We start from the raw sequence: 240,140 nt of genomic DNA, 5'->3' as shown, positions 1-240,140 counted from the left end.
TTTACTGTTCTTTATAAAACATCTATATAGCTACAGCACTGCCCCTTCATTTCTCTTGCTTTACTTTTTATTGTATATTTAGAACTATCTAGAATAGTAATATATTTTGATTAACATATCCCTATGAAGAGAAACTTTATCTGATTAACTTCCCATATACAACAGTAAAGCAATGTCTAGCACGTAGTGGGTATTCATTAATAGTTATCACTTATCCATAGGGATTTGATCAAATCTGCTCCTTGACAGAACAAACAGGTTTAGAAGACCATACACAAAGCTCTTGAAATCACTGAGAAGGCAAGGGAATCTTGGTTGGGAGACCTAAGAATAAGAAATGGCAGGATAAAGTACCCATACTAGGAACTTTGAGGAGTACTTCATAAAGCTTTTACATAGGTGGGGCTGGGATTAGGAAAACTGTGAGAGAGCAGAACCTGGCTCAGCAAGGCTCATTACTTCTTCTGTGCCTGAAAGGACAGGAGAAAGAGACAATGGTAGAAACACAGAAAAGACTGTGTGAAGAGGGCTTCTTAAGGGTCATAGCTAGCCTTCAGAGATCTCCCCAGGAGGCAGCCCAAGAAATACCTTAACTCTCCTCCTCATTCCACTGTCCCATCCCCTGCTGGCGTTCCTCTTATAAAGCAGAGACACGGGAATCCATTGATATCATCTACACAGATTGTCATCCTGAGCCAAAAAGTAGAGAAAAGAAAACTTCACAGTGGATCCGGAGACATAAATAAAAGATAGCTAGCCCAAAGTCTATTCAGTGTGTCAGACATAGATATTTTAAAGTTTGTTACATAAAGAAAAGCTGTTCAACATAGTAGGACTATAAATTAGTATGCCCTTAAAGACATATATAAACTTTGACATAACAGGTCTACGTCAAGGAATTTATTCTGCAGATATATTTCCCCAAATGTTTAAAGAAACCCAATAGCTTTTTTAAAGTATTGTTTTAAAATGTAGAAATGAGGAAATATAACCCGTATGTCATCACTATAGGAGTGGCTAACTAAATGATGGTATCATAATACAGAAGAAAATTTAGGGTGGTTACAATAAACTAAATTATGCTTCTGGGAGTGGAAGTATAAATTTGAGAGATTAAAAAAAAACTTTTCTTTAATATAATTTACATTCTTAAACCATGAGTACATACCAATAATACAAAACCAAACTGAATTGTTTAAAAATATTATTAAAGGACTGGGAATTTGGTGTAGTGATAGAGTTCTTGCCTAGTATTCATGAAGACCCAGGTTTGATTCCTCGGTACACATATATAGAAAAAAAGCCAGAAGTGGTGCCGGAGGATCAAGTGGTAGAGTTCTATCCCTGAAAAAGTCTAAGAACAGTGCTCAGGACCTAAGCTCAAGCTTAGGACTGGCAATATATATATATATATATATATTTAAAAATATATAATTGTTTAAAATTCAATTATAGTAGGTTATAATAAGACATTAATAAATATCTCATTTTCCTGTCCCCTTCATAGCATTTTAAAAAGGTGTTATAAATTTCTAGAATACAATTATAAAAATGGAAGCAAGTTATTTTATTTGAAACAGTAATTCCATTGTACTGTCCATTGATTTCTGATGAGATGGTAGAATAACCGAGGTAACTTAGGACCAAGAGAAGGTTTTGTGAACATGGAGATGTTTAATTTGCTTAACACAAAGCCAAAAAACAAGAGAGATGATTGTTGACATCTTAGCAGCTTGCCATAAAGCATAGATAACAATTATGTGAATATACATTCCATAATAGAGGAAAAGATCAATACTCAAATTTAGTAAAAGGCAGATTTCAACTCAATGTGAGAAATAATGTAAAAACCGTTAAATCTGTATGAATGGATTGGTTTCCCTGAGAATAATTGGCTCAAGATCTTCTGAAGCAGACACTAGCTGTAGGACAAGTTGTTGGGCTGATTTAGAAAATATGCTTTTGCTGGAGAAGAGGTTGAATGATGAGATCCCTTACAATCATTCTTTATTCTAATATTTTATGACAGCTCACATCTGATTTTACATCACAGCAGTCCTTCCCTTAGATGTTCTGCATTGTCTCCTTCTAAGAACTCATCTTTCCTAAGATTGTCAGCCATTGCTACTGCACTACTTTTTCCTCTTTTTGCCATGCTTGAGTCTCACATATAAGCCTACTAAAAAGCCACTTTGTATTTATTTTTCTTTGTGTGTTTATGTCAGGATCTCCCTTTGAAGCCCAGACTGGCCTTTATCTTGTGAACCTCCTGCCTTAGCCCAAGTGCCTGTCTTCCACTTGCATGGTCTTTAAAGCTAAAGAAAATTATGAATATTGATCCTTCTTATATATCCTTTTGAGGTTATTCTTATTTCTTTATGTAAATCAAACGGGGGTAAAATATTTAGTCAAAAGAAGAAAAAAGTCATGCCAGCCCTGGTGATTTATATCTATAATCCTATTTATTCAAGAGGGTAAGATCTGGGGATCCAAGTTCTAGAGTCATCCCAGTCAGACAACTCCTTGAAACTCTCCTATACAATTTACCAGCAACACTGGGCATGGTGGCTCACGCCTGCAATCCTAGCTACTCAAGAGGCTGAGATCTGAAGATCAATGTTCAAAGCCAGCCCAGGTGATACAAAGTGGAGAGACTCTTATCTCCAATTAATATCTAGAAAATGGGAAGTGGGGCTGTGGCTCAAGGGTAGGATGGTAGCCATGAGCTGAAGAGCTCAGGGACAGCACCCAGGTCAGAGTTCAGGCCCCATAACCCTCCCTCCCCCACAAAAAAACCCCACAAAATTTACTAGCAACTAGGTGGAAATAGAGTTATGGTTTAAGTGATAGAGTACCAGCAACACATAAAGATGTGTGTGTCTGTGTGTCTTTCTGTGTGTATGTGTATCTCCATAGCAAGATTCTAATTCATTATCTTTGTTTATATATTGAAACCAAGAAGCTGAATGTTTTATGAATAAATAAAAACCATACTGTTTCCCAGGATTATTTTCTTAGTAAACCAAAAAGGTCCAAGAAAATTACCCTCTTGATATACAAGTTTTCTTATAAGTAAAATAAAGATTAAGTAATATTCCCTATTTTATAGAGTTATTCAGATTTTATGAAACTAATACAAACACAGCCTTAGAGCAAGCAGTGCTTGGTCTAAGAAAAGCACTTAACAAATGTTAGCTACCCCTCCCCCGCCCCATTTCTGTCAGTACTTTGGTTTGAACTTTGGGCCTTGCACTTATCCATACAAGTACTCTGAGTACCTGCAGCAACTGTTATTTTTGATATTTTTATATGTTATTTAGTGAGTACATATCATTATAAACAAAATTTCATAACAAAATATATAAATCAAAACAAAAATATAAATTTTTGTATTATATAATGTGTATACTTTCACATTTTTCACTTCTCAAAGACCAAAATTAGTGAAAGTTTTGCTTATTATCAAAAATTTTATAATTACTATGTAGAGAAATGGATTAAAATTAAACAAGCTACTTGAAAAATGTAACATGATATCTTACATGAATACATGCCTATATTTATATGTATAATTTACAATCACTTGAAATTCTTCTAAATAAATAGGCCAGAGTTCACTGTTTGATCTCATATATTTAAAATAAATACTTTATGTGAAAGTTCTCATCATAGTTCATCTCTAGGTAATGGAATTTTGAAGTTTTCCTTTATATCTTTGGGGATATTATAAATCCTGTCATGTAGTTGTGTACTACTTTTTCTAACAAGAAAAAATGTTATCTTTAAAGATAAAAGTACATTTTATCAGAATCCATTTTACACTGAACAAAGAAGAAAGTATAAATAGAAAGAACTTGAGACTCCAGTAACATGAAAGATTGCTTTTGAAACATCCTGAAATTATATTTTTATTGGTTTTAACAAGATTTGCAACTTTCTCAAAAAATTCAATAGAGTGGGCACCACAAAACAAATTCATTTGAAAGCACCAAAACTAGCACATGAATAGTCATGATGTTTGGCACCATGTTTACTGAAAAATAGTTTCTATTATCTATAATAATGGATGTTGTACTGACAAGATGACCTACATGAAGAATAAACTGAAAATATTTTAAAAGTAGAAATTAAAGATGATTAAACATAACATGAAAAACCATTTTAATGAGGGTGCCTTTTGTTATGCTAATAGAAATCACAATCATGAACTTTAAAAATATCATTAAGTTCAAGTAGGAATGCTAAAAACATGGAAGAGTCAAAGTGTGACCTTTAGTCCTTTCAGTTTATCCAGGAAGTCCAGGTAAATTATTACGTTATTAATATCCTTGAACCTCATTCTTCCTTAATGTGAACAATAATACCTGTTGGGTTTACTATAAATAATTAAACTATAAATCCTCAGTACATAGTAAATGTTCTATTTATATATAAAAAATAACATCTTTTTCATTCTTTTCACTCATTTTTAGTATTTGTAATAAGTTACTGCAGAGGAATCTTACAAGGGTTGAAGTATAGCTAGTAGCAAAGTGCTTGCTCAGAGTGTATTAGAATCTGGCTCAAAAATAAGGAACTACAGAATTTTTTTAAAAAAAAACAAAAACAGAACAGTAGACTAAAAATTAGAGAAACTGATCTTTTAAATGTTTTCAAAAATGCAGTTTTTCCCTTTAAAGCATTTAAAACCTGTGAACTTTTTACAGGAACAAAACATACCAGCTCTGTGATCTTGTTGTCTATAAAAAGAAAAGTAAAACAGACTTAGCATCCAAATAAAAGAATCCTTTATACTTCATGCTTAGTGATTTCTGAAGGCTCTTGAGCTACTGTATTGTAGTCTCTTGCAGCTATAAACTGAACTATAGATTATCATTGACCTTGGATTTATCACATCGATGCTAGAGTAAATTTCTGGCTTATTAAGACTGTCTTTTTATTGTTCAATTTTATTATGTTACTCTCCAAAGACCTTTAGAATTCTGAGAATTGTCCTCAAAGCTTGCCTATGAGTTAAGTGAACTCTTGAAAGTACATTAGAAGCTCGGAGTACACATCAGTAATCCCAGCACAGGAGAGGATAAGGCAGGAGAATGGCAAATTTGAAACCAGCACAGTTTATATAGAAAATTTGAGGTTAGTCTAAATTACAGTGAGATTCTGTCTCAACAAGGCAAAAAGTATTAGTATGCTTAACAATGATTTTTTTGCTAATACATCACAGAACATTTAACATTAAGGGAAAGGCCTGTATTCACATATTTTCTGCCTAGCCAGCTCTTGCAGGAAGACTAAGAAAGTTCATATTCAGAGAAAAAAAAGGGTTATCTCTATCCTTAGCCCTAGCTTAGTACCTACCTAGCATATGAATGAACACTGAGGCCTCAGCCACTGTACCTCATTAAATAACAGCATCACTCTGAGAGCCCCTCACGCAAAATGGGATCAACATTCTTGGATATAACTGTAAAGGAATGTAAGCTGACACCTTTCAACTATTGCCATTGATGGTTTCCTACATGAAAAGCTCATGATCATCTATGAACATCATCTATGAACTTTGTGTCTCCAGATCAGACATGTTTTAAATATTGTCTCAACACTGACAAATCTGTTATAATAACCCTGTTATTTATGCATCTTCAAATTAGTATGTGTTTCTTAAGTCATATGTCTTCTTTCTTCATATTAAGCCAGTTCCCTAGCTCTATTTAAAGAGAGAAAAAAACACTGTCAGTACAATTTTGACCCAATCTTTCAACTTTTTTATTTAATGATAGGAATTATCTTTGTGAATGAGGACTTACATTTGTAAACTTCACATAGCTCTTTTCTTTGGCACAAGGCTCATTATTTCCCTAAAGAGCCCACAATATATCTACATGGACTTCTCTTATAAGCTATGATACCTTTGCCTCAGTAGATTGTGTTGCAAGAACTTCCTTTATAAGGGATGGTACCTTTCCCTCAATAAACTATTTTTACATTTTTTAGTGGTCCTGTGCTCTAATTACAGTTCCAACTAGTTCATGAAGTATTATTGATACTATCTGTAAGATTATACTGGTAAACCTAAAATTCATTTTTTAGATAGGATTCAGATAGTTCATCTAGTAAAAGTTGACCTGACAGGTTATACACTGGCTATCATTGCAGTTTTACTCTTGATAGGCAAATAGATCGAAAGGTATTAATGCATCTCTTTCTTGTGTGTTCATTAGGTCCTGGGTATTTCTCAGTTTATCAATAAAAATATACCCCCTCCCATATTGGATATAATTATCCTAAGAAACTTAGAGTTAAAGATCATGGTTCAAAGCCAGCTCAGGTAGAAATCTCCAACTAGCCAGCAAAATTCCCGAAATGGAGGCATGCTCAAGTGGTAGAGCCCCAACCTTAGGAAGAGCATAAAACCTTAAGTTCAAGCTCCAGTAACAGCATATAAGGAAAGAGAAAATAAAAGGAATGCGCCCTCCTCCCACTTAATGCTTCCTCAGTGCTTTATGCTTTTCCCATATTTTCTTAGCTTTTCGATAGCAATTTCAGTTGCTGATAATAAATATGTAAGTAATTTCTTTTTTCTTTTTTTTCTTTTGTGGGTCATGGGGTTTGAACTCAGCGTGGGCACTGTCCCTGAGCTCTTCAGCTCAAGGCTGCAACCCTACCCTTGAGCCAAGCCCCATTTCCCATTTTCTAGAAGTTAATTGGAGGTAAGAGTTTCAGGTCCTTTTGTGTCCGGGCTGGCTTTGAATCTTGGTCCTCACATCTCAGCCTCCTTAGTAGCTAGGATTACAGGTGTGAGCCACCACACCCAGCCACTTCTGACTTTTTCTATGTGTGTGGTACCAAGGAATTGAATCCAAGTCTTTGTGCATGCTAGGCAAGCACTCTTACCACTAGACCAAACTCCCATCACCAATAATTAATTTCTTCTATAACCTCACAGCCTGTTAGCCTTGAGCTCAGGGACAGCACCAGGCCACGACCCACCAAAAACAAAACAAAACAACAACAACAACAACAACAAAAAACCCAAAAACCTACTTACTAATTGTTTTATATACATCTGCAGCTTGAATTAAGAGCTTAAGAGCCTGGGTGCCCTTCCCTGAACAGTTTTTCTCAACGATGATACTTTACCACTTGATCCACAGGTCCACTTCTAGCTTTTGTGGTAATTAGTTGGAGACAAGAGTCTCACGGACTTTTCTTCCCAAGCTGGCATCAAACCACTATCCTATTAGCTCCATCTCCTGAGAAGACAGGATTATAAGCATGAACCACTGGCAACTAGCATTCCATTAATTTTTAAAATGTATAATTTGAAAGTGAAACTCTTGGATAATGTTTCTTTAACAAAGATGGGGTAACAAAGTTCATTTTTTCAGTTAGGTCTTTTGTTTTCCCTCATATTCCAGTTAGTTTCCTTCATTCTGTAATTCTTTTTTGAAGTTTATTTTTTGTACTGGTACTGAGGTTTGAACTCAGGACCTAGAGATCTCACTTTGTTTTTTTGTTTGTTTGTTTGTTTTTTAAACTCAAGGCTAGCATTCTACCACTTGAGCCACATCTCCATTTCTACCTTTTCTGATTTATTTAAAGATTCCCTTCTTAGTTTAGAATTCCATGAATAATCCTTCTCAAGTTCTTTTTGCCCATTTTTATGGTTAAATGATCAATCAAAAGAAAACCAGCACAATTTTATAATTAACTATGTAGTAACTTTTATTTATTGGGTATTCATTGTACATTTAACATTTTGCTAATACTTTTATGTTTATTTTCTCAGTGTATTGAAGTAGATATTTTATAATTATACCAATTTATAGGAGAGGAAATGGGATATCAGAAATAATTTGCCATTTCCCTAAAGTCCAGCTAGATTTAAATTTACCTAATTTAACCCCTGTGCTCTTTTGCAATCTGATAGGAGTTAAATAAAACATTTCTAAAAGCATTGTTAACTGGATTAGAATACACACTATTTAACTCTGTTCTGATTTTGCCACAGCTATGTAGTTAATAAAGGGCAGGTAACAACCTCTGTGAGTTGTTTAGCTGTTAAATGGCAAATCATAAGTCTTCTAGTTCTGTAGTTCTACTTATGTAAATATCTATTAACCCGTATAGTCATGAGTAGATATTAAATGAAAGTAAAAATGTTAAAATAAGCTTACACTTAATGTAAAGTTTAAATATAAAAAATAGTTTGTTATTCTCTCCCTGTTTCTGTCTCTGTCTATCTGTGTCTGTCTGTCTGTTTTTCTCCCTCTCTCTCTCTTTGCACTGGCACTGGAGCTTGAACTCAGAGCCTGGGTGATATCCCTTACCTCTCTTGCTCAAGGATAACACTTTGGAATTACAACTCCACTTCTAGCTTTTTGCTGGTTAATTGGAGAGAGGGGTCTCATGGACTTTCTTGCCTGGGCTGACATTGGACCTTGATCCTCAAAACCAAGCCTCTTAAGTAGTTAGGATTATAGTGAGCCACCAGTGTGTAGACAGTTTGTTATTCTTCAAACAGTGTCTTTACCATAAGAAATACTTAATTTTTATTTTTATTTTTGTCAGGCATGGGGCTTGAACTCTGGGCCTGGGTATTGTTTCTGAGTTCTTTAGCTTAAGTCTACCACCCTACCCCTTGAGCCACAGCCCCACTTCCCATTTTCTATCTAATTGAAGATAAGAGTCTCGTGTTCTTTAGTGCCTGGGCTGGCTTGGAACTGCAATCCTCAAATCTCAGCCTCCTGAGTAGCTAGGATTTCAGGTATGAGCCACCAAGCCCAGCCAATTATTTTCTTTTTATAGCATTAAATACAGAAATCTAGAGATGTTCATTAACCAGTCAGTCCTTACTTTTGGGTGTAGTGGCAGTAATGTGTGTAAATGAAATTTACTCATTGTCCTGAGTGATAGATATGCATATTTATTTCCTAGCTTGACACTACAAAAAGCTAAATCTTTGACTATTACATAGCATTAATTCTCTTTTATTTAAACTTATTCAAATTCAGGTAGATTTTTCCCCCTATAGGTTTGCTTTATGTATTCAGAAAGATTTAATGAAGAAAATTAGTACCATGTGAAGGCCTACATTTGACTAAGTTAGATTATCTAGTTTTTCTCTGATAATTTTTGTTTACTAGATATCTTTTATCCATAGATAATGACTCAGACTTTTACTTGTCCCCATGTGTAATGGAAACCTTATTCTCTAGTTATCTTGCCAATCTTTCCTAGTCCTGTCCTAGTCTCTAACTCCATTTTGCCACCAGCCTTCTCAGCACTGCTCCATGCCTAGAAAATTGGATTTTTACATCTCCAGTTCTTTTTCTTATAATGTATTTTATTGCCGGGATAATGTACAGAGTGGTTACAGTTACATTAACAAATGTAATTGTACTGCATCACTTCTCAAACATTGATACCCCTTCTTATGTTTTTATACCCAGTTCCCTCTCCCACCTACTCTCAATCATCTTATTTTCCCCCTTCCCTTCCCTATTTCAAATAAACAAATAAATGGATATACAATATAGTAGGTAACAAAATCAGATACAGTACCCACATGAAATTAACTATAAGGGAAAAAAGAGAAAAGAAATAACTTCACATAGTACATTAAGAACAACAATCACAAAAATAAACTTCTTGTTTCCATATCCTAGAGTTCATTTTCTTTAGTCTCATCCTGTATGATCATATTACATCACCGATTTTTTTTCAGTAAGAACACATAGGCTATTTTAGGGTAGAAAGTAGGCATTTCCTCTCTATGCCTGCTGTGACACTACATCTTTGTCAGTACCTGCATCACTCCCTAATCATACTTTCTGCCAGACTGGCCTTCTTCCCTGACTTCAGCTCTTACTAGGTTATTCTTTACTGTATTTTTATTCTTTGTTTCTTTAGCCCCAGGGAAATAATGGTTCTGCTTTTATAGCTGCTCCCTAAGTACCTCACCATATTTTGTCTCTTTTCTTAACTTTGCCTATATATATTTGAATAATCTTTTTGTTAAACTCTCCTCATTTGGGTTACCTTGGATAAATTTTTTTTTTTTTGCCAGTCCTGGGCTTGAGCTCAAGGCCTGAGCACTGTTCTTGGGCTAGTCTCAAGGTTAGCACTCTGCCACTTGAGCCACAGCACCACTTCCAGCCTTTTTCTATGTATGTGGTACCGAGGAATGGAACCTGGATCTTCGTGAATGCTAGGCAGGCACTCTACCACTAGGCCAAACTCCCGGCCCCTACCTTGGATAAATTTTGTTTCTTTCCTTCATACTTAAAACTCATTGAATTGTAACTTCAGTATCTCATTCTAACATTGTCTTTGACATCAATTACTAAATATGTATTTAATATATTAAACATATGCTCAAAATTATACTAAGAGCTATGGGAAGTTCAGGAGTCATATGTGTCCTGTTCTCAGGTTGAGATGTTTATAATCTAGTTAGAAGGTTCATTAATAATCTGTGATATAAGGTTGTAAATCTTGTTAGGTAAGTCATAGAGCTAGCTAGAAATAAGATAAAAATTTTCTAGGAGAGCCTCACACTCCAGTTGTGCCACATTTCTTGTATTAAAAAAAATTCCTGTAGACATTTTAAATCTATTTGAAATGTTTAATGGATTTGTTACATATATTATTCGGAACTAGAAAAATCTTGATTTCAACTAGGCATAGGATAATCTTCTCCAAAATGTTCTGACTCAGTGAAATGTGTCCAAAGTTGCCTGCTGTATAAATATAAGGAACAATAAATCATTCTTGTGCACAACAGAAAAAATTATTCATCAAGTAATATGCTTAGAGGTTTTATAGATCATTCTGATATTATCCACCATGCCCAGAAGAGTAAGAAATTGACCAACTGTTGCTGACTCTTACCTCCACTGGGATTCATTCTTCTGAAAGGTCCAACTGACAAAGAGGAAAACCCCACTGTGGTCAGTAGGTATCCCTAGTTGGTTCAGGCTAAAGGCCTAGGAACATGAGATTAGACAGACATTAACTGTAGTTTGGTGCCTATTATAATTATGATAACTCAATAGATAGGCTATTATTATTATTATTATCATTATCATTATTAGTCAGTCGTAGGTCTTGAACTCAGCCTGGGTGTTGTCTCTGAGCTCTTCAGCTCAAGGCTACCACCTTACCCCCTTGAGCCACAGCACCACTTCCAGTTTTCTGGTGGTTAGTTGGAGATAAGAGTCTCAGGTTTTTAGTTCCAAGACTAGCTTTGAACCATGATCCTCAAATCTCAGCCACCTGAGTAACTAGGATTGCAGGCGTGAGCCACCACACCCCGCTAAATAGGTTACTATTTTAAGAGCTGGTTCTCAAGAGCACAAATTTGATAATTCAACCACAGTTTGGAAAAGTAACATCAGAATTTAGAGAAAAAGTGGTTTTCTCTGCCTGTGTATGTATAGCAGTGAGATTGCCTGTCATAGCAAGGAATGCTTTATGAGAAACACAGGGTCTGCCCTCAAAACCTGATTTGAATTCAGACATATAAAAGTGAAGGACTTGACAGGAAAAGAAACAATATATAAAGGAAAGCAGAGAGATGAGAATGATCTAGTATTGTACACAGAACAAACAAGTGACAGCTTGACTTCATGGCTGAGGCCATTTCCACCAGTACAAAGTATACCAGATAGAGTAGTGACAGATCACCTGCTTGTGACTGTATTGACAGAAGAGAACAGAACAGCAGCATTTTAAAACTTTTTTCAAGTATCAATGTAACCATTCTGCAGAGTCATGGTTGGTTAGCAATTGTTATCATATTTAACAGGCAGTATTTGAATAGGTCAGAATCTCATAAAAGTTAGATCTGGACATTGGTTTTTGAGATCTTGTGCATGTTACAGTTCATGTAGAAAAGAGGAAGTACAGTTTCAGCTAAATTGAGAGTAGGCCTAGATCTACTAATGAGGTAACTTAAGTTTGCAGCTATGCCAACAATAGGTGTACTTCCTTTTTCAAAACAGGAGCCACCATAACAATGCTTTCCTGACACAGGAGTCTGCTTCCTCTCAGGAGTGTGAGAAATAAGGGAAGCCTATCCCATCCATTATAGGTACTAGATAAAGGAATGGTCATTGAGATAAGAAAAATAGGAAGTCAGCATAGAAATTCCCAAGGCCTTAGCTGGCAATGTCGTATGGGTGTTACAATCTATGAATTTTCTTTTGCATTTTTACTTTCTGTTCTACCAATTCCAAATGAGGGAAAGGAGTACTAAAAAAATTCATCAACCATTAACAACTGCTGCATAAATGGCTTTTCAAGGCTTGGTTCAGGAGTGGTAATTAATTACTAGAGCACCTACCTAATAAATACCTGGCAAATCTAGTCTCTAGATTTGAGGTAATGCTTGAGAACTGGATAGCAAATTAGTAATGTCAATTGTTGAAATAACATGAGAGTGTGTTTCTACTTTAAGGTACCAGTATGATATAACACTCCTTTAATGACAATAGCTTGACTTTTTGAGTTAGCAGAACAAAGAATGGTTTTAGGCAGTATATATTTCTAAGTCAGTATCATTTTTTCTATAACTCTGTCCTGTGAACATATCACATTGCTGTGAGAGTCAAATGAGATCATTATATGAGGGTGCTTGGTAAACTGAAGAGCTGTATGATGGTCAAGCAATCATTACTAACATTCACTGGGTCATAAAAGAACATGTTGGTGGTCATTTGTAAGACACTATTCTTGAATTATAGAAAAATGAGCTTATCCTTAAGAACTAAAGGTACCAAGTAAGATTTTTGAGATTCTATTTATTGCAAGATTGGTATACTACTAATGATCAAATGAGATAATAAGAATTGACTATAGTAAAACAGTATTATTCCATTACCTTTTAAAAATGATTTAAATATTAGGTTCTAAGAATATATAAATATGTGTAAAACCTGTTCAGTGCTACACTGTTGTAGCAAATAAGACACACCTGCAAACAGATGCTTCCATCTTTAGCACACTTTAGAAAATTATGATGCATGTATATTATAGAATGATACATGGTCAATGAAAAGGATGAAGTATATTTTATATATACCAACATGGAAAGATAGTCAAAATATATTAAGTAATGAATATAATATGACAATGGTATGTATTGTATGAATTATCAAGGAATTTGTGAATAAAGTTTTCCTATATAATGATATGTAAAGCATACCATTTATACATATTTTAATTAACACTGTGTGTGTGTGTGTGTGTGTGTGTGTGTGTGTGTGTGTGTGTGCTGGTCCTGCAGCTTGAACTCAGGGCCTGGGCACAGTCCTTGAGCTTCTTTTGCTCAAGGCTAAAATACTCTATCACTTGGGCCATGGCTTTACTTCCAGCTTTCTTCTTCCTCCCCCTCCCTTTTTTCCTCCCCCTCTCCCTCACCCATGACCATGAAGAATAAAATTATATCATCTACAATAAAATGGATGAACCTGGAAATTTTCATGTTAGCTGAAACAAACCAGACAAATATTGAATGTGTTGTTTTTTTTTTGGCAGTCCTAGGCTTGAGCTTAGGGCCTGAGCACTGTCCTTGGGTTTTCTCAAGGCTAGAGCTCTACCACTCGAGCCTCAGCACCACTTCTGGCTTTTTTTCTATGTATGTGGTACCGAGGAATCGAACCTGGATCTTTGTGCATGCTAGGCAAGCACTCTACCACTAGGCCAAACTCCCGGCCCTTGAATGCTTTTTTTTAAACACGTGTGAAACCTAGATTGAAAGAGCAAGACAGACAGAGACAGATAATAGGAGAACTATTTAGGAAGGATAAAAGCCAGTTAAACTACAATGCCATTTTTCCGTATAGGTGGAAAAGTGGACAAAAACATTCTAAAGCAATGCACAAGCTTAACACAATGAAATATGGCCATAAAGAAGCGGAGCTTAGCAAAAGTAGAATGCTTAGCAGAGCAGACTCCTGTCTGAAGCTTCTTAAGGAACAAGAGTGAATTAGTATTTTATATGATAGGTATATAAATATGATCGCATACACAAAGGGGATATGTACATATGAGGTGGGGCAGATCTATGCTCGGGGGAGTAAGGTGATAAGGAGGAAAGGGACCAAATGCCACATCAAGAGCATACTCAGGTGCTGTGCTACTAGCAGGAACTCCAAGGGCTATTCTGAGGACAACTCTGGGATTCGTCTCCAGATGATTAGCACCAGCTGTGAAGGACAGCCACCTGTCAGGGTGTAGAGAGTCCCCAGGGAACTAAGGAAGCAGCCCCCAAAGTGATGAGTGGACAGTCTTCTGGTAACTAAATCTGTCTTGCATCAGAGGCTGAAAACCTAGCCCAACATTGGCCACCCATAGGGCTAAACAACCTTAGCAGGCAATGTCAGCAAGCTCCTGGCAAAAGCAGGTAAGAAGGAGTCAAAAAATAGAGGAAAGCAGTTGAAAGAGAAAGCGGACACCTACAGAGATAATAAAGCACCTTAGAAGTACTGGGCAGGAGGCTTGTTGGTTGAGTTTAAAGGTTTTTGGTGTTGAGTTTCTTGTATAATTGGAACTTCAAAAGATTGTAATGCAGGCTGTGAGTATGGCCTAGTGGTAGAGTGCTTGCCTAACATGCACAAAATCCTGAGTTCGATTCCTCAGTACCACATACACAGAAAAACCTGGAAGTGGTACTGTGGCTCAAATGTTAGAGCACTGGCCTTAAGCAAAATGTGCCCAAGAACAATGCTCAGGCGCAATGCCCAGTCCCAGAATTCAATTTCCAAGACCAACAACAACAAAAAAAAGGGTGGGGAATAATGAAAACATAACTTAAAGGGAAAAAAACACAACTGGTACCTGGACCTCACAGCAGGAGATTCTGTTTTATATGAAAGCAGGGCCCAAATATCAATGATTTAAAGGATGCCACCAGCTCTCATTTAGGTCTGTGTGAGGTGTTGTTGTTGTTTTTTCTGGGCAGAGGACAGATACTCAAAAATAGTTAATCAAATGTATCTAAGATTAAAGGCAGTTAAAATAATACTAAATTGTCTTAATACAGTGGGTTATAAATGGGCATTTTTCTGCCTTTTAAATCAAGAATAGAAAATACCGAGCCATTCCAAAGATCTACCTATCTGTCACCTTATCCATCTTATTTAATATCCTTATTATTTACTATCCTTATTTATTTACTCCCTATTGGCCTGCCACACTATTTATTCATCACTTCCATACTGCATAATTCTTAGTTACTTTTCCAGTAGAATTGGGTACTGTCAGGAAAATTGTTTTATCCAGCTGGATTGCCAGTGCCTAGCAACAACTCAATATGCTGTTATAGCATATTAGCTCAATGCCTGGGGGGTGAGGGGAAGGGGGGCTCATGCCTATAATCCAGCACTTAGAGGCTGGGACAGGCCAGTTATAAATTCAAGACTGTGTGGTGAGATTCCCTTTTCAAAACAGACTAACAACAACCATAACAAAGGCCTTTAAAAAAATAAAATAAAATACTCCTAGAGTCCTATTGGGCATCTCCTTTCTGGTTCTAAAATATATTTGAAGCATTTTAAAACAATATGAAAGTTTTTAAAATAATTAGTTATTTGTGTGTGTGTGCGTGTGTGTGTGTGTGTGTGTGTGTGTGTGTGTGTGTGTGCTCGCGTGCGCTGGTACTGGGGATTGGACTTGGGTACTTGGCATTCTTGCTTGCGGGGTTATGATTCTCAAAGCTAATGCTTTACCATTTGAGCCACACTTCCACTTCCAGTTTGTGAAAAGTTACTTGGAAAAAAGTGTCAAATCTGTCTGCATTTCTTTTAAACTGCTATCCTCATATCTCAGATGTACTTCTACTCTGCTTTATAAAGTGTCAATATTATATAGATGGCAAGTTTTGACACAAAGTTTAGTTTGAGTCTGAGAAAAATAGATGAAGTTAGCTAACAGCTATAGAGTTACCTGTTACAAAAAAAATGGAGAGAGAGAATGATTTCAAGATTTTCATTCAGGTCTATATCATATGTTGTCTCCTCCCTTTGTCCCTGTCCCGACTCCCACTTCCCCTTTGCTATAAGATCAAAAAGTAAGGTTAGGTAGAATAAGTAATGTTAGAGAAAGAAAGTGAATGCTTATATCTTTAAAGTTGTAAGCAAACACAGATGTACTTAGGGTTTAATTATAGAGTTAAAACTCTACAAGTATTTATTTATGAAAAATTGCTCCTAAAGTCCCAGAATTTTGGACTCAGGGACCCCACTGTAGACTCAGGAGCCTGGCAGATTTAATCTATATATGCCAGAGAAAATCTAGGTTATGTTAAACAGAAGATTATTGACCAGGCTCTTTGAATATAATTGTATTAAAAGCAACTGAGTAAGATTCTTGTCTGAAGAAAAGTATTAATTTTTTGATGTTGTCATACATTGTGGTGATTTTTTGTGTGTGTGGGTCATGGGGCTTGAACTCAGCCTGGGCACTATCCCTGAGCTCTTCAGCTCAAGGCTACCACCCTACCCATGAGCCAAGCCCCACTTCCCATTTTCTAGAACTTAATTGGAGATAAGAGTCTCAGGTACTTTTGTGCGTCTAGCTTTGAACCTTGATCCTCAGATCTCAACCTCCAGAGTAGCCAGAATTACAGGCATGAGCCACCATGGTCATTCTCATGAATTTTGTGTAAAGTATTTATACATTACAGTAACTGTAAGAATAAAGGAATCATTTGGTGGCAATTATTTACTTTTGTAAGAAGCCTTCCAATTTGGGCCTGTGGCTGAGCCATTACACACACACACACACACACACACACACACACACACACAAAATCAAATCTAGATTTTCCTCAAGGTAAAGTCTTTACAAATTATTTTCAAGTTTAAGCTTTCTTAGAATACATATGAATACATTTAAATATCATGGACTTCTTTTTTTTTTTTTTTTTTTTTTTGCCAGTCCTGGGCTTGAGCTCAGGGCTTGAGCACTGTCCTTGGACTTTCTCAAGGCTAGAGCTCTACCAATTGAGCCTCAGCACCACTTCTGGCTTTTTTCTATGTATGTGGTACCAAGGAATGGAACCCAGGTCTTCGTGCATGCTAGGCAAGCACTTTAACCACTAGGCCAAACTCCCGGCCCCTATCATGGACTTCTAGAATGAAGGTAAGATTTAAACAATTTTATAAAACCATAAATGGGATATATAAAATATGAGAATTTAGAAAGGGAATATGAATAATTCAGAGGAAATTCAAGCTAAAATGATGCTAATGTCCCTCTATGCCTTCCTGTGTTTCCTTGGTAGGAATCTGCCCTGTTCACCTTTGCTGACTAGGTGATTTTTTTTTTTCTATCATATGATCCAACCTCTCCACTCTCAACCTCAGAAGATGATGCCAGTGCCTGGAATCTGGTCTAAGCACTGCACTCTAGTGTCTTGTCTACTATGAACCAATTGTAAGCTCACTGCAAGAGATGTTTTTCTTTATTTTTCTCATACTTTTGTCCCAGCCACTAGAAAAGTACCTGGTACATGTTAGGTATTCCATAAATATTTAGTGAATTAATAGATAAATATGGCTTGGCTTAAGTAGATAAACTGCGTCATTCAGAGTCTTCTTTTGGGACCTGAAATTTGAGACTGAGAAAGGAAGTACTGAGAGTACAGAGTCAAAGGATATCAAGGTCAGGGACTGGAATGGTAGCCAAAAACACATGGGCAAGTTACCAGCAATTAAAAACAGAGCAGAGAGAGAGGACTAGATCATGTATATGGAAAGATGCAGAACATGACAAGAGCCCAGAAAGCTGTTCTGTTTAAGCATCTTTCTCATGATTTTCCACTGCATCCTCCCTCACTCTATCTCTCCACCCTTAATGGAAGTATTATTTGTCCTTTGTAATTATAAAAGCCCTGACTTAAGCAATAATAGATTTGATAACAATAATGATTCCCCCAGGAGAAGGTTATAACGGCCACACAGATGCTAAAAGGTTACTAAAAGAAGGATACTAAAACTGAGTGTTAGGAAAATAGAGGAGAAAGTAACAGGTTGGACTCTTCATATCTACAGGAAGGACTGTTTATTGAGACACAGTGTGAGCCAACAAACCTTCCCACAGTATCAGAGGTTGTATAAAGAGGTGTGGTTAGAGAAGAGTTTTCATGGAGCCTGAGCAAGAAGACAGAAGTTATAGAAAAGGCTCTTAGGGATGGAAGATGTGGGAACTTTGGGTTAGGCCCACAGTGGAATGTTGACTGCCAGGCTTAGGTCGGATTTCCTGCCTGTCAAGCACCTGAGCATACCTGGTATTTTGCCTGACATCTATATGCACCTAGGATAATAGGGTGGGGGTCAGTCCTTCATATTCCATCTTTAGATACATAAGGAGATTGGGCCAAGAGGGGAAAGGTAGTCTTTCATTGTAGGGTCTCTGGATACATAAAAAGACAGGGCTGAAAGAGGAGATGGGGAGAAAGGTCAGACTCTTCTTTGGAATTTCTTTGTCCTGTCCTGCTGAGATTTTATTGTGGAACTGTTCTGTTTGGGATTTATAGTGCAGAGAGACCCATTTGGGGTTTTTATGATAAATGTATCATCCTGACTCTGGCTGTCCTGTGCTTTCAGATAAGGTCAAGGATGCAGCTCTCCTATTAGGAAATAGTCTTCACATCAAGAAAGACTGTTAAGTGTTTATTAGAGTAAGAATTGTCCTAGTGACTGGAGATGCCAATGTGAAGACAAGGTCCACTGTCTTCAGCAATCTAGCATGTAAAAAGTGTAATGAAGAACTACAAAAAATAACTACAAACAAAAAATTAACCAAGTTGGAAGGAGTCATGTGAAAGGGGACATTTGGAGCTGATAAGTGAAGAGTAAGTGGATTTTTTTTCCCAGCAAACAAGGAAAAGATGCTTGTAAATGAATTGTAGTAGAGATATTCAGAAGGAGGACTTTTAGGCTAGAGGGATAACTGTGCAAATGCACACAGGCTGGGACCAAAGGCAATCTTGGAATTAAGAGTCTGCGAAATACAGGGGAGGACTATCAGGTGAAGACGTTGGTAGAGGAGATGGTGAAGGAATTGAAATTTTTCTCCTACGGATGATCATCAAACTGGGCAAACATGAGAAGCTCTATCACCTTGATTGGATTCCAATGATCATATGAGGCCAGGACTGAGGGAGGACAGCAGGATCTGCTAGAGAGATTTTAAGAGTAAAGTCCTATAAGGAGTTTAGTAGGATATAAGTGCTAACTGAAGGCGCATCTGTGATGTATTTTATAGTGTACTTGTAGTCAGTTTCTGAATATACTGAGACTGAAAAAGGCGAGATGTACAAGATTTGTAGAGATAAACAAAAAATACAGGAACAAGGGAGGAGGGTAATGGGGACCAAGACATGTGAAAGGGTATCAATGTATGTGAATGAATGCACCTTCTATCTGGCAAATATCATGTAACCCTTTTATTACTTACAATAAAAAATATTTAAAAAATACAGACACAAAACGGAATCATTCTCATATAATAAAGGCCTACCATTTTTGAAACCACCCATTCTGGAATAAAGAATGTTTCACAAAATGAAATGAGCTTTCAGAATTGAGACAATTTAATATTCAGTTAAAAATATCTGGAAATGGAGCCTGGAGCAAGGCCTAATGGTAGAGTGCTTGCCTAGCAACCACAAAGCCCTCGGTTCACTTCCTAGGTTCCACGTACACAAGTGGTCCTGTGGCTCAAGTGATAGAGCACCAGTCTTGAGAAAGCCCAAGGACAGTGCCCAGGCCCTAAATTCAAGTCTCAGGACTGGATGTGTGTGTGTGTGTGTGTGTGTGTGTGTGTGTGTGTGTGTGTGTGTGTGTGTGTGTGTAGAAGTGACCTAAAGTTTCAAATTAATATCAGTGAATGTTGTATCATCTTCCTAGGAAATAAATCAGAAAAATAAGCTTTAATCCATTGGCTAAATTTTTAAACTCCTCTCAAGTTACCTATTATAAAATGATAGTTTGGGATGTTTAGGTAAAATGAAATACAGTTTATCTTAGTAAATAAAAATTCGGTATTAACATTTAAAAAAAATGAATGTTTCGGGGAGCTACTGGCTCACCCAAAGTCTCTCAGTTTAATCCCCAGGGCAAATATGAACACTGAGCTTCTTCTCTGACTTTCCATTCTTTTCCCACCTCAGATGGGCTTTTTTTTTTCCCTTTTTTCTTTCTTTCCTTTTTTTGGTCTAGTCCTGAGTCCTGAACTCTGGGCATGGGTGCTGTCCCTGAGCTTCTTTTGTACAACACTATCGCTCTACCATTTGAGCCAGATCATCACTTTTGGTTTTTTGGATAATTTATTGGAAATTCGTGGACTTTGCTGTTTGGGCTGGCTTTGAACCATGATCCTCAGATCTTATCTTCTGAGTAGCTGGGATTACACGTGTGACCCACCAGTGTCTGGTTAGATGGCCTTCTTCATGAAAATCAGGCAACAGATAAAAACATGAAAATAATTTCTCAAATAGCTATATGACTGAAAAGGCAATCAAAACAAGAGGAAGACAATAAAAGAGGGAATAAGATTCTATCACTCTATTTTATATTAATAAAACTTCTTTTAAATGTAGTCATTAAAATGGTAAAAGAGCTAACACGTTTAGGACTTGGAAGTTGATTATACTTGTGTTATGTATAAGTTCAAAGCTAAGAATCTTGATTTGTTATATTCTTCTCTCTGAAGAATTGTAATTTTGGATTTCTGTAAGCAGGGTTATTTTTCTTGTTGCAGTTTGATACTTTATTTCAAAAATGACATGTACAGACAGTTCTCAACTCATTATATTTGACTTCAGGTTTTTAGCTTTAGGATGGTGAGAAAATAATATACACGATGTAAAAGCTTCAGCTTTTGAGGCTAGGGATTTGTAAAATGATGCCATCTGTGTGCTGGGCAGCAGTAGCAAACTGTATCTTCCCATCAGTCCTTGGAATCCCAAGGGGAAACAAGCAATCCTTTATAGGGCACAGTGTAGTTAAACTAGAATTAAGCTAACAAACACTTAATAATGGCGTATTAAATGCATTTCCATGTGCTGGAGATATAGCTTGGTGGTAAAGCACATGTTTACACAAGCCCCTGGGTTTGGTCAACATCACTACCAGAAATATTAAGTATTTGCTATAAACTTATTTAAGTTGGTTTAAACATTACATAGTGTATACAAGTATCAATACACAACATGGTACTCCATTAACATGATAACATCTATGATTTTATGTATCAATTTAAAAAGAAAGGAAAAAAAGAAAAAAGATGGCAAGAAAATAAATGCATTCCCAACATATTAGGAGTGTGGTAGGATATGTCTATAATGTATTTTATAGTGTACTTATAGCCAGTTTTTGAATATCCTGAAGTGAGCCTTTAATGCTTCTCTTCTAAGATATTTTCATGTCATTTAATTGTAATACCTAAGATGAATGGTGTAGGAAAAAAAAAAAATGTGAAGGCAATCACCACCATTTTAAATGCTGCCATGACAGAGGAAACCACTAGGGGGCACACAAAACTATCATTTTCTAAAGTATTCTGAAATCACAGAAACCATGTTAGAGTTAGAAGTGACCCAGAGGTCATTGAATCTACCCTAGTCCTTGGGATATTAAAACTCAGTGAGATCTCAATTTACACAATATCATACAGACATCCATAAATAGAATCAGTGATTGGGGAATGCAGCTCAGAAATAGAGCACAGATGCTTAGGATTCAACTGAGCATCACTTAAACACACACACACATACACACACACACACAATGGCTGGGTGCTGTGACTCACACCTGTAATCCTAGCTACTGAGGAGGCTGAGATCTGAGAATTGCAGTCGAAGCCAACCTGCGCAAGACTGTCTGTGGGACTCTTATCTCCAATTACTCATCAGAAAACTGGAAGTGGCACTGGGGACAGAGCCCCACAACTGACAAAAACTAAACAAACAAACAAAAAAAATCAATACATAAATGGAGACATCTTAGAGGTCAAGCTTTCTTACTCCTAACACATTTTCCTCCTGCTAGAAGTTGGTTGTCCATTCTTCCTATAACATCACTTGCCAAACATACCATCTTTAGTGACCTTTATATATCCTCCTAGCTTTTGCATTGCATGTTGAAATCCAGAGACTGTGTGAAGTATCCTGAATGTCTTCCCATGTTATTGATGATATTAAGTAACATTTTGGGGTGACAGTAGTAGCACAGCAAGAGCTCTTCCATTGTTAGCAATATTCAGCAAAAAATCATCATTATCATGCATGTTCTGAGAATACTGTAATTTGGCAATGCTTTACAAATTAGTGCCCCCATACATTATCTCATAACTCTGTGTTACTCCTCTCTCGGCCCATTCTTTTTTTTTTTTTGTCGGTTGTGGCACTTGAACTCTGGGCCTGGGCACTGTCCCTGAACTCTTCAGTGCAAGGCTGTCCCCCTACCCCTTGACCTGGGCATTGTTCCTGAACTCTTCAGCTCAAGGCTGTGGCCCTACCCCTTGTGCCACAGTGACACGTCTGGTTTTTTGGTTATTAATTAAAGATAAGAACCTCAAGGATTTTTTAGTGCCTAGACTGGCTTTGAACCACGATCCCTCAGATCTCAGCCTCCTGAGTAGCTAGGATTATAGGTGTGAGCCACCACACCCGGCGCTGCTCATTCTTTTTATGTATCCAAAGACCTATATGAATGACTTGCCTTTCCCCTCTAAGCCCATCCTTTGTATGTATCCACAGATGGAATATGAAGGACTGATCTCCCACCCTGTTTTCCCAGGTACATAGAGATTCCAGGCAAGCCACCAAAGATAAGTGCAGACTGCCTGACTCCAGCAGGACAATCTATCTAATCCTGGCTGTAAACATTCCGTGGAGCACCCAACCAACAAGCCCCCTACCTTGCTTGACCTAATGGCTTTTTCATTAACCTCTTCCTCCTTTCTCAGACCTTATAAAAACCCAACTCCTGACCCAGCTTTCTTCACACAGTCTCCAAGCCTGTGGGAAGGCTGTGTGTCCGTCCCTTGCTGCTATATCTCAATAAACAGTCCTCACCTGTGGAAGATCAAGTTTGGCCTGTTTCCTTCCTTTCTTCTCCATTCTCCTAACAATAATTTATTTATAATCAATGACTTAAAATAGTTGATTTATATCTTCAATATAATGCTCGGACAAATGTATATATTGTAGACAACTAAGTCAAGCTATGTAAGATATGCATTGCCTCATATATTATCTTTATGTATATGTTGAGAACATAAAATGCTTGGTGTTGCATTCCTATAATCCCATTCAGGAGGCACGGGCAGGAGAACTATAGTTTGAGGCTAGCTTGAGTTACATAGCCTGGACTATATAGCAAAAATCTATCTAATAACAAAACTAAATAAATTAAAAAGGAAAAAACAATGGTACTCTCTTAGCAATTTTTAAATATAATATGACTAAGGATAACACCATCATATACAATATATATCTTGTACTTATTCCTTTGAACTGAAATTAATCTATTTTGATGAACTGTAAAACCCTTCATTTTTGGATTTATACTCTGAAAAACTTGTGTTGTGTGCCAAGAAACATGAAAAAAAATTTTTTACAACAGCATTGTTTCTTGGTATCTTGGTAAAGATACCAAGAAATCCCCTAAAAACCCTGCAAACACCCCAATATCCATCAGCAGCATTTAACTGAATTATGTTCTAGTTGTACAATGAAATACTATAGAGTAGCAAAACCAAATGTATTACCTCAGTGTCACCACAATTGATGAATCTCTGAATCACTTAAAAGAAAAAAGCAAAGCACACATTCCATTTATAGAAATTGCAAAATCCAGGCAAATTTAACTAACACTTTGCTTGGGGACACATGTATATAATAATACAATTGATAGTTTAGGGACACACACATGTATGACACAATTGATAGAAATAAGGAATGATTAAGAAAGTTTCAGCTAGGAGCTGGTGGTGACATCTTTAATTCTATCTATTCAGAAGGCTGAGATCTGATGATTCAGATTTGAAGCCAGCTGGGCAGACAAATTCTTGAGATACTCACCTCCAAATAACCAGCAAAAATGCCAGAACTGGAGGAGTAGCTCAAGTGGTAGAATTCCAACTTTGAGTAAAAATCTAAACAAGAGTGTGAGTCCCTAGGTTTTAAGTCCCACTATTAGCTTACATACACAAAAGGAAAGTTTGAATGTATTATTATTATTAACTGGGGTGGAAGAAAGTGGGACCTTGTCAGGAATACATATGAAAGGAACTTCTAAAGGACTTGAATTATTGCATTCTTTATAAAATGCATGTTCTAACATTGCCGTTTAAAAGTTCTTCTTTACTGTTTTAAGTATATCATATTCATAACATGCTTATGAAGATATGGTATATTTTAAGGAAATTTTTAAATAAAAAGCTAATATTTTAAGTTAACTTGGGAATATCGGTTGTAATTGCAAAGAACTACATATTAATTAACATCTCTTTTTCATTTATAATTGAAAGTTGGTTTTAATTTATATCTCAGAACATACCGAGAGCTCAATATAATGTAAAAAAATTACAATAAGGACGCTCTCACTCTCTCCCTCCACAGGCACACAGAATTTGTCCTTCATATCTGCAGGTTCTATATCCATGGATTCAATCAACCTTAGATTGAAAGTACTTTTCAAAACCATCTGTGCTAAACATGACCAAATTACCTTTTATTGCCCTTATTCCCCAAACGGTACAGTATAACAACAATGTATGTAACATTTTCATACCATTAGCCATATGTTATCTAGAAACAAATGTAAAGCATACAGTAGGATGTACATAGGTTATATGCAAATACTACACTATTTTGTAAAAAGCTGTTAGTATACATGGATTTAGTATCTAGAGGTCTTGGAACCAACTTTATATCTGGGGTATTGGTCTGGTTTCTTTAGAGAGCTTCCAATTGGCAAACACAATTTTATTTATTTATTTTTTTATATTTTTTATTGTAAATAATAGAAGGGTTACATGATATTTTCCAGATACATGGTGCATTAATTCCCATACATTGATACCCTTTCACATGTCTTGGTACCCATTTCCCTCCCCCCCACCCCCACCCCTCATCTTGTTTTCCCCCCTTCCCTATCCAATTTCAAATAACCAAATACAAATATATCCGATATATCAGGTAACAAAGTGAGATACTGTAACAATATGAGATAACCAAGGGACAGCAAAAGAGATGAGAGATAACATAGTAGCTAAAGAACAAAAATCATTCATTATATGGCTTCTGTTTCTATATCCTAGAGATCCTTGCATTTCACGTCATTATATATGGCCTTTTGTATCAAGGTTTTGCTCTATTGCAAATCTCTGCTATGAGAGCAAATCTCTGCTATGAGAGTTTCTACTGATTATGACAAATGAGGGAAACCATTGAGCCTAAGTTCCTTTGAGTCTGGCTTACTTCACTTAATATGATCTTTTTTAAGTCTGTCCATTTCCTAACAAATGGGGCAATGTCATTCTTTCTGACAGCAGCATAGAATTCCATTGTGTACAAATACCACATCTTGTTGATTCACGCATCAACTGAGGGACATCTAGGTTGGTTCCATATCTTTGCTATGATAAATAGTGCTGCAATGAACATTGTTGTGCTGGTGGGTTTAGTATGTCTTTGTTTCTGGATGATTGGGTAAATGCCAAGTAGTGGAATTGCTGGGTCATAGGGGAGCTCTATGTTTAGACTTTTGAGGAACTGCCATACTGTTTTCCATAGTGGTTGAACGAGTTTGCACTCCCACCAACAGTGTAGTAGTGATCCCTCCTGGGGCCATTTTTGTTTCTTCTTCAGAGAAGACTCTCTTTAAGTCTTTGGCCCATTTTTTAATGGGATGGTTGTTACTTTGGAGATTAGTTTTGGATTGATTCAATTTTTTGAACTGTTGATATATTTTAGATATGAGGCCTTTGTTGTATGGTTGGTGAAGATCTTTTCCCACTCTGTAGGCTTCCTAATCAGTTTACTAGCTATGTCCTTTGCCATACAAAAGCTCTGCAGTTTAATGCAGTCCCACTTATCCAGCCTTTCTCTGATTTGTTGTGATTCTTGGTCCTTATTAAGAAAGTTTTGACCTGTGCCAAGGAGGTCTAGTGTATCTCCTATTCCTTCTTGTAAAGTTTTCAGAGTGTCGGCTTTTACCTCCAGGTCTTTGATCCATTTGGAGTTAATTCTAGTGCAGGGTGACAAAGAAAGATCCAACTTTAGTCTTCTGCAGGTTCTTAACCAGTTCTGCCAGCACCACTTGTTGAAGAGGCTGTCTTTCTTCCATTCTATTTTTTTGGCTCCCTTGTCAAAGATTAGGTGGCCATAGGTCTGTGGTTTAATATCTGGGTCTTCAGTTCTATTCTATTGGTCTTCAGGCCTGTTCTTGTGCTAGTACCAAGCTGTTTTGATAATTATAGCTCTGTAATAGAGTCTAAAGTTTGGTATTGAAATTCCTCCAGCGCTGTTCTTTCTGCTAAGAAGTATTTTCGCTATATGGGGTCTTTTATTATTCCATATGAAATTTTGGATTGCCTCTTCTATTTCTTTAAAGAATGACATTGGGATATTGATGGGTATTGCATTGAATTTGTAGATAGCCCTTGGCAAGATTGTCATTTTCATGATGTTGATTCTTCCAATCCAAGAGCATGGGAGGTTTTTCCATTTCCTCAGTTCTGCTTTAATTTCCTTTTTCAAGGATTTAAAAGTTTTCCTCAAAAAGGTCCTTTACATTCTTAGTTAAGCTAATTCCTAGGTACTTTATTTTCTTTGTGGCTATTGTGAAAGGAGTTTCTTTCCTGATTGTTGCCTCATTCCTCTCACTGATGGCCCAAACACAATTTTTAAAAAAGGATCTATTGGGTCCAGGAGTTTGACCTAGTGGTAGAGTGCTTTGCTAACATGCACAGAGACCTGGGTTCGATTCCTCGGTACCACATACATAGAAAAGTTGCAAGTGATGCTGTGGCTCAACTGGTAGAGTGCTAGCCTTGAGGAGCCTTGAGGAAAGCCCAAGGACAATGCTCAGGTTCTGCGTGTGAGAGAGAGAGAGAGAGAGAGAGAGAGAGAGAGAGAGAGAGAGAGAGAGGGGGGGGGGGGAGGGAGAGAGAGAGAGATATTATTGTTAAGGTAAACATACACGTTTCTCATGGATATACATGGATTGTTTTGAAAAGAACTGGATTTTTTGTCATCTTAGCAGGGACCTTATCATTTTTCTCATTAGTGTTAAGTATCAAACCCAGGGCCTTATACATGCTAGACAAACACTGTACCCTTGAGATATATCCTCAATCCTAAATATTCTTTATATCTTCTTTTTTCTTTTTTGTTGGTTGTATGGCTTGAACTTGGGTCATGGGCACTGTCCTTGAGCTTTTCTGCTCAAGGCTCTATCACTTTGAGCCACAGTTCTACTTCTAGTTTTCTTGTAGTTTATTGGAAATAATTGTCTCATGAAAAGTCAGGCTGGCTTTTCCAAAATAGTCTTTCTTAAGGCAGTATAGGGCCATCTATAGTTGAAATGAGACAGGGTGGGTCAAATGATGAAGGGCAGCAGTGTGAAAACATTTTCTAGCAAAGAAAACTGGAGGTAGAAAGTCATCCGAAATGGAAAGTCAAGACCTCTGCTGCATCAGCCAACGAACACTGTTCTTCATGTCTGATCCACCTCCTAGAACACAGGAGAGCTGAAAATAGCTGCTAAAAGTATAGAGGGTGGTAACGCTGGGAAGAAGAAACAACCTCTTTTGGGCCCCTGTGCTACACACACACACACACACACACACACACACAGACACACACACACACACATGCACACGCACACACACACACACACACACACACACACACACACACACACACACACACACACACCCTAGCGTTTACCATATTTAGGCTTACAAGGTTGATTCAGTTCCCAAGGTGGAAGGAAGAAGAGAGGCTTGGAGAGAAGCTTTGAATAAAATGAGAGTATTTTGATATGTTACCAAGACCAGAAAAGCTGCTATATCTGCCCGAAATTTTAGTCACAAGCGGAGGAAAATGCTTTGCTCTGAAAGTCAAAAGACAAAAAAGAGTAAAGGTACTTTCTTTTGTCCCTGATGGAGTCCAGCTCAGTCAGTGAGCCAGTTACATGCAGTTAGCCAAAAAACCTCTAGTGGATCTTCCTTTTTGGAGTGCCCATTTGCAAAACTCCCTTAGAACTACCATGATTATATTTTATTCCAAAAATTGTCATGAAGAGCTCTTTTTTTATGTTTTGAGATTTAAGCCCCAGTGTCTCTGTCTCTGTCTTTTTCTGTCTCTCTATATTCCTCTGTTTCTCTGTCTCTGTCTCTCTCACACACGCACACATACATGTACATATACACATACACACACATCACTCCTCTGTCTCTCAAATGACAGCAATAGGTCAGTGATTCATTTCCTGAGTTGATTGAATAATTTAAGATTTCTCTTCTATCTCTTCTATATACAGCCTTAAAATTCATTAAACAGAGATTAGACATTATAGCTTTACATGTTTCATTTGTATAATATGTGTCAAAAGTGACACCAAGACTTAATGAACCAACAAGATATGTGATAAATTCAGGGTAGTGGGAGTTTGTTAAAGAGGGAGAAGATGCTTGTCAGGAATAGAAATGTTTTTGATTAAGTGACTGAGACTTCCTCCTGAAATGAAGAGTCTTTTGTCTCTAAGAACAGTGAAAGATGTAGGGTTACAGGTTCAAATATTGTTCTTATCTCCAGAAGCAATAATATATTTGTCCTTATTTATTCATAATGGGTCTCTCAGCATTTAGCAATTCATTGCTTTTTGCCAGTCAGCAAAGTTCTCTGATAAAATCTTGTCAGATCATCAACCCACAAGCAATAAACCACCTACCCAACAGCTCTGTTCTTCAACACTGATTTTCTCTTAATGCCTGTTTGTTTGAAGGGGAGGGAAAACAGGGAGTAATTTAGATGATTTATAGCATCTGCTTGGTCTCCAAGATTTGGTTTGTTTAAATGTCTAGTGTTCAGAAAGCACTTGAGAAGTCTTGCAAATAGGGGAATACTCTTTTCTTCAAATAGAACCCAAGCAATTATTTCTCTGGATTTCTTTTTATATGCCTGAAAGTGGAGAAATTAGAAACCATCAGATTGGGGCACCTATTGTGATGGTTTTAATTGACTACTAGTTTCATCTTCTTAAATTTTTCTTAAGATTCTGCTTTTAGATTCCAATAAAGTAAATCCTTGTCCTACAAAGGAGTTTCTTACTCATGTTCTAACCCTCAGGGAAAATTCTCTCTGTAATTTCTCACTAGCAGATAAAATACTAAGCCATCTTGATTACAAGTTATTTATTCAAAGTGGAAACAGGAGATCCTCAGTGTTATCAGTAATGATCTAGAAGTTCACAAAGAGCTCAATGAGCAGCTTTTCTTTGTATTTAAGCCCAAAGCCTGTGTAATGTATGTGAGTTTATATCTGGATCACCTATTGTACTGCAACACAGCATATAATTTAGCCCAGGACTGTAAAAAGAAACCTTTTTTTATGTTTGCTTTCATTTCAACTTTGACAAGGGGTCAGTAACCTTTTCAGCCTGAAGGCAACAGTAATGTGTTGATGTGTTTAAGAGATAGTAGGCAAGGAGAAAAATGAAGAGGAAAAAAACAATCAAGTTCAGTGAAAGGGGAAAACTACAAAGTGGAGGAGAACAAGGAAGAAGGAAACAGATGCAAGTTCATATAGAATACTGGTACATTCCAAGTAGTACAAATGCCAGAGATGACCCACAGCCTAATTTTAACTAATAAAAATGCATATATTGTATAAGGCTTTTTGTGGTTTCTCCTAATATGGAAATCATGACAACATTCATCTGCCCTATGCGTATGATGCTTTGGCTGCAATCATTTTAGTTTTGGAAGGGGATATGGTATTAGTTTTGAAAAATAAATATATAAAATGGGATAAATAAAGCATTTAACTGAATGCCTGACGTATAATAAGTGTTCGGAAATGCATTAGATTTCTTTCCTTTTGAAAAATAAGTACATGCTTTTTCACAGAAGAAAAAAAGCAGGAAAATATTACAATAACAAATGGGTTAAATCTATAAATGAATATGCATCCTTTGTTATCCATAGATTATAAACTCTTCCTTCATTTTTTTGGTTGGGGGAGAGTAGGTAGTGGGGATGGAATCCAGGAACTGGTATATGCTCAACATATATTCTGCTACTAAGCTATACACTCTGCTTCTTCCTTTATCAGGGATTTATTAAGATTATTAGCTGACTTCTTCCTCTTCAACTTACTAGAAAGAGAGTGTCAGGGATTTTTTTAAAACAGACACTGTTTATATCTTTTTTTTTATTGTTAGTTACTGGTACTTGAACTCAGAGCCTTTCTGTCTTGCTCAGCTTTTTACTGCTAAAAAAGCACTCTACCACTTGAGCCACACTTCCAGTTACTACTTTTTACTAATTAATTAGAGGTAAATGTCTCAGCTTTATCTGCCTAGGCTGGCTTTGAACTGTAATCTTCATATCTTAGACTCCTGAGTAGCTAGGATTATACATAAAGTATTACAGACATGAACCATATGTGTTCAAACAAACAAGACTGCTTTTAAAGGAATAAATAAAGTATTGTATTTTGAACCAAATGTGAGAGATGTAGCCTGAGAACAGATTCAAGACATTTTGAAGTTACATCATTTTTTATAGTCACAGAACAAACAAAAGTCATAAATCAGGACAATTACCAGTCACATCAGTGGGAGCATCAGGGGGAAACAATCTGTAGCAAAGTTAAAAAAAAAATTCTTCCATGACATCTGGGTTAAGATGTTATAGAATTCTTGACCTGAGAGTTTGGCCTAGTGATGAGTGCTTGTTTAACATGCACAAAAACTTAGATTCTATTTCCTGCTACCACATATATAGAAAAAAAAGCCAGAAGTGGTACTGTGGTTCAAGTGGCCTGAGAAAGCCCAAGGACAACTCTCAAGCCCTGAGCTCAAGCCCAGGACTGGCAAAAAAGAAAAAAGAAAAGATATTATAGAATTAGCTTTAGGGTTGGTAGAGACTAGAGGTCTGATAAGTTGCTAATTTGCTAAGTTTAATGACCTGTTCTGAGAAATTTATTAGTCATGGAATGGTAGGTCAGATATAGAAGTTAAGGTTATTGGCTATTAAAGATCCAAAAGCTATTAAGGGCTTAAGATAGTTTTGGGTGGTGACCTACAACATTCCATCTCTCCACAATCACAATGTTCCAGTTAACCAAAGCCAGACAATCTGCAGGATCTTTAATATACATGTAGCTTCCCCTGAAAACTTTAGTTATTGGCATTGGTGGGGAGAAGGATTGAGGTTTTTTTTTTTCTAGAACCATTTTATGCTGAACTTTCTTCTGCAGGCTGAGGAGGCACCAGCACTTCTCAAGTGGGGAAGGGTGCAGGCTATCCTCGTGGAACCAGTCAGCTGGTATAAGGGTGTAGAATAAAAAAGTGAGGCTCTCAGTTGGAAATCATTTGATGTTTCAGTAGACATGTACTTAGTGCCTGTTTTGTCTTAGGCGCTGGGTGAAGCAAGGTACTGGCCATTTAAGCTGACTGCGTAGAAGGCAGGCCTACAAATAGGTATATAGGTTTTCACTAGAATCAATGCTGTGAAGGAAAAGGATAGGTGTTCTGGGTGATGGAAAATGACATTCAAGGCCAGGAACTGTTGGATCACACCTGTAGTCACAGTTATTCAGGAGACTGAGATTTGAGGATTGTGGTTTAAAGTAGCTCATGCACAAGACTTAACCACCCAGAAGCCCAAAGTGAAGCTGTGGTTCAAGTATAGAGAAGCAGCTGTGGGTGGAAAAGGCAAAAGGACAGTGCCAAGTGCTGAGTTGCAGCGCTAGTGCTGGCATAAAAACAAATCAAAACAAAAATGCCTTTTGAGGGCCAGGAGTTTGGCAAGTGGTAGAGTGCTTTCCTAGGATGCACGAAGACCCAGGTTCCATTCCTCATTACCACATACATAGAAAAAAGCCGGAAGTGGTGCTGAGGCCCAAGTGGTAGAGCTCTAGCTTTGAGAAAGTCCAAGGACAGTGCTCAGGCCCTGAGCTCAAGCTCAGGACAGTAAAAAAAAAAATGTAGTGGATTGCAACTAACAATTTGAAATCACATAAATTAAGTGAAATTAGTTAAATACAAAAGGTCAAATATCATGCTTTCTTATATGTGGAAGCTAGAATAATAGCTTTAACAAAAAGCAACCAAAAAGTAGTAGAGGGATTACTAGGAAAAAGTAAAGGGATCAAAGGAGAGGTTAGCAGATAAAACATGGTTAATGGATAATAAATGCTTATTATTTATGGTCACTACATTCTGGGGATAATTTGTTTATTAGGTAATATTAGATAACTAAGTTCTCTGTATTAAATTTTTTGTCAAGAAAAGACAAGGATATCTAAATAAATTTATAATTACTAAAAGCTTAAAAATGAGCAAAAAAAATCAACAAGAATCAAAGCAACGCCTGCCTTGCAGTTTTCTTGTGAAGATTAAATGAGTCAATAAATATAAAGCAGAGTTGTATGTGCCTCACAAGGGATCAAGGAAAGCTGGTGAGTTTGGCCAGTAAATAGTGATGCAGCAAAAATGTCTGCGCCTTGCTCTCACATCCCCAGTCTGAGACTCATCAATCACTCCAGCCAATCACTGAGGGGCAACCAATGACTTCTGTGCTAAAGTAGATATCCAAGGGCTCTGGAGTGGTAGAGGGCTGTCCCAGAACCTGGATTGTAGACATATGGACATCATATGGATGTGGTTGGTTAGTTGACTGCTCAGCTAACAGATTTCATTGCTACCATGATTGTGTTTCTGAATCCTCTGAGATCACTAGCCAAAGGGTGTGGATCATGTGCTGTAGTAAGATTTCCTTGAAACGTATAAAGAAGATACAGATTTCCACTACCTCAAATTCCCTTTAATGTAGGATATATGGGCTATGCATGGCCCATCGTGTACTCTGTGCAGCATGGACTCTATTCATGAAGAGGAGTCCTGGATGGGTGATGGCCCTGAGTCCTCCAATCCCAGAGCGAATGGAAGAGCAGGTCATTATGAACCTCAGGGGCTCCCAGCTCAGAATATGTGTCAGTGAATATGGTCAGAACAATATAGATAGACTGGGGATTGGCTTAGTGGTAGAGTGCATGCCTAGCACGCATGAAAACCTAGGGTTCTGTTCCTCAGTATCACTTAACCAGAAAATGCCAGAAGTGGCTGTGGCTTAAGTGATAGAGTGCTATCCCTGAGCAAATGAAGCTCAGGAACAGTGCCCAGGCCCTAAGTTCAAGCCTAAGAACTGGCATAAATAAATAAATAAATAAATGAAGGAACAGGGGAGCTACTTCTGCATGGAGTGGAGTGGAGACCTGAAGACATTGGATGTAAGAGCTTTGTTCTTGGTGCCACTTCCTGAAGAGCAGTTGGAGGCCTACTGGAAACTCTGGTGACTACAGTTGTATGATGGAAGCCAGTAAAGGTGACTTAAACTAACTGTCCAAGCCAGGCACAGTGGCTCATACCTGTAATCCTAGCAACTCAAGGAGGCTGAGATCTGAGGATCAAAGTTCAAAGCCAATCTGGGCACAAAAGGACCTAAGATCCTTATCTCCAATTAACTTCTAGAAAATGGAAATTGGGGCTTGGCTCAAGGTAGAGCCTTAGCCTTGAGCTGAAGAGCTCAGGGACAGTGCTCAGGCCCAGAGTTCCAGTGCTACGACCACCACCACCACCAACAAAAGCCCAAGGACAGTGCTCAGGCCCTGAGTTCAAGCTCCAGGACTGACAAAAAAATAAATAGAATAAATAGAAGAGAGGAGTTGAAAGGGGCTGACCTCTAAGTAGTGGTTAGGAGGCAGAACTCTAAAAACCCTATTGGGTCAGGACATATACACATGGGATGAAACATAGTACTGTACCCATGATATCAATCAATAATCTTAAAAACAAAAACAAAAAATAGAATAGAAGTGATTTTAGACGGCCTGGGAATGTGACCCCCCTCACACACCTGAGCTACACCAGTTTTGGGATGTCTGAACAAACACGACAAAAAAATTAGCAGCAGGAAAAAACTACTGCAAGAATACAGCAGAGGAATTGTCCTAATGGACAAGAAAAAGAAGAAGAAATCAATAAAGGGAGGTAATGGGAAGACAAACACCACTGGGCACTATGATTCAAAAGAAGGTGCAATCAAAGACCCTGAAGCCTCCGCTGCCTTTGAGCATAGTGAGAGTTTCCAGGGTCGAGAGCGTTACATGTCCCAATAACACCAATGGTCTAGAAAGGCACTGTGAACACCTGGTGCTTGCCCTGGACTCAAGAAAGACCTGCAGGATCAACAGAGGAAAGAGAATGAGAAAATGGCCTGTGTGCAAGAAGCAGTAGAAACAGAGTTGGAGTGCCACAAGCTGTCACTACAGACGTTGGTTTTAGAAAAATTCAATTTACAACCTGCCCTGGCCTACCTGCAGAGAGTATGAAGATCTTGCCAGCTGCCTTCAGGCTTCACTGCAGCATATTGCAGATCTAGAGTTGACATTGTCTTCCGTTTCCACCATGCAGAATGAGACTGAGAAGAATAACCTAGAGCTCATTAAAGACTTGAATAATGTGAAGCTGCAGCTCCAGAAAAAGGCCAGGAGCTATGAGGACCTGGAGAAGAGAATGCTGAACTGCAGGAGAGGCTGGATGTGCTCCTGACACAGAAGGCTGACATGAAGATAAAAGTTCATGAATAACAACAAGCACTAGTGGAGAGACAGGCAGAGGCAAAGTGGAAAGACAACTAAACAACAAGAAAGGGTTGGTGGCAGAATTAAAATTGGAGAGAGAGAATTTTGCAGAGAACCTGAGGGTGGAGAGTTCCATGTAGAAGGAGAAGGTCCAGTAGCTCTTGGAGCAGATGAGCAAGGGATGAGGCACGCGTTGCACCTAGATACCAACTTGATGGAACTGAGAAAGCAGCTAGCAGAACTGCCATCCCCACAGTCCTTGCAGAACCATCTCAATCTGTGCAGCAGCTGCAGGACTCGGCCTACCAGATGCAGAAGAACCTCAAGAACATGGAAGAACAACTTCACATCTAGATACAGGAAAATCAGAGCCTCAGTGGATACTGGGGGAGAAGGCTGAGGAATGGGATCAACATGCCAAATATCCATGCAAGATCCTTGAGACAATGGAAAAGGAACATGAGATAATGAGATGCACACTCATATACAACTGAGCTGAAAATTCAGCTGGCCCAGCTGCATGATGCCTTCCACAGGCTGGGCAGCAAGGAAGAGCTTACCAGCATCCTGTACTCAGAGCAGCAAGTAAAGGAGAAGCTGGACCACCTAAAGGAAAAGTTAGAAGAATGGGAAGAGATGGCTGAGTCAAAAAGCCAAGCAACCTAGAATCTGTAAAAGCTTCATGGCCAGTACCTGGAACCAGCTGGAGGAGCTCAGGGCCACCTGTGAACAGCACACGGTCTCCAGTCAGCAGCTGACCTCAGAGAAGGAGGCCCTGCAGCAGCTGCTGAGGCAGACTCAGCTGCTGGAGCTGTTGAAGCAGGAGCAGGTGCAGGCAAAATTGGAAGACCAAATGATACCTCAAAAGTTACAGGACACACTGAAGTGCCTGAAGGAAACAAGATATCAGAATGAGCAGCTGTGGGCCCAGCTGAGCTTCCTGGCAAAGGTGAAGGAATGAGCCAAAAAGAAGAAAAGGGTAAGGAGGCAACTCAACCTGATGCGACTGACCCAGAGGATGTAGACAACCCATAAACCATGTGAAATTTTTTTTAACCTGAAAGTGTGATCAGTTGCTGGATCATAAAAGATAAAACTCAACAAACAGCTATAGGAGCAGCTGTTGGCCAATCTGGCAGTGCAGTGCCAGAGAAAGCTGGAGCTCCAGGCCCTCTTCCTCAAGAGCTGGAACCATGGCATGTCTGGGGGCAGAACCAGGACATACAGGTGTCCAAGAAGAAGCTGAAAATCTGTTTCATCCAAGAGCTGCCCAACAAAATGGACTACCAGCATTAAGACGGTGACCTCCAACATTGATGCAGCCAGCTCTCAGAACACAGTACTGCCAGTGAAGTTTATCATTTTCTAGAAAGAACAGATGGAAGTCCTGGATGAGCTGTATCAGGAGAAAGATGAGTGTGTCAGCTGGCGGTGCCAGAAGAAGAGGGAGAAGAAGACACTGCAGGAGTTGCTGTTGTGCCTTGCAGGGGAGGGCACAGAGCACCAGGGCAAAGATGCTGGCAGCCTCCCACACTCCTGCTGCAGAGGCCTCCTCAGATCCTTCAGCCTCTGCAAAGATGGAAGTTGTGAAGGAACAACAAGGTTTGAAAAAGGTGTGAATTGAAGACAACCTGGAGCATGGCCAAAGAGAGGCTGGGGTACCTGGCTCTCTAAACAACTCCACCACAGAGCAAATCATGCCACTGCTGCCCAGTATCCAGCATCACCAAGAGCTTGCAGGCTTGGGAAGTGAGCCCTCTCCCTTTCTTTTCCAAATCAATGCAAATGATGAGTTTGAGATAATTATTAGCGAAAAATCTGGCAGATACTACATAGTGAAGTGAGCTCCTGTCCTCTTGCATTACTTTAGGACATAGCAGCTGGGTGGCATTCTCTCAGGACTTGTTACAATGGCAGAGGGATGGGATAACTATAGGCCAGACAGGGCAGAAGCTGCTGGGAGGTGGCCCAAATTCTAGGAACATCTAATAGTCCATTGGTTGCCAGGGAAGGGGCATGATGGTTATTACAAAGACTAAATTTTTTTTCCATTGTGGGGCTTGAACTCTGAGCCTGGATGCTGTCCCTGAGCTCTTCAGCTCATGCCTACCACCGCACCCCTGGACCCACAGCATCACTTCTGGCTTTTTAATGGTTTATTGGAAATAAGAGTCTCATGGGTCTTAAGTGCCCAGGTTGGCTTTGAACCATGATCCTCAGATCTCAGCCTCCTGAGTAGCTAGTTACAGGCGTAAGCCACCATATCTGGCTACAAAAATATAAATTCTTTACAAAAGAAAATGGGGAATGATGGCATAGTTACTGACACTATTTTATGTTACTTCCATCTTACTATAGTCATTAGATTATTTTCTGATACATTTCATGTTGATTTATGGAGTAGTATTCATAATTCTTTAGATTTTTTTTTTGTGGGTCATGGGGCTTAAACTCAGCCTAGTTGCTGTCTCAGAGTTCTTCATCTCAAAGCTATCACCCTATCCCTGGGCCTGGTTGCTGTTCCTGAGCTGTTCAGCTCAAGGCTACAGCCCTACCTTGAGCCAAGCACCACTTCCATTTTCTAGAGGTTAATTGGAGATAAAAGTCTTAGGTCCTTTTGTGCTTGGGCTGGCTTTGAACGTTGATCCTCAGATCTCAGCCTCCTGAGTAGCAAGGATTACAGGTTTGAGCCACCGAGCCCAGCTTCCTTAGATTTTTTTTTAAAGGAAAAATTCATACTTTTCCTCAAATGATTTATTTAACAATTGTTGGTGCTTTTGTGTATTAAAAATTGTACTGTGTACCAGCAACACTGAATTTTCTTGTTTGTATTTTAATATACTATAATGGCAATACACTGAGATGAAAAAATGGGACAAACTGTGAGAGAGAAAAAAAGGTTATTAAGTCTTACAGTTTGGAAAAAAGAAATAATGAAAGAAAAGCAGAAATATATAGTGAGAATATCAAATATCTCAATTTTTCACTTCAAAAAGTTTCAAGGCCGGGCGCGCTGGCTCACACCTGTAATCCTAGCTACTCAGGAGGCTGAGATCTGAGGATCAAGGTTCAAAACCAGCTCAGGCACAAAAGGACCAGAGACTCATCTCCAATTAACCTCTAGAAAATGGGAATTGGGGCTTGGCTCAAGGGTAGGGTGGTAGCCTTGAGCTGAATAGCTCAGGGACAACACCCAGGCCCAGGGATAGGATGGTAGCCTTGAGCTGAAGAGCTCAGGGACAGGGCCCTGGCCAGTTCAAGCCCCATGATCCATTAAAAAAAAAGGAAAAAGTTTCAAGTGCCAGATGTAGCATATTGTTCACTGACTAATAAAAATATTAAAATTAAAAATAAATAAATATAGAACAATTAGAACAATGACTGGGACATAGAAAGGACTCTCTCTTTATAGCTCTTAAATTTGTTGTATAAGCAAAAGGGACATTAACAATTTAATTGAATGTCTTCCCTTTGTAGACAGTTAAATAGAGGTTGGGAGAAATAATTCTTAGTTCAAGGCCTCTTTGAAATGTCCTTCCCCATGAGGATTTTCATTATTGTATCTCAATTACATCTACAGTTTGTAGGAATCGCTTAGATTTCTTCATCTATGATAGTGCATATGATCATTAAAAATTTCATTTCACTTCTATAAGACAACTCAAGTGCTTATTACATTTTCATAGAACCGGTTAGTAGTAAACTTAAAACTCAACCTCAGGTCTTTTGGAAATGAGATTAGTGGAAATATAACTTTGAGCAAGAGCACAAGGCCGACAAAGAAGGTGAATAGACCATCTCCCCAAATGTATCAGTATTTTCATACATGGGCATGAAAGTACTTTGATTGTATTCACACCTATTACTCTTCCCATTAGTCCACTTGCCCTTGGGGGTACCCTTCCTCCTATCAAACTATCATTTTACATGCATGTCAGCCATTTTAGTTCTAGATCATACTTAGCAGACCTAAACTTGCCATATTTGTCTTTCTTTAGTTTGGCTTATTTTTCTTAACAAATGATCTCTAGTTGCACGTATTCTCTTACAAATGTAGTAATTTCCTTTTTCATTATGTGTAAGTGATAACCTATGTGTATACATGTAACCACATTTTTTTAATCTTTTCAACTGATTGGCATCTAAGTTTATTTCATTGTTTTGTTATTATGAATAGCACCATAATAAACATAGGTATGCAGTTGTCTCAACCACATGCTTACTTACATTCCTTTAAGCATAAGGCCAGTGATTGTGTAGCAGGGTCATATGGTAGTTCTATTTTGAGTTTCTTAAGGAACCTCCATATTGCTCTACATTCCAGCAAGCAGTGAATGAGGGTTACATTTTCCCCACATTCTCACCAGCATTTGTTGTTTTCTTGATGATTGCCATTCTGATTTGCAGTTCTTTTATTGTTAAGGATATTGTACAATTCTCAATGTATTTATAGGCCATTTTATCCTTCCCATGTTTAGTTTTTTGTTTTTGGTGAGTCATGGGGCTTGAACTCAGCCTAGGTGCTGTCCAGTCCCTGAGCTCTTCAGCTCAAGGCTACTTCCTTACCCCCATGTCCCGATAAATTTTTTAAACTTATTTGAAATTTTAAAAATTTTTTACAAAATGTTACAAAAGCCACCATGCCAGCTTTTGTGTTTAGTTTTTATGAGATCTTTATATCATCTGAATGTTAATCTCGTAATCCCTTGTCTGTTAAGTAGCTAACAAAGATTTTCTCCTATTCCAGAATTATAACTTGTCTCTTGATTCTATGTTCAATTATGTGAAGAGTAACTCTTCAGTTGTGAAGAGTTACTTAGTTTGATATAATCTCATTGTCCATTTATTTATTTATTTATTTATTTATTTATGTATGTATGTATGTATGTGGTACTAGAGCTTGTATTTCAGGGCTTTAAGCTTGCTAGGCAGGCATTCAATTCAGATCCAAATACTGCTAAAGAGAAAAAATGAATACATTATTTAGACAGAAGCATTTGCTGTTGCCGGAGTGGTGGCTCACGCCTGTAATTCTAGCTACTTAGGAGGCTGGGATCTGAGGATCAAGGTTCAAAGCCAGCCCCAGCACAAAAGGACCTGAGACTCTTATCTCCAGTTAACCTCTAGAAAATGGGAAATGGGGCTTGGCTCAAGGGTAGGGTGGTAGACTTGACCTGAAGAGCTCAGGGACAGTGCCCAGGCAGAGTTCAAGCACCACAACTGACCAAAAAAAAAAAAAAAAGAAAAGCACTCAGAGGTAGAGTGCTTGTCTAGCACACAGAAGACCCCAGGTTTGATCTCTCAATATTTCAAAAAGACTGAGATCAAATGGGACAACTTCTCAACGTTTCTCAACCAAACATTTCTAACTGATTTAACTAGCCTGCCACTGGATTCACTCTCTTCCCATTCCTACAATGACTCATTCTCCACAAAGATTAAAAAGCTACTTCCTTAATATGACCCTGATTTCCAACTTGAGCCTGAAAACCACTCATCATCTCACTGAGAACGCTCCTCATACTGGCCTTATTTTAAGTCCCACAAATATTCTGTTTTCTTAGCTTTTGAGCTTTCAATATACTATTTCCATTTCTAGAAGTCCTCCTTTTTTTCTTCGCCCACCTGACTCCTTCTCCCTGCCCCTGCTACTCTAATTTTTTCCTTCTTATATCACACATTACAGTCCTATTCTTTCCCCTTACTCCACATGGCAAGAAGGCATTTTAACAAAATAACAGCCAATGTACAGTAGTGAGAGCAATTTTTGTGAAGAAAGTCTTGATTGAGAAGATGTGTTTTGAAGATGCACTGGTGGTTCACATCTGTAATCCTAGCAATTCAGGAATCTGATACCTGAGTATCCTAGTTTGATGCCAGCCAAGGCAATACAGTCCCTGAGACTCTCATCTCCAATTAATGGACATGAAGCCAGTAGTGGACCTGTGGCTCAAGTAGTAGGTAGAGCACTAGCCATGAGCACAAAAGGTCAGGCATAGGGCCAGGAGTGCAGCCTAGTGTAGAGTGCTTGCCTACCATTCATGAAGCCATGGGTCAAATCCTTGGTACCATATACACAGAAAAAGCTGAAAGTGGTGCTGTGGCCCAAGTGGTAGAGCACTAGCCTTGAGAAAGCCCGAGGACAGTGCCTGGGCCCTGAGTTCAAGCCCTAGGACTGGGGGAAAAAAGTCTCGGGTATAGCATCCAGGCCCTGAGTTCAAGCTCCACACACACACAAAAATATATTTGTGGGTGTATTTATTTATTTTTTAGGTTCTACACTTCGACTAAAAGACCTAAGCCAATTTAATTGAAAAAGATCTCACCACTGATCTTATAGACAAGAATTTCCATACATTTGACAAAACGAGGCATTGAGCCAGGCGTGGTAGCTCATGCTTGTAATCTAGCTACTCAGGAGGCTGAGATCTAAGGACTGTGGTTCAGAGCCAGCACTAAATTCCATGAGACTCATCTCCAATTAACTTCTAGAAAAACTGAAGTGGCTCTGTGCTCAAGGGGTAGCGCAGTAGCCTTTAACTGAAGAGCTCAGGGACAGTGCCCAGGCCCAGAGTTCAAGTCCCACAACCCACAAAACAAACAAACAACAACAACAAAACAACAAGGCATTGACTAGGTGGAGAAAGTATCCAAGGATAGGGAAGAGGGGAAGAACCAGAAGAGAGAAGCAGACAAATGTGAAAGGAGATGTTAATGTCCTTGATGCTGTTTCTGTGTAGAAATAATCTTAAGGAAACTAATCTGTACTATACTGTGCTCATGGTTGGTTAATTGGAGGATCTTTCTTTCTTTTTCTTTTGCTTTTTTTGTAAGTCATCGGGCTTGAATTCTGGTCTTGGGCATTGTCCCTGAGCTCTTCAACTCAAGGCTACAGCCAGGTCTACCACTTGAGCTACAGTGCCACTTCAGAGGATTATTCTTTCTAGGAAGAGAATGTATATGATCTTCTGAATATACTAGAAGAGAAGGGGAAGAAGAGAGGTCCTAAGTCAGATATTTGAAGTGAGGATTAATTTCTAGAACCAAGCAACAGAGGGCTATGTGCCGTGTGCCTAGAAACAAACACCAGATACCTCCACTCAGTTTAGGAACTAAAACATTCTGCTTTTCCTTCTTTTTCTACTATCATTTACTTCTCTTTTCCTCCCTTTCTCATATGTATATAATATCCTAAATTTTGCATGTTTCTCTTGCTCTTTTTTATAGTTTTACATAAATGGATGTAACTCCGAACAACAAAATGTTTAGTTCTTCATGTTTTCTTAGACTTACATAACTGGAATCATATTGTTATTTTCTCATATATTTTGATCATTTTCCCTCCTCAATATATAGGCATGTGAAATTTATTCATGTTGACATACATGGTTGTAGTTCAATTATCCTATAGTGTTCCTTTCAATTTTATGAATAAACACAACTTATTCATTCTCAGCTGCTTATTGGTGAGTGATTGAGTTACTAGGTGTTTTTTTCTATTTGGAACAATCCTGGAATTAGCATAATGAGAAATGTTTCTATGGTAAGGATTTCTTTTTTAATTTAATTTAATTGTAAAGGTGATATACAGGTGGGTTACAGTTATTTAAGTAAGGTAATGAGTACCTTTCTTGTCAAAGTGTTGCCCCATCCCTGGTTTTCTCCTGCTTTCTCACTCCCTCACTCTCATCCTGTACCAAGTTGTAAAATTCATTTTCAACATGTCTTATGAGTATTACTGTGCATTGGTTCATCCTTTGTCCTTTGTTTATTTTCTTACTCCCTTTTCCTTCCCCAAATCAGATAAAGGTACACAGGATACAAAAATAAAAAAACAGTGACAACACAGGATAAATCAAAAAAGAAAGAAAGAATAGCTTCACACAGCACATTAAAACAACAACAACAAAACCCCCTCATTTCCATATCCTGGAGTTCATTTTTATTAGCATCATTTTATATGGATATATATATATATATATATAGGATTATTGGTAAGGATTTATTTAGAGTATGTACTTAAGGGTAGAGTTTCTGGATTATGTATTCAAACATTTTTAATACGTTGTGGTATGTTTCAAAGTGGCTTCAAACAATTTCCATGACCCCTAGGTGAATATACGAGTTCTTATAATTAAGGATGTTCTACATACTTATCAATATTTTTCCAGGTATGTCATTTTACAGATAGTTAAGTATTTTTTAATTTTTCAAATCTTTCCCAATTTCATTTTAACCGCAATTGACAAGTATCTATTTATTACTTTTTTTTAATCATCAAATCTCGCAACTTGTTTTTGTTTTTATTTTTTTGTCTATCATGGTACTTGAACTCTGGGCTTGGGTGTTGTCCCGAAGCTCTTCAGCTCAATGCTACTGCCCTACCCCTTGAGCCACAGTGCCCCTTTCAGTTTTCTGGTGATTAATTGTAGGTAAGTGTTTCTACAGACATTTTAGTGCCTAGGCTGGCTTTAAACCTTGATCCTCAGATCTCAGCCTCCTGACTAGCTAGGATTACAGATGTGAGCCCGGCTAAAAATTTTTTTTTTTTTTTGGCCGATGGAAGGGCTTGAACTCTGGGTCTAGGCACTGTCCCTGAGCTCTCCACTTAAGGCTAGTGCTGTCACTTGAGCCGCAGTGCCACTTTCCAACTATTTTTTTTTAACTTATTTTTGTGGGTCATGGGGCTTGAACTTGGCCTGGGTGCGGTCTGTGAGCTCTTTAGCTCAAGGATACCACCCTTCTCCTGGTCCTGGGCATTGGTCCCTGAGCTCTTCAGCTCAAGGCCACAGCCCTATCCTTGAGCCAAGCCCCACTTCGCATTTTCCAGAGGTTAATTGGAGAGAAGAGTCTCAGGTTCTTTTGTGCCCAGGCTGGCTTTGAACCTTGATCCTCAGATCTTAGCCTCCTGAATGGTAGGATACAGGTGTGAGCCACCACGCCTGGCTCCAACTATTTTTAATCTATGATTTTTAAAGTAAATTTACTTTCCACAGGTTGAGTAAAGTCCTGATGATGTTTAGATTGATTGATGATGGCTATTCATTGGCACTCTTACCAACTTGGCCAAGGTCTGGAACAACTCAGAGTATCCAGTGTTATGCTTCTTCCTTCAGTTACATATTCCACCTAAGCCAAAACTTGTTTCCTTAAGTAGTGTGACTTCAGATCCTGAAACAAAATGGCCTTAACATAGTATAAGTTAAATATCAAGACAAATATTTATATGGTAAGGAGTGTATGTGTTAAAGAATTTGCTATCACCTGCTGAATTCTGTAATTGCTGAAAATAAAAGAACTATTCAATTCAGCAAACATTTCTTATAGATCTACCCTAGTAGCTTTAATTATGAAACACAACATAGGGTCCTCTTTTTATGGTAGCAACCCAGTTGTCCAGGTACATACTCCAGGGTTAATTAGAGAATAATTTTTATCCATTGGTCCTATGCATATGTACAACTACATCTGGGAACAAAGAGTTTGGACATTTTTGTGGTGGTAGTGGTGGTAAGAGGAAAGGAGTCCGGTTGTTAGTAGTGCTTAAACATGGTAATACTAAGAAAAAAATGAAATACGCTGTCAAAAAATGAAACAGAAACCCCACCATTCTTAATGTTATTCTATTCTTTAAAAAAAGTCTTTTAAAGATGTACAGAGGCATTGCAGTTACATAAATCAGATGAAGAGTACATTTGTTTTTGTACAATGTCACTCCTTTCCTCCCTCTCTCTCAGGTTTCCCCCTCCCCCGCCCACAAGTTGCATAGTTTATTTTCAACATAGTGTTTAGTGTATTTGCCCTCCTTTGTTTCCCCATTTCTGTGCCCCCCCACATTATCCTCCCAAACATAAAGGAACAAAAGAAAAAAATGGTTTCCATTTCTGCTTCATTTTGATGAATATGTCATATGATCAGATGCACATAAGGATTGCGCCTTCCTGTTTTGTTTCTTTCCTAAGAGTATCCTTCTTTGGTCTTACTACATGTGAATGCCTAGAGTCCTGTATAATTTATAGTGTCCCAGGATATTGTAGATCTAGCTTTTGCATATGTGGGAAAACATAAACCATTTGTGTCCTGTGCTTGGCTTACCTCAACATGATTTGTTCTAGTTCCATCCATTTCCCTACAAATGACATAATATTCTTTCTAATGGCTGTATAAAATTCCACTATGTATAGGTACCACGTTTTTTGGATCCACTCATCTATTGTAGGGCATCTAGGCTGTTTCCATAACTAGGCTATTGTGAATAGTGCAGCAATGAACATAAATGTGTAAGTTGTTATTATTTTCTCAATGTAATTTGAATAGTAATTTTAACAGCCTTAATTTTACTATTAATAGATATCAATGTTACTCATCACCATAAAGATGTGAGTACTATTTTTATCCTCATGTAGATAGGGAAACTGAGATGCAGAGATGTTAGAAGTAATTTGCCCAAGCACTTAGGCAATGGCTAGAACGATATAGGTAATACAGAGATAAAATACATAGGCAATTAGACTTTATGTTTTTGGCTAATGCCAAGATTTTGAAGGATTTTTTCCTTCTTTTATTTTAATCATATTTCTATTTTCTGTAAATCAGAAGCCTCACTCCAAAACCCTATTCTTAGATCTCTGACAGCTTGGACATCTACCCAGATGACTGGTATTTCAATCTTTTTCTCTTTAAAGTACTTACTTGTAGGTGGCAGTGTTAGTTTCAAATCCTACTTTGCATTTTTCTGGAGAGGATTAGAAGATGCCATCTGGTTAGCATCACCCTGAAAAATGCTCTGAGTGGAACTTCCTTAAGAAGACATTATAAGAAAAGGGAGTATAGCTAGGAAGAATGCAAATAGAAATATTTTAATATTCAATTTTGATTGATGCCCAGGGGTAAATTTTTCCAAGGTACACTACCTGAAACACCACAAGAAAAACCCTTCAAATTATAAATGAAAGTTAACTCAAAAACAAAAGAAAAAGAATTAAAAATTCTGATACCTATGATAATTATATTTCTATACTATAAATCTACTTGTCTTCCAGTCTTTACCCTCCCCCCCTTACTTTTTCTTTTGTGGAAAGATTCTTTTGAGTGAAATCCTTGTCCCTAATAACATTTACCCAGCCTTTGTGGAGATTTAACTTCATTCACATAGAGATTAGTGTTGAATTTTGGCCCTTAAAAAATATAATTGTCTCTTCTATTCAGTCTTTCATCACTGCCTCTCCTACCTCTCAAATGGTGCTATTCTTGTAACTATTTGCCTAAAACAGAATCTGGCAAACAATGGGTGCTCAAAATTACGTATTTGTTGATTGTCCAAGAGGTTGAATTAATGAATTGACGATTGAATGTATGAATATTTTATCAAGAAGCAAAGAAATAAGATAAAAATAAGTATGAAATACTGATAAATATTAAGAAATGTTTAAAATTTAGTTTTTAAACATATTTCTAGTGTTTAACTTCTACAGAAATAAGAAAAGTATATGTATATATGTACAGTTCTCATCTTCAAAAACTTAAATGCTAATCTAAAAAATTACTATTCCTTTAATGAAAAAAACATGCTTTTTTTTCTAATCAGCTCATTTGACTGTAGCTCTTCTACCTAGTTATTTGGCATCCATCATGATCATATTTTAGATCCTCATTGCCTTGTAAATCATTCTTCCATTTGCAGAATTTAGCTCTTACTTTGAAATACTATTGTACATTGGTTTTTTTGGGGGGGAGTGGTGGTGGTAATGGGGCATGAAATCTGGGGCCTGAGTGCTGTCCTTGAGCTCTTCAACACAAGGCTACTCCCTACCCAGAAGCCACAGCCCCACTTCCCCTTTTCTAGTGATTAATTGGAGATAAGAATCTCAGGGTCTTGTCTCAAAGTCTTTAGTGCCTGGGCTGGCTTTGAACCACAATCCTCAGATCTCAGCCTCAGGATTACAGGCATGAGCCATTGTGCCCAGCTTTCCATTGCTTTTTTTTTAAAATAAATTTTTAAAAGAGCTATGATATTTTGTCTAAATTTGCAAACATTCCTTGATGACAGAAAGAAAAATTGTTATGAGTTACACTTACTTCAATTCTTTTGTTTTCATAAAAGTGAACCATTAAAAAGCAACTTTCAGATATGCTACAAAATAAAAAAAAGTGAGGGATAGGTGACCAAACTGCTTTGTTGAATACCATCTCTTTTATACAACTACTTAAAGGTAATTTTAAAAGCACAACTTTTGGGCCCATAATATTTAGTAATACTTTATTCTGTGAATTTCAGGCTTTGATTTTAAGTTTTGTGAGGTTTTTTTCCTTTCTTTATTTTTAGGGAGGAGAAGGGTTAACCAGAATTTTAAATGAAGATTTTGTACTTGGTAGGCAAATGTTCACTTGATCTATGGCCTCAACTCTTTTCTGCTTTAGATTAGATTTTAGATAGGGTTTCATGTTTTTTGCTTAGCTGGTGTTAGACTCCAATCCTCCAAAGCAAGGTTCCTGAATAGTTAGGATTTACAATCTAATATGCCTAATCCTTTATTGTGTTAAGATCATATTTTCTTAGCTGGGTGAGGCGGCTCACACCTGTAATCCTAGCTACTCTGGAGGCTGAGATCTGAGGATCAAGGTTCAAAACCAGCCAGAGCACAAAAGAACCTGAGACTCTAATTTCTAATTAACCTCTAGAAAATGGGAAGTAGGGCTTGGCTCCAGGGTAAGTTGGTAGCCTTGAGCAGAAGAGCTCAAGGGGAATGCCCAGGCCCAGAGGCAGGGCGCTAGCATTGAGCTGAAGAGCTCAGGGACAGTGCCCAGGCCAACTTGAAGCCCCATGGGAAAAAAAAAGATTATAATTCCTTAATTATTATTACCCAAATTGGCTTTTAATTAATTAATAATAATAATAATTATTATTATTATTATTTTTGCTGGTCCTGGGTCCTCAACTCTGGGACTGAACACAATCCCTGAGCCTCTCTGTGTTCAAGGCTAGCACTCTCTCAGTTGAGTCATAGCACCACTTACAGCTTTTTCTGTGTATGTGGTACCCAGGAATCGAACGCATGGCTTTTTGCATGCACTCTACCACTAGGCCAAATTCCCAGCCCTGTGTGGCCTTACGAAAAAAAAGTTTGTTTTTTTTTGTTTTTGGTTTTTTTTTTTTGCCAGTCCTGGGCTTGAAGTCAGGCACTTTCCTTGGACACTTTTTTCTCAAGGCTAATGCTCTACCACTTGAACCTAGCACAACTTTTAGCTTTTGCTGGTATGTGGTACTGAGGAATTGAACCCAGGGCTTCGCACGAGCTAGGCAAGCACTCTACCACTAGGACCCCCAACTTCTGGTCCCCGCAAAAGTTGTTTTTTTTTTTTTTTGCCAGTCCTGGGCTTGAGCTCAGGGCCTGAGCACTGTCCTTGGACTTTCTCAAGGCTAGAGCTCTACCACTTGAGCCTCAGCACCACTTCTGGCTTTTTTTTTTTCTATGTATGTGGTACCGAGGAATCGAACCCGGGTCTTCATGCATGCTAGGCAAGCACTTTAACCACTAGGCCAAACTCCCGCGTGCTCCCCCCCCCCCCCCCCCCCCCCCCGCAAAAGTATTTTTAAGAGTTCTTTTAACCTTATAACTATAGAGAACACAGCTTACAATATGGGCCTTATTAATTAAATCCTATCCAGTTACTTCATCACACACCTATACAATCATTAGAGTAATTTAGAATGTCTCTTTGTTTTTAGAATAACTAGAGGTGTTTGGATTGATTTTTAAATAAAAAACAGTAGCTTTTTTTTTTTCTGTTCAGAACCCATTTTAAGTTGTTCTGAAGGGAGCCATTACTTAGGAGATAAGTACTTAAATTGAAGGAAGCTAGTATAACACAGTAGTCAAGCAGTTTATAATAGCAGGCTCATGCACTACTCATCATGGTCAAAATATGGAAGTAGCCCAGATGCCTTACAGCAGACAAGTGGATCAAGAAAATACGGTACACATATACAATGGAATTCTACTACCCTATCAGAACAAATATTATGCCTTTTGCAGGGAAATGGATACATATGGGAAAAAAATCATGTTAAATGAAGTAAGTCATTAGAGATACAGTTCTCACTTATAAAATGAATATGAAGATAGTGGTGGGACCAGAAGCGTGGCCTAGTGGTAGTAGTGGTGGCATACGTGAAGCCCTGGGTTTGATTACTTGGTACCACATACACCTAGAAAGCTAGAAGTGATGCTGTGGCTTATCTTGCGCTATCTCTGTCCTGCAAGGAAGGCGCGAGACACAATGCTAGCTTTGCAGGATCCTTTATTATTCTTCTCCCCTCCTCTCTGAGGCCTCTCCTCCCCCTTTCTCCTCTCCTGAGACTATATACAGGCAATGAGCCAATCAACTCATGCCAGCTCACCCATGCCCTCCAATCACGGCTTCACACGCTCCAGTCATGCACCCTTCATGCATCCGGCCACGCAGAGACCAGGCTTCGGCTAACAATGGCAGCACTCCCCAAAATGGATGCCGGCCTTTATCCCGTTATGCAGCGGATATCCCTGAGTCATGCAGCCACCAGCACCGCAGGTGGCCCCACAGTGAAAGGGGGCCCACCACTGGGCAGGTCCCACCACTGGGCAGGAGGGGCCGGGCTCCCCACTGTGGCTCAAGTAGTAGACCCCTATCCTTGAGAAAGACCAAGGACAGTGCTCAGGCCCTGAGTTCAAACACCAGGCAGGCAAAAAAAAAGTAAAAAAGAAGGGTAGTGGTTATGTTAGAGTGCCAAATTGTGCCAATTATTTTTGTGCCAATTATCTTAGGTAATTTATATAAAAGGATTTGCAATTTGCTTGGTATATAGGAAGCTCCCAATAAAACTATCAATTTTTGTCAAGATTTTGTACTGCACTACTTTAACCAAATTCAAAATGTAATCCACAGATATCTTCAGGGGTCATGGGGTCAAAACTACTTTCATAATGTTAAGAGTATTTTTTGTATGACTCTGTTAAGATTGGCTTTGATGGTTCAAAAGCATGCAACTGCAGATCAACATGTGATATTGTTTCACACCCACTAATATGGCCATAAAAAATGCAGTAGCAAGAACAATTAAGGGTGTGAAGAAGTTATATACTTATACATTTCTAAGAAGAAAATAATCCACTTCGGAGAATAATTTTGTAGTTCCTCAAAGAAGTAAACACAGAATTTCCGTATAACCCAGCATTTTCACTCTTTGATTCATTCTCAATATAACTGAAAACATGTTTATGCAGTCACTTGTCCAAAAATTGTTCACAATTTGTTCACACACACTCCGCAGTGTGGAGGTCTGTAATCCTAGTTACTCAGGATGCTGAGATCTGAGGATCATGGTTCAAAGCCAGCCTGGGCACTAAAGACCCTAAAACTCTTATTTCCAATTAACCACTAGAAAACAGGAAGTGGGGCTGTGGCTCTAGGAGTAGGGTATTAGTCTTGAGTTGAAGAGCTAAGGGACAGCACCCAGGCCCAGCGTTCAAGCCTCATGGCAAACAAAAACAAACAAACAAACCAAAGATTCAAATTAAACCAAGTAGGTTCTGTGATTCTATAGGCATTAAAATGTTAAAACTAGAAAGTCTTTTAGAAACTCTCTTAATTTTAGACTATATAACATTCTCCTTTTTGGTGGGTCATGGGGCTTGAACTCGGCCTGGGTGCTGTCCCTGAGCTCTTCAGCTCAAGACTACTACCCTGCCCTTGAGCCAAGCCCCACTTCCGATTTTCTAGAGGTTAATTGGAGATAAAGAGTCTCAAGTCCTTTTTTTTTTTTTTTTGCCAGTTGTGGGGCTTGAACTCAGAGCATGAGCACTGTCCCTGGACTTTTCTCAAGGCTAGAGCTCTACCACTTGAGCCACAGCACCATTTTCAGCTTGGAATCGAACCCAGGCCTTCGTGCATGCTAGGCAAGCACTCTACCACTATGCCAGACTCCCGGACCCTCTCAGGTCCATTTGTGCTGAGTCAGGCTTTGAACTTGATCCTCAGATCTCAGCCTCTAGAGTAGCTAGGATTACCTGCATGAGCCACCGTGCCCAGCTTAGACTATATAACATTCTTACAACCAGGAGCCAAAGAAAATAAAAAATCAATAAGGAAATTAGAAAATGATGGGAAATAAATCAAAATTTGTGGAATGTAGCTAAAAACAGCACAAAATGACTTATCTCATCAAATGCCTATAGAACAAAAGAAATCTCACAGTAATGATTTCAATTGAATTGGGAAACTGGAAAAAAGAAAAAACCATTTAAAACGCGCAGAGAAAGGAAATAGCTAGCTGGGCACGGTGGCTCACACCTGTAATCCTAGCTACTCAGGAGGCTGAGATCTGAGGATGAAGGTTCAAAGCCAGCCCAGGCACTAAAGACCCTGAGACTCTTATCTCCAATTAACCACTAGAAAATGGGAAGTGGGGCTTGGCTCAAGGGTAGGGTGGTAGCTTTCAGCTGATGATCTCAGGGGTGGTGCCCAGGCCCAGAGTTCAAACACCAGGTTCGACACTAAAAAAAAAAAAAAAAAAAAAAAAGAAATAACAGAAGAAATTAACAAACTAGAAACCAGGAAATGACAAAGCAGGCTTTGAGATCTGAGGAGTCAGAAGCCGATAAGCCGCTTGACATATGGGGGACGGAGGGGGAGGAAGGATACAAATTTCTAATTTCAGAAATAAGTGGTCATATTTTTAATAGTGATTTTGTGAAAGGACGATGAGAATACTAACACATGTACATCAATAAATGAATCAATCAGACACGTTCATAAACTCACTCGAGAAGCAGTGTGGTCTTATTAGAGAATGCCAGCTATTTCTGTGGGCACAGTGAGGAGTCAGGGCTCTAGCTACTTAACTGAACCCAAGTAGAGGGGAAAACCAAGTAAAATTTCACGATGCAGCCAGAGTCGGGGAGGAGACTAATTGGCTCAGAAATTTCTTGGGGAGGAATCCTCCATCCAAGGGAACCAGAGCAACTGGCCGCCATGACCCTGGATCTCATTCGGGCCTGCTGGACCTGCGTGGCCAGAACGTCCCCAACTCTGCCCGCACCCAGCGCCCGCCTCCCTCCCGCCCGAGGCATTGCGCCTGCGCAATCTAGCGAAACTGTCAGTGGAGGAGGCGGTTGCCGGAAGTGCGACCTTTCTCCCGCCGTCTTTCCCATCCGGGGTCACGCGGATCTGGGCTTCTCCTTAGCGCGCTCTCAGACGCCGTCTCTCCGGTGACTATTTGGTCTTCCGCTTTTTTTTTTTCTTTTTTTTATTTTTGCCGCCGCCCCCAACCTGGCGCGCCCTCGGCAATCCTCCCTTTTCTAGAGTCGCTCCACCCCTACTCGCCGCGCCCAGACCGTACTTCGACTGCAGCTGCTGAAGCTGGGCCTAGCCCGTCCCGCGGTGCCCCTTCTACCGCCTCGGGCTCCCAACGCCTGTCCGGGAGCCACCGGGCTCCGGGTGGCGGGTTCTCGGGGCTGGGGCGCCCCGGTGCGCGGCGCCGCCGGCCGGGCCCGCTCGATCCTCGTCCGCGGACACTGGTGAGTTCGGGGCTGGGGAGAGGGAAGCCTCGGGGTAGGCCCGGGCCGGGGGCGGGGCGGAGAAACTTCGCGGAAACTTGTGTTTTGCTTTGCCGGGGAGGGTGGGGCCCGCTCCCGTCCGACCCCCGGGCCGCCCCTGGCCTTCGGGTTGCTTTACTTTTTGGCGAAACTTAGCACCCCTTTCTTTTGCTCCCTCTTCTTCGCGTCCGGTTTCCACGCCGCCGCCTCCCCGTCGCTTCCTTCCCGCGGAGGAAGGTCGTCTGGAATTCCCGCGGGCTGTTTGCGAAGGCGCCGTCGAACTAAGGTAATTTGCCTGGGAGCGAATTCCTCCGTTTCATCTCTATGACTTTTATTTAAATCTCCCTGTATGGGAGAAGCCCACGAAGGGCCGGGCCGTCTGCTCAGCTTTTGTCTATTTTCACGTAAGAAGCTTGTAACTTTGGTACTTTTAAAAGCGCCCTGTCTTGTTTCCCAAGTCTCTCTGGTGACAAGAACAGTTGTTTAGGTTGCAGATACCGCTAAGGATGAACGGAAAAGAAATTGAAACTGTAGAAGTGTAGCCGGGTTGGGGCCGGGAGTTTGGCCTAGTGGTTAAAGTGCTTGCCTAGCATGCATGAAGACCCGGGTTCGATTCCTCGGTACCACATACATAGAAAAAAGCCGGAAGTGGTGCTGAGGTTCAAGTGGTAGAGCTCTAGCCTTGAGAAAGTCCAAGGACAGTGTTCAGGCCCAGGACTGGCCAAAAAAAAAAAAAAAAAAAGTGTAGCCGGGTTGGCAACTTATTATATCATGTTTTGTTTGTTTGTTTTTGCGAAAAAAGAAATTGCAATATTTTACAAAAGTTGTGTGCTGCCTGTCATACAGACTTGGTGACCAGTTATGTAGTTACCATAATATATGTACTGCAGAGTTTAAAAATATATAGATTGGGCTGGGAATATGGTCTAGTGGTAGAGGGCTTGCCTAGCATGCATGAAGCCCTGGTTTCAGCTCATCAGTACCACCTAAAGCCGAAAGTGGTGCTGTGGCTCAAGTGGTGGAGCACTAGCCTTGAGCAGAGGATGCTCTGGAACAGTGCCCAGACTCTTGAGTTCAAGCCCCACGACTGGCAACAAACAACCAAACAAACATGGATTGAAAACATGAGGTTCTTATTTTTACTTATGATTAGCCAGTAATAGTGATATTACTTTCTTGGTGTGAATAGCCTCAGTTATGAGTAGCTGTAAATGTACTGTAACATATAGGTACCATGTGAAACAGTTCATTTATATCAATCATGAAACATTCAAGGGGACCCATTCGGCTAGATTCTTTATAACACTTGAGTAGATTTTTTTAAAAAAATTTATTGGCTCATTTATTTATTTGTTTGTGCCAGTTCTGCTTAATCTCAGAGCTACATGCTCTGATGGGACTTTTTTTGCCCAGGGCTGGTACTATACCAACTTCAGTTATACCTCTACTTCTGGCTTTTTGCTGGTTAATTGGAGATAGTCTCTGGGATTTGTCTTCCCAGGCTGCCTTTGAAAGGATAATCTTCAGATCTCAGCCTCCTGAATAGCTAGGATTTTAGGTCTGAGCCACTGGTGCCCAGCTTGGAATTTTATTCTTCCTTTCTTTTTTTTAGTGGGGGGTGTCAGTCCTGGCACTTGAACTCAGGGCCTAGTCACTGTCCTTGAGCTTTCTCAAGGCTAACACGCTACCACTTGAGCCATAGCACCAGTTCCGGATTTTCTGTGTATATGGTACCCAGGAATTGAAACAAGGGCTTCATGCATGCTAGGCCAGCACTTTATCACTAGGCCAAACTCCAGACCCCTTGGAATTTTATTCTTAATAATAAAATGGAATGATCTCTTCGAAACCTGAAGGTGGTTTTGACAGAAAGTAAGCAGAATTTAAAAAATCAAGAAGGTTAGGGAACCTCTAAAGCATTGGGAGGAGATAGACAGATGACTTGATATACAGTTCAGGTTTTCATGCATTTTGTTTTCCAAGGAATAATTATGAAAAAATTACATAAATTTGAATATCTATAATTGTCTGTAGAACAGGTCAAGTTGAGGACAAAAATTCCAGCTTGTAAATTATAGGACAAAATATTATATTACTGGGAATACTTTATTTTCTGTAACATTACTTTATTGCATATTTCAATGAATATAATAAATACTCGCTTAAAAAAGTAAGGCACCTGAAAAGTTTCTGTGTAAGTTCTGTATTTACTAGTAATATTCCATATAATTGTAAAGTTCTATTCTAATAAAAATCATTTCAGTGACAGAACTGAAGATGTCTAGAAAACACATGGTATATTCTTTTGCTTGCATGTGAAATATCTGAACCATTATTACATTTTACCCCATGGCACAGCAGCAAACCCAAGATTTGTGTCATATTGCTGCAGCTACTCTTAAAACTGCAAAAGCACTAATTAGATGAATGATATATATACAGTCCAGTCACAAGTATTCCGAAAAATCTGTAGAGGGAAGAGTAACTAACCTAACCACCATCTACGTCCTGATTCATCCCAGGTAAGGGGTTTGGCATTTTCAGTCTTCCCATACTGTGGTGATGTTCACAAAGTATAGTTACACGATGCTGAAGACCATAGAGAGATACTCCTCATAAGACACCAGCTGTAGCTACTGAATATGTCAATCTCTGCAAGACGATGAAGCCCTGGATGAGGTCATCAAACACAATCTACCCTCCCCCGTGAAACTTTCTGATGAGGATGTCATAGAACTGCCAGAGAGCCTGTAGCCAAAAGCAGAGAGTGCTTGTTTGAGCCCGTTCTTGTCTAACATCCCAAAGTTGTCTCTGTCATAGATGCTAAAGACATTTTGCTAGTCTGTCATGTACTTCCAGACACCTCACTGGGAATATTTTATAAGTACGTTGCAAATACTTCATTAATGTGTTATTTTCTGTATTGATTGTTTACAAACAAGTCTATACTTTCTTACTGGGTTAAACTTACACAAGAAACAAATTTTAAGATTCTTTACTCAAAGCAGTAAGTGTAATGCTCAGGAAAACAGTCCAGATTTTACTTAGACTCTTCACTTTTTTTCAAATTAAACAACTGATAAGGTGGGTTTGTTGTTGTTGTTTTGGTTATTTTTTTGGCCAGTCCTTGGGCTTGAACTCAGGGCCTGGGCACTATCTCTGAACTTTTTCAAGGCTAGCACTTGAGCAGTTGAGCCATAGCACCAGTTCTGTCTTTTGTGTATGTGGTTCTGAGGAATCGAACCCAGGGCTTCATCCGTGCTAGGTGAGCCCTTTACCACTAGTCCATACTCTAGGCCTAACTGATAAGTTTTTTTCCTTGGGTCCTGGAGCTTGAACTCTGGGCCTGGATGCTGTTCCTGAGCTCTTTGGCTCCAGGCTACTGCCCTATTCCTTGAGCCACAGCACCACTTCTGGTTTTTTGGTGGTTAATTGGAGATAAGAGTCCTCTTGGACTTTTATGCCCCATGCCCTGGCTGACTTTGAACCACCATCCTCAGATCTCAGTCTCCTGAGTAGTTAGGACTAGGGGTGTGATTCACTGGTGCCCAGCCTAATGGATAACTTTTAAGGTGAGACAAATAGGATTCTGTCAGCTTCTGGATTTTATCATAAAAGTTGTCATACCTAGTGCGACAGGTTACAGGTTGTTTTGTTGTTGCTGTTGTGTGTCAGTCATGGGACTTGAACTCTAGGCCTGGGCTTTGTCCCTGAGTTCTTCAACTCAAGGCTACTGTCTTATGCCTTGAGCTACAGCACCACTTCTGGTTTTCTGGTGATTAATTGGAGATAAGACTTTTAGTGCTGGGGCTGGCTTTGAGCTGCAATCCTTAGATCTTATCATCGATCCTTAGATCTCAGCATCTCAGCATCCGGAGTTAGAGTTGTTAGGATTACAGGTGAGAGCCACTGTGCCTGGCTTTTTTTTTTTTTTGCCAGTCCTGGGGCTTGAATTCAGAATCTGGGCACTGTCTCTGAGCTTCTTTTTGCTCAAGGCTAACACTCTACCACTTGAGCCATAGCATCACTTCCTGCTTTTTCTGTTTGTGTGGTGTTGATGAATCAAACCCAGGGCTTCATGCATGCTAGGCAAGCACTCTACTACTAAACCGAATTACCAGCCCCCAGAGTCACAGTTTTTGTTGTTGGTCGTGGGAGTTGAACTCTGGGCCTGACATTGTCCCTGAGCTCGCCAGCTCAAAGCTACCATTTTACTCGTTGAGCCACAATGCCACTTCTGGTTTTCTGGTGGATACTTGAAGATGAGTCTCATGGACTTTTTTAGTGCCTGGCCTGGCTTGAAGCTTGCAGCCTCCTGAGTAGCTAGGATTATAGGTGTGAGCCATTGTGCGTAGCCAAGGTCACAGTTGTTGTTCTTTTTTTTTTTTCCCTGTTTTCTATGTATGTGATACCAAGGAATCGAGCCTCAGTCTTCCATGCATGCTAGGCAAGCACTGTACCACTAGGCCAAACTCCCGGCCCCAAGTTACAGTTTTATTTGAACCATTTTTTTAAATTAGGAATATTAGTTATAGAGGGAGTAAATTAATTGTGCTATTTCTGTACATATGTGAAAAGTATTCTGGTCAAATTAATTTCTCTATCTTAAAACAATTTCATCAGATTTATATGAAGTATTTGTACATATTCTTCCTCACCCTTTCTTTTTTTTTTTTTTTTGCCAGTCCTGGGCTTGAGCTCAGGGCCTGAGCACTGTCCTTGGACTTTCTCAAGGCTAGAGCTCTACCACTTGAGCCTCAGCACCACTTCCGGCTTTTTTCTATGTATGTGGTACCAAGGAATCGAACCCGGGTCTTCATGCATGCTAGGCAAGCACTTTAACCACTAGGCCAAACTCCCGGCCCATCTTCCTCACCCTTTCTGTTTATCTTTCCGTATCCTAAGAGATAACTATTATTTAGGGAAGCCTGTTTTGCATTCTTGTCATTCTTTGTATGTATAATTGTACTTCTGTGTAGTGAAGAGGCTTTTCAAAAAGAATCTAAAGACAATAGACATTTTGTCAATTTCTGATGTATTCATAGGTTTTTTTTGTTGTTGTTGTTGTTTTTTTTTTTGTTGTTGTTTTTTGCCAGTCCTGGGCCTTGAACTCTGGACCTGGGTGCTGTCTCTGATCTCTTTCAGCTCAAGTACTCTACCATTTGAGTCACAGCGCCATTTCCTGTCCTGTGCTTTTAAGCTAGACTAAATTGGTTATTAACTTTGAGTTGTTGCCATACCTTATTACTTACTTGAACTTAATTTGGATTTGATCATACAATAAGATAGAAGTAAGGTGAGGTTTGGGCCATTAAATCATTCTGAATCTTCAAGTCTGAATGCAGATAACACAGGAGGAAAAAGAGCATATTATTTACAGCTTTAAACTAAAATACTCAAGTTTTGAACTATGAACTGATTTAAATAAAATAAATCTGAAATGAATCTTTTTTTCCTGAAACAATCCCACTGTGTATCCCAGGTTGGCCTTGAACTCAAGGCCTACTTCAAGATGCTCCTACCTCAGCCTCACAACTGCTGAGATTACAGATAAGTACCACAACATTCAGCTTTGAAATAGATTATTTTTCTGAATGTAATGCTTTGGTTTCTGAATATAGTGTTTTTTTCTAAATGTAAGTTGCTACTATTGTTTTGGTCTATAATATCTCGATTTTAATAATGAGAAAACAAAATTTGTTATATTATTTAGCCCCATTTTCTCATAAATTCTGTCATGTAGGAATTATGCTTTAAGGCAGGGGAAATAGTAAAGCATATTTAAGCTTTATCTAAACCTTGGGCAAAGGGTAGAATAGCTAATTAGTAAGTTTGAATCTGGCAATCCGTTGTTATTCAGTGTACTTTCAATAGGGATTTCTTAGACTTACTGTTCAGTTCAAGATATATTTCTATTTCTTTTGAGCAGTATATGTCAAGGATTATGGGTCAGCAGGTAAATGATTTATTTTATTCTTCCTTTAAAAAAAAATCTCTGTGGCTCAAGGGTAGAGTGAGAGCTCTGAGCTGAAGAGTTCAGTGATTGCACCCCGGCCCAGAGTTTAAGCCCCATGACTGACAAAAAAAAGATAAAAAAGTCTCTTGTAGCTTGAAGAAAGAGTCTGCTATAGAAAGTTGACACTTATTTCCTAGATGTAATGCTTTGCCCATTAGAATGTGGCATTTGGAATGAGATCAGTGATTGCACCCCGGCCCAGAGTTTAAGCCCCATGACTGACAAAAAAAACATAAAAAAGTCTCTTGTAGCTTGAAGAAAGAGTCTGCTATAGAAAGTTGACACTTATTTCCTAGATGTAATGCTTTGCCCATTAGAATGTGGCATTTGGAATGAGATCTAATGATGGTCCCAGGACTCCAGTCCACAGTCTATATGAACCTTGGATTGATGAATCTTATGGTCATGGCCAACCTAGGGAATTTTAATCATACAGAATTAAAAATATAAGCAACAAAGTTTCTATGAGGAACTTGATAATTTCTTCTCAGGTCTTTCTTACATGTTAACTCTTAAGAGTTTTCCCAACATTCCTCATCTCAGTCCCTAGAGACATAAGCACATCAGTTCTTTAACTGGCTAGGTGTTAAAACCATCATCTGTTAAAAGAAATAGAAAAGCTTCAGGGAGCATTTGTTTGATTACAGTTACCCTAAATGAAAGTTTAGCACTCTGTATCCCATTTTATTCTCCATGTAATATTTAAGCATGTGCATGCTTATATATTAGAATTAACACATAAAATAAGATAATAAATTATAGTGATGATCACAGCACTTTTTTGTTTAAATCAGTGTATTTAATGAGTATGTTATTGTAAGAATCAAGTATATAAGTTTTGTTTCATATATTACCTTGTGAATAATGTAAAATGGAAGTAATTCAGTAGTTTATTTTTGATTAACTGCTTTTCTGAAATGTTCCTGTTCTTTCAGCAGAACTTTCTGTTAAATATGACAGATATTGGAGGAGGTATAGTTGAAGTGGTAGAGGTCTTGCATTCAAGTTCTAGTATCTCAAATGTAAATAAATAGACCAAATATATAGTCTACTTTTTTTTTTTGCCAGTTCTGGGGCTTGAACTCAGGGCCTGAACACACTGTCCTTGGGCTTTCTCAAGGCTAGAGCTCTACCACTTGAGCCACAGCACCACTTCTTGCTTTTTCTATATATATGGGACTGCGGAATTAAACCTGGGTCTTCGTGCATGCTAGGCAAGCGCTGTACCACTAGGCTAAACTCTTGGCCCATACCTTATTTTTAAAGCAGAAACTTTTGTGTAGCTTAGGCTGGCCTCTGCTTGAAGGCTAGGTAATGTGTACCATCAAACTCAGCCCAGTTAATTTTGTATTTGGCCATCTTCCAACTTAGAGCTGTTAATTTCTTTTTGCCATTTCTTTCTTTTCTTTCTTGGAATTGACTCTGTTTTTGCCCTTCATTGGGATCTATTTCTTACATCTCAGGTGTTTCCTTTCCCTTTTCACTGTCCCCTCTCTTTTCCTCCATCTCCTTTTTATCCCTTCTGTTTTCTCCTTTCCTTTTTCTTTTTCCCTCCCTTTTATTTTTCCTCTCCCTTTCAATCCTCTTCCATTCTTTTTTTCTTTCTTATTCTTTTCTTCCTCCTCTCCTAGTATTTAGTTATGTAGCCCAGACTAGCTGCAAACTCATTATCTTCCTGCCTCAGTCTCCCCAGACTGGAATTTAGAGGTAAACCACCATGCCTAGCTTCCTTATTCCATTTACCCACATACCTAAAAATGTGCTTATATTGATAACATAGCTGAGAATAATATTTTAATTTGAGAACATTTTTCTAAGAACTTTGAAAGAATCATGTTTTGTGGCTTTTACTGTTACTGTTGTGAAGGTTAAATGCTTTTATTGATTCTCAAAACATTTCCCTCCCTCCTCTGGAATGTATTTTTTTTGGCAAGTAAGTATATAGGTAGTATTGTGAATTGAACTCAGCGCTTGTGCTTCCTGGTCAGGTCCTCTACCATTTGAGCCATTTCCTCTATTCTTCTGGAATATTTTATAAACCTTTTTCTCTTGCTATTCTGAATATTAATGTCATCAGATTGTATGTGAATTAGACAGAGAATACATGTGAAAATCTGGTATTTTATTAAATATCCCTATTGTAATGATTTTTTATTGTTAGGGTATACAATAATAACTTGACTTTTAAAAGATTTGTTGATATGAGGTAAACTTAGGATTAATTCATCAGAAACTAGAAACATTTAAATAGGATTAATTTAGATTCAGAATTCAGTAATATTTTGTTTTATTTTGCTTTGGGGAGGATAACCTCCAGTAGAATTACAGAGAATTATTTAAACTTTCTTATTTTTTGCAGTACTAGGGATTGAACTCAGGGCTTTGAGTTTGCTAGGGAAGCACTTTACCACTTAAGTCATATCTCTTAGTTCTAAACTTCTAAAAATAACGTTTTAGATGAAACTAGTACCTTAATAACCACTTGGTTTAAATAACAGATAACAATTATTAAAGAGTTCAGTGTCTAAGTTTAATAATTTGGTATTGTTTTTCAAATTATTATAGGTAGAAGAATACATGTTCACTTTCAGTAAACAAGAGCATGTTCCCAAACTCAATTTTGGGTCGTCCACCCTTCACTCCAAACCATCAACAGCATAACTTCTTTGCCCTGTCACCAACTCTTTATTCACCTCAGCAGCTTATAGATGCACAATTCAACTTTCAAAATGCAGAGTAAGTATGCCACTATGTTGGCCCATGTAATTTAATTATGTTTTTATTTGACACAAGCCCATTTTGTGTAAAGTATTTAAAGATAGAGAAAATGTTACTTTCTTTTCTCCAATGAAGCGTTTAGTTTTCTGAGATTGTTTATTGCTTTTAACAAAAATGCATATAGTATTACTTTTCTCTGTGTTTTGGTAGTTTGTCAAGAGCTGTGTCCTTACAGCAGCTGACGTATGGAAATGTCAGTCCAATACAGACCTCAGCGTCCCCATTATTTCGAGGAAGGAAGTAAGTATCTTTTCCTTATTTGGAAAGAAAAAAACATTTATTTTTTATTATAAAGGTGATGTACAGAGGGATCACAGTTACATAAGCAATGAGTATGTTTCTCTCTGAATTCTCCCAGGTTTTCTCCCCCATCTCTACCCAATTCATTTTCATAGTTTCTAGTGAGTATCTACTGCATTTGTTTACCCTTGGTCTTCCATTTTTTTGTTTTTCCCCCTTACCCTCCCAGAAAAATTTTCGGTTTTAAGAACTATAACAGTTGTATGAAATTTTATGAATATTTTCTCTAGAATTTGTTTTCTAGGGTCTGTGCCATCGTATTAGTTTAAGAATTTCAAAATTTCTGTGTGTTTAAAAATATTTAGGGATTTTTTTCATTGATTTTTTTTTTTTTTGAGTTTTAGATAGAATAAAACTTTCTTCACAAAATTATTATTTAGAGCCTGGCGCAGTGGCTCACACCTGTAATCCTAGCTACTCAGGAGGCGAGATCTGAGGATCAAGGTTCAAAGCCAGCCCAGGTACAAAAGGACCTGAGACTCTTGTCTCCAATTAACCTCTCAAAAATGGGGAGTGGGGCTTGGTTCTTGGTCCCTTGAGCTCAGGGACAACGCCCAGGCCCAGAGGTAGGACGGTAGCCTTGAGCTGAAGAGCTCAGGGACAGTGCCCAGGCCGAGTTTAAGCCTCTTGCCTCTGGGTTAAAACTCAGGACCTTTCACTTTTACTTGGAGTGTTCTTGTTTATGGCTGGAGCTCTACTATTTGAGTCATGTTTTCAGTCTGTCATTTTGCTGGATAATTGAAGATGGAATTTCTGTGGACTTTTCTACTTGGGTTTGCTTCAAACCATATTTCTTTAGACTTCCTGCCTCCTGTTATCCTAGGATTTCACAGATGTGAGCCACTACAGCTGGCAGAAAAATTACTTTTGAGATTTAGTCATATCATAGTATATTTATTTACTAGGATTAGCATGAAACAAAGTACTACTAACTGGTGTTGGGTAGCATAAACAACAAAACCTTATTTTTCTCAGTTCTAGAGGTTTGAAGTACTGGTCATTTTATCAGTCAGGTTGATGGATTTTGAAGCTTCCCTCTTTGTAAATGACTTATTATTTTCTTATGTTCATCCCTTTGTGTTTTTTATGTCCTGATCTCTTTAAAGGACATCAGTCCTTGTAGATAACAGCACATCTTAAGAAATCCATTAAACTTGTCTTTTTTAAAATATATTTTTATTGTAATTAATAGAAGGGTTACATTATATTCACCAGATAGAAGGTGCATTACTTCACAAATATTGATACCCTTTATCATGTCTTGGTTCCCATTTCCCTACTCCCACCCCTCATCTTGTTCCCCTCCATCCTATTTCAAATAACCAAATAAGCATATATACAATATATCAGATAACATGGTGAAATACAATATGAGATAACCAAGGGATAGCAAAAGAGATGAGAGATAACATAGTACATTAAGGACAACAATCACTCTTTTGTTTCTATATCCTGGAGGTGCTTTCATGTAGCCTCATCCTATATGGCCTTATGTATCTAGGTTTTGCTCTATTGTAAATATCTGCTAGGAGACCCCCAAGGTTTCTACTGATACGACAAATGAGGGAAACCATTGAGCCTGTGTTCCTTTGAATCTGGCTTATTTCATTTAATATGATTTTTTCTAAGTCTTTCCATTTTTTTACAAATGGGGCAATGTCGTTCTTTCTGACAGCAGCATAGAATTCCACTTGTCTTTTTAAAGAACTTATGTCACGGTGTTGTAACATTCATAGATACCAAGGCTTTAAGATTATAATACCCAAGTTTTAGAAGGAGATTCAGTTTAGCTTATGACATTCTCTTGTGTGTAAACTTTTTTTTTTTAAGCCAGCCATGGGGCTTGAACTCAGGACCTGGGCACTGTCCTTGGACAGTTTTTGCCCAAGGCTAGTGCTCTGCCACTTGAGTCACAGAGTTACTGCCAGCTTTTTCTGTGTATGTGGTTCTAGGAACTTGAACCCAGGGCTTCAAATATGCTAGGCGAGCATGCTACCACTAGGCCACACTCCTGGTCTTTTGTTTTACCTAAACTTCATATAGGGTTAAGTTTCTATGAAAACAAGTACTATTTTAGTGACAATTTCTGCATGATGTAAAGCTCTAGTTACGCTAGAAGCCAATTTTAACTTATCTAATGAAAAGAATTCATGTATCACAAGAAAATACAATAGAACTTGAGAGATATACAGTAAAATAACATTTGACAGTATTTAAAAGAGTACTATTTAAAAAATAAACATTCTTTAAGAATAAGAAGAATTAGTTGTCATTTACAGTATAGTAGGCATTAATCTAAAGACTTTATAAGTAATGATTTGGTTAAGCTTCATGAAAAGGTGATAATGTTAAGTAACCCTTTTCTGTAGAGGAGAAAGCTGAAACACAGCTGGGTGGGTGGTTCACACTTATAATCCTAGCTACTCAGGAGGCTGAGATCTGAGGAACAAGATTCAAAGCCAGCCTGGGCACAAAAGGACCTGAGACTTTTATCTCCAGTTAACCTCTAGAAAAAGGGAAGTGGAGCTTGGCTCAAGGGTAGGGAGGTAGCCTTGAGCTGGGAAGCTCAGGGACAACATCCAAGCCCAGAGGTATGGTGGTAGCCTTGAACTGAAGAGCTTAGGGACAATGCCTAGGTGGAGTTCAAGCCCTATGACCCGCCAAAAAAAAAAAAAAAAAAAAGTTAATTATTCAGTATAAGTAGCACAGGCACTTCTCAAATGCAGGCTTACAATAAGCACCGCAAGTTCTGAAAGTACTAACTTCATACATATTTTTATTTTTTGGAAATTACTTTGATATCCAATTTGTGAATCAGTGAAAATAAGTTCTATTAGTTGATGCTATATATATATCTTTAAAACTAAAATTGGTATTGTCAGAATATATTCAGTATAGATAACTCTAAATTACTTTTAGGTGTAGAAATATTAATATACTTGTTTGGTACTGTAAATTTTTCCCTATGAATAGGAGTTTCAGTTACTCTGTGTATCTGTAATGAAGAGGGGAGCTGGGGCCAGGCGTTTGGCTTAGTGGTAGAGTGTTGCCTAGCATTCATGAAAACCCCTGTTGTATTCCTGGGCACCACATACACAGAAAAAGCTGGAAGTGGTGCTGTGGCTCAAATGGTAGAGCACTAACTTTGAGGAAAGCCTAAGGACAGTGTTCAGACCCTGACTGGCCAAAAAAAAAGAGAGGAGCTGGCAAGATCTCAAAGAAACACTATCATATTAAAAACTCTCAAGGGGTCAGGACTCAGAATTCTAGACCTTCAAAGAAATTTAACTCTTTACTGTGGCATAATTTGCTGCCTTTGAACAATTTGGAATAATAATAAAAATTTACCTTATCAAATATTATTTTCTTCTTCCTCTGCCTGTTTCTCCTTTTTTTTTCTTCCTTCTCCTCTTCTTTGGTTTAATGATTAATTATAAGAGTCACAGGCTGGCTTGAAACAGGGATCTGCAGATTTCAGCCACTTGAGTAGCTAGGAGTACAGATGTGAGCCACTGGTGTCCTGCCAACAAGCTTTTTTTTACGTATAGCAATCATGTTAAAATTTGGATATGTGGTTCTCTGTGATTCCACAAGTTTTCCTGCAAAGTTTTCATTGTTGAAATCAAACATTGGAGTAGGCAGCAGGACTGACTTCAGTACATTCATGAAGATTTTTATCTACATAGAGTTTCACAATTTACTTTTTTCTTTTGCCACTCTTGGGCTTGAGCTCAGGGCCTGAGCACTATCCTTGAGTTTCCTCAAGGCTAGAGCTCTACCACTTGAGCCATAGCACCATTTCTGGCTTTTTTTTTTTTTTTTTGCTATGTATGTGGTTCTGAGGAATTATTCATGCATGCTAGGCAAACACTCTACCACTAGGCCAAACTCCCAGTCCTCTGTTTTTTTTTTTTTGGCCAGTCCAGAGGGTTGAACTCAGGGACTGAACACTGTCCGTGGCTGTCTCAAGGCCAGGATTCTACCACTTGAACCACAGCACCACTTATGGCTTTTTTTATGTATGAGGTACCGAGGAATCCAACCCAGGTTTTTGTGCATGCTAGGCAGGCAAGCACTCTACCACTAGGCCAAACTCTTGGCCTCTATTTATTTTTTACTATTTGTTTTTTAAAGTATTGATAGCCTTTTTATTTCTGATGAAAATGGATATATGTATATATATATATATATATATATATATATACATTTTTTTTTTTTTTTTGGTCAGTCCTGGGCTTGAGCTCAGGGCCTGAACGCTGTCCTTGAACTTTCTCAAGGCTAGAGCTCTACCACTTGAGCCTCAGCACCACTTCCAGCATTTTTGTATGTATGTGGTACCAAGGAATCGAACCCGGGTCTTCGTGCATGCTAGGCAAGGACTTTAACCACTAGGCCAAACTCCTGGCCCCTTTCTTTTTTCCCAGTCCTGGTCTGTGAACTCAGGGCCTGAACACAGTCCTTGGGCTTTCTCAAGGCTAGAGCTCTACCACTTGAGCCACAGCACCACTTCCAGCTTCTATCTATGTATGTGGTACCAAGGAATTGAACTTGGGTCTTCATACATGCTAGGCAAGCACTCTCCTATTAGGCCAAACTCCCTGAAAATGGATATTTTACAATTCATTATGGAACTAATTGGAATTAACCCTAGCCTTACTAGAAGAAATATAATGTCATGTGATACGATATTTATGTCTTTTTAATTGTGTTTTTTTGCTAAAGTTTTATCTTTAATCACTAAGGTACATTCTTTGTTTTCAGGAGATTAAGCGATGAAAAAGGCCTTCCTCTTGATGGTAAACGGCAACGTTTCCATTCACCCCACCAAGACCCAGCCATCATTAACCATATAGTGCCTTTGTCCGCTGAACGAAGATTCTCAATGCCACCCTTGTTTCACACACATTATGTACCAGATATAGTCAGATGTGTTCCACCTTTTCGAGAAATACCACTTTTAGAACCTAGAGAAATCCCTCTGCCTGAGGCTAAAGATAAGGTAATAATAATGCAAATTTACTTTTACCTTTTAGAAGTTCAGTATAAAGAATGTATTAAATGATGAGGAATATCTAATGTCTTGTATCAAGAACAATGTGCCTTTTATGCACTGTTTGCCATATTGTTTAACTTGATATTCTATTCAGGTATTTTTTTTTTTTAATAATTTTTGGTAGTGACTTTATGTAAGTAAAACTATTGGCTTTTACCTTACTTATAAAAATTTGGCATTAGAACCCCAAATATTTAATTTCTTAGTTTAGAGTACTCATTGATTTTTATTACAAAAAGTGTTTTCATAAAGTTAAGCATTTTACTTTTGTACTATTAATGTAAAAAGGGTAGCAAATTATCAGATTTAGCAAAAAAAAAATACTGTCAGTAGCCAGATGTGGAGACTTCTACCTGTAATATTAGCTGGTCAGATTTGAGATCACATTTCAACTAATGAGCTAGGTATGGTAATAGGAACATGTCCTCCTACCAATGAGGAAGCATAAGTGTGCGAGAGGACTTATAATGTAAATATGCTACATTCTGTGGGATTGTTTGTAGTTTACACTTGCTTGTATTCAAAGTTGTCCCACTCATATTTGAGAAATAGGACATTTGTAAGCAAGAAGAAGGAGCCAGAAGAAAGATTAATAACTATATTTTGGTTATCTTTGAGGTCTTAGCACCCAGAAGAATATAGCAAATATGAAGGAAGTGGTGGGTCAGAAAAGCAATATCTGCTTCATTCTTAATTGTATTGCTTTTTATTCCTCTCTTCTTTTATTCTTGAGGTATACTTGTACCATAAAATGTACTCTTTCTTTTCTCTCTTTTGTTGCCTGTTTTTTTGTCCAGTTTTTAATTGGGTTATTTGTGTTTTTACTGCTGAGTTTTAAGGATTATTTATGTATTCTAAAACATAATGACTTGCAACATTTCTATGATTTGTTTCTTTATCTTTCTTGTTAATGTCCTTTGAAGCATAAAATCTGTTCATTTTTATAGAGTCCAATGCACTGGTTATTTTTCAGTGGCTTGTGCTATTCGTGTTGACTCTAAGTGTCAGATTTTCAGTTCAGGGTTATGACCATCAATGCCTATGTGTTCTAAGATTTTTATAATTTTAGTTCTTACATTTAGCATGCTGGTTCATTTTCAGTTAATTTCTATATATGATAGCAAGTAGGAGTCCACTTTAATTCTCTTGGTGTCAGTCTAGTGTCCCAACATAAGTTGTTGAAAAGACTGTTTTCCTTCTCAGCAATTCTTTCTTTATGATGAAATAGGAACACCTAGGGGAAAAAGGAAAATAAAATGATGAATAGACAATGAAAGCTCTATTTTGTATATATTTGTTTGAACCTAACTCTTGTAACTAAACAGATGATCCACAATTAAGCAAGTGCTTTGTAGAGAGTAATACAGTTATTTCTGTTTTGTTTTTTTCTTTTTTTGTCTTGGTACTTAAACTCAGTGCTTGGGTACTGTGCCTGGGTTGGCTTTGAACCACAATCCTCAGATTTCAGCCTCCTGGGTAGCTAAAATTACAGGTGTTAGCCACCGTGCCCGACTTCCCTGAGCTTTTTTTCTTTTCTTTCTTTTTTTTTGGTTGGTCGGTTGGTCGGTCATGGGGTTTGAACTCTGGGCCTGGGCGATGTCCCTGAGCTCTTCAGCTCAAGGCTACCACCCAACCTCTGGGCCTGGGCATTGTCGTTGAGCTCTTCAACTCAAGGCTACCGCCCTCCCCTTTGAGCTGCAGGTCCACTTCCAATTTTTAATTGGAAATAAGAATCTCACAGGCTTTAGTGCTCCGGCTGGCTTTGAACCTGGCCTTGAACTGCTGGGCTTTGAACCACAGTCCTCAGATCTCAGCCTCTTGAGTAGCTATAATTATAGGCATGAACCATGGCACCTGGCTTCCCTGAACTTTTGCTCAAGGCTAGTACTCTACCATTTTGAGCCAGAGTGCTACTTCTAACACTTATAATTATAAACATAACTATTAATTAGTTTTGCATATGCAGTAGACAGATGTTGAGTTTCAGTAAATTTAATAACATCAAGTTAGTATAAATCATTTAGTGAAATATGATGTCCCATCAGTAAGTTTTTCTTTGTGTTGTATAGAAGAGAGTTGTCCTAAGTCTCATGTTTTTGGATTTAGGCATTTACCTCAGAGGGATAATTAGATTTTGTAATGGAACCATTTCAATTATTTGAGTACTACTTTGAGTACTGAGTACTACTTTCTTCCTGACTAATTGTGGGAGAAAGAAGGCAAACAGTTTTTTTTTAGTGTTCTCTGGATTTGTTCTTTGAGTGAATATTTTTTGTTTTCATTTTATTTTGAGACAGGGTCTTGCCATATATCCCAGCCTGGCCTCCACTGTGATCCTTCTGCTTCCACTTTTTAGTGCTGGGATTACAGGTGTGTACCACGATGGCTGGGTTAAGTGAACACTTTTTCAGGAAAACTAATGATTATTGATGTCTCTACTCTTTATTCATTCTCCTTGTTATATCACTTAGTCATTTCAGTAACCCCATGACATGGATATTATTCCTAATTTTATCGAAGCTAAAAAAAATTACATACCTTAATCAAGGTCACAGCTGGTTAAGTGTCAAGACCAAGGTTTGGCTCTGTCTCTAAAAGTACGAAAAGAAGGAACTTAACATGCTTTTAACTAAGGATAGGGAGATCGTGTTCTTTAAATTGACTGTAATGCCTGGTCATCTGTAACACCAATCACTAATATTTATTGAATGGCTATGTTTACCAGCAATGTGCCCATCATTTTGCATCAGTTACCTTTGTTTTCCCCTGTAAATAAAGGAATAAAGGGTTTATGTTAGATAAAATGAGGGCAATGGTTTGGGATCTTGGATGCTCAATGGAATATCATTGAAGATTTTTGAGTAGAAAAAAATAACACAGGTATATTTTTAGGGGTTTAGTTTTTACAGCACAGTAGAGTTTAGTTTTGAATGAGGTGACCTGGACAATGTATAATTGCATTGAAAGCAACTGGATGAGTGGTGCTGAACAGGTGTGGCAGATGGTAGTTGAAATGATGGGACAGAGTACCTAGGGAAAATGGGTGGATTAGGGGAAATATGGAAAGAGAGCTATGAGTGGCTCTAGTGATTTATTTCTAGTCTACCAACAAAGTTCAGGACCCACGGTTTGGAAGTGTATAAATTAAGTAATAATTAGATAATTCAGAACAGTGGAAAAATATGCTATAATAATTGTGGTCTAAGAAACCTTAAGTTCTACAAATATCCTGCTAAACATATAGGATCGATGAGGATTAGTGTTATAGCAGACTATTCAAAAATAATTTTGAGTTGGAAAAGTAATTTTGTAGGTCAAAATACTGTCAAGAATAATTGAGCTGGGTGTCGTGATTCACATTTGTATTTGTAGCTATTTAGGAGGCTGTGATCTGAGGATTGAGATTGAAGCAGCTGGAGCAGACAAGTCTGTGAAGCTTTAAATCTCCAATTATCAAGCAAAAGTTAGAAGAGAAAGTGTGACTCCAGTGGTAAAATGATAGCCTTGATTTTTAAGCTATGAGAGCAAGAGGCCTTGAGTTCAAGCCCCATACTAACACACACACATACCACATGCCCTAACCAAACAAAAAATAATAATTGATATTTTGGAAAATTGCTTACAACCCCAACCAAACAAAATAACAATAATAGATACCTTTTAAATACCTTAGAAAATTGCTTAGGCAGATCAGACAGACAGCTTAGCATGGGTTACATGCTCTTAAGTATTCACATCAGTTAGAATGTGGACCACTGAGTAGAAGCTACTGCTAAGGCAGAAGAGAAAGAAATAGACTTAACAGCTGTGTGAGGCCTAGGGATGTGTTTTCTTGAGCAGTAATCTTGGATGTAAGTGCTTATGTTGAACTATAAGGACTTGCTTACAGAATGCCCAATGTTATTTTATTTATTGTGAAGATTATAGTTTTGCAGTTTCTATATGTATAAATTACATACAAACCCACTTCATCATTACATTAATATTCTATACTGAAATTTAGAAATAAAGTCAAGGCCATAGATGTTTTTTGTTTGTTTTTGTTTTTTCCCAGCTTAAGACCTTGTACTTTCTAGGCAAGTATTCTATCACTTGAACCATACCTTCAGCCTTTTTGTGATTAACTGTGTTTTAGGTAGAGTCTTTTGCTTTCTGCCCAGATTGTTCTTGAACTGTAATCTTCTTACTTAGGTCTTCCTATTAGGTGAATGACAGGCTTTACTATCATACCTGATTTGTTGGTTATCTTTGAGTATGCTAACTTTTCATTTTGGCCAACCTTAAACTTTGGTACTGTCATCTCTGCCTCTGAGTAGTTGGGATTATAGATGTGTACACCATTCCCAGGCATCCATTTCTTTGTTTTAGTATCAACAGATACTGTTATAAGTACTGAGCATGGGAAATATAATGTTGTGCTAAATATATACATAGTCCCTTTATCAATTATGTACAAGTTAGAGAGAAAGCCATTAAAAATAATCATGCAAGCTGAGGGTCAGTGCTTTACACCTGTAATCCTAGCTGTTCAAGAGGCTAGGATATAAGGATCATGGCTTGGAATGAGCTGGAGCAGGAAAAGTCTGTGACAATCTTATCTGATTAACGAGAAAAAGCCTGAACTGGAGCTTTTGTTCAAGTGGTAGAGTGCTCGCTTTGAGCAAGAAAGTTCAGGGACAGTGTCCAAGTCCTGAGTTCAAACCGCAGGACCAACACCTCAAAAAAAAAATCATAGAAATTATGATTTTATTTACAGATTTGTTAGTACCATGATGGAAAATTACTGAGTGTTGAAAAAGTACATTTTGGGATCTCAGAGAAAACCTCCTGGAATAGCAGTGTTTAAGCTGATATCTAAAGGATGAGTTATGAGTTAGCTAGTTAAAGAGTGGTGAGAGTGGGGAGAATAAAAAGGAAATAGCCTATTTGAGGGACCTAACCAGACAGAATCATGGAGTATGAGAACAGAAAACAGACCAAGGTGAGACATAGTTTAGGTAAATAATTAGATGGAAAGTGGGTGAAGATGTGTCAGGAAAAGTTGTAGAAAGGGAGAATCATACAAGTCTCCCTTTGTTTTCAGTCTAAAGCAAACTATTCAGTTTTTTTTTATAAGTTATTAAGCAAGAAAGTTAAGATTAATTTGACTGCAGTATGGAAAGCAGATCAAGTTGAGCAGGTGAATGTTAATAGTGCTCTCATAGATTTGAGTTATTGGATCCGGGTTCTATAGACATGGTCAGTCCTAGAAACTTGAACTAATATGTTATGAACTTTTGTCATCAGTTTTTCCTCCAAGTCAGGTGGAAGATCAGCACTGTTTTCTGAGAGTTTCAGGGCTTATAGGTAAGCAAGCTATATAAGTTGTTCTGTTAATGTCACATGTGATTCCTTAGTATGTAAGCTTCTGTTCTCAGCTATAAGGTTTCCTAATTTACTGCCTAATCCCTATATCAATGCCTTGAATTAGGAAGTACTGTTTTTAAGATGAAGAGAAGTGGATAGGTTTAAGCTATATTTGGGGAATTATTCATGGGATCAGATTACAGTGTTTGAGCCTCTGTAATACTGATGGTTTAGGTCTGTTTTCCTTGGTATATGAGGTTGTCCTTTGCATTCTAGGATATTGAGAGTGTTCTTGACCTCTATTCATTAATTAGGTGCCACCAGTCCTTAGTTGTGATAATTATGACAACTAAAAGTGTTTGCAGTCATTTTTATTTGTCATATTGAAGACAGAATTTCCTTGAGTTGAGAATTTATGGATTAAAGATAGAGAAGCTACTGATAATTAAAGTGCCTGGCATCTATCATTCTATGCCTTCTGACATTTCACTGATAAGTGAAACCAAAACATAGATAACAGTTGTCCAAGAAGAGAGCTTGTGTCCAAGATTGACTGAAATAGTTTGAAGAAAGTAAACTGGGAAAATAGAAACTTAAGGGGTATACATAACTTTTTTGGACAATTTGGCTTTTGAAGAGAAGGAGCTAAGAGTGGAATGTTAGGGCAAGGCTTTTTTGAAATTTTAAAAGGGGAGAAACTTCAGCCACTTATAAATATTAATGGTAAAGATTCAATACAGAGGGAGGAATTTGGAAAGAAAAGAGAAATCCTAAATGAAAATTTCTGAAAGGTGAACAAGGAGACAGGGTCTCTTGTCTGTAGGCAGAGTGGCCTTCTGAGAAAAAGCGCTTTGGAGGATAGGAAAGAGGATGGGTGCCTTTACAAAGAGGTTTGTAGATACGCCTGGAAGAAGTTAATGGTGCACCTGTGGATTCTTCCTGTGTTCTCTCTGAATTACTATGTAAGATCATCCTTATGAGTAGAAAAGGATGAAGTAGAATATCAGAAGTTTGGATATAGTAGAGAAGGTAGAAATTCTATTTGCTGAATTTAAGAACTCAAGATTAGCTAGAGAACAGAGTTGTGGAAGCTTGAAACAGTACAGAAGGCCCACTTAAGATTGGTAAACATCTGGAATTTCCAAAAAATATTTAAACTACTTTGAGGATTCATATTTTTGTGTTTTGTGAAACTAGAGAATTGAATTTATGCTAACTTATCTGTAACAGGGTTGCTCTAGTCATTTCTCATTTTCTTTGTTTCTTTTTTTTTTTTTTTTTTTTTTTTTTTTGGTGGCTCATGGGGCTTGAACTTGGCCTGGGTGCTGTCCCTGAGCTCTTCAGCTCAAGGCTACCATCCTACCTTTGAGCCAGGCCCCACTTCTCTTTTCTAGAGGTTAATTGGAGATAAGAGTCTCAGGTCCTTTTGTGTCCAGACTGGCTTTGAACCTTGATCCTCAGATCTCTGCCTCCTGAGTAGCTAGGATTATAGGCGTGAGCCACACTGCACTGGCCTCTCATTTTCTTATAAAAACTTTCAGTGGGACTTGATTATACAGTCTTTCTCAGGCATTACTTCTCCATTTTTTTCTTATATTCTCCCATTCTTGTTTCTCTTTCCATGATTCCATTTCTCTTCCTCTGGTTTAATATGTTATGTGGGATAGATTTTCATGTACCATCTTTTAGATGGGGGTATGTTGGGCTGGCTAGCTTTCTAAATCTGGTTCTTTGACTCTTGAGTTCTATATATTATCTCTCTATGTAGTATTTTCTCTTCTTCCTGCTTTTATGTAGATTAGGATTATTCATTCTCTTCTCTATTGATTTTGGGGGGGGATGAAACAATCTTTCCTGAGGTTATCCTATGAATATAGGGATACTACTGATAGTATCCTTGACCTCTTGATGTCAGCGACAGCATATTGTTACAATAATAAATATTTCCAGACATTGCCACATATTCCTCAGAGGTTAGAGTCATTCTAGATCTTTTCTTTGCCTATAATATTTGCGAGTATTTTAGATTTCTTGTGACAGTTTCTACTTGAAAGGTTGCTTTGTCCTGGAAGTGATACCCTTGTACTGTACTATAAATTATTGCTTATTAAGGTCCCTTCTGAAACTGGATGCTATTCCATGCCAAGTGGCACCCCTCAAGTGGCATTTAGTGTCAGGTCTAGGACTGTTCAGATTTCTTTATCCATTATCCTTCCTATTTCTGTTATGTAGTTCTTTTATTGTATTGATATTGGTATTGGTATTAGCCTTAACTGGTTATGTATAGGCTTTATAAAAGATACCCAGTCAATGTTATTTATTGTCCATATTTTCTTTTTATCTGTTTTCATTCTAGTTGCTTCTTCTTTTCCTTATGGTGTAGGTATTAGGAATATTAAACAATCACGTCTCTTGTTTATAGCCAAGTTTTCTAGTGCCTCAGCCCTTTTATTTTATTTATTTTTAAAATGTTTATTGTTGTAAAGATGAGGTACAGAGAGAGGAGTTATAGTTACATATGTAAGGCCATGAGTACATTTCTTTTTGAACAGTGTTATTCCTCCCTCATTTTTACCCCCACCATCCTTAGTCTAAATATGGCAAAAGAAAACACTGTGGATGATGGGGTAATACTTTTCTCATGTACTATGGAGAAAGGCTTAGAGATGGATACTGAAAAAAATGGGTGAGGTATACATGAACACAAATACTGAGCTCACCAGAAAGCTTACAGTCAAAAGTATTCATAGACATATTAGCTTTGAGCATGGAAAGAAGGTAGGAGAGGTAAAGATAGAAATTATCTTTCAGAACTGTTAATTTGTACTCTTTGTTAGGAAGGCAAGGAGTATAACATCTGGCTCCTCAATTTTGATATAAGAGCAAAGAAGGTGATTTTTCTAACCTAAAATTAGACTTTTGCAGAAAATATCAAGGAGACTATATTGCTAAGGCATAAAAGAATGGCTAAAAGGGTGCATTTTAGAAGGAAATTAACTATACAGGGAGGGAAATCATACCATTGAGGTGCTGACGGTGAGAGGGAAGGGTAGAGTGAAGGGAATCTTGATCTCTTGTGTGGCCCAAGAGCCATTTATGAGGATAGTGTTACTGGAATGAAGAGCAGGATGTTTTTTGTGAGCGTAGGATCTGTGAATTTACTAAAGTCTGTTTCACCAATATGACTATAAAAGTGAAGTAGTAAACATTTAGGATATGCTACTCACATATGGTTTCTTTTGCATGTTCTTATTTTTGTGACCCCTTAAAAAATAGAAAAAAAAAAGAAAAAAAAAACAAAACGATTTTCACTTCTAAAAATAGACAGTGATGAGGGCCAGGAGTTTACCTAGTGGTAGAGTGCTTGCCTAGCATGCACAAAGACCTGGGTTCGATTCCTCAGTACCACTTACGTAGAAAAAAGCCAGAAATGGTGCAGTGGCTCAAGTGGTAGTAGAGCTCTAGCCTTGAGAAAGCTCAAGGGTAATGCCCACTCCCTGAGTTCACGGCCAAGGACTGGCAAAAAGGAAAAAAAAAAGCAAAAGCAAAAACAAAGCAAAATGATTTTCACTTCTAAAAATAGACAGTGATGAGGCTGGGCATTAGCCAAGTGGCAAAGTGCTTGTCTAGCATGCACAAAGACCTGCATTTGATTTCTCTGTACCACATACAAAGAAAAGCCAGAAGTGGTGCTATGGCTCAAGTGGTCGAGCACTAGCCTTGAGGAAAAAGCCAGGACATGCTCAGGCCCTGAGCTCAAGCACCAGGACTAGCAAAAAATAAAAAAAAAGAAAAGACCATGATGGAGGTTATAGTTTTTTGATCCATAATTTTAAATTATACTTTTATATATTATGTCATGTTAGTATATTTTATGATCACTTTCAGTGATAGTATACTTTGTAAGATTTGTGTATAGTTCGCTTGGTAATTATTTTGAACAAAACTTGCTTTTTTGTGTGTGTGTGTTTTGAATTCAAGTTGAGTCAGCAGATATTGGAGTTATTTGAAACATGTCAGCAGCAAGTAAGTGACTTAAAGAAGAAAGAACTTTGTCGAGCACAGCTGCAGAGAGAAATTCAACTCTTATTTCCACGTATGTTGGCATGTTTCACATATTCTTTATGTCTGAGTATTTCTGTTTTAAATTTTAAATAATCTTATAATTTTCTGTTTCTCTAGAATGCAGACTCTTTTTGGTTGGGTCCTCTTTAAATGGATTTGGTGCCCGGAGCAGTGATGGTGATTTATGCCTAGTGGTTAAAGAAGAACCTGTAAGTATTGGAACATTTATTTTTAGTGCGTTTTTCTGTTGCATTGGTTAAGAACTTTTGCAACTAAGTCATTTAGAAAATTATTTTATTTTTTTGGTGCTTTCTTGTTTATCATGATTTCAGAAAAATCAGGGGTTATATTTTTTTTATTTTATTTATTTATTTATTTATTTGTTTATTTTACCAGTCACGGGGCTTAAACTCAGACCTGAGCACTGTCCTTGGACTTTTCTCAAGACTAGAGCTCTACCACTTGAACCACAGTAGTACTTGCAGCTTTTTTCTATGTATGTGGTACTGAGGAATCGAACCTGGGTCTTTGTGCATGGTAGGCAAGTACTCTACTACTAGGCCAAACTCCCAGCCCTGGGTTATATGTTTTTTTCCTTTAAAACTTGTGCTTGTTGCACATAAGTTTTAACATTCTAATTTTTTTTTTTTTTTTTTTTTTTTTTTTTTGGGCCAGTCCTGGGGCTTGACTCAGGGCTTGAGCACTGTCCTTGGGCTTTCTCAAGGCTAGAGCTCTATCACTTCACAGCACCACTTCTGGCCATTCCTGTGTATGTTGTACCAAGGAATTGAACATGGGACTTCATGTATGCTAGGCAAACATTCTACTACTAGGCTAAACTCCCACCCCTAGCATTCTAATTGTTAAAGTGAGATAGCTTTACTATGTGTTATTAATGTGCTCTATCTTTATTTAGAAATGTCATTGCTTTGGATGCATCAAAGAAGAGCCTGTGTTAGTATTACCTTAATATATTTTGTTTTCATTTGAATTCACAGTGATACTTAAAAATTTTTTAAATTTCTGTTCTTATTTTTGTGCTGGTACCAAAACTCCAACCCTGGGCCAGAATGCTCTGCTTTAGACCTTTTGCTCAAGGTAGTACTCTACCACGTGCACCATAACTCAGCTTCCATCTTTTTTGGTGATTAATTGGAGTCTCATAGATTTTCCTGCCTGGGCTGACTTTGAACCATGATTCTCAAGAGCTAGAATTAGAAGCATGAGCAACTAATGCTTGGCCTTTGCAAGAGTTTTAAGTAGAACGTCCTTAGGTAATTATATTATTAGAGTGTACTCAGGAACATACTAATCCTCTAGTCTTAATAACATGTCTGAGTCATGTTTTTATAGTTAACACCCAAATGGAGGCATCATAGATAAGAATCTATCCTTTGTCAGTTCAGAATCTAGACGAGGAAGAAACATGTTGAGTTAAAACAGCTAAGTAAGATGTATTGGAGATTTAAAAAATGTTACTTGTAGCTACAGCTCATGCCTGTAATCCTAGCTACTCAGAAGGCTGAGATCTGAGGCTTGCAGTTCAAAGCCAGCCTGGGTACTAAAGTCCGTGAGACTCTTACCTCCAATTAACCACCAGAAAACTGGAAGTGGTGCTGTGGCTCCAGGGGTAGGGCTGTAACCTTGAGCTGAAGAGCTCAGGGACAGTGCCCGTGCCCAGAGTTCACACCACCAAACCCCCCAAAAATTTATTAGTTTTTATTATTATAAAGGTGATGTACAAAGAGGTTACAGTTAACATAAGTCAGACAAATAGAACATTTCTTTTTGGGCAGTGTGACTCCTTTGCTGTCTTCCAATTTTTTCCTCCCTGTCTTTGCCCACAAGTTTTGTATAGTTCATTTCCAGTTCATATCTTGTAAGTACCAATGCTGGGTTTGTTTACCCTCCAAGATACATTTTTGTACATTATACTGAAGGAGAAAATGGCATGGCTGTTTTTTTTCCTTCCATTTTTCAGAAGTTATCTTTGTCTATGTTACCCACAAGATAAAACTCTCAGTTTTTTATCCAGGTAAAATGTAGAGACATTAATCAGTTATTCAAATTCCAAAATCAAGCATCTTCTCAGGGAAAAAATGATCAACTTAGTTTTTTTCAGAATTGGAGCTATAACTCAAAGAATTCGTCAGAATTCATCAGAAGTTGTTTAAAAATCATGCTATAAGTTTAAAAGCAAAGATGAATTTAGAAGGGTAGATGTGAAAGCACTGTTTGGCTTTCTATAATGTGTATATTTTGAAAAATAGCTAAAAAGAAAACAAGGTGCCTCCTGTGTTTTTCTAGTTGAGTTACATTCAGAAGATGAAATAGTAACCTAAGAAAAATGAGAGTGCATACTTTTTTACTTTCCAGTGTTCTTTGTTGTTTTTTATTCCTTCAGGTAAATCAGAAGACTGAAGCACGTCATATACTTACCTTAGTCCATAAGCACTTCTGTACAAGACTTTGTAAGTCAAATTTTTATTTCATTTGACATAAGTATTTACCTTAAAATAATGTATTTTACTTCATTTTTCTGGTCAAGATAAAATGTGGATTTTTTTTCTTCCAGTTAAATTCCTTTCATTTAATTAATTAGCTAATTAATTTTTTCTAAAACATAGATGCCTGTGACAATAACCTATACTGACCTAGAAGTTGTACTCCAGCCCAGGCTGGCCTTGAGATCCCTTTGTTGCTTCAGCTTCCTCAGAGTGCTGGGATTACTGCCATGAACTGTTGTTTGCTTGCTTTTGGTACTGTACTGAAACTTGAACACAGGGTTTCAAGTTCTTGCTTAACTTTTTCATCTGGAGTTTCTTCTCATAACCAGCTTTTTACAGGTTAACCAAATGGAGTCTTTCTATTTGTCTGCCTCAGCTGGCTTCAAGCTTCCATACCCAGATCTCAGCTTCCTGAGTAGGATTATAGATGTGAGCCATTACTACCTGCTTCCTTTTGACTTTTGATTAAAATGTGGGAACATTTATCTAAGAAAGTTTTATTGAGTTTACTTGCAAACTATCCCACGTTATGTATTAAAGGATTTAAAGATAGGTAAACCAGTTCTTTTTCTCAAAAAGTTACATAGCTCATTAGGGAAATTAAAGTATGAATAAATAGCTGTAATGCATGGTGTGTGCATAGCTAAATGATAAATATCTTGTAGATTTTCTTCTTAGCAAGATATTTTAGATATTAAAAGTTATGAACACCAAACCTGAAGGTATTACTCCCACAGAAAGTAAAGTTAACTTGGACCACTTTATTGTAATATAAAATCATTAAAAAATAAGTTAGCTTTTCTATGGTGCTAAGATTTGAACTGGGATTTTGTGTTTACTAGGTATCCACTCATGTGTTCTACCACTTAATACGGGTACCCAATCCTTTGGGCTTTTTGTTGGTGGTGGTAGTTATGAGGCTTGAAAACTGGGCCTGTGTGCTGTCCCTGAGCTCTTCAGCTCAAGGCTAGTGCTCTACCATTTTGAGCCACAGCGCCACTTCCAGTTTTCTGGTGGTTAAATGGAACTAAGAATCTCATGAATTTGTGCCTGGGCTGGCTTTTAACTGTGATACTCAGATCTCAGCCTCCTGAGTAGCTAGGATTACAGGCGTGAGCCACCAGCGCCCTGCCCCTTTGGGCTTTTAATAATGTTTTTGGATAAGATCTCTTTCCATAGTCCTTTTACCCACACCTCCTGTGTAGCACGAATGTACAGGCACATACCACTGTATCCAGTTTATTATTTGAATTGGGTTCTTGCAAAGGCTGCCGTGAACTTTGATCCTTCCCCTTCCCATCCCTGCTTCCTAAGTAGTTGGGATCAAAGAATGTAGCACCACTTCCGGCTGCTTTTTTTTCTTTACTGAGTTGACTTGAAACATGCTTTAATCTATATATAAATTATCTCATAACTATTTTAAGCTTCCCTTTTTTTTTTGGCCAGTCCCGGTGCTTGAACTTGGGACCTGAACACTGTCCTTGGGCTTTCTCAAGGCTAGCACTCTACCACTTGAGCCATACGTCATTTCTTGTCTTTTTTATGTATGTGGTACAGAAGAATTGAGCCCAGGGCTTTGTGCATGCTAGGCAATAGGCAAGTACTCTACCACTAGACCATGCTCTGGTCCCCACAAACTGTTTTTTGGGGAAAAAAATAATATATATTTTCTCTCTTGTTGAGGCCATGATTGATATGTTGTTGCCTTACCATACTAAAAGCATTTCTACATGTAAACTTTGTAACTGTCATTTATATGTCTGTAACTTGTTAGTGTGTGCTGTACTTGAATTTACCTCCTGCTGTTAGCTTTTTTTTACCCTTGTAGGTACTATTTGAAATTAGGTGACATTTCTTAAAATAAATAACATTAGATTCTTCGCTCTTATACAGATTTGATAATGTCTTTTATTTCTGTACTGTATTTCTCAAAGACAATATTTTATTAGGTTATTTTAGCTTATGGAAATGGTATTTTAAATGTTGATTAGAACATTGTGAATTTGAGAAACATTGGTAGATACAGTATCTCTTATCATTCAGGTGGCTATATTGAGAGACCTCAGCTGATAAGAGCAAAAGTGCCAATTGTGAAATTCAGGGATAAAGTCAGGTAAGTAACTTTTTTTTCAGTTGTTATAGATCATTTTTAGTTATTCATCTAATATGGATAGAAATGTATGTTGTACCACAAAAGCTTAGGCTGTAGAAATTACTTAGTCTTTAGAATAAATTTTTTTTTCTTTGCCAGTTCTGGGCTTGAGCTCAGGGCCTAAGCACTGCCCTTGAACTTTCCTCAAGGCCAGAGCTCTACTACTTGAGCCACAGCACCACTTCCAGTTTGTTCGTTTGTTTTTCTTCTATATATGTCGTACTGAGGAATCAAACCCAGGTCTTCATGCATGCTAGGCAAGTACACTACCACAAGGCCAAACTCCTGGCCCTGGAATAATTTTTTTTAAATAGTCTGAACTGCTTTCCTGATGCTCAAGTTGACTTAATCTATTTGATAAATGAGTGCTTGAATTAATCCAATTTTAAAAATGTACATATTTGTACTTTGATTGAATTTTTTTTTTTCCAGTCCCAGGGCTTGAACTCAATGCCTGAGCACTGTCCCTGGGCTTTCTCTAGAAAGGCTAGAGCTCTACCACTTGATCCACAGCACTGTTTTTGGCTTTTTCTATGTATGTGTTACTGAGGAATGGAATCCGGGTCTTCATGCATGCTAGGTGAAGACCAAGCACTCCTCCACCAGACCAACCTCCTGGCGCTGTACTTCGATTTTTTTTTTTTTTCACGAAAAGCCACTTTATTTTAAAATATGACAGATTCCAGGGTTATAATATTCCATGTACACCTTACCAGCTCTTGTCATGGTTTAAACCCCATGCCTTCCTTTCTCATTCCCCAAAACAACTAATTTAAGTTTGCTTTTTTTGTGGTTGTTGTTTAAGTTGAATTGAGATTGATATGTTTTCACTGGATCTTATCTCTTAACTTCCCGCACTTAAATTATGAAACTTTGGTCTCTACTGTGTACTTGGATTTTTAAATGATAGTTTGCCTTATAGAAGTGTAATTTTTTCTTCAGAAAGATGAAGTTATTATGTATAACTATGTCAATTATATTTTTAAATTATATATAATTAGAATTATATCTTTACTATTCTTATACCAGGAGCAATAGATATATAAAAGAAAAGCTGCAAGATATATTTGGTCCATTTCAAAATACATTTTTTTCTATATATTCTCCTAGCCTAGGGTCTGAGTGTCTTAATGACATTGGATTTAGGACTCTATATAATATCTAGACTTAAAAATGTGGGAGAGTTAGTATCCTAGTACATGAGAAACGATGGCCAAAAGATTGAAAGTTCAAGACCAGCTTGGATTATATAATGAGACTATTTAAAACATGAAACTGCCAGTAAATAGTAAATTGTTTGCTGATTAGTTTCAAAATTGATATCTTTTGATTGTGGTAAAGTAGGTTTTCAGATTTTTCTAGGACTGTTCTACAGGGTAATATTGAAATCAGATATTAAAAACACATGGGCAAGCAAATATATGTTCACAGAATTAAACTTTATTTATTTTTTTTGCCAGTCCTAGGGCTTGAACTCAGGGCCTGACTACTGTCCTTGGGTTTTCTCAAGGCTAGAGGTCTACGACTTGAGCCACAGCACCACTTCTGGCATTTTCTATATATGTGGTACCAAGGAAATTGTATTCCCCATATTGATACCTGTACATTATGTTGGTCAGTTTAGGACCTGCTACAGAATCGTACAAATTTTTGAATATTTTAACACTCCTATTACCAATTGGGTTGGATGAAGTAATATTACCTTCTTGTTTTGGCTTTCATGCTGTGAACAAGTATTTTCTCACAATCTACCAACTTTTTCATATCTTTATGCTTTTTCATTGTTCAGAGTGGCCTTCCAGCATAGTAAGGATAGCTCTCTTACATTGTGTCTATGGACTAGACATGTTTAGATACTCGATTCATATTTTTGGAAACATTTTATTCCCTCTGGTGCCTAGGGCTTGTACTCAGAAAGCTGTATATGTTACCAGTAAGCTATATTACCAGGTATTTGATAAACTTTAATTCTGTAGTAATGGTTTTTGGTGTTGTTTTATATGGAAGAAGTGCAATCTGATTTTAGTGTTAAGATTGAAGCAAGCCTAACTAAAGGTAACTGTTGTTACCTTAAGTTTCCCAAAATACTTGAAATGTTAATACAACTTTTGGTAATATGAAGTGATAATGGAAAGACAGAAAATTTCTTTGGTTCCTTGCAATTAAAAGCTGAAATGATGAATTTCCAATTTTGTAATGAAAGGAATTAAGTATTTCTTTCTTTTTTTGGTACTGGTCTTGGGGCTTTTGAACTGGCTTGTTTTGGTGGTTAATTAGAGGTGATAGTTCGATGGACTTTCCTGGCAGGGCTTACTTTGAACCTCAGATCTCAGCCTCCTGAGTAGCTTGGATTACAGGTGCCAGCCTGGACCAGTGACCAAATTAATAATTTTTGAGGCAGAGTGTTGCTATGTATCTATTATGTAACAGTAGTTGCTTGTGGCATGTATTAGTTTTTTTATTTGCAAGTACATATGTGCAGACAGAGCCTTTATTCCTTAATTTTTCCTCTTATATTTTATTTGGATTTTTATTTTTTTCCTTCTCCTCCTGCTTTATTGGAATAGTTTAAAATTAGATTTTCTATTTTCTAGGACTCAGTTGCTTTTTCTGACTTTTTTAAAAACTGGTCATAGCAAATGAAGCTCAGTTGTTTAAGTGATATAGTATACAAAAATAACATCTTGATTTCTGTGAAAATGCATTTTTCTGCATGGGTTTTTATTCTTATTTTTAAAATGTAATGGTAAGCTAGGCTCCTGTGGCTCAAGCCTGTAGTTCCAGCTACTCAGGAATCTGAGAGCTGAGAGTCTTGGTTCGAAGCCAGCCTGAGCAGGAAAGACTGGGATTCTCATTTCCATTAACCACCAAAAAGCTGGAAGTGGAGCTGTGGCTCAAGTGGGTAGAGTGTCAACATGGGAGCTCAGAGATAGCCCCCAGGCTGTGATTCAAGCCCCAGGACCAGCACAAAATTGTGTGTGTGTGTGTATGTATGTGTGTATGTGGTGTGTGTTTATGTGCTTATATAATTCCATGTTATTTGAGAATATGTATCTCAATGGAATAGTTTGTCCAGAATGCCAGTATATAGGCTTTATAGGATTTTAAAATTTCCTTTAGGGTTCTTGAAGATTTGTCAGTACAAATAATCATCATTATCATCATCATCATCATCATCATCATCATCATCATCATCATCTTAATTTGTATTTTTATTTTATTTTTTTGTGAGTCAAGGGGTGTGAACTCTGGGCTTGGGCGTTGTTCCTGAGTACTTCAGTCCAAGGCTACTGTGCTACCACTTGAGCCATAGCACCACTTCCTAGTTTGTATTTTTAGTGCACATCAAATCACATTAACTATCATACTTAGTATGTATTCTTATATCTTTAGTGTCTCATTTTAAAAAGATTAATATTTTTAGGACACATGCTGTTACATCATTGATTGGATTGGCATGGTTTTTTTTTTGTTTTTTGTTTTTTTACTAAGGATAGGGAATTTCATTTGGGCATGAACTAAAGTTTGTATTCTTTTGTTTTGAACAGTTGTATGGAATTTGACTTGAATGTAAACAACATTGTTGGAATAAGAAACACATTCCTTCTCCGAGCTTACGCATACCGTAAGTTTATGGCTCATTTCTAAATGATCAGCAGCTTCTGTTTTTTCTTTTTTAAAAAATTTTTAAAAATTGTTTTAAATGTGATATTCAAAGATGTTAATAGTTACGTAGGTCAGACAAATCGTACATTTTTTTTCTTTTTTATTTTCTTGTGAGTCAAGGGGTGTGAACTCCAGGCCTGGGCACTCTCCATGAGCTTTTCTCCAAGGCTAGGGCTCTTCTACTTTGGGCCACAGCTCCACCTCTGGTTTTGGTGGTTACTTGGAGATAGTCTCTCAGACTTTCCTTCCCAGGGTGGCTTCAAACCACAAACCTCAGATTTCAGATTACAGCTCTCAGATCTCTAAGATTACAGATGTGAGTCACCAGTGCTGAACAAGAGTACATTTCCTTTTGGTCAGTGTTATCCCTTTCCTCTCTCTCTTCCAGTTTTTTCTTTCCATCTCTACCCACAGTTGTATTGTTCATTTTCAATAAAATGTCTAGTGTACCACTGCTGTATGTTTTATTCTTCATTGATTGCTTTTTTTTGTTGTGTTTTGGTGGCGTCGGCCCTCTACCAATTGAGCCACACCTCTTGCCAGTATTTGCATTGGTTATTTTTCTTTTTTTTTGAGATTGAGTCTTCTTTTATGCTCCTACTGGACTCTGCTTTCATTCTGTTTATGCTTCTCATTGTGACAGGATATGATAGGTTGAGCTATTGATTGCTTTTTAAAAGATGTTTTAGGGCTAGGAATGTTGCTCCACGATAAAGTGCTTGCCTAAGATCTTATGTTTGAGTGATAGAATCACAGTAAGAAAATTATCTGTTTATAGTAAATAATACTTCCTTAGTTGTGTTGATGTATAATGTATCTTAGTTTTTGTAAAATACGTTGTTGCTATAACTTTGATTACTAACAGAGTTAAAGGTAAATCAGGTTTTTTTGTTTTGTTTTTTGTTTTTGTGTGTGCCAGAATTTTGTTTTTTGTGTGGCCTTGAACTCATGGCCTGGGTGTTCTTTAGCTTTGTTGCAGAAGGTTGGGGCTACCACCTGAATCATAGCTCCATTTGGGGTTTTTTAGTGGTTGGTTGGAGAAGAAAGTCTCACAGGCTTTCCTGTCCTAGATGCCTTTGCACTGTAATTTTCATATTTCAGCCTTGTAAGTAGCAAAGATTATGAATTACCCATGAACCACACATACCTGGCAATCAAATGCATTTAAACAATTACTAATTTTTTTAAAAGATAACTAAGACAAAAGAGAGGTAAGTCACACTTAGAAGTTCATTAGTGGTGAATACTGTTACTATACACATTTCTTTTTTGGTATGAAGAAATTATGTAAATTTTCAAAGAAACTCTATGTCTACTGACTATATTTAATTTTATTTGTAGTTGAAAATCGAGTTCGTCCATTAGTGCTGGTGATTAAGAAATGGGCAAGTCATCATGATATTAATGATGCTAGTCGTGGTACTTTAAACAGCTATAGTCTTGTGTTGATGGTTTTGCACTATTTACAAAGTAAGTATTATTTGAGTTTTTCCAATTTTTAAAACTCAAATTCAGCTAAACTTCATTATAGTATCTTTCCTTATCTCAAATCTTTTTTAAGGTCTACAAAAATTATGTTTCCCATTTTATTGTCTTGAACTAATATTTAAGAACTGTTACTGCCTGGAAAGCATTATAAGGAAGTTTCTATATGTATTTTCTGAAAGTTCTGTATTTGTGTTCAGAGTTTTTATCCCCACATGTGTACCAATACATGCATCTTCTGAAAAACAATAAAAATAACTCATGTACTGTTTATTCTTATTTTTCATTTGGGGCAGAAATTAAATGATTACATTGGCTAAAAAAAACTTTATAATCCCCATTAACTATGCTCTCTAACTAGATTTTAGTCTCCATAGTATGAGGGTAAACTGGTTGAAATATCTGTCGTACAAAGATAAAAAGCTATAGCTGGGTGCCGAGAGATGTTGAAAAGAAAATTAAGGCCTTGCAATAATTAAACCAGGGCTCTGAGATATTTGATGACTACCATTTTGAATGTTTAATACTTGGTAGCTTGAAGGTTGAATGAAAGATTGATATGAATTTGGTGGAAAACAAAGTTTACCAAGATGTCTGATATTTCTAGTTTGAAATCTTGGTTTTTTTGAAGCTTATATAAGTGGAGAAGGGGTTATGTTCTTTAGTATATATAATAGTCATTTGCTTTTTTTTCTTTTTGATGGGTCATGGGGCTTGAACTTGCCTGAGCGCTGTCCCTTAGCTCTTCAGCTCAAGGCTACCACCCTACCCCTGGCCCTGGCCTGGGTGTTATTCCTGAGCTCTTCAGCTTAAGGCTACTGCCCTACCCTTGAGTCAAGCCCCACTTCCCCGTTTTCTAGGGGTTAATTGGAGGTAAGAGTCTCAGGTCCTTTTGTGCCGGACTTTTGAACCTTGATCCTCAGATCTCAGTTTCCAGAGTAGCTAGGATTACAGGCGTGAGCCACTGGTGCGTGCCCAGCTCATTTGTGCCTTCTAAGAATATGTACCACTAAATAAATACCCGGTATTCCATGCCCTGAGTGTTTAGCAGTGAACAAAATAGAAAGTTTATTTGCTCTTTGTGTGAAAATTAGCATTTTAATAGCTATTGCTAAAATGTAAGACTCATTAGATGTGTCAGCACTATTCCACACTTTCTCCAGCACTATTTATACTATTTTGAAGATAGGGTGGTCCTACATAGTGAGATTCTGTCTCAAAACAAAAGAAAAAACAAAATTCCAGCTAGTTGGCAGTCAGTGACAGGAGGATCATAATTTAAAGTTAACTGACGTAAAAGTAAGACATTATTTCCAAAGCAAATCGGTGGTGAATACATATAAATCCAGCTATTGGGCAAGTTAAGGTGAGAGGCTTGCGATCTTAGTCTAGCTAAACAGAAAGGAGGACAACTTGCCCGAAAAGTAAACCAGAATAATCAAAAATGACTAAGACATGCTTCAAATTATAGAAAAGCTTACCTTACATAGTTTGGTCCACACTGTCAAAAAAACCCAGAACCATTAAAGTAAACAGTTGTTAAGAAATGTTTCAGTGATTATCAATAGCATGTTTTTTAGATACTGTTGTATGAAATGAGTCTGTTTACTAGATCCTTTCCAGTCTATCATCTAACTCTAACACAATCATTATTATGGTGTAGCCCATTTTATGACCTCTTTTTTTTTTTCTATTATGCTTGGTGCTTTTTAATGTTTATATTCTGAAAGATAACAGTTTGAGCAATTTTGTTAAAGACAATAGAAAAGTAAGGGCTTACATGCTGAAATGATTTGGTGCCTTTATAGAACTGCTTCTGCTCTGTTATTGGGGAAGAGAAGGCACATTTTTCTTGATATGTGGTTGGAAAAAGTTGTGGTAAACTATAGTTCTTTGGATAGTGAATAGGAAGATGATGCCACATTCAGATTTCTCTAGTGAGTCACTTTTTCGAATAATAGAATAGAATAGTTGGGAACAGAAGAAAAGCTTCCCAGAGATAAAGATGCTAGTCACAGATTTCCTATTTTAAAAGCCCTGGCCTAACACAATTAAATGTTTCAGCAATGTTATTTCTCAGTTACTCAACCTCAGCATTTTAAAAAGTAGACATATGAGTAAGGTTTCTGGTTATGTGTTTAATTTTGTATTTTTGAATAAAAAGTGTTTGAACAAATTTAAATTTGGTGACATATATTTGAAGTTAGTAATTTAGAAGCTATTTTATTCACATTTAGTTTAAATAAGTTATCTGTACATATATCAGCAATTTTGAAAATGCTCTGAAGTATAAAGAAAAAGCACCCATATTTTCACATTGTGTAAATTTTTTGTTTTCTTTGCAAAGGCTTCAAAATCTTCTAATGTATTAATGTTTTAAGTGGCAAATTCAGTTTTTTGTTTTGTTTTGGGGTTTTTTTTGGTTGTGGTACTTGAACTCTGTGTGCTGTCTCTGAGCTTTTCAGCTCAGGACTAATACTCTACCACTTGAACCACAGTATGCCACTTCTGGTTTTTAGTGGTTAATTGGAGATAAGACTATCACAGATTTTCGTGCCTACACTGATTTTGAACAGTGATCCTCAGATCTTAGCCTCCTGAATAGCTAGGATTAATCCTGAATAGCTAGGATTATAGATGTGAGCAACTGGCACCTGACCAAGTTCAGTTTTGTTAATTTTACATTTTTGGGCAATGAGTACTTTTTTATGTTTGTTTTTCTTGTGTATGTATGTGTGCATGCCTGTGCCTGCTCTGGTACTTGAACTCTAGGCATAGGTGCCATCTTTGAGCATTTTTGCCCAGGATTAGCATTCTTCCATTTGAGTCACAGCTCTAATTCCAGCATTTTTGGCAGTTAATATGAAATGAGAGTCTCACTGGCTTCAAACTACAATTCTCAGATCTCAACCTTCTAAGTAGCTAGGATTATTTGTGTGAGCCACCAGCTTGCTTTATTTATGCATGCACATATGCATGCGTGCTAGTTCTGGGCTTGGTTCAAGGCCTGAGCACTATCCTTGGGTTTTCTCAAAGCTAGAGCTCTACCACTTGAGCCACAACACCACTTCTGGCTTTTTTCTATGTGTGTGGTACCAAGGAATTGACCCTGGGTTTTCGTGAACACTAGGCAAGCACTCTACCACTAGGTCAAACTCCTGGCCTTTATTTTTAATATATTAGCAAAGCTTCACGAAAAATGGAGAACCTTTGAATATAGACTTATGAATGTACTAACAACATAAGTCACACTTTTCTTTGGCTTTCTTGTTCACAGTGAGGAACTTGAGCCATAACTTCAGTCCAGCTCTTTTACTCGTTAGTTAGAAATAGCTTTTGTGGATTTTTCTGCTAAGGCTTGCTTCATACTGATCCTCAGATCTGAGCCTCCTTGATTAGATAGGATTGCAGACATGAGTCAAGCTAGTTTTGATTTGTTTTTAAGTGACCTAACTTCTTGTATATTACAGTTTACTTTCAGTAAAAATTGAATGGGTTTCTTACGTATGTATAATGCATTAATAATAACAAATGATAATATCACTGGCTACTGCCTATTAATTTGGTTTGATTAAAGCATTTAACATGAACATCTGCATATATGTCCTTGCTTATCACATTAAAACTGTTAATGACATCTGTAGAAAAATGTATTTTAATAGGTTATTTAAAGTGAAATCACAGGCTGGCAGTTTGGCCTAGTGGTTAAAAGTGCTTGCCTAGCATGCATGAAGATCCGGGTTCGATTCCTCGGTACCACATACATAGAAAAAAGCTGGAAGTAGTGCTGAGGCTCAAGTGGTAGAGCTCTAGCCTTGAGAAAGTCCAAGGACAGTGCTCAGGCCCTGAGCTCAAGCCCAGGACTGGCAAAAAATAAAAATAAAAAATAAAGTGAAATCACAAATTGAACATTGAAAGAATAATTGTTTTGCCAATGTAATAAAATATGTTCAAATTTGGTTTTGATTTTGTTAAACATTGTTTGCTCAAATGGCAGAGATTAATGACACTATCAGCCATTTCTATGTCCACCATAAAGAATAACAGCTATCATCTGGGGGTGAGTCACACTTGTAAATTTTGCCCTCAGGAGGCTGAGATCTTATTTTGAAGCCAACTCTGGCAAGAAAGTCAGTGAGACTTGTAGCTTCAGTTAACCACCAAAAAGCCAGAAGTTGAGTTTAGCTCAAGTGATAGAGCTTAAGCAAAAGGCCTGAATGTCCAGGTGTTGAGTTCAAGCCCTAGTACTGACCCCTAAAAAAGCCTCTAAGCTATCTCTGGCAGAGGCCGTTTAAGGAGCTTTGGAATTGGATCTTGTAGTAAATGGTAGAAATACGTACTTTCAGAACTGTAATTCTTCTCCCCCTCCCCCACCCTCCGATCCTGGGGCTTAAACTCAGGGCCTAAGCTCTGTCCTTGGGCTTTCTCAAGGCTAGCGCTCTTCTTCCACTTGAGCCACAGCTGGCGTACCAAAGAATCCAACCCAGGTCTTTGTGCATGCTAGGTGAGCATTCTACCACTAGGCCAAACTCCAGGCTCCTAGAACTGTAATTCTTATGAGCTAGCTGATCATAATGGTTGGTTATACGTACATGAGTGTATTCTAGAGGTGGTTTTTGGAGGATTTTGCTAAGTAAAAATTTATTACTGACGTTAATTGTATGTAGTGTATTCTTAATTCTTAAATACAAAGTTTATTTTATGATAGTGTAACGTTTTGTATTATATTATGGTGATGTATTATAGTGAAGTTGGATTTGTTTAAACTATTGGACAGAGAAGAGCGACAAAAACAAAATACAGCATTGACAAGAAGATTTTACCTACATCTGATAGAGTTGTGAAAATTTCTTCTTTGAAATTTCTAATTTCTGCTGAGGTTCTAAAAACAGTAGGTAAGGGAGAACGATAGTAGGGGTTAAATTGAAATACACTTATGTATATGTGGAAATGTCACAATAAAATTTCCCTTATACAGCTAATGTATGCTGATTGTTGAAGATTTATTTTTTAGTTTTTTAATCTTCTCAGTAAGTCAAGTTTTCGGAATTCTCAATTTTAGTATTATTTGTTAGTAGAAATTTAATAATGAAAGGACAGTTATGATAGAGATATTCTTTTATGATTTCTCATTAAACTCTTAAAATTACATTGTTGTTAATTACAACCATCTTAGTGATGGCCTTCTAATGATCTGTATATTAGTCCTTTCTTATTTTATATGTATATATAATTTGAGCCAAGATTTTAATTTAAAAGTTTAGGGATCATATTATATGGCAACTCTTGGAATTGTATCATGAACCCAATAGTCTTATTCCTAGGGTATAGGTGACAAATTATTGCATTATAAATTGAATCATGTGAATCACAGAAGCTTTAAACCTTTTCTTTTTATAGCCCTACCTGAACCCATCCTTCCGTCCCTACAAAAAATTTACCCAGTAAGTGTTTTTTTTTTTTTTATAAATTTTAATACATACTTTGTCAAGTGTATATAGAATTATTATATGTTGTATAAATGTGACTGTGTAAGGCTAGTACATGATAACATTTTCTGTGTAGAGAGGCATTTGCCAATTAGAACATTTGAATGTTTCATGCAGTTGTTTTTTTTTTTTTTTCCCGAAAGCTTGTACTTTACTTAGTTGTTGGCAGAAAAACTGGTCATTTCTGCTAATGTGGGATTTTTTTTTTTGCATGACATGCATGCCTATTATTAAGGGATTAAATATACTTAGGTGGTTATGACCTATTTGACTTTCTTCTTGCTGGTCTATACTATTTTGTTTAGTAATTTGTTTATACTTTGAAAAATAGGAAATGAAAATAAAAACTTGAATAAATGGGTAATCTTTTCTCTTATACACCAGAGATAGCATTAGTATGCTATTATTAATATTATGCTATTCTTAATATTAATCTTACTGAGGCTGGAAATATTAAAGTATGCCACTGGGAAAATTTAGGAATATAATGTATTTATTCATAATGTATTCTTTTATTTCTTCTTTAGTTTTCTTGTATACTTTCTCAAATTCTGTTTCTTTGTTCTATATTGCTGACATTTTTGTTTTCTTCTTTGTTCCTGATTGTCTTTAAAAATAATATTTAAGCTGCTTGTTTGGAATGATTATCTGAAATCATGTACATTTTAATTTTGTACATATATATGTGCCTATGTATTATATGCATAAAGAGGAGCTATTTTCAAAGCATGATTAATGGTACAAAGGAGAAAATGTTATCTATGTAGCATGTGTGATCAATTTCCAGAGAACTTGTATCATAAAAAATATACTTGACTTGTAACATGAATTAAATAGGGTGTAGTCCTTGATAACTGAGAACTGTCATCTTTGTTTTGGAACATTAGTTTTAAAGCACCACACATGTAACATATTACATAATCAAGGTTCACTGTAATAGAAGCAGTAGTTTTGTAGCTGTAATGGAGGTTCTTCAGTTTTTGGTGGATCATCAACTGGGATAGACTGACAAGAACCTTCCAAAATCTGGGTCTCTTTAGAATTAAACTATTGAAGTGAGTTTCTAAGATAGCTAGTAACCAGACTTTATGCTTTTATTGTGAAAATGAAAATGTTAGCAGGTATAGAAATAAAAATTAATTTCTATATTCTTTAGCTCATACTGATCTAAGATAATGACTTTTATACTGTTTTCTTGGTCAAGGCAAAATTACAGTGGTATTTTCCTTACATCATTTTATCTAGCTCTGCAAAATTTCAGTGATAATTATTTAAAACTTGAACAACGAGATTGTTATTTTGCAAAGAGAAAACGTTCATAATTTAATTTTTTTATGTATAAGGGATTTTTTTTTTTTTTTTTTTTTGCCAGTCCTGGGCTTGAGCTCAGGGCCTGAGCACTGTCCTTGGACTTTCTCAAGGCTAGAGCTCTACCACTTGAGCCTCAGCACCACTTCCGGCTTTTTTCTATGTATGTGTTACCGAGGAATCGAACCCGGGTCTTCATGCATGCTAGGCAAGCACTTTAACCACTAGGCCAAGCTCCCGGCCCCGGATTTTTTTTTTTTTTTTGAAACCAGATCTTGTTCTGCAACCCAAGATTGGCCTTTGAACTTGCAATGTTGCTTAGATTGGTCTTGAACTTTGTCTAACTAAATATGTGCTTTAACCTCCTTACTGTTGAGATGATAGACATGTATTGCCACATCTGGCTCTTTTTGTTGGTTTCTGGTGGCGCTGAGGACCAAACCCAAAGCTTCATATAGGCACATATTATCCCTTCCCCAAGTTAAAATATTTGGGGCAATGAATGGAGCTAAGTAGTAGAGATCTTGCTTCTCCTATAAAAGAGTCTGGGTTTAGGCCTGAACACTGTTAAAAACTTAAAAAGCATGGCTGGAAGTTTGGCCTACCAACGGTAGAGTGCCTGCCTAGCATATACTAAGAACTGGGTTCAATTCCTAGGTACCAAATACATAGAAAAAGCTGGAACTGGTGCTGTGGCTCAATTGGTGGAGTGCTAACCTTGAGAAATGCTCAGTGTCCTTGAGAAAGACAGTGCTCAAGCCCTGAGTTCAAGTTGGGATTGGCAAAAAAATAAATAAAAACATATTTCTGTTACTCAATATGGAAGTAAGCTCCATCATGGAACTGATGGAAGAGAAATGCAGTATTGTGTATCAGAATGTCAACTTATCTATGTATGCATTATTTAGAAATTACTTCCTAGAATTTGTTGATCATTATATGTTTGGTGACTTGAAGCTCAAAGTAAGGTAGTTCTAAGAATGCAGTAAAGAGCCCTATTTTTGTTTGAAAAAATAAAAATCAAACCAGATATAGTGACCGATAACCTTTAATTCCAATACTTGGGAGGATAGAAGCAGGAAGATACTGAGTTCGAGGCCGACCTGAGCTTTATAATGAGAACCTAACTCAGAATTACAAGAACAACAACCATCAGGAACCATCAGGACATGGTGCAAACAACAAAATGTAGTATCAAGGAAAAGATGTTACATTTGAATTGCTTTTCCATTGATTTTTTTTTGTTTTTTGCTTTTTTATGTACCTTTGAATGTATAGCTTAAGTTGTATTTGCTTTTTCTATTTATAGAGTATTATGTATTTTGAGAAGCTTTTTTTTTTTTTTTTTCATTTTTTATACACTGGTCTTGAGGCATGAACCTCATGGTCTAGATGCTGCTGTCCCTGAACCTTGTTGTTGTTGTTTGCTTAAGGCTAATGATACTCCACTTGGGTCATAACTCTGCTGCTTTTTGGTGGTTAATTAGAGATGAGAGTTGTGGACTTGCTCAGGCTGGCTTTTAGCTGCAAGCTTCAAGATCTCAGCCTCTTGAATAGCTAATATTATAGGCATGAGCCATGAGCCACCTGCTCCCTGCAAGTTTTATTGCTTTTGTTTGCTTTGGATTCGTTATAGCACTTGAACTCAAGGCCTGGGCACTGTCCTTGAGCTCAAGGCTAGTGCTCTACCACTTTGAGCTGCAGTGCCACCTCTGGCTTTTAGTGCTTAATTGGAAGTAAGAGTCTCATAAACTTTACTGCTCTGGTTGGCTTTAAAGCTCCATCCTCAGATCTCTGCCCCCCTGAGGAGCTAGGATTACAGGTATAAACTACCAGCGCCTGGCAAAATTGTTTTCTTTTAAATTTTCTTTTTTTATTTTATTTTTTGCCAGTCCTGGGCTTGATCTCAGTGCCTGAGCATTGTCCTTGGACTGTACTCAAAGCTAGAGCTCTATCACTTGAGCCTCAGCACTACTCCTGGCTTTTTTCTATGTATTGTGGTACTGAGGAATCGAACCTGGGTTTTCGTGCACCACTAGGCCAAACTCCAGGCCCCAGTTGTTTTCTTTTAAAATATGAATATTTCTGTCACATTTCCATTAGTATGTGACTATATAAAGTCATTAAAAGTGAACAGTAGAAAGCCGGGCATAATGGCTCACACCTGTAGTCCTAGCAATCCAGGAGGCTGAGATCTGAGGATCAAGGTTCAAAGCCAGCCCAGGCACTAGAGACCTGAGACTTATCTCCAATTAACCTCTAGAAAATGGGAAGTAGGGCTGTGGCTCAAGGGTAGGGTGCTAGCCTTGAACTGAAGAGCTCAGGAACAGCACGTTAGGCCCAGAGTGCAAGCCCCATGACCCACCAAAAAAAAAAAGATATTAGAGCTAAAAGAACACTGGCATTATTGACTGAGTCATTCACCAGTTTAATAGATTCAAGCTGGATGTTTCCTGTCTTTCCCTTTAAATTATTAAAATAATTTTAGAATTTAAACAATTTTAGGTTTCATGTAAGAATATGATCATCTTAGCATCCGTGTTTAAGTTGAGTATTTCATTTTCTGTTGCTGGGAGTCTAAATAATAATAAGCAAGATCATGAAGCAGGGACTTTCAAAAATTTTTAGTTGACCCAAAATATGCTGCCTACTTGTTGTGTATCTGCATGCTTCTTCTTTCTTTTTTTTTTTTTTTGGCAGTCCTGGGCTTGTGCTCAGGGCCTTGGGTTTTCTCAAGGCTCGCGCTCTACCACATGAGCCATATCACCACTCTGGTTTCTTTTCTACCAAGGAATTGAACCCAGGTCTTCGTGCATGCTAGGCAAGCACTCTTACCAGTAGGCCAAACTCCCGGCCCATACTTCCTATTTTCTAGACAAAGAAAATAGTATTCCAGTTTTAATCTGTGTGTGTGTGTGTGTATGTGTTCTAGGCAAGCACTCTTACCACTAGGTCAGACTCCCAGTCCCAGGTTAATGTTCTTAAAAACAGAATTAGGAACCTTAGTTATAGTTGAGACAAAGAAAATAGTATTCCAGTTTTAATCTGTGTGTGTATGTGTGTGTGTGCTAGGCAAGCACTCTTACCACTAGGCCAAACTCCCAGTCCCAGGTTAATGTTCTTAAAAACAGAATTAGGAACCTTAGTTATAGTTGACATTGCTGCTGCTTTAATGGATTTAAAAAAAATCTATTTCTACTTGGATGGCAGCTATTTTTTATGGTACTGTGCAAATTTTTTATGGCACTATGTCCCAGTTTTGGATATTTATTAATTGAAGCTATCTATAGTCATTTAGTTTATTTTTTTCATTTAGTGTATGTATATATGTATATGTGTGTGTGTGTGTGTGTGTGTATGTGTGTGTGTGTGTGTGTGTATAATTTTTTTGTATGTGTGTGTGTCTTTGAACTCTGGGCCTGGGTGCTGTCCCTAAGCTCTTCAGCTCAAGGCTTGAGCCACAGCCCCAAGTCTCTAGGACTTTAGTGCCTGAGCTGGCTTTGAACTACCATCTTCAGATCTCAGCCTCCTAAGTAGCTAGGATTACAGGCGTGAGCCACCATGCCCAGCTTCATTTAGTATATTTTTGATCTCCAACCTGGTGCTAAAGAAAAGATGAGCTATGAAAATTAATGGCTTAGCAAACAGAACCAACAACCTCCTCCCCTCCAAATCCCCCTTCCCATAAATGAGGAAAAAACAGTTTGTCTAACAAATTTTGGCCTGGATCACATGCCATAAATAATATGGTAAAAGTTTCCTGTATATTGCTTGTTTAATATGTGTGCTATCCTTTTTTCCCTTGTCCTTTTCAAGTTCAGTTCATGTTGATTACTGTTTTTATTAAAATACGAAGTACAAAGGCAGAATAAAACAAAAACTTAAAAATGAATACTGTTCATGTGTTGAAGCTACTCTTGTGACCTTTGAGGAGTGCTAAGTAGCAGTTAGAAAAGATTGTTTATTACTTTGTGCCTTTATATCTGTTTTGTACATCTGGTCCTTGTGGAAATAATGAAGGTGATTGATTTATAACTGTATTATATTTTGCTAGGTTGAAGTATGATATGTGTACTGTTTCTGTATTTATGAGTTAGAAATCGGAGATAATAGCTAAATGATTCCCAAACCCGGTACCTTCTGGCTTACTTCTGGTGGAATCTGTAGTGGGAGATAGTCAGATTTGTAAATTTGTAAATGTAAAGCATGCTTTAAAATGGCTTAGCTTTTTTTTCTTTTTAACAGGAATGTTTTAGTCCTGCTATACAGTTGCACCTTGTACATCAAGCTCCGTGTAATGTTCCTCCTTACCTCTCAAAGAATGAATCAAGTCTTGGGGACCTCTTACTGGGCTTTCTTAAATATTATGCTATAGAGTTTGAGTAAGTAAAGGTTTAAATTGTTTGCTTATATATAAGCTAATTTTATAAATTAGGTTAAAGCCTGTATTAGTTCATTGTTGTGCTATAAACATGTTCACAAATGTCTAATTTATAAGATAATAAATTGTAACAATTGCTAGCCTAGTATATTATAGTCTTTTATATTTGCTAAGTTTTAGTTGATTGCATTTGGTATCCCATTTTATGTTATGCCTTATTTTCCAGAAAGTTCTTTCTGAGTACCATAGGGTGTTTTATAGTTTGAAACATCTATTTTCTAGGAACTTAAGATTTATAGAAACTAGTACAGAGCAAATGGGCTGGGAGTATGGTTCAAGTGGTATTGTGCCTGCCTACTCAGTATCACACAAAAAATTCTCATAGTTACCACATTTCAAAATCATATAGGAAAAATTATAGGCTTTGTGAAATTAGATCATAGAAAGACAACTTGAAAGTATGATTTTCTACTTTTTATTTTATTTTTAATCAAAAGCAGTGTTGAAGCCGCCAGGCATTGTGGCACATACCTGTCACCCAGAATAAATGAGTTTCCACCCATATGTATGGTTCTCAAAGCCTGGCTTTTAAGAATTTTCAGCAGTAAAATGTCAGTGGACTAACTTAATATTTAGTTTGATGGGATTTAGGCTATATTGCCAGGATGGTCTTAAATTTTTAGGCTTAGTCAATCCTTCTTCCTTAGCCTCAGATGTAGATGAGATTACAGTGTGCAAGAACCTTGAATACTTGGTATGTACTAGTTGAATGGTGAAAGAAATAGAAAAATACCTTAATGTCTTGGAACTTTTATTCTACTTTGGGAGATACACAATAAACAATAAATAATAATCATAAGTAAGCAGTTGTTAGAAGCTGTAGAGAAAAAAATAGAGGAGGAAAGTAGAGAATGGGGGCCGAGGCTTAAGGCAAAAGTCAATATTGGGTAAGAAAATCAGGATGGATTATACTACTGGCGGATAAAAAGGAAATAATACAATTCTTGACACAGTTTCAATATCTCCTTTATTACAGCTGGAATACGCAAATGATTTCAGTTCGTGAAGCCAAAGCCATTCCAAGGCCTGATGGTATTGAATGGAGAAATAAATACATCTGTGTGGAAGGTAATTTTCCTGTGCTTACTGTATTTACTACTTACTAGCATAGTAGTGGTAAGAGAATTACTTCATTCCAGTTTGGATTTGAGTTTAAAGTAATACATATATGTTCTGAAGTGATTACATACAATGTTAAATCTTTAATATTTGAAGTTTAGTTGTGAGAAATATTAGATTTGAAGGGCCCGGAGTGTGGCCTAGTGGTATAGTACTTGCCTAGTGTGTGTGGATGGAGCCCTGGGTTTGATTCCTTGGTATCGCATACACAGAAAAAGCCAGAAGTGGTGGAGGGCTAGCCCTAAGAATGATCAAGGACATTGTCTCCCCAGACCCTGAATTCAAGCCCCAGAACTGGCGGAAAGAGACAGAGATAGACCCTGTGGAGTGGAGGATGTGGAGGGCGATTGAACTCGAACATTAAATCTTTCTTGTCTCCTTCCTTTCCATTCACCTCCCTTTTTACCCTTATTCCCTTTTGTTTTTCTTTTTCTTTTTTTTCTGTTTGTAGACTATCTTATCTTGTGGGCATAAGATAAATGGAGTAATTGAGGATATGGCTATGGAGGAAGTTCTGTGAACACACACACTAAGATTTCTTTTGTTTTCCTTCTATCTTCTCTGCTCACTATTTTGTTTTTCTCCATTTTTTGGTTAGATTTCTTACCAAATTTACTGAATTAATTAATCCCCCTCCCCCCCTTTTTTTGGCCAGTTTTGGTGCTTGAACTCAGGGCCTGAGTACTGTCCTTGAGCACTAGCTCAAGGTTAGTGCTCTACCACTTGAGCCATAGCACCACTTCCAGCTTTTCTATGTGTATGGCATTGAGGAATCAAAACCCAGGTGTCCATGCTTGCTGGGCAAGCACTCCCACCCTTACTGTATTTCTTTCTAAGCCATCTACTCACACCTTACCTGGTTTCCATTTTGGATATAAATCCTTTTCCCTGATGCATAGAATTAGCTTTTAAATTAAAATTAAGTTTTAAATTATCCTACATTTGACAGTACCTCTCATTGTTTCTGGTTAATGTATTTTTATTCCTTTAGGGTAAGTCCTCTTGACCTGTTGTAAGTCTTTAGAAACCTTATCTACTTTCATGATTTAAACTTAAAATACCTGTAGCTGATGGCCCTCATTTTTAGTCATCCCTCTCATGTGAGTTCTAACTAACTTATTAGACACTTCATAGTTAGAGCGTTATGGACATATGTCTAGTAAAGATACTAGGCTAACGCATACGAAGTTCTATATATGTAGGTCAGAAATGGTTACATGTTGGCAATTTCATATAATTGTACCAGATCTAAATGTTTTGGAGCTGGAAATGTAGCTTAGTAGTTTTGTGTTTGCTTCACATATGCAAGATCCTAAGTTTGGCTCACATTACTACAAAAAAATAGAAAGTTTTCTTTTTGGTGATTTGTTGTTCAAATGTTTGTCTGATATTGCAGAGCCTTTTGATGGAACAAATACAGCCAGAGCTGTGCATGAAAAGCAGAAATTTGACTTGATCAAGGATCAATTTTTAAAGGTAACATTGTGTCAGATTAATTCTGAAGTGAAAGTATTGCTGGCGCAGTGAGGTGGCTCATGCCTATAATCCTAGCTACTCAAGAGGCTGAGATCTGAGGATCAAGGTTCAAAGCCATCCCCAGCACAAAATAACCATTATCTCCTATTAACCCTTAGAAAACTGGAAGAGGGGCTTGACTCAAAGGTAGGGCAGTAGCCTTGAGCTGAAAAGCTCAGGAACAATGCCCAAGCCTAGTTCAAGCCCCATGACCCACCCACAAAAAAAAAAAAACGTGAACATATAGATATGTATGTAATAGGATCAAATAATTCTGATTTCTAAGCTCTGGTAACATTAATGTTACCACAGAATAGAGAATTACTTTTCTTCCAGTGAAGACTAGCTCTATTTTTCATTCATATGACTTTCACTTTTGGGGAAATAAATATTTTTACAGTTTATTAAACTTCCAAACTAATTGAGTAAAACCCAAGTGAACTCATTTCTTTCCTTAAAATATCAGGGGTTTATTATAATCTTAGAAGGAAGCTAATGTCTCAGCCATGTCTTTTTTTCCCCCCCCTTTTGTTTACCCCACCGTTAGAGAATCTTTTTTTAATGTGTGTCTGTGTGCATAGCATGAATTTATTGATCAGTAGTTTTGCTAGATAATTCTATGAATTCCAGAGTAGAGTGTGTAAGTCACTGTTTTATGAAACCTAGGAAGAAATGCCTCATAGAAGAACTGTGACACTGTTTTTAAAAGCATAGCTTTTTATTATTTAGCCAGAAATGGACTGCATTTTAATAATTAACTACCATTCAGATTAGGCTCCCAATTTTATTTACTTAATTAATTTTTGTGCCTGTACTGGTTCTTGAACACAGAACCTCACATTCTTAATTGTCTTTTTTCTCTTAAGTCTAGCACTCTACCATTTTAGCCATATCTCTTCTTAGGCTTTTTTGCTAATTGGAGATAAGGGACTCATAAACTTTCCTTTCCCAACCCTGCTTTGAGCTGTGATACTCAGCCTCTTGAGTAGCAAGGATTACAGGTGTGAGCCAGTGTCCACAGCCATCTCAATTTTATCAACCAACATAATATTTGTTAACCAGAGGAGAAAATTGTTTTTCTTAGTGACAAATAATAAGTTGTAAAAGCAGTGCTTTAGTCAATTGAGCAACTAAAATGAAAATAAATTATAAAGTAGTGAGCCAGACTTTTAGCTTTTGAATCAGAATTTCAGTTTTTCTCTTTTTCCCAGAGACTTTCTATTCACTGTTCCCCCCCCCCAGAGACTTTCAGAAAATTAAGGAAGACCAAAAACTGAGAAATTCAAAAAGTCAAATAATTGAAGTAATCCTTATTCTCTCAAATCTAAAGGTTTTGTTCTTACTACTTTACTATTTTAGATGAAAGTAATTATTTTAGATAAATTAGTTAATAAATTGTCATCCATAAATTCTACCTATATGCTCATTTTTTGTAAAATGAATTAAAAGCATACAGCCATAGTTTTAAAAAATATTTTCTGATGATAAGGACAGTAATTGGAGAGTGTTAAAAACTTAGATAAAATACAAAGAGGAAAAGATCATCCAGAAATTTACCAAGTAGTGATAACCACTATTATTTTAACTTCTTATTTTAACTTCTTTCAATATTTTGGTCTTTGTATACTTATGTTTTAAAAATAATTTTTTTTCTTTTCTAGTCATGGCACAGATTGAAAAACAAAAGAGATTTGAACAGTATACTACCTTTAAGAGCTGCTATCCAGAAAAGATAACTCACCTCTATTTCTTAAATTCTTCAAGAAATAAAGAACAAGTTACTTCATAATGCATTTTGTTTACCTCCATCATGTTTTTTAAATTGTTTTTGTTTCCATGTTTCATTTTTATAAGGACATACTTATATAAAGAGTGCATATTTTATTATGATGTTTCCTAATAAAATTCTTTGATTTACAATGTATTTTTGAAACTGTTTACATTGATGACTAGTAATATTACATGAATTTTCAGGCAATTAGATAAAATATATTTTGGGAAATTAACTGAACAAATGAAAGGTTTTGATATTACTTCAATTATTTGTAAGAGTTGTGTGACATTTTGAAAAGGGTCTGATTCATACATGCTGAGTACTGTATGACCTATAATAGGTTGTCTATATCGGTTATAGTAAAGTGAAAATTCAAGTCGGTTTTTCAGTTACTTGAAGCAAAATGAAATCTTCTGTTTCAGTGAAATCACTGGAGTCACGAAATACTGGACAGTTACTAAATCTTCACTTGACTCCTTGGCCAGATTGAGGTTTTGAGTGAGTCCATACTAGCACTTCCTAAGTATTCTAGGCTTTTGATGGATGCTTCAGATTGCTTTGTGTTTTGTGTTGCAATGACAATAAACACATTTTACATTGTGCTAATGTGAGCACTGACACAGCAGTTAGTGACTTGCTACTGGATTATTTTAGAGACATTTGGAAAAGAGAAAATCTCCTGCGCTTTGTGATAGAATAGTGCAATATGCACTTTTTCTTCTGTTTTCTTGCCTTTTCTTCCCTGTGAAAAGAAGCAACAGAAACTGAACATTAACGTTAAGATTAAATCCTGTTTTGTAGAATCAGATTTTTTTTCTGTGTACAGTTACAGGATTATAATTAAACTGGAATTTATTTCTTTTCACATAAAGCAGTAGAGGCCACTGAAAAAGCTACAGTGTATTAAAATTGTTTTTGATTTTTGTAAATATTTGTAAATTGTTACATGTAAATCTAAGTATAAAAACAAATCTCATAAACAGTTCCAGCTTTTTCAAAAGAACTGCTAATAACTTCTTTTAGATTTACTGTAGTACAGTTTGTACTTCATTTATTTATTTTTTGGCAGACCAAAAAATTAATTCAGAAATTAAGCTAAAAACATCTTGTCTTTGACTTATAAAAGGTGCGTATTTTCATTTTAAGTTTCAATTTTTGTATGGTGTCAAATAAAGTTTGTACATAGAAATATGAGTCTTTCTTGAAAATGTTTATACATTATACAACTTTCATCAAAATATTGAATATAATATTCTAGTGATAATCTTGAGTAATGATCATAGAAATACATTGTCATAGTACTGCTCATGAATATTTACAGTTCTTAGGGATGAGTTCAATGTTATTACAGTGAGGCATCAATTTGTTGTATATACTGTCACTATGTTCTCAGTTTCTAATGACTCCCCTCTTATTCCTTTCAGCCTGTTTATTGTAAGAAATAGATGAATAAGTTTGGTTTGTGTTCTAAATCAAAGGGTTGAAACACTAAGGCTTTGAGTTATTTTTAGTCTTAGTAGCTGTTAGTGTGGTGAATGCGACATTCTTTTATTTTTCATTTGTGTTGACCTCTCCATTTCTACACTTTTGAATGTGTTAAACTGTTAGCCAGGCTCCAATTGCTCACACCTGTAATCCTAGTTACTCAAAGGCTAAGATCTGAGGCTGTTGGTGTGTAACCAGCCCAGCAGACAAATCCAAGAGACTTTGACCTCCAGTTAACTGGCAAAATCTGAAAGTGAGACACATTGCATACAGACCATTGCAACTGGTAATACCATCCCTCCATATGTCTTATTCAGCAGTTATAAATAGAATCTGCTGTAATTAAATATTTGCTCTTGTAGCCATAGGTCCTTCCCACTGGTAAAGAATATGAATTGTAAAGGTTGACATACTCAGCAGATCTGGTCCGGTGTGGTATTCAGGAAACATTTGATACTGTTCTCTAGAGCGATGGATGTAGTAGGTACTTGGCCAACTTATGAGGTTGTGAGGGCTGGGGATGGTGGAAGAAAAACAAATAATGAATTATAAAAGTGCCCTGGGGACAGAGATATCAGCATACTTTTTTTTCCTGATCTTGGGGCTTGAACTCAGGGCCTGGGTACTGTCCCTGAGCTGCTACTTTTGCTTAAGGCTAGCATTCCACCATTTGAGCCACAGTTCAGTTCCACTTTGGCTTTTTTGGAGATGAAGGTCCCATGGACTTTCCTGTTGGAGTTAGCTATAAACCTCGAGCCTTAGAGCTCATCCAGACTCCGGGTGTGAGCCACCTATTCTTGGCTACCAACATAACTTACAAGTGTAGGCAGTTGTGGGAACCTAGAAGAAAATTCAGTTTAACCTGGGGACTACAGAGAAGAGTGACAGTCTTAATAATACTAAGAGCCTTTCAAGCAGAAGGATTGTGTAAAGGTACAGGGGAGGGAAGACATAATGGTGGGAGCTCTTGTAGAAGTGAGGCCACAGGAAAGATGTAGGTTGCTAAGCAATATGTGATCTTTCTGAGGATCTTGGACTTCAGTCTGGGAGCAGTCAGGGGGTTTAAGTTCTGGTGATTACATGATACAGTGAGATTTGTGTCTTTTAGGCTGAATTTCAGGCCAAATGTAAGACTTGAGTACTGTGAGTTTATCCTGACTGAACAATCGGACCACTGAGGCAGACCATACTGATATACCATCTTGCATTGTAAAGGAAGTCAATACTGAACAATGATCCAAAAGTGCTAGATAGCATTTTCCATTGAGTCGCTTCATTTGAAGGGAATGAGAGGAGCTTAAGCTACCTTGTCTCCCACTGAGCCTGTTTACTCTAGGCACCAAAGTAAGCCCTATGCAGAGATGGGATTGAGTCATTTGATGTAGTGGTACAGTAAGGGATTTACTCTGGAAGGAGTATTTGGAGTAAAGGGTCCATCAAAAAGCTTGGCTTGAAAGCTTTAACCCTACCAATTTCGAGAGGAGAAAGGCAGGGCTGGTGTCCCTTTCATCCTTGGAAGTTCTAGTGTAACCTGAGCCACACTACTACTAAAATGTGACCTGCAGTGTGGTCCCATAGGCCACCAGGGATCTTCCAGACCCAGCCAGGGAGGACGGCAGACGGAGAAGCCCAGCCGGCCCCACAAGCTGGGTAGGGAAACTTTTTGATGCCTTCTATTTAAAGTGTCAGGGCTCACCCTCCCCCGCGCCGGGAACCCGAGCCGCCCGCCAGGGCCGGGCCTGGTGGCACAGAGTGGTACCCGGGCCAGAGGCGCAGTCAGAGGGAGAACACCAGGCGCAGCGCAGCGTGGGCGCTCCGACTCCGGCCCGGGACAGGCGCGATGGCGAGCAGTGACAGCAACCGCACCTCCGAGAGTTTCCTAGGCTCTGATGGGGACGAAGAGGCGGCCCGGGAGCTGGACACCGAGGAGGAGTCGGAGGGCGAGGATGAGGACACAGCTGCGGAGTCGGAGGAGGAGCAGCGGGAGGCCAGGTACCTAGCAGGAGCCTCGGTGTCGGGCCTAGCTGCCCTAGGGCGGTACAAGTGCTACGAGGGCCGCTAGCTACTCCCTGTGCTTGTTGCTTTTTGCTCTATGGGATCTGGAACGAAGCATTTTCTGTTTTGGATCATACTGCCTTTATTTACTTATTTTTCTTTTATAAACTTGAAGGTGGAGGTGCTCACTGTCAGCTGGAGTGACAGGCCCGCCTGCAGCCAAGCTTACTGTCACCATCCCATCCCCCAGCTCCCTGCACCCTAGCTCCTTGTGACTTGCTGCTCTTATTTATTCTTGGAGATTTACGTAGGGTCCTGCCACTTGAAGAACTTTGCTGGAATGCTCACCCTAGCCCGACCGAGGCACATGATCATTCTGGGAAAACCTAAGCTACAGGGGAAGGAGGAAGGCAGCTCTGATAACCTTAAATGGATGGGTGCCTGCACTGTGCTATAAAGGATTTCATTTTGGTACATTCATGTATCAATTTCTTAGGGAGAAAAGAAGCCTGAAGGCCAGTTGAGGTGAAATTATGCCTGAACCCACCCCTCCAAAGGTAGAGGAATGTGAATTTTAGGATAGTTCCAAGACCCTGTCACAAAAACCAAAACAAAGTTGGGAGTGTGACTCTAGAGGTAAAGCTGTTGCCTAGCAAGTTCTAGCCCTGAAGTCAAACTCCACTACTGCATAAACAAACAATATATGCTAGCAACTTCTGCTTTTAAATTCCTACCAGTCCCAAGATTTAGCTAAACTATGAGCATTTAATTACATGTAAATGCATGTAATAAGAATTTTCCAATTACATACTAAGACATTATTGTTGATTGATCCTCATGTATGAGAATAATAGAAATCATCTTTTTGGGGGTTTGTTTATAACCTTGTTCTCTAAATATCTATTTGTGTGTGTGAGTTTGTGTCAGTCAATATGACTCTAGTATAATTGGAGAGTTTGAAGGTGGTAGATGGATGTGTACCATGTGGGCATGCATGCAAACTCAAAAACAGTATCCAACCCATTCCAGCAAGCTAAAATGAAGTAGAGTGGCTTTGGCATGAGACTGTGTGCTTCAACAGAGTACAGATCATAGATAGTCAGGAGAAAAGGCTAAGCTTTCGCTGCCTTATAGGAGTAGGCAGGAGCTGGGCTTTGTTTTTTTTTGGTTTTTTTTTTTGTTGTTGTTTGTTTTTTGCCAGTCCTGGGCTTGAGCTCAGGGCCTGAGCACTGTCCTTGGACTTTCTCAAGGCTAGAGCTCTACCACTTGAGCCTCAGTACCACTTCCGGCTTTTTTCTGTGTATGTGGTACCGAGGAATCGAACCTGGGTCTTCGTGCATGCTAGGCAAGCACTTTAACCACTAGGCCAAACTCCCGGCCCCAGGAGCTGGGCTTTGTAAAACAGGCTTACCCTGGCTCAAGGCACATGGTCAATCTAGAAAAACCTAAGCTCTTTCTTTTTCTTTATAATTTTAATTTTTTGATGATTCTATTTTTCTTTACGTAGGATCTATTCACATGTGTATCTTTGGGAGGATGGGGGGAGGGTATAGAAAAAGGGGTGAAAAGTGCACAGTAGATCTCACTGGATACTGATAAAATGAACTATACAACTGGTGGGTAGAGATGGGAGGGATTGGGAGAGAAGGAAAGAAGACATGGTACAAAAGGAAATGTACGCATTACCTGACTTGTAATCCCTCTGTTCTACATCTATTCTATAATAAAATTTTTTTAAAAATGGACAGGAGGTACATAAAGGAAGAACCAAGAAGGCACCTATGAGAAATGGAGCAGGAATTAGGGACCAGTGATCCTGGGTATATTGAGAAGGGAAAGTGTGGCAGCCTTGCCTAAGCCTAGGTATACCTAGGGTATGCCTAACTCTGGAAGACTAATATTCCCACCAAAAACCCCTCCCCCTTCTCCGAGATCCTGAAAACTCATTTACACCAAGATGTGAGCAGCTGACAATTTGAAGCACCACCTTGTGGCTACATTGCCTTTAGATAGAGGTCAGGACCTTGAAGTGAAGAAGTGAAGATATGATTTATCTTTAGTAAACTTCAGCCCACTGTTACTGTGGAGGGAAAGATATCAGAGTCAGTAGGGTGGGAAGAAACACAAGAGATGGAGACCTTTAAAAATATATCACTTTTTTTTTTTTTTTGGTCATTCCTGGGGCTTGAATTCAGGGCCTGTGTACTGGCCTTGAACTTCGTCAAGGTTAGAGCCTCTGCTATCTGAGCAATAGCACCACTTCTGGTTTTTTCTATATATTTGTGGAATTGAACCTGGGTCTTTGTGCATGCTAGGCAAGCACTCTACCACTAGGCTAACCTGGCCCAACATTTTTTGTTTTTGACAAATGAGTAATGAGGAGTCGGTAAAACTTCTGATCAGGACTTGAAGAATAACAGATTATCTAAGGCATAGACCATGGTGGGACCAAGGGGTAAGTGGCCAATGGAAGTGTCCAGAGATAGGGAGAGGCCTGTGAGAAGCAAGTCCTTGTGGAATGTGGAGTCCCTGATCCCTCCTGCTTCCCTATGCTGTGACAATCAAACCACAATGTAGCATAACATTCTGTGTTCTTTTGAGACTAGAAATGAAGACCCAGAATTTTTTCAAACAGTTGGAAGTTGAGAATGACAAATCAGTCTTTCTTTTGCTTAGGCTCTTTTCTTCCACACGATAAGATTCTGAATCACTATACCAGGCATAGTGTTCAGTGTTCTCATGTTGACTCCTGGTAAACCCTTATAGGAACACTAGCATATAATCGGTCGGTTACAGATGAGGGAACTGAAGTTTCATATCACTTATGTACAGAGAGCAAAACAAGCAGGATGTGAGCCTATGTCTGTGCACTCCAAGCTGGTAGACTTTCACTACCCCTTCCCCTTCTTTCTACTACAAGGGAAGCTGACATGGCTTCATCTAGCTTATTTTCAGTTTATTAAAGAAAAAGGAAAAAATACATTCTACTGTCACTGGACCTTGAACTCGGGGATCTCTCACTCTTCTTTAGTTTTGTTTTTTTTTTTTTGGATCAAGGCTGGCATTCTAGAACTTGAGCCATAATTGGAGATAAGGTTCTCTGGGGTTTGTTTACCTGGGCCTGCTTCAAACTAAGATCCTCAGAGTAGCCTTCTTAGTAGATAGGAGTATAAGAGTGAGCCAGAAGTCAGAACCAGTCACAGATGTTGCAATCAATTTGTAAACTGATTTTTATAAATGAAAGGGCACCAAAAAGTTAAAAAGAAGATTAAGTAATAACAGAATGATTATTTGACACCACATTACTAAGCCACAGTCAAAATGGTATTTATGAAGATTCTAACAATGCAGGGCACGCTTGTGTTGAGTTGGAAAAAGGTTCATAGCATAATTTAGAATGATATAAATCATAAAGTCAAACAGATGTATTAAAAAAGAGGTCTAAAGAGTTAATTAAAATTAGTATTCATTGGGAGTTTGGCCTAGTGGTAGAATGCTTGCCGAGCATGCATGAAGACCTGGGTTCGATTTCTCAGTACCACATACACAGAAAAGGCTGGAAGTGGGTGCTGTGGCCCAAGTGGTAGAGCTGTAGCCTTGAGAAAGCCCAAGAACAGGGCTCAGGCCTGAGCTAAAAAGCCCAGGACTGGCAAAAAAAAAATAGTATATACACAATATAGGCTAGTTTGGGAGTTAAAAGGCTAAGATTGGTTATTCCTTAGTTAGTACTTTTTCTTTATATTTATCTGAACTTGTCTGTTTTTCTATAATGAGTATGTGGTACCTGTTATTATCAGGAAAAATAATGAAAATACAAACAGCACGACTGCAGTCATAGTTCCAGTAGTAGAGCTGTTCAAAGACCCTAAGTTTGAACCTCAGTACTGCCAACAACAACAAAATTCAGAAGACAAAAAGAAATTTTCCTTTCTTTTAGCCTTTTAGGTATAATATATAGAATTACCTTTCTGAAACAAAGAAAAATCTTTTCTAATTATAAAAATGCTTTAATAGTACAGGAAGCTCACCATTATACAGACCAATGTTCCTTTCTCTCTCTCCCTCTCCACTCTCCTCTCTCTCTCTCTCTCCCTCTCTCTCTCCCTCTCTCTCTCCCTCTCTCTCTCTCTCTCTCTCTCTCTCTCTCTCTCTCTCTCTCTCTCTCTCTCTCTCTCTCTCTCTCTCTCTCTCTCTCTCTCTCTGCTAAGGGTCATTTCCAAAGCTTTTCACCATGGAACTATATGCCCCGGCTCCAGCTCAATCCTTACATAAGGTCATTACCTTTCTCACATACCATCCCTACCACGTGGTCATGTGACTGTGGTATACAGTATCAAGAGGCCTGGGTGTGCATCCTGTTAGCCATTTTATCACTGACAGATTCTGTCCTCTGTGAGCTCAATTACTTCATCTATTAAAGGATGGTAATAATACCTAATTCACAAGCTTGTCGTAAGGAATAAAGAAACTATGTGAACGTGTGAAGTTATGCTTGGCTCTTGAGGAAAACTCACTGGGCATCAGGAAAGGAAGAGGGCTGGTGGCAGTTGTCAATCTGAGTTATGATTCAGAGAATGGAGTGCTATGGGCCAGGAAAGGTGTTGGGCATATGAAAATTACTATGACTATTACTTCCCTCAAAGAGTTCATACTCCAGGTAGAGAAACAGAAAAACATAATTAGGGTCCTTAACTGTTAGAAGAGATTGCGGGAAGAAAGGTTCTGTATGAACCACCTCAAAGTGGAGAGAAGATCCTGGAATGCCTACCATCTGGAGGTCTTTGCCATTGGATCAAGGTTTCAGAATCCCTCAAAGGATTGTAGTTCAGAGATACCAAAAACATTCATGTGTTGCATGCTTTATTCAAGGTCATTGGCAAAAGTAGATCTATAAAATCACCAGATTTTAGAGTTAGGAGAGGCTTTAGGAATATCTGATACTTTTTATTTTACAAATTCAGAAAGCAAATGTTAAGGCAGGGTTCTCAAACTAGATATTCTCTTTAGTGATGGAACTAGGGACTAAGCCCCAAGTGTCTGGACTCCAGTTTTAGGTTCATTAATTTATTAATTCAACCAATAATTATTGGTTTCCTGTGATGGTCTAGATCCAAAAAGTACAGAACAAAGTCCCTGCCTATTGAAGTTGATGTTCCAGTTTAGAGAAGTGAAGAAACAAGTAAATAATATGCTTGGTAGTCTAAACTATATGAAGACAAATCTAGTGGGATTAGGGTTAGACTTTTTTTTAAATGTGGGTCATAGGGCTTGAACTCTGGGCTTGGGTGCTGTCGTTGAGCTCTTCAGCTCAAGGCTATGCCCTACCCCTGGGCCTGGGTGTTGTCCTTCAGCTCTTCAGCTCAAGGCTATCATCCTACCTCTTGAGCCACAGCTCCACTTCCCATTTTCTAGTGATTAATTGGAGATAAGAGTCTTCTTTAGTACCCGGGCTGGCTTTGAACTGCAATACTCAGATCTCAGCCTCCTGAGTAGCTAGTATTACAGGTGTGAGCCACCATGCCTGGCTGGGTTAGACTGTTTTTGATACAACAGTGAAGAAGCTTCTCTGATATGATGACATTTGAGTAGAAAGCGAAGATTGTGTATTGTAGGCAAAGGAAAGAACAGGTGCAAGGGCACTGAAGCAGGAAGCACACATTTAGTTTTCTGGAGCAGAGTGAGAAAGGGGGGAGTGGAAGGTGAGTCCAGACAGGTGGGTTACACCTCAGATAGGCCTTTCTGGGCCTTGGTGGACACCTGGTTTGTACAATCAAACATTTTCAACCTTTCGCACAGGTCACTTAGATCCTATCACTTTTTGCTTGATAGGCTTGAGTTGGTCCAATATCATTTCTTTAGGTAAACACAGCTGCTTTTTTGCTACAATAGTAGCTAATGCTTAAAAATCACCTTCAACTACAAAAAAAGGTGGTGCATATACACAATGGAATTCTACATAGCTAACCAACTAGATAAAATAATGGCATTCACTGGGAAGTGGATGAAACTAGAGTGAATCATGTTGGCTGAGAAAAGTCAAGACCAAAGGAACAAAAGGTGCATGGTATCCTTAATATATGGATATTAGATCCAAACAGTACATGAGCGATGACTCGGTATTCGGGTACCCAAGGTTATGGACATAGTCTTGGAGATATAAACATAACTGCATAGACATAAAAATCTATGATGGAATATATACTCTATAGACATAATGTTAGATAGATTGATATGTATTTATGACATACAAACCTTCAGCTTAATTTTAATTATGTTCTAAAATCTATGTGCCAGTGATTGCATATAGAGATTCCCTTCTTGAATTCTTGTTTGTTAAACATGACATTTGAAATATGTTGTAAAAATCAGTGTTAATAAAATTTTTCAAAAAACCACCTTCAACTTATAGCTTTTCCAGTGCCTATATAAAGCATGTCATCTACAATTATAGAATCAAAATTATTAGTGACATTCACATTTGACTAATCATTACAGGGAACAAATGTTGTGGAGGAGAAAGAAGGTTTGTAAGTGGATTTTGTTATCAGTACAGAGCACTCTGTTTCCATATATCTATTTATGGGGTGTTGTCCACTGATTTGCTTACCGAGGTGTTCTGACAAGTGTGTTATTTGAGCCAGCCCTCATCTAAGGTCAGTGGAAAGAGCTGGGGATGGGAGAGCTGCCCAGCTCTTCAGGATGCCAGAGGCTGAAGGAAGGGAATATAAAACAGAGGTCTTTCTAACTTATAAACTTATAAGTTAATATGTTGGATGATACACAAGTACATATATAAATGTATTAACTAAAATAAGGTAGATTCAAGGGAGAACTCAAATAGTGCAAATCCTTAGGCAAAGTCCAAGCTCAACAAAATAAAAGCAAGCAGGTACTCAAAAGGGGATGGGTGGGGTCAAGGGGAAAGGGATAGATGAATGAAGAGAATAGAGGGAGAATACATCAAGAATTTAATGTATGTCCTACAAAATCAAGAGTGAGAGAAGGTGTGGGTAGGATGGAATAGGGGAGTATGTGGAAAGGGGTAACATTTATGAAGATGCATTGTGTTCATAAACTGCTTTGTTAAACAGCAACTCCTTTGTACAACTAAAGATAATAAAATAATTAGAACAAGAAAAATAACAGCATCAATGAAACTTAGAGGCATTTTGTGTGAGAAACTGAAGTGATATTCAGATGTCAGCTCCATGGTTATTACATGCCCCAAATAAGAACTTTGAGTCCATAGAGGGGAATACTAGAATAGTTGGAATTACTATTTCTTCTTTAAAGCAGTGAACCTACTATCAGTATGTAGAACATACTGGTAGAACTAAAAAGGAAAGTCTTATGAATCATGGCTGTTCTGAAAAAAAAAAAAAGAAACGCATGGTTGTCTTTATTTAGACATAGTCAATTTCCCTTTCCTATCAAGAAACTTAAAAAACAGGATACAAGAGGCTAGTTATAATTTGTACATGAAAACAGTTATTCAGCCACATGTGGAATTTAAAAATTTTAATAGCTACATTAAAAAATTAATAGATCACATTTATGTTTAATAATGTATTTAATTCAATAGCCAAAGGACTATTGAACCTGGTGCAGTGGCATACGCCTGTAATCCTAGCTACTCAGGAGGCTGAGATCTGGTTCAAAGCCAGCTCAAGCACTAAAGTCCGTGAGACTCTTATCTCCAATTAAGCACTAGGAAAGTGGAAGTGGGGCTGTGGCTCAGGTGGTAGGGTGGTAGCCTTGAGCTGAAGAGCTCAGGGACAGTGCCCAGGCCCAGAATTCAAGCCTCTTGGGACAGCACCCAGACCCAGAGTTCAAGCCCCATGACCGATAGAAATTGAATTGAAATTTGATGCATATTTTATATTTACAGTGTCTATCAATTTGCCTGCCTACCCAAGCCACTTGCCACAGGTAGCTAATGTACTGTCCAGCAAACCCAATGATCTAAAAATCTGTTAGCTTCAATGGAATTGGTAGAGGTGTTTCACTGGCAATGATTGTTATATGTGCTAGGTTTTAGGAAGGTAAAAACATTTGGCTGACACAGTGGTTCCTCTCAAGGAGCTCACAGTCTGGTAAAAGGAGCACTTGAGTTCAGAATAATGACACTAAGCAAAGCCATTTTTCCTGAAATGTTAGAAAAGTTTTATACAATACACCGTCTCTGGGAAGGAAGGTATTTGGGGCACAGTATGTAGTTCCATATTCCATAAGTTCTTGGTTCAATCACTTGAGATGCCAATTCCTACCCTGTCTAAACCCACATTTTTTTTCATATATTTTTATTTTAATTAATAGAAGGGTTACATTTTATTTACCAGATAGGAGGTGCATTAATTCACATACATTGATACCCTTTTTCATGTCTTGGTACCCGTTTCCCTCCCCCCCACCCCCACCCCTCATCTTGTTTTGCCCCTTCCCTATCCAATTTCAAATAATCAAATACAAATATATTCAATATATCTGATAACAAAGTGAGATACTGTAACCATATGAGATAACCAAGGGACAGCAAAAGAGATGAGACAGCAATCACTCATTCTATGGCTTTTGTTTCTATTTCCTGGAGGTCCTTTCATTTAGTGCCATTCTATATGGCCTTATGTAACTAGGTTTTGCTCTATTGCAATTCTCTGCTAGGAGAGCCCAAGGTTTCTGCTGATTATGACAAATGAGGGAAATCATTGAGCCTATGTTCCTTTAGTCTGTCTTAGTTCACTTAATATGATTTTTTCTACCAATGGCACTCTTTTCTATCAATAAATTGCATCTGAATCAGTTCTTCAGACTCTTTATTCCTTGTGGGGTTACCTGTCTGGGAAATTACTGGTCATTGAATTTCCTGGGTTCAACTCCTGGCATGCTTTGAAATTAAGAGAGACCCTTTTCAGGTTTTTGTGTGTGAATGCAGATTCTCCTCCTAGTTCTCATGAGTGGGAACATGACCTGGCCTGGTTGGGCTCAGTAGATCATCCTTGTAATCCCTGTTAGTCTGAAAGATGAGATGTGAGGATTGCAGTTTCAAAGGCAGCCCCGGAGCGGGGGATGCAACCTAATGGAAGAGTGCTTGCCTGGCCTGCAAGAAGCCCTCGTTCCATTCCTTGGCACCATGTCCTCAGTGTTAAACTCACATTTTTTTTTCATCCAGAATCACTCAGAATTTTCTAGGTTACGAATATGTGTTTTGATTGGATAAGTGATAATAGGCATGAAGTTGCCTAGACTTTCTCCACAAAGTAGACTTAGTGGGAATGTTGAACTCAGATCAGATCAAATTTGAGTGGATGTTGATGACTCACTTCTAGAGATTGATCATGTCCAGCGACTGTGGAAATAGAGTGGCTCGAAGAGGAGCGATAACTCTTGAAGGATTGTTCAATTACGATGCCTGCAGATTTCATTCCCACCTTCTGTAGTTGATCCACATCATAGATGGAGGGATAAGAGGAGGCTTTGCTTTTTGTCCAGAGAAAAGTCCTCTATTAAGGCAAACTAGTCTGAGTTCAGTTCCAAAATTCCACATCCTAATCTGGTAAAGTCCAAGATATGTGGAGGATTAATTGACACCACTGTTCAGTCTCCCAGGCTCTCATGCTCAAAAGTCCACTTACACAGCTATTATTGTGTTTTCTTTACCTGGTTATGTTTTTCTTTAGAAAAAAATCCATGTGCTAAACATTCACTTACGGTACACCATAAATAAATGCATTTTTAGTTGCCTACTAAAAATGAAGAGTATGGGGCCGGAAGTTTGGCCTCGTGGTAGAGTGCCTGCCTAGCATGCAAGAAGACCCAGGTTTGATTCCTCGGTACCACATACATAGAAAAAGGCTGGAAGTGGTGCTGTGGCTCAAGTGGCAGAGTGCTAGCTTTGAGAAAAGCCCAAGAACAGTGCTCAGGCCCTGAGCTCAAGCCCAGGACTGGCAAAAAACAAAAAAAAAATGAAGAGTATGTTCACCACAAACTCCCTGTTAATGGCCAGTTTCATTAGGATACTTTAAAATATTGATTTTAATACAATTGACAAAAAGAAAATGCTCATTACTGGACGTATATAACTGTACCCCCCCTTGTGTATCACCTTTATAAAAACTGAAAATAAATAAGATTGATTTCTTCCATTTTCAGGGAGTATATATAGTAAGCAAACAGGCTTACTCATCCAACAGATATTTACTATGGACTTATGGTCAGGCAATCTAACAAATGAACAAAGCAGGTAAAGTTCCTGATCTATCTACTTCAGCCTTTATGTAGGGGAGATGTTAAAACGAATGATCTTACAAGTTATTGAAAAGGCCAATGCATGATAATATGTATTGGTCCTAAGGAGCTGGCCCTTTAAATTCTGGTCCCAGGAGCCCCTTTATTCATTACCTGAAAACTCTGGGTCCTTCTGCCCAGCCCCGAGGTGAAATGTTTTCTGTAGGTGCTGGTGACTCATGCCTGTAATCCTACAGCTACTCAAGAAACTGAGATCTGAGGATCACAGTTCAAAACCAGAAAGCCCATGAAACCTTTATCTTCAAATCACTACCCAAAAGCCAGAAGTAGAGCTGTGGTTCAAGTGGTAGAGCACAGAAACAAAACCAACATCTAAGTGTGCACTGTGGTGTAGTTGGATCTAGGGAGAAGACTAGTTGCTGACACTTAGCCCAACCTTTTCATGTCTTGGGGGAGTGATAGAGGCCTAGGGAAGGGCAAATAATGAGCACAAACTCAAGAAACAACTAATCCATTCCAAGCACTGTTGCTTCTAAGTCTGCTATTTTAAAACCACAATCCAAGCATTGCTTTCATCGTCATTTTATGTAAGAGAAAATGGAGGCTTTTCAATATTGAGTAATATTAGCTAAATTTCCATAGCTGGTAGGTGTATTAGCTAGATTCAAACCTGAGCTGGTGGCAAGATCTGTCCTAGAACTCTTATGTAATGTTTAGTGCGCATCTCAAAACTCTCTCTCTCTCTCTCTCTATATATATATATATGATGTTGCATATAGATATATACAACATATACAGTATATAATAAACAGTCTCCTGTTCTTTTCCTTTTTGAGGTACAATCTTTCTTTGTATCCCAGGCTGTCTTGGCTTCAGATTTTCCTACCTCAGCCTCATGAGTATGAGAATTACAGGTGTGTGCACTTCCGTGCCCACATTAGACAACTGTTCTTTTCTTTTCTTGTTCCTCCTCCTTCCTCCTCTTCTTCTTCCTTTTTCTCCTCCTCTTCCTCTTCCACCTTCCTTTCCTTCTCCTTCTTTTTCTTTTAGTAGCACTGGGATTTGAACTAAGGACCTTGCTAGACAGGCATTCTGATACTTGAACCATGGTCCCAGACCTTTTTGACCTTTTAGAGCCTTGCATTTATGCCTAGGCTTGCTGGGATTGTTTATGCTCCCCACATCTCTGACATGAGCCATTTACTATTTATTATGTCTTGCTTCACGTCTTTTTTTTTTTTTTTTTGGTTGTGGGGCTTGAATTTTGGGCCTGGGTGCTGTCTCTGAGCTCTTCAGCGCAAGGTTATCACTCTACCACTTTCAAGCACAGTGCCTCTTCCACATTTGTTGTTTTTGTTAGTAAGTAATATACTCCTTTTCATATTTGGGCAAAATTTTACTAATTTATATATATATATATATTTCCAGTCCTGGCTTGAACTCAGGTCCTGAGCACTGTCCTTGGGCTTTCTCAAGGCTAGATCTCTACCACTTGAGCCACAGAACCATTTCCAGCTTTTTTCTATGTATGTGGTACCGAGGAGTCAAACTGGGGTCTCTGTGAATGCTAGGCAAGCATTCTACCACTAGGTCAAACATCGAGCCCAAAATTTTGCTATTTTAAAAAATAGTGGTCCAACTTACTTTGAACTTTCAAAAAAGTTAGCATAAAAAACCTTGCCAATCTATGTAGTAGCTAATTCTGCTCAGCACTTTAGCTATATTAAGTTTCCTGGTGTGTAATAGAGACAGTAGATCTTATGTTTAAAAATAGATGTTAGGCAATCCAGTGATTGCATTTCCATAAGGTCAAAGATAGCAACATCAAAACCACTCCTCTACATACTCTGTAGGATCACATGACATACACTTAATACTATTTACCACAGTATCTGTTGTATTCTGATATTTAATTTCAGAGAATTTAGATTCATCTTAGAATGATGAACTTCGATGTTTTCAAATCTAGAGGAGATTGATACAATAGTCTTGGTCTTCTATAGAGTGTTAGGATCTCTATGGGCTTCAATAAATTATCTCTTTATCTAGTACCAGTTGGAACATAAATCCTGCTAGGCTATATTACTAGTTAGTATTGAGAGGATCTAGATAACGGCTGTGTCTCGTTCTAGCTTTGTGATGTATGGCTCCATGTGCTTTTGTTGTGGTGTGCAGTGGTTCTCCCCAACTTAGCCAATGCCCAGCTGTCTCAGCTCACCTGCCATCGCAACTGTTCACTGTACTCCAGCAGTGCTGGTTTCTTTCCTAGCTTCCAGCAGGCTCATCCGGGCTTTTGTATTTGCTGTGTATTCTGCCTAGAATGCTGCCATTCCAGAACACGTGAATTTCTTCAAGAGGCTTTCTTCCACCTTCCTGCCTAACAGCTGAGTTCTCTAGCTGTGTGTCATGGTCACAGCAGGCACTGTTTTATGTTGCAGTTGGCAGTTCTATCACCGTCTGAAAGGCATTTTGGGTTTATTTATTGTTTATTACTAACACTAGAATGTAAGCTCTCTGAGGGTAGCAGCCTGGCTTCTCCTCTTGTGTGCAATTTCTGCAAGTAGATATCAATGTCTCCTACACTGTACTGTTGGTGCTTAAGAAATGATGGTTGAATGACTATAACATTTCATCACCAGAATCTCAGCTCCTTTTGTCTGATTAAAACTCGTACTGCCGTCATCTGACTGTTGACATAAAGAGCATGGGGAATGAGAACTGCTGAGTGATCACTGGATTTGGCAGGACGGAAGTCAATGGGGGGAGATTACTAATTTGCAGAACTACAAGCCTCCGAAAGAGTCAGCAGTTTGAGCCTACCAGTACCCACTTTGGATTGGAATTACTTTGAACCGACACTTCTAACTATAGAACCTGGATCCTATCTTGGGAGAAAAGGCTTTTAGAAAGGGGACTAGGGTGCTTTGAAGAGGAGTGAGTAGACATACAAAGAAGACTGGGAGTGTCTGTGTGCCAGTCGTGGGATTTGAACTCTGGGCTTGTGTGTGGTGATAATGGCATTCTTATTTCTTAAAAAAAGAAGGAGGGAGGAATAACAAATACAAAGTTAGCTGTATTTGCATAGAAGCAGAAATTGCTTGACAATCAAAGATTTGTTTAAATCAATTGGCTGATAGAACGTAGGGTTCCCATTTCATTTACATACTTGACTTTCTGGAAGAAAGTGCTGGCAGAGTTCTTGGATATCAGCCTAGACTGTCAGAAGGGTGAAGGTAATGCAGCCCCATGGCTGTGACAAGGTCAGGAGAGAAGAGCACTATTGGCTTTAGAAAATCAGGGTCTTGTCATTTTGAATAACTTAGGAGCATCATTGGCCTACTTTAGCTTTGAGGAAAAATGACAAGAAATGGCAGCCAGTTCTTAGAATTTTCTGTTTCTTTCTGCTCCAGTTCCTACTTACTGTTCAACCTGCCAGAGTTTCTCCTTGTCAATCCTAGAAGTTTCCTTTGGCTGAGTTTGTGAACTTTAGCAGTTCAGAGTAATGAATTTAGAAACTTGGGCTTTAGGAATATTCTGCCACGGAACAGATTACAATTTGCCAATAAAATTCTGTTATTGTTCTCTAGGTAAAGGATGTTTGTCTAGGGTTCTAAGGATTTTTTTTTTTTTTTTGCCAGTCCTGGGCTTGAGCTCAGGGCCTGAGCACTGTCCTTGGACTTTCTCAAGGCTAGAGCTCTACCACTTGAGCCTCAGCACCACTTCCAGCTTTTTTCTATATGTGGTACCAAGGAATCGAACCCGGGTCTTCATGAATGCTAGGCAAGCACTTTAACCACTAGGCCAAACTCCCGGCCGGTTCTAAGGATTTTTATTTTTTATTTTTCAGTTAAGACTTGGGGTTGTGATAGAAGCTAATTGGGGTCAGTTTAAACAGATAATGGTTTGGTAGCTCATAGTCATGGAAGAGTGGACAGCAGGAATTTACCTTCATTATTTCTCAGATGACAATACACGTGACCAGAGACTGACAGCTCTGTGTCAGAGAACTTGAATTATTTGGTTTTGATCTCATTATGAAGTCCATTCAGCTGACCCTGAATGCTGGATCCTGACTCAGCTTCCAAAGTGCTAGGATTACAAGGTTACACCACTGCACCTGGATGAAAACTGAGTTTTACATAGCTAGGAATGACTCCTCAAGCCATAACTCAAAACTAGTCCAATAAATTACTCTCTAACCCAATTATAACAGACACGCTAATTTAAATTTTTTGATGAGCACAAGAAAACATGCTTAAGATCATTAGCCATCAGGGAAATACAAATTAAAACAACAAGATACTTCTTCACGCCATTTATAATAGCGCTAATTAAAAAGACAGTGTTGGAGCGGGTGTGAGAAATTAAAATCTTCATCCAGTGTTGGTGGAAATATACAATGATGCAGCCATTTCAGACAACTCTGGCAGTTCTTCAGTTAAACAAAGGGCTATGACAAGTGACATAACAATTCTGCTTCTAGATATAGACTCAAGACAACAAAAGGCATTGCCCGTCTAAAAACTTGTACATGAATCCTTATAACACCATGATTCATAATAGGCAATAGGTAGAAACAGCTTATTACTGGTGATTAGATAAAGAAAAATATAGTGTATACAATGTAGCATTATTTGATCACAAATGAGAATGAAGTACTAATACATGGGACAATGTGGATGAGCCTTGAAAACAGTAGATGAGGGCTGGGAGTTTGGCCTAGTGGTTAAAGTGCTTGCCTAGCATGCACGAGGACCCAGGTTTGATTCCTTGGTACCACATATATAGAAAAAAGCCAGAAATGGTGCTAAGGCTCAAGTGGAAGAGCTCTAGCCATAAGAAAGTCCAAGGACAGTGCTCAGGCCTTGAGCTCAAGCCCAGGACTGGCAAAAAAAAAAAAAAAAAAAAAAAAAAAGAAAACAGTAGGTGAAGTGAGTCCGTTTTATATGAAGTTTCCAGAATAAGTGAAACCATGGAGACAGAAAGTAGATTCATATGGGAAGGAAGTGAGGAGAGGGCTGGGAGGGTCATGGAGGGGGACATAGAATTTCCTTTCCTTTCCTTCTTCCTTCCCTTCTTCCTTCCATCCTTCCTTCTTCCTTCCTTCCTTCATTCCATTGTGGGGCTTGAACTCTGGGCCTGGGTCCTGTCCCTGAGTTCTTCAGCTCAAGGTTAGTGTTCTACCACTTGAACCACAGTGCCATAGTTACCCCTGGGAAGGTAGCCGCCACAGTCAGTGTCCTGCAGGACTTCCACAGTGGGGAAATCATACACCTAGCCTGCTCAGTCACCTTAGCTTAGCAGCACAGTGGGGTGGCAGTTGTTCATTGTCATAATGGCCTCGCTCACTGGGACTCGTGGCTTGCTGACATTGCTGCACGTCAGGAGTATTGGGCTACTTGTTACCGGCCCAGGAAATGATCAAACTTCAAAATATGATGCATCATTTCTACTGCGGGTATATGGTCTTCCCACCATCACAAAGTTGCTAAGTTGTAAGTTGAGTCATGGATATTTGAAGACTCGTTCAAATTTTAAACATACTGTTTCTTTGCAGCTGCCTTATGAAGTCAGCATTTGTCTCCTTGTTTAATGACCTTCAAGATCGGGAAAGGACAGGGAAGTAATTTGTCCACATTCACACAATGTCCCAGTTGGTGCTATTGTGGCAAATAATAAGCAAGCACGTTTATTGATCCTAGTCCTGGAGTCTGGAAGTCCAAGATGAGGGTGCTCTAGATTTGGTCTCTGGAGAGATCTTGTTGAGCCTCACACGAGGAAGGAACAAAAAGGTGGGGAACAGTCCCTTTAGTCTCTTCTCTGAGGTTGCTAACCTCATTTGTGAAGGCTTCATCCTTATGACTCCATCACCTTAACCCTCTTGACATTCTCACATTGGTGATCCATGTCCGACTTTTGAATTCCAGGGCATACATTCAGTTCACAGCACAAAGCTGTGAAGCCAGGACTTAAACCCAGGTCCCATTAAGCTGAAAAAATGCCATTTTCTCCCACCCCTCTAATGCTGCTTCTATCCTGAGGACACTGCAATGTATACTAAGGTTAAGAGAGATGGTTTCTTTCTCAAGAAACTCACTGTCATGTAGACATAGTAAATACAATCATAATACAAAGTAGCCTTTAATAGCACTGTGGTGAAGTTGTCACAGAAGTACTCCAAAGCACAGGAGTCCAGAAAAATCTCAAGTACTGGACTTCATATAAGGCCATGTGTTCACAAAGAGCCAGCGTAGTCACACTTGGATTTTTGAAAAACAGCTGAGACAGAGCTCACATGATAACTAGTATTGACAAAGGTATGAGTAAGAATGGAATACTATTAATGCTATTAATAGAAAGGCAAGTTAACATAGCTATTGGAAATAATTGTATAAATTATTGTATGAATTGTATAAAACATTACTTTGCTTTTGACCTTCAACTTCTACTTCTGAGAAAATAAATGTGCCAAAAGAGGTATGTGGAAGGATGTTTGTTCCAAGCACTTGTGATTTTGTGAGGGTTTTCTTTTGTTTGTTTTGACACAAGGTCTTGCTACATAGCCCAGGTTTTCATGGTTCTTCAACCTCATCTTCCCTAGTGTTGGAATTATAGGTCTATGCCACCATGTTCAGCTCAGAATTTTCCATTATTATTGCAAAAACTTGGAAGCTATCATTTTCAAATTATGGTGTCTCTGTCTTTATTTCTGTCTGTCTTTGTGTCTGTCTGACTTTCTTTTTTCCCATATATTTTTATTGTAATTATTAGAAGGGTTACATTATATTCACCAGATAGGAAGGTGCATTACTTCACATACATTGATACCCTTTGTCATATCTTGTTCCCCATTTCCCTCCCCCCACCCCACCCCTCATCTTGTTTTCCCCCCTTCCCTATCCTATTTCAAATAACCAAATACGCATATATACAATATATCAGACAAGGTGAAATACTGTAATAATATGAGATAACCAAGGGACAGCAAAAGAGATGAGAGATAACATAGTACCTTAAGGACAACAATCACTCATTATATGGCTTTTGTTTCTATATCCTGGAGGTCCTTTCATTTAGCGTCATACTATAAGGCCTTATGTATCTAGGATTTGTTCTATTGTAAATCTCTGCTAGGAGAGCCCAAGGTTTCTACTGATTATGACAAATGAGGGAAACCATTGAGCCTATGTTCCTTTGAGTCTGGCTTACTTCACTTAATTTGCTTTTTTTCTAAGTCTTTCCATTTCCTATCTGTCTTTCAATAATACTGGGATTATAGACTCAGGCCTTCTTGTTTGTGAGGCAGGTGCTCTACCACCTTAGCCATGTCACTAATTCAATGTATAGCAAATAGTAGCATACAACATATAGCAAAAAATATTTTCCCAGTAACACTAAGAACTCATTTTCATTTTCCACTTTTATCCTCTCATGAATGTGCATAGAAACTTCATCGATTTTTTTCACGTTCTACATTGCAAATAATCTTTTAAAAAAGCTACCAGTGTTCGAGTATTGTTGTGATATAAAGAAAATATCCAGCACACGATGGAGGAGCATGGCTCAAGCTGTAGAGCACCTAGCATGAGGACCTGAGGGCAAACCCCAGCACTGCCAGAGAAAAGAAAGTATCCACAATTATTTGAAAACAATTCCTTCCTTTTCTAACAGCTTATTTGTGAGAGACTCTCTTTCCTTTATATGCTTCTACTAATAGCACACATCTACATTTTGAATGCAGAAGCATGATTGAGAATTCAGCTGTCTCTACAAAGCCACAAACCAGCAAAAATGCAAATGATGCCATTTTTCTCATGAAATGATTTTGTCTCTCTGTTTTGGAAAATAAAGTACTGTTGACATTCAATAAGTTTCTTTTTGTTTCTTTGGCTTTTTTCTTTGTTTTTGAGACAGGATTTTCCTATGTAACCCAGGCTGGCCTTGACCTCAAGATCTTCCTGCCTCAACCCTAGCATGCTGAGATTAGAAGCATGTGCCACTACACCTGGTGGTATTTTTCAATTTTCAATGAACTAATACATTTAAAATTTCTTGTTTTAATTGCTATTACTGTTAATATTGATAGATTCAGCCCACATAAATAAAAGCTCCTGAAGGCCTCGATACTTCTTATGGGTATAAAGTGGTTTTGAGACCAAAAACTTGAGTACAGTTGTTGGAAAAATCTATTTTAGCATGAAAAATCTATTTTAGCATGAAAGTGCCTAATCCTCAAGGTACTAGGATTCAAATCCAAATCTTTATGCTTACCAGGCAAGTGCTTTATAATTGAGCTACATCTCCAGCTCCAGAATACTTTTAATTAATAAAATGAACTTTATAAGATATACCACTTATGGTTACAAATGCACATCTCTTGGGATAGACCAAAAATGAAAAACAAACAAACAAGATATTCAAGTAATCATCTTTGAATATTACTATTCCTTATTTTCATTTTTATAATTAGCAAATTTGCATTTGCTAATTAAAATATATATATATTCTTTTTTATGCTAGTCCTGGGACTTGAACTCAGAGCCTGGGCACTATTCCTGAGCCTCTTTGTGCTCAAGACTCTTTGTGTTCTACCACTTGAGCCATAGCATCCCTTCTGGCTTTTTCTGTTTATGTGGTACCGGGGAATGGAACCCAGGGCTTCATGCATGTGAGTCGAGCACTCTGCCACTGAGCCACCTTTCCAGCCCAAACATATATATATTCCCATATATATACATATATACATATACATATATATGTATACATACTTTAAATGTAATATCTAAGAAATTTCAATTTGCTCCTGAGTCGAATTGAGGAACAGAGAAAAATTTTTGTTGTTGTTGTTTTTCTTTTAAACAGGATTGTCTGTATCAGATTTGAAAAATCATTTCAGTGGGTCAAATGCAGATTTAAATTTGGGGGGGGCAGTCCCAATGCTTGGACTCAGGGCCTGAGCACTGTCCTTGGACTTTCTCAAGGCTAGAGCTCTACCACTTGAGCCTCAGCACCATTTCTGGCTTTTTTTCTATGTATGTGGCACCGATGAATCGAACCTGGGTCTTTGTGTATGTTAGGCAAGCACTCTACCACTAGACCAAACTCCTGGCCCAGATTTAATTTTTTTTAATGACTTTTTCCTTTTGTAGGAGTTTAATAAGACTATTATGTGAAATTCATCTTAATTTTTAAAACTGCTATAGATACCTAAGTGATTTACTGTCTTGTAAAAATGATTTGATAATAATCCCATTTATCCAACATAGCCCTCCATAAAAATGAGTTGAGCTGATAGTTCTGCTAGGTTGACTTTCACTTTGGGGATTTTTATAAGCTACTTACAAGTTACTTCCTGGTGTGCCAACAGGAGTTTGTTTTTTTTTCCCTTTGGAATTTTAGAGATTTCCTTTTATGAGTTTTGGTTTGCTGTCAGTATAAGAGATTTTGTTTTTATCTCTCCTTTCCGATGGAGGGATTTGAACCTGATGTGGGACCATCAGCTAGGTCTCTAGAATATTTCTTATGTGGTAGGTCTGTTGATCTGATTTCAACTTTACAGAAACCAGGCACTCCTGCCACCTACCTAATATGAAGGAACCTGATCGAAGTGTAATAGCCTGTCAATGGTGATAGGAAGACAGAGTGTAAAAGTCCTAGACACTTGCTTAGGAAGTTGAAGAGGAGCGATACAAAGTTGAGTGGTTAATACAACATTTTAAAATTATTTTCATGGCACATGATTCTTCCAGATTGCAATTCTTCAAGACCACATTGGAGAGGGAAATAAACTACTTAAAAAATTTAATCACATTTATATATTGTTTCTTTTTTTGTCAGAGATGGGACTTGAACTCAGAATTTGATGCTTTCACTCGTTGGCTTCTCAACTACCTGAGACACACCTCCAACCCCAGATGATTTTTGCACAGGCTTTATAGATCATTACTTTGAGAATAAAGCAAAAATGAGGTTTTAAGATTGTTTTCTTTCTTTCTTTCTTTCTTTCTTTCTTTCTTTCTTTCTTTCTTTTTCTTTCTTTCTTCCTTTCTTTCTTTCTTTCGGCAGTCCTGGGGCTTGAACTCAGGGCCTGGGCACTGTCTTTGGACACTTTTTGCTCAAGGCTAGTACTCTGCCTTGAGCCACAGCTCCACTTCGGGCCTTTCCTGTGTATTCGATCCTGATCAATTGAATCTAGGGCTTTGTGCATGCTAGGCAAACTCTACCACTGGGCCACACTCCTGGACTCTAGGAATATTTCTAAACATTTTTTTTGTTGTTCACAGTCGAACATACTTTCCAGTATTACTCTTGCAAAAAGAATAACAATAAAAAAAACTATCATAGAATTAATGGTGTTAACCAAGGGACAGCAAAAGAGATGAGAGATAACATAGTACCTTAAGGACAACAATCATTCATTATATGGCTTTTATTTCTATATCCTAGAGGTCCTTTCATTTAGCGTCATACTATATGGCCTTATGTATCAAGATTTTGCTCTATTGCAAATCTCTGCTAGGAGAGCCCAAGGTTTCTACTGATTATGACAAATGAGGGAAACCATTGAGCCTAAGTTCCTTTGAGTCTGGCTTACTTCACTTAATATGATTTTTTCTAAGTCTTTCCATTTCCTTACAAATGGGGTGATGTCATTCTTTCTGACAGCAGCATAGAATTCCATTGTGTACAAATACCACATCTTGTTGATCCACTCATCAACTGAGGGACATCTGGGTTGGTTCCATATCTTTGCTATGGTAAATAATGCTGCAATGAACATTGTTTTGCTAGTGGATTTAGTATGTCCTTGTTTCTGGACAATTGGGTAAATGCCAAGTAGTAGAATTGCTGGGTCAGTCATAGGGGAGCTCTATGTTTAGTCTTTTGAGATTGTTACAGTATCTCACTTTGTTATCTGATATATGGGATATATTTGTATTTGGTTATTTGAAATTGGATAGGAAAGGGGGAAAACAAGATAAGGGGTGGGGGTGGGGGGAGGGAAATGGGGACTAAGACATGTGGAAGGGTATCAATGTATGTGAATTATTGCACCTTCTATCTGGCAGATATCATGTAACCCTTCTATTAATTACAATAAAAATATATGGAAAAAAAGAAAACATCTACTTCATCCAACATGTTTGTTGTCAGTTTGAGCTTGGGGGTCTCGGTATTTTACCTATATGAGGAAGAGAGCTAAGCCCTTCATATCTGCAAGTCCTGCCTCCAGCTCAAGTAAAAATGTCTCTTATCTCCAATTAGCTAATGATAACCCAGAAGTAGATCTGTGATTCAAAGTGGTAGAGTGACCATCCTTGGATGAAAAAGCTCTAAGGGATAGCCTCCAAGGCCCTGAGTTCAAATCCTGGTACCAGCACAAACAACAACAAAATGCTGAAAAAAATGTTTTCTGTTCTAAACACTTGACATTTTTCTCAGCACAATTTTGTAAACAATACAGAATTAACATTGTATTTGTTATGATTCATTAAACAGAGGTGATTTAAACTCTAAAAAAAGAATTAATGGTGTTAATGTATTATCATCTAGAGCTGATGTAGCAGAAAATATTTGAGGAGTTGTCAGTAATTATAACATCGTGATAAATTTTCCTTGATGGTTTATTGGCGGTATAATTTGGGGAGTCGGTAAGACTTCAGTGGAGGAGAATTTGGAAGTTGAAGGTTATGTGGTTGCTGGCCAATCAGCATTTTCTGAGCAGCCCCTCCCATCTTCACTCCTCTGCACAGAGGATTTTCAGGGATGTTTTCCTTCAAGTTTCTCCCTGAGCCTCCATTGCAGTCTTTCTGAGCTTTAACACAAACATGCTCACAAGAACCAACCCAAAGCCACCCAAGTCTGGTTGCTTCTCCTGGCAAAAGAATTCTCCTTCCTGATGTTTCAGAGCTGGGAAGAATTCTACCCACCCCTGCTTATCTCAGTAGCATTGACAGCAGGGAGGCCTCATTGGCTTTCTTTCCATAAAAAGAAAAGCAAAAATTGCCACCCCATGCTGAACTAGATATATGGACAAATCCTGAGTCCATTTAATAGCTCAGCTAGGTTTTATTTCTAATGTATTATTATAATTATTTTCAAGCCCCGACATAGGAGAGCTTTCTTTGTGGCAAACTTAGCAAGAAAAATTGTTGGAGGGCTACCAAGGAAATCTCACCAGGTTTTACCTGCTTTTTGTACCAATTACCTTTCATGCTTTCACTTACAGAGCTATAATTGTAGGTCTGTTTCTTTTTTTTTTTTTTTTAAAGAAGTTAGTGCAATAGCTGGGTACAAGTCTATCCTGGCTCATAGATTTATTTTGCAAAGATCCTAACTTGCCACATTTGATTCAGATAAAGTGCTGTCTCTTAGTAACCACCATGCAACATTCACAGGAATTTTGACAGCAGGGGCTTGTGGGTAGTTTCTGCTTAGTGCTAATACTTAGGAGCTGTTGAAGAATTCCAGTGCTAAACAGTTAAGCCTGGGTTTAATTCCTCGGCTGGGAATCCCACAACATGAATATTCTTATCTACTACGGGTTTTTCACTGTACACCCTCAGCCCATTTCCCCCTTTTTCCCCCCCTCACTCTTGGGTCCCCTCCATCAATAGTGCTTAGCTAGTTCATGTGTGAAGACATGTCTGATGTCTCAGTTGGAGATGGGATGCTACTGGCTTCTAGTGGAAAGAGGCCAGGGGGTGGCTAAATGTGAATAGCACACAGCACAGCTCCCTACCTGCAACGTGCAACGATGAATTATCTAGCTCCAAATGCCACTGTTGGAAAACCCTCACCTCTCAAGATCACAAATAATTGGACTATCCGCATTTTGGTCACTAATCTATGAACCAATCTTATTTTCATTTCTCTCTCTCTCTCTCTCTCTCTCTCTCTCTCTCTCTCTCTCTCTCTCTCTCTCTCTCTCTCTCTCTCTCTCTCTTTCTCCCTCCCTCCCTCCCTCCCTCCCTCCCTGCCCCCCCTCCCTCCCTCCCTCCCTCCCCCCCCCTCTCTCTCTCTCTCCCTCTGTGTGTGTGTGTGTGTGTGTGTGTGTGTGTAGGTCTTGGGGCTTGAACTCAGGGCCTGGCCAATGTCCTTGAGCTTCTTTTGTTCAAGCTCTACCACTTGAACTACCAAACTACTTCCTGAGTAGATAAAGAGTCTCATGGATTTTCCTGCATAGGCTTTCCCTGAATGTAATCCTCAGATCTCTGCCTCCTGAGTGGCTAGGATTATAGGCGTGAGTCACCAGTGCCTGGATTTTCTTTTCCTTCCTTCCTTCCTTCCTTCCTTCCCCCTTCCTTCCTTCCTTCCTTCCTTCCTTCCTTCCTTCCTTCCTTCCTTCCTTCCTTCCTTCCTTCCTTCCTTCCTTCCTTCTCTCTCTCTCTTTCCCTCTCTCCCTCCCTCCTTCTCACCCTCCTTCCATTCTTCCTTTCTTTCTTTTCTTTCTTTTTTTTTTTGCCAGTCATGGGCTTGAGCTCAGGGCCTGAGCACTGTCCTTGGACTTTCTCAAGGTTAGAGCTCTACCACTTGAGCCTCAGCACCATTTCTGGCTTTTTTCTATGTATGTGGTACTGAGGAATTGAACCCAGGTCTTCGTGCATGCTAGGCAAGCACTCTACCACTAGGCCAAACTCTTGGCCCCTCCTTTCTTATTTTCTTTCTTTCTTTTTCTTCCTGTTTTCACTTGCAGTACTGGGGATTGAACCTAAGGTCTCCTTTAATGCTGGGCAAATACTCTGTCACTGACATAGATCTCCAGCCATTTGAAATTTTGTTTTCCGAAAGCATCTTGCTGGCCTTGAACTTGCAATCCTCCTGCTTCTGCCTCAGCTTCAGCCTTTCAAGTAGCTGGGATTATAGAAAAACCCTATTATGTTTGGCTTTCACAGCTTTGTATGGCCTTTATTGTCAAGAATAGTGGGAGCTTTTTCTTTAGATGTTCTGAGGTTTGGACCCATGGCCTTGCATAGACTAGGAAATGCTCACTACAGAATCACATTCTTTGCCCCTTACTTTTTGAGCAGGATTTTGTTATGTAGACTTAGGTTAGACTTGAACTTGAGGTTCTGCTTTTGCCTCAACCTTCCAGGGTTAGGATTATAGGGATGTACCACTACACTTGGCAATGGATGAATTTCTATTCATTTATCTCATTTTTTTCTAGTAGATTCAGATATTTTCATATGGAATTGAGTCAGGATACCCAGCTCATGGCCATTCCCCAAATATTTACAAATGGATTTCTCATGTTAAATGTGTGACTTTTTTTCTTGCCAGAAAAGTGGTTTCAACAATTTCTAAATTTTGGATGGGCCACTACCACTATGGGGTAGACATAGTCTGTTCAACATAAATGGAGAATTTATATGCATGTGGCCTACATGAGGTATTTTGGTCTGGAAGGAATAAAGCTAGTCACTATTTTGAAACTTCCTCCTTTCAAATGGGTCACTTCTTCATCTGGTCCTGGTTTTTGGTCCAATTAACCTTCATACTTCATGCTCTTAGGGAGTTATAATTGTAGTTTTGTGTTTTTTTTTTTTTTAAAGTCAGTGCAAGAGCTGGGGATAAGTCTGTCTCTATAACCGGTCAGAGATGGAGTGGTACCAATTAAGGGAGATTGTCTAAGCTAGATTTCCTTCCTTCTTCCTCCCCCCCCCCCCCCCCCGTCTACTTCCCTCCCTCCCTGTTTCCCTCTCTCCGTCTCTCTCTTCCTACTTCCCTCCCTTTATTCCTCCCTCTTTCATTTCCTCTTTTCTTCCCATGTTTTCTTTCTTCCTTCTTTCTCCCCTTTCTTTCCTCAACCCCCCTTCCTCCCAAGCAGGACCCAGATCTGTGCCATCAGTGAATATGTCAGCCATAGATGTATTAAAAAAATAAGGTCAAGCTGTGTAACCCAACCAGCTGTGAATAACAAGGATATGCATAGTCCATTACTAACTTGTCTCACACCTTGGGAAAACAGGGTAATGGACATTTTGGAGGTTGGAGTAGCATTGGAGGCATCTGCATAATACTAACATTTTTCTCAGGTCCTGTGACTTTCAAGGTGATCCTAGACTTTTTTTTGAAGGTATCCCCAAAACCCACGCTGACATATATGGTATGGTTTCCAGGTTCTCCTGAGAAATTCTTTTTTATCTTATCAAACTTCACATCAGCTTTTTTTTTTTTTTTTGGACATGGGACTTGAGCTCCCATGGATGCTGTCCCTGAGCTCTTCAGCTCAAGGCTAACACCCTACCCTTGAGCCAAGCCCCACTTCCCAATTTCTAGAGGTTAATTGGAGATAACCTTGATCCTCAGATCTCAGCCTCCTGAGTAGGATTACACTGTGCTTGGCTTACATAAGCTTTTATACTCTGTGGTGGTGCCTCGACCCTTTCTTTCACAGCCCGCTACACTCAAGTCCAAAGTTAAAAAATTAAAATGGCTTTTGCACATTCTTTCTGTGGAAAATGTCTTTTATATGGTCTTACATTAACCTCTGAGGTCCAGAAAAATGGCAAGCCTGTTATTCTTCATAGTCCCATTACTTTTCTCATGTTCTTTGAAAACATGATTTCTATTATTTCTGTTTCCTCCTCAGTTTTTATTTATGATTTATTGAATGTTATTGATTGAGTTTTCTTTGGTGCAGAGGCAGTGGTGATGGTAAGTAGATGAACTAGCCTTGTGATGTTAGATTATGCTTTTTTCCAATAAGAATGTCTCCATTTACACATATAACTACAATTATCTGTGTATACACACATGCACAAATATGTAATCTCTAAAGTGTGTCTTTTATGCCAAGAAGTGCAGATGTTTATTGTAAGGGCGAAGCAATTAGTGATAAGTGTATTAGTTATAACTGCTATAAAGAAACTAACCAGAGTCTCAGGACTAGTGTCAAGAGCTTCAGAGTTTCTCTTTAGCTTACATATAAAAGTATAGTGCATGTATTCCTGGTTGTATAGGTTTTATCAAAATAATGTCTCTAGGACCATACCCTGGATGACTTGGGAATCTTTAGCATGTATTTTTTTTAAGGTTGTCATGCTTAAAACCTATGGATTGGCAAAGCCATGGAGGGTCATATGGGTGAAATTTTTATGATGTAGGCTTAGAAAACTGCCCCCTTTCTGTAGCCATGTGGTTATCATCTGGTGACACTGAACTCCAGCCTGGGAAACAGGCTGTTTATAAGCTCAGAAAGAAAAGGACTGTGGTGGTAAACTTGGTAGTAGGCAAAGAAACAACTCTAAATATAAAGAGAAAGTATAAAGTGGAGCTCACAAATAATGAGAGCCTGGCAGCCTAGGAAGGAACCCTGGCAGTGCTGGATCCAGTACAGGGCAAGAAAAGACTGATCATCTGCCTTGGGTGCCAGGGATTTTCCTCTTTTTAGTCATTTTGCTTAAGATTCAATCCCTGCTTGGGGCGGGACATGGAAAGGAGAGGTCTCAGCCAGCGTATCCTGATTAGCCCATCCTGATCTATCACAAGCCTTGGTGAACTGACTCCCAACTACCATTCTGACTTCATCTCCTCTTACTTTCTTTCCTATTCTCTGCTCCTGCACCCTTCGTTCTCTGCTGTGTATTGCCCATGACAACAAGCTCAGTCTCAGTGCCAGGATTATCGTTGTTCTATATACCCTTTTCCTTCATGGCTCTGCTCAAATGTCTCTTAAACAAGCCAGCATGCAAACTCACAGGCAGCATTCCCTATTTCCATATACTTCATTGGATTTTCTTTACAGCATGTTATCTTCTTAAATTCTACCAGCATTTACACAACTAGGACTTTGTTTTGTTTGATGCTGCTGAATCCTCATTTGCATAGAATAATATCTAGGGGTTAAATTGTGTTCAATGAGCAAATTATGGGTAAAATGAAATGCTTAAAGTATTTTGAAAGTCATTAAATGGTATGCAATTCTATCATATTATTATTTCTGAAAATCAGACATCCGGTGAATACCAGAGCACTAGAATCCAGATTTTCTTACTCCTGTGAGCAGATGGTACAGAGGCAGCTACAGAGCTATATAGCTGAGTATAAAGTAATATAAGGCATTCTGTAACATCAAATTTCATCTTTTTTGAGCAGACTAATTTAAGTGGGTAACCCTATTTTTCCCACAGGTGATGCTTTTGCAGTAAATGAAATATCATTTATCATGGAGTATTTATTATGCCTCTGTACACTTTGTGTGGATCACTTAAAAAGCATCATGGCAGTTTGTTAAACTTGTCATTGAAAATATGATGTAAAAATCAACATTAATAAATTCTTTAAAAAAAAGCATCATGGCAGTCATCAGCATTTTTCAGTCCTTAAAGATATGTCTCTCCTTGGGAGAAATCCTGTATGTGATCAGGGCATTCCTGAATTCTGACAGATGGATTCCTCTTGGTCTGTTTGGTCCATACATCCATTTGTAGTGAATACTCACTGACATGTAGATTATTTATCATAACTGTTCTTGTTGTCAGACCAGCTGTTGTACACATGGTCACTTATTCATTGTGTGATTGGACCAGTAACCTCATGACAACACCCTTTCTTCCTTGTCTAAGTTCTAAAACAATTGATGGATGAATTAAAGATATAATAGATAGAGATAAACACATTAACTTTATTACTGATAAAGCTGATATCAGGGAATGTGGCTTAGGTATATGGGACAATAATGCGTTTTCTAATACTAAACCTTCAAAATAGATACTCAGTCTAGATTAGGTAGATTCACATATACTTCATGGGGGAAGGAACTGAATTAACTGGGAAAGAGATATAAAGGGAAGCTAGCTCTGGAAAGTTAAGCTAACAGGGCTCCTTCTACATGATAGGAAACATCTGAAATGAGAAATCAGTGCCCCAACTACTTTAAGTAAAATGTACAGATAAAGTACTCCTATAAAATGCTAAGAAACACGTACATCATTATAGCACATAGGTAATTTCTATACTCTTGTGTGGATTTAAGCAGGAAATGGATCCCAGACAACATCTGAGTGTTCTCAAGTGAAATTGGGAGGGTATTCTTGTGTCTAGCGACATTCTTGTGCAGATGCAGGTCTAGGCAAGTACCCAGTTTGCTTTCCAGTGGAGCTGCCTCCAGTAGCACCATCCAAATACATTACAGAAGGAAATGAGAGGGAAGGAACGAGGGACAAAAACCTGAGAAGGGGTATCAATGATTGAGAAATAATGCACCCACAACCTGACAAATGTAACTGTAACTCCTCTATACATTACCCCACAATAACATTTTTTAAAAAAGAAGGAAATGTGAAAAAACTGATTTACATTTCTATCACAAATATGTAGCTCAGCAAAGCTAGTTAATTGGAAGTAAAAACAAATTGAAAAATTAGAAAGAAAATTTGCATGTAAGAGTAATTTTCGCTATTAAAAACAAGGCTGAATATTGTGATAGTATATAGGTTGAGTTATTGAGTGAATGAATTTTGCTCAGGGCTTAAATTAAAATCCATTGAAAGTCATTGGTTGGTGATTGAAGAAGTCTTGTATTTTTGTTGGGTAAATTTCGATGACTATCAACAGGTAGTATAAAAACAAGTACAACAAAAGGCATTTAAATTACATTTTTTGTGAAATGTCTACCCCGTATAATTCAGGGTAGTCTCAAAGTTGCCATTTTCCTACTTCAGACTGCTCATTGCTAAGATTACAAATTTGTGACACTATACCCAGTTTTTAAGCCACTTTTTACTAAACCTGGTTGCCTAGGCTAACCAAAGCTCTCTTTTCCACCAAATAGGCCAACACTAACTAACAGGTCTAGTTAGCCAGTTACTCTCTAATAATTCCCCTTATTATTATTACCTGTTTCTTTCTTTCTTCTTCTTTTTTTTTTTTTACAAAAGGTCAGTTGTGATGTCCTTGAACTGTTTTACACTAGTTGTACTTGTGATTGTGGCAACATGATTTAATTAAGTATTACTTGAACTGATGACATGTGCACACAAAGCTGAAAGAGTAGTTACTCTGAAAATAAAATTAGATGTTTGGAAGAGTAAAAACCCTCCAAACCCCCAAACCCTCCAACCAACCAAACTAAATTGAAGGAGTGGGTGGAGTTGGGTGAGATGGGAGAGAATTATGGAAGGAACGACATGAACCAAGGTGCACTGTATTCATAAATTGACATGTTGTATTGAAAACTCTTTGTACCATACTTTGTGCAACTACTTAAAGATAATAAGTTAAAGAAAAACCAAATGGTGTAGTGGCTGCTCACAGAGGTTCGTAGCCTTGTAGAGGAATACAGGATAGCAAATGTCATAGAAGGTTTACATAAGGCTCCAGAGGTTCAGATGAACAGAATCCCTGAGCTTGAGAAGTGACAGTTACCTGGAAAAGTTGATGTATAAACTGGTCTCTAGAGGCAGAAATGGTAAGATGTGCAGAGATAAATCCTTCTAAGTGGAGAGTAAGGTGTAAACATAGGCTTGCAGGAGTAGGGCTTGCATTTGGCTCAGTCATAGTTTATGAAAGGGAACATTACTGGGCATCAAGTAGCATAGGCCTTAATTACCAGCATTTTGAAATATCTGGCCATTGTGAAAATAAGATACTTGTTCTTTTCATCCACAATGAGCCTGAAATGGTTTCCAGTCTAAGAGTTTTCTAGTATGGCATAATAATCCTATCTAATAATTTCTTTGTTAATGTTTCCATAGATGTTTTCCCCCCTCCTTAATAGCTTATAGACTTGTTTTTGTAAGTTTAGCTAGTTTATCAATGCATATATTTTTTCTGTTAAGAACGTAGAAATGTGCTTGATTTTTGGTGAAATATAAGTTGTGGAATTACTGGTTCTATTAAGAATATTTGATTTTCAAAGATTCATATAAAACACTAACAGTTTATATCATTAGTTTATAAGCTTGTTATGCTTCAAAGTATAATTTTCAAGACTTAGAAGCAGGATTATATGGGACTTTCTCATTGTTATGTTATAAAAATAGATATTTATTTCATTTCAAAAGATTTAATTGAGAAAAAAAGTGTTCATTGCCTTCTTTTGTTTGAACTGTGGTTACTTGAGAGTAGAATTAGGCATCATGCAAATCTAATGTAGTGTTCATAATTATACGTAATACTCACTGTTATTATGTTCTTCATAATTATATGTAAAGAACTTTAATGTTATTTTAACTATTGATCAGAGAAACTGCCAGTTCCTAGAATATAAATTTTGATCCCTAAAAAAGACAAAATAGAATAGTTACATTATTTGTTACAAATTTTAACACTCAGATAAAAATATTTTGAGGATCCATTCCACTTCTACAAAAGTATAAGGTCTTTCTTTCTTTCTTCCTTCCTTCCTTTCTTTTTTTCTTTCTCTCTTTCTCTCTTTCTCTCTTTCTTTCTTTCTTTCTTTCTTTCTTTCTTTCTTTCTTTTTTTCTTTCTTTCTTTCTTTCTTTCTCTCTTTCCTTCTCTCTTTCCTTCTCTCTTTCCATCTCTCTTTCCTTCTCTTTCTTTCTTTCCTTTTTTTGTGGGTCATGGAGCTTGAACTCTGAGCCTGGGCATTGTTCTTGAGCTCTTCAGCTCAAGGCTACCACCCTACCCTTGAGCCAAGCCCCACTTCCCATTTTCTAGAGGTTAATTGGAGGTAAGAGTCTCAAGTTCTTTTGTACCCCGGCTGGCTTTGAATCTTGATCCTCAGATATCAGCCTCTTGAGTAGCTATGATTACAGGCGTGAGCCACTCTGCCTGGCTGGTTTTTGTTTCTTAAACAAAGAAATGTACTCACTACATATGTAACTGTAACCACTCTACATCACCTTGGCAATTAAATTAAATTTTCAAAAAAGAAATAAATATGAGTATCAGTCCAGAAGAAGCATATTTATTGTGAAATGAAGGCAATTGTTAATTGATAGCACCACTGTTTTTTTTTGTTTGTTTGTTTGTTTTTTTGCCAGTCCTGGGGACTCAGGGCTTGAGCACTGGCCTTGGGCTTCCTCTAGGATAGAGCTTTACCACTTGAGGCACAGCACCGCTTCCAGCTTTTTCTACATATGTGGTACAGAGGAATTGAACCCAGGTCTTTGTGCATGCTAGGCAAGCACTCTACCACTAGGCCAAACTCCAGGTCTGGTAGTTCCACTTTGATAGTCATTGTCCTCCTTTCAGAATTTACATCTGGCAGGCTGGAGGTGTGATAGTGCTCAAGTGATAGAGCTCCAAGATGAGCAAGCAAGCTACCGAAGTGTGAGGCACTGAATTCAAGCCCCAGTACAGTGGAAAGCTGGGGTGGGAGGCAAGAGGGGAGAGAGAGAGGGGGGTGAGGGAGGGAGGGAGGGAGGGAGGGAGGGAGGGAGGGAGGGAGGGAGGGAGGGGGAAGCCAGGCAGTGATGGTTATATCTGCAATCCTAGCTGCTTAGGATGCTGAGACCTGAAGGATCACAGTTTAAAGCCTTACTGGCAGAAGTCTGTGAGGCCCCATCTTTAATTAACTAGCAAAAAGCTACACTGAAGGCTTGGCTCAGCTGGTAGAGTGCTGCTGTGATCAAGAGTTTAGTATACATGCTTGAACATAGGGCACACATCCATGCACATACATGCACAATGACTAATGCTTATTTGGGACATAGCTAAACTCTTATGGAACAGCAAGGGTTTCTGTAGAAGATTTATGTTTATGTAATGCTGAACTTATTTATAGGAATGCAGGCATGGAAATATAGGGCAGAACTTGTCAGATATTCAGAAAGAACAGAATAGGAGTTCTACAACCGAAAAAATGTAACAAAAATGGCATAGAAAGCACATTAGACAGAGTTAGACACAGAATTAGCACACTTGATGACATACTGGAAAAAACACAAAAATACAAAAGAAAAGGAAATAACATTGGAAGAAATAACCAAATAAAGTACAGATAGGACATAATAAGATGTTATAACTTTCAAGAATCCTAGAAAACTTGAATCTTAGAAAGTAAAAGATACCATGAGGCAGAAACAATATACTGAGAGAATAGCTGAGAATAAAAATGAGGGCAAGGTATGGCTATGATGGCTCATACTGATAGTTCTATGATAGCTCTAGGTACTTAGGAGGCATAGATTAGTAGCACCACAGTTTAAAGCTAATTTAGACAAAAAAAAGTCTGCAAGATTCCATTTCAATCAAGAAAAAGCTAGAAATGGTAGTGTGTCTGTGATCTCAGCAATGTAGGAAGGATAAATAGGCAGGTCGTAGTGCAAGCCAGCCTGGGCACAAATATAAGACCTTATTTTTTTTTAACACTTGGTTCAAGTGTTAGAGTACCTATATAGAAAGCATAGAGATTTGAGTTCAAATCTAGTACCACCAAAAAATGATGAAAGGTATTTATCTATAGACTCAAAAAAAATCAGTCTCCAAGAAATACGGTACTTAAGAACACCAGAACAACTTTTGAAAACTAAAACTACAACCACCTCTTCCAAATAGTGGGGAATTGGTAGGGGAAATGTTTAGCTTATCATAAAGAAAGTAACAGTTACATTGTCAGCTGGTTTATCAGCAGAAATAATGGAAGCCAGGAGAGAATGGCAAGTGACTTCTGCCTTGAAGTACTGAGAATCTAGAATTCTATGTGGTAAAAAATATTCTTTGAGGAGGGTATTAAAAACTTTTCAGGGGCTGGAAATGTGGCCTAGTGGTAGAGGGCTTGTCTAGCATGCATGAAGTCCTAGGGCCAATTCCTCAGTATTACATACACAGAAAAAGCTGGAAGTGGTAGAGCTCTAGCCTTGAGAAAGACCGTGGACAATGCTCAGGCCCCAAGTTCAAGCCTGGCAAAAAATAAAATAAAATAAAATAAAAAACTTTTAATGGGAAAGGCAGTAAGAATTTACCAGAGGAAACACTCAAGGAGTTCTTCAAAGGGAGTAAATTAATTCTAGACAGTCAGAGGAACAGGAAGAAATGAATGAAGCAAGATTCAAAGTTCAATCTTTAGGTGGAATCTAAATAAATATTGACAGTTTAAAACAAAAAATAGTCTTATAAAACTTAAAACATATTTGGAATAGGAAAGGGAAGGAGGGAAAACAAGATGATTGGGAGGGGGTGGGGGAGGAAAATGGGGACAAAAACATGAGAAGGGGTATCAATGTGTGAGAAGTAATGCTCCTATTATCCGGCGAATGTAACTGTAACCCCTCTGTACATTTCAATAAAAATAAAAACAATTAAAAAACATTTGTAGATTTAAAATATCTAATTACAATGACATCTATGCTGAAATTAAATTGACCCAGGATGTGAAAAAAATATCAGTTTATGTTAGACATGAGTAAGTCAGAGATGCATACTAAAATAACAGTAAAATAGAATATGATTGGGAAGCTAATGGAAAAGTAAGTATCTTGCAATCCAATGATTTTAAAGAAAATTTAGGTGACCTAAGGAAAGTTTTTTTCTTTATAAAAATATAACCTCTCACAAAAATTCAGTCATTTAACTATTAAATAAAGTATTAAAATCCTTTCCATGAAGAAGATATCAGGTCCAAGAAATTTAAGAAATTCTACCAAATTGGTAAAGTAGAAAAAAATACAATCTGCAACCAACACTTGCAGAGTATGTAAAGAAAGAAATAATCCTCAATTTTGCTGGGGGTGGGACGGGAGAGGGTTTGACTTCAAACTAACAATATTCCTACCTCTGCTTACTGAGTTCTGGGACTGCAGGCATCCAACTTGCTTTAAGAAGCAGCTAATCTTTTTTTTTTATTATTGTGATTAATAGAAGGGCTACATTCCATTCACCAGATAGAAGGTGCATAACTTCACATTGATACCCTTTCTCATGACAAGGTCCCCATTTTCCTCCCACCCTCCACCCATTTATCTTAATTTCCCCCCTTCCCTTATCTTAATTTCCCCCTTCCCTATCCAATTTCAAATAACCAATTAAGCACATGTAAAATATATCAGATAACAAGGTGAAATATTGTAACAATATGAGATAACCAAGGGATGGCAAAAGAGATGAGAGATAACATAGTACATTAAGGACAACAGTCATTCATTATATGGCTTTTGTTTCCTTCTCCTGGAGGTCCTTACATTTAGTGTCATACTATTTGGCCTAATGTTTCTAGATTTTGTTCTATTCTAAATCTCTGCTAGGAGAGCCCAAGGTTTCTACTGATTATGACAAATGAGGGAGACTCTTGGGCCTATGTTCCTTTGAGTCTGGCTTTCTTCACTTAATATGATTTTTTTCTAAGTTTTTCCATTTCCTTACAAATGGGGCGATGTTGTCCTTTCTGACAGCAGCATAGAATTCCATCTTGTTGATCCACTCATCAACTGAGGGACATCTGAGTTGATTCCATATCTTTGCTATGGTAAATAGGGCTGCAATAAACATTGTTGTGGTAGTGGATTTAGTATGCCCTTGTTTCTGGATGGTTGGGAAAATGCCAAGTAGTGGAATTGCTGGGTCATAGGGGAGTTCTATGTTTAGTCTTTTGAGGAACTGCCACACTACTTTCCAGAGTGGTTGAACGAGTTTGCACTCCCACCAACAGTGTAGTAGTGATCCCTCCTAGCCACATCCCCTCCAGCATCTGTTGTTATTAGTTTTCTTGATCCTGGCCATTCTAACTGGAATGAGGTGGAATCTTAGAGCTGTTTTGATTTGCATTTGTTTTATGACCAGAGATGTCGAGCATTTCTTCATGTGTCTATAGGGCATTTTTATTTCTTCTTCAGAGAAGACTCTCTTTAAGTCTTTGGCCCATCTTTTAATGGGATGGTTGTTACTTTGGAGATTAGTTTTGGAGTGATTCAATTTTTTAAGCTATTGATATATTTTAGATATGAGGACTTTGTTGTATGGTTGGTGAAGATCTTCTCCCATTCTGTAGGCTTCCTAATTAATTTACTAGCTACGTCCTTTGCCATACAGAAACTCTGCAATTTAATGCAGTCCCACTTATCCAGTCTTTCTCTGATTTGTTGTGTTTCTTAGTCCTTATTGAAAAAGTTTCGACCTGTGCCAAGGAGGCCTAGTGTATCTCCTATTCCTTCTTGTAAAGTTTTCAGTGTGTTGGCTTTTACCTCGAGGTCTTTGATCCATTTGGAGTTAATTCTAGTGCAGGGTGACAAAGAAGGATCCAACTTTAGTTTTCTGCAGGTGTTTAACCAGTTCTGCCAGCACCACTTGTTGAAGAGGCTATCTTTCTTCCATTCTATTTTTTTTTTGGCTCCCTTATCAAAGATTAGGTGGCCATAGGTCTGTGGTTTAATATCTGGGTCCTCAGTTCTATTCCATTGGTCTTCAGGCCTGTTCTTGTGCCAGTACCAAGATGTAAGAAGCAGCTAATCTTAAAAAACAAAAAACAAGCGCTTGGAGTTTAGCCTAGTGGTAGAGTGCTTGCCTAGCGAACACAAGAAACCGGGTTCGATTCCTCTATACCACATACATAGAAAAAAGCCCAAAATTGTGCTGTGGCTCAAGTGGCATAGCTCTAGCCTTGAGAAAGCCCAAGGACAATCTCAGGCCCTAAATTCAAGACTCAGGACTGGCAAAAAAAAACCCAAACCAAACCAAAACAACAACAAAAACAAACTGTAATGTAATATTGATATAAAAAAATCTGACAAGCATGCTATAAACAAGGAGGTTACAGTTCAATATTACTCATGATGATGAGAACATAATTTCCAAATGTGTTAGAGCTAAATCTATCATTACATGTGAAAAGTATAATACTATCACTGTCATGTTGAATTCAGTTCAGGCGTTTAAATTTATTTGGACGTCTGCCTATCAATCACTACAATTCACCACACTTTTAAAATAAAGGGGGAACTATGATGATCTCCACAGTTACAGCTGATCAATTTTAACCTTGATTCTAAGCTATCCTCCAACGGAGCCCTGGCTGTTATGTGTGGTACCAGATCTATCCTTTCATTGAGCTTAGTCAGACCTGTTGAACTTTTTGCCCTGCTCAGCTACAGGTGGGTGGGGAGGTTCTCACTTCCCTTCCTTACAGAAATTTGCATGGGAAGCTAAGTGATAAGAAAGTTGCTGTGATAGTCTTCAATCAGAAAGGAACGAAGCCTTTTTGGCAAACTCATATTTCTTCTACAAACGGACTCAAGAATCTTTCCTCTCTGAGGTCTCTTCCCATTGGTTCTTGTCTGTCTTCTGTGATAGTATTGAAATGCTTATGTTTAAACTTCTCAAAAGGAGGCTCTGCATCTGTACTTGAATTCTTACTGTGTAAACTTAACAAAAGCTTATTGAACGCCGAGACAGGTAAAGCAGGTGACTGATCAAGTGGATCACGGCAGCCGGCTCCACCTTCATTGATTGCCACTTGGATACACTGCTCAGCACTCTTGAACTCATTCTAGCTAGTAATGAAAACGTCTCTGGTTGGGTACACTGAATTTACAATCAATGATGAACTCTAAATTGAATTTGTAATTGCTTTTATAAAGCACAGGCATAGTCACAGGCATTCTAAACACTGCCTTCCCAGATGATATCATTTTTAATTTCATCTCATTTCTGTGAAATGACAAGAAATTGAAGGCGTAGTATGAGTTAAAAATTCTGAGAAATTAATTAGGTATGTAAAAGAGCCTGAGAGAGCACTTCAAAATAAGATGTAGTCCAGTACCAGGATTAATTTCTAATTAAGTTCAGTGCCAACACAAATAAGGAAGCTCAGTGTTGCCAGGAAAACTGAGAAACAAGTTATTCCTGCTTCCATCCCTTACACTCAGAACATGTGTAGAAAATGTTACAAGCACCCACGTGCCAGTGGTTCCCACCTGTAAGCCTAGTTATTCAGGAGGCTGAGATCTGAGGAGCATGATTCAAATTCAGCTGGGCAGGAAAGTCTATGAGTCTTATATCCAATTAATCACAAAAAGATAATAAGACTGTGGCTTAAGTATTAGAGAGCTAGCCTTGAGCCCAAAGGAACCTAGGGACAGTGCCAGGCCCAGAGTTCAAATCCCAGGACTGGCAAAAGAAAGAGGAGGAAGAGGGGAAGAAGGTGAAGGAGGAGGAGAAGGAGGAGGAGGAACAGGAAGAGGAAGAGCAGGAGGAGGAGGAGCAGCAGCAGCAGCAGGAGGAGGAGGAGGAAGAGGAAGAAGAAGAAGAAAATGCTGTAAGTTGTAGCTCACTGGAGTGAGTAGGTAAGGCAGCTGCGAATACAGCTAGTGGCCTGGGCTGTGGGTGCAACAGGCTCTACCTGGCTGTGCTGGGAGTTAGAAGATCAAGATATCAGCACATCCTACGCCTTTTGTGTTAGAGTGCTGGGGGAATACTGACCTTTAGCAAAAGGGTTTTGAACGTACCTGTATTTTAAGGACATAGTCCTTAGCCAAAACCAATATATCAGGATAGAGTCATACTGAGCAGGAAAGGTATATGCTGGAATTTGGAACTAGGATTGTGTAGGCCAGTGACTTTTCAACTGAGTACCTATTGAGTCACTTGGAAACTTAAAAGGTGACAACACAGCAATGGCCAAACTGTACCCTAGTGCATTAAAGTCAAAGTCACTGGGTAGAAAGACCTGGGAGGGATACTATCAATATTTTATTTATTATTAAAAAATTTTTTTGTGGGTCATGGGGCCTGAACTCTGGGCTGTACCCCTGAGCTCTTTAGTTCAACATTACCACCCTACCCCTGGGCCTGGGCCTTGTCCCTGAGCTCTTCAGCTCAAGGCTACTGCCCTATCCTTGAGCCAAGCCCCATTTCCCATTTTCTAGAGGTTAATTGTTTTGTGCCCGGGTTGGCTTTTAACCTTGATCCTCAGATCTCAGCCTCTTGAGTAGCTAGGATTACAGGCATGAGCCACCTTGACTGGCTCAATATTTTAATAATATTTGTCCATAGGTGTTTTAAAAACATTTCTGAGTTAACCATTGATAAAAGCAGGGCCTGATGATTTACTTTTGATAGGAGAGGGATTCATAAGGGAGGTAAATTCTTTGCACTTTTTTTTTTGGTCATTGTAGTAGGTAAGCAGACTACCACTTGAACCATGTCTCCAGCATTTTTTTTATTAAAGAATTTATTAACATTGAACCAGCACTTTTTTGTACTGTCTATTTTTTGAGACAAGGTCTCAATTCTTGCCCCAGTGTGTGCTAAGACTGTGAACTGTCCATTGTAGGCTTCTCACCATAGGTGAGATACAGGCATGCGCCACTACCTCTAGCTTCTTCCACTGAGATGAAGGCTCACAGACTTTTCTCTTGCAAAGCTGGCCCAGAAACCACTCAGGAATGTAGAATGCAGCTAGGATAACAGGCATAAACCACAGGTGCCAGGCATTGTGTCTGTGTGTTTGGTTTCAACCTCATTAATGTTTACATTATTGGTTTTAATGTAGAGAGTTCCTTGTTTCTATTAATGTAGGAAAATACATGCAAATCACTAGTTGAACTTAGTTTTTGGTAGTTGTACCCAGCCATATTCCTAAGAGAAAAAAAAAACATTGGACTTTCAATCTCCAGATTAATGTCTATGAGGCAGTGGCCAACATGGCTGCCTAATTGGCCAGGAAATTCCAATGTAAGTTTTAAAATATTCTTGAAGGGTAGATAGAATTTAGATATGCTTGAAAAGTATTGTCTCGTGGGAATGGTAAACATTCTAGATGAAGAAATAGAAAAAAGAAAGTTAAATCCAGAGAAGAAGCTTCAGAATCTTGAAATCTTGAGAGATAGACCCAAGAGCAGTTGAACAGTCAGCTAAAGCCTGCATTCTATAGGAGACATTTAAGGAGTACCAGCTGTACGTTAAGCACTTTTTGTTAGCACTATAGGTATACTACAGAATCCTTATAATCACCCCATGGAGTACATTCCATTATTATCCATGTTTGCTGATGATCAAAATGATGCACAGCAAGCTGGCATTTTCTGTCATCTGCCTTTTGCTCAATGACATAACTCATAGTTTCTATGATCTATTTACTGGATAGTTAATTATACACACTTAGCAATAGGGGATATATGCTGAGAAATGTATCATTTGGTGATTTCATTGTTATGTGAATATCAGTGTTAAACAAACCTGGATAGTAGGATCAATCACTGTATGTGATGGTCTGAACTCTCTTTCTCTCTTTCTGGCTCCCTTCCTTCTTCCCTCCCTCATTCCTTCCCTCCCTCTCCCCCCTCTTCACCTCTCTTTTTTTTTTCACTCTCTTTTTTGAGTATTGGATTAATCTAGGACCTCAAACACTTGCTAAGCAAGTGCTCTATCACTTAATCTATGCTCCTATCCTTTCCTGCAAAATTGTCTATTGATGAAATTAAGTGATGCAAAGAATGCAAGATCTGTGAGGTTGCTGTAGTGTAATATGGCATTATGGTTTTACAATAAACATTTTTCTTTGTAATTCTGGGATCTGCACCAAAGGCAGCTCATATACTAGGCAAATGCTCTACCAGTGAGGTCTATTTCCAGCCCCTATAGTAAACTTTTTAAAAGTGCAGTGTATGCCAAAACAATGATAACAAACAATTAGCTTACACATACATGTTTTATTCTCATTATCTATTGTTACATAGTGTCCATTACTATATGTACTATTCTTTTTTATTGTCTGGGTAATGTATAGAGGGGTTACAGTTACATTCACCAGGTAATAGGTGCATTACTTCTCACACATTGATACCCCTTCTCATGTTTTTGTTCCCATTTTCCTCCCCCCATCCCCTACCAATCATTTCGTGTCCTTCCCTTTCCTATTTCAAATAAACATATATATATATATGTAACAAAGTAACAGGTAACAAAGTCAGATACATAGCAATATGAGATTAACCAAAGGGCAAAAAAAGAGAAGAGAAATAACAGAAGAGAAATAACATAGTACATTAAGAATGTATATACTATTCTTAGTACAACTTCTTGTATAGTAAGTTTGTTTCTTACAAGCATCACTGAGAATACCAGTGGTATCATCATGGACACTTAGTCACTAGGTAGTAGAGGTTTTCAGTTCCATTGTAATGTCTTGAGACCATGGTGGTTTATGAAGTCCATTGTTGATCAATATGTTGTTATGCAGTACATGATTATAATTAAAATTGAAAATATAGAAGGGGAATGAGAAGGGGAAGTACTCCAAAATAAAGTCAGTTAGGGCTCAGAGTGCTAAGAAGTTTGAATTCATCCTTCCTGTGCTGTGAAATAGAACTCAAAATCTGTACATGCCAGTTAAGTGCTCTAACAGTGGTTTAAATCTCCACCCCTTTGAGCTTTTTTTCTCTTATTATGCAGTAGTTATGAAAAGTTTTCTGAGAGGGTGTGTGTGTGTGTGTGTGTGTGTGTGTGTGTGTGTGTCTTGGGCTTGGGTTCAGGGCCTGAACTATGACCTTGGGATTTCTTTTTTTTTTTTTTTTGCCAGTCCTGGGCTTGAGCTCAGGGCCTGAGCACTGTCCTTGGACTTTCTCAAGGCTAGAGCTCTACCACTTGAGCCTCAGCACCACTTCCGGCTTTTTTCTATGTATGTGGTACCGAGGAATCGAACCCAGGTCCTCATGCATGCTAGGCAAGCACCTTAACCACTAGGCCAAACTCCCGGCCCCTGACCTTGGGATTTCTTAAGGAGAGAGCTCTAGCACTTGAGCCACAGCATCACTTCTGGCTTTTTCTATGTTTCTACCGAGGAATCGAATCCAGGTCTTCGGGCATGCCAGGCAAGCACTCTACTATTAGGCCAAACTCCCAGTCAATTTCCTGAAAGTTTTTTTTTGGCCAGTCCTGGGCTTGACTTTAGGGCCTGAGCACTGTCCTTGGGATTTCTCAAGGCTAGAGCTCTACCACTTGAGCCTCAGCACCACTTCTGGCTTTTTTCTTTTTTCCACATATGTGGTACTGAGGAATAGAACCTGGGTAGAACCTGGGTCTTTGTGCATGCTAGGCAAGCACTCTACCACTAGGCCAAACTCCCAGCCCCAGTTTCCTGAGATTTTTGAGTAAGGAGTACCACAACGAAAATGTTATCTAGGCTAGACAGATAGATAGGAAAGGGTGAGGGTTGGCGAGAAAGAGGCAGATGTGATTCCAGCTGCGCCGTTGGGAGGCGTGTGGTAGTAATCTAGGAGTGAAGTTATGTTTGGAGGTGGCAGTGGTAACAAAGAGGGCACAGCTGCAAGAGGCATGACAAAAGTCCTGGTGACTGAGTAGCAGTGACCTGTGAGTCCCAAGGTGGTGGGAAGGTGGTGTAGAGAGCGGGCAGTGCTGAATTAAACTTTGGCTCCCTTTGAGTGTGAGGCCTCAGATGAGTTATTATATTTGAAATCCTGACTTCAATTTTCAACTTTAGTTTACATCTCTTCTTTATGAAGACAGATGGCAACATTGATCATCTTTATATTTTAATTGCACATGAATCCTTTGTTAAAGTATATTTATTTTAATAATTAATATGAGTATTGATGGTGTTATTCACTATAGGTTATCAGACCAGGATGGAGAGGGCAAGACCAAGGAGGAGTGTATCATCTCTGACCCCTCCTTCTCCATGGTGATGGTTCAATGGGAAGACAGTGGAATCACCTGGGAGACCAACTCAAGTAGATCTTCTACTCCTTGGGCCTCAGAAGAAAGTCAGACTTCCGGTGTGTGTAGTCTGGAAGGGTCAACTTTGAATTCTCCTCCAGGAAATATTTCCTTCATTGTGGATGAAGTTAAGAAGACTCGGAAGAGAAATCATAAGTCAAAACATGGTTCACCATCATTGCGTCGGAAAGGCAGTAAAAAACGAAATTCTTTGGAATCCCAAGATCTTCCAGCTCACAAAAAAGACAATCCTTTAATTTCAGAAAGCCAAGCACTAACCACAGAGAAAGAGAAGTCATCCACTGGCATTTATGATAAAATAAGAAAAAAGAAGACCACCTCAAATACTCCTCCTATTACTGGAGCAATATACAAAGAACACAAGCCATTAGTGTTAAGGCCTGTCTACATCGGAACAGTGCAATATAAAATCAAGATGTTTAATTCAGTAAAAGAAGAACTAATTCCTCTACAATTTTATGGAACATTGCCAAAGGGTTATGTAATTAAAGAGATACATTATAGGAAAGGAAAAGATGCATCCATTAGTCTAGAGCCAGATTTGAACAATCGTGATTTTAGTATTTCGAAAAGAGGCAACTCAGTAGCCCAAAGCATAGAAGAGGATAAAGGGAAAGAGCTTGCTCCACCCTGGAGAGGTGCCCTCTCCAAGGGAACCAAGTCATTCACTTCATTATTCAGTCATGAGGAGCAGAAGAAATCTTACGTTGATTCACCGCTAATCGCCAAACCAAGTACCAAGTACACAGATTCTTCCCATGCAAGGAATGATACTACAGAACAAGGAAAACTCAGACCTCCACAGTCAGGACCACAAGAGTCGGAGGATGAGACAGAAACTCACGAAAAAGAGCCCTCCTCTCTTTCACCTGCCACTGCATTCCTGGAAACAGCAAAGGAAGAATTGAAGCCGGATTCACAAGATTTTGAATCATCAAAGATTGACTCTTCTATCTCTCCACCTTTCACTGATGAAGGAAAGAAGGAAGATGAATTTTCTGCTGACCATTCTGTGGCACTGGAAGCAGAGGAGGATTCTCTGGGGACACCAGGCCTGGTAACATCTACCCAGGAAGTGTTGGGGCCAGGTGAAGAGGAACTGGAGCTGACCTCGCTAGATAGTGCAGAAGCAGTCTCTGAACACTTGACTCCTCATCCCAGTGCTCAAGGAGAGAAGGAGGAACATGTGCCTGAGCCATTCATCTCTCCAACATTGCAAGAACCAGGGAAAGAGGAAGTAGATAAGTCTTTACCAGCAGCTGCTACTACTGAACTTGAAGACTCTGATTTAGCAGAAGAGATCATAGAACTTGATTCCCCAGAAAGTCCATTGCTTTTGGAGAAGCCATTCCCATCACATTTGTCTCCTGAAGTGGTGGAGTATGAAGAAGAGAAGCTCCCTCTAGCTTTAGAGACAACATCCCCACCTGAACAGGTCGCTTTGTCTGAGGAAGAAGGAGAGGAAAATGAGTCTGTTTCTACCGATTCTGCTTTTGCCTCTGAGTATTCAGTTCCACAAGACTTGAACCGTGAACAAGAGAAGCAGGAAGTTGAGGCAGTTTCTCCATCCACTGCAAAAGCAGTTTTGTTGGGAGAAGAGCATGAGGACTTGGAGTCTTATTCTCCGGCTTTGGCCCCCGTGTCTGAACGCTCTCTGTCACCACCGACCACCGAGACAATCTCTGAATGCCAGTCCCCATTGTTTTCATCAGTGACACCAGAGGTCCTATCAGGAGATGAAGCCTCTGAGAGTGGGCCTGACACACCAGACTCCATATCTGCTTCTGAGTATTCACTTCCATCCCCTGCAACCCAAAACTCACTGAAGAAAACAACTGATCATAAGGCCATATTAAAACCCCCAGGTTTTGAGCCCATCATTCTGTCAGGAGGAGAGAAGGAAGATACGCTTCCATATCCCCCCACTGTGACCTCTACTTCTGAGCGTTCTCTGTCACCACCCACAGCGGAGACAACTTATACCAGCCAGTCACCACTGCCTGCTGCTGCTATGTCAGAACAAGCAGTCTTACCTGATGAAGAGCACCTAGGGAGTGAGCATTGCACAGCAGATTTAAAACTGACCTCCAAATCTATGCACTCACCAAAAGTCACACAGGAACCCCAACAGAAGATAATGGATGAGGTGCCCCAAGTAGGCCAAAAAGGCATTTCTGAGCACATAGATTTGTCTGAAGAAGAAAAGGAAGAAGGCCTGTATTTTCCACATATATCATCTGCCTCTCAATCCACTTTCTCACCACTCATGCCTGAGATGACTTCTGAATGCCAGGCCTCACCACCTTCAGCCACTCCTTCTGAGGATGCAGCCTTATCAGAAGAGATAATAGAAACAGAACGTTTTTCACCTTCTTCCATTTCCACTTCTGATTTCTCAGTACCCCCTTACACAACACCAGAACCCCAGGAGGAAGAAATTACTCAGAGATTCCCTCTACATCTAAAAAGTGTCCCTTCCCCTACGAATCTATCAGATCAACAACAAGAAGACATTGGCCCCTTTTCTCCAGATTCTGCATTTGCATCAGAATTCTCATTTTCACCCTATGCCACTCAGGAAACAGAGAAAAGGGAACTTGAATGTGATTCACCAGTATGTTTAACATCACCATCAGAACAAACTGTTTTGTCAGATGAAGACACTGAAGAAGCTGAACTGTTTTCTCCAGATTCAGCATCACAAGTTTCAATCCCACCCTATAGAATTCCAGACACAGAGAAAAATGAAATTGAGCCAGATCCACTATTAACTGTAGGGTCTGCTTCAGGGTATTCCTACTTTCCAGAAGCAGAGCAGGAAGAGATGGGATCAACAGCTGCTACACCAGTCCCTGAGCACATATCTGAACCTTTCTATGTCACGTCTGAGCCTGAAGACTCAAGCCTGCTGCCTGCAGTAAATACAGTTGATCAAGCAGAAGGCAAGTCAGATGCTCGAACAACGTCCACATCTGTATCTGAATATCTCATTTTGGCACAGCAGCAGAAAACTCAGTCATCTGAACCTGAAGACATGGTTCTACCATCTTTGACTGGGGGATCAGAGAAGGGAGAAATGAAGGTCAGTTCATCAGCAGCCACAATACCTTTCTTTTCACCTGAGCAACCATCTATGGCAAAGGGCCAAACTAAACTTATTTCACCCATGTCTCAGTTTTCAGTTTCACCCGATTCAGTCCATGCAAAGGAAGCACAGGAGCCTGAAGCATTACTCATTCTAAAAGCTGAAGAGGAACAGATGGCTTTGCCAAAAATCAGAGAGGAAGAAACCATTTCCAGTTCTCAAACAGCTACAGCACATGGGTCACAGGATCAAAAACCAGGATCTCAGCCTCCAAATATCCCAGAATCTGGGATGAAATATTCTGCTTTGCCTGACTTGGTAGAGAAGCCAACACAGGATGTCAAACCTAGTATAGCACCAACTGTGACTTCTGAACTAGAACACAGAAGGTTGTCAAAGAATGAGCCTGAAGTAGCAAAACCATCCTCACCTCCAAAGGAAGCATCTATTTCTGGACCTGAAATTTTCCCTGGAGTGAAAATGGAAGTGAAACTTGATTCCGAAATATCGGGAGAGTTTCACTCAGCCTCAGCAGAAACAGGAAAGGGATTTGAACATGTTCCACCTGCACCAACCCTTTCAGCTTTGCCAGAAGACATTAAGGAAAGAGCTGAACCCAGCCTCTCAACAACCACGGTACCTGCAACTAAGCTTGATTCAAGCATAACCAACACAGCAAGGGAAAATATCCTGACAGATTCATCTCTTGCTACCCCTGTAGAACATGCAGGTTTAGCAAAAGTAGGAACAGATGAAGGGAGCGGCTTGCCACCAACCATAACATTGATAGATGAGCATTCTATTCTAAAAGAAGAAAAAATAATGAAAAGTGCTTCTTTTGTTGACACTTCTTTACCCAAAGATTCAACTTGGTCAGAATCAGAGAAAGAAATTAAATTTGATTCAACTCCAAATAGATCTTCTGTAACAGAGACCTCTATTTTGTCAAAAGTAGAAACAGAAGAAATTAAACCAGAGATGCTAGTATCTAACGTGTCATCCTCTCAGCATGGGGATGTATCTGAAAAATCAAGAATGGAAGACAAACAAGGTCTCTCATTGTCTGTAGGCCTCACCACTGAACATTTGGATTCATCACAGCAAAAGAACTTGGTGCCTTCCTCAGAGGCATCAAAGCCAAAACCTTCTCTTTCACTTGACTTAGATGGTGAGATAAAGAAAGAAGAAACCAGACTTTCTTTAGCACAAAATGTGTCACCTGTACCTAAACATGTAATTCCAAAAAGCAAAAATGAGGAGACAACTATTTCTTCTCCAAAGTTTGAAAATGTAGTGTCAGAAGATTTAGCACCAACATTGCTGACTCTTGGAGATGACAAAAACAAACAGGGAGATGAAGAATCTTCTTTGACGCAGGAAGATCTCTTGTCAGGAAAAGAAAGACTCTCTATGGCAGAGCTTCCTAGAGAGCATGAGAAGAAAGATAAGCCACCCCACTTAGCAGAACTACCAAATGTTAGGTCAGAATTGCCTGATAGTTTAAGTAGGCAAAGTGGGTCCATAGGTATAGAAGCACTAAAATCTCTTGTAACTGAAACTGGAGATTCTGTTTTAGATGAGAGCCTAACTGAACTTAGTTACAGTGGAGAAGGAAATGAAGGAAACATGGAACTTCACGAGTCTGCTACAAAACCAGCAAGAATTGTTTCCTCTGACCTTCTTATGGAACAAAAGAAGCCCGAAAAAGCACTTCATTCAGATCAAGCTGTTAAATTGCCCAATGTGAGCAGCTCTCATACAGATCAGCCAGATCTGGGTGCCAAACAATTTTTATTTATGAAAGAGAATTTTCCCATGGAACAATCAAAATCATTTATTTCCATTGAGCCTGCAGATGTGAAAGAAGCCACCATAAAAGAGTCTTTTCTTTTTCCAAAGGATGATAACAGGATGCTGGAAAAGCCAGATAATTTGGCTGGTCAACATGAAGGAGGAAGAAGAGAGTCTGAGCAGCTGGCTTCCTCTGGCAGCAATGCTCCGATGACAGAGCAGCCCAAGGCTGCTGCATCCAATGAGGATCAGACATGTGAAATCACAAAGCAAGCTCTGCCACATTCTGCTGAATTACAAGAATCAGTATCTGCTCTCAGTACCCCCAATAGTGATGGTTTTGTTTTAGCAACTAAAACTTACTTTTCTGAAGAAGCGTATTTGGCTCCAGTACCAAGTAGAGAGAAAAATGTAGCAGAGGAGAAACAGATCCATTCTCTCACGGGGAAGGAAAGCTTGATATTGGAGAAAGTAAACAGTGACTTTTCCAAGCCTTCCAAAGAAGAAAACCATGAAAAAATCAAACTACATCCTGAACAAACACTCCAGAAAGTAGTGACTGGCCCATCAATGGAAGAAGTAGAACCAGGCACTGGCCTCTCTCTGGTGAAAGCAGTCCATTCCCTGGCAGAAGGCAATGAAAATGAAGCCCACAGGAGCACATCTCCTCTACCCAGAGAGAAGTCACTTGCAGAATCAAAAATGGTTCAGTCAAAGGTTGTAGATAATATGAACGAGGGAAGGAAACTGGCTCCTGAAATACCCGCACGAAGAAAAGCCACCCCCTTGATCCAAGCAAATGAGGAATCTCAACCCCCAGAGACACCTGAGGTGACACAAAAGCTTCCCCCAAAGCCTAAAGTGGTTGAGCAAAGATTCCCTGAGGAAAAGGGCAAGAAAGGAATTTCATCTTTCACCTCCTGGATGTCTAGTTTATTCTTTGGATCAAGCACTTCAGAAGACAAAGTTGTTGAAAAAGATTTAGAAACACAGCCAAGTCCCTCAGTAGATAAAACAGTAGTGACCACAGTAGAGCCTGAGTGTGCAAGTCCTCCTGTTGCTGGTACAAGTGGGAAAACAGCTGATATTTCAGTACCAGGGGCAAAACTTAAAATTGATGAAGAATACAGAGATACTGCAGTTAAGTCTGAAGAAGGTCAAGACCTTAAAGAAAACTTTCTATCTTTATCAAATATGGAAGCTTTGAAACAGCCCCAATCCAATGTTGAGTTTTATAGTAAAGATGATGAGAAGAAAGAAATCTTAGACTATTCAGAGAAAGTGGACATAGAGGTAGTTATGTCTGATGTTGAGGAAAATCTTGGAATTCGACCTTATTCCCCTATGGGTGAGAAATCAGTTATGGGAGAAACAAAAAATGTGCCTGTTACTGAGAGTAAAAGCCACCAGAAGCCAGCAAGCATTCCTTCATCTTCATGGAATGTTGGTATTCTTAAGGAAGAGCCAGTTGGTGATCAAAAAGAAAAATCATATATTTCCTTTGATGTGGTAGATAAGACACCACAACAGCACAAAGAAACTCCATCTAACTTGGCTGGTAAAAATACAATGATGGAATCAGAGAAGTTAGAACAAATAATTTTGTCAGTACAAGAATCAAAAGACAGCTTAGTTGATCTTGGCGAGAACAGGTTAGAGAAGGAAATACCCAAATCTACTTTGAGGCATTCTGAAGAGAAGAAGGATATCATGGAGCCTCTATGGTCTGCCTTGACAGAAAAGAAGGAGATCGTAGAGAAACAAGAAGTGATGGTTTCCTCTGAGCATAGAGCAAATAAAGGAATAGAGGAATTGCAAATGATACCTGACTTTAGACCTATTCAACTAGAGGAATCAAGTACAGCTGTGAGGCTGGAGCACATCTATTCAAAAGAACACAAGGGAAAGTCTGATATTATTATTGGTTCTGAGGAGGAAAGAGAAGAAAAAGACATGCAGGGACAGGTGTTTTCAGAAGGAAAGAAGCAGGAAAGTCAACCAGATTCTTTGAGTATAGCCAGATCTGTGCTCAAAGAACCACCTGTCTCCTTAGGTAATTCTTTAGATGAACTTCAACCACTTTCATCTATTAAAATACCACCAATCACTGAAAAACCAGAAAGCATGCTCTCAGAGGCTCACCCAGAAACCAGAGAAATAAAGACAGTTGAAACTCAACCTCATCCATCAGAAGAAAGTAAAGCTTTGATGGAGAAAACCAAGGTCTTTTGCCCTGTGGTTCCTCATCGTGATGAAATAGATAACCACTCAGTACCTCAGAAAGGCCACGTGGTATTAGAAAAGTCAAGTAGGGAAAAAGTCATGCCAAGTCTCAAAGAGGAAAAATTCACCATATCAGAGGTATTCAATGATGGTTCAGTAGCTATCACAAATGAAAGCATAAAGCAAGGTCCTCCACCTGCAGGATCTGAAATGACTCTAGATCTTCCTTCTGATGAAACAAAGAAATTAGAAACGCCACCATATTTGCTGTCACTGGGAAAGTCACAACCTTTTGTTTCAGAAATGTCTCCAGAAATTAGTACAGTGAAGAAACAAGAAGTTCCATGGTCAGAATTAACTCCAGATAGGCCTACTGTCCATACTATGCAAATATTTAAAGACCATCCATCTGAGATTCCTAAACAGTCCATTCTTGTTTCAAAGCACCATTTCGAAATGGGAGGAGATGCCCACATAAGTGAACTGCATTCTTCAGCAACAAGCAATTACGCTCAATTTATAAATAATGCATCAGCAATCACTGTAGATGAAATGACTTCTACCAAGGGAATGTCCAAGAAGCCTGAAGGCATATATGCAAAAGAGGAAGAATTTACAGCAACTAGTAAGCCAGCTGGACTTTCAGAAGATCAGAAGAGTGCCTTCAGTATCATTTCTGAAGGTTGTGAGATACTGAATATTCATGCTCCTGACTTTATTCCTTCAGTGGATCAGGAAGAAAGTGAACAAATGCCAGATAAATTAGAATATTTGCCAGAGAAAGGCTCATTTAAAACAATATCCCTCCATGAGGAGAGTGAGGCAGTTGTTCCCGATGAAACACTAAAGGGTAACTTCAATGATTCTGATAGAAAAGTAATGCCATTGATGGAAAGTGAACAGAAGGAAACTCGTGAAACAAAAGAGGATTGGGCTACCAATCCACAGACAGGTGATTTAATTTTTACTCAGCAGACAATTCCCAGTGAAGAAGATTATTTTGAAAAATATACTTTGATTGATTATAACATCTCTCCAGATCCAGAAAAACAGAAAACTCCATGGAAATTAACAACTGAAGAACTCCCAAAGACAACAAGAGAAGAAACTTTCCCAGAAAGTTCACAGCATGATGCCCCAGAACATGAATATGACTTGGTGAAATCAGATGAAAGCTTTTATGGATTAGAAAAGGATCACAAAAAATTAGCTCACCCAGAGACACAAAAGTCTTTGGTTATCCAAGAATTGGCTGATGGCACTGTTTCAAAGGGCATGAACAGAGATGTGGCCTCTAGGTCACCTGGGATGCCTTTATTTGATGTAGAAGAAGGAGTTTTGTCAAGATCTCACATATTTCCTACCACTGTCCAAACTGTGGAAGAGCCACCTGCACTGGCATTTTTACATAAGGATCTGTATGAAGAGGCAGCTGGGCAGGAGAGGAGAGAAGGTGCAACAGCTTCTGAATGTGACAGTGTGAATTCTGAGACATCACTTCTGAGCAGACATCCTGACACTGACGATGGCACAGGAATGTATTTTGAGAAGTATACACTCAGGGATGACAGTCTTCTTGACACATCTGTTACTCAAAAGGACCAAGGCAAAGGTCTAGAAGAAAAACCAGTTGTTAAGGATGACTCATACCAACTGATAGCTGCAGAAGGAGAAATTTGGGGGAAGCCTGGAACTATTTGGGAAAAGAGTCTGGAGGAAGAATCAAAGGCTATTTATAGAGAACAAGAACCAGGAGGTGGTACGGTAACGCTTGACGACGTGGCAACACAGAGGAACGCGCCTATAGCCGAGGAAGTCAGAGTGGTTACTCAAAAAATGAGTTATGCAGTTCCATTCCAAGACACCCATCAAGTTCTAGAGAGTGCAGAGGAACCAAATAGTCAGGACAATGAGGTAGGAAATGCCAGTCTAGAGGTCAATTTGAATGTCCCAGTTCAAGAATCTTTCCCAGAGGAAGAATTTGCTTGTGGTGCAACCTATATTCAGGAAACACCACAAGAAGGGACTAGAATACTGGCCCCAGCTGAGCCACGGGAAGAGAGACTCCGCAATAGCCCTGTACAGGATGAATATGAATTTGTTGAGTCTGTGAATTATGAAGTAGTCAGTCAAAACATTTTAGCAGAAGAACTACGTTCAGAATCCACATCTGAAGATGTGTTATCCCAAGAAAAGGAGTCATTTGAACACCTCAAGAAACACGAATTTACAAGAGAGGCAGAACGAGCTGTGTCTGCTGAACAGGAAGAGTTGGGTGGAAAGAGGACAGAAGAACCTTTAGCATCAGCGTTAGTGGCTGAGAAGGCACAGAAGGAACCAAAAAGGTCCCAGGTTGAAGTATATTGTTATACCTGCAAAACCCTAATTTCTGCAATGGACAAGGCATTTGACACCCACAAAGACCACGAGATTTCACAGCTTGACACAGCAATAAGTGCTGTTAAGGTAAATCCATTTTAAAGCAAATAATATGTTTACTTTTATATTTTCTCAATTAAACAAGTGACTGATATTTATTTAGTACATTCATCTTTAAGCAAAGTAGTCAGAAGGATAACTGAGAAGGCTTATCTAAGAATTTAGTTAAGATTGGTTTGACAGAGTGGGCACCACTGGCTCATATTTGTAATCCTCGTTACTCAGGAAGCTGAGATCCGAGGATTGTGATCTGAAGCCAGTCTAGTAAGGAAGGTCTGGAAAACTCTACATGTCTGAAAACACCAAAAAAGCAGGAAGTAGAGTTGTGTCTTGAGTGGTAGAGCCCTACCTTGAATGGAAGAGCTCAGCGACAGAGCTTAGACTCTGAGTTCAAGTCCCAGGACTGGCACATAAAAAAAAAAAGATCAGTTTGACAAGTATTTGTTGTATATATACTATGTGCCAGGCATTTTTCTAAATCCTAGGGATAGCAAGAAATAACAGGATCATTACCTATGAGGGGCTTGTCATTGTAAAGGTATGATCTTTTTTACATTTTCAAAAATGACAAATAAGCTGGATGTCTGTGGGTCACACTTGCAATCGTAGCTATTCTGGAAGCTGAGTAGTCCATTTCATAGTGATACTTACTTGTTAAGGAACAAGTTACCAGATACTGTCAGAAGAAAGAAGCAGATATTTCAGATTTCTTAATTATATTTTGTTCATCTTTGAGTTTTGGGAACTAAAAATTAATTTTCTAAATATTGTTAATTGACAATTTTCAAATGTAGAGATGTTACCTGCTTAAAGACCTTTGAGTGTTTTCCCTCTCCTTGAGCTTCTCTAAAGAAGGCATATGAAGAGAAATTACAAACTAGTTGGCTAAAGCCAGAGAAAATTGCTTCATTATGTTATATCAACCATGAAGAATATCAGTTGGTTGATAACTTTTTGAAAATAAAATTCAATTTGAAAAAAAGTTTGTTGAGAATTCTCTAGCATTTTATAGATGGATTTTTATATTTCTATAAGCACTCATTGCTGCATATACTTTTGTTCATCATTCATTCTCTTCTTTCACTCTTCTTTCTTTCTGTTTATGGACCTGTTCTACAAACAGAAGGATTTTCATCATTAGAATTGAGAGGAAAAATTTAGAAAAAATAATGATGGTCTCATAGGACCCCCAAATCAATATCGGGTTGTGTGTATGGGATACAATGTTCTGAGAAACCAACTTTTTGGAGGGAAAAAGTGGAATAGAAGTAGGAACACTGAGGAAGCTGTCTCTGAAAACATGGCTGACCCTTAAGTGAGTCAGGAGACTATTCTAGAGATAGAGAAGACCATTGGAAAGATGGAGTCCAAAGAAAGATTGCAGCCTGTTGATGGGAGCCTAGGGGCTGGGAGGCACTGGAGGTATGTGCCGTAGAGGGAAGGACAGGGAAGATTCTGAAGAGAGGCCTCATCAATGTAGTGTCTTCACCGTTCTATGGGGATAGTCAGGTGGCTGAAGCTCTGTTAATCTGCTTTGTTATTTCATTTAGCAAGGTAGAGTTCTGCAAGTTTTGTAAGTACAGCTAAAATATACCCCCCCCATACTCATACTCATACTTTCTTCGTTGTTGTTCGTTGTGGGGCTTGACCTCAGGGCCTGGGCACTGTCCTTGAGTTCTTTTATTCAAGACTAGTGCTCTACCACTTTGAGCCACAGCACCACATCCAATTTTTGAGTGGTTAATTGGAGAAAAGAGTCTCACGAGGACTTCTGCCCAGGCTGGCTTTGAACTCCAATAATCAGCTCTTGGTCTCATGAGTAGGTAGGATTTCAGGTGTGAGCCACTGGCTCCCTGTCATATATATATATGTATGTATATATATATATATATGTGTATGTATATATATATTTTTTGCCAGTCCTGGGCTTGAGCCTGAGCACTGTTCTTGGGCTTTTCTCAAGGCTAGCACTCTGCCACTTGAGCCACAGCACCACTTCCAGCCTTTTTCTATGTATGTGGTACCGAGGACTCGAACCTGGGTCTTCATGCATGCTAGGCAGGCACTCTACAACTAGGCCAAACTCCTGGCCCTATTTTTTAATCTTGTTGTCAACTTTTGTGAATTTAAAGTCTTGAGAAGGTCGCCATAACTTGGGACTTTTTAATAGTTGGTCCTGTGGTGTGGTAGGTTTCTGCTGGTGGCATGGTACTCGCCCCAGCCCTTCATGCACACAAGATGTACAGATGTGAGGAAACCGCTCAGGCATATTGAAGCACTTTAGCAAAAAGGCTGTTGTAAAAATCGAGGCCTAAATAGTATGACACTAAATGTAAGGACCTCCAGGATGAGGAAACAAAAGCCATATAATGAGTGACTGTTGTCCTTAATGTACTATGTTATCTCTCGTCTCTTTTGCCATCCCTTTGTTATCTCCTATTGTTACAATATTTCACCTTGTTATCTGATATATTTTATATGTGGTTAATTGGTTATTTGAAATTGGATAGGGAAGGGAGGAAATCAAGATAAGTGGGAGGAGGGTGGGAGGGAAATGGGGACCATGTCATGAGAAAGGATATCAATGTTTGTGAAGTTATGCACCTTCTATCTGGTGAATATAATGTAACCCTTCTATTAATCACAATAAAAAATTATAAAAAAATTTGAGGCCTAAGGAGAAAGCTTTTACACCCAAAGTTCATTAAAATAAGTATGCTTCAAGTTCTCCATCTTAGCTTTCTCACATAAGAAATTTAAAGTAGGGGCCGGGAGTTTGGCCTAGTGGTTAAAGTGCTTGCCTAGCATGCATGAAGACCTGGGTTTGATTCCTCAGTACCACATACATAGAAAAAACCAGAAGTGGTGCTGAGGCTCAAGTGGTAGAGCTCTAGCCTTGAGAAAGTCCAAGGACAGTGCTCAGGCCCTGAGCTCAAGCCCAGGACTGGCAAAAAAAAAAGAAATTTAAAGTAATTTTCAGTAGTTGCGCACCTCCTGTTTATCATATAACATTTCCTATAGTCAGTCTAGATGAAGCATCAAAAATAACTAAAGGATTGTCTTGTTAGTGAATATGGTATAGTATAGAATTATCTACCCAGTACCTTAAATTTATAGAGAACAAGTGCATTCTAGTCCTTGAAGTTCTTTTTCCAAGTATCTTTAAAAAATTTTCTTTTCTTCAGGTTCAATTAGCAGAATTTCTTGAAAATTTACAAGAAAAGTCCTTGAGGATTGAAGCCTTTGTTAGTGAGATAGAATCCTTTTTTAATACCATTGAGGTAAGTTCACAAAATCCCTTTTATTCTTTCCTGGTTTGTTCACAGTATTTATCACTAAGTGATTCAGGGCTAAAAAGATCTGAACTGGTGTGTGTGTGTGTGTGTGTGTGTGTGTGTGTGTGTGTGTGTGTGTGTGTGTGTGTGTATCTATGTATGTATGTATGTGTTTTCTGCCACCACTGTATATGTGGTTTTGTTTCTTCAAAAGAAAACTCTTGGAGTCTTCCCTCTGTGATCAGTGAGATTATTTCCTGCCCAAGGATCAAGGATTTGTCCTTGAACGTACATATTTACTGGGAACTTATCAAAATAAGGCAAATACTTTACCTACTTTACCCAAATGAATCCATATTATTAGCATTTGAATTGGTGTTGCTCTTGAATCCATTTCATATACAAGAATCTGAAATTTAGAGTTAAATACATTATTGAACTCACTGGGATAACCCTGAAGAACTATTCCAAGTTACTGTCCATTCTTTGGTGCCCAAGGTCAGCAAGTGCCTCTCAGTACCACTGTAGTGGATGAGACTTTGTCTCCTGGAAGATAGTTCCTGATCCTCCACAGTGAAGGGAGTGGGTAGAAATGCTTCATCCTGGTATAGAGATGGCCTTGACACCCCCACTTATCAACCAGGAGTGGTAGAGAGCTCCAGGCCACAGCTGAGCGGCTGCACAACCCCACACTCCAGTTGTAGGTCTATGAGCTAATGATTTTTTATTGTCTCCTCCTCCAAGTGTCCCGTTTAGACAGGATAGTCAGCTGGGTTTATCCGGATGGGTGATTAAGTTTCTCTTTGGCGGAGGCTTCCCTGTCCCCTCGCTGGAGAACATTTTAGTTGATGCTGGAAATAAAACAAACTGCTCTCTACTATCTGATGGCTGGGATCTTCCCTCTCTGCACATTTATTTATTTATTTATTTATTTATTTATTTTTGTGGTGTTGAAGATGATATCCTTGGCATTGTGAATGCTAGACAAAACATTCTGCACTAAGCCATGTATGCAGCCCCCACAACTGTCTTGGTGATCCTCTTACAGTGCATTGTTTTGCAAAGTTAATTAAGGCAAAGGAGTTGGTAAGTTAGAAATTTAGATCATATACTCAAAATTTGATTCTTTCATTAGGATATCAGAGGTCATGCCTCCTTTAAAAGGAAGAAAAAAGTTGGGAAGAGTCACATCTGTACTTCTTGTGTCATTCTGAAGTGTCTTTGTTCCCATGCTCTAGGAAAACTGTAGCAAAAATGAGAAAAGGCTAGAAGAACAGAATGAGGAAATGATGAAGAAAGTTTTGGCACAGTACGATGAGAAAGCCCAGAGCTTTGAGGAAGTGAAGAAGAAGAAGATGGAGTTCCTGCATGATCAGATGGTCCGCTTTCTGCAGAGCATGGACACCGCCAAGGACACCTTAGAGACCATTGTGAGAGAAGCAGAAGAGCTTGATGAGACTGTCTTCCTGACTGTAAGCAAAAGGGAAACGGGCCTCCATACCCAGAACTCACTCTGGCACCAGCCTTCTTTTAAAACTTCATCTTTCAATGTTTCTTAAAATCACTTGTAGGTCAGGTGGAGCGGTTCCCACCTGCCATCCCAGCCCTTGGGGCCGGAGGGATTTGAGTTTGAGCTTAGAGTGAGTAGTAAGTTCTGGTCTACAGGGAAATCCTGTGTCAAACACACACACAGACACACATCAAAATTAACTTAACAGTCTGTAGAAAAGGCCTCCAAAACCTGAAAGCCAGAATTTCCAGATCTAACTGAAAGGCCATAGATTCAGGCTAGCGCATGAGTCTTCTGTCACCCTGGATTGGTCACCTTGGAAAAAGCCTTGAAACCTTATTCATGCTGTGTCTTCCTTCTCAGTGTCAACCCTGTCTGCTGGGGTTTGGCATCCTCTTGGTGGCTCTGAAGCCTGTCCTCTCCACTGTCTAATTGGAGGTGGCCTTTCACAGTGACTGTTCCTTATATTCCATGCCAAGTGGCAGAGAATAACATTTTGGTACACTTTTAGGTGAAAAAGGATGTTATAAATTGCAGTATCTCAGGAATTCAATAATGTTTTCATAAGTGGTCCTTAATTCAGATGAGAACTGGTGGAAAGGGGATTGTCAGTCTGCACCCAGAGGCAGCTCTTGCTTCTGCAGCATTCACAATGCTGTTCTTCTACAGGGCCAAGGGCATACCAGGAATAGTGAAGGCCCATTGTCAAACAGGACGAAGGGCTGCTGCGGCCAATGAGCAGGGAGCTCTATTTGTAGGTCCTCATCGCCATAACCATCTAATGAAGTCTGGAAATAGAACAACGCAAAATGGGTATTGTCTCTGTAGCAACCCTAGCCAGGGCAAATTTGGGTCAAATGGACCAGGTCATCCCTAAAGGATAGTTAGAGTCATTGGGTTTTTTTCTATTTAGTCAAGACAAAGCTCTGGTATTTTTAAGTTGAGTGCCTCTTAGGAAGCATAGCATTATTAAAATGCTTTATGTGTGTACTGGAAACCTTTTCTTTGAGAAAAAAATATTTTCTTCTTTGTAGGAAATAAGTTGGGAGAAAAAACATTTTTTCCTGCTTATAAGAAAGATCTATATCTCTTCTAAAAATTAGAAAATACAGGAAAGCATAAAGAAGGTATCACTCACATAATTGCTGGTTATCCTTTTTTGATATATATCCCACATTGAGAAAATTTATGTTATTTATGCTTGCTTCAGAGAATTCTCTTCTGGAAGCCAAACCATTAGTTAACAAATGGAGAGAGGCAGAATATGAATCCCATTGGCTGCCTTGTTCATAAAAAGAGAACAGAGACAAAGTTCAGATTAACCCCCCCACACACATACCCCCCCATTCATGTCCACACCGGGCCTTCCAACCCTCTGAGCATACTCATTCCTCTGTTTTCTAGACTAAAGCCTCAAGGAAAAGCAGCCATAGGGAAGCTAAGGGATCATGTGTAATCTTAATGCTCACTTCACTTATTTTGCTTTTTGTTGCTAATTAGTTTTTTTCTCTCTCTTCTTTCTTTTTCTGTCTTCCATCATAAGTCATTTGAGGAAATCAATGAAAGGTATATAAACCATAATGAGTGGGAATTGCATGCCTGGATGCTTTATTTTTAATATTTTGATGCTTTATAGAAAAGGAGCTGCCAATTAAAAAATACATTTAGTGAGCTGTTGGATTTTCACTTGGAGACGCAGTGCTTTTAAAACCTAAATGATAGCTTTGAAAGAAAATTGCATGTGCTTTAGTTAAATAACAATTATCATAATGTAGATTTTCAACTGCTTTCTTGAGACAGAATCTTTATTTTCAACTCAGTGTGGGCCATCTTTCCTGTCAGTTGTATACAAAAATTTTTATAGATAGTTAGACTTAATTGGTTAAATATGAGAGTTTAAAAGAATCCTTCATGTCTGCCTCGAGCAATTTTATGTATTATGCAATCCTAATGACATGCTCCCTCATTTCCTCTTCACGAGATAGTCATATATTTATCTTCTCTCTCTGTCCACTAACCTAAATGAATCTTACTCTTGGTTTTGTTTTGTTGATGCTTTAAACGATCCATCTAAGAGATTCTTTACCTTTTGAAAGGCAAAACAATAAGAAATTAGAAAATGTTGTCTATAAAATTATATACTATCAGATTTAGGTTTACCTTTTGGAGCAAAATACTAAGATCTGAACCCTATTACCCTTTGCCTAATTGCAAGTCCTGAGGAGTTTCCTACTGGGTAAACTTAATTGTTTTTTAAACTATTTTAACATAACATTTTTATTTTTTAGATTTTATTTATTTTTAGTATTTTTATTATTGTTAAATACTTGTACCAAGGAGTTTTGATTAAACATGTCCTCCATGAGTACATTGCCTCTTGATTAGTGGTCACCTCTTCCATTGCTGCCTCTCAGTCCTGACCACTGTCTCTACATAGACTCTCAAGTTTAACTTAAGAAAAAAAAGGCTGGGAGTTTAGCCTAGTGGTAGAGTGCTTGCCTAGCATTCATAAAGACCTGGGTTTGATTCCTCAGTACCACATACATAGAAAAAAGCCAGAAGTGGTGCTGTGGCTCAAGTGGTAGAACTCTAGCCTTGAGAAAGCCTGAGAGCCTAAGAACAGTGCCCAAGCCCTGAGTTCAAGGCCCAGGACTGGCAAAAAAAAAAAAAGAATTTTTTTTTTGGGGGTGCCAGTACTAGAGCTTAAACTCCTGAGTTGCCCTGAGGGAATAAAAGTATTACCTGAGTTGCTACCTTTTCCCATGGCTGGTACCATTTAAACCATGCTTCCAGTTCTGGCTGTTTGTTGTCTGGTTAGTTGGAAATAAAAATCTCTTAGATTTGTTTGCCTGGGCTGCCTTCCAATTAGTATCCTCAAATAGATAAAGTAAAACCAGAAATTTGTATCTGTGATATATTAGGACATAGGAGAATGGATATGGATAGGAAACCTGTTCTTTTTTTCTTAACTGATGCTGTACAGATGAATCCCATTCCATTCACCAGATTATTGCTAATAAGTTTTACAAGAATAATTTACACATTACTATCTGTATTAAGCAATAAGGGTTTTAGAATGGTGACTCATGAATAGAATTACCTGAGGGGCTTAAAACATCTTATCTCCTGAGATTCTCATTAATTGATCCAAAGTGTGGCCTGGGTATTTTTTATTTTTTGTAATTCCTGGGGCTTGAACTCAGGGCCTGAGCACTGTGCTTGCACTTTCTTAAGGCTAGCACTCTACCACTTGAGCCATAGTACCACTTCTGGCTTTTTTTTCTGTGTATGGGGTACCCAGGAATCAAACCCAGGGCTTTGTGCATGCTAGGCAAGCACTCTACCACTAGGCCATGTTCCTTGTCAGGCCTGGGCATTTTTATAGCTTCCTAGGTGATTTTAATGTGCAATGTTGAGAACCTCTGACTTATTATTCTGTTCTTGGTCTCAGTGGCTCCCCAAACTGACTCTATTTAATCACTTATAATTTATGTAACCCAAAATTCTGAAGTCCTATACCAAATCCAGGGTGGACTGTACATTAGCACTTGCTGTTATGAGCCACCTCAGGCTGGACATTCACACCCTGACCTGCTCTGTTTGTTTTATTAAAAATACAAACATTTGTGTTTATATTGATAAGCAAATGGTTGCTTATTAAATACAATGCCCTGGGTTCCATCCTTACGTAGTATCTGTATCTGTATTTGTGATATTTGTATCTCCCTCTCTCTCTCATTTAAATTAAAATTTGATTTTATAGTGCCATTTCATATGCAATGGACAATATATGAATATTAGACTATTCATATTTTATTCAGTTGTGGAAGATACAATCAGTAAGAAAAATTTGTAGATGAGACTGTGAGCGCTTTAATTAAAAACAACGTAGCATACTTTTACTTTTAAAAAACATTAGAATATCACTAATGCGAACTGAAAGCTATTTGGTTTTGTGCTGACCCTTGTTCATTTTGTGTGATTTTAACTAATTTTTACTTCATTGTCTAACTGGCAACAAATTAATCTTTACTAAAGTTACATATTACCTAAAGAGAATGTATTTCAGATAATTCTTATTTTTCTGAAGTGGAACTGACAAGAAAATGTTGGGATTTAGTAGAGAGATATAAACAATTAAAAATCCTGAAAAGGGGCCTGGGAGTTTGGCCTAGTGGTAGAGTACTTGCCTAGCATGCACAAAGACCCAGGTTCAATTTCTCAGTACCACATACATAGAAAAAGCCAGAAATGGCGGTGTTGCTCAAGTGGTAGAGCTCTAGCCTTGAGAAAGGCCAAGGACAGTGCTCAGGCCCTGAGTTCAAGCCCAGGACTGGCAAAAAAAAAATCCTGTTACACACACACACACACACACACACACACACCTAACAACTTTCCTGTTCTCAGATAACTTCTGTCTCTAGGTATAATGTTCCTTTTAGAAGAATGATGAGTATCTACTTTTTTCCCACCATGCCACTTTTCTTCATTTTATATTGTGTCAAGAAGGACAGCACTTGCATATTAAATTATTTTTCTCAACATTTCCATGCTTAAATTAAGAAATGCTGTCAAATATATTTAGACTCAATATTTGCATATCTCATTTTGTTTTGGAAATGCTATTCTGCTAAGGAGATGCAATTATTTCTCTAGTTTTGCTCTTTTCTCTAATACTAACAGAAAGAAGAATCACCACCATTGTAGGCACTATTTGCTGAAAGATGTCTGTTTCCCCTCTCACATGCTGGTGTTAAAAATGGACAACAAGTCAGGCCATAATGGAATATAGTGGGGCTTTGCTTCATAAAACCACCACCAGGCCCAGCTTCCTGTTGAGCAGTTGTTGATTCTGTTCTGCATGTTGTTTAGTACTTTCCTAACTTACACGGAGGTCTGTTCCCCGGCAGGCTGCTTTCTGCGATGGACAGAACAGCTTCTTTGGAGAACATGCCTGCTGCTTTTTCTCTTTTTGAACATTATGATGACAACTCAGCGAGAAGTGACCAAAAACAAGTAGCTGGTAACCATTTTTGATATATTAATTCTTTGATAGAATTTGGCAGCTCTTACTTGTTTATTTTGAAACATATCTATATCTGGAAACAGAAGTGTTGGTTGCAGATTTTAAAGCAAGACTCCAAAATAAAGCAGGTGACCAGCATTCCATTTCAGTGATAAACTGTGTTTCTATTTGAAGCTTTATGACTGTATTGGGGTAAAAAAAAAGGCAGAAAGAAGTAGCCAAGGGATCCTAAAACTTCTTTTTAGTTTGTTTTCTTTTAAAAATAGGACATTGTTTCCATATCCTGGAGGTTCTTTCATTTAGCCTCATCCTATATGACCTTATGTATCTAGGTTTTGCGTAATCATGTGCTGGTTGTTCTTAATGTACTATGTTATTTCTCTTCTCCTTTGTTGCCCTTTGGTTAATCTCATATTGTTATTGTATCTGATTTTGTTACCTGGCATATTGTATATACCTTTATTTGTTTATTTGAAATAGGAAAGGGAAGGGAGGAAAACAAGATGATTGGGAGGGTTTGGGGGAGGGAAATGGGGACAAAAACTTGAGAAGGGATATCAATGTGTGAGAAGTAGTGCACCTACTACCTGGTGAATGTAACTGTAACCCCTGTATACATTTACAATAAAAAATGAATCACACACACACAAAATTACAGTTTGAGGCCAAATTGGGGCAAAATGTTTGTGAGTCCACCATCTAAGACAAATCCACATGAAACTGTGAAAGGACGAGTAAAGAGCAACATTTCCAATCAATGAAATAGTAATGTATCCTGATATGTTCTTCAACCTAGTGAATATTCTCATTGTTATGATAATAAGGACAGGACACCACGAAGTTCATTAAATGAACAAGCTGTAGACCACGCACAGGTTAGGTAAATGCATGGGAACCCAGAGAACATCTTCCATGAGCAGGATCAAAGGCAAATGGAAGACTGGCAACTTGTAAATTCAGGGGACCTTTGTAGGGGGAATGGATAATGAGAATATTCCAAATGTGATTATGACAAAGGTAATATATATATATATTCATATATGTTGTGAAATAAATACAGAGGAAAGCCCCCCCCAAAATAGGACATTGTCTGGGTACTAGAGGCTCACACATAATCCTAGCTACTCAGGAGGCTGAGATATTGAAATCTAGGTTTGAAACCTTGGCAGGAAAGTTGTGAATCTCTTAACTCCAATTAACCACCAAAAAGCTAGAGTAGAACTGTGGTTCAAGTGTAGAGTGCTGGCCTTAAGCAAAACAGTTTGTGGATAGCACCCAGGCTTTGGGTTCAAGCCCCCAGGCCTGGCACAAAAAGAAAAAGTTATTTATGTAGAATCATGCATCTCTGTATCTTTCCCTCCCTCCCTCCCTCCCTCCTTCCCTCTCTGCCTGCCTGCCTGCCTGCCTGCCTGCCTGCCTGCCTGCCTTCCTTCCTTCCTTCCTTCCTTCCTTCCTTCCTTCCTTCCTTCCTTCCTTCCTTCCTTCCTTCCTTTCTCTCTCCCTTCCTTCCTCCCTTTCCTTCCTTCCTTCACTGGTCCCTCTCACTTTCTGTCTGTCAGTCATTCTAATAATTATTTAATTTGTACCACCAGCCAGACAGATAGGGAAGCAAAAAGAAATCAAATATATGTATTGTAACAATTTTCCTTTGATTGCTTTTTCCTTCTTCAGTTCAATTCTTTTTCTTCTCAAAACAAAACAGATTAGTTTTGAGAACTAACAGCTCAGCATCATGGTCTGTATCCAGGAGCCTCCTACTCAGCTGTCAGAAGCATCCTGCTGGTCTTCAAAATATTTTTTATTGTTCTATTTTAACAAATAAGACAATGGAACTTATTTAGCTTCCTCAGAGCTTTGCATTTCATGGTATCATGTTTCACTTATTGTGCAATGTGCTTAAATATCCTCTTTAAGAGAGGTTCGTGTCAGGTGCCTATAATTTTAGCTACTCAGGAGGCTGAGATCTGAGGATTGTGGTTCAAAGCCAGCCTGATCAGGAAACTGATCAGTCTCCTGATTGGAGACTCTGATCTCCAATTAATCACTGGAAAACTAGAAGTGGTGCTGTGGCTCAAAGTGGTAGAGTGCTAACCTTGAGCAAAAAAGCTCATGGCCAGTGCCCATTCCTAGAGTTTAAGCCTGGCTTAACATGTATCCTTTAAGATGGCAGTTGTATTTAAAACTCATTCTTATGGAAAGAGTTTTAGTTTCATGACTATTAAGAGGTTACTGTGTCTTAAAAACAGAACCTCACCCCTCAATATAAACCCACAAAGCTCCAAACAAAACTTTTTAATTTTGCTGACTTTTCTCTATCTTCTTTCCTTTTAAGATACTATAGTTTGAATCTAGATCTCCTTCCTGTTTGCTAAGTGAACATACTACCACTTGAACCACATCCATAGCCCCCAATAATTTTTATATAATAACAAATTCATTCATTTAAAAATAGGAGGTTTAAACTAGGGCAGTAATTTCAGATGAAGAAATCTTGATTAATAAAGCAGATCATTTGTATTCTTTTTTTGCCAGTCCTGGGGTTTGAACTTAGGGTCTGACACTGTCCTTGGACTTTCTCAAGGCTAGAGCTCTACCACTTGAGCCACAGTACCACTTTCAGCTTTTTCTATGTATGTGGTACTGAGGAATCTACCCAGGTCTTTGAGCAGGCGAGGCAAGCACTCTACCACTAGGCCAAACTCCCGGCCCCATTTTTGCTTTTAAGAAGTCAAAGAGTTAAATTGTCATGAAATGTTAAGGATAAAGCTTGGAAAGTACACATACAGTACTAGAGGCCCAAGCTGTCTTTTTTGGGGGTGTGGTAGGGGGAGACTCATGGGAATGGTAAATGTACTGTGTGGGGCTGTTGCACAGATACAAAGCCCTGATTTGTTACCTGAAAAGTGGGTCTGATGACTCTATGCCAGAACTAAGCAGAAAGACACAGAATGGATATGAATTTTCCCATGACAAACAGCAGCATCTGCCACTTATTTTGTATCTTTTGAAGGCCTGGCTCTGTGGAGATGGTTATTCAGATCTAATCTTTGAACTCACATTAGGCCTAGGAGGTATATTTTATTGTTAAGAAAAGAGGGGAATTGCTCAGGACTAAATGGTAGGGGATACGTGTGTGAAAGGTTAGGTTGCTTCAAAGTCTTTGTACATTTCAATTCACATACACTCAACCAATTGTGGGTCTGGAATACCCACATCTAGATCCATGACCACATTAACAAGTAAATAGGACTTGAAACACGCAAGCACACATACATATGCATACATGCAAGAGCACAGAAATGGCGGGGCAAAGGGAAACTAGCACAGCAGTGCTACTAGACACTATGTTGGAAATGATTTATACAACTTCTTGGGGAAGGAGGTTGAGAGGGACAAAACTGGAAGAAAAATGAGGGAAGAGGTACCACTGTTCAAAAAGAAATGTACTAATTGCCTGACTTACGTAACGGTGACCTTCTGTATATCATCTATATAAAAGAAAGAAATCTACATGAAGTATATAGGCCACCCCCCCAAAAAACCAAACCAAAACAAAACAACAGGAACTTATGATGGCTGTGCTTGCTTAACTCTGGCTCCTAAGTAATGAAAAAAAGTAATAAAATGTACATGTGATGTTCCTGAGTTTGAACTCCGGGTGTGGGTGCTGTCCCTGAACTTTTTTGCTCAAGGCTAGTGTTCTACCATGTGAGCCACAGCTCCACATCTGGCATTTCGTGGTGATTAACTGGAGATAAGAGGTCACAGAGCCCGGAGTTTGGCCTAGTGGTAGAGTGTTTGCCTAGCATGCACGAAGACCTGGGTTTGATTCCTCGTTACCACATACATAGAAAAAAGTCGGAAGTGGTGCTGAGGCTCAAGTGGTAGAGCTCTAGCCTTGAGAAAGTCCAAGGATTATGCTCAGGCCCTGAGCTCAAGCCCAGGACTATCAAAAAAATGTAGACATAGCTTAATAGACATAGCTTAAGAGGATGAGAAGGAGGAAGAATATTTCTATTGTTTGGTTCACAAAGAACTCTCCACCATTCCTTTTTTTTTTCTCTTGTGGGTCATGTGGTTTGAACTTGACCTGGGAACTGTCCCTGAGCTCTTCAGCTCAAGGCTACCACCTTACCCCTTAGCCAAGCCCCACTTCCCGTTTTCTAGAGGTGAATCTCAGGTCCTTTTGTGCCTAGGCTGGCTTTGAAACTTGATCCTCAGATCTCAGCCTACTGAGTAGCCAGGATTACAGGTGTGGGGCACCCAGCCTGGCTCCACCATTGCTTTCAAAGCCACTGACAGCCATGGCAACATTTTGTTTGGTTCTTCTGTAAACCTGGGTACCAAGAAAAGTTCCTTGATCATGTCTATCTGGATGGATATCTTGAGACTGTGACACTTGATTCTCTTCTGGAAGACAAAACTTCTGAGAAGTCAAAATAGTATAATGGGCTGAACCATTGTCAGCCCCTAGGGAGAGACTGTGGCAACCAAGACATGGAGTCTGCTCAGCACATCTTAACACTAAGGCCTCTATGATGTACCAGATAGCAGGTCACTTCTCCAGCCTCCATCTTTGGGAGATTGATGCCTTTGCCTTCCATTTTTCTCCTGCTACTACCAAGACCACTTTACCTTGTGAATATGTTCACTGATTATGTGGCAGACACATTTATTAAGCACTTGATATAGATTATATTAGAAAGCAATTCAAACAATACAGAAATACATGGAGTGATAGTAGGAGCTGCCTGAATTACTTGTATATTATTTTATTTATCCGAGGAAGTAATGGTCCTATTACTGTTTCTTATTTTGAAGACTGGCAAACAGGCAGCTAGTTAGTGGGGGATCTAGAATTTCACTTCAGGCCTGCTTCTCTGTCATGGAGTCCAAGGATAGAGTCCATTCTACTCTACTTATTTATTTATTTTTTTTACAATTTTGCATTTCTTCAGCTCTTTACCTTTATTGAATATTTTTCACTTTGTCTCATTGTATCCCATTGTTTAGATCCATTTTTCCTCACTTTTATTTTCTTATTGAACTGACCTTTGTTTTTATTTATTTTTCTTTTCTAACAAAATTATCTTAGAAAATTATGGCAATGTCACTTCAGTAAGCTTGTCTCTAAGGAAATTGTTGACTGGGCAAAAAAAAAAACCACATAAAAATTTAAAGACATGGGATCTTTTTAACTATGGCAATAACCTTTTCTTCTATCTTGTAAAATATGTTCAATGATTTTGTGTCATAAATTTTGAAAGAAAATTACATAGCTTGATTTGACTTATGATGTAGTAGTATAAACCATTATGTTTGACATGTTTAATTATAAACTTTTAAACTCTAACAAAATGCTTGAGAATATTAAACTTTTGAACAATTGACAACAGAATTATAGTAGATGTCTATAACTTCTATGTAATTTAATTATCAAGAAAATTTGCCTCCTATATAGCCTTTAAATTTTAATTTTTAAAGAAGTCTGCTAGGCATTGGTAGCTCACACTTGTAATACTGTCTACACCGGAGCCTGAACTCAAAGGATTATGGTTTAAATTCAAGAGACTCAACCTCCAATTAACCAGCAAAAAAGCCAGAAACTGAAGTGTGGCTCAAGGGTTAGTGCACTAGCCTTGAGCAGAAAAGCCAAGAAAGAGAATAAGGCTCTGAATTCAAGCCTCAGTACTAGCTCAAAAATAAAAACCAATAGATGTACATATGTGAAAGAGAAAATGGGACAGTAGTTTCAAAAAGTATACTTTGGCATTTATTTTATATCATTCATTTTTTAGCCTTGAAGGTGTTGAAACTATGTGTGAAAGAATTTTATTGGCCTCTGTTGTGAATATAGACTTTATATTAATATAGAAAAATACAGTATTATCTAAAAATGATACTCTTTTTGGTCTGTTGTGGGGCTTGAACACTGGGCCTGGGTACTCTCCCTGAGCATTTCAGCCCAAGGGTAGAACCCTACCACTTTAAGCCATAGTACCACTTCTGGTTTTCTGGTAGTTAATTGGAGATAAGAGTCTCAAGGACTTCTGTTCCCTGGCTGGCTTTGAACTGTGATCCTCAGATCTCAGCCTCTTGAGTAGCTAGGATTACACAGATGTGAACCACCAGTGCCCAGCTAAAATGATACTTTTTGTTTTAAAAAAACCAAGTTACTACATATATTCTTTGTGTATATGCTTAGCTATAGCTATCTGTTTGTGTCAATCTGTCTGTAGGTATATGACTATAGAAGAGTATTATATAGTGATTCTGGTTTGGGATCCATTTTTACATATATGAAAATACCTAGAAGACATTCGGTCACATTTAACTGTAACCATGATTGTTTCTAAGGAATATACTTGTGGTTGGGTGTGGGAAACAAGGGGCTCTCCTACTTTCACTCTGAGTATTTCTGCATTGTTGGAATTGCTTTTCAGCAAACATAAGTGACTTTTGTAAAACAATTCTTCAATGAAAACAACATTAGCTATAGTAAATCATGCATGTATTTCAGTTCCCCAGCCTCCCAGACTAGAACCTCAGGAATGGAACTCTGCCACCAGCACCACAATTGCAGTTTACTGGAGTATGAACAAGGAAGATGTTGTTGACTCATTCCAGGTTTACTGCATGGAGGAGCCACAAGAGGACCAAGAATTAAACGGTAGGAGTGCTAGCACAAATACTGATGCAAGTATATATTTCTGCATCTTCAAATGAAGTATTTAAATCTTCCAATAGATACATATGTCTGTATATATGCACATATCAAAATATACACAAAGTATCTATAACCACATTGAAGCCTCAGTAGCAAAAGATTGTCAACAGACATAATGATAAGAATCAGAGGAAAGAAAAACACACACCCGTCTGAAAAGTCAACCTAAATATCATTAAAAATTCAGACTTGACTTTGAGTTCTCAGAATAACAGCAGCAACGAAGTGATGCTCATTTTCATCAGGAGGAAACCTAGCAAAGTTTCAGGGAGTTTTAATCAATAGTAAGCACGAGAGACAGTGTTACATGTTCTGCTTTGTAGAGGAGAAAGGAACTGTGCATAGAACAACATCACCACAATGACTTGAATGCACAAACAGCACTGGATGTCAGGGCTGGTCTGTTCTCAGGTCTGCTAGCCTTAATAAAAGCTATACGTGAGCCAGATAGGTTTATTCAGTGTTCATAATCCTCAAGGCATGGGCCTAGGAATTATGACGTTCCAGTATCTCAAATTAGTATGTGAATAGAGTGGAGTATCTTCTCAGCAGGACTTCTGACCAGAACCAGGAGCCAGGCAGCTTGAAATGGCACTTCCTGATGAATTAGAGCTGGGGCAGCTGACATACTTTGGAAAACATGAGCAGGCTAACATCCTATTACAAAACTCAGGGGCTCCATTTGTAAACAAGAAGGATTTAGAACATATTCCACGGTTAAAAAGACTTATGTGATAATTTAGGAAGGAAAGATTTTAAAATTTTTTTTGTAAAGGTGTTATACAGAGGGGTTACAGTTATGCAAGTCGGGTAATGAGTACTTTTCTCTTTGAACAGTATAGGAAAAAAGTTTTTTTTTTTAAAAGCTACTGTAGATATAAAGTGGTTTTAGAAAAGCTATTGTAAATTTAAGGACTATGTTTTATTGAGAAACTATGTCATTTTTGTTGGACAGTATTGGGGCTCGAACTCTGTGTCCCTGAACTTTTTTGCTCAAGGCTAATGCTCTACCACTTGAGACACAACTCTACTTCCAGTTTGGGGGCTTTTTGGTGGTTAATTGGAAATAAGAATCTCACAAACTTTCCTGCTGGGAAGTTAGGATTATAGTTAGGAGCCACAGACACCCAGAAATACTATGTCATTCTAAATATCTTTTCAGAATTCTATTGCTGTTTTGTGTATTTTACAGAGCTAGTTATCACATAATGATATTTGAAGCTTGTCACTTTGAGTTTTCCACTGAAAAAAATAATATTACATTAAAAAATAATGTCTAGTTAACTTTGAAAGACACCATAGAGTTTATGATTATGTTTTATGCTAGAGCTGGTAGAAGAATACAGGTTGACGGTGAAAGAAAGCTACTGCATTTTTGAAGATCTGGAACCTGACCGATGCTATCAAGTATGGGTAATGGCCGTGAACTTCACTGGATGTAGCCTGCCTAGTGAAAGGGCAATTTTTAGAACAGGTAAGGAGATGCACTGAGGGAGGGGTTTATGAGACAATATTTAATTCTTTATAAACTCTTGAGATCGGCCAGTAAGTATTGATGAGGCACGTGTGTTGAATGAGAACAAAATGCTGTGTATAAAATAATGAGAAAGATTGAGTTCCTGTTTACAAGAAACTCAGAGGCACATGGGCTGTTAGAAAAACAGATCACAGAAAATGTTTGATAAAGGCCACAATTCAGTTCAAGTTATGATGAGAGCACTCTAGAGTGGCACATGAGATAGTCACCAGTATCAGGAATGGCTACCTACAGCTGATAGCTGCAGAAATTGCTTTAAAGGATCCGTAAGAAGTAAGACCTTATTGGAGTGCATTTCACTTGGAGAAAATATGTGAGTAGAGACATTGAGGTATGAAACAGTGAAAACATATGGCACACTATAAGAAGTATGGTATTATTTGTTATACTTAAAAGTAAGGGAAGATCAGCAGAAAAAAAAAACCTAGCCTTTGGAGGCTGTATTTGCAAAATAAGAAGGCTGGATTTCATTGTGTAGGTACTAAGAGACCACAAAATGTTTTAAGTGATGATATTCCAGGCTGAAGCAGGAGACATAGCACAACTAGCTGCATTGGTTTTAAGACAATTGCATGTGCCTGAAGGAACAATGAGCTTACTCTTGCCCTTTATGCCATTATCCTTGCTTCTTGCTTTTACAGTTCTTCTCTTCTCCTCCTCTTCCCCTTCTCTTCCCCCTCCTCCTCCTCTTCCTCCTTCTCCTTCTCCTCCTCTTTCTTCTTCCTCTTCCTCTTCTCCTTCTTCTCCTTCTCCTCCTTCTTCTCCTTCTTCTCCTTCTTCTCCTTCTTCTCCTTCTTCTTCTTCTTCTTCTTCTTCTTCTTCTTCTTCTTCTTCTTCTTCTTCTTCTTCTTCTTCTTCTTCTTTTTCCTCTTCTTCTTCTTCTTCCCCCCTCTTTCTCTTCCTCTTCCTTCTTCTGTCAGGTGTGGGGCTTGGACTCACTCTGGGCTTGGGTACTGTCCCTGAGCTCTTCAACTCAAGGCTACCGCTCTACCCCTGGGCCTGGGTGTTGACCCTGAGCTCTTCAGTTCAAGGCTACTGCCATACCCCTTGAGCCACAGTACCACTTTCAGTTTTCTGTTGGTTAATTGGAGATGAGTCTTATGGACTTTAGTGCCCAGGCTGGCTTTAAACCCTGATCCTCAGATCTCAGCCTCCTGAGTAGCTAGGATTACAGGTGTGAGCTACTGTGCCTGGCTGCTTTTAAAATAATTAAATTTTTATTAAAGAATTTATTAACATTGATTTTTATATCATATTTCAAATGATGTATTTAACAAAGAAGTATTCAAGAAGGAAATTTCTATATACAATTACTGGCACTTAGATATTAGAACATAATTAAAATTAGGCTGAGGGTTGTATGTCATAGATACATATTAATCTATATAATAAAACATTATGTCTGTAGAGTCATATATTTTTATGTCTATGTAGTTGTGTTTATATTTCTAATACCATGTTCACAGCATTGGGTATGCAAATATTGAGTCCTCGCTCTTGTACTTTTTGGATCTAATAGCCGCATATTAAGGACACCATGCTAAAATAATTTTTAATTAAGTATCTGCTGGAGACAAGATCATGACTATGTTTTTTTTTGCAAAAAGAAGGATAAGGATGCTTATTTAGTTGTTTATTTACACGTGTAGTAAATATATAAAGTGGGGTTGGCTTTACTGCAATCCTATATTAGAGGCTGTTTGGAGATGGATAAAGACTTGTCAACTATGAAAGTGGAGGAGAAAGAATTGGCTATATACATTTTTATCTTTTGGTTTTCAACACAGAATAAATTTTCTGATAAAATTATTTTGTTCATTGCAGTAAACTAATAAGAAAAGTATTTAAAATAAAATCATACCTAAGCCTTTTTCTCTGGTAGCAGGGAAAATGGGCTGACATTGCTGGTGATGGTTTTGCTTGTCTCTCTACAGCACCTTCCACCCCTGTAATTCATGCCGAGGACTGTACTGTGTGTTGGAACACAGCCACCATCCGATGGCAGCCTGCCAACCCAGATGCCACAGAGACCTATACTCTAGAGTACTGTAGACAGCACTCCCCAGAGGGCGAGGGTCTCAGGTAAGAGTCCTTTTCCAGGAAGAGACATTCCAGAGCTCCAGAAGCCAAATTCCAAGTTCCTAACCTCTGTGCTTATGCTTACTAAGCAAGAAAAGCATCTCCAAATCCTGCAGAGGTAATTAAGCTGTTGACTTGATTTATAGCTCTATCACTATTCATCAATGAATAGTTTATAATAAAAAACCCATGCTACAATACATAATAATAACTTTCTTGTAAGAAAATACATGTGAACTTTAATAAGCTAGAACATTCTTTAACTTGAGTCATTAAACAGGGTTTATGCATATTTTATGGGCTTTTTACCAGCACTATCAGACTAGGTACACGTAACTCAGGAACGTAATAGCCTGTGTACAATGCAAATCCTAATGTCTCCATGATATACTAGTAACATAAATGAGTTAATTACACTCTTATTATTACAGAGACATGCCTGCCTTTATAAGAACATGAAGAATCTAGAGATTCTTCTAGTAAAAAAAGAAATGGGAAATGGGAAGCTCTCTCACTAAAATGATGAAGCTAAATTTTATCAATAAAGGGTCATGTATCCATGAGACTTTTAAAAATGTTAGCTCACCTAGGAGGGTTTTTTAAATCTGCAAAGTCCCAGTGACAGAATAACGTCACAAACTATTATGAATAGTCATGTTTTGAGATACTTAATTTTTCTTTCTAATCAAATTTACTGAGATAAATTATTTTGGTAGGATATATAAATTAGGAGTAATGGCATGAAATGAGACAACTTTTTAATGAAGTATATTGTCTAACCTCTTGATTATCTTCATGATCAATCTACAGCTATTTATTTAGGCATGATAGGAGGTTTCATATGACTGAGCAATAATTATAATTTCTTTCAAGTTGAAGACAGGCTTCACAAAGTCATGATCAAATTGGGTTGGGTGGGTGTGTATGGGTGGGATGGAGGCATTTCAGCAGAAGTGTGAATGTGGTAAATGTACAAGAAAATGTCCTGGATTTTGTGCGGAGCCCATAGATACTATGAGAATATGATTTTATGAGTATCTGAGGCCTAGAACAATCTCCTTCAGTATCAGCAGAGAAAGCCTAACTCTAAGGCCAGATCAGACTGTTCTGAAGTGAATCATCATTTATGGCAGCAGTTCCCAACTGACATTTGCATAACTCATATCAGTGCAGTTGGATACTTAAATCAGCAGGAATCTGGAAACCTTGAAACATTGTAGCCGAGTCACTGTGAGATCTGTGATGTCATCTCATTATTATAATTACAAGGAAATGGGAAAGGGAGAACAAAAGGAAAACGATGTCCACAAAGGGCCTTTACATGCCAGGAATTTTTCTAGTCTCAGTTGCTAACCTTCTCAACAATACTGTAAGGTTAGGTAATGATCTCTGTGAAGTCAGACTTAAGTGAGTTGACCAAGGTAGTAGATGATGGAGAGAGAGAGTTTAAGGTAAGGATTCAAATCTAGATTGATCTTATTCTTAAACTGTTGTCATGCCAGAATGTGAGTTAACATAGTTAAAAGCCTGACAACTGGGAATTACCAGGTTGTCTCTGATTTCCTTGTTACATGAAAAACGGATAATAAGAGAATGCATTGCCATTCAAATCTCCTTGGTTGTTCCTTTGTCAGATTATCCTGGGGCCTCAAAACTATAAAAGGTAGAAGCATTTGATATCAATAATCCATCCCAAATAAATCTTTCTACCAAAGCCAAAGAGATCAATAAGTTCCATTTGTAGGAAATCAAATGGCCATTTATCAGTTTCATCAATGCTAATGTAGGATTTAATGAAACATAAAACGTGTCATTAGTTTATTCTATTTGAGCCTTTTGTATCAAGTTCAATTTTTATTATGTTGCAGGCATATGAGGAACTGCATAAACAGAACTTTCTATCAGTGTTAGAATAATTCAGGCTCCATTGTCATACAGTGCATCTAGTTCAATGAGTTTAAACTAAGGGCAGGTCCACGTGAAGCACTGTTGGGAGTTTGGAGCTGTGTTGGATATGGGGCTGTTTTCTGATTAGATGCTCTCAAAGTGAGGAAAGGCGGTGGCACATCCATCCATAGCCCAATACTGACTCTTTAGTCTCTTGCTCCCTGCTGAGTTTCACTATAGATCATTTTTTTTTGAAATAAGCAATTTTTTTTGGCTACAAATTATTACCTTGATTATCTGCCAGATCTACTGCTGACATATTGTATTACACAAGCCTCTCAAGCCTTGTATTCCAGGTTAGTCTCAACAGACAGGGAAAGAATCCATCTGTAATTCCAAAACTCCAGGACTGCAAAACCCATTTATATCGTTTGGGTCTCCAGTTTAGGGTTCAAGAGAGGAGGAAATTCTGCTCTATGGAAGGGGCCATGGGTATTATGTGTTTTAACCATCTGATTCTCACAACCAGTTTTTAAAAATCTCATTATGGTGTGGCATTTGGAAACTCTGTAATATATAATTCCCCTATAGTCTCTATAGCTAGGTTATGATCCCTTGCATCTTTTGATTTTATAACCCTCATTCAAGCTCTGGGTTCCTTGGAAAATCCTATACTAAATTGGATCCCCAAATTGATTAGATCCCCAAATTGACTAGCACTTGCTTAGTATTCATGAAACCCTGGATTTGATTCCTTGGTACCACCTACACAGAAAAAGCTGGAAGTGGTTCTGTGGCTCAAGTGGTAGAGTGCGAGCTTTGAGAAAGCTCAACAACAGTGCTTAGGCCTGACAAGGCCCAGGACTGGAAAAAGAATTACTTACTTTTGCTGTGACTGAAAAGCAGGTGGAGATGAGGAATTTATCTGTGTAGATAGATCCTCCAGAGGGGTCTGTTACATGAACTAGTGAATGAATGGAATTGGCCAACCTCATTTTGACACCTAACTGGCAGAGATCTATCTCTAAGGTAAAGAGAGAGGTCATACAAATTAAATGATCCCCCATCTTTTCTAAACCACTAATCCCTAACAAAAACAAAACAAAACCAAAAGATCTGTGATCTGCTGGGCACTGGTGGCCCATGTCAGTAATCCTAGCTACTCAGAAAAGTGTAAGCTGGTGGGAAAAATTCTATGAGATTCCATCCCCAATTAACCAGCAAAATGTAGGACTTGGCGTTTGGTGCAGGAGGGAGCAAGCCAGCCATGAGCAGAAAGCAGAGTAAGAATATGAGGCTTTGTGTTCAAATCCTAGTACCAGGAAAAAACAAAAAAACCCAGAAACTTGGTCTGGTGTAGGAAGGGAAGATAAAAGGAAATGAAAAAGGAGAAAAGGATGATTAATACACACACACACAAAGGAACTAAGACATTGATTGTCCTTTAGATTGGGGAATATAATTTTGGTTACCAGAACAAAATGGTATCATCTTCAGATCTGACTTCATTCTTCAGGAATGATGGCTTCTAGATGTTCCACTTTAAGAATAAAGGTCCTGGTTGAATTCTTCTGGTGGGTGTTTGAATGAAGCAAACCTACAGTGCCCTCAAGTTCCATGACACAGTGTCTGAAATAGCTGAGCAATTGTCTCTTTCATAATCCATACAGACATTTGCATATTTTGATGTGTGGGCATTGAGGCTCCAACCCCAGCATTCAGTCCCTGTGGGGACTGCGGGTGGGCAGGAGTGACAATCCTCGGTTTGTGTGGGGGCCCGAGGGAGCTCCTACTCATCCTCTTCCTGTTTTTCTTTGAATGCTCTCCTCAGGTTGGGTGGGCTCAACACACTTTCAAAATTTTTCCACCGCTCGGCTGTTTCCTCAGCTGTTCTGTCTCTCCTGTGTGAGAGGAGTCAGCAGAGGTGTGGGTGGAGGAGGGAAAACTGAGAGAAATATAGTACAAGGATTAGCTGTGTGGGCTGTGCAGAGAAAATCTGTGTGGTGAATGACAAATCTGTGAGACTCAATACTCCACAAGGCTGTCAGGAGTGAGCTTCCTGCTCCCTGGCCCCTGAAGAGGCTGTGAGGTTGAAAGGCTCTCCCTGTCTTCCCTGCACTGTCCTCCAGGCTGAGCTTCCCTAGGAAAGATCAGCTTCTAGGTGCTGGGCTTGTCCATGTCCTCCTTCTGTGTCTAGCTTATGGGAGAGGAGAAACGGAATGGGCTCGTAGAGCAGGAACATGTGTATGTTACAGCTGCTGTTCCACTGTACATAAAGGACAAGTTTATGATGAGTTTCCTAATGAACAAATCAGATGTGGAGAAACTCAGCACTTGTCACTCTTCCAAGAAAACCAAAACACCACAAAAGAAGGCAGCTATTCAATCTCCAAGTCTCCAGACTGGCTTCTGAGGATGACAGGAGAGCCAATGAGATGATTGAGCCTAAATATGTTGGATATTGAAGAGCTGAGTGCTGTCTTTAGGCGGTGCTGTTTGCCCTCTCCAGGTTGGAAGTTCCTTCTGAGCTATGTGCAGATGACTTCCCTCTGCATTCCTGGCATCCAGTGTTTTCTAAAGGAAATCTTTCTTCCTAAATGAATCCAAGTTGACTTTCGGCTTTAGAAGTCATATACATCTCCTGATTGTACAGGGAAAAAAATTCCTCAGTCAATGGAAACACAACCTGTTCCATCACTTGGAACTTAGACTCTGTCACTTTCTAAAAGCATCCAACTTGTTCACAATAAAAGACCCAGACATAACAGAACGACTCAAACAGCCCTGTAAGAATAAGAGGCGGAATATGCAGAGGTGAGGAGACTTGTATCGGGGAGCTTAGGGTGAAAATAGTACCTCAAGGGAACATAAAATTCAAATCTGAATGTCTTGGCAGCTGAAGTGAAAAGTGGAGAGGGGGAGAGAGCAAGATAGAGGAGGAAGGAGATTACGTAACTCATTTCTTTAAAAAGGAAGCACAGCATTTCACTGAGAGACAATTATATTTCTTGACATTCAGCTCTAAGATGAATTTTTCATGTAGATCTTTATATAAGGGCTATTGAACAAGATAATAGTGATTGTCTCTTGAGAGCAGCTTTACCACAGATGTGAAAACATTTCCTATGCAACCATTTTTTTAAAAACATAAGATCTGTAAAAAAGCAGTGTTAAAATCTATATAGGCAGGTCCACGGGGATCTTGTGTAATGGTTGACATATGTGGCCAGGAGTGATAAGAGAGAGCTTAGAGAATCTGGGAGAATGTTATGAGGCTCCTGGGTTTCTCTGCGATGTAAATGAGATCATTCAGGTTTGGGGAGGGTTATTATGGAGAAAACAGCTGTCCAGGATCCTTTCAATGGAACTTCAGTTCTGTTGATTTTATGAAACATTCTAACTATAGGGAAGGCTGGCCCTAGGTTTTCAGCATTTAGCCCTTGTACCATTTCTTCAGCATGGTCATTAAGTGAAGTTTAGTTAACGCTGGGTATCTTACTACATATATTCATCCAAAGAAATTTAGTTCTATTAAAGGCATATAATATAAGGAATATAAAATATATAAACAACTTTCTTCTTAATCCTGGTCTAACCTGTTTTTTTCTACTTTAAACACAGTTTCTATTTTTACAGTTAGGTAAGATTTTATAAATAGCTTCAGCCATGATAATTTGATTAGCTGTTCTTATATTTAATATTGCTGTGGTCTCACGTATTTTCCTTTTCTTTCCTTTCTGCCTTTTCTCACCCCAGTACTATGTCTTGATTATCATTCTCAAACCTCAGTGATCATACAAATTAGGCTCTACTTCAGATATTCTAGTTTGAAAACAGAGTATAGGGATGCTTGCTTGTAACCCCAGCACCTGGGAGGCAGAGGCAAGAGGAACTCAAGTTTAGACTACATAGTGAGTTTAACATCAGTGTGGACTACATATTTTGTATCAAAAGAGACAAGAGGGAATGTGGTGTGGGGGCAGCATGAGGGAAGGAGAAGCCAGTTCACAAGGCTTAAGATGCTGGGGAAGGTTGGGAAACTGCTTCCCTTGCTGGTGCCACAGGGCCCAGCCTGTGCTTTGTTCACAGTTCACAGTAAATGGTGTTGACTGACTGACTGGAAGTTGGTGCTGCCAATGTGCATGCCAGTAAGAGCCAACTGTGTTTTTAAACAACAATTCATCTTTAGCCATCTGCTAGGCACTGCAGAAATGGTACCATCGTAGGCTGCTTCCGGGAGTCATGGCACTGGATTCCTGCATATCATCTATACAAAGGCTACTTCCCAAAGCAGCTTAGATCCAGTGTTCGATGGGGCAGTGCAGAGAGCATCTACGCCCCATAGTTGCCGGTTTCTTGAGGTTCCAAGCATGTGCACATGCTTAAGGTAACTCCTTGCCTCCATCCTACTCAAGCTATTGAACTATCAAATTCTTAGAGAGGCTTTTTTAAACCAAGCATATCCAACTAACTCCTCGATTCCTTTCTGACCAGGCAATATAGCTTTAAAAGTAATTATTTAATTTTGGATAGGTGAAGCTATTTACTGTATAAATTCAACAGATAACAAAAAGAGAAATACAATGAAAATTAATATCCTTTCTACCTCATCCCCAGATGAAAATGTTAATTGGTTTATATTTATCCTTTAGGATAGTCTGTGCACATATATGCATCTATAGTTATTCAATAAATAACATGTATGTGTTGCTACCATCTTGCTTTTCTTGCTTATCAAAATGCTGCATTGAGCATCCTATACCAATACATAGGGAACTGCCTCAATTAAAAATAAAAACAATACCATTGTTTTTTCTTTTAAGGATGGAATTTAACTTTGATCAATTGACAGGCATATAAGTTACTCTGTTCCATCTTTATTTTCTTTGCCAGTCCTGGGCTTGAGCTCAGAGCCTGAGCACTGTCCTTGGACTTTCTCAGGGCTAGAGCTCTACCACTTGAGCCTCAGCACCAATTCCAGCTTTTTCCTATGTATGTGGTACCAAGAAATTGAACCCGGGTTTTCGTGTATGCTAGGCAAGCACTCTACCACTAGGCCAAACTCCTGGCCCTACTCTGTCCTCTTTATTACCACCAACAATGTTGTAGTTTATACCTATCTATATAATTTTACAGCTGTATAAATGTACCTGTAGGATGAATTAGCTCTTTTTGTATTTATAGTCCTTTTAAAAAGCCTCCTAGGGGCCAGGATTATGGCATTTTATTTTTTTTTAAGAGAAGCTCTTTTTTTCTGCTTTCATGTAGGATGAGTTGCAATTTAAAAGTATATTTCAAAAGGTTAATTTAGCTGAATTTATCAATCTCTTGAAACTAGCTTTTAGTTTATGTGATACTTGAAGATGCTTTTTTTTCTTTTTTACTATCTATCTTCTTGCTTCTTTCTTTCTTTTTTTTGTTCAAGACTGGGATTCAAACTTGACATCTGATGCTTTGCTCACTGCTGGGTGCTCTACCACCTGAGTCATGCCTTTAACTCTTCTTTTGTTTGCCAATCCTGGGCTTGAGTTCGGGGCCTGAGCCCTGTCCTTGGACTTTCTCAAGGCTAGAGCTCTACCAATTGAGCCTCAGCATTACTTCCGGCTTTTTTCTGTTTGAGTGGTACCAAGGAATTGAAACCCGGTCTTTGTGAATGCTAGGCAAGCACTCTACCACTATTGCCAAACTCCTGGCCCCTAATTCCTATTTTCTTAACCTCACTTGTAAACATAGATTTTATCATTAGGAAATTATTTCAGTAACAGGTATGAAGTAGGAAATCCGACTTTATTATTATAATTTTTAGTGTGGCTATACAGCTGTCTCAACAAAACTCATGATTTCTTCTTTTGATCTGAATGAAATGCTTTCTCATATATAATCATATGACACATACATAATGTTTTCATTTTAAATATTTAAAACTTAAGAGTCTATGTTTTTTGTTCTATTCTTGACTTCATAGTCTATTTCTTTGATCCATTTATTTATATCCAAATATCATATTGTTTTTATTAATATCACTTTACAACTTAGAATCTCTGGTTAGTTTGTCCTTTCACAATTTTTTCCCTTCCTTCCTTCTTTCTTCTTTCTTTCCTTTCTTTCTTTCCTTTCTTTCTTTCTTTCTTTCTTTCTTTCTTTCTTTCTTTCTTTCTTTCTTTCTTTCTTTTTTTCTTTCTTTCCTAGTCCTGGGCTTGAGCTCAGGGCCTGAGCACTGTCCTTGGACTTTCTCAAGCCTAGAGCTCTACCACTTGAGCCTCAGCACCACTTTCAGCTTTGTTTCTATGTATGTGGTACCAAGGAATCGAATCCGGGTCTTTGTGCATGCTAGGCAAGCACTCTACCACTAGGCCAAACTCCAGGCCCCCACAAATTTATTTTTCTATTTGCAACTTTATATTATTTTTCAGAGTTAGTTTGTACCCAGCTAGGCACAGACAACAATTTAGAGATCATGTTAAATTCATTGATTTACTTAGGGGGAATAGAAGGTTTTATAGGCTATATTTTTTCTATAAGAAAAGTTATTTTGCATGTGTTTTCCATCAGTAGCATATTAAAAATGTTCCTCATAGAAATCTTGCACATCTTTATATTTGTCACAGTGATAAAATAGTAGAGAGTATTCAAAGATCATTTGTTTCATCCTTCATTTCTTCCTTCATTCTTTCCTGCTTTCTTTCTCTTTTTCTCTCCCTCCCTCCCTCCCTCCTTCTCTTCCTTTTATTCTCTTTATCATTAATGAATATACCACAAAGCATTAGAATCACAGAGATTTTATTTTTTATTTTTTAGCTTTTTCACTTCTTAATACCTGTCTTAAAGAAAAGCATGAAGAATTAGCAAAAAAGAAACATTGTCTCAGAAACAACTATTGCAGATATTTTTTTTCCAGTGCTGCAGACTGAACCCAGGACCTTGCAGATACACTGTGTCTTTGATGCTTTGAGACAGGGCTTTGCTGTGGCCTCAAACTTGAAATTCTCCTGTTTCGTCCTCCCAAGGCCTGGGCTTCAGACATATTTGCACACCCTGTCCAGTGTCTTATTTAAAAAAAAAACAAATAAGTCTGTACAGAATAACAAAACCATCCCACCTTGTGTCTAAAAGTACAAAACTCACAATGTACTCACAGGACAAGAAAAGGGGACAGGCTGGAACTGTGCTATTTAGTGCTTGTGCTTGGAAAGGTCAGTACAAGCTCCTTAAATGATGCTGGTTGTTATTTCTGAACCCATCACCTGACCAGGCTCTCTGGGGGCACACTATATTTAGATGCACGGAGAATGGATGCATGAAATGGAGCCATGTGACCATAAACATCTAACTCTGCTGCAGTTACTTAATGAAAACCATGTCATACAATTCACAGTGTATCTATAATTCACAGTGATATCTATAATATTCTCAAGCAGATATATTGCTTATCTGATTTAAATGGAAAGAAATGTTTGAAATAAGCATGGATTATAACTACTGTCACAGAATGTATGGGAGAGTGCTTACACTTCGTCCATTCATTTATTGATCCCTTACAGTGTGTTCAGGCCCTGTCACATGCATGTCACTCTGAAGCCTAAAAGTTATATGGTAAGGACAGATGAGGAATTTTAGCTCTAGAGATCACATCTGGAATACTGGCTTCTTTTGTGGCAATATAGTTGGCTGTCTTCTCAGCTGTTTGCTCTGAAAATTTATGTGGTCTGTCAAGGAGAAAGTTCCATAGATATCATGAACTATATGCCATGTCACCCCACTTACATGTAGAATAAAGGTTCACATGGCACTAAGTCAAAACACAAGAAGATAACCCACTTTCACTGCATAAAAAAGACTTTGCAGGTTCAACAAGAATGCACCATGCCCACACAGAGACTAAAATAAAAGCACCAAAGCAGTATGAAATGTGGAGACATTTTATTGGCAATAAGTTGCCATCTCATGCTCAAGGACTAAGAACAAAGCAAAGAAAGGCAAGTGTAAATGGTACACCGCTATGGGTATTTGTCCTGTCTGAGTCTACTTAGATGTCACCAGGGTTTTCATGTCAGCTGTCTTTTTAGCCAAAGAAAACCTTTGAAAATTTTGAGATTTGTGATCTGTAGAGTGGTATCCTTCAACAGATTTTGACTTTCTTCCTTCCAAAATAAAGTTGCAACTGAAACCTATGACTTACTAAGAATTTGGCCTAAGCTGCAGCATAGTTCAAGTTCACAGGATACTCAAACTGGGTCAGTGATCAGAAGGCAGATAGTAAATAGTCCATGCTTACTTAAGAAGGGATTTTAGTCTGTAAAAAATATGACCATGGTGAATGACTGTAACTAAAACTCTACAGTCAGTAAAGAAATTCAAGAGACAATGAGAAATGTCCCTAGGCTTACTTTGAGTCCTAATCATGAGATTTCCCCTACAAGTGGCATAGTGTAATAGAGAGAGATAGTTTCTGGGTGAATGTTTCAGAGATGTGAGGACAAGGAACACGATGAAACCCTAATGCTTTAGCAGATTACTGACTGCTGGTAGAGCATTATTATTAGCCTGTGTGAGCCTGGCCTTCCTAAGCTCTATGCTTAGCAGATGCTGAAGGACTCTCAACCTGCGCATCTCTCCATCCACAAGACAAAGGACATTTGTTATACTCCAGTGTTGAAGATCATTTAGCGACCCAGAGGAACCCCACAATCTCCTCAGAAGGCCACAGGCTGCCATGTGAATGAGACATTTTCTCCTCTGTTGTTTCAGAGGCAAGATAAGTGGAAGATACCAAGAGGCTAGTGTGTATTCTATAGGAAGGCCTTTGGGGCCTTCCTTTGTTAGTCTTTTAAGGAATGATTAGTAAGTTCACTACACCAAACCATAGTTAATGCAGCAAGGATAATTTTATGTGGAAGTTGAAAAGGAATTTTAGGCAGTATGAAATAATTAGGGATACTATGCTTATGGGAAAATTGCTGAAAATATTCCTATCAAGTCAGAGAAAGGCGTACTTGGAGGTAGGAGGTAAAATCATTGCTATTTGTAGATGGTTTGTTAGAAGTGGTTCTGTGGTTCAAGTGGTAGAGTGATAGCCTTGAGCTACAGACCTCAGGGACAGGACCCAGGCCTAGGGGTCAAGTCCCACGACTGACCAAAAAAATTGTAGATGGTGTGACTGTTTATTTAGAAAATCCCAGAAAATTAGCTATAATAATCAAATATAAAGAGAAAGAAAGAATGAGAGAAAGAAAGGAGGGAAGAATGAAGGAAGAAATGAAGGAGGGGCAAGATGAAAGCATGGAAGGAAAGGGAGAAAGACAGAAGAGAAGAAGGAAGGAAGTAAAGCAGAAAGAAAAAGGGAGGGAAGGAAGGACGAAAGGTGGGAGGGAAAATGAAGGAAGGAGTATCCATGGAAGAATGAGGAAGGCAAATACGCCATGCCTTTGATGGATCCTGAGCACACATCTCTAGGAAACAGACTTCTTCTCTAGCAGTCTTGACAATGTGTAACTCTCGCCAGGCTTCCTCTAAATGGAGACAGTAGGAAAAAGGCCTGGTGTGGCTATTTCTGTTTTCTATCATAGCAAGCAGAGGGAAGAGAATGGATAAGAAGAACAAAGCTATTCCAGCTCATTGGCAAGAGCAGAGAGCTCCTTCCTCAAATCCAGCAAGTCCAGAAAGTCATTTTCTTTTAATGATCAGACTGCTGCCCTGGGCCCTTGCTGAACCGTTGCTGTCAACTCTCTACCAGCACGTTCCTTCCCATTTAAACAAGAGCCTACGGCATAGCATCTTGGAGATTTTTTAAACTTTTTGGTCAAAGGGGAGGACAATTAAAATTCTCTTTCCTTGACAGGTTTAAATTTGCTTCATAAGATAGTCTTCTTAGAAGAATGGCAGTTAGTCCTTAAAAGCTAATAGATTAACTCCAGTGGAGTTGACATGATGTTCAGGAACACAATTATCACTCAACCCAAGTTTTCCACAGTTCGGACCTATTGATGAGATAACTGGGATCTTTTGAATTAGAAATTCTCTTAATACCTTATTCTAAAAGTATTCCCTTAGTCAAAAATTAGTAAAATATATACATTCTTGGAGAGTCATTAACTACAAAATTCTTTTCTTTTTCAAAAGGACTATCTATCTATCTGCCCACTAACCCCTCCCAATGGAGACATTTTCAGAAACTACCCAGCTAACTCCAGTAAACATAAAAAGTGAAGAAAATAGTTATTTGTTGTTAAGAAAAGATATTCATTCACTGCAGAACTGAAGTGAATCATTTAGCACATGGTGCTATATTTGCTATTATTTTCCTTCTGTCTTTAGGTCTTTCTCTGGAATTAAAGGACTCCAGCTGAAAGTTAACCTCCAACCTAATGACAATTACTTTTTCTATGTGAGAGCCATCAATGCATTTGGGACAAGTGAACAGAGTGAAGCTGCCCTCATCTCCACTAGAGGTATGTTCTGTGTGATCAGCAAACCGTGGGCAGGCATTTTGGCTCCTCCCCTTCTCCCTTCCAAAGAATGGATCTTTGAAGACATCTTTATAAAGCTTTCAGGGCTAGGTGAGCCTCATGAGGTGCCAAGATTGGTCCAAAGGCACAGTGTTTCTTTTACTTTTCCTGTTCAGAGCTACTCAAGCTTGACTGCCATTAGTAACCAGCTAAAGTGCTAAAATATAGTGATAACCTGCCTGGCTCCACTCCTACAGAAATGGACTTAATTTATTTGGAGATGGATGGGCTTGAACATTTGTGGTTTTAGAAATCTTCCCACAATCATCTGTGGGTAAGATGTATGTTGTGTGTGTGTGTGTGTGTGTGTGTGTGTGTGTGTGTGCACATGTGCTGGTACTTGGGTCTTGAATTTAGGACCTTGTGCTTTTGCTTAGCTTTTTTTTACTTAAGGCCAGCACCTTACCACTTGAGCAATACCTCTAATTCTGGATTTTTGCTAAGGAATGTTTTACCCCCTGCCCCCAAGATGGCACCTGTACCACCCATCACTGGAGTCCCTTCTGTAGGTTGTGCTGGTTGCATTCCTCATTTTAATGTGTACCAGATTTTCTGAGGGCACTGTTAAAGTACAGATTCTGACTTATTGGGGTAGGGCCACAATGTCACATTTCTACCTGGTTTTTCAGGTGGTGATGGGGCTAAAGGATACATTTGCTTAATGGAATGTGCTCTGTCACCTCTTTCTGCAGCACCAGGGAGGGATGCCCATCTGGGACTCATGAATGAAGTTTTCGGCTATGGATCTGAAAATACTGAGGGGTGCGGGGGTGTGGGGGGAGAGAGAACTTGGATATCAGGGGAAAGGGAGAGTCGAGTTTTAAATGTGGGTTTGGCTTAGTATTTGATATTGTAGCAACACTATTATCTTCTTTTCTTAACTATCATCCATAGGAACCAGATTTCTTTTGTTGAGAGAAACAGCTCATCCTGCTCTACAGATTTCCTCTGATGGGACAGTGATCAGCTTTGCTGAGAGGAGACGGCTGACAGAGTAAGTAGAACAGAGCCCAAGCTGGCTGAGGTTAGGCAGGCAGGTTCGGGTGGTCACCTCAGTGTGGCCTCATCCGAGTGTTCTTGGTTTGATGAACGTGTATGGATGTGGCAATAATAAAGACTTGTGCATACTTTGACAGCAGTCACGTTCAAGGTGAAGAGAGAAGTGGCAGGGATATTTTCTAACTTGGAGCAAGTGATATATTTATGTTAGGTGTACAAGCACAGGTGGTTTTGTTTAAAATAGTGGTGTTAAAAGGGTCTGGCAATAGTCCTGTTATTTTCCATAGCAAGATAGGACAGGCATGGAGAAGAGGATGCCTCTTTATTTTACCATACAATCCATTTGTTTTATTCTAATGTATACATTAAAGAACTAGTTTCCTTGACAGGATATAATCCAGGGTCTGAGAACAATTTTTTTAAGTAGAGGAGACTTAGCATATTAAACATTTTTTAATTAAATGGTTACTATAATGGTATGTACAGAGGGGTCATTGTTACATAAGTCAGGCAAAGAGTATAATTCTTTGTGAACAATGTCACCCCTTCCCTTGCTGTGCAGTGTCCAGTGAGTGCCATTGCTATGTTTGTTCACCCTGCATTTCTAGACTTCCCTGTACACTCTCAAAGACACCCAAATGAACACACAGAATAATAAAAAAAGAGGGAAAGAAAACACAAACAGTAAAAAACAAAACAAAGCAAAAACCCCCTCAGCCTTCTGTTTCCATTTCCTGGAGCTCATTTTGATAAATCGTATTTTGTATGATCAGAGGCTCATAGGCCTTGTGCCCTTCTGTTCCTAGGAAAAGCTGTTTTGAGGATGTTTGAGTTCTTGGTGCTAGCCATAGAATCTTGCCCTACAGTGGCTATCACTAAAGAAAACACTGAAAAAAAGAAAGAAAGAACTAGATGCTGAGGACAGTTGGGGATGGTGCTGAAATGTTCCTGCATCCTCTCAGATTTATTTTGGAAATGGTCCAATGGAGGGACGTGTGTGGAAAGCAGGGGGTGCTACTGTGCAGCGCTGTCCCTGATGAGAGTCAGTGTGCCCCTCACCTCTGCTTCTCACCTGCCTGTGATCTAGCACAGATTCTACATGCTTTTGAAAATGGCCAGGTCTTTTCTGGGGGGTTCTGCAGCCCCCTGAACTGAATCTGGGCAAAAGGACCAATAACTCAAGGAGTCACTTGACATCATGAAGATCTGCTGGACAGCAGCTCTGTCTTATGTATTTTTGAACCCCCAGAATTTATCCATGGGGCCTGGAATATTGTAGGTGATAAAAATATACCCAGGAGAGAATTCTGAGGAGAAAGCATGAAGATTGGACGTCTATCTTTTTTTTGTATTTCTCAAGAAAAATCTATAAGCAAAGTAGACTGGAGGTTGGCAAGAGTTCATGGATACTAAGTGATGAAAAGTGTAATGTATTTTTATAGAATTTTGTTTATTTATTATTAACCTGAAAATTAGCTCATAAATATCAGGCGGCCAGGCTTTTCTCCTGGGAGTGAGGGCTTGTCAACAGGCGCCTCTCTCAAATGAGGTAAAGACATGAGAAAGTAAAGTACATTGCCTGGCACATTCATCATTTTCTCATCTGCCAAAGGGGATAGGGAGAGGTTGAGGGTGCTGACTGAATATCAACACTGCTGAAATTTTTTTAAAAAAAAGCCTTCTTGCTGTCTCAGACATTTCCAAACAAAATTGAACAATTCAAGCAAACAAGGTCACCATCAGCAGTTGAAAGTACTTTGGTTCATTTCATGATGCTCATGTAAAAATAGCTAAGGTGAGATAATAAACAATCTTGAGCCAACCAAGGAGGTGATGCCTGTCTTAACTCAGAGAGACCAGAGGCATGGAGATGTCTCTCACAGCCTCCATGATGCTCCCTGATCAGATCTGGTCAGTTCTACACGGACCTGCTCTGGCCTCACCAGCTGTCTTTCCAGTTCCAGAGCTGTACCTCATTAAGTCTGTTGACCAAGAAGGTCAAGTAGATACTGGCACTCAGCTAAAGAAGATTTTACAAGTCAGGTAGGGTGAGCATACTGTGATCCTAGCATTTGGGAGTCAGGGGCAGGAAAATTGTGAATTTGAAGCCAGCCTGGGCTACATAGAAAGACTCTGTCTCCCAAAACAAAACAAAACAAAACATTGAAAAGGTTTTTGGAGATTTCTTTCTTTGGGAGCCATGTTCCCTTCTTTTAATTCTGCCCTCTGTGGAGATGCAGAAATTGTGCCATTTTCTTCCTTTCTGCCATTATTTCTGGGTTTCCTTAAGACACTGTGCTATATGCTCATGCGGTGTATGAGACAATGGACATATGTCAGATGAATAGTGAGGGCTTGGGGGAATCCTGGGGTAATCTGACTGGGGTTAGGAGGACAAAGAACAAATTCTTTAATCAAAGATATAGTCCTGAGGGTATGTGAAGTCTTGGTGTTTGTGAGATGAAGTCTGGCTATTTCTATGCTGTGCTAATCTGACTAACTTGGCCTGCAGAATCCCCTCTGTGCTGGGCGAGGAGCTGCCAGCTTGTGGACAGCATTATTGGGAAGCTACAGTCGCAGACTGCCCAGCTTATCGACTTGGCATCTGCTCCAGCTCTGCTGTGCGTGCTGGGGCCCTGGGACAAGGGGAGACCTCGTGGTACATGCACTGCTCTGAACCACAGAGGTAAGCTGGAAACTCTCTTCACTTACTCAAAATGTCATGTGTCAATGTGTGAGCAGGGGGCTCTGGGAACTAAGGCTCATCCCTTCTTCCTTGTCCTGAAGTTCTGAGGGAGCTAAGAAAAATCAGACTCAAGTATATGGACAGTAACTATGGCCACCGAGAAAGCTAGTTTTAGAGATCTGGCTCATTCCTGAAGACAAGAGGGCTTCTCATACCGAACTCTGTTAACTAGGCAGACTTACCCATCCAGGGCCCTGACCCAGCTCGCCTGTGGAGAGGTAGTGGGTCTCTTCAGTTATCTCATGACCATGAGGAAGAGGAAGAGGCTGTTGTGACATGCCTAACATTGGAAGTACTTGCATCTAAACTCACCTCAGAATGGTCAGGGGCCACAATGTGATGTTCAGAGAGAAGAGAGAAAGAGAAATCAAATCAACAGAAGTAAGGAAGAAGTGGACGTACAGATTAGCCTGTATCCCAGGTTGGAAAACTCTAACCTATTGGCTAAAACGGATCCCCCTTCCTGCTTTTATAAATAAAGTTTTATTAGAATAGTCATGCTATTTGTATATGTATTGTCTATACCTACCTTGGAGTGACAATGACAGACTTGATAGGGGCTCAGGATGTTTACCATCTGTCCCTTTGTGAAAATAAAAAGTTTGCACCATATGTAGTAGGACATAGCAGTAATTCCAGATACTTAGGAGGCAAAGGCAGATGTGTGGTGGGTGTGAGGCCAACCAGGGCACCTAAAATTTTGAAAATGAAAGGACTAGGGATAAAATGAAAAGCTCTATGGTAGAGTGCTCGTCTGTCATATGTATGGCCCTAAGTTTCATCCTCAACAGGGTTATTTTGGCTCATAGTTTCAGTCCACATCACTTGGCCTGGTTGCTCTGTAGTGCTGTCAGCACAGGTTATTGTAGTGGTGGGAACACAGGGCAGAGGAGCCCTGATCCTCTTAATGAGGCCAGGAAGCAGAGTGAGGGGGGCAGGTCCCCGTATCTCTTCAAAGGTATGTTTTCAGTTGACCCCATTTCCTTCTGCAAGTCTCACTTTCTGAAGAAGACTCCTCTGTTTCAGTGTCCTCACAAGATGGCCATGAAGCCCTTAGCATGTGGGCCTTTGAGGAGTCTTTGCATGCATTTTCATATAAGATCTAATCCACCATAGCATGAGGAACTGGTGCGTCCAGCAGAAAGCAGAGGCAGGCATAAGGTCGGGCAGGTTACAGGGCCTGTGGAACTGGTGGAGTCAAGTCTTTGTTGGACATCTTTCCCTCTTTGGTCTCTGTACTGGGGAATCACTTGGGACTGACTACTTGTGTTATACAGTAGTCTTTTCTGTGATACTCGAAAAATAATGTCCTAAGTGGCTTCAAAGCTGTTGAACTGTGATGAGTAAGAGAGTTGAAAAATCTGAATTTTATGTATTTTCAGTTGATTTTAATTGACATGGACATTTGTGACTAGTGACTACTATTTTTCAACAGAGCAGCTCTGGAGCCTTGCCCTTGACTTGCTTATGTATTTAATACCCCAGTGCCACTCCTGTGTCTGTTCCAGCCAATCAGTCAGATAGGGATTTTTTTTTTCATAAGCAGGCTTTCTGTCATTTCATTCTTGGTTCTGCTACCTTCTCAGCTTGGATTTCTCCTCCTTTTAGTTTTTTCCTATGAGTCTATAGTCCTTTCTGTCTCCTGGAAAGCCCAGAAAAATGCTGAACACATAGGTAGGCCTGAAGAACCCTTGTTGAATTGAACTTATTTGAATTGAGACAAATCAAAGGCTGCAAGGCCTTTGGTTTGGGGCAGGAGGAGGATGTGCAAAGCCTAAAGTTGGCAAAAACAGTCTTAAACTTCCTAAAGGTCCTTATGTAAGTTACTTATAAATCTTTAAAAGTGCAAAATTAATACATTGTACAGGAGGTAAGCCCGCAGTACTTTTTACAAAATAATATATGGCAGCCACAAAGGAGTTTTATTCAAAAGAATGACACACCATGAATGTGGTAGTTAAAACATGTGGGCAGCGGGGAAAGATTAGAATGTTGAGGGGAAAAAAATTATAAGGGAGGCATATGTTGGTTATTCTGGGATTGCCTCCTGATGCAGAAGGAGCAAAGATGATTTCAAATGCTCCTCTGTTGGGATGAGCTGTACATTTTAGTATCTAGGAAGAAATCTGCTGAAAGTATTTGGGACAATTACCACTCATGATACCATGAATTGAAATTCAGAACTGAAAACTTGGTTATTTCCAAGAGATTTTCAAAATTTCTGAAGTTTTCATTTTTTTTTAAATTTCCATTCTGTTTCCTTTCAGATATACATTTTTCTACAGTGGCATGGTGGGTGATGTCCATGTGACTGAGCATGCAGCCAGAGTGGGCATTCTCCTGGACTACAACAACCAGAGACTATTATTTATAAATGCAGAGACTGGGCAGATGCTTTTCATCGTGAGACACAGGTTTAATGAGGCTGTTCACCCTGCCTTTGCTCTGGAGAAACCTGGAAAATGCACTTTGCACCTGGGGAGAGAGCCCCCCAATTCTGTACGGCATAAGTGATCCTTGGCTTTTAGAGTTTGCGAGAACAAGAATTAGAAAATTCTTTTTCTTCTGCGTGTGTGTGTGTGTGTGTGTGTGTGTGTGTGATCTACTGTACTTTTATTTAGGTGCTACATATTATTCAAAAAGTTTCTCATACATTCACACTAGTAAAAGCTAATAGCACAGTGATTAATTAGCACATAAGCTGCACCCACAAGGACACCTTGACTGTGTAGAGAGTATGTGGATAAAGCCTCTGCCCTTTGGTTCATATGTATTTGAATTCTTTCCTAAGTTAAAAGGACTTATACCAAACTAGACAAATGGACTTTCCCCTGTCTTACTGACAAAAGAAATCCTCTGATGGGCAGGTCAAATTGAAGAGAGAATGCTGCGCTAGTGATAATATCTCCTCTGACAAAGAGATAGGGATATTTTCCACACAAAAATGTCACCTCACCTCACTAAAGGATAATGAATCCTAATCATTAGGGAAAGTATTTTAGCAGATCTAAATTTATAATGAATTCTTTTGTAATATTGTATATTGTAGAATGTGAGTCTCATTTTCTTGTAATTTTAAATGGAGAAAAGTATGTGATACTAGAACTTGCCATTTTGTTAAATAAATGGTTAGAGTCTTATAAACAAAACATCTTGTGTGAACTTATTTTGGATAATTTACCAGTGTAGCATTTCTAGACCAGGACATCCTGCAGAGAAAATCTTGTCACACATTTGAGTGGGTTGTGCTCTTATTGATTCTTATGTGAGAATTTTGTACTCATATATTACAAAATCAAGCTACTTTCCATCCACAAAGCTCATAAAGTTGACTTAAAATCAACTTCCAGACATTAAGGATATCATTTGACTAAAAAATGGTTTATTATATTTATCTATTCTGTTGAAATTTGTCAAACTCTTCCAAAAGTGTGTACAAAGTTGATAAATGTAGAATATATGTTGAGATGATTGTTCTTGATCTGTATAAATGCTTTATTCATATTTATATTATATTATGACTTCCAACTTTAATATTATGAATTCAGTTATTTTGTTAAATTGAGAAATGACACTTGACTATTGGGATATATTCTAACATTTATTTAATAATTAGAAAACTCACTCTGCATCTGAGTCTGTATTAACTGAACCCCTTGAAGGCCTTTACTACATTGTATTGAAATTTGAGCAGTTATTGACAAGATGAATTTTTTTTGTGAAACCGGAAGAATAACTTACTGCTTTGTGGAAGATGTTATCTTCATTTTTCTCAAGGCTTGAAATTGTTAGCCCCACCCCAGGCCTTTATCACCTTTCTTGTCTTTCTTTCCCTCCCCTTCCCCTCCCTTCCCTTCCCCTTCCTCCCTCTCTCGCTCCCTCCCTCCCTCCCTTCTTCCCTTTCTTCTTCCTTTCTTTCTTTGGAAGGAGATATACTGTAACATTATAGTAGAAGGAACCACACAATTTTCAGAATTTGTTTCTGTTTGTATTTATCCAAAAGCAGACCTAGTCCTGAGTGCTGGCTCTTTGTATTGATGATTTCCAAAGAAACACTTGGGCAAGTGGAGAAAGTGAGATGACAGGAAGGGGTGACACCCATAAAACTCTTGTTTTATGAATGGGTTATCACTACAGTGCATAGCCTGAGCCCAAGACCCTTCTGGAAATCACATGGAACAGGTGAGAGGCTGGCATTTAACCTATCTCAATATATGGAGCACTGCCTAGAGGGACATTGAATTTCATCCCCCATCTTCTCAGAGTTAATGAGAAGAACAGCTATTCAAGAGGGCACATATAGCAGCTGAAAACTGTCCAGTGTAGCTGCAGTTGCTGCAATTCAGTCAGCTGGGGCCAATGGAGTGGGTAACAGGCATGTTGGAAGCTTCATCGTGAAAAAATCGAGGTTTAAATTTCATTGGAGCCCTCACTGGATACCTTCTTTGGATAGAGCTTGGATTTTGAAGTTCTGCTTCTAAGTACACAGAATACAGTTATAAAATACTGTGACAAGGCCCAGTGACAGGACTCTTGTGGTAGAGTGCTTGCCTAGCATACACAAAGACCTGAGTTTGATTCCTCAGTACCACCTACATAGAAAAAGCTGGAAGTGGTGCTGTGGCTCAAGTGGTAGAACTCTAGCCTTGAGAAAGTTCAAGGACAGTGCTCAGACTCTGAGTTCAAGCCCCAGTATTGGCAAAAACAAAACAAAACACTGTGATGGTGGGCTTTAGAAGTCCTTCAAATCCTACTGTCCACATATCCCCAGTGAACACATGGCCCTCCTCTGTCCAAGTCTGCAGCAAGTGGACAGTGGGAGTTTGGACTCTGGATCCTGAGAGCCATGCTTGCTTCTTCTGCATGGCAGTGACTGATGATTTCCTGCTTGGTGCTTTGGAGGTTATTGAAGTGCAGACAGACAGCTAAGTAATGTAGTTCCCTGCATGGCTAAGTAGTTCTTTCCTCTGGGTCTCTTTCTTCTCTGACTACATTTTCCTTTCCTTTCTTTCCTCTTCATACACACTGTCAGCAAGGTTTGTTCAGAATCCCTCCTCTGAAAGTCTGTCAGGGGTGTTTAATAGTTTAATAACAGGTCCAGTATGTCGTACCCTCTCCTTCAATCCTCAGTAGAACCTTGCACAGTGACAATAGTTAATCATTTTGCAGATAAGGAAACTAGTTTTAGAGCCGTTAATTTGTTCACACCCACAGCCAGCAGGAGGCAGAGTGTGGGTCAATTACAGCTCATTTCCTGAATTAAGAATAAAATGTTTTGTCTCATTTTTAAAAACTTGTAGATCATTTCTCAATATATGTGGCATGTGAGAATTCCAAGTGTGTATGTACACACATATGCATACATGTATGTATGTGGCTCTGCATCTTCTCCTCTCTCTTCCCTTCTCTTTCCCTCTCTTCCTTTCCCCTCTCCTTTTCTTCCTCCCCTCCCCTTCTGTCCCCTCTTCCCTCTTTTCCCCTCCCCTTACAGGGGCACTCACATAGCTGAGCCTTTCATAGTCACATAGGCACTTTATAGGTATGTGACTATCTTTCTCCAACTTTTGAACCCTCCCACCTACCCCTCCCCCATCCCCAACAGGTTTTACCAAACCAATTATAAATCCAGAGCATCCAATGGTGCTTTGAAACAATTGATCACTCCAATGTTACATAATGTCTTTTTTTCCCCCATGTACCAGGGTCCATGTCATTGTTCAGGGTCAATAGTTCTGTAAGTATACATATGGTCAATTAAGTTGGGTTGAAATTCATCTACATAAGGCATTTATGGTTCTGCAGCCCCAAGCCAAGCTGCTGAGAGGCATTTTAAGGGTAGTATTAGTAAGAGCCCAGTGTTGCTGATACCCTTCCTGATATTCTTGTTCTTGATTTGGCATCTGCTGGAGCCAGGGGGTGATCAAGCCAGGGTGACCTCCCTGAGTTGCTGTAGAGCTGCTTGGTAGGGATCAGAAGGGATGACATATTGGAGCAGATCAACACCTTTCATTTTCTTTTACGATTGTGCACTTATCCATTTTATTTAAATGGATAACTTTCAATGCTGATGATAGCTAGCAGTTTCAATTTTTTTCAGTTTCAAAATTTTAAGGAATATATGAACTTACAAATAGTTGGGGGATAGAGAATATTTAACTTGGACCAAACAGAACTGGGGAAGAATAGAAGCAGTCTTCCAAGATTTGAAAAGCTGTAACATGGAAGGACATAGGATTACTTTTGCTTTTCTATTAGGTTTGTTGGTTAAAACTCCCATCATTGGGTAGCAATGAAGGGATTTGGTGGAAGGGAAGGAAGAGCACCTCGCCAGGAAGGGGCATAGCATTTACCAGGTGCTGAGCACTCAGATTGAGGTAGAATTATTAATTGTCTGAAATATCAAAAAATAGGTTTTTGTTGTTGTTGTTCTTGTTGTTGTTCAGGGTCTTTTTTTTTCTCCAACTGTGTTTCCTGAGTACTGGCATTCTCCAGAGATGTCAAGGGATCAATATGAGAGCTAGTGAGAATTTGCCAGGTGAGCAGATTCAAAGCTCATTCCCACTCCGATTTCATCACAACAGCTTGGTTTCTGTTTTGTATAATGGGATCCATTCAACAATTCATTTGATGAAAAGGTCTCTTGAGTTAAAGAGAATCTTAAACCCAGATAATTTCAACTCTTGAGCATGGTGATTGAAAATGCTTCTAAGTCTATTATTTTGCGATTCCGTTACTATCCACATACAGATACAATGCTGATTACAAAATACAGTGCTGTTTCTTACCTCAAATTTCTAGAATTCCTCCAGATGATTACATATATTCCTTTGCTTCCTTTTGTCTGTATCATCCCCAAATGTGGATCTAGTGCTCTTTGTGTTTCTCCCAGTACTACTCATAGAAGCCCACACTGCCAGTGGTTAACAGTCTGGGTTGAAGACTAAAGGCTAGCAAGAGGCATTTTTCAAAGAACATAAAAGAAAGTTGAACATGAAGCATCTGTTGTGTGAGGAGTTCCTTCTGATCTTGTTTTCAGTTCTGTCTTCCTGCTGTACTGAACACACTAATTTCTTTTTTATATAATTTTTATTGTGATAAATAGAAGAGTTACATTATATTCACCAGATAGAAGGTGCATAACTTCACATATATTGATACCCTTTCTCATGACATGGTCCCCATTTCCCTCCCACCCTCCCCCCGCTTATCCTGATTTCCCTCCTTCCCTATCCAATTTCAAATAACCAATTAAGCACATATAAAATATATCAGATAACAAGGTGAAATATTGTAACAATATGAGATAACCAAGGGATGGCAAAAGAGATGAGAGATAACATAGTACATTAAGAACAACAGTCACTCATTATATGGCTTTTGTTTCCTTCCCCTGGAGATCCTTACATTTAGTGTCATACAATTTGGCCTAATGTCTCTAGATTTTGTTCTGTTGTAAATCTCTGCTAGGAGAGCCCAAGGTTTCTACTGATTATGACAAATGAGGGAGACTATTGGGCCTATGTTCCTTTGAGTCTGTCTTCACTTAATATGATTTTTTCTAAGTCTTTCCATTTCCTTACAAATGGGGCAATGTTGTTCTTTCTGACAGCAGCATAGAATTCCATTGTGTATAAATACCACATCTTGTTGATCCATTCATCAACTGAGGGTATCTTTGCTATGGTAAATACTGCTGCAATGAACATCATTGTGCTAGTGGATTTAGTATGTCCTTGTTTCTGGACAGTTGGCTAAATACCAAGCAGTAGAATTGCTGGGTCATAGGGGAGCTCTATGTTTAATCTTTTGAGGAATCACCATACTGCTTTCCATAGTGGTTGAATGAGCTTGCACTCCCACCAACAGAGTAGTAGTGATCCCTCCTGGCCTCATCCCCTCCAGCATCTGTTGTTATTAGTTTTCTTGATCCTGGTCATTCTAACTGGAGTGAGGTGGAATCTTAGAGTTTGAACACACTAATTTCTCTGTTTTACTTTATTCTTTACATTTCTTGCTTCTGCACAGATTTTGGTGTTTTCGCTCAGGCAGTAGAACTGGAACATATCAAAAGATAAAAACATCCATGACTAGGATAAGCATTTAAAAAAAATAATAGGCTAAGAGCACTACCCCACTCTGCACAAGCACTAGGCCTCTCTTTGCAGAACTGAAAAAGTACTTTAAAGGAATTCCTCAAAGCAAAGAACAGCCTTTCCCTCAAAATGAATTTGGCCATTACTTCTGTGAATGGTTTTGACATCCCCTTAGTACATCCCCTTTAGTGCATTTCTGAAGATCTAGCTAAAGATTTAAGTCCTTTTTCAGCCCAAGCTATCTTAATAGTTCGTGTTAAGCTGCCTAGTGCCATGGCTGACTTTACTGCTCCAAGGATTTCTAAGGGAAGTGCTGTCCTTCTGGAGCCAATGTGCTATGGGAATATTTCTTATAATTTAGGGGGAAATAGGAGAATTAATGGAGGAAAGGGGAAATGGGGAACGAGAACTATAATTTGTTGGTTCAGCACATGCTCATTGGTCCTCACTATGGGCTGAGCACTTGTGAGTCACTGGGGAAATGGAAGTCAGTAAATCACATACAAATCCTAATTGTTAAGGAGTCTTTTCTCCAGTGAAGGAAAGCAGGGGAGCAGAAACTACAGACAAATGAGGTTCCATGAGTATGGAATATTAGGGAGTAGGAGCTAAAACATACATTATGATAGGGTCTACAAGCTCCAAAGGGAGATGAAAAGCAGAAGCATGGACTAGACAGGCTTTTGAACTTAGATTCTTGGAGAATAATTGCACCATTAACAAAAGAGGCAACAAAGAACATGTAACTCAAGTGTGGGGTGAGAGATCAGTTCCTCTGGGGATGTGTTGAGCTTGGAGTTGTCTATCACATCTTGAGCTCATGGAGAGCATGTGGCCATGGGAACCTATTGGAGAGTTGTCTGCTTTAAGTGACTGCTTTACAAGTTATGTGAGCTTGAAGGGAAATAGCTTTACCTCTTTATACTTTTGTTTTCTCAACTGTAAACTAGAGATAGTAGCAGATCTACTCATTTTGCTCTTGGAACTGTAGGGAGAAAAGTTGTTTGACATGCATTTTGTGCTTAGAACAGTGTCTGGCATGTAGTAACCGTAGAGGAAATGTTAGTTGTGTGTGATCATTGTGCCAAATGGAAGAATTCTAAGACATTGTAATAAAAGTAATTTTTATCTCCATGTGTGCTTTTAAGTTTATCCAGTGAGTAGTTCTAAATGAAAGCAGAGCCAGGGGAACTGGGAAGGAGTTAGGTGGTCTTGCTTAAGAGAAATGCTGGCACCAAGGCTTAATGGCTAAACAGAAGCTGGCCAGATAGATGGGAGAAGCAAGGAGAGGAGCTCCCAGCCTAGGGAATAAAGAACAACCTGGGGCTTAGAGAGATCACAGATAGGTCGGTGTGGCTGTGGGGGCATCTGTGGAGGTTCCAGCAGAAGATGATTCAAGAGCAGGCTGGAGGTGGTTAGGAGGGAAGGGATTAAATATTGGCAGTGGAGTTTCTTGTGGTAAGAATACTTTTATTTTCCTGAATATGCCAGGCTTTAGAACAGAGCCTAATACAAGGAAAGTAATATGGTTGAATGTAAAATCTAAAAAAAATTGTATAGGCTTTTGTACAGTTTTGGACACCATTTCTTTTTTTCATGTATTTTTATTGTAATGAATAGAAGGGTTACATTATATTCACCAGATAGAAGGTGCATTACTTTACATACATTGATACCCTTTCTCATGTCTTGGTCCCCATTTCCCTCCCCCTACCCCCACCCCTCATCTTGTTTTTGGACACTATTTCTTTTCTCATATTTAAACCTACCACAGAAAAACTTTCTATTTATCTTCACTGGAAAAAAATTTAAGGCTCTTTTCAAATGTCTATTAGAGTACACATCCAGAAGGCATAATCATCTCTTTGGTTCAATGAGGGGGAGTTCCTATGAAATTTTTTTGCTTATCACTGTTTTCTCACTAATGACTGAAAAAGAGGAAAAGCTTCAAAATTCAGGGTCAAGAAAAAAAGTTACTTCTGTTCAAATCATGGCTATTGCAAAAGGTCACGTCTTAAGGAAAAAAAATCATTGATCAAGGCTATCTTTCAGGAAATCAATTCTTCCTTGCAATATCATTTATACTGCTTGTTACTTTGTCTTAGTGAATTAAATGATAATCAAAGTTATTTCTTGATTTGCATTTCCCCTTAATTATTATGAGCTCAGCTCTTCCCTGCAGAACTCCAGAAAATGGATAAAATATGCATTTGAGTGTTGAGCAGAAGCAGCAGACACCTACACACCAAACCTTGGTTGTGTGGGATGCTGCCATTTTCCCTAAGTCATTTCAGGTCAGAAACACCTCTGCTCCAGAAGAATGCCATTCCAGGCCCCCCTCTGAAGGTCTCTCTATGCGTCTTATTAGAACCACACAGCAGTACATTGTTCTGTATTCTCTGGAGAATAGGATCAGGGCTATTTTTCTGCCCCTCAGAGTCACAGAAAGGATTTTCCAATTATTCAACCCAATAGGAAACCCTATGAACTACTTCCAAAGAACATAAAGTTCAAAGTTTGAGAAGGATTTTGCTTCATTGCCATCCAATTAACAAAGCTTTCTTTTTTAAAACAGCATTAACACGTATAATTGTAGAGCATTTGGAAACTCTAAAGAATTGCAATAACTAAAATAAAAAGTGTCCTCCCTGTCACAGACATAGATTCACTGGCATGTTCTTTGGCTTTTGGCCTTTGGCTGCTCTTTACCATAACTCTGCATTTGCAAGGCCTGGAAGTGACATTCTACAACCTAGAAATGAAATTCACAAGGAGAATATGTAGGGGCATGAAGGGAGGAGTCTGAGTTCTAAATGATAGAGTTGAAACACTAGTCTAGTTCTTTATTGCCTAGCTCTAAACTGTGGCTTGAGTTTGCTCCTAGAGCCTCATGAAAAATGGAGGCACAAACTGATTAGGATGTTTATTTGAGTTGCTAGGAGTTTGGCCTAGTGGTAGAACGCTTGTCTACCATGCACTAACACCTAGGTACCACATACATAGAAAAAGCAGGAAATGGTGCTGTGGCTCAAGTGGCAGAGCTTCAGCCTTGAGAAAGCCCAAGGACAGGACTCAGGTCTTGAGTTCAAGTCTCAAGACTGGCAGAGAAGAAGAAGGAGGAGGAGAAGGAGAAGGAGAAGGAAAGAAGGAGGAGGAGGACGACGACAAAGAGGAAGAGGAGGAGGAGGAAGAAGAAGGACGAGGATTTGAACTGATCAGAATTGCAACACAGGCAGGTTAAAATATACACTCAGCCTAGCAGGTTTTGAGTAGGATTTAAAGGGGAAAAACACAAGTAGTGTTGAATTTGGTCAACTAGCTCCAGTGATAGAACACTATTCTTGAGTAAAATTAGCCAAGTGAGAGTACAAAACCCTGGGTCAGACTCAGTATCTGCCCAAGAAAGAAAATAAGAATTTAGAACAGGTTCTAGGCTATCTTGGTTTTTTTCATATATTTTTTATTGTAATTAATAGAAGGGATACATGGTATTTGCCAGATAGAAGGTGCATTAATTCCCATACATTGATACCCTTTCACATGTCTTGGTCCCCATTTCCCTCCCCCCCACCCCTCATCCTGTTTCCCCCCTTCCCTATCCAATTTCAAATAACCAAATACAAATATATCCGATATATCAGGTAAAAAGTGAGACACTGTAACAATATGAGATAACCAAGAGACAGCAAAAGAGATGAGAGACAACATAGTACATTAAGGACAACAATCATTCGTTATATGGCTTCTGTTTCTATATCCTAGAGATCCTTTCATTTAGCATCTTACTATATGGCATTTTGTATCAAAGTTTTGCTCTATTGCAAATCTCTGCTAGGAGAGCCCAAGTTTTCTACTGATTATGACAAATGAGGGAAACCACTGAGCCTAAGTTCCTTTGAGTCTGGCTTACTTCACTTAATATGATTTTTTCTAAGTCTTTCCATTTCCTAACAAATGGGGCAATGTCATTCTTTCTGACAGCAGCATAGAATTCCATTGTGTACAAATACCACATCTTGTTGATCCACGCAACAACTGAGGGACATCTAGGTTGGTTCCATATCTTTGCTATGGTAAATAGTGCTGCAATGAACATTGTTGTGCTGGTGGATTTAGTATGTCCTTGTTTCTGGATGATTGGGTAAATGCCAAGTAGTGGAATTGCTGGGTCACAGGGGAGCACTATGTTTAGTTTTTTGAGGAACTGCCACATTGCTTTCCATAGTGGTCGAACGAGTTTGCATTCCCACCAACAGTGCAGTAGTGATCCCTCCTGGCCACATCCCCTCCAGCATCTGTTGTTATTCGTTTTCTTGATCCTGGCCATTCTAACTAGAGTGAGGTGGAATCTTAGAGTTGTTTTGATTTGCATTTCTTTTATGACCAGAGATGTTGAGCATTTCTTCATGTGTCTATAGGCCATTTTTTTTTTGTCTTATCAACTGTGTGATATTAGATAACTTTTTTTTTGCTTTATTTTTTTATTGTAATTAGTAAAAGGGTTACATGATATTTGCCAGATAGAAGGTGCATTAATTCACATACATTGATACCCTTTCACATGTCTTGGTACCCGTTTCCCCCCCCCCACCCCCCATCCGTCTTGGTTTTTCTATAGGCCATTTTTATTTCTTCTTCAGAGAAGACTCTCTTTAAGTCTTTGGCCCATCTTTTAATAGGATGTTGTTTCTTTGGAGATTAGTTTTGGATTGATTCAATTTTTTGAGCTGTTGATATATTTTAGATATGAGGCCTTTGTCTGTTGTATGGTTGGTGAAGATCTTCTCTCACTCTGTAGGCTTCCTAATTAATTTATTAGCTATGTCCTTTGTCATACAAAAGCTCTGCAGTCTAATGCAGTCCCACTTATCCAGCCTTTCTCTGATTTGTTGTGATTCTTGGTCCTTATTAAGAAAGTTTCGACCTGTGCCAAGGAGGCCTAGTGTATCTCCTATTCCTTCTTGTAAAGTTTTCAGTGTGTCCGGTTTTACCTCCAGGTCTTTGATCCATTTGGAGTTAATTCTAGTGCAGGGTGACAAAGAAGGATTCAAGTTTAGTTTTCTGCAGGTGCTTAACCAGTTCTGCCAGCACCACTTGTTGAAGAGGCTGTCTTTCTTCCATTCTAATTTTTGGGCTCCCTTGTCAAAGATTAGATGGCCATAGGTCTGTGGTTTAATATCTGGGTCCTCAGTTCTATTCCATTGGTCTTCAGGCCTGTTCTTGTGCCAGTATCAAGCTGTTGTGGTCACTATAGCTCTGAAATAGAGTCTAAAGTTTGGTATTGAAATTCCTCCTGTGCTGTTCTTTCTGCTAAGAAGTGTTTTTGCTATACGGGGTCTTTTATTATTCCATATGAAATTTTGGATTGCCTCTTCTATGTCTTTAAAGAATGACATTGGGATATTGATGGGTATTGAATTGAATTTGTAGATAGCCTTTGGCAAGATTGTCATATTCACGATGTTGATTCTTCTAATTCAGGAGCATAGGAGGTTTTTCCATTTCCTCAGTTCTGCTTTAATTTCCTTTTTCAGGGTTTTAAAGTTTTCATCATAAAGGTCCTTTATATTCTTAGTTAAGATAGTTCCTAGGTACTTTATTTTCTTTGAGGCTATTGCGAAAGGAGTTGCTTTCCTGATTGTTGCCTCATTCTTACCACTGTTGGCCTAGAGGAAAGCAGTTGATTTTTGAGGGTTAATTTTATACCCTGCTATCTTTCCAAAGTTTTGAATCAGCTCAAGGAGCTTGTGAGTAGAGTCTATAGGATTCTTTAGATACAGAATCATGTCATCTGCAAAGAGGGAAAGTTTTACTTCCTCTTTCCCTATTTGGATCCCCTTTATGCTTGCTTCTTGCCTTATTGCATTGGCTAGGAATTCTAATACTACGTTAAAGAGGAGTGGAGAGAGTGGGCATCCCTGTCTCATTCCTCATTTTAGAGGGAATGGCTTTACCTTTTCGCCATTAAGTATAATACTAGCTGTGGGTTTGTCATACACAGCCTTTATTATACTGAGGAATGTTCCATGGATTCCTAGTTTCTCCAGAGCTTTTAACATAAAGGGGTGTTGGATCTTGTCAAATGCCTTTTCTGCATCTATTGAGACAATCATGTGATTTTTGTCCCTGCTCCTGTTGATGTGCTGAATTATAGTAATTAATTTGCGTATGTTGAACCAGCTTTGCCTCCCTGTGATGAATACTGTTTGATCATAGTATATAATTTTTTTGATGAGTTGTTGTAGACGGTTGGCCAGTATTTTGTTGAGAAGTTTTGCATCAGTGTTCATCAAAGAAATGGGTCTATAGTTCTCTTTCTTTGATGAATCTCTGTCTGGTTTGGGGATGAGGGTTATACTGGCTTCATAGAATGAGTTTGGTAAAGAACCTTCATTTTCAATTTCGTTGAAGAGCTTGAGGAGTATTGGTGTGAGCTCTGCTTTGAAGAGCTTATAAAATTCAACTGTGAATCCATGTGGCCCTGGGCTTTTCTTAGGTGGAAGGTCTCTTATTGCCATTTCTATTTCAGTGCTTGAAATAGGCCTGTTTAGTTGTGTTAGTTCTTCTTGGTTCAGTGTGGGTATGTTAATATTGGCTAGAAATTCATCCATTTCTTCTAGATTCTCAAATTTGTTGGTGTAAAGGTTTGAAGAGTATTCCCTCATGATGCTCTGGATCTTGGTAATTTCTGTCATGATATTACCATTTTCGTCTGTGATTTTGTTTATTTCGGTATGCTCCCTTCTTTTTTTGGTAAGATTTGCTAAGGGTCTGTCAATTTTGTTAATTTTTTCAAAGAAACAACTCCTTGTTTTGTTGATTCTTTCTACAGTTTTTTTGGCCCCAATTCATTTAATTCTGCTTTGATTTTAATAATTTACTTCCTTCTAGTGGGATTAGGGTTGGTTTGTTGCTCTTTTTCCAGAAGCTTATGGTGACACAATTAATTGTTGGTTTGCGATTTTTCCAATTTGTTATTGTAGGCACTCAGAGCTATAAATTTTCCTCTGAGTACTGTCTTTGCCATGTCCCAAAGGAGCTGGTATTTTGTGTGCGCCTTTTTGTTAAATTTCATAAACTGTTGGGTTTCTGTTCTGATCTCCTCGATGACCCATTGGTGATTCAACAATGTGTTGTTCAATCTCAATGAATTACAGGGTTTTGGTTGGTGGAGATGGGTGTTCAGTTCCAATTTGATGCCCTTATAGTCTGAGAGAGTGCAGCGAATAATTTTAGTGTTTCTGAATCAGTCCAGGTTTGTTTTATGGCCTAAAATGTGATCTATTTTGGAAAATGTTCCATGTGCTGCTGAAAAAAAAACATATATTGTGTTTTTGCTGGGTGGAATAATCTGCAGATGTCTGTTAGATCTAGTTGGTTTATACAGTTCTTCAATTCTAAGATTTCCCTGTTGAGTTTTTCCCTGGTTGATCTGCCCATAGGTGAGAGTGATGTGTTAAAGTCACCAACTATCACTGTGTTTTGATCTATGTATGGTTTCAGTGAGTAAAGTTTGCTTGATGAAGTTCAGAGCTCCGGGATTCGGTGTGTGGATATTTAGGATGTTAGGAAAGATCCCTTTAGTAGCATGTAGTACCCTTCTTTGTCTTTTCTCACTAATTTTAGTTTGAAGTCTATTTTATCTGATATGAGGATGGCAACTCCAGTCTGTGTATGGGGGCCGTTACCTCTCACTTTCAAAAAATGTTTTTTTTGGGTAAGATGTGTCTCTTGAAGACAGCAGAACAATGGATCTTGCTTTTTGATCCAACTAGATAGTGTATGTCATTTAATTGGAGAGTTAAGTCCATTGATATTGAGTCAGGATTGAGAAATATTTATTAGTTCCTGCCATTTTAAAAAGCTTTCAATAGGACCTGTGTCTTGACAGTTTTTGTGGCACTTAGATGGTATGATTTTTAGGTGCCATTTCTTTCTCTGTATTATATTTGTGTTGGTTTTCTATGTGTAGAACATCTTTGAGAATTTTCTGTGATGTGGGTTTGGTTGCTACATAATGTTGAAGCTTTTTTCTGGAATGGAATGTTTTTATTGTTCCCTCAGTTATGAATGAGAGCTTAGCTGGGTACAGTATTCTTGGTTGGTAGTTATTTGACTTCAGGGCATGACATATATCCTTCCAATCTCTTCTTGCTTTCATGGTCTCTGCTGAGAAATCTGGGGTTATTCTGATTGGTTTGCCTTTGTAGGTGATTGTTCTCTTCTCCCTGGCTGCTTTTAGGATCCTTTCTTTGATCTCTATTGATCCTGTTCGGATTATAACGTGGTGATGGGATGTCCTTTTCTGGTCAGGTTTGTTTGGGGTTCTAAAAGCTTCTTGTATCTGGATGGGCCTGCCCTTCTGGATATTTGGGAAGTTCTCTGAGATGATCCCCTGAAGTATATTTCCAACACCATTGACCTCTTTCTCCAGACCCTCCTCAATACCAATTAGCCTTAAATTAGGCTTCCTAATTGTATCTTGGACCTCCTGAAGCATTTTCTCAGATTTCCTAGATTTGAATTGACTCATTTTCTGTTCTTTCTCTATAACAACTAAATTATCTTCAACCCTGGAAATTCTCTCTTCTGTATTGTCTAACCTGCTATCAAAGCTTTCTACTTTATTCTTCATCCTTCTTGCTTCTAATTGCTCATTTTTGATGCCGTGCATCTCTTGTTTTAGATCATGTATGGATTTCTTTAACTCCTTGATTTCCATTTGAGTGGTTAGCTCAGCAGCTTTATTCTCTTTGGACATTTGTTGGAGTTCGGTCACTTTTTTGTTTGTGGATTCTATGAATTCGTCCATTTTTCTTTGAAAAACCTTTATTATGGCCTCCTTTATGGCTTCCCCTTTTTCACATATCACCTTGTTTATGGCTTCCTCTTGTTTAGCTATGGCTTCCTCCCTTATCTCTTTCTTTATGTTTTCACACTTTTCATTAATGATGTTTATCAATTGCATTTGAAGACTCTCCTCTAGATTTGCCACTGACTGCTCTATTGCCTGTTCATATTGGGTGGGAGATGCTAGTCCTTGATTTGACATTTTTCTTGAGTTTCTTGTTCTTCCCATTTGAGGATGGGAGCAAGATTAATATTAAACAAGATTATAATTTTTCAGATATAACTAACCTAGACCTTTTTAGTTGGCTGACAATAGATGTTCACACTTTTGGATTGGTAATATCACTCTCTCTTTCTTTTTGTGCACTTACATACAACTCTAATACAACCACAGATTACTGATTTATGACCAAAATAATAAGCCCCTCAATCTATTCTCTATTGTACTTAAGTCCCTCTGGACCTAGAGTATAATTGAACACCTAGATACACAGCATTGCTCAACAACCATCAAATGTAGATTCATGCATTATAAGAGTTGAAGGATGAACAGAGGGCCAGAGATAGAAAAATAATATGAAAGACAACAGGGAAGGTAGGAAAAGAATAATGCAGGAGTGTAAGATTATTATAGTAATGAAGAAAAGGTATAGTGTAAGGATAACTGACCTAAGGTGATAGACAGGTAGAATATCTGAGTACAAATTTTAGAAGAACTTAGATAAAACTTATGAAAATAAGAAGAGTAATAAGGAGAATATGTAGAGAAAAGAGGGAGGTAGATATAGGAGATTTCAATGATCCAAATTTTAAAAAGAAAAAAGAAACAAAACAAAACAAAACACACCAAAAAAAAAAAGGTAGGGGGAGATTCCTCACTATTGTGAGTTCTTACCCAAGAGATACTAGGGTTGAGAACCAGGAGATTAAAAAGCAGGTGATTGTATCAATGTAGATATCATTTTTATTCAGACTGTACCCAGAGCTGTCACTGTGTTTCTAGGAATGACCACCGTGACAGAAGGAATGCGGCACAAGAGAGGAGAAAAAAAAAAAGAAAAAGAAAAAGAAAAAAAGGAATGAATCATAACATTAAAAAAAGGTGTAGGTAAAATGGCAAAGAGAAAATAAGAACACCTAAAAATGCAAATGAAAAGGAGTAGAAGAACAACAACAACAACAAAAGAGTATTCTTCAGGTTTTTTTTTGGGGGGGGGGGCAGGATAGGAAACTTGTGTCTCCAGTAAATTTGGGATCCAAACACTTCAGAAAGTCTTTTTCTCTTGTGATTTGGGTTTGTGGTTTTTCAGATCAGATTGCTAGATTGGTAAAACAAAGCTGAAAGATCCGCATGCGGCTTTGTTTACCAGGTCTGCGAGCGGTGCAGGGGATGGACTTCAGCAGCTCTGGGGCTGGATTTCTGGCTAAGGGATGTCTGGGAAATATCTTTGCCAGTTATAAAGATGGTGCTGTCAGCAACACGTCTCAGGCTCCAATTGCTTTGGTTGGGTCTTTGCCAGCAGTCAAGATGGCGCTGCTCTCAGCTGGAGGGGGAGGGGCTCCCTCTCAATGCTGTTCCCAGAGCAGAAGTGGAAACTTCTCCTCAGAGCTACTCACAAATTACTGGATTCTCCGGTTCCGTGAAGCTGGCAGGTGTCGGCTCTGGGCTCGGCAGGCTCTGTGTGGCTCTGTCTGCGGCGCTGAGAAGCGCTGCTGCTCAGATTCAGAAGAGCTTTGTCTCCGCAGCCACTCTGCAGCTGGTGGGGCTCCACGCTGTCTTCTTGCCCCAGTATTCTGACTTTTTCCTCTCTGACTGAGATCTCTGTGTCGCTAAAGCTTACTTAGGATCAATTTTTGGTAAAGAACTGTCCCCTACGCTTCCAGAACTTGTATCTTGGTGGGAGCTCAGAACGACTCACACTGAACCAACGCCATCTTCCACCGATCTCCCAACTTCTGGTTTTCTAATGATCAATTGGAGATGAGAGTCTCACAGACTTCCTGGCTCAGGCTGGCTTTGAACCAGGAGCCTCAGACCTCAGCTGCCTGAGTAGCTAGGATTACAGGAATGAGCCATCGCCCTTCGTTTGCATTGTTCATTTTTTACATAGTGCATAGTGAATACAGTGACTACATTTTCTCACCCTCCCTCCCTCCACTGCTGTGACCTTTTTTTTATGACTATGTTCTCTTTCATTTATAAGATATATTCATGCTGTCACATATAGCATTAACTATTTTTCTTTTGCTATTTAGGAGTATAATTTGTGAATACACCACATTTGATTAATTTATTCTGCTATTGATAGGCATTGGAGTTGTTTCCAGCTCTGGGATATTTACAACTACTACTGCTATGAGCATGCTTGCATACAATTTTTTTCATATATTTTTTATTGTAATTAATAGAAGGGTTACATTATATTCACCAGATAGAAGGTGCATTACTTCACATACATTGATACCCTTTCTCATGTCTTGGTCCCCATTTCCCTTCCCCCCACCCCACTCCTCATCTTGTTTTCCCCCCTTCCCTATCCAATTTCAAATAACTAAATACGCATTTATCCAATATATCAGATAACAAAGTGAAATACTGTAACAATATGAAATAACGAAGGGACAGCAAAAGAGATGGGAGATAACATAGTACATTAAGGACAACAATCACTCATTATATGGCTTTTGTTTCTATATCCTAGAGTTCCTTTCATTTAGCTTCTTACTATATGGCCTTATGTTTTTAGGTTTTGCTGTATTGCAAATCTCTGCTAGGAGAGCCCAAGGTTTCTACTAGTTATGACAAATGAGGGAACCCATTGAGCAACTGGGTCTGGCTTACTTCACTTAATATGACTTTTTCCAAATCTTTCCATTTCTTTACAAATGGGACCATGTCATTCTTTCTGATGGCAGCATAGAATTCCATTGTGTATAAATACCACTTCTTGATCCAATCATTTACTGAGGGGCATCTGGATTGGTTCTATATCTTCGTTATGGTAAATAATGCTGCAGTGAACATTGTTGTGCTAGTGGCTTTAATATGTCCTTGTTTCTAGATGATTGGGTAAACTCCAAGTAGTAGAATTACTTGGTCATAGGGGAGCTCTATGTTTAGTCTTTTGGGGAATCACCATACTGCTTTTCAGAGTGGTTGAACGAGTTTACACTCCCACCAACAGTATAGTAGTGATCCTTCCTGGACACATCCCCTCCAGCATCTGTTGTTATTAGATTTTCTGATCCTTGCCATTCTAACTGGAGTGAGGTGAAATCTCAAAGTTGTTTTTTTAGTATATACTTTTATTGTAATTAATAGAAGAGTTACATTCACCAAATAGAAGGCGCATTACTTAACAAACATTGCTACCCCTTCTCATGTTCTTGTCTCCATTTCCCTCCCCAACCCCTCCCCTCATCTTGTTTCCCCCCCTTCCTGATCCTATTTTAAATTCTAAGTTGTTTTGATTTGCATTTCTTTTATGACCAGAGATGTCGAACATTTCTTCATGTGTCTATAGGCCATTCTTATTTCCTCTTCTGAAAGTCTTTAATTCTTTGGTCCATCTTTTAATGCGATGGTAGTTTCTTTGAAGATGTGTTTGAGTGATTCAATTTTTTGAGCTGTAGATATATTTTAGATATGAAGCCTTTGTCTGTTGTATGGTTACTGAAAATCTTCTTCCACTCTGCGGCCTTTGTATTTAATTTGCTAGCTATGTCCCTTGCCATACAGAAGCAAGTTTAATGCAGTCCCATTTGTCCAAAATTTCTTTAATTTGTTGTGTTTCTGGGTCTTTATTAAGAAAATTTCTGCCTGTGCCAAAGAGACCTAGTGTATCTCCTATTCATTCTTGTAAAGTTTTCAGTGTATCTGCTTTTACCTTGAGATCTTTGATCCATTTGGAATTAATCCTGGTGCAGTTATGACATAGAAGGATCCAACATTAGTTTTCTGCAGGTGCTTAACCAGTTCTGCCAGCATCACTTGTTGAAGAGGCTGTCTTTCTCCCATTTTATTTTTTTTTTTACTCCTTTATCAAAGATTAGGTGGCCATAGATATGTAGGTTGATTTCTGGGTCTTCAGTCCTATTCCATTGGTCCTCAGGCCTGTACTTCTGGAAGTACCAGGCCATTTTAGTTACTATAACTCTGTAATAGAGTCTAAAGTTTGGTATTGATATTCCTACAGCACTACTCTTTCTGCTAAGAATTGTTTTTGCTATACGAGGTCTTTTATTATTCCATATGAAATTTTGGATTGCCTCTTCTATTTCTTTAAAGAATGACATTGGGATATTGATATGTATTGTGTTAAATTTGTAGATAGCCCTTGGCAATATTGACATTTTCACGATGTTAAATCTTCCAATCCGGGAGGATGGGAGATTTTTTTCCACTTCTTCAGTTCTGCTTTAACTTCTTTTTTCAGGGTTTTAAACTTTTTATCATAAAGGTCCTTTACATTCTTAGTAAATTCCTAAGTATTTTATTTTCTTTGAGGCTATTGCAAAAGGAGTTGCTTTCCTGATTTCTGCCTTGATCCTCTCATTGTTGGCATACAGGAAAGCATTTGATTTTTGAAAGTTAATTATATCCTGCTACCTGGCAAAGTTTCAAATCAGCTCAAGGAACTTGGGAGTGGGGTCCATAGGGTTCTTTAAATACAGAATCATGTCATCTGCACAGAGGGAAAGTTTCACTTCCTCTTTCCCTGTTTGGATCCCCTTTATGCTTGCATCTTGCTTTATTGTTCTGGCTAGGAATTCTATTGCTATATTAAAGAGGAGTGGAGAGAGTGGGCATCCTTGTCTCGTTCCTGATTTTAGAGGCTTTAGTTTTTTGCCATTAAGTATGATGCAAGCTGTGGGTTTGTCATGCACAGCCTTTATTATACTGAGGAATGCTCCATGGATTCCTAATTTAAGAAGAGAATTCTTTACATTCAGGCTAAAACTAGCGCTCCAGTAATGGCATTACTCACTTTTTCTATTAAGGGAGCTTGGGCCATTTGTCCTATCAGTCTCACTCCTCACCCCTTCTGGGTCTATTGAGGACCAAGTTGTCCCTCTGCAGTGACTATAGATGAAGACTGAGTACTAGGAGAGATGCCTACACAAGAAACATTTGCTGTGGTTTTGGTGGATTTTATTTTAAACTCAAGGCAGGTGAAATTTCTTATGTATGGATTATAAATCAAAGACTTACCATTCAGTGAATTATAACCCAGGGATATTACAAATCAAGATATGTACCTCACTTGTCATGTTGAATTGCTGCCAACCATACAGCAACTTGCTGTGTACTCTCCAAAAGCTGTCTCCCTAAATCTTACTGTAGATATGAGAATCAATGTTAATGTAATCGCTTCTTTTTGTGGAGTCAGCATTTTCCAGCCAACACTTGAGTCTCATTTTCAAACAGAGGCAGCCCAAGCACCGAAGTCCTGGAAGGAAGGGAAAGGCCCCAGTGCCATTCTCTGCTGTGGAACTTGCAAGTTCAGTCACCAATTGGAAGAATAACTAATTCTGAGATGCTCTCCCATCACATATAAAACTGAGTGGGGGTTGGGAGTTCTTGGAGCACTCTGACTTCTTGAGAAGGAAGGCATCACACCTGTGGAGGCAGAACTTGATGTAATTTAGTCTCTAAACCAGAACACTTTTGAAGGGTCTATTAATAATTAGGCTAGGACAACAGAGGTGGCCAATGTCTCTTATGAGAAAACCAGAACAAATGATCTATCTAAAGATGACATAAGTATGGTGTAGGAGTTGGATAGTAGGGCTTGATTCCAGGCCTGCCTGGACAGGAAAGTTTTCTAGGCACTAATCACTGATAAAAGAAACAACAACTTGGAAGTGTGGCTCAAGTGGTAGAGTACCAGGATAGCAAGTGCCAACCCCACAACTACACACAAAGAGAATGTTTAAAGATATACAAAACATATTTGAACATGCACACGCATGTAGTTAAATAAACTACCCTAGTTTCCAGGAACAACAACTGGATGGGTAGCTCAATGACAGAGCAGCTTGTCTAGTGTGAGAAAGGCCTTGACTTCAATTTCCAGCACTGCAAAATAATTAACAAGTTTTGGAAAAACAGTTCAAGTATATGCCTTAAGTATCCATATTTCAAATATGGGATTGAATCCATTTTCCTCCCTAATGAATAATTTTGACTTTCACTTCACACTACAAAAAGCCACAATTTATATAGATGTGTCTAAAACATAAGTATGTAAATATATAACCTCAATATGAAAACCAAAACCTAACAAAAGTATTTTAAACTTTCTAGCCGTGGGAGTGTAAACTCGTTCAATCACTGCTGGGTGTATCAAGTTTACTTCTCTTTGCCATTGAGTAGGGTTTTATTATGTTTATATAACACAATATTTACTCACCTGTTCCTGTTGTTTATTAATTGGTGATTACCAAAGTAGTTATGAACAATCATGTATAAATTTGTGTATAGACCAATGCTTTCATTTCTCTTGGTAAATACCTAGTACTAGATAGTCAAGATGATAGGATATGTATATACGTAAAGTTTTAGGAAAACTTCTAAATTTTCAGAAGTGTATGATTTAAGACTCCCTCAGCAGTGCACAAATTCACCTTGCCACCTCTCACCAACATTTTACTCAGTCTTTTTCATGACACTAGAACATGTATATAGGCACTTCAATATTATTTTTACTGTTTGTTTCTTGATGGCACTGGGGTTTGTTAGGCAGATGTTCTATGGCTTGAATCCTGTCCTCAGAACTATTTTTCTGTACTTGTTTAGCCCAGCTTGACTTCAGACCATAACCCTCTTACCTATGTCTCCTCAGTACTTGAGATTGAAGGTTTATCCCACCATGCTTAATTATTTGTTGAGTGGGGATCTCTCTCACTGATTTTTGTGTCACAATCAACCTTGAACTGTGACCTTTAGTCTCTGCCCTCAAGTAGCTGGGACTATAGGGAAAAGCCATTGTGCTTGGGTCTTTGTAGTTTTCTTGTTTTGTTTTTACCAGTCCTGGGGACTGAACTCAGGGCTTGAGCACTGTCCTTGGGCTTTCTTCAAGGCTGGTGCTCTACCACTTGAGCCACAGCACCACTTCCAGCTTTTCTATGTATGTGGTACTGAGGAATGAAACCTGGGTCTCCTTACACATTAGGCAAGCATTATACCACTAGGCTAAACTCCTGGCCCTGAGTCATTGTAGTTTTAATTTGAATTAGGCAATTAAGGAAGATGATAAATTTTCCAGTACTTTTTGCTCCATAGTAAATAGAATGTTATATACAATAAAACATGTAATTATATATCATAATATATGGCTTAACATTATACAATACAATAAGTACTTATATGATGTAAAACTTTTCTTTCTTAAAACAATTTCAAAATGTTTTTTCTTGGTAAAATAGGAAATAGTTAATGTTTATTTTGTATTTAATAAGTACCCTGCCCAATTTTAAGCAACATAATGAAATGATTTATAGATGAAACAGTGAAATTAAATGAAACATTATAGAGCACATATCAAAATACCTATCAAAATTAAGCCTTTAATAATGCCAATGAATATCTAATAAAGCCTATTATTTTACAATAGAAATAAGATTATAATATACACTAAGCATCTCCCAATTTTTAGTATTGTCCAAAATGTTTTATTTTTCTATTTTATGTGTTTTTTAAGTACTCTGATCCCATTCACCCTGTATACTCTCTTTTCAGAACTTGTTCAATATTATTCTTGTGACTCTTTTTAAAATTCTTCTTTGAGTGCTGATCCTGGGGCTTGAACTCAGTCCCTGGGAGTTGTCCCTAAGTTTTTATGCTAAAGGATAGCAATCTTCTGCATGAGTTATAGTTCCACTTATGACCTTTCAGTGGTTAATTGGGAATAAGAGTATCATGCCTTTTCCTGCCTGGGTTGGCTTTGAATCATGATCCTTAGGTCTCAGCCTCTGGAGTAGATAAGAGAACAGTCATAAGCCACTGGTACTGTGATTCATTTATTTTTGGGGGGGTCAAAGATTATTTTTATTCATTTTAATTTCTGTATGAAGGTTGTTTGTTATTTAAATTTTTTGGTTGAAAGATTTTATTAACACTTATTTTTATATCATATTTTAAATGTCATGTTTAACGAACTCTTATTCAAGAAGGGAATCTCTATATACAATCACAGACACATAGATTTTAGAACATAATTAAAATTAAGCTGAGGGCTTTTATGTCAAATACATATCAAACTATATAATACATTATGTCTATAGAGTATATATGCCATCATAAATTTTATGTTTATGTAGTTATGTTTATATCTCCATAACCTTGGGTACCTGAATACTGAGACATCGTTCTTGTACTGTTTGGAACTAATATCCACATATCAAGGAGACCATGTGCCTTTTGTTCCTTTGGTCTTGACTTAACTCACTCATCATGATTCTCTCTAGCTTCATTTCCAGTGCATGCTGATATTTTATCTTGTCTGCTGGCTATGTGGAATTCCATTGTATATATATACCACATTTTCTGTATCCATTCATCTGTAGTGAGGCATCTGGGTTGTTTCCATTGCTAGGCTATTGTGAATAGTACAGAGATGAACATAGTTGAGCAGGTGTCCTTATCATATCCTGGGTTATGATGCTTAGGGTAGATGCCCAGGAGTGTTATGGCGGGATTTTATGGAAGGCCAATTTTCAGTTCTTTAAGAAACCTCCAATCTACCTTCCAGAGTGGCTTGTACTAGTTTACATTCCCACTAGCAGTGCAGTAGGAGTCCTCTTTCTCTACAGCCCTGCCAGCATTTGTCATTGTCTGAGTTCATAATATTGGCCATTCTAATTGGGGTAAGGTGGTATCTTAGGGTTGTTTTTATTTGTATTTCCTTTGTGACCATGGATGATGAGCATTTTCTCATATGTTTTTATTTTTTTTGCCATTTTCACTTCTTTTGTAAGTCTCTCTTTAGTTTCCTTGTCCATCTAGTGATTGGTTTGTTGGGTTTGGCGGGAATTAGTTTTTTGAGTTTGCTGTAGATGTTGGATATTAAACATTTGTCTGATGTATTATTAGTAAAAATCTTTTCCCAGTTGGTTGGCTGTCTTTCTACTTTAGTAGCTATGCTTTTATCTGTGCAGAATTTGATTCAGTTTTAAGGGCTAGATTTCATATATGAAAGAGACCAAATGATATCAGTTTTTCTAGTTTGGCTTATTTTACTCACCATGATGATTTCTAGTTTCATCTAGGTAAATAACATAATTTCATTTTTTATGATACTCCATTGTGTATATATAGCACATTTATTTTTCCATTCATCAGCTGATGAGTACTTAGGCTGATTTCATATTTTGGCTATTGTGAATAGTACTGTTATAAATAGGAAGGTGTAGTTATATCTGGTGTATGATGATTTACGTTTCTTTGCATATATGCCCTGGGGTAGTATAGAAGGATCATATGGTAGTTCTATCTTTAGTTGTGTTTTCCTCAGTTGTGGGGCTTGAACTCTGGGACTGGATGCTATCCCTGAACTATTCAGCTCAAGGCTATTGCCCTACCCCTTGAGCCAAGCCCAACTTCCCATTTTCTAGTGATTAATTGGAGATAAGAGTCTCAGGGTCTTTAGTGCTTGGGCTGGCTTTGAACTGCGATCCTCAGATCTCAGCCTCCTGGGTAGTCACCATGCCCCTCTGTATCTTTAGTTTTTTAAGGCATATCCATAGTGGGTGCAGTAATTTATATTTATCCCAATAATAGACACAGGTTCCCTTTTCTCTACATCCTGACCATTTGTTGTTATTTGCATTTGTCATAATTGCCATTGAGGTAGAATCTCTATCGTGTTTTGATTTACATTTTCTTTATGTTAAAAATGTTGGGGCCGGGAGTTTGGCCTAGTGGTAGAGTGCTTGCCTAGCATGCACGAAGACTCGGGTTTGATTCCTCGGTACCACATACATAGAAAAAAAAAGCCAGAAATGGTGCTGAGGCTCAAGTGGTAGAGCTCTAACCTTGAGAGAGTCCAAGGACAGTGCTCAGGCCCTGAGCTCAAGCCCATGACTGGCCCCAAAAAAAATGTTGAATTTTTTTTTTTTCTTTTTTCTTTCTTTCTTTCTTTTTTTTTTCTTTCTTTTTTTTTTTGTGGGTTATGGGGTTTGAACTTGGCCTGGGTGCTGGGTCCCTGAGCTCTTCAGCTCAAGGCTACTGCCCTACCCCTGGGCCTGGGTATTGTCCCTGAGCTCTTCAGCTCAAGGCTACTGTCCTACCCTTGAGCCAAGCCCCACTTTCCATTTTTTTAAAAGAATTTATTAACATTGATTTTTACATCATATTTCAAATGACATATTTAACAAACAAGTGTTCAAAAAGGGAATCTCTATATAGAATCACTGCACTTTCCAGTTTTTATATGTTAATTGGAGATAAGAGTCTCAGGTCCTTTTGTGCCGGGGCTGGCTTTGAATCTTGATCCTCAGATCTCAGTCTCCTGAGTAACTAGGATTACGGGCATGAGTCACTGTGCCTGGACTCTCTTTTATTTTTAGTTTTAAATTTTTGCAAGTCCTGGGACTTGAACTCAGGGCCTGAGCACTATCCCTGGGCTCTCTCAAGGCTAGAGCTCTACCAGTTTAGCCACAGCACATGTCTGGCTTTTTCTATGTATGTGGTACTGAGGAATGAACCCCAGACAAATGATTTCTTTCTTTCTTTCTTTCTTTCTTTCTTTCTTTCTTTCTTTCTTTCTTTCTTTCTTTCTTTCTTTCTTTTTTGCTGGTCCTGGGGATTGAATTCAGGGCCCGAGCACTGTCCCTGGGATTTCCTTAAGGCTAGAGCTCTACCACTTGAGCCATAGCGCCACTTCCAGGTTTTTCTGTGCATGTGGTGCCGAGGAATTGAATCTGGGTTTTCGTGCATGCTAAGCAAGCACTCTACCACTAGGCCAAACTCCTGGCCAAGATGTTGAATTTTTCTTAGCCATTTGTTCTTCTTCTTTTGAAAAGTTGTATGTTCCCTTCACTTTGTCATTATTTACCTGGAATATTTATTCTTTCAAGTGTTAACTTTTAGAATTCTTTTTTATATTCTGAAGATTAATCTTTTATCAGATGAATAACTGTATAGGTTTTCTTTTGATACTGATAAATTGTTTCTATGTTTTGCTGAAGTGTACCACTTAAGCAATGAGATTGAAACAGTAATAAAGAAAAACCCAAGACATAAGCAATTCACTGATTAATTCAAGTGTATCTTTAAAGAACTAACACATATGAGCTTCAAATTATCGCATAAAGTAGAAAGGGAAGGAACAGTAGAAAACTCATCCTTGAAAACCACTATTACACTCATACCAAAATGAGGTAAGGATATGACAAAAGAGAAAAGCATAAGACAATTTTCCTGATGAACATGGACACAAAAATTCTCAAAAAATGAGTACAAAATGAATTAAACAATATATTAGAAAGATCAGACACCATGACAGAATTAGTTTCATTCTAGGGATGCAAGGATGGTTTGACATACCCAAATCAATTAATTTAATGTAGCACACAGGATCAAGGGCAATAATCATACAACTATCCCGATAAGTGCAGAAAAATCTCTGGATAAGATATAGTAGTGCTTCACGATAAAAGCCTTGAAGAAACTAGGAATAGATAGAACATACCTCAACATAGTAAAACCTATATATTATGGTTCTACAGCCAACATTGTTGAATCTTCAATAGGGAAAAATTAAAACAATTTCCTCTATAGTCAGAAATGAGATAGACTTATTTAATATGTTACTAAACTTCTCAGCCAGAGCAATTAGATAAGAAAAATAAAATGGATACAAATAGAAGACAAAGAAGCCAAATTATCCTTATTTGAAGATAAGATTCTATACTTAAAAGACCTAAAGAATTCATCAAAAACTTATTGGGCCTTTTTGGCAAATCAGAAGGACACAAAATCAACATTAAAAATGAGTAGCTTAATTGAAAGGACCTCCAGGATATTGAAACAAAAGCCATATAACGAATGATTGTTGTCCTTAATGTACTATGTTGCCTCTCATCTCCTTTGCTGTCCCTTGGTTATCTCATATTGTTACAGTATCTCACTTTGTTATCTGATATATTGAATTTATTTGTATTTGGTTATTTGAAATTTGATAGGGAAGGGGGGAAAACCAAGACGGGTGGGGGGTATGGGGGAGAGGGTAATGGGTACCAAGACATGTGAAAGGGTATCAATGTATGTGAATTAATGCACCTTCTATCTGGCAAATGTCATGTAACCCTTTTACTAATTACAATAAAAAAATAATAAAAAATGAGTAGCTTTTCTATATTCTAATCATGAAGTGGTTGAGAAAAGAAAAGCAGTGAGACAATTCTAAGGAGTAAAAGACTTCTACAACAGCAACCATAAACCACTGAAGAAAGAAACTGAAGAAGATCCTAGAATAGGGAAAGAACTCTCATGCTCAGGAACTGGCAGAATGACCATTGTGGAAATAACTATACTGCCAAAAGCAATCTACAGATTCAATTGAATAATCTTAATTCCAATGTCATTCTTTGCAGAAGCAGAAAAATAAATCCTAAAATTCATTTGGAAGTCATACATATCTTAAATAGCCAGTGCTATTCCTATCAAAAAGAGCAATACTGGAAATATCACAATACCTGACTTCAAATTATACTACAAAGTTTTAATAACACAAATAATGCATTACTGTTGCAAAAACAGGAATGTAGATCAATGCAATAGAAGATCCAGAAAGAAGCGCACACAGCTACAGACATCTAATTTTTAAAATGTGCCATAACCTGCATTGGAGAAAAGATGGTCTCTTTAACAGATGGTGTTAGGAAAAGAGAATATTTTTGAAAGGAAGATTGAAAAAAAAGACCTCCATTCCTCCTATACAACAATCAATTCTAAATTGATCAAAGATCATAATGTAAGACCAGAAAATGTGAAACTACTTGAAGATAAAGGATAGATAATGTTTTTCTAAAAAGAACTTCAATCGGTCAGAAAATAACAAGAATAGTTTACTGATTTTTTTACCTTACTTTTCTATTTTTCATTTAATAATCCAAGATTACTAAGATTTTCTTTGTCTTTTTGTCAAGAAGTCGTGTAGTTTCAGTTCTTACATTTAGGTCTATGATCCATATATTTAACTTTTTGTATGTAATGTGAAGTTACCATTTCCTTCCTTTCCTCTTCCTCTTTTTCCTTTTCCTTTTATAAGCAACTGCAGTTGTTTTTCTAGCATTACTTATATTGAAAAGGTTAGTCTTTCAACATTTCCATGGCTTGACACCTAATTTTTAGGTAAGCAAGCTAAGTCAGAACACCATTTGGCTATCTAGCCTTTGTCTCTATACAGTGAGAAGCAACTTTTATTTTCTTTTTCCTCATCTATAAACTTGATAACAATCACAGTGGTTCTTTTCTTTCTCTCTCTCTCTCTCTCTCTCTCTCTCTCTCTCTCTCTCTCTCTCTCTCTCTCTCTCTCTCTTTCTGTTTCTCTCTCTCACACACACACACATACACACTCACCAGCATTTATGTATGTACATATGTAAGGCATAGGGTTTGCACATGAGTAGGTATAATAAAAAATACCTTCTCTTTCTCTGTTGTTATAATCATCAGTGTTATCAGCACTTTGTTTCCTGCCCTTCTAAAATACACAAAAGGATTCACTCTAGTTACAGAGTAAGGATCTTCAATAAATTTCCAATGACCTCAAGATCTGAATTAGCTGTTCTAGCAAATACATTGAAGTACGTCACTGTGATTTTAATTTGTATTTCCCTGTTGATTAATGATGCTATACACTTCTTGAGACATAATAGAAAACTTTGATGTTATTGCTTTCTGGCTATAATTTGAATTCTTTCTCCCTAAATTTATAACCAAATATATTTTTATGCTGATCCTTTCAAAACTCTTGCCAGTTTACCTGTGAGAAACCATTCTGTGGTTTGTCTTGATCAAATTAGCACTAAATTATTTAAAACACCTCTGAAAACCGACGCTTTCATTGTGTTCTTTCTCCTCTGGATTTCGTTTTTTACATTTTTAAATAAGAATTGCCCCACCATTGTCCCAGGGAGTCCCCTGTGATTTCTTCACTGACAGATGAATTTATTTTTCCTAGAGTGTTTCTTTTCGTGACAAAAATTTCCAGCCCTTAACCACAATCCCTTAAAAAAGTGTGTGTGTGTGTGTGTGAGAGAGACACACAAACAGACAGAAAGAGAGAGAAATTAAGAGAGGGCGATTAAGAGAGAGAGATTCTATCAAAGATTTGGAAAAGCGCACAGAATAAACTTAGCAACATTGGGGTTTATAGCCTATCTCTTTTGCTTGATGAAGGCAGTCCAATTTCTGTTTAAATTTCAACAAAATTCCTCTCTAAGTGTTGTTATGACTTTAAGTGGGGGAAACTCCTTTCAGCTCTCTTACAGCATTTTAGAGGAAAAAGGGAGGCTGACAGGCAAAGGTGTTAAATGTTAAATCAAAAGCTGAAAAGTCATTGAATGCAAAATAATTCCAACTCCAAGTGAGAGAGTTCAGGAGGGACTTCTCAGAAGGAAGGGGAAAAATGTCAGACCAGCAGTAATTGAGGGAAAAGTCAAATGGAGGCTGTATGTCTCCCTTCTCAGAAGCCAAGGGCTACTTTGTCTTTAGTGCCGCCCCCACTCTCCCTTTTAAAAATTAGGATGATGAGGGTGACAAGTCCTAGAGAAAATAGATGGAGGGAGAGCAGGAGAAAATGCTGGCTGAGCAAGAACTGCAGGACCAGAGGGTGAGAGGCCCTACCCTGGGCTGAAAAGGATCTGAGAACTGGGCAAAAAAACTGCCAACAGCTGGAATATGAATTAAGGAAGGTGACCTTACAGAAATAGAAAACATGACCTCTCTGTAAAATCTAAGAGAGAAAAGATGAGGATATTAACTAACTAGGAAAAAAAAGTTATTGCAAGCTTGGCTATCACAGACCTTAGAGATTATTGATTCTAACCCCAGCATTTTATGGATGAGTCAAGAGAAAAATAAAACATCCATCTGAGTTGGACCACCATAGAGCTTGCATCTGAACAAAAGAAAGTATTTCCCCTCATGTTTAAGGAGATTGTATACCGTTAGAGGATCCATTCTTATGTTGTGGTTTATGTAATTCTTAGCACCATCACACTTGTGTTTGAGAACTATCAGCTTCATTCACTGGCAGAGCGCCACAGTGTTTCAAGAGATCATTTAAAAGTGTGTGTGTGTGTGTGTGTGTGTGTGTGTGTGTGTGTGTGTCCCGGTGCCTGGTACTCTCACTTTTTCCCTTCATTGCTGATCATACCACTTAATGAATACTTTTGTCTTTATGCAACTGAATTGGAGATAAGCGCTTCAGGGACTTACCTGCCTTGGATAGCTTTGAAAAGATTCTCAGATCTCAGCCTCCCAAGTAGCTAGAATTGTAGGCATAAGGCACAGGTGCCCAGCTTTAAATGGTACTTTTTAATCAAGTCCTTTTAAATACATATCATCTTGTTGGGCGCTTCCTTTAAAAATTCCATACGTTTTCACTTGTGAAAATGAATGCCTTTTGAAAAGTATTGTGACATATGAACTCAGTGCTGAGTACAGAAGGCAGAGGGGATGGAACTAAAGACCGCTGCGCTACTACTACCTTCCTATTCAGCAGAGCCTTCAGATGGTCTTTTTGCTCCCAGCCTTGCCTTCTTTCATCTAACTTCTGCATCATCTTTGGAGTGATCCTTCTTAATTGCATACCTGTTCACAGACATACATAGATAGATTCTAAATTCCTCAGCTTCCCTGTCCTTTCTTTCTTCATCTTCTCTGCCTGTGCTTCCCGTAACACTCAGGCTTTGCAGCTCTCTAGTTCATCTTTGCCCACTAGACCAGTTTCCTCTCTGTATCTTTGCTGGCAGTTCTATCTGCCTCCAATGTCTTTCTTTGCTTCTTCCTTCAATATTCAAGGCTCAAAACGGCATTTTCTATTCTCTTCCTTAAAATTACTCCTCTCCCGATGGTGTCTCCTTCCTTCCTCTACTTGTATCCTGACATCTGTCATGTTCTGTCTTTGTACATTCAGCTGGATTTGACAAATCAATGGTTTTTAAACACAGTGCTCATAAAACTCATCTGAGAAATGCCTATACACTGTAGAATACCTTGGTCTGCTGCTGACTCAGGAGGTTGGCACCTAAGGAGAGATTGCCTTAAAGCAGACGTGTCTTCACCTGCTTGAGGCACCAATTGGCCAAGGGCAGAGGGCAAACTCATCTATGCCACCTACTTGTCCCCAATCATTGGCTCCCTAGAGTATCAGCTGGAGAGGTTCCTAAACTCCCTTCTCCCCCCTCCTACTCTCCTGAAGGTAAATTATGCGAAGCTCATTTATATTCCCGCAAGTAGGTGAGAATAACATTCTAGGCCATCACCATTCAATAATAGGAGCTTTGTGCAAAGTAGTGACAGGTGAGAGGAATGATTTCATTTTTCACTTTGACAATTGGGTGAAGCAGATTCCTGGCAGTTCTGCAAAGGTTTTATGCCCACATAGTTACCCAAGGGATCTGCTTAGCAACCAAGAGTTGTTGCAAGGAAAAGAAAAAGCAGATGCTTCTCTCCATGGCATCTTGAAACTGAGATGCTAGAGAACAGGATGGGCGAGGGGACAGCCCTGTCTAATGTTTAGTGTTTCTTTTCACTCTCCAGAGAATCCAGTCCTAAGCCTGGGCCCCTCTCTCATCCTCAGAGCTCATGCATATCTCAGTGCCAAAAGCATCCTTTGCAATTACTTTTTTCTAATTATAAGATTCAGCCAATTTGTTGGAGGTTTTGAAGGAGTCAAATATGTAGAATTTCTCCTCCCCCTCCCCACAGCCCCGCCCAGCCATGGCTGGGATTAGTACTGAGAAATAAGAGCAATCTTATTGTCTACCTTTAGGACTAGGCCCTTAACTTGAATCATACTATGAGCTTCTGGCTCACCAGTTTCTGGCTGGTAGATGGAGTCCAATGAAGCAGAGTGGCAGGTGTCTTCTTTTTCCTTTTCTTTTTTGCCAGTCCTGGGCTTGAGCTCAGAGCCTGAGCACTGTCCTTGGGCTTTCTCAAGGCTAGAGCTTTACTACTTGAGCCACAACACCACTTATGGTTTTTTCTATGTATGTGATACCAAGGAATTGAACCTGGGTCTTCATGTATGCTAGACAAGCACTCTTACCATTAGGCCAAACTCCGGGTCCTCTGGTGTCTTATCTAACCCCACCAGTCTAGTATCTCTTTCATCCTCCCTGGGTGAAAGTAATTTAGGGGGCAGGGAAGTGTTAGTGATCATTGTTTTATATGTCAGGATCTAGGCATATCCCTAGTCCAACCAGGTTTATCATTAAGGATTTGGAATATATTACATCAACAATAACAAAACAAAAAGAATAAGATAAACATCACCAAAAATATACTTTATTTCACTTATTCGAGACATAGGTTCCTTATCTTCTTTTATTTTATCGTCTTTGTAATGTCACATTGTTATTTTTTGTTATGCCTCCCGTGCCTCTTCTCTTATTAGCATTTTAAAAATCAAGAGAAAGGGTAAATTTAAATTGATTTGTGAAGATAGCTATTATGTGAGATCATTTTTCTATGTCCTTAAGTAGATGATAACCACAGAATATTTCACCATCTGATCATACAAACTTTGGCATTTACTTTTGGTCATTTCTATTCTTGCTACTTTGTTTTAGCATGATTTACAATGTTATGATATACTTTCTTATACCTAATTTGCTCCAAACATTTTTCTTTTCCTTTAAGAGTTGGTCCTTGAATTCAGGATGTTATCTTTTCCTCACAGCAACATAAATTTATCCTTCTGGATGGACGGTCTCTTGGTCAGGTAAGGCTTAAGGAAGATTATCCTTGAAGCAGTGTGGGAGTAGAGTATTGGATTAGATAATGGTGAGTCAGGTCTTGAAGAAACATGGGACTTTCTCCTTGGAATTCCAAGATTATCAGGAGATAAACTATCTAGAGTTGGCATCTTATCTACCTAGTAGGGCTCTGAGCATATGAGGGAAGTGTAAACTCAGACAGAGTCCTAGGTTCTAAAGAGCATCAGAGCATGTGAAAGGCAGGAAGAAGATACATGAGTTCTTTTCCCCAAGGTTCCTCTGTATAATGAGACTTACTGTTTGGGACAAGGGTAGGGATTAATCTCAGGTTCTCTCCAGCTGGGTGAGGAGTGGGCTTTGCCAGACAAACTTTAATGGGATGGTCTGTCTGCAGTGAGAACAGGGAGGGCAGCTGGAGGGATGGTAACCTTTAACATGGAGAAGGAGAGGAGGGAAGGAGCATTCCCACATTAACATTTCCCAGGCTACATCTTCTGCTACCATGTGAATGACAAGTCATGTGGGGGGAAATGTAAGATGAACTGAAAGGTAATAGGAAGATTTAAAACCAATAATAAAAGATTAACTTGACTTTAAATCTCAAAGATTTAAAACCAATATTTTAAGCCAAAGGCATGTTTAAAATTGAACTTTATCTTGAAATTTCAATATAAAGGGAAAGTTGCTGAAATAAATTGGTTTTAAAAAATGAGACCAAAAACAAATTTTAAGAAATGTCATATCTAAGAAGTTAGAAGAAAAGTCACAATTCCAATAAATGAATGGAGAGTATTTCTTAAAGATAAGAGGCAAGTAGATGAGATTTAAAATAAGATAAATGACTGAACTCCAGTAGAAATCGCAACCTAAAAATGATACTATGCATGATTAAAATAAAAACCAGGATTCATGGGGTGGAAATTAAAAGCATGTTAGTAAGTAAGTCTAGCAATAGTATGAGAACCACACACTCTAACATATTAGTCAGCTTTCTGTCTGTGTAAAAAAACACCTGAGATAATCCACTTACAATGAGGAACAGTTTCCTTTTGCTTGAAGTTTGGAGGTTTCTAATCATGATAGGGTGGCCTCCTTGCTTTGGGATAGTCAGAACCGTATGACAGGAGTGCTTATGTCTGGAAAGTGATAGAGAAAGAACATGTTGGAGTTCCACTATCTACTGCCATCACATGCCCTAATAACCTGAAGACCTCTCCCTAGGGCCCACCTCCTAGAGTTTCTGCCACTTTCTAATAGTAGCGAGCTAGAAACCAAGTCTTTAGGGTGAAGGCCTTGGGGAGAATATTTAAAATCCAAACTATAGCAAAGATAAAATGAAAGAAACATACATGCACGCCTGTGTGTGCGCATGCACGTGTGTGCAAACACACACACACATACACACACACACACAGACACACACACACATGAGGGTGATATATTTGGAGAAATGAGTGAAAACGGGAGACTGAGACTGAGGATGAAATAGGCAGCAGTGAATTCTAGAATTCTCAGTTCCTGTTTCTGCCTTTTGTTGGCAGTGATCTCTAGCTCATAGGATGCCATTTTTTTTTGGAAGGGAAGTGAAATAGACTCTTTTTCTCTATATATCCTAGACATGGACCCCAGAGGCTCTTGATTTGGTCTGACTTTAACAGAAATTTATTTTGTTCATCTACTGAGGTCCTGAAGGAAGGGAATTTTCAGAGTTACTACAGCTATGGGTCAAAAGAGAGAGCCCTAGATCTTTCTGTTCCTCATCTTCGAGGGAAAAAAAGGAAAAGATATGGAAATAGGTAAAGAAAGAACCATCTAAGGGTTTGGGCCTGGTGGTTCATGCTTGTAATCCTAGCTACATTGGAGGTAGAGATTAGGGGATAATTGTTGAAGACCAGCTCAGGCAAAAAAGTGAATGTATCCTCTCAACTCAAAGAACAAGCTGGGATTAGTGCCTCTATCTGTAACCCAAGCTGTGTACCCAAGCTGTGTGAAAGAATTGATAGGAGAATCATGGTTCAAGGTTGATCCCAGGCAAAAATGTAGGAGTCTATGAGGCAAATAACTAAAGGAAAAATAAAAATAAAGGGCTACATTGTGACTCGAGTAGTAGAGCACCTACTTAGCAAGTCTGAGGTCTTGAATTCAAACACCAGTATCGCCAAGGGAAGGAAAAAAAAAAAAGGAAAAAAGGAGATCAAGTAAAGATTAAGGGGAAAGTGTCTAGAACTGTGAACTGTGAATTAATACCTCCTTCTCATGTCTTCTACATCAGACCATAAATACCAGTGGCAGGAAGTTCATCTCCTGTAAAATTGCTAAAACTACCTCCTAGGCAATTACATATTCTTACTGTATTGGCTCCAAATTGTGCAGAATAAAAGTGTAACCTAAAGAGAAACTAGAAATAGTTACTTGGTTTCCTTTGCCAAATTTCCTTGGAAAATGTAAATGTGTGAAAATTTTAAATTAGACAATCAGCGAACAGGCCTTTGCTGAGTATCCTGTGTTGGGGGTTGGGGGGGTGTAGATCTGGCAAGTCTCCCCAGAAACAATACAGATAGACTTCTTGACCTCAGCTGACACCAGTGGGCTAGAGGCTGAGTCAAAGCTGGGGCTCTTGACTAGGTCTTGCTTTTCATCATTCTGCTGCCAGATATATGTATTTGGAGGGGGCTTGTTCCTCTGGGATTTCTCACTGGCCCACTATTAAGATACCTGGGTTGACGGATTTGCTTTTGATTTGTTTCTCTTTTTGAGAAGATTTCTGCAGGCAAGTGGGCATTTTGCAAAAGTCCTATGGTTTATTTCGATTTTCTTAACTCTCTTATTCCTGCCTCGGGCCATGCTGCAGGTCTGACTACACAGCCTTCTGCTGAAGGCCATTCTGAGAATCATTTCAAACCTTTATTTTTCTGCTTATTACCACATTCTGGCTGCTATAACAAAATACTTCAGGCCAGATAATTTGTAAAGAACAGAAATAATTTGCTCTCAGTTCTGGAGGTGAGGAAGTCCAAGATCAAGACACCAGCAGATTCTATGTCTGGTGAGAGCTGACTCTTGGGTTTATAGAGAACTGTCAGCAAGCAGGCTTGCTTGGGTCTCTTTTATAAGATCATTAATCATTAGCAGGTGCAGTCTTCAGGACCTAGCCACAACTTCAACTCCCAGCTCTTAATACAATCTTATGAATTTTGGTGATTCACAAATATTCAGACCAGAGCACTGGGTAAACTCAGTGTCTTCCTCTCACCAGCCTTACCAGAGAAGTCAAATGAACAACAACAACAAAAAAAACCACAATGTGTCATTGCCTGTCTTCCCCTGCAAGTCAGACAGGACATGCTTTGACAAACACATTTCCAAGTCTCATCCCATTAGGCTTGGAGGGAGGGGTGGCATCTCACAGGGTGTTACTGAGGTCGTTATGATCTTTCCTGTCCTCCCCCTTCAGCTCCTCTGGGGGAGTACCATAGGGACATGTGTGTCACCATCACTGCTGAGTCTCATGTCAGTTGTGAGAGGGAACTTCCCCTCCCAAGTCTCCAACAAAGATAGCAAAGGAGGGGCCCCTTCTTATGAGATCCCTCTTGATGGCAGCCCCTAACTGCTCCTCTCTAGTGCACAGCTGCTGTCCCCAAGTGGTAAAGCCTGGAGTTGCAGAGCTGTGCTTTGTCTTTAACTAGTTGAGGACTTTCTTGTATTCCACATAGATTTAGAGAGAGAGCACTGAGTTTTTCATGCTGGTTCCCACGTCTTTCCCAGCCCTTAGAAACCGAGTTGAATCATTCCTGAACCCACTCTTCCCTCCCCCCTCTCACCCAGTATCTCCAGCCCTTTCTCTGTTAGACTGTGACATAAACAATCAGGTTGGCTCCAGGGGGGATATGAGCCTCTCCCCATTCTTTTCAGCAAAAAAATGATCCGCATGCAGGTCAGGCCTTCCTACCACAAGTCACAGGGGATCCAAGCTGGATCGCAGCTTTACTGTAATCCTAGAACCCTGGTATAAGTAGAAAATGTCCTGGGTCATCACCAGCAAGACAACTGCCCATCCTGAGCCTCCATTGCTTCCACTGTAAAACATCTGTCTTGAAAACACCTATCTTTAAAAAGTGTAAAGACCTAAAGGATATTGAGTTGGAGGAAAACAGGAGTTTGTTTCTTTGCTGTCTTTCAGTTCAGCGTGGTTGCTTTTAGTCTGCGTGTAACCAAAAATTAAGCTCTATACAAATTACATATTTTAGTATCAGTGTCCTTTAAAGAGACTTTAGAATATCATAGCTATTAGGAAACAAAAAAAAAAAAGGAAGGAAAACAAGAGGCTGGGTGCTGTAAAATAAAGACTCTAGGCTCTGTCTGGGTACCTATTTAGAAGGGGCTGGATAGAAAAGCAAATGGGCTCCTCAGTTGTTGAAAAAAAGCTCCAATAGGATGGGCTGTAGGATGGGCTAATATAAGAACCAGTACTAGCATTCGACATATGCCTACAGCCTCGGCAGGGATTACTAAGGGTCTCGGCATGTTTTCTGACTGATTTGAAACTGGGCTTACGTTTCTCTTTCACAAATTGCTTAATGGTTAGAGTTAGCATTCTAGATGGATTTGTTTTTTAGTTCTAGAAGACTCAGAAATGATTGTTAGATCAGGGGAGTCTGTGTAATAACAGTAGCTGGAAGCTACAATCACTGAAAAAAAGTTATTTGACCATATGCTGAAAGAAATTGCTTCATGAGATTTTTAGGCAGTTGGTGGTGGTTTGTGGAAAGACTATACACAGGGAAAAGACCAAGGAAAGAAGTAGGGGACTCCAGCCTGAAGCTCCCCCCTCCTCCACAATCTGTGTCACTTATTTAAATATCTGATTTAAATTTAGATTAGGATTTAAGATCATTAAAATGAAACACACTTAAAAGTATAATTCTTCTAAGTGCTTAATGGCTGGCGACTCCTGAACTGGTAAGCATGGTTGGATCATTTCCCTCACTTCAGAAGATATCTTGTGGACTGAAAGAAAACTCCACAGTATAGCTCCGAATTCTGCTCAGTAGCTGGGGCCCCACAGGACTCTCCTTTCCTGCTGGGAATCAGTCACACAGAACATTTACAAGATCTGCCCTCTTGCCTCCATCCCTCACCTATGCAGAGAAGAGAGGCTAGGAACAAGAGAGAAAATGCACAATTTCAAAATATCGATATTTTTTCTTTAACTCAAAAGTTCCAGGAAGACCAGATGGCACTTTAAAAAATGAAAATTTGGGATCAAAGAGAAGGAAAGAGCCAAGAATGAGTCTCAGGGTTGCTGTTGAATTTTCCTGACCACCGAGCCAGCTCCACAAGATCATTATTGTTTCCGCTAAATACACAAATGTTCTTAGCTGGAAGATTTGGATTGCAGAAAAGGATCATACTTTTACCTCCAGTTGAAAAGAAGGCATTTGGTTTTACCCAAACTTCCTAATATCCTGGGATTCCGCATCCCGCCCTCCTGTCAGCTATTTTGTGTATGAGGCAGAACAGATAGCTTTGACCTTGGAGTGTCTCCATGGGATTTTCTGCAGATGGTTCTCAATAATCAGGTGTTTGTTCATTTGTTTCTTGGTTCTTTTTTTATTTCAAAATAAAAAGTGCAGCCAAATTGACCCATGGGGAGAAAATAGATTAGGCAGAAAATGGCATCTCTTTAGATTTCTTACTCTAATGCACAGATTCCATCTCCCCGTGAAATTGTCCCACCAGGATACTGGTAATAATAGAATAGGGCAGGCTAAGGGGGAAGAAGAAGGTTGAACAGAAAAGTCAGTTATGGGCAGGCATATGTGGAGAGCCAAGAAAGAGCGCTGAGGCCAAGAAGACAGAATTGAAGTCCAGGAGGTCAGTAAGAGGATGAGCCTGAGCAGTTGCAGTGGGCTGGGCAGGCACTCCAGAAATAGGTGAGAGCAATTTCCCCGTTAATCTAGCCCTCAGGAGTCATCTAAAAGTGGGTCCTAACCCTAACTAAGGTAAACAAAGGAGATACAATTTGAGTGTAGTATCAGAACTAAAAGGACAGTAGCAAACATGTATTAAACTCTGCTCTTCTAGGTACTATATGTGGATTAAAATTCCTTACTCTTCACAATAATTTATGAAATAGTAGTATTCAAATCCCTGTTTCATGGATGAGAAAAGCATGGTTCAGTGGATAAATAATTTGCACACCATCACACAATGAACAAGGGCAGAGATGGATTTTATCCCTTTGAAGAATGCCATTTGTATTTGCTCTATGTGTTGTCAGGTGCTTTATAAGATTTAGTCTCTGGTCCTGGAGCCTGGCCTAGTGATAGACTGCTTACCTAGCACGCATGAAGCCCTGGGTTTGATTCCTTGGTCCCACATACACAGAAAAAGCAGGAAGTGGTGCTATGGCTCAAGTGGTAGCGTGCTAGCCTTGAGAAAGCCCAAGGACAGTGCTCAGGCCCTGAGTTTAAGCCCCAGGACTGGCAAAAAAAAAAAAGATTTAGTTTTGAAATGGGTTCTGCTGCTAATAAATATCTGACAACATATATCCGGTCTGATGTTGATCTTGTATATAGAAGGAATCGAAGGCCTAAAGAGACGAAATAACATGTGGTCATGAGGTCACAAAACCGGGCTGATAACTTCCCACAGAGAAACTGACAGTACAGTGTACTATCCCGAGCCTGTGCGGAAATGGTTTGTGACCTTTCCACCTACATATGAGGAATTTACTCCATTTCCTAAGGCTGGCAGATGCTATCTGCTGAGAAAGGGTTAGAGCATCTGCTAAGGGCTAGACCTGCTACCAGGAACATTTGGCCAAAAGAGAAAGCAGAGATCACAATTTAGTGTGAATAATTTCTTATCTTGTTACAAATGACCCTGACTCTGCCATTACCCTACCTGCCATTATCCACAGTACTGGGACTGCAATATCATGTCTTTCCAGTCCATTCTAATATGTCCTGGTGGCTTGAGGCTTCTTGGAAGAGTAATTTTTTTTAAGGTGGCTGTATTTCAGATCTTGATGACGTTCCTTTCTTCCCAGAGATGGGTTCATCAATCACTTCGAGATGTTTTGCAACCTTAGAGCAAATGTATTTCTCAGAGGAGCAGCCTCCACCCCATTGTTCCAAGCCAAGGCCAGGTCAAGAAAGGGCTTGGGGAGCAGCCAACCCTTGTCTTCCAAAACCTGCCATTTGGGACTGGAATGTATTCACCTTCTGTTCCCACTGGGAGCTGGACACACTGAGAGAGTCCTGTGAGTCCTGATCTTGAGCCCGTGGGCTTCTGCCAGCCTACTGTCCTTTGGAGACAAGTTTTATAAGCTACACATTCTTTACTTGTGGAACCCAGCCAAACCTCTAAATTGAGTGAAAATCCAAGATCTGGAGTTCCTGCCTCCCCTCCCTTCCTGGGCTACTGTCAAACTATTATTCCATGGTTGAGGATTTGATTCCTTCACTTAACTGAAATGGATTGACATAGCTAATGTTTGAGGGATGCCTTTGGGTAGTAGGATACTTATTGAATAATGTGCTCTTGACCCTGTTCTGTCTTGGAAAGATTTAGATTAGATGAGGGAATCTTGGCTCCATTTATAAATTCCTGGTCCTCTCAGGTTCCCAAGGAAGGTAGGTCTCTACTAGGTGGTTTCCAAGGAACCTATTCATTCATCCATCTGCTATGGATTGCAGAGAATTTCTATCTGTAATTTTCACAGTGGGGACATCCCTGGTATATCTTAGCTGCAACCTCCCACTAAGCAAATCTGACCAAGGAAATCTGACATTTATGTCAAAGTTGATATTGTTGTGCCACACATGTGGGTATGGAGGGGCATTGGGGAGAGACAGAGGAGTAAAGAGGTGGGAGGAAATGGGTACAGTAGGAAGGCAGTAGTACAGTGTGGAGAGGCACTATGGGGTAGAAAGGCAAGACCATTGGATTTCTAGACCGTTTGGGATTGAATCTTGGCTCTGCCACTTTCCAATAGAGACTCTGAGAGTGAGTCTTGGTGGATTGATCTGGGGAAAAAAAAAAAAAAAACAAAAAAAACAAACTACTTCACAGGGTTGTTAGCATTAAAGGAGTTAAGTGGCTCATGCCTGTAATTCTAGCTACTTAGGTGGCTGATCTGAGGATAACAGTTTTAAGCCAGCCCGAGCAGGAAAGTCCATAAAACACCTGTCTTCAATAAACTCCTTCCTTGCCCTCCATGCAAAAGCCGGAAGTGGAGCTATGGCTCAAGTGATAGAGTACTAGCCCAGAGCAAAAGCCCCACAACCAATAAAAGAAAGAAAGAAAGAAAGAAAGAAAGAAAGAAAGAAAGAAAGAAAGAAAGGAAGGAAGGAAGAAAGAAAGAAAGAAAAAAGAAAGAAAGAAAGGAAGGAAGCAGAAACAGCTCAGAGCCAGCACAGATGCATACTCGCATGCGCATCCACACACACACACAATTAAAGGAACTAATGGATACCAGCAACTAACACTGTGTCTGGCACATATTAGGTATGTCAAAAAGCATTAGCTGTCATTGGCTGCTTCTGAATAAGTGGAAATCACGGTGTTCCCTCTGGCTTAGCCATGGGAACTGAGCTGCGAGTGTTGATTCACCTCTGCATGTGATTTCTCAGCCACTCAGACTGACATGTTTTCAGGGCTGTTGGCCAGTGGAGTGGACCACAGTGGGTGGAGGATGTGGGCTTCCTGAAAGCAAGACTAGTGGAAGGCAGGAGAGCCTCTCCTCAGACACTGCCCACCTCATTTCACCCTTTCAGAAGAGATTCTGATCTGCTTCATCTCTGTCTTATGAAGAGACCTGAAAGGTCCTACCAGCCTCACCTCATCCCAGACCCTTCTTTCCTCACTCTCCTCTCCCACTGCAGGGGAAATCACCCATGTCTTCAATCTCCTCAAGTGGAGGCGGGGCTCCTCTTGGATACCTGAATCGGGCGGTGTTGAAGAAAAAGCTCTGGCCCATGATGGTCCTTCTCCTAACAGGCTGCTCACTTCAGACCTGTGCAGAATCCTCAGGCAGAGAGAAATAACAGAATCCTTGATGCACTGCACATCAAGGTGCAGTGAACCATACTAATGAACTGGAGGGAGATTTCCCTGCTGCAGCTTTAAGGGCTGTCCTAGGGGTCTGTACAGCTGTCTAATAAAAGAGCATCTTTCTAATCAGTGTTCAGTGAAAACGTACCATTTTGTTTATAGAAACAGTGAAGCCACCTGCTATTTAAAGGGCCCCTCCTCCTCTTCTTCCTCACCCCAGGCGGAATCTTCTAGCTCACTCCCTCAGCCAGCTGTGTCTTGTCAAAGTGCCAAGTTCCACCCTGAGAAACATGAATCTCTGCCTTTTATACTTTGCCTGGAGTCTAGGATTATGGCTTCAAGGAGAGTGGTCAGCGGAGCGGCAATGAGGTGTACTCCATCAAGCGGAGATTAAACCCTGCTGATTCTCTAGTCCCAATCCACTCTGTGCCTCTGGCTCCTCAGTTCCCACACAGCTTGAGCTGAGTCAGGCACTGACAGCTGAGGGGGCGAAGAGGAGAGAGGATGGGAGCGGAGGGGAGGGGAAAGAAGGGCAGAAGAGAGGAGAACAAAGGAGAGGAAATGGAAGGGGAGGGGAGAGAAGAGAAGAAGGGAGAGGGAAGGAGAGAGGGAAGAGGACATAGTTACAAAGGCAAAAGCCCAAGAGCCCAGTGTGAAAGGAGGGCCTCAGAGCAAGTAAAACACAATGCAGTCAAACCTCAAATAGTCAACCCATTTGAAGTATAGGGCATTTGGTTAAAGGAAGTTTCTAGTTAACCGAAGTTAAATTCTTTTTTGTCTTAACCCTGAATTTAGAAAAGTTCCACACCCTAGGAATTTGCTTCCTTTCCTCTGTTATGAATAGAGAAGGTGGGATGCTCCTGCCCCCCACCCCTTTAGCGGGTATTGAACCCAGGACTTCATGCATTTGACTCCCATCCACAGTCTTTTTGCTGTTGCTGTTGTTGTTGGTGGTGGTGGTAGGATTTTTTGTGTTAAAGATTGGGCCTTGCCATCTTTTTGCTCAGATTGGACTGGAATAGGATCCTTCTTCCTGCCTCTGCCTCTGAAGTGACTGGAATTCCAACCATGAGCTACCATGGCTAGCTCTGACCATGAGATCTTGCAGTGTCTTCAAGGCAGCAGTCTGAACATGAATATTAAGGATGCAGCGATACAAGGGAAGTTTCCCTGCCTGGCTGAAATATACACCAAGGGGGAAAGGCAACATCTTTTCTTCAAATTTCCTTTTTTCATAGGTTTGATGTATCTTAATTAGGGATTGCTAAGAATCTTTATTAAAGATTCAACTGTATAGTACATTCTTATTCAGTCTGAAAATATTAATGTCCCCTCCTCTGTGAAGCCTTCTTTGATTATTCTTTTCATACTCTCTTCAGGATCTCCACACTTAGGAAACTTGTTCACATGTGTTACCCTGGGCAGATGGTTGAGGAAAGTCTTCATCTATGGGCCTACTTACAAAGACCAGCCTTTGCCTTATGTGTGCAAACCATCTCAATTACTTGCAAGTACTGAAAAGCAAGAAAAGAAATCCTGTTTCACTGGCATGCCCAGCTCATGGTCAGAAACAAGGAAAGGGCCGAGCAAAGAGAAGAAATACTGTAGATAGGTCAGAAAATGAGATAGACAATGGCAACTTAAACTTAATTTTGAGAGGGCTTAATATATGCCTAGCTCACTCCGGTCAGAAAGCAAAGTGCTTTCTACATTTCTAGCTCAGAAATGTGATGTTTATTCTGCTGGTCCCTCATTGTACACCAGAGTATAGGAGCATAATGAGAGTTTAGGAAGAAAAGCAGCTAATTGTTATTAAAAGTCAAGTAGACAAGTGCTAGGCCTATGGAAGTTGGTCCTAAGGATAGATTCAAGATCAAATAGTAAATAAATGGTCTATTCTACCAAGAGATGGACTATTGACTCAGGTTGGCCATAATAGAAAATCACCAAATAGATCTTACTAGGCCATGTTCTGTTTCTAAGAATGTAAAACCAGGGGTAGCATAAAATGAGGGCAGTTACTAGTCTTATGTCTAATTTCACATCCCAGGTTGTGCTATATCTCTGAGCTAGAGACACCTGGCTGGCCACTAGCCTATTGAACCCCAGAAATGGAGGCAGGAATATTATCTGGGGCTAAGCTCCATCTGTCCTGAACTCAGTACAAACCTGTCTTCCTCTTCTCTGAACCTCCGGGAAGGCCTGAAATGCTGCTTCAAACCAAACAGAGCCACAGCTCTTTTACTCTCTGGCTTTTCCAGATGCTAGGATGCATGCTGAGGCTTGTGGTGGGGGCTGCAGGCACTTTGACCTTCAGGAGTCTCAAAGGAGGGTTTCCAGCCCAGAAGACAGACTCCCCTGTAGGTACCAGCCCTACGTGCAGATCTTCACCACAGGCATGTGATAGGGAGCCTGGGGGACATTTCCTCAACATGTCCTGCTTCCTCTGTCCTTTGAGGACAAGGTCTATCCTTATTTCTAATGTAGTCTCAGCCTCTAGTACAGAGCCTGACAAGGAGTAAGTTTTCAACAGATGCTTCCCAAATGAATACAATTCTATTTTCAGGATGCAATTATGACTGGATAAGGTCTGTTCCAATGTCCCTTTGCTTCTTTGTAGGGATGAGCTCATTAAATCTCCCCACAGTCCCCAATAACTCATTGGTTACTCAGCTGCCACCTCCTCATGCCAACACATGGGGATTCTGCCCCAGGCATTGCTTAATTCACTCCATTCTTCACCCCCCTTTCTTTTTTTCTTGTCTGTCTCTTCCTTCTCTTCTCAAGGTGATAAATTGTCTTGTATGCTCAAGTCTGAGAGGTTTCCCAGGACTCAATGTCCAAACCATGCAAGTCCTAAAGTGGCTAATTCTGTAGTCTCCTTCCTTTCCACGACCACTTCATGAATCACGACATGAGTCTTGTTTCTGAGTTAATACTCTGAGGACACATCAGGGATAGGATCCAGCTTCTGCCATTAGCAATCTCATAATCTGGTGATGGACACATAGTGGGAAAGATAGAATTCCAAGGAGATACACCCTCCTCCAGCTAAGCTGAGAGATGACAGAGAGATATAGGTGATACTGGAAAAGTCGTCCTTCAGGAAGTGATAGCACAGACCACTAGACCACAAAGATCTGTTCATATTGGCTGTAATGGCCCAGTCCTACCCAGGATGGAAGACTGAGCCAAATGTGACAATTCTATAAAGTATGCACTTATGTGGGGTGCTACAGTATTACTGAGGCATCAGAGGGAATTCTCAGTGGCTGATGATTTGTACATAATCCTGCAGTACTATTCTGGGGCCAGGACAGAACCAGAAAATTTCAGGATTGGTTTTATCTGGGGGACAACGAGCTAAATTACAAAGCCAAGCTCCCATTGCTCAGGAGTGGAGAAATGCCCATTGTATTTCTACTAACCTACATGCAAAATATGAATATAAGTAAGGATCTTGTTTGTCTAGGCCACAAGACAGGTGACTGTGGACACGATCTTGCCTTCTCTAACACAGAACTTGCTAAAGCTGGGGTTGGGAATTGCTAGTGTC

At 38.8% G+C, this 240,140-nt stretch overlaps 2 protein-coding genes across 5 annotated transcripts; both read left to right on the top strand.

Annotated features, from left to right (window-relative positions):
• Positions 1 to 52,092: 52,092 nt before the first annotated feature.
• Positions 52,093 to 102,603, top strand: Tent2 (terminal nucleotidyltransferase 2). Of its 3 annotated transcripts, none has more exons than XM_090331710.1 (16): positions 52,093 to 52,446; positions 52,702 to 52,750; positions 61,046 to 61,216; positions 61,409 to 61,498; positions 66,323 to 66,557; positions 75,939 to 76,053; positions 76,140 to 76,231; positions 78,427 to 78,493; positions 80,573 to 80,642; positions 84,230 to 84,306; positions 85,689 to 85,817; positions 91,233 to 91,276; positions 96,875 to 97,011; positions 98,047 to 98,138; positions 99,586 to 99,665; positions 101,366 to 102,603. In XM_090331710.1, exons 3-16 carry the CDS (start codon positions 61,083 to 61,085, stop codon positions 101,438 to 101,440), a joined length of 1,437 nt encoding a protein of 478 aa, XP_090187836.1. In that variant the 5' UTR covers positions 52,093 to 52,446; positions 52,702 to 52,750; positions 61,046 to 61,082; the 3' UTR covers positions 101,441 to 102,603. The 3 variants fall into 3 exon arrangements, with proteins under 3 accessions (XP_090187836.1, XP_090187835.1, XP_090187837.1); XM_090331709.1 differs by having other exon boundaries at positions 52,094 to 52,446; positions 66,320 to 66,557; XM_090331711.1 differs by lacking the exons at positions 52,093 to 52,446; positions 52,702 to 52,750; positions 61,046 to 61,216; ... (1 more) ...; positions 66,323 to 66,557; positions 75,939 to 76,053 and adding an exon at positions 76,939 to 76,976 and having other exon boundaries at positions 76,146 to 76,231.
• A 2,200-nt stretch (positions 102,604 to 104,803) lies between these two features.
• On the top strand, positions 104,804 to 195,808 carry Cmya5 (cardiomyopathy associated 5). Of its 2 annotated transcripts, XM_090331122.1 has the most exons (14): positions 104,804 to 104,940; positions 136,314 to 136,325; positions 146,678 to 156,368; positions 159,527 to 159,622; positions 160,855 to 161,088; positions 162,670 to 162,692; positions 166,037 to 166,149; positions 172,673 to 172,822; positions 174,207 to 174,353; positions 176,351 to 176,498; positions 188,697 to 188,830; positions 189,782 to 189,881; positions 192,399 to 192,572; positions 194,900 to 195,808. In XM_090331122.1, the coding sequence occupies exons 1-14, from the start codon at positions 104,804 to 104,806 to the stop codon at positions 195,144 to 195,146; spliced, it is 11,406 nt and encodes a 3,801-aa protein (XP_090187248.1). In that variant the 3' UTR covers positions 195,147 to 195,808. The 2 variants fall into 2 exon arrangements, with proteins under 2 accessions (XP_090187248.1, XP_090187247.1); XM_090331121.1 differs by lacking the exon at positions 136,314 to 136,325 and having other exon boundaries at positions 104,804 to 104,955.
• Positions 195,809 to 240,140: the final 44,332 nt, after the last annotated feature.

The sequence above is a fragment of the Megascapheus bottae genome, chromosome 4, assembly GCF_031878675.1.
Source record: "Megascapheus bottae isolate mThoBot1 chromosome 4, mThoBot2.hap1, whole genome shotgun sequence".
NCBI classification, from domain to species: Eukaryota; Metazoa; Chordata; class Mammalia; order Rodentia; family Geomyidae; genus Megascapheus; species Megascapheus bottae.
Note: the sequence above shows the minus strand (reverse complement) of the source record. Positions and strands in the feature narration are given on the sequence as shown.

Bases quoted from the DNA above. Each gene is read 5' to 3' on its own strand.
- Tent2 (XM_090331709.1), top strand. From the start codon at position 61,083: ATGTTCCCAAACTCAATTTTGGGTCGTCCACCCTTCACTCCAAACCAT. The intron at 97,012-98,046 runs GTAAGTAAAGGT...CCTTTATTACAG, and splicing joins TATTATGCTATAGAGTTTGA to CTGGAATACGCAAATGATTT. The intron at 98,139-99,585 runs GTAATTTTCCTG...CTGATATTGCAG, and splicing joins TAAATACATCTGTGTGGAAG to AGCCTTTTGATGGAACAAAT.
- Cmya5 (XM_090331121.1), top strand. From the start codon at position 104,804: ATGGCGAGCAGTGACAGCAACCGCACCTCCGAGAGTTTCCTAGGCTCT. The intron at 176,499-188,696 runs GTAAGAGTCCTT...TTCTGTCTTTAG, and splicing joins CCAGAGGGCGAGGGTCTCAG to GTCTTTCTCTGGAATTAAAG. The intron at 189,882-192,398 runs GTAAGTAGAACA...CTTGGCCTGCAG, and splicing joins GAGAGGAGACGGCTGACAGA to AATCCCCTCTGTGCTGGGCG.